This window comes from Bos taurus, chromosome X (genome assembly GCF_002263795.3).
Source record: "Bos taurus isolate L1 Dominette 01449 registration number 42190680 breed Hereford chromosome X, ARS-UCD2.0, whole genome shotgun sequence".
Classification (NCBI taxonomy): domain Eukaryota; kingdom Metazoa; phylum Chordata; class Mammalia; order Artiodactyla; family Bovidae; genus Bos; species Bos taurus.
In genome coordinates, this window is record NC_037357.1 from 68,010,915 (window position 1) to 68,299,272 (window position 288,358).

The 288,358-nt window shown below is 36.7% G+C and overlaps 1 protein-coding gene and 1 non-coding gene across 3 annotated transcripts; one reads left to right on the plus strand and one right to left on the minus strand.

Annotated features, from left to right (window-relative positions):
- The first annotated feature begins 14,246 nt into the window (after positions 1-14,246).
- Positions 14,247-229,136, plus strand: HDX (highly divergent homeobox). Of its 2 annotated transcripts, XM_024988576.2 has the most exons (10): positions 14,247-14,420; positions 43,609-43,755; positions 49,433-50,551; positions 99,120-99,173; positions 134,251-134,397; positions 158,537-158,744; positions 200,518-200,597; positions 205,591-205,674; positions 224,100-224,222; positions 228,472-229,136. In XM_024988576.2, exons 2-10 carry the CDS (start codon positions 43,609-43,611, stop codon positions 228,595-228,597), a joined length of 2,088 nt encoding a protein of 695 aa, XP_024844344.1. In that variant the 5' UTR covers positions 14,247-14,420; the 3' UTR covers positions 228,598-229,136. The 2 variants fall into 2 exon arrangements, with proteins under 2 accessions (XP_024844344.1, XP_059739688.1); XM_059883705.1 differs by lacking the exon at positions 43,609-43,755.
- Positions 27,507-27,613, minus strand: LOC112445304 (U6 spliceosomal RNA). Its single transcript, XR_003033661.1, has one exon. It is a non-coding gene; the product is annotated as a U6 spliceosomal RNA (small nuclear RNA).
- Positions 229,137-288,358: the final 59,222 nt, after the last annotated feature.

Sequence of the window (288,358 nt, forward strand, 5' to 3'; positions counted from 1 at the left end):
TCTCTAAGCAAGAATACTGGAGTGGATTGCATGTCCTCCTCCTTGGAATCTTTCCGACCAAGGGATTGAGCCCGGGACCTCCCTGCATCTTCTACATTGCAGGTTCTTTACTGCTGAGCCACCTGGGAAGCCCACAGATTAGTAAATTGGTGCAGCAACTAAGAAAAACTGTATGGAGTTTCTTGTAAAAACTAAAAACAGAACTATTATATCATTCAGCAATTCCACACCTAGGTATATATCCAAAGAAAAGGAAAACATTAATTTGAAAATGCATGCACCCTAATAATTCATAGGAGAATTATTTACAATTGTCAAGATATGGAAACAACCTAAAAGGTCCATCAACAAATGAATGGTAGAAGATATGGTATATCTTCTATGGTATATATATACACATGTATATATATATACAGTGAAATCCTACTCAGCCATAATAGTGAAATTCTGTCATTTGTAATAGTGTGGGTGGAACTAGAGAGTATTATGCTTAGTGAAATAAGTAAGAGAAAGACAAACAGTCTGTGTTACCAGTTATATGTAGAATATAAAAAATAAAATAAACATATATATAACCAAATAGAAACAGACTCACAGATGCAAAAAACAAACTAATGGTTACCAGTGGGGAGAGGCAAAGGGAAGCAGCAAAACAGGGGTATAGGATTAAGAGATACAAACCACTATGCATAAAATAGGTAAGCAACAAAGATATATATTGTACAGCTAAGGGAAATATACCCTTTATTTTATAACTTTAATTGGAGTACAATATATAAAAATATTGAATTACTATGTTGTACACTTGCACCTTATAAATCAACTTTACTTCAATTACAAACAAAATAATAAAAATAAACTTCTTAAGGTAAGCTTATAAAATAATTTTCATACAGCCTGTATAATGGAAGGTGTTTTTATAGAACAGTATAAATGTTTTTAAAATTGGAGAAGGCAATGGCACCCCACTCCAGTACTCTTGCCTGGAAAATCCTATGGACGGAGGAGCCTGGTAGGCTGCAGTCCATGGGGTCGCTGAGGATCAGACACGACTGAGCGACTTCACTTTCAGTTTTCATTTTCATGCATTGGAGAAGGAAATGGCACCCCACTCCAGTGTTCTTGCCTGGAGAATCCCAGGGACGGGGAAGCCTGGTGGGCTGCCATCTATGGGGTCGCACAGAGTCGGACACGACTGAAGTGACTTAGCATAAATGTTTTAAAAAGAGTCATGAAAAATTTATTTACCAAGTTAATTTTCTGTGTGTCAGTTAGAAATTTTACTCTAATGGGAACAATGATACTCATTTAATTTTGAAAGAAAGATGTGATTAATATAAATTTTTATAAGACATCCAAAATACTTCATATTTTCCTTTGGGTGTAATTGTCAGATTATGACTGCCAAAAGCTACTACTTTTATGGCTGTGATTTCTTGATTTGCCTTAACTCCAACCACACACTTTCTTGATTGTTTATTAAAGCAAATTGGCCTGGCCTGAGTTTATCTTGTTTATAGTCTCTGGGTTTGTTTATTTGTTTGTTTAGCTTGACTTTTAAAAATTAATTAATTTATCTTAATTGGAGGCTAATTACTTTACAATATTGTAGTGGTTTTTGCCATACATTGACATGAATCAGCCATGAGTGTATTTGAATCTGCTCAACTTTGGCCTGCCAACTTAGATCTTAATACTGTTTTCCCAATGTTTTTCCTGCTTTCTGATACTTATCTTCTTTAACTGAGTTCTTGATTTCTATAAACAAGTCTGGCATCTCTAGATCAAGAATTTTGCTGCTGACTTTTGCTACATGTCTGATATGCTTTCTCTAACTGCCTATAATTTAGGCCTCACTGTCTGGTTCTGACTATTGGACATTTTATGTGCACTTAATTTGTTTTATTCACATGGTTTCAAATCATTGGTTCTACCTTGACTTAGACCCAGCCCTTAGATCCATTAACTCACCTTGCCAATCCTTAGTTTTTCAACTTTCATCCACTACCTAGGCCTGGAAATGACATGATGATTAATAGTCACTTTCAAAAGATCATCAACTCTATTTGATCAAAAGTATATCATTTAGTAAATTACTGATCCATTGACCTTAGGTGATTCACTTTGCTTTATTTTCCCTATCCAGAAAAATTGATGGCAAATGATGTGAAAAATGAAATAGATTTTTTTCCTTATTTGATCTACCTGAAAAATAGCCATCTTGGTCCTTTATATTTTTAGTGCAGAGTCATTTTTCAAAAGGTTGTCAAATGACTCCGGATTTTTAAGAACCCTTCCTTTCCTTCTCTGATTCTTCCTGTACTACAAATTCTGGTTTGGGATAATTAGATTTTTTTATTCTTCTTTTATAAAACAGATACCAAAGAATGTATTTGGGTACTTCTTCACACACATTTTGCTTGCTTGGGCAAAAGTATTCGCAAAGTATCTTCCTTATTTTGACCTGAGGACTACTGGTCCATTCAACTCCTCAGATCTTTTAGTTCCACTAAAAGATAAATAATTTCAGATAAAATTATGGGTGTCTGGTTGGATTAAAGGATGAGAACTAGTAAAGGATACTGATTTGATGTTTTCTTCATGGTCCACACTTCATAGTGCTAAATAAATAACTAATCCCTTTCCGGGCAATTTATCCAGGCTACTACTAGCACTCATTACCAAATAAATCACTTTATGGATCATCTCAATGCACATACCACGAAAGTTATTTCCTAGAGTATAACCAGGCCAGCAAGTTCACGGATGATCTATAGGAAATTCATGGTCTCCTCCCACAGCAAATATTATGCAAATTTGTATGTGTGTACATTTCTGGGGAAAGTATCCAAGGCTGTGTCATATTAGCAAAAGCATCCCTAATCCCTCAAATGGTTGAAAAGCACTTTAAAATGTAAAGAAAGGCAATTTAACCTTGATAAAGCAGTATATTTTCTTTCCCATATAAACAGGGTTCAAGCGGCTTCCAGTAGGCGATCAGTATAATTATGCAGGTGTCCTAGATGTTTGGCAAGAGGCAATGCAGGAGGCCTGGGTTCAATCCCTGGGTCAGGAAAATCCCCTGGACAAGGGAATGTCAACCCACTCCAGTATTCTTGCCTCGAGAATCCCATGAACAGAGGAACCTGATGGCTTACAGCCCATGAGGTCACAAAGAGTCAGACATGATTGAGTGACTAACACTTTCACTCTCTTTCTACAGGTAAATTTCAGTATGGAATTAGAGAAAGAAATGAATCAATTTCATAGTCCCATCTAAAGAGAGATATTTATAAGTGGACTTTTTATGGATGTATGCACATTGTTGATTTTTTTTTGGTTTTTATTTTTTAGTAGTTTGTGTTGCATAACTGCTAAATTAGATAACTGAGGCTCTGGTCTCTCACTTTTTATGGCATTTATAGTATGACTAAAAGGGAAAATATTCAGAGAAATATCAGGAATACAGTTGTTGACATCAGAAATAGAACTCCACTCTGCAAAAGCTGATCACTCATATTCATAGTTCTAGTTTGCCTAGATCCTCTCACTTCCCATCTCTATATCACTATTTTGATGCTGTACTAGACTATGAATATTTTGTGGACAAAATTCATGTTTTAGTAAATTCTCTGTGGCTGACACATAATAGGAGATAAATAAATGTTTGTGGAATAAAATTGCCTCCATTATTCCCCTTTATACTTAGATCTTAATGTATTGAATCTCAGCCTTTTTCATACATAAGAATTTCATGTATGGCTGGCTAAATACTGGTTGTCAGGCCCGACTCTAAGAGTTTCTAAATCTGTACAAAGAGGCCCCAAAATTGCCTTTCTATAAGTTCCCAAGTAATGATACAAGGAAAGTATACTCAGTTTAAGTAGAAACAAACAGGAATGTTAGTAATATGTCACATCTCAAAAACCACAGTATAACTCATAAATCAGTTTCATTTTGGAAATTTGCTAAGTGAACAAGTTTCATTAATACTTTTTCTATAATATGAAGTACTTTAACATGTAAAATATAAAGTAGAAATTTAATATTCTGGAGAAGTCATTTATAGAATCATTATATCACAGTATATGCTAATGATTCTCAAGGGTTTTCCACTAAATGCTTGCACCAGAGAATTCTTTCCTCTTAAATGTACTTTGACCTGCCCCCACAGTAAGGTGAGAGAAGTTCCTTCAAGGGGCATCTCTTTAACCAAAATACTAAGAACAAGACTCATTGAAATCCATTGAGAACATATAAATTTAATATTTCACTTTCATTTTTATTTCCTTCATGCTTTGAATTAAGAGAGTTTAAAAGGACAACACTTAATGTTCTCATCAATTTTTGGTGTACAACTTTGGTTGGAGATGCCCATAAGCTACAAAATGCTTAAAAGTTGCACAGCAAAAAATGAAAGAGACAAAGAGCTTAAGTAATCTAGAAACAAAGCATTGAACTTCAGATTAATGATAATCAGCTCAACCAGAAAAATTAACCTGATTTTAAATAGCTTAGACATTAGTTCTTCTAACCTAGCAAGTCATATTGTTTAGAGCTGTATTCTGGACTTAAATAGGCAGGTTTCACATATATCAATGAATGGCTGCTTTCTTTAAAACAAATTGGCAGATGAATTGCTTACTAGTAAGAAAAGTTGAAACACGATAAATGAAAGTTAAAAGCATTTTCTTTGGTGTGTGCAACCCTATACTGACCAAAATGCACCAAGAAGATGTTTTTAATTAATTTGTTCTTTATTGAAGGATAATTGCTTTACAGAATTTTGCTGTTTTCTTTCAAAATATGCTACCTATTGAAGAATAGTAGATTATTTGCCTTTTATTAGTGGTATTCCAATCTAGAGCTTTCTTCCCATTCAATTCCACTAAACCAAATCCTAAAGGACCAAATCTACCTTTAAGGTCTTTTATTTATTTAATTTATTTTTTAATATGAATTTATTTATTTTAATTGGAGGTTAATTATTTTACAATATTTTATTGGTTTTGCCATACACAACATGAATCCACCACAGGTATACATGTGTTCCCCATCTTGAACCCCCCACCCTCCTCCGTCCCCATACCATCCCTCTGGGTCATTTCAGTGCACCAGCCCCAAGCATCCAGTATCATGCATTGAACCTGGACTGGCAACTCATTTCATATATGATATTATACATGTTCTTAATTCCTATATGACATGATCGAAATGTCAGTTAAGTCTATATTGGAATGAACTTTAGTAGTCACTTATTGCAGATTATTCTTCATTCCTGACTGATATTCATTATGCAAGAATATTCACAATGATTGAGATCTTTGTCTTTACAAAGCAGTCCCTATCATTTTTGAATGCTTGAATGTTAAGCTGAAAATTGTCTCCCTGTAAGTTGTCGAGACCAGCTTGACAAGCAGGGTTTCCAAAAGCAAGATACGGTGAGAGAATGAGAAACAAGAAACAAGAATTTAGAGAAAAGCGAGGATCAGGGGACCAACACCGCTCCAAGGTGAAGGTGCCAAAACTGAATCCAAGCCAGCTTTATTATACTTTCAACCATGAATGAAAGAATATGTGGTGAGTTAAATTATAACTCATGTGGCCTTCAGGGCCAAAGAACAAAATGATTGTTAACCGTTGAGTAGTTAAGAAACGATCATCATGGTCAACAAAAGAGTCTGAAATGTAGTACTTGGATGCAATCTCAAAAACGATAGAATGATCTCTATTCATTTCCAAGGCAAAAGATTCAATATCACAGTAATCCAAGCATATGCCCCAACCAGTAACGCTGAAGAAGCTGAAGTTGAACGGTTCTGTGAAGACCTACAAGACCTTTTAGAACTAACACCCAAAAAAAGATGTCCTTTTCATTATAGGGAACTGGAATGCAAAAGCAGGAAGTCAAGAAACACCTGGGGTAACAGGCAAATTTGGCCTTGGAATATGGAATGAAGCAGGGCAAAGGCTAATAGAGTCTTACCAAGAGAATGCACCTGTCATAGCAAACACCCTCTTCCAACAACACAAGAGAAGACTCTACACATGGACATCACCAAACGGTCAACACTGAAATCAGACTGATTATATTCTTTGTGGCCAAAAATGGAGAAGCTCTATACAGTTAGCAAAAACAAGACCGGGAGCTGACTGTGGCTCAGATCATGAACTTCTTATTGCCAAATTCAGACTTAAATTGAAGAAAGTATTAGGGAAAACCACTAGACCATTCAGGTATGACCTAAATCAAATCCCTTATGATTATACAGTGGAAGTGAGAAATAGATTTAAGGGCCTAGATCTGATAGATAGAGTGCCTGATGAACTATGGATGGAGGTTCATGACAATGTACAGGAGACAGGGATCAAGACCATCCCCATGGAAAAGAAATGCAAAAAAGCAAAATGGCTGTCTGGGGAGGCCTTACAAATAGCAGTGAAAAGAAGGGAGGCGAAAAGCAAAGGAGAAAAGGAAAAATGTAAGCATCTGAATGCAGAGTTCCAAAGAAGAGCAAGGAGAGATAAGAAAACCTTCCTCAGTGGTCAATGCAAAGAAATAGAGGGAAACAACAGAATAGGAAAGACTAGAGATCTCTTCAAGAAAATTAGAGATATCAAGGGAACATTTCATGCAAAGATGGGCTCGATAAAGGATAGAAATGGTATGGACCTAACAGAAGCAGAAGATATGTGGCAAGAATACACAGAAGAACTGTACAAAAAAGATCTTCACGAGGAAGATAATCACAATGGTGTGATCACTCACCTAGAGCCAGACATCCTGCAGTGTGAAGTCAGGTGGACCTTAGGAAGCATCACTAAGAACAAAGCTAGTGGAGGTGATGGAATTCCAGTTGAGCTATTTGAAATCCTAAAAGATGATGCTGTGAAAATGCTGCACTCAATATGCCAGCAAATTTGGAAAACTCAGCAGTGGCCACAGGACTGGAAAAGGTCAGTTTTCATTCCAATCCCAAAGAAAGGCAATGCCAAAGAATGCTCAAACTACTGCACAATCGCACTCATCTCAAACGCTAGTAAAGTAATGCTCAAAATTCTATAAGCCAGGCTTCAGCAATACATGACCCATGAACTTCCAGATGTTCAAGCTGGTTTTAGAAAAGGCAGAGGAACCAGAGACCAAGTTGCCAACATCCGCTGGATCATTGAAAAAGCAAGAGAGTTCCAGAAAAACATCTATTTCTGTTTAATTGACTATGCCAAAGCCTTTGACTGTGTGGATCACAATAAACTGTGGAACATTCTGAAAGAGATGGGAATACCAGACCACCTGACCTGCCTCTTGAGAAACCTGTATGCAGGTCAGGAAGCAACAGTTAGAACTGAACATGGAACAACAGACTGGTTCCAAATAGGAAAAGGAGTACGTCAAGGCTGTATATTGTCACCCTGCTTATTTAACTTATATGCAGAGTACATCATGAGAAATGCTGGGCTGGCAGAAGCACAAGCTGGAATCAAGATTGCTGGGAGAAATATCAATAACCTCAGATATGCAAATGACACCACCCTTATGGAAGATAGTGAAGAGGAACTAAAAAGCCTCATGATGAAAGTGAAAGAGGAGAGTGAAAAAGTTGGCTTAAAGCTCAACATTCAGAAAACTAAGATCATGGCATCTAGCCCCATCACTTCATGGGAAATAGATGGGGAAACAGTGGAAACAGTGTCAGACTTTATTTTGGGGCTCTAAAATCACTGCAGATGGTGATGGCAGCCATGAAATTAAAAGATGCTTACTCCTTGGAAGAGTTATGACCAACCTAGATAGCATATTCAAAAGCAGAGACATTACTTTGCCAACAAAGGTTCGTCTAGTCAAGGCAATGGTTTTTCCTGTGGTCATGTATGGATGTGAGAGTTGGACTGTGAAGAAAGCTGAGCACCGAAGAATTGATGCATTTGAACTGTGGTGTTGGAGAAGACTCTTAAGAGTCCCTGGGACTGCAAGGAGATCCAACCAGTCCATTCTAAAGGAGATCAGTCCTGGGTGTTCATTGGAAGGACTGATTCTGAGGCTGAAACTCCAATACTTTGGACACCTCATGCGAAGAGTTGACTCATTGGAAAAGGCTCTGATGCTGGGAAGGATTGGGGGAAGGAGGAGAAGGGGACGACAGAGGATGAGATGGCTGGATGGCATCACCGACTTGATGGACATGAGTTTGAGTGAACTCTGGGAGTTGGTGATGGACAGGGAGGCCTGGTGTGCTGCACTTCATGGGGTCACAAAGAGTCGGAAACGACTGAGTGACTAAACTGAACTGAATCAATAACAAATCAGTAACTAAGACTAATATTCTTATCTATAGATTTTCCACCAGATATGTAAACATGTGACTCTGAGACGCCAGTTGAGAAACAGTCTGGGGTCGATTTTCCAACCCCAGGATCATATCTTGTTTTCAAGATTATGAACTGTTCCCTCTGGACTTGTTCCAAGTCTCATGCCTTATAACATTCAGTTTATCAAGAATTATACATTTCTTTTGCAGCACTTGCCGAGACCTGCTTTTGTTTTATTCTTCCTGTCTCCTACAGTTATTTATCTTTGTGGTCTTGGTTTTGCATTCTGGAGAACCACACAATAAGTCACATGTGTCTTTTCCCCAGGGTAGTTCAGTTAAGTTCAGTCACTCAGTCGTATTTGGCTTTTCACGACCCCATGGACTGCAGCACCCCAGGCTTCCCTGCCTCTCACCAACTTCTGGAGCTTGCTCAAACTCATGTCCATCATGTCAGTTATACCATCTAACCATCTCATCCTCTGTCATCTCCTCTCCTCTCACCTTCAATCTTTCCCAGCATCAGGGTCTTTTCCAATGACTCAGTTCTTTGCATCAGGTGGCCAAAGTATTGGAGTTTCAGCTTTAGCAACAGTCCTTCTGATGAATATTCAGGATTAATTTCCTTTAGGGTTGACCGGTTGGATCTCCTTGCAGTCCAAGGGACTCTCAAGAGTCTTCTCTAACACCACAGTTCAAAAGCATCAATTCTTCGGCACTCAGCTTTCTTCACAGTCCAACTCTCACATCCATACATGACTACTGGAAAAACCATAGCTTTGACTAGACAGATATTTGTTGGAAAAATAATACCTCTACTTTGTAATATGCTGTCTAGATTGGTCATAGCTTTTCTTCCAAGGAGCAAGCATCTTTTAATTTCATGGCTGCAGTCACCTTTGGCAGAAAATAAAGTCTCTTACTGTTTCCATTATTTCTGCATCTATTTGCCATGAAGTGATGGGACCAGATGCCATGATCTTAGTTTTCTGAATGTTGAGTTTTAAACCAACATTTTCATTCTCCTCTTTCACTTTCATCAAGAGGCTCTTAAGTTCTTCTTCGCTTTCTGCCATAAGGGTTTGTCATCTGTGTATCTGAGGTTATTGATATTTTTACTGGCAATCTTGATTCCAGCTTGTGCTTCAGCCAGCCTGGCATTTTGCATGATGTACTCCGCATATAAGTTAAATAAGCAGGGTGACAAAATATAGCCTTCACATACTACTTTCTAGATTTGGAACCAGTCTGTTGTTCCATATCCAGTTCGAACTGTTGCTTCTTGACCTGCATACAGATTTCTCAGGAGGCAGGTCAGGTGGTCTGGTATTCCCCCTTTCTTTAAGAATTTTCCACAGTTTCTTGTGATCCACATAGTCAAAGGCTTTGATATAGTCATTAAAGCAGAAGTAGATGTTTTTCTGGAATTCTCTTGCTTTTTCGATCATCCAACAGATGTTGGCAATTTGGTCTCTGGTTCCTCTGACTTTTGTAAATCCAACTTGAACTTCTGGAAGTTCATGGGTCACCTACTGTTGAAGCCTAGCTTGGAGAAATTTGAGCATTACTTTGCTAGTGTGTGAGATGAGTGCCATTATGTGGTACTTTGAACATTCTTTGGCATTGTGAACATTCTTTGGCATTGCCTTTCTTTGGGGTTGGAATGAAAGTTGACCATTTCCAGTCCTGTGGCCACTGCTGAGTTTTCCAAACTTTCTGGCATATTGACTGCAGCACTTTCACTGCATCATCTTTTAGAATTTGAAATAGCTCAGCTGGAATTCTATCACCTCCACTAGCTTTGTTCATAGTTATGCTTCCTAAGAACCGCTTGACTTCACATTCCAGGATGTCTGGCTCTAGGTGAGTGATCATACCATCGTGGTTATCTGGGTCATGCAGATTTTTTTTTTTTGTACAGTTCTTCTGTGTATTGTTGCCACCTCTTAATATCTTCTGCTTCTTTTAGGTGCATACCATTTCTGTCCTTTATTGAGCCCATCTTTGCATGAAATGTTCCCTTGGTATCTCTACATTTCTTGAAGAGACCTCTAGTCTTTCCCATTCTGTTGTTTTCCTCTATTTCTTTGCATTGATCACTAAGGAGGGCTTTCTTATCTCTCCTTGCTATTCCTTGGAACTCTGCATTCAAATGGGTATATTTTTCCTTTTCTCCTTTGCCTTTAGCTTCTCTTCTTTCATCAACTATTTGTAAGGCCTCCTCAAACAACCATTTTCCCTTCTTGCATTTCTTTTTCTTGGGGATGGTCTTGATCTCTGCCTCCTCTAAATGTCACAAACCTCCATCCACAGTTCTTCAGGCATTCTGTCTATCAGTAGTCTTTCAAATATTTGAAGATACGTTCTCTCTAGATCTTGCTGTCTTTAAATTAAGCAATTTCAACTTCTGGAGCCTTGCCCCATATCATATTTTTTTAGGTGCCTCATCATTCTTGATTTCTCTTATATAGATGCAGCCATCTGTGAATATTTCCTTTAAAATAAGAAGTAATCAACTGAACAGAGTAAATGTGGTCTGATCAAGGTACAGGATACCTTAGTAGTTTTCTTGCTTTATATGATTTTTCATAATGCAGTTTGTCTCAATTATCTTGTTTATGATCTATGGTATACTAGAAAATATTGGATTTATAATATTTTGAAATAAAGCATTTCCTGCCTTAAGTATTTATTGCTCATCATTTACTTCCATAACTGACTTTCACAAACATAAATGAAATACTTACTGTTGATCCCTGTCAAACTTGATCTTGTTCCATTTGTATGTTGGGTCTTTTGAGATCTTTGAAATCTCAGTTAATATATATGCTTCAAATATTCCTCCTAGATTGCTTTCACATACACATTCAATGAACATTTAATTAATATATTGTGAACAGAGTAGGTACAGATGCATAAGTCATGATACTAGAAACATCTCTGATTTCTCAATGTTTATTACTTTAGCCTAGATTGAATCACACAATCTATACTTTCCTATATTCACTCATTCAAAAAGGCTCATTGAATGCTTACTACATGCCAGGTGTCATTCTAGGTACTGGGGCTATAACAGTAAATAAAAAAGATAAAATCCCTACCCCCTTGGGGAAGAGCAGAATAAGCATGCAAGCAAATTACATGATTTCTTATAGTGATGTTAAAAAATAAATAAAGCACACCGGGAGGATAAAGGAGAGAGACTGATTTGGGGATACTATTTTAAGTATATTGGTCCCCGAAGATACATCTGAGGAGGCAAATTTTAGCAGACACTCTGGGTGAAGAAATGTGCTATGTGGAGATCTGAGGGAAGAGTTTTCCAAGAAGGCACAAATGTAACATATATAAAGACAGAACAGGCTTCCCAGAAAGAAGTGTGATGGAGGCAAAGGCTTAGTTACAACATAATGAACTAAGGCAGAAAAAAGTGGTGACAGTTAAGTAGTAACAATGATTTAGAACTTTATTTTTACTCTAATGGGAAACATTTGGAGGGTTTTAAACTGGGAAATGATATGATCTGATTCAACGTTTTAAAGAATGTTTTAACTGATGTTAAGAGAAAGTATTAAAGAAGGACAATAGAAGATTATAGGAAATCATGTAAGATGCTTTTGTATTGTATTATTCAAGCTAGAAGTGATAGTGTATTTTGTATAGTAGGAAAAAGGAAGTAAAGAGTGCTCACATTTGGAGCATATTTTGAAGGTACAGCATACAGAATTTACTAGTGTCTTGGATATGAAGTGTGAGGGGAAAAGAAGAATGATTACCAAAAAACTACCTCATTTTGTACTCTGGTTTATTAATTTTTCAAGGGTAAGGAAGCTGCCACTTTTCTCTCAAATCACTTCAGTTCAAGGTATGCAGTAGATACTTAATGAGTATGTTAACTTGCTATAGGTAGCTCGTCTCTAAATTTTCCACTTCCACTCTTATTATTCCTTCTTTGAAATATCTCAACTTCAGTTATTTCTCTTCATTTATGCTCTTAACATCCTGATCTAGACTCAAGTCATACAGAACCTGGATTACCACTACAACTATCTAACTGATCTCTGTCACAATCAGCTACCCCCAATCTGATTCAAACAGCAAATTGATGACTGACAGATCACTTGAAAAATCTTCTTTCAGTCATTCTTTCAAAAACTGCTTACTGATTTGTCTACTTTGTGTCCAGGACTCTTCTAGATGCCAGGGATATAATAATAAAACAGACAAAAATGCTCACCCTTGTAAAGCCTATATTTGCAATAAATATATAGAGAGTATGTAGCAATAAGTGCTATAAAGAAAAATTTAAAAAGGAAGGGGTATAGTTAGGTATAGGGAGTGTGGAAAAGATAACAATTTGAAAAATGTTGATGTGTAACCTCTTTAGATTTTAAAGAAGTTACATATAATTAATGCATTTTAAAGAGGTTACATTTGAGCAGAGATGTGAATCAAGTAAGGAACTAAGTCCTAAAAAGATCAGAGGGAACAATAGTACAAGGGCTCTGATGAGGTCAGGAGCTTAATTTGTGTGAGAAATGGAGAATAGGCTGTGTGACTAGAAATTGAGTTAGTGGTAGAGTGGCAGGAAAGGAGGCCAGAGAGATGGGAAAAGCCAGATCATTTAAGACCTTGGGGTTAATTTGTATTTTGTAGCATATGTGAATGAAGGCCATTGGATAATCTGGAGCTGGTCATGATCTGATTTTTGTTTTTAAAAACACTTAAACTGCTCTATAGATTGGCTGTAAAAGTTTGAGGTACCTTGCCCTAAGGCCCTTAACAGCTTTTAATAAGAACAAAGTTCGCTGCCTACATTCAAAGGCTTTAGTATCAATCTACCTTATCGCCCACTGGTTCCCAAAATATGCACTCTGTTTGTTAGGCTGATTTCATCATGGACCTCCTGTATATATATACTTTCCTACTTTTGCCTATCTTCCCCTTTAAGACAATGTGTATATATATATATACTTTCCTACTTTTGCCTATCTTCCCTTTTAAGACAATGTTTTCCATCCTTTTGAATCCTTTCCACCATTCAACAATCAGCTTACTTTTCAATACAACAGAATTCTTCCACAACTATCCTCACCTCACTGATGCTTTCAGTCATTGAATGACGTAACTCCTGTCTGTCTTTTATGACTGAACACATGGTCATGTACTTTATTGTATTGTTGTGAAAGCTTAATGTGTGCTAGTCATACTGTATCTATGAATGGTAAGTTCTATAATGGCAGAAGATCAATGAATTCTGTATATCTAGTGGCAATATCGCTCAGCATATTTTGGGAGTGTATCAAGTGTGTTAACAGGTAACATATAGCTTGAGGGTTTTTTTTTTTTTTTTTTTTCTGTTATGGTATAATGGTGATTACTCAAACTTCCAACAAAACAGATATTAAGGTTAGGTGAACAGAAACGATAATTTTAATTTCTTCAGTTGTCAGAAACAATGGGAGACATAAACCAATACACTCACTCTTAGGCTTGTTTCAACAATACACAAACTCTAAAGGCTCAATGGACACCTTGATTTCAGTAATATTTGTCTGATGTTCAATACATTTGTCAATTGAACACGGACCACAATATATATATATATATTATATATATTATATATATATATATATTTCTGTATGTGATCACTTGATTTTGGCAGTATGCAACAATTCTGCTGCAAGCGAATCTCAACTTGGAAGACCAGGCAGGACCTGCTCAAATGGCTGGCATATAACTACTATAGTCACAGGGATGCTGGGCGTTCACTTCTACTCAGGAAGCTATAGGTACTGAGAGACCTGGCTTCGGATGTAGCTGATATGTGCCGGGAGAGGCAGCCCCATTGCAGGCAGCTATCTCTCCTCCCCTATACCCACTCTTGGGTCCTGGGCTGAGGCCAGGGACTGTCCGGAGCTGATCTCGGGCTCCCATTGGCCGCTGTCTTTTGTGACGTCACGATCATGATGAGAATTGATGATCGGACACGCTGATTTCATTGTCTGAGGAGGCAGTGAAGACCCAGGAAAAATCTCGCTGAATACGCCTGCCCCAGAACTGCCTTGATCTAGGATCTTCTTTCCTTCCTGTGACCGCACCACGCCCGAGGTAAGCACCCTGCATGTGTGGGTGTGAAAGGTGAAGGAGGGCGAACAAGGCGCCGAGCTAATGCTCTGCCCAGTGCCAGGCACGGAGGTTCAGCGGCCTAAAAAGGCTGCCAACAGACTGGTGCGGCTTTTGGGGGAACCAACTGCTTCTACCTTCCAAGTGAAGCCTAGAGGCAGCATGAGGTTAAAAACGAGCTGATGAAAGGGATACAGTAGACACTGGCAGAGAGCGAAGGATTTTGCTTCTAGACAGGGCGACGTTTGGGACACGCTTCTGGCCCCAGAGTAAGAGGAAGTGGCGCCTCTGTCTCGGAAGAAAGGAAAGAGGTGAATTCTACCACTTCTAGATTTCACTGGATTGTAGATTTCGCACAGCCCTACTCGAACGCGCAGAAGGTGCCGCGCCTGCGCAATAATAACCTTTGTGGGGCGGGAGCTGGGGTGTGGGTGGGTGAGGAGTTCCTGGCTAGGAGAATAGGCTTAGAATTTGCGCATGCTCTTTTTCCTTTATCTGAAGGGGGTGGGGCTGAGGTCTGTCTGAGCAGAATTTGGGAAGGATTGGTAAACTGGCCTTGTAATGCTTCAAGCGCTAATTGATGGAAAGAATCTACCAGTTACTTTGAAAGAGCATATCCAGCCCCAAGTGGGCCTGAGAATTTTAGGAAGGCAAATTCTTAATCTTCACTTATCGGATTTAGAATAATGGAAAGAACTCGGAGAGGAGTTTGGAATAGAAATTATTGAGATGAGAAACTATTTGGAGAAAACATTATTCAAGTGATTCCAACTTTTAGTTTTCAAGGAACTCTGATTAGGTGTGCCACTCAGTGATGTTTGACACTTAAACTGTTTGGAGAGACTCAAAGTGAAAAAAAAAAAAAAAAAAATCCTTACCTGTCTTCTTTTTCCTTCTTGAAAAAGCCTCTTATAAAGCTTTGGTCTCTGTTTCAGGCTTGGTGCTAAGTCCTTTTCCCTTCTTCCTTTGTACGGCTTTTAGAACCAAGGTCAAATCTTATTTTGAGAGACCCCTGTTCAACTTCCCTTCATTGGGAGGGACTATATTACTGGGCAAACATGAGGAACAATCCTGCCTATCTGCCCTTGTTCTTTCCTTGGTAGATAAATTGTATAGTATTGTTAATAATTCTGCTCCAGGGTCTGATCATGAACTCTTAACTATTTTATAAAGAAATCTGGATTTTTACCCCATTTCTCATAGTTAAAGGGTTATTAAGTCCTGGTGAGTTTTCCTTTGAAAGCCTCTTCTACCATTTTCCCCTTAGTTTGCAGTCTAAATTCTCATCACTGTCCATCCAGTCACTTCAGGAGCCTCCCAGCCAGCCTTCTAATTCATCCTGACAGTCTAATGGCTTAAGCACTTCCTTCAACAAATCATTTTTCTTCACCAAAATATTATTGGCTCCTTATTTTCTATTGTTCATAGCCCAGGTATACTTGGATTGCAAAGAGCTTCCTAAACTTACTTAATTGTACCACAGGAACATGATCTTTATTTCTCAGTGCACAACTCTCCCTAATGACCCCTGAACAATCTACCTACAGAACTTCACTCCTTGTACCACTACCACTCCCTTCACCTAGGATGCTCTCTCTTTGTCTAATCAAATCTTACCCACTTTGAAAGCTCAACTTAAGTTACACCTCTCATAAGTACCTCCTAAGTATAATCCAACTCTTATTAAGCTCAACTTTTCTAGAACTCCTGTGTCAGTTCTTACATTTGCCACTTTTCTTATAGCCTGCATTAATTTTTGACTGTGTGTGTGTGCTAGACAAAATTCCTCAACTGGATTTTAAATCTGTTCTTAAGAGTTGGTACCATGCCATCTACCATATATTTTTTTATCCAAAGTACCTGGATGACTATTTGAAATATCTATTGCTATATGGTCTTTGTTTTCCACTTTCTTGGGAAATGAAGTAATATAGTTATAAAGAACTGTGTATACATGGGAACTTATTCATCATTGGTCAAGCAAGGGACCCTTCAGTGGCTGAATAAACCTCAATATGAGTCAAAGAAAATGCAATACATATATCTCTATATATTGGGTGGCTTGTGAATATATTTTGTCCTCATAAACAAGACCAAAGGAACATTATCCCAGAAGTGGTTCTGTCTGTAATTTTCTCAGTTTGAAAAGTACTAAGACATTTTCCTATTTCTGTTTTTCTCTTTGATAACATTGCTTTATGCAGTTCTCTTAAATATACCAATTATTCACTCTTTTTATTGCAAGATTTCTTGCATTTGCTGCTTTACATTGACTGTCACTGATAGTTTTCATCTTGAATCAGAGCTAATCATTGTGATGGTTTCCATAATTGCTATTTTATAACATTTCAACTGTCACTTTCCTACTCCTTGGGCTTCAAACTGCATTGTTTCATGGACCTCAATTTTATTTGAATGAAAGTGATTGTGGTTTAATACGGAGGTTTTCTATAGATTTTGCTTTGTTACTTCACTTTGAGGCACCATCCCAATATCATATCAATGTTTGAGGTTGAGGAACATGCATGAAATGCAGCTCAAAGGGTATTATTATAACTTGTAAACTTGAAAATTATTGTCAAGTAAACTATGAATATTAAAAAAATATTTAATTAATTCTGCTTTTTGAAAATTCTACTCCCAGAAGGAATTATGTTTTTTTGTAGTAATGTATTTTTTATGTTTTTATGTATTTTTGTGATCCCCAACAGGATAAAAATAATTGAATTGTTTATTTTGATTTTACTGTAGAGTCTGATAAACATGAAACTAGTGGTGTCTGAATACACTACATCTAGCATAGTGATTTGGAAGTAAACTGTGAAAATTCTAGAGAGATATGTTCTGCATTCAAAGGGAACTGGAGAGGTTAGTATATTCAAAAACTATCACCAACAACTGGGACCTTTCTAGCCTGCATAAAATTTCAAGACAATACACTGAAACCTGTCTATGCAAATGGAATCATTTTTGTGCCCACAAGTAGCCAAATTGCCTGGATTAACCAGAGATCCAAGTACATAGCAGCTGAACAATTAACATTATACTGTGTCAGTCAAATGCTATTTTGTGCCAATCAGATGCTATAAGTTACATTTGACATCTGTAAAGAAATTTACAACAGCAGCTGTCTTACCTTCTTGATCCCCTATCATTTTTCATGAGATTTATCTCCAACTGGGTTGATACTTAGAATCTTTAAATGTGTTATTTTTTAGAGAGGCAAAAATTGAGGAAAATATTTTCTTAGCTTCTCTTCCCTTGGAACTGGGGGAAATTTGCTTTAAGGTTCTTAAAACATCCATGGAAACATGTAACTTACATGCCCTGTGTAGGCACTTTTCTCAAGCAGACAAGCATTTGTGTATTGTGCTTGCCCCAAATCATACAAGTAGTAAGTGGCAGAGCCAGTATTTCAAAGCAAGCATCATTCTAGAGGCTTCACTCTTAACTACTAGGTTCTAGATTGGAGAGCTAGAGCGAGGCCGATCTTCATTTATTGTTTTAAAACATTGTGTGTGTAAAATTTCTCCAGACTTATCTCTATTTATGATTCTGTAATGCCTGTGACATATTCCTTTCTCTCTCAGTGGAAATGAAACTTTTTTAACAGATAGGCCAAGTTTTAGGAGAAGGGATCTTTGTTTTGACTCCAGTGGCTTCAATGGCAGAAGGCATATAGACCCATACATTATTTTTCCTACTGTCAAGTACCAAGCACTAGTGAAAGTATTTCTTCACAGAGTTTTGTGAAAGGACAGATTGAGGTGTTTCATCCTACAATAATACATTGCTTATATATTATACTTTCTTATTTGGTTAGCTTGGTCTACTTATTGTGTCTTTTATGGATAAAATTTGTTGTTGTTTAGTCACTAAGTCATGTCTGACTCTGCAATCCCATGGACTGCAGGACACCAGATTTCCCTGTCCTTCACTATCTCCTGGAGTTTGCTTAAACTCATGTCCATTGAGTCAGTGATGCCATCTAACCATCTCGTCCTCTGTCTCCCCTTCTCTTGCCCTCAGTCTTTCCCAGCAGCAGGGTATTTTTCAATGAGTCAGCTCTTCACAACAGGTGGCCAAAATATTGGAGCTTCAGCTTCAGCACCATTCCTTCCAATGAATATTCAGGATTGATTTCCTTTAGGATTGACTGGTCTGATCTCCTTGTTGTCCAAGGGACTCTCAAGAGTCTTATACAGCACCACAGTTTGAAAGAATTAATTCTTTGGTGCTCAGCCTTCTTTGTAGTCTAACTCTCACATCCATACATGACTACTGGAAAAACCATAGCTTTGATATACAGACCTTTGTCAGCAAAGTGATGTCTCTGATTTTTGATACAGTGTCTAGATTTGTCATAGTTATTTTTCCAAGGAGCAAGTGTCTTTTAATTCTGTGGTTACAGTCTCCATCCACATTGATTTTGGAGCCCAAGAAAATTAAAAATCTGAGACTGTTTCCACATTTTTCCCCATCCATTTGCCATGAAGTGATGGGGCCAGGTACCATGATCTTCGTTTTTTGAATGTTGAGTTTTAAACCAGCTTTTTCACTCTTATCTTTCACTTTCATCAAGAGGCTTTTTAGTTCTTCTTCACTTTATGCCATTAAAGTGGTATCATCTGCATATCTGAGGTTGTTGATATTTCTCCCCACAATCTCAATTCCAGCTTGTTCTTTATTCAGCCTCGCATTTCGCATGATGTACCCTGCACATCAGTTAAATAAGCAGGGTGACAATATACACCCTTCATCAAGGGTGTATATTTCCCAGAATACATCCTTTCCCAATTTTGAACCAGTTCATTTTTTCATGTCCAGTTCTAACTGTTGCTTCCTGACCTGCAAACAGGTTTCTCAAGGAGGCAGGTAATGTTGTTTGGTATTCCCATCTCATTAAGAATATTCTGCAGTTTGTTGTGATCCACACAGTCAAAGGCTCTAGTATAGTCAATGAAGCAGAAGTAGATTTTTTTTTTGTTGGGATTCCCTTGCTTTTTCTATGATCCAGTGTATGTTGGCAATTTGATCTCTGGTTTCTCTGCCTTTTCTAAATCCAGCTTGTACATCTGGAAGTTCACAGTTCACGTATTGCTGAAACCTAGCTTGAAGGATTTTGACTATTACCTTGCTAACGTGTGAAATGAGTGCAATTATATGGTAATTTGAATATTCTTTGGCGTTGCCTTTCTTTGGGATTGGAATGAAAACTGAACTTTCCCAGGCCTGTGGCCACTGCAAGTTTTCCAAAATTGCTGGCATAAAGAGTGCAACACTATAACAGCATCATCTTTTAGGATTTGAAATAGCCCAGCTGGAATTCCATCACCTCCACTGGCTTTGTTTGTAGTAAAGGTTCCTAAGTCCCCCCTGACTTCACACTCCAGCATGTCTAGCTCTTGGTGAGTGACCACACCATCGTGGTTATCTGGGTCATGCAGATCTTTTTTTGTAAAGTTCTTCTGTGTGTTCTTGCCACCTTTTCTTAATCTCTTCTGTTTCTGTTAGGTCCTTGCGTTTTTGTCCTTTGCCTATCTTTACATGAAATATTTCCTTGGTATTTCCGGTTTTCTTAAAGAGATCTCCAGTCTTTCCTATTTTATTGTATTCTTCTCTTTCTCTCACTGTTCACTTAAGAAGGCTGTCTAATCTCTCCTTGCTATTCTCTGGAACTCTGCATTCAATTGGGAATACATTTCCCTTTCTCCACAGTATGAAATGGATGAAATAGCTATGCCAATTAGGAGAGTAATTTTCTGAGACTCATTCTCTGAGTAGCTTTTCCCATTCATAAACCAATTGTTTGTTGTGTTGAAATCCCCTCAACAGAGAAACAGTTGGACAAGATCTAAGTAATTGTAAACTGTGGTAGAAGAAATATATTCTACATTAATGGGCAGTATTACATTAGGTATAGAATGTTCAGCCCTGACTCATCCTCACTATTCTAAGACAACATGAAGTTATTAAATTTTTAATATGCATGTGTTATGAAAATAATAAGTCAAGCATTTTGATTAGAACTTAGAGGCTCACTCTTATCACCAGTGAATTCTTAAGAGATGCTCCCTGGTGGATAGAGGGTAAAGCGTCTGCTTGCAATGCAGGAGACCTGGGTTCAATCCCTGGGTCCGGAAGATCCCCTGGAGCAGGAAATGGCAACCCACTCCAGTACTCTTGCCTGGAAAATCCCACGGACAGAGAAGCCTGGTAGGCTACAGTCCATGGGGTTGCAAAGGGTCGTACATGACTGAGTGACTTCACTTCACTTCAAAGAGCCAGTTTACTTTTCTGGTAGGGTTTGGTGCTTCTGTGTCTATTAAATCCTTGCTATTCAAAGTGTGTTCCATGGAGTAGTAGCATGGGCATCACTTGGAAATTTCTTAGAATATTGCTGAATTTCTGGCTCCACCCAGGACCTACCGAATCAGAATCTGCATTTTAATAAGATCCCTGCATGATTCCCATGCATGTCAAAGTCTAACAAACACTGTTATAAAGTGAAATATGAATTCCTGTACAACCTAAACTTTTAAGAGCTGATAATCATAGAAAAAAGTGAACTTCCTTTTGTCCATTTTCACATGTGTAAAGTAATATATAATCAAAGTATTATCTGTTTAATATGCATCAGTTTTGCTCCATTCTAGAGACAGCATTATCTCATTGAGAAGATAGCTACACCTATGTGATGGGTAAAATTGTTAAAAGTCTGAAAGAATCCATTTACTTTGTTGATAGTAATGACTTTACTATTGAAATGTTATGTACCCTAATTACTTGACTTGTCAACAGTGTTACAGAAGAGTATAGCTTTATTGAGGTCATTGTCACTAATATCTTCAAGAGGAACTGAATTAGTTTTCTATTTGCTCCTGTAATAAATTACCACAAACACAGTGACTCTAAACTACACATGTATTATCTTACAGTTCTGGTGGTTAATGGTCTGAAACAGGTCTCACTGAGTGAAAATAATGATGTCAACAGGGCTTTCTTTTCTGGAAGTTCTAAGGAAGAATATATTTCCTCATCTTTTCTAGCTTTTAGGAGCTATCCACATTTCTTAGCACGTGGCCCTCTTTCATCTTCAAAGTCAGCAATGACTGATCACATCTTTCACATTGCATCACTCTGACATTCTGCCTTCATCTTTCAGATTTAAAGATAACTGTGATTACACTAGGCCCACTAAAATAATCTAGGATAATCTCTCTACTTTAAGGTCAACTGATTATGAGCCTTAATTCCTTCTGCAACTTTAATTCGCTTTTCCCATGGAGCATAAAATATTCACAGATTCCGGGAACTGGGATACAGAGAGGTAAGGGTCCACACAGGAACTGATGGCCTTTGGGGCTGATAAAGGAAGCCAGTGTCTAATCTTGTTATTGGGAGAAGCAATTAGTCAGTATTAAGGGAGAATGCCATGTAAATAGGAAGACGGCCATTTACAAGCCAAGGAGAGAGGCCTACATCCCATCTTTTCCCTCACTGTCCTCATAAGCAACCAACTCTACCAACACCCTGATTACAGATATCTAGACTTTACAACTGTGAAACAATAAATTTCTGTTTAAGCCACCTAATATTTGCTACTTTGTTATAACAGCCCTAGCAAACTGATATAGTCAAGATAGTCCTTTAGTTGATATCTAAGTTGATATCATCCTCAAAATCACTTATTTAATAATTTTGTGTTTTATAATATGCTAAGTATTATATAAAGTGAATTAGACATCAAAGTGTTTATAATATATATTAGGCATTTTTTGTAAAACAAAGTAAAATATCACATCTGGCCCTGTTTATTCAACTGTGAAATGAGGGCACAATCTTCATAATACCTAGCTTTAAAATCTATGATTATATTTATTAATTAAAATTTAATGTTATTAAATTAATATATTAATAAAAAGCATTAAGTGCAGTCAAAATTATGTTAATGTTCTCTTCAGGAAACAGTATTTTAATAATTATCATTCTTGCCATCCATTTCCCATTTTCTAACTCTCACCTTTAAAGAGAAGCAATAAAGATGTTATTGAGAAATACTGTTGTTCTTTTGACTCTCTTGACCACTTTAAAATTAAGACATGTTCAGAACACAGTACATTAATACCACTATAATATGCAAATGTATGCTTAAGAAATACATTTTAAATGAAAAAATTAAAGTGTGTGGTGTTACACTTATATTTTGGCAACTTTTGAGAGCAGTGACTTGGAGAGGAAAGGATTACTTTGCAAAAAGTTTTGCTCTGATTTCTCACTCTGCAAAATATATTAAAGCAATATGTGTTCTCAAAATTCATAGGTGAAGCTATACTTTCTAGATAGCCTTGAGAATATTTTTTTTACAAATTGTTATCAAGTTACATGAATCAAATTAGCAGTAAAATAACAATTGCTGAATATGGTCATGATCAAACCTTGTATAATATAGTCAATATGTTCAGATATGGTCTGATTAACACCAGTGAATATAATTGTGATGAATACCCAATAGCACCTTTGTTACGTAACAGTCTGTTGTGCTTCATATCAAATTGAAAAATATGACTAAGCAAGAGAAATGCAGTGCCAACAAAATCATTAGGGGTTACTATTTATCCCATTCTTCAAGCGTACATACATCTATGATTTGGCTATAGGTTAAGTTTTCTATCTTAATGTCAAAGACTTAGCATAGGGTGGTGTCTCTGAAATTGCAGTCTGCAGATCATAGGGTTCCAAGGATATGTTCTTAGGGGTGTGCAAGTTTTATGAAGATTTTTAAATTTGAGGGTTTTATTTCACTGATAATCTTGAAAAGAAAACCCATAAGATTCATGTATTCACTCACACACAGAGCCTTTCTACCAGGTATGGTGACAAAACTGCTCTTTTATAGTCATAAATCACAATTAAAATACATTTGATGGAATGAGTTAAGTACATTAAGACAGAGTTCCTCAAATAGAGACCCAAAGGTAGATTTGGACAATGTAGGAAAGATTTTGTTTTTGCTTTTGTTTTTCTCTTTTAAAGAAAAAGAAAAAAAAAAGAATTTACCTGTGACTATCAGTTTTGAGTTGCACTCCATGAGTCTTTTAAACTACTATACAGTTTCTTAATCTATTCAAATTATTTGTAGGGATAAATTTATGCTTCCACTGTTTGATGAATTAAAAGTGTGTGTGTGTTGTTTCAACACTATACATGTTATAGACAGTGTCTTTTGAGAAACCTTTCTCAAAATTCCCTGAAGAATAGGATGTATATTTTTACCCTCAAAGCCTTTGCAGTTTTTGCAGTAAAATCAGAAATTGAAATATTAAAAAATCAAATAATTCATCTCTTTGATTCTAGGTAACACTACCCTTAAGTCTTAATATATACTATATAAATCTGATTCACAAAACATTAAAAGACTATCTAGTTTAAGTGAATAAATATGGCTTCAACATTTTAAAAACAAATTTTAATTACCTATGAAAACTCTTGCTGAGAGTGAGAAAGAGTTAGGAAAGAGTAGGATAGAGTTATGTAGATGATAAGAAAAGGTTGAGAGAACTAAAAAGGATAAATTCATAGTACAGTGGAATTCAAGAGATATATAATTTTAATATAATGAGTTACTCATTAATAATTACTTTTGCAGTGTGCAACTCTGAGAAATTTTATAAAGCTCTCCTCAATAGTAAATTAAAATGCAATCTGCATTTAAAAATCTTAATTTAGAATGTTAATTACTAGATGTTAGTGGTCAGGGCTTATGGCAATGGCATCACTATCATGAACTGGTGAAAGATAGAAATGATTTACTTGCACAATTTGCTTGGAGCTAAAAATGTAAAAAGGAATAGAAATTAGTCAACAAATATATATGGATCAAGGTAGTATTTAACTCATTGGGAGATGCTATGTAACAATGGTCACATATTCTGTATGATTGTATGTAAGTAGAGCTGAAGAAAATAGGAAAATCGGTTTTCCAGGTGAGGCCCTGTTTATGCTTCTGTTGTCCAACAGGTTATCTGTTTGAAATTGATCTTTTTTACTTTGTTATGAGTTTTGATATCTGAGTGTATTGATAAGGTATTTGTAGTTTAATGGTATTTTATTATTTGTGATAAAAGCAGCATCATTAAAAGCTAACAAATTATTAAAATTGATGAAATATCTGAGATCAAACATCTACTTGTCAATACTTTTTTGAACATTTACATGTGGCTATAGATATATGTCATTGTAGATATATCCTTTCATCTACTTATATGAACAATGTATACATAATATTGTCTTGATATTTGTGCCATGTCACTATGAATATGTATTTAACTTTTATGTAACTGGATAATATTAACATCAATTGTAGAGAATTTTAAAGTGTTTTTTTAAAATGAGATCAGTGTACAATTTCTTCATGTCCTGTGAAAATTATATAGATTGTTAAAATTTCCTCTTTCATATGTCTATCTTAGTGATTGAGGCCAATTATATCTCTATTAAAATGGAAGATAAGAGATGTGTACAATGCATTTCAGTAGTTATAGCCCAATAAACAAATAAAGAATATCCCTTCATAGTCTTTGAATAGATGCAATGCCTGTTACTTGACTTCATGCTTAGAAGATGATGAAATGTATTTTTTTTGCAATATTTGCAAATTCTGAAAAGTTAATTATAAAATAGCTAAATAGAAAACTGCTATTTGTAAAGATGAGGATCATTAAATGTAAATGATAGATTTAAGTGAGAGCTTCTGAGAACAGATTTGCCATAGCAATTCTTTTGCCTGTATTCAAATTTCATGAAGTTCAAAGTGTCAATTCATTATTGCATTTTTAATAAAATTTGTTAAATAAAACACTATTTAACAACTTAGTTTTTAATAGAACTCTGCTGTAATATAATACCCTTTAATTTTCAACATTAAATTTACATTAACAAATTATACAGAGACATCTATATCATCAACTCAATGGATATGAGTTTGAGCAAATTCTGGGAAATAGTGAAGGACAGGGAATCCTGGTATTCTGCTGTCCATGGGGTTTCAAAGAGTTGGACATGACTGAGGAACTAAACAACAATAAATCTACATACATGGATGCCATGCCTGTTGGTGTTGTGCTTAATTTTTTGCATTCTCCCAAATTTTAAAAGATCAAACTCTTATTACACAGAAGATCCAAATTGCAATTCTAGAGACAAATGTAAAACTACTATGGAAGCAAACTAGATGTCCATCAGTAGATGAATAGATAAATAATTTGGAATATTACTCAGCCATAAAAAGGAATGCATTTGAGTCAGTTGTAGTGAGATGGATGAACCTAGAGTCTGTTGTACATAGTGAAGTAAGTCAGAAAGAGAAAAACAAATTTCATATATTAATGCATATATAGAATCTAGAAAAATGGTACTGATGAACCTATTTGCAGGGCAGGAATAGAGATGCAGATATGGAGAACAGACTAGACATAGTGGGAAAAGGAGAGGATGGGACGAATTGAAAGAATATCACTGACATATACACTACCATGTGTAAAATAGCCAGTGAGAAGCTGCTCTATGGGCACAGGGAGCTCAACCCAGTGCTCTGTGACAACCTAGAGGCACGGGATGGGGTGGGGGATAGGGAGGAGGTTCAGGAGGAAGAAAATTTATATGTACTTGTGTCTGATTCATGTTGTTGTACGGCAGAAGCCAACACAATATTGTAAAACAATTATCCTCCAATTAAAAATAAATAAAAAAACTTTAAAAAATACTAATGGACCATTAATTTTCTGCCTATAAAGTCAACCACCTAAAGTAAATGTACATATTCTTTGAAAGACAGAAATTATCAAATCTTGTTTGAGAAGAAATACAATAACTGAACACTTTATTAAATAAATTGACTTTATCATTAAAATTCTTCCTTTGAATAAACCTCCAGACTTCCCTGGTGGTCTAATGGTTAAGACTCTGCACTTCTAATGCAGGGGATGTGGGTCTGATCCCTGGGAAGGGAAGTTCCACATGTCACATGACAAGGCCAAAAAAAGATAGAAAAGGAAACAAAACCAGAAACAACTTAGTCTGAATCACTGCACTAGTGAATTAACTCTACAAAACACATAAGAATGATAAAAATGTACAGATTCAAGATCCCTTGAAACAAGTTAAACTCAAAGGAAATCATGACCAGATATTATAATAAAATTGCTAAAAATCAAATGTATCGTGTTGAAAACAGCTGGAGAAACACAAATATATAGGGAAACAAAGATTTGAAAATGACCATGAATTTCTCCCTGTGCAAGGATGACATGCAAACTCATGAAGTGTTCCATATTTTAGACTTTTCTGTAGCTCAAATCGTAAAGAATCTGGCTATGATGCAGGAGATCAGGGTTTGATCCCTGGGGTGGGAAGATCCTTTGGAGAAGGGAATGGCAATCCACTGCAGTATTCTTGCCTGGAGAATCCATGGACATAGAAGTCTGGTGGGCTACAGTCCAGGGGGTCACAAAGAGTCAGACACGACTGAGTGACTAACACACACACACAATGAATTTCTCATGACAAATTATAGAGACCAAAGTCAGTGAAAAAAGCACTTCAAAAATATAGAAAGACATGTACCTAAAAAGCCAATGAACTAAACTATTCCAAAAACACTTTCAGATAACAAAAAGGAAGCTGGGAAAAGGGAAATAGAACAAAAAGTCAGAAGGACCAACAGAAAACAGTTATTAAAATAATATGCCTAAATCCATCCATATTAGTAATTATATTAAATATAAGTGATCTAAACACACTAGCTTAAAGACATATTGTCATACTGGATGTTTTTATAGTTTACTTATATATTTTTTTATTGTCTGTATCCCTTTATTAGTATCAGTTCCAGGAGATTCTTCTCCCAACTTCTGTATCTCCAGTGCATAGAACAGAACCTGACATATAACCTGGCCTATAACCTGGCATATAATGTATTTCATTCGTTCAAACAAGCACAATTTTTCCTCATATACTAAGACTCATCCAAATGTTAGGGGGTTTATAGTCAATAATATTAAAGTTTACTGTAAAAATATGGAATGCTTCACTAATTTGTGTGTCATTCTTGCTCAGGGGCCATGTTAATCTTCTTTGTATCATTGCAATTTTAATATATGTACTGCTAAAGTGAGCACATCACATTGGATTTTTAAAGCTCAACTGTATCTTACATATAGGACAACTATATATGAAGACATAAGTTAAAGGTAAAACGATAAAAAATTATATTCAATAACAGAATATTCAAAACAAAGCTGAAGTATATCCTTCAGTGTCAGACAAATTAAAATATAGAACAAGGAATAGTATGAGGAATAAAGAGGATATATTACATAATGAATAAAGGATAAATTTATCAAAAGACTGTTAACAGTATTAGCTGTGTATGTGCCTAAAAAAATCTTCAAAATACATAAAGCAAAACTAATACAATTAAAAGTTGAAACAGACAAGTGTGCAATTATACTTGGGGACTTCACCATTCCTCTTTGAATAACTGATAGAACAAGTAGTCAGAAAATCAATATAGATACAGAAAATCTGAGCAACATTATTAACCAACATGAACTAATTGACATTATTAGAACTGCCTTTCCAACAACAGCCAAAGATACATTCCTTGCAAAATGTACATGGAATATTCTTTAAAATATTCCTTACATATTCTGCCTGGGCCATAAGACAAATTGTAAAGAACTTAAAACAGTTGAAATAAGTACACTGAACTGGAAATCAATAACAAAGATATCTGGAAAATACTTAAATATTTTAAACAATAAATGGGAAAATCAGTATTTTGAACTGAATGATGATTAAAATAAAATCATGTCCTCATAGTTTTGCTTCACATTTGCCTGATGCTTAATAATGTTGAGCATCTTTTAAATACCTGTTGACCATTTGTATGTCTTTTTCAGAGAAATATCTGTTTAAGCTCTTTGATCACTTTTAATTGGATAATTAGTTATTTTTGCTATTGAGTTTTAGGAGTTCCTTACATATTTTGGAAATTAACCCTTACCAGATATATGATTTCAAATATATTCTTTCATTCTGTAGGTTGTGTTTTCATTTACTTGATTGTTCTTTACTAGGCAGAATTTTTTGGTATGATGTAATCCCATTTGTCTGTTTTTGCTATTGTTGCCTGTACTTTTGGTGATATAACCAAGAAATCATTGCCAAGACCAGTGTCCAGAAACTTTTTCCCTGTGTTTTGTTCTAGGAGATTTACAGTTTCAGGTCTTGTGCTTAATTTTTTTTTAATTGATTTCTGTGTGTGTTTATGGTATTAAACCTGTTAGAATGCCTATTATTAAACAACCAAAAGATAAAAAGTATTGGCAAAGCTGTGGAGAAGTTGGAACCCTTGTACATTGTTGGTGGGATATCAATTAATGTTCAGCAGCTATGGCAAACAATATGGAGATTCCTGAAAAATAATAAAAATAGAATTACCATATGATTTAGCAATCCCACATCTGGGTATATAGTCATCTTTTTGTTTTCATGGATGTGAAACCCAGGGATAGGTTGATATAGAGAGTCAATTATAATGGACTTGAGCATCCTTGGATTTTGTTATCTGTGGGGGTTCCTGGAACCAATCTCCTGCAGATAGCAAGAGACAACTATATCCAAAAGTATTAGAATCAGGATCTTGAAGAGATAGCTGCATACCCATATTTATTGCAGCACTAGTCACAATAGCCATAATATGGAAATAACCAAGTGTCTATCCACAGATGAATGAATAAAATGTAATATATACCTACAATGGGATGTTATTCAGTCCTTAAAGAGAAGGAAATTTTGCCATTTGCAACAACATGGATGAACCTGAAGGACATTAAAGTGAAACAAGCTAATCACAGAACAAATACTGCATGATTCCACTTAAGTGAAGTATCTAAAATAGTCAGAAGCAGAGAATGCAATGGTGGTTGCCGGAAATGGAGGGTGAAGGAAATAGGAAGTTGTTATTCAATGGGTAGTTAGTTTCAGTTATGCCAAATGAATAAATTATAGAGATCTGTTTTAGAACATTATACCTATTGTATACAATACAGTATTGTGCAACATGAACATGAATTTGAGCAAACTTCAGAAGATAGTAGAGGATAGAGAAGCCTGATGTGCTACAGTCCATGGGGTTGCAAAGTGTCAGACATGACTTAGTGACTGAACAACAACAACAATGTTGTGCACTTAAAATTTTGTTAACAGGGTAGGTCTCATTTTAAGTGTTCTTGTTACAGAACAAATAAACAATGAAACACAAGGAAATTCTGGGGGGGGGGGTGTTGGAAATGTTGACAACTTTGACCATGGTAATGGTATCACTGGTTTTTTGTTTAAGGCTAAACTCATCAATTTATAGGCATTGAATATTGTGCAGCTTTTGTACATCAGATATACTTCAGTAAGGCTGTTAAAAAATACAGCCTATCAAAATTTGTAGAATGCAGCCAAATTAGTACTTAGAAGTAAATTTATAGCATTAATTGCTTATAATTAGAAAAGGAGACAGGTCAAAGATCAATAATCTAAGTTCCCATCTTAAGAAACTAAAAAAAAAAAAAAGAAGATCAAATTAATTCCAAATAAAACAGAAAAAAAGTAATGGTAAGAGCAGAAATCAATGTAAATTAAGACAGAAAAACAACAGACAAAAGTCAGTGAAACGAAAAGCTAATTATTTCAGAAGATCAATAAAGGTGATAAACCACTTGTCAAACTGACCAAGACAAAAGAAACAAATTTCCAGTATCAAGAAGAAGAGTGCCACAATATATCCTACAAATATTAAATGGATCATAAAGAAATGGTCTATAAGAAACTTTGCACCTTTAAATTCAGCAACTTAGATAAACAATTTTTTGAAAGACACAAACTACACAAACTCAATTAAGAAGAGCTAGAGAATCTGAATAATATAGAAATTAATGCATAGTTTAAAACTTTCCAAGAAAGAAAGTTCCATGCTCAGATGGCTTCATTGGTAATATCTAACAAAGATTTAAATGGAAATAATTCTATGTAAACTCTTCTAGAACATGAAAGTAGAGAAGGAACATTTCCTAACTTATTACTCTGTTCCAAACCTAATACAATGGAAGAAAATCACAAACATCCCTCACGAATGCAAACTCAAAACTTTTAACAAAATATTTATAAATCAAATAAATATATAAAAGCAATACATCATAACCAAATAGGGTTTATTCCAAGAACAAAATACTGGTTCAACATTTGAAAATCAATCAGCATAACTTATCATATCAAGAATGTAAAGAACAGAATAATATCTATACAATTATCTCAATAGATGCAGGAAAAAGTATTTGACAAAATGCAATATCCATCGATTATAATGATGATAGTGACGTTGCTGTTGTTCAGTCACTCAGTCGTATCCAACACTTGTGACGCCATGGACCGCAGCACACCAGGCTTCACTGTCCATCATCAACTCCAGAGCTTACTCGAACTCATGTACATCAAGTCAGTGATGCCATCCAACCATCTCATCCTCTGTTGTCACCTTCTCCTCCCGCCTTCAATCTTTCCCAGTATCAGGGTCTTCTCCAATGACTCAGTTCTTCGCATCAGGTGGCCAAAGTATTGGAGTTTCAGCTTCAGGAAAAATTCTTCCAATGAATATTCAGGATTGATTTCCTTTAGGATTGACTGGTTTGATCTCCTTGCAGTCCAAGGGACTCTCAAGAGTCTTCTCCAGCACCACAGTTCAAAAGCATCAATTCTTCAGTGCTCAGCTTTCTTCATAGTCCGGCTCTCACATCAATACATGACTACTGGAAAAAGCATAGCTTTGACTAGATGGATGTTTGTTGGCAAAGTAATGTTGGCTTTGTAACATGCTGTCTAGGTTGGTCATAGCTTTTCTTCCAAGGAGCAAGCGTCTTTTAATTTCATGGCTGCAGTCACCATCTGCAGTGATTTTGGAGCCCAGAAAAATAAAGTCTTCCACTGTTTCCATTATTTTCCCATCTATTTGCCATGAAGTGATGGGACCGGATGCCATGATCTTAGTTTTCTGAATGCTGAGTTTTTAAGCCAGCTTTTTCACTCACCTCTTTCACTTTCATCAAGAGGATCTTTAATTCTTCTTCACTTTCTGCCTTAAGGATGGTGTCATCTGCATATCTGAGGTTACTGATATTTCTCTCAGCAATCTTGATTCCATCTTATGCTTCATGCAGCCTGGCACTTCACATAATGTGCTCTGCATAAAGTTAAATAAGCAGGGTGACAATATGCAGCCTTTACATACTCCTTTCCTGATTTGGAATCAGTCTGCTGTTCTATGTCCAATACTAATTGTTGCTTCTTGACCTGCATACATATTTCTCAGAAGGCAGGTCAGGTGGTTTGGCATTCTCAACTCTTTAAGAATTTTCCATAGTTTGTTTTGATCCTCACAGTCAAAGGCTTTGGCATAGTAAATAAAGCAGAAGTAAATGTTTTTTTTTTTCTGAATCTCTCATTATTTTTCAATGATCCAACAGATGTTGGCAATTTGATTTCTGATTCCTCTGCCTTTTCTAAAACCAGCTTGAACATCTGGAAGTTCACAGTTCACCTACTGTTGAAGCCTAGCTTGGAGAATTTTGAGCATTACTTTGCTAGTGTGTGAGATGAGTGCAATTGTGCAGTAGTTTGAGCATTCTTTGGCAATGCCTTTCTTTGGGGTTGGAATGAAAACTGATCTTTTCCAGTCCTGTGGCCACTGCTGAGTTTTCCAAATTTGCTGGCATATTGAGTGCAGCACTTTCACAGCATCATCTTTTAGGATTTGGAATAGCTCAACTGGAATTCAATCACCTCCACTAGCTTTGTTCATAGTGATGCTTCTTAAGGCCCACTTGACTTCACATTTCAGGATGTCTGGCTCTAGGTGAGTGATCACACCATCATGGTTATCTGGGTCAAGAAGATCTTTTTTGTATAGTTCTTCTGTGTATTCTTGCCATCTCTTCTTAATATCTTCTGCTTCTGTTAGGTCCATACCATTTCTGTCTTTAATTGTGCCCATTTTTGAATGAAATATTTCCCTGGTATCTCTAATTTTCTTTAAGAGATCTATAGCCTTTCCCATTCTATTGTTTTCCTCAATTTCTTTGCATTGATCATTGAGGAAGGTTTTCTTATTTCTCAGTGTTGTTCTTTGGAATTCTGCATTCAAATTGTTATATCTTTCCTTTTCTCCTTTGACTTTAGCTTCTCTTCTTTTCTCAGCTATTTGTAAGGCCTTCTCAGACAATCATTTTGCCTTTTTGCATTTCTTTTTCTTGCGGATGGACTTGATCACTGCCTCCTGTCACAAACCTGTCCATAGTTCTTCAGGCACTCTATCAGATCTAATCCCTTGAATCTATTTCTCACTTCCACTTTATAATTGTAAGGGATTTGATTTAGGTCATACATGAATGGTCTCATGGTTTTCCCTACTTTCTTCAATTTAAGTCTGAATTTGGCAATAAGAAGTTCGTGATCTGAGCCACAATCAGCTCCTGGTCTTGTTTTGCTGACTGTATAGAGCTTCTCCATCTTTGGCTGCAAAGAATATAATCAATCTGATTTTGGTATTGACCATCTGGTGATGTCCATGTGTAGAGTCTTCTCTTGTGTTGTTGGAAGAGGGTGTTTGCTATGACCAGTGTGTTCATTTGGCAAAACTCTGTTAACCTTTGCCCTGCTTTGTTTTGTTCTCCAAGTCCAAATATGCCTGTTACTCCAAGTGTCTCTTGACTTCCTACTTTTGCATTCCAGTCCCCTATAATGAAAAGGACAATTTTTTTAGGTGTTATCTCTAGGAAGTCTTGTAGGTCTCCATAGAACCGTTCAGCTTCAGCGTCTTCAGCATTACTGGTCGGGGCATAGACTTGGATTGCTGTAATACTGAGTGGTTTGCCTTGGAAATGAATGGAGATCATTCTGTAATTTTTGAGATTGCATTCAAGTACTGCATTTTGGACTCTTTTGTTGAGTATGATGGCTACTCCATTTCTTCTAAGGGATTCTTGCCCACAGCAGTAGATATAATGGTCATCTGAGTTAAATTCACCCATTCCAATCCATTTTAGTTCACCTTTTCCTAAATGTTGATGTTCACTCTTGCCAGTGCCTGTTTGGCCACTTCCAATTTGCCTTAATTCATGGACCTAACATTACAGGTTCCTATGTAATATTGTTCTTAACAGCATTGGACTTTACTTCCATCACCAATCACATCCACAACTGGGTGTTATTTTTGCTTTGGCTCCGTCTCTTTGTTATTTCTAGAGTTATTTCTCTACTCTTCTCCAGAAGCATATTGGGCATCTACCGACCTGGGGAGTTCATCTTTCAGTGTGCTATCTTTTTGCCTTTTCATTTTCATTTAAACATTATACTCTAGGCCTTAGGCAGGCACAATAAGAAATAAAAGGCAGATGTATTGGAAACGAAGAAATAAGTCTTTCTCTCTTTGTGAATGACATAATTGTTTAGAACAGACCAGACAATCAATAAAAAAGGCTTCTGAAACCAATAAATGAATTATTTAAGTCAATATACCAAAATCAGTTGTATGTTGATATACTAGCAATGAAAATTGGATTTTTTTTAAAAAAGGACTCCAGCTCTATTGACATGTAATTCACAAATGAAAATTGTGTATGTTTAAGGTGTACAATGTGATGTTTTGATATGTATTATGAAATGATTAGTACAATCAGGGTAATTCATATATCCATCAACTCACATTTTTCTGTTTAGTTCTTTTTTTTTTTTTTTTGGTATAGTGAGACCACTTGAAATCTACTCTCAGTAAATTTCAATATACACTATGTTATTTTTAGCTATAGTAACCATGATTTTTAAAATACCATTTATAATAGTCTCCTTAAGTCTCCCCACACACAAGAAATGCATAGGTATGTATTTAATAGACTATGTACTGACTCTGTATACTGAAAACTATAAAACTCTGAGGAAAGAAATCAAAGAAGATCTAAATAATTATAGAGAAATATATCATATTCATGCTTTAGGAGACATACTAGTTGTCCCTACACTGATTTATAGATTCAATCCAATCCCACCAGAAATTTTGCAGGTACCAAGAATCTGATTCCAAAATTCATATCAGGATGAAAAGGTTGTTAATAGCTAAATTGATTTTTAAAGTACAGTTTTGGAAGAGTTACACTTCCTGATTCAAGACTTACAATAAATCTATAGTAGTTAAGACAATGTGGTTTTGATTAAGGAATTAACACTTTGATCAATGGAACAGTAAAAAGTGACTAGAAAGAGAGGCATACTTAGGTGGTTAAATGACTTTTACCACAGATGAAAAAGCAGCTCAATATTTTTTTTTCAATTAGTGACACTGGAACAATTGTATATCACAATGCAAAAAATAAATAAATAAATAAATAAAACTTTGACCTGTACTTCATACCTTATACAAAAATCAACTCCAAATGGATCCAAAACCTAAATGTGAAATGCAAAAATATAAAGCGACTAAAAGAAAACATAGGAAAAATATTTGTGACCTTGTGTTAGATAGAGATTTCTTAGATAAGACACTAAAAGCACAGTCCATATAATGAAAGAGTAGTGATAAATTGGACTCCATCAAAATTAAAAACTGCTCTGTAAAATACACTGTTACTAAAATAAGACAAACTTCAAATGAGGAAAAAATTTATTTGCAAGTAATATTTCTCATAAAGGACTTGTAGGCAGAATATGTAATGAACCCTGCAAGTTCAACAAGAAGAAACAACCAATCCAATTTAGAAACTTGAAAAATATTTGGAGACGTCTACGGAGAAGGTGTGAATGACAAATAAGCATATTAAAAGATACTCAATGTCGTTAGTTACTAGGGAAATACAAATGAAAGCTACAATAATAACATACAATTACACAACTATTAAAATGGTTATTTTTTTAAAAAAATCTGATAATAATAAATATAGTAAGGAATTGAAACTTCCATAGAATGTTGGTGCAAAAGCAAATTTGTACAGAGACTTTTGAAAATGGTTCAGCAATTTTCTATAAAGTTAAGCATACATTTACTGAATAACCAGCAATCATAATCCTAGGTATTTACTCAAGAGAAAAGGAAACATATTTGGAGACAGAAACCTGAACACAAATGTTTTTAACAGTTTTATTCATAATAGCCACATGTCCTTCAATGAATGAATGGATAAACTCTGGTATTCTTACCATGGAATTCTCCTCTGCAAGAAAAGGAGAAAACTATTGATAAAGACAACATAGATGAATCTCAAATACATTATGCAAAGTGAAAGAAGCTAGTCTCAGAAAAAATACATACTGTATTATTCTGTCTATATGGCATTCTATAAAAGTGAAAATAGGAACAGTATAGTAATTGTCAGGGACTGGGAGGCTAGAGAGACTGATTACAAAGAAGGAGCATAAGGGATATTTTAGAATGACAAAACTGTTTGTTGTTGTTGTTGAAAGTCTTCAGTTCGGTTCAGTTCAGTCTTTCAGTCGTGTCTGACTCTTTGCGCCCCCATGGACTGCAGCATGCCGGGCTTCCCTGTCCATCACCAACCCCTGGAGCTTGCTCAAACTCATATCCATTGAGTCAGTGATGCCATCCAGCAATCTCCTCCTCTGTCGTCCCCTTCTCCTCCTGCCTTTAGTCTTTCCCAGCATCAGGGTCTTTTCCAATGAGTCACTTCTTTGCATAACGTGGCCAAAGTATCAGCACTTGAGCTTCAGCATCAGTCCTTCCAATGAATTTTCAGGACTCATTTCCTTTAGGATTGACTGGTTGGATCTCCTTGCAGTCCAAGGGACTCTTGAGCGTCTTCTCCAATACCACAGTTTAAAAGCATCAATTCTTCAGCACTATGCTTTCTTTGTGGTCCAATTCTCACATCCATAAATGACTACTGGAAAAATCAAAGTTTTGACTAGACAGACCATTGTTGGCAAAGTAATACCTCTGCTTTGTAATATGCTGTCTAGGTTGGTCATAGTTTCTCTTCCAAAGAGCAAGTATCTTTTAATTCCATTATTGCAGTCACCATCTGCAGTGATTTGGAGCCCAAGAAAATAAAGTCTCTCACTGTTTCCATTGTTTCCCTATCTATTTGCCAACAAGTGATGGGAAAGGATACCATGATCTTCGTTTTTTGAATGTTGAGTTTTAAGCCAGCTTTTTCACTCTCCTCTTTCACTTTCATCAAGAAGCTGTTTAATTTCTATTCACTTTCTGCCATAAGGGTGGTGTCATCTGTGTATCTGAGGTTGTTGATATATCTCCTGGCAATCTTGATTCCAGTTTGTGCTTCATCCAGCCTGGGATTTTGCATGATGTACTGTGCATATAAGGTAAATCAGCAGGTTGACAATATACAACCTTGACATACTCCTTTCCCAATTTGACATCAGTCTGCTCTTCCATGTCTGGTTCTAACTGTTTCTTCTTGACCTGCATACAGATTTCTCAGGAGGCAGGTAAGGTGGTCTGGTATTAATATCTCTTTAAGAATTTTCCAGTTTGTTGTGATCCACACAAAGGATTTAGCATAGTCAATGAAGCTGAAATAGATGTTTTTTTTTTTTTTTTCTTTCTGGAATTCTCTTGCTTTTTCTATGACCAATGGATGTTGGCAATTTGATCTTCGAATCCTCTGACTTTTCTAAATCCAGCTTGAACATCTGGAAGTTCACAGTCCACCTATTGTTGAAGCCTAGCTTAGAGAATTTTGAGTATTACTTTGCTAGCATGTGAGATGAGTGCAACTGTACAGTAGTTTGAGCATTCTTTGGCATTGCCTTTCTTTGGGGTTGGAATGAAAACTGACTTTTCCAGGCCTGTGGCCACTGCTGTTTTTCACATTTGTTGGTGTATTTGGTGCAACACTATAACAGCATCATCTTTTAGGATTTGAAGTAGCTCAACTGGAATTCCATCACCTCCACTAGCTTTGTTCGTAGTGATGCTTCCTAAGGCCCACTTGACTTCACACTCCAGGATGTCTGGCTCTTGGTGAGTGATAACACCATCATGGTTATCTGGGTCATTAAGAGTTTTTTTGTATAGTTCTTCTGTGTATTCTTGCCACCTCTCTTAACATCTTCTGCTTCAGTTACGCCCATACCAATTTGTCCTTCATTGTGCCCATCTTTGCATGAAATGTTCCCTTGGTATCTCTGAGTTTCTTGTAGAGACCTCTAGTCTTTCCCATTCTACTTTCCCCTCTATTTCTTTGCATTGATCACTTAGGAATGCTTTCTTATCTCTCCTTGCTATTTGGAGCTCTGCATTCAGATGGATATATCTTTCCTTTTCTCCTTTGGCTTTTGCTTCTCTTCCTTTTTATTTGTAAGGCCTCCAAACAACCAGTTTTCCTTTTTGCATTTTTTTTCTTGGAAATTGTTTGAAGCTTGTATTCAGGACAAAAACAGCCAGTTAGAACCAGATGTGGACCTGCCTGGCTCAAAATTGCAAAAGGAGTATGACAAGGCTATATGTTGTAACCCTGCTTATTTAACTTATATGCAAAATGCTGAATCACAAGCTGGAATCAAGATTGCTGAGAGAAATATAAAAAAGTCGCAGATATGCAGATGATACCACTCCATTGACAAAAAGTGAAGAGAGTAAAGAGCATCTTGATGAGAATGAAAAATGAGAGTGAAAGAGCTGGCCTGAAACTCTACATTAAAAAACTTAAGACCATGGCATCTAGTCCCATCACGTCATGACAAATAAAAGGAGGAAAGTTTGAAGTAATGACAGATTTTATTTTCTTGGGCTCCAAAATCACTGAAGACTGTGACTGCAGCCATAAAATTAAAATATACTTGTAAGGAAAGCTATGACAAACCAAGATAGCATATTAATAAATAGAAACACCACTTTGCTGACAAAGGTCTGTATAATCAATGCTATCATTTTTCCAGTAGTCATGTATTAATGTGATTGTTGGACCATAAATAAGGCTGAGTGTTGAAAAATTTATGCTTTGGAATTGTGCTGCTGGAAGAAAACTCTTGAGAGTCCCTTTGATTGCAGGAAATCAAACCAGTCAGTCCTAAAGGAAATCAACCCTAAATATTCATTGGAAGGACTGTTGCTGAAGCTGAAGCTCCAATTCTTTGGCCACCTGATGTATAGAGCTGACTCATTGGAAAAGACTCTGATATTGGGAAAGACTGAGGGCAAGAGGAGAAGGGAGCAGCAGAGGATAAGACAGATAGCATCACCAACTCAATAGATATAAATTTGAGCAAACTCTAAGAAATAGTAGTGGACACAGGAGCTTAGTGTGCTACAGTCCATGGGGTCTCAACAAGTCAGACACAACTTTGTGACTGAACAAGAAGTTTCAAAGTGAATAATAATAATGGATTAAAAAGACAATGCTAATAGACCTCTATTGGCCAAGATAAAGATATTCAAGTTATTAACCTAAAGCTCAATCATGTGTAAAGAAATAAAGAAAAAATTAAAGGTTTTGATGTTGGAAATAATGTCTTCTATTTGAGTTGTTGATGATTTTATGGATTCACTCCATTTTCAAAATCAGGTTTTTGAAGAATGAGTACTTAAGAATATATATATATATATATATATATATTTTTTTTTTTTTTTTTCAAATGGTTTAGCCCCTTAATACATTGCAAGTGCGTGTTATTCTCTCAGTTGTGTCTGACTCTGTGTGACACCCTGGACTGTACCCTGCCAGTCTCCTCTCTTCATGAAATTCTCCAGAAAAGAATACTGTAGTGGGTAGCCATTCCATTCTCCAGAGTACCTTCCTGACTCTGGGATTGAACTGGGGCCTCCTGCACTGCAGGCAGATTCTTTACAGTCTGAGCCACCAGGGAAGCCCACTTAATACAATTTAAGGCGTTATTAAAACTGGTTTTAAGTATGATATCTGATATATAAAAACAGTGTTTCATAGGAATTTATCTGAAATATTCCAATGTGAAAATACAGTCTTAGCTATCTGGAACTCCTAAGGGACAGTCATTCCTCAAAGTTGTATTTTTCAAGTACTTCCAAAGCGGTATATCTAAAATATTTCACTCATTGCTCTACTTGGTTGCATAGAACATGCTGAACATAATTTAATCATTTCCCAGTGGCTCAGGGTCTTCATTTAAAAGCCAAATTCTAAAGCAGAGAACAACCTAAGAAATTTCATATGAATATGATAAATAAACTGAAAGGTCTCATTATCCTAAAAATATATAAATATGTTACAACTGTAACAAGCTTTAGAATTTAAGAAAAATAGGAATTCCCTCACAGTCCAGTGGTTAAGACTTCACACTTCTACTGCAGGGTGTTTGGGTTCAATCCCTGGTCAGGGAACTAAGATCCTGGAAGCCGCAGGTCATACACACACACACACACACACACACACACACACACACACACACACACAAAAACAAACTAAGAAAAATCAGCTCACATATCTTAAATTATTTGTAACAGTCCAAATTGGTAAATAAAACAAGTCATATAATCCAGAATTTTACTGAGTAGGAGATAGATGCTCATAGAAATTAAGTGATTTACCAAATACTCTCCAGTGAAGCTAAAAAGTAAGGCACAGGTTGTCTTATTACTTGTGGGATGGCATATGCTCAGTGGTTGCTACAGTACAAAGAGTATTATACTCATGAGGTAAAGCTAAATGACTTGTTATTTTGATATTTAATCCTTTAATTCAATTACCTTCCCTTACTCAACCCAGTGGGTCTCAATTTTCATGAATCGAATGGGTTGTCATTTTATCTCCCACATAAATAACAACCCAACTTTTAAAATGAAAAAATTTTCAACTCTTCCTGATGTTTGTACAGATGATTAAGAACTTCATGCATTCAATAACTTGCCTCTTTATAGGCCAAGATAATGAGGGCAGCAGGAGATAATAAGTTATCTTGATTATAGGGTATATTTAGTTGAGCAGGTAAAGAATGAACTTTTTGAGAAAAAAATTCATAACATTTCTAAAATACATAATATTATACACACTATGTGTGTGTACAAAAGCTTAAATGAAAAAAATATAACATTTTGGTTTCATTTCTTGACTAAAATATGAATAGAATGCTAGATTTCTAATTTACATTCACTCAAAACTTTGATATATTTCCATTTATTCTGGCATTTGGTATTACTGCTAAAATCTAGAAAGCTTACTATTTTAGTAATTTAAAAAATATTTGAATGATGTTTGAAACATCTAATACAAATCTTAGAATATAAAGAAATACTATGTTGTAAATAAGACAAAATTTACATGTTAAACAGTATTATTAACTAGAGATATTGTTCAAATTTCACAAAATTTTATGCTAGTATCCATTATTTGTTTTCAAATTATTCAAGATTCCTCATTGCATTTAGTCACACTGAACAGTTTCAGCTGTATGGAAAAAATTTTGATAAATGTTTTCTTTCTGGAATTGAGCTTTGCTTGTATATTTTTGAGATTAAGTCAGAAAGAAAAACACCAATACATATTAACGCATATATATGGAATTTAGAAAGATGGTAATGATGACTCTATATATGAGACAGCAAAAGAGACACAGACGTAAAGAACAGACTTTTGGACTCTGTGGGAGAAGGCAAGGATGGGATGATTTGAAAGAATAGCATTGAAACATGTATATCATCATCTGTGAAATAGATCGCCAGTCCAGGTTCAATGCATGAGACAAGGTGCTCAAGGCTGGTGCACTGGGATGACCCTGAGGAGTGGGATGAGGAGGGAGGTGGGAGGGGGTTTCAGAATGGGGAACACATGTACACCTATGGCTGATTCACGTCAATGTATGGTGAAAACCACTACAATATTGTAGTGGTTTAGTAATTAGCCTTGAATTAAAATAAATTAGTTAATTTTAAAAAATAAATTAAAAAAATATTTTTCTTTCCATTTTTGTACTGTTGGATATTTTCTAATTTTCTTTGTTATGACTTCTTAGATACACCCAGCATTTAAAAGCAGACATTTAATCTCCAAATTCACGGGATTTTTAAAGTATCTTTGATATTACTTTCTCATTTTGATATTAATTTCTCATTTAAATGCTTTCTTCTCTGCAATCACCCTCTGTGTTTTTTCAGTCTTTTAACTTTATTGAGGCTTTCAATGGCTAAGTCAAAGATCTCTCTTGGCAAATGTCACATTGCACTTGAAAATATGAGGGTCATTTCTTAATATCTTTTGATATTGATTTCTAACATAATTTCACAGTGATAAGAGAACAGACTCTATGATTTCAATACCTTTAGACCATGAAATTTTTCACCTTGTTTTATGTCCCTGGATATGGTCCAGTGTCTTCTGGCTTATACTCTGTGGGAACTTGAATAGAATTTGTATCCTGCTGTTGTTTGAAAATTATATAAACCTTAACTATGTTGAATCGTTTCACAGTGCTTTTCCAGTCTACTATATCTTTCTACTTTTTTGTCTATTCATTCTATTAATTTTTGAGAGTTTGATATTGAAACTCCAACTAAAAATCTTAATTTATATAATTAAAAAATCAATTATAACATATAGTTGAACTATAATATATGTAACTTTGTTCTAAATTTTCCTCAAATCTCATTCCAAAGTACCTTACTTCTTAATCCACACCAGATGAGGTATTTCAGGTATTTGAACTTCATCTCCTGATTGTAGCTGAACCATTTAGGAAAAGGAACCTGAAATTGCTCTGAAAACTGGCATACGTGATAGTAATATTGCTTTGATGAATATTGTCCATACACTCTGGCCCAAACATTCTTGAAAATTTGGTCAGTTTTCAGATAAGAGGTTTACATTTCCACATTGGCATTCTCTTTGTAATTTGTTTCTGAATGTTCCTACCCTCTTCTACATGTGAATTTCTCTCATCAAATCTCTTAACATTATATAGGAAGACATTTGTATGGTCAAGAAAAAAAAAAGCCATATGTACAGATTGCACTGGATATCTACATGACTGTCTTTAATTTCTTTATGAAACTTCTTTATTGTTCAACATATTTTTAAAAGGGAAGTTATTTTCCACATCAGTGTACTTAGTTGTTTGCATACCCAGCATATTAGAATGATTTCTGTTTGGTTTGTTTTTGTTGCTGCTGTTTTCCTAATTTTAAAAGGATTCATTCCTTGGAAAGAAGGTTTTATTTCTGTCAGCTTTTAGGAATAACAGTTTTGATGTGACAACTTTTAAAAGAAACCTGAAATTGCCTTTATCTAATTATGTGTTCTTCTTTGTAAAATATACTACTGGAATTCATCTCCTTTATGAAGAGCTTGGCTTGCCTCTTATTTGTGAGATTCCCAGAGTTGTTCCCTTAATATTAAACATCTTGCCTATTAACAGGAAGAGTACTGTGTTTTTTAAAAAAAATTTCTCTTGCCTAATTATGAGTCAGTTACAAGTACATGGTTTATTTTTAGGAAAATGTACATGATTTTTAATTTGGGTTTACATACTGCAGCTGTTAAAAATAATTATTTTGTTTAGTATTGCCTAAAGCAAACACATTTTCACAGTCACTGAACCTTCCTGGTTATTTTTAAGCTTTAAAGAGAGATTTTGACTTCTGTATAAAATGAACCCCTTTATCCCAGAAAAAAGAAAAAAAATATAATAAAAGCATCTTTTTGTTCCAGAGCACAGCTTCTATCTGTAAGACATATGCCAGATGCTTTGCTTGACAAAGAACAGTGAGTTTCCCTGTCGATAATTGAACATCTCTGGTTTTACTAGCCATAAATATTTATTTTGGTGAAAGAACTTTTTCTTTCCTTATGCACTGACACTATCCAAATAAGGACTTTCTTATTTTTTATCTTTAAAGTTGATATTTTTTTCTGAACAAGTTCAATAAGTGTTCACATTATGCATAATTTTCAGTGAGAACCTGTCTCCCTTTGGCACACGAATTATTGCCCATTACTGAAAAAATTTCACTTAAAAAAAAATATAACAGCTTGAAAGCACTAAAGTTATTTTAAAAAACAAAAACATGCAAATTCTACACATACCCATTTTTTATTCCAATTTTCAGAGTATCTTCTTTTATTTTTAGATGAATCTACGTTCTGTATTTACTGTAGAGCAACAAAGGATTTTACAACGTTATTATGAAAATGGAATGACAAATCAAAGTAAAAATTGCTTTCAGCTCATATTACAGTGTGCACAGGAGACTAAGCTGGACTTCAGTGTAGTCAGGGTAAGTATTCAGGTCTTAAACTCTTGAATTTAATACTTTTTATTGCAAGGAATAATTGCTTAATATGAGAAAAACTATCAGGGTATGAAGTCACTAACTTTATAAACAGCTTAATTTCCCTTGTATAAAATTACTATTTTTAATAAAGACAATTATTTAGTATATTTTTTTCTACTAGCTTGAAAGCACTAAAATTTTTCATTTTAAATATATCTTTAAAAAATTTCCAGTCCTTTGAACTAATAGGTACCTTTAGGATTAGTTGTTGATCTCATGCTTTGTTTATATCTAGAATAATATAGATATAACCCTTCAAATTGATATCAGTAAAACATGCATTTACCAAGGCACTTCGCATATTTTCTTGATGTGTTTAAATTTTTTCATTGGGCACTTACAACTTTAGTATTTATGTCTTTTTAGGAAAACCTAGCCTTTTATAAATGCCACATCTCTTTCTAAGTAATATGTATGTATTTTAATGGGTTACAAGGTAAGGGACAGAAAATCCCTAGGGAAAAAAACTTCCTTTTTTTTACAATCATAGTTATTCAGCTATTAAAAATGAGAGCTGCTACACATTTGGGAAAGGCAGTGAGAAGGTGACAGAGAGGAGGCAAGAGATAAATGTAACAGAACTAGTCACAGATTTCATAGTGAGAATATAGGTCCTTTTATGATTGTCTGAAAATGCTATAAATCCTGCTGGTTTGAAAATTTAGGGATTCAAAGATTAGCAACTTCCCCAACTTTGTCATTCATTAGGCTAATTTGGTAACAGAAAGGACTCTAAGTTTATTTTTCTGTTGAAGTAACATTCAAAGACCCCCAAAGATAAAATATCTTGATAAGAATTCTTTGGAAAATCTATTATTTTGACTGAAGGATATATTTACCTTCATATAGGGGATTATGCCACCAATTCTAGTGGGGGTGGGGGTGGATATCCAGGATATCTGTGCTGAGATCATACTCAGATTTGTGTAAGAACTACAAATGTCTCTTACTGATAGCTCTAAATTACCTATTTGTAGTCCCTTTGGTAAATTTGAGGGAAAAAACTAATTGACTTAGGAAAATTTTTAAATGTGTAATATTTCAAGTTGATGAGATTTCTATTTTATAAGTAAAAACTAGTTTTTTTTTTTTTTTTTTCCTGCAGCAACTTCTTTCTTTTCTTATCTCTCTTTTTTTTTTTTTTTTTAACCATTATTTTAAAGTGAAAAGTCTTAGGCAGCTACTTTGTGGACTGTGACTTTTCATATTTCCAAATTTCTATTGCAGTCTTCCCACTAATGACTTATTTGACTATACTTGAATATTGAGAGTGTTGAAATACAAAGGCTTATATTTATGCTCCAAACGGTGTGAAATCTAAATAAATAATGGAAATGAAAGAAAGGAACTTTATAGAATGCAAGTTTGCAAGTAAAATATTACATAAATTATATGGAATGGTGTAAAATGGATTCATTCTCTCTGTTCTAGGTGAGTGTAAATTCTACAGAAATTCCGTCTTCCTAATCTAAATTTCAGCACAATTTTGGTGGCTTTTTAGCCAGAGGAGAAGTGAGTTGTTTATAGACTCACTATTCCACAACCTCCCCTGCCTCTGATATTTTGCTAGGTCTACATATTCTACTTAAAACAGATCTTCCCTTATTATTTTAATAGAGTACTTATTGTGCTTTTTCTCAAAAGAACTGAAATCTCACTGTACTAAGAACTTGATCCCAATGTGTAAAGAACTTAAAAGGTTAAAACACCTAGTCTACACACACACACGTATATATACGTGTGTGTGTGTATATATATATATGCTTTCCTGGTAGCTAAGCTGGTAAATAATTCACCTGCAATGCAGGAAACCCCAGTTCAATCCCTGGGTTGGGAAGATTTCCTGAAGAAGGGATAGGCTACCCACTCCAGTATTCTTGGGCTTCCCTGGTAGCTCAGATGGTAAAGAATCTGCCTGCAGTGCGGGAGACCTGGGTTTGATCCCTGGGTTGGGAAGATCCCCTGGAGGAGGGGATGGCAAATGCACACCAGTATTCATGCCTGGAGAATCCCATGGACAGAGGAACCTGGTGGGCTATACAGTTCATGGGGGTCACAAAGAGTCAGACATTACTGAGTGACTAAGCGCAGCATATCTATATATCTATATATAGATATATATTGTGGGGTAAAAGAACAGGAAAACAAACAAGGAAGTATAGAAAAAGGAAAAGTTTGGAGACACTGAATTTCTAAAAAGTTGACTGAAAAATAATTTTATGGACACCAAGGATAGGTTACCCAAGTTCATTATCTTTCTTTTTTTCTATGTAGTATCATTTTATTAGTTCCAAATCCCAAATGCTCATCATATCAATTTTGATTGACCCATTTTTTTCCCTCTCACCAATGAAACTTTTGGAATGAGAATCATTTATACTCTATATGCATTGGTCAATTTTGGATCCTGTAGCTGAATGACTTAGTAAAATTTAATTCAGTTATTGGGAACCCTTAGGCAATGAAATTGCTTTATTTTTGACATTTTAATATAAAGTATTTCTTAACTATATACTTTCCTACTTTATTTGAATAGAGACTATTGAAAATAAGTGAATCTTTACTTTTTGACTCAGTTTTACTGTGGAAATCAATTACTATACTGTGCTATAAAATAATAATGCTTATAACATGGTAAGGTATACAAGGTGATTTTCTCCTTTACTAAAGAACCCCAGAGATTTAACAATTTCTCACATCAGTTCTCTTATGATTTTCCTTTCTTCTTTTTAGTGAGTAATATGTAATGAAAATTATTAGTTTTAGTGCTATCAAGGTGTTTCCAACAGCAATCACAATTACCAATGCCCCTCTTGTTTTGTTATTTCTAATTTGCTATAGATTAGGATACCAGGTTTGGTAAAAATTATGTGTAAAATAAGATTAAGTGTTTTAAGATCAAGGATTTTCCTTTCAGTAAAGTACATGGATCTTGTGACATCTATATTGGCTGCATTCTGAACAAGTGAGATTTTTAGATACCTGAGTTTCATATTCATTTGATACTCTATTGCATTTTGCTTTTCATGGGTATATGATATAAATATCTAATAAACTATTTAAGTAATTACATATGTGAACTATAAAACTATTAAAGTAAGCCATAAATTTGCAATGTAATAATATCACTCTTAAAATTATTGTGTTAAGATAGATACTATGATGGGAAAATGGTAGGTTGTTTGTTTTCTTAGAAATCTTGCCCAGAGCTGCCCTGCAGATGTAGTAGATCTTGAGTTCAAATTTTATCAATTCACTATGCTTTCCAATTGGAAATTTTTAAATTTTAAAATTACAAAGCATCATGCTTCCTGTGCATATTCTTCTTACTTGAAAAGTCATAACACAGTGACTTATTTTGAGTATTTGTAATATTCACCTTTTTGAACCATAAATTAAAATTATTCTTATTCACAAACATTTATTTTTAAATATTACTCTTGAGTATATACTTTAAAAACTTGTATTTTTTCCCCTTACCTCCTTCTCTTGTGACATTTATATTCATTTGTCTCTCTGCTTGTAATCCTCACTTCTACTCTTAGGTAAACTACATAAGAGTGAGTTTTAAATTCCCACAGCCTCATGTGAAGCAAAATGGAGTGAGCACTTCTGTTTCTGGAACATTTTATTAGATAAGCACTAATTATAAAATTAAAATGACCCACAGAAGTGGCCAACTCCATTTCATGAATTTCTCACCATAGTGAAAGAATAATGTTCATTGAGGTCAAAATTAAATTGATTTTGATTCCTTGCTCTGCCGATAACTGGTCAGGAGATCTTTCTACAAGCTACTTAATATTTCTGAATCTCAGTATCTTCATTTATAAAATTAGAAAAATTATGCCTAGCAAAGTAGCTTATATGTATGAACACATAATGGAATTCAGTGTTAGCTTTTATTTATAGTTTTACAATATCTGATGTTGTATACAATATAAATATACATTGAAAATTGGATGACTTGTGCAGTCTTCAAAAGTACATCCCACTAAATTAACCAAATACACCTAGTACCATGTTTATGCAAGACTAGGTCATTTAATGTTTTCACTTATTTATTTTTTGAAGTTCTTAAATAGATTAATGGGTTTTAGTAGTTTAAAAGATGATATGCATTTAAAAATAATTATAAATTTTGCTGATTGTTTTATGGAGTATAATATTTATTGTACATTTTAAGAGGAATAATGATTCATTGTAATAATACTAAGATTGTTATAATACTTATATAAAAGTACATATTTTGTAATCAAATCTTAAATGCCAACCACTGGTATTATTTTTACTGATTTTTTTGTTTATACCCATGGCTGATTCTTTTTGACATTTGACAGAAAACAACAAAATTGTGTAAAGCAATTATCCTTCAACTGAAAAATAAATAAGGTGGCCAAAAAAAGACAGAAAAAAAAAGGCTAAAAGAAAACAAAAGTAATATATATTCAGTGTATAAAATTCAGTAAGTAGATAAAAGCATAAAGAAGAAAATAGCTACCATAAATTAATGACAAACTGGAAAAGTTTTTGCAACTTGTGACAAAGTGCTGCCAACTCTAGTAGAAAATTGCTCTTATAAATCAATTAAAAACGACAAACACCCCAATACAAAAATTAGGTTTTTTTTAACTGGTATAGGTAATGTGTAAGCAATTCAATGAAAGTAACCATAGAAACTAAAATCTAAACAGCAATTATATACCTTTTCTTAACTCCTGGACTAATAGATACTACAAAAGTATAATGCAAAGTGTTGTTGAGGTGTGGGGAAGCCAGTACTTTTATAAATTGGAGGGTAATTAGAAAATGTCAAAAAGTCAAGCAATTTTCCTTCTAAGATGACATTCTAATGGACCAATAGAACAATGATGCATGTACAATGTTGTATTTCAATATGTCTTATAATAGTGAATATTTCTAAAAGTAATCTAAATTCTTAGCAATATTAAATTAACCAAGTTATGATATATTCATAGAACAGAAATTCTTGCTACAGATTTATTGGCTGGATTTTGAGGAGAAGAAAAAAAAATACTATTCGATCAAAGCTTCTGGGGCTTCCCTGAAAGCTCAGTTGGTAAAGAATCTGCCTGCAGTACAGGAAACCCTGGTTCAATTCCTGGGTTGGGAAGATCCACTGGATAAGGGATAGACTGCCCATTCCAGTATTCTTGGGCTTCCCTTGTGGCTCAGCTGGTGAAGAAGCCACTTGCAATGCAGGACACTTGGGCTCAATCCCTAGGTTGGGAAGATTCCCTGAAGAAGATAAAGGCTACCCACTCCAGTATTCTGGCCTGGAGAATTCCATGGACTGTATAGTCCATGGGATTGCAAAGAGTTGGACACAACAGAGCAACTTTCACAAACAATTCACATCAAAGTTTCTAGATATTTATTATGTGCTGGTTCCTGATGGTCTCTGACCTTATTTTTTACTTTTTCTTTTACTGTATATTTTTTTCTTTTAAATTTGTATAGGCCTTGATTTTATGACAAATGAGAATATAAACTATCACATAGAAATTGATTTTCTTGGTTTTTTATTAAGAACTTTTCCATTATATATATATATATATATATATATATATATATATATATGTATTTTTTATTCTTTCAGACGTGGGTTGGCAATAAGAGAAGAAAAATGAGTAGTAAGAATTCTGAATCAGGAGCAACAACAACAGGAACTGTTTCTGGTACTTCTTTGGCAGCTCCAGATGTTACAGTCAGAAATGTGGTTAATATTGCTTCACCCTCAAGTCAACAGTCTTCTTGGACATCGCCCAATAATGATGTCATCATAACTGGTATATACAGTCCAGCCAGTTCATCAAGTAGACAAGAGACAGCCAAGCATTCAAATACACAAATTACAGAAGCACATAAAATCCCTATTCAGAAAACAGCCAGTAAAAATGATACTGAGTTTCAGTTGCACATTCCTGTTCAAAGACAAGTAGCACACTGTAAAAATGCCTCTTTACTCTTAGGTGAAAAAACAATTATTTTGTCAAGACAGACAAGTGTGCTAAATGCTGGAAATTCTGTATACAATCACACAAAGAAAAACTATGGAAGCTCTTCAATGCAAGCCTCTGAGATGACAGTACCTCAAAAGCCATCTGTGTGCCACCGACCTTGCAAAATTGAACCAGTTGGAATTCAAAGATCATATAAGCCTGAACACACAGGTCTATCATCACATAACTTATGTGGGCAAAAACCATCTGTTAGGGACCCTTACTGCAGAACACAAAATTTGGAAATCCGTGAAGTATTTTCACTGGCAGTTAGTGATTACCCACAGAGAATTCTGGGAGGAAATCCCCCACAGAAGCCTCCTAATTCGACAGAAGGAACTTGTTTGTCAATTGCAATGGAGACTGGAGATGCTGATGATGAGTATGCCAGAGAGGAAGAATTGGCATTGATGGGAGCACAGATACCAAGCTACTCAAGATTTTATGAAAGTGGCAGTTCCCTTCGAGCTGAGAACCAAAGTACAACTTTGCCTGGACAAGGAAAAAATATGCCAAATTCACAAATGGTGAATATTAGAGACTTGTCAGACAATGTACTGTATCAAAACAGAGAAAACCATTTGACACCACGGACCTCATTACATACAGCATCTACTGCAATGTACAGTAATACAAATCCATCACGAAGTAATTTTTCTTCACATTTCGCATCATCAAACCAATTGAGGTTATCACAAAACCAAAACAATTACCAGGTAATGTGTAAGTTTGTTTTATAAAGGTTTTATAAAAATTTGTTGGTATAAAAATTGTTTTGGTAATCAATTAGACTTGAGACCTGGGTCACTTAACTCATATTTTGAAGTAATTTGAATTTCTTTTTTCTTGTAAATGGTGGTTTGGGGTCAACTCTTTAAAGAATTTTATGCTTTCTTTGTCATGTTTAAAAATGGTGAGTCCTTTTTTTCATGGAAGTTAGTAATTTTTATAACAGCAATCTTCTGACATTTAAAATGATTTGGTCCAGGCAATAACAGCCTTATGGGAAGCATGGCATTTCTCATCACTAAAATAGGACTAAATTGGCTAGATGCATCCTCTTGAACATAGATAATTCTTGTTATGGTTTTTACTTGCAGTTTGGGAAGATGTCACTAGATAAATGGTGCCTTCCTTGGGTACATAGCCAGGCAAGTCAATCATTGTGCTAGGTGACAATGGTTGAGAAGTTAGAGCCTGTGATAACTCAGCCAATTTTTTTTTTTCTTTTTGAGTAAATGCTTTATTAAGTGCAGCATTAGCCAAAGTGTTTTTTTTAAACATTTACTTTTTATTGTTTTAAATTTATTTATTTTTAATTGGAGGATAATTACTTTACAATACTGTGCTGTTTTATAAGGAAGAGATAAGTTCAGAGTGAGAATTAAAACAATTTTAGACCTGTGCAAAAATAAGTGTTATTTCTTTACTTGTTTCCATATTCAGTTGTTTATATATATGCTTCAAATAATCTCAACAGTGAGGTATAAACCTACCTCAATATCTCTTAAGGCCATAGATCATCTCTCTGAAAAATCTGCTTCAGAAAACTTGAATAGCAGGACAGGAATGTTTGCTATTTTTTCTTGCTACTAGCTAGACCCTTTAGTTTTCAAACATAGTATTTTGTATATGTATTTAAAATGTTTCTAGGCTATTCTCAACCAATATAAGGAACCAACCTCTCTTGACTCCTTTTATCTTATAGCTACTTGCTACAAAATGAAAAGCAATAAAAGAGCATAGGAAGTATCCCTCTGGCACCTACCTCTAACAGAAGAGTGTTCCATCATCATTAGTAGACACTTCTTATTAAGGATCTTTTCATTTTTCTGTTTGTTCTTTCTTAAGGCATGATTAAAGTAACATTGAACCATACCTGTAGGATCCTCCACAATGCCCCCTTTTATTCACCTAATTCTTTTGGACTTCTTTATCCCCTCAGTGTTGCTCCTAACAATCATAACAATAACATTTATGATTTGTTGAGGACCTTGAATGTACTAGGCACCATCAGTAAATTTATATACTTCATCTTCATGGCAGTTTGATCATATAAGCATTTTATCCATATTTTAATATCATGTCTAGAATCATACAGCCAATACATGACAGAACCAAGATTCCAACTCAGAAATGCATCATGTGGGGTTTCTTTTTTCTACTTTACCATACAGCCTAACAATATAGAATATTTGGAGGCTTGAGAGTGCAGTTTAATTTTTAGATTTTCTTAAACTGATTGCTCCTGTGGTTTTACATTTTTATAGTTTTTATCTTTTTTCCTTACTGAAAGTTTAAAGAAATTAAGTTTATTTTATATGAAAGAAACTTTTAAATGGAATAAAACTTAGCTATGTTTTTTTTGAAAAGTAGTCTCTTTAAAGAAATACAATCTGACATAAATTAGGACATGGATTTAGAACCAGACAGACCTGGATTCAAATCTAGGCTCTGCTTATTTTCTACTTGTGTGCCCTCAGACAAGTGTCATAAACTCTCTGTGTAACAGTTTCTTCATTTGTACAATGCATTTAATAATACCTGTTTCACAGGAATGCTGTACATGAAATGACAATCTGTGCAAGGCTCCTTGTACATTCCTGGCAAATAAACTTTCTTATACTTGTTACATCATGGTTGGAAAGTTAATGAACCTCTGCTAGTCCAGGTCTTTACATTCCATTTCAAGTAGAATATTGCACAGCCCACAGTTATCACAGGATGGTTGAGAAATAAATAACTGAAAGAAGCCTGGAGATCAGCTCTCAACTTCACCATAATCTATGTATTAAAAGCCCATATATTTCTATTTCTATTATAACAGACCTCCTCTGACTTGACCTGAGACAGTATGGTAGACAGCGTTTGCAAAATTGAAGTATAATTGACACATTAGTTTTATGTCCCACCTTTATTTTAATTAATGGATATCTTAGGAAACCTAGGCAGCCTGGGGAAGTGTAGTCCATGAAGATTAATGGCAGTCCATTTGGGTTCCTAGTACAAAAATATAATAGACATGGTGATTGAAAACCCAACACACATTTATTTCTCATAGTTCTGAAGTCTGGGAAGCCCCAGATCAAGGTGCTGGCTGACTTAGTGTCTGGTGAGTGCCCGCTTCCCAATTCATAGATGACTATCTTTTCAGTGATTTCTCACATGTTAGAAGTGCCAAGGGAGCTCTCTGGGGTCTCTTTTGTAAGGAAACCAGTCCCATTCTTGAGGGCTCCATTCTCATGACCTAATCATCTCCCAAATGCCCCACTTTGAAATGCCAGCACCTTGGGGATTAGAATTCAACATGTGAATTCAGTTGGGATACAAACATTCAGCCCCGGTAGTTATCCTCCAAGATTTTGATGATGTTCTATTACCTACATGTATTATTAGTAGATCAGGACTTAGAAAGATAAAACCTATGACCATCTTGTCATCTTTCTAGCTATGAAAGTATAAGCAAGAAAGCAATTTTCTAAGTTTCTGACCTTGGGACTATATGACAGAGATATCTGTCTCTTTTCTCTGTTGTGCCAAGTATCTTCAAGCTGAGGTTCTATTCCTGGAGTATAGTCTAGTTCCAGGCTATGCTGCTGCCAAGTCGCTTCAGTCGTGTCCGACTCTGTGGGACCCCATGGACTGCAGCCTACCAGGCTCCTCCATCCATGGGATTTTCTGGGCAACAGTATTGGAGTGGGGTGCCATTGCCTTCTCCCATTCCAGGCTATATAGGTGGCTAAATACAAATTGAGGAATACATGAGGAAGCTAGGAAATTGAAATTGGCTCTGCTTCAGAGTCACTGTGGAATACCACATTAAGGGTTGAAGTGATGATACAGAAACTGTCAGGAGGTAGTTATACCAGGATACTATAGCCCAGTTCTATTTCAGGCTGACCCCATTCCTTTGGGGCTAGATTGCAACAGTATTGGGCTCCAAGCTGCCATTCATTTTCCATATTATGTTCATGCCAGTATACCTATTTTTATTGACTGTTATGTTGATAACAGATTAATAATTGATGATAACCTATGTAAAGATATTGGAAGACAAATGTTATAAATTCAGGTTTGTTGCAATTATTATTGTTACTTAATAATTAACTGTCTTCTCAACTCTCAAGGACATCATAGGAACTTAGAAGTTAATAGAGTTATAGCATTTTGAACTTTCTTTAAAAGGTACTAAATAAGTACAATGTATCCCTAACAGTAGAAGTACTTTGATAGTATCCTCCAAATTTATTCAGTGTTTATAGGTTTAAGTGCATTTTAAAAATAAACATGGAAATTTAATGGCTGTAAAACCTTTAAACATCATTTCTAAACCAATACAAATGGTATTTTGACCTGAGGAAAGGGAGTGCCAGTAAGATTGAATGACTTCGCTAAAATAACTCTCAGGCAATATTCAACTTTTAAAAAGTAATAGATGTAGTTAGCATATTTAGTTGCTAAGTTGTGTCTGACTCTTTTGCAACCTCATGGACTGTAGCCCACCAGGCTTCTCTGTCCAGGGGTTTTCCAAGCAAGAATATTGGAATGGGTTGCCATTTCCTTCTTCTGGTGATCTTCCCGACCCAGGAATCGAATTCATGTCTCCTGGATTGCAGGTAGATTCTTTATTGACTGAGCCACTAAGGAAGCCCTTGTAGCTAGCATGGAGAATTTTAAATGACTTTATTGAGATATAGTTCACATAGTACAGTGGTCACACATCGAAAGTGTACAATTAAATAGTTTTTAATATATTCACAGATGTGTTCAAGCAGTATCAATCTAATTTTAGAACATTTCATTACTTCAAAAATAAACTACATACTCATTAGCGCACCAAATCTCCCATTCCAGCACTAGACAATCATCAATCTTTCTCTCTCTATTGATGCACCTATTCTAAATATTATTATAAATGGAATAATGCAATATGATGGATTTTTGTAACTGGCTTCTTTCAGGTAGCATAATGTTTTCAAGGTCCATTTTATAGTATGTATCAATAATTCATTCTTTTACATTGCTCTATGATATTCCATGGAGAAGGCAATGGCACCCCACTCCAGTACTCTTGCCTGGAAAATCCCATGGATGGAGGAGCCTGGTAGGCTGCAGTCCATGGGGTCACTAAGAGTCGGACATGGCTGAGCGACTTCACTTTCACTTTTCACTTTCATGCATTGGAGAAGGAAATGGCAACCCATTCCAGTGTTCTTGCCTGAAAAATCTCAGGGATGGGGGGAGCCTGGTGGGCTGCCATCTGTGGGGTCCCACAGAGTCGGACCCGACAGAAGTGACTTAGCAGCAACAGCATGATATTTCATTGTGTATATATAGCATTGATTGTTTATCCATTCAGTAGTTGATGAACATTTGGGTTGTTTCCACATTATCTGTTATGAATAGTGCTGCTATGAACATTTATACACAAATTTTTGTGTGGAAATATTTTTTCATATTTCTAGGCTATATATCTTGGAGTATACTTCTAGTTCATATTGTAATTCTATGCTTAAAGTTTTGAGGAAATACCAATTTTTTTTTTTTTCTGAAGTGGTTGTATCACTTTACAATCCAACCATCAGTGTAAAAGGATTCCAATTTCTCCACATCCTGACAAACACTTGTCACATCAGTGATTTTGATTATAGCCACTGTAATGGAAATCTTGATCTGTGTTTTTCTAACAGCTAACAATTTTAATTCTCTTCTCATGTGCTTATTGGTCATTCAAATATCTTATTTGGAAGAATGCCTATTCAGAGAATTTAGCAATTTTGTAAGTGTTCGTTTGTTCTTTGAGTTGTAAGTGTTCAGTTCATATTCTCTATACTAATCCTTATCAGATACATGACTTACAAATATTTTCTCCCACTTTATACACTATCTTTTCACTTTCATGGGGATATTGTTTAAACACAAATGTTTTTAATTTTGATCAAGTCCATTTTATCTGTTTTTTTTTTTTTTTCTGTTGTTTCTTGTGCTTTTGGTATTGTATCTAAGAAGCTATTACCTAAGCTGAAGTAACAAACACTGACTCATGTATTTTCTTCTAAGAATTTTATACTTGTATCTCTCACATATAGATGGTTCTTTTGTTTTGAGTTTGTTTTTGTGTATATTACGAGGTAGAAGTTTTTCTTGATTATATAGCATATGAATATCCAACTGTCCCATCACCATTTATTTAAAAGATTATACTTTCCCCATTGAATGGTCTTGTCATCCTTCTTGAAATCAATTGATTACATGGAAGGCTTTATTTCTGGACTCTCAGTTCTATTGTTTTGAGACTATGTGTGTGTGTGTGTGTGTGTGTGTGTGTGTGTGTGTGTGTGTATTTCTTCTTATGCTGATACAACACTATTTGAATTACTATACCTTTGTAGGAAGTTTTGAAATTGGGACATATGAGTCTTCCCAATGTCTTCTACTTTATCTAAATTACTTTAGCTATTCTAGGTCCCTTAAATTTGCACATGAATTTTAAGATTAGCTTATCACTTTATGAAAAAACAAATGGAATTTTGATAGTCATCATGCTGACCTGTGGATAAATTTGGGGAATATTCTTCTAATAATAATAATGTGTCTTCTGATCTGTGAACATGGTATGCCTTTATACTTGTTAGATCTCCTTTAATTTCTTTTAACAGTGTCTTGTACTTTTCAGTCAAGTCTTGCCCTTATTGTTTTAAATTTATATATAAATATATAACTTTTAATGCTATTTTAAATGGAATTTCTTAATTTAATTGTTGGATTTGAAGATTGAATTTTGTACATTGGTATTGTATCCTGAAAAAGTACTGAACTAATCTATTAGTTAAATACTAGTGTATTTCTTAAAGTTTTATTTATATAAAATCATGCCATCTATTAACATAGATAGTTTTACTTGTGTAAAACCTTACTGCATTTTATTTCTTTTTATTAGCTAGTTGCTAGAACCTTCAATATAATGCTGAATAGAAGCAGTAAGACATCTTTATCGTCTTGATCTTGAATGGAAAACAAACAGTGTCTAACCAATACAATGTTATCTGTGGGGATTTTGTAGATGGTCTTTATCAGGATGATAAAGAATAAAACTCCCCTTTTATTCCTGGTTTGTTGAGTACTTTTATCATGAATATGGTTTGGACTTTTGTCAAATGTTATTTCTGTTTTTAATGAGATATGTTCATGTGCATTTTTCTATTTATTTTGTTAACATGGCATATTGCATTTTTTTCTTTTAATTTTCTTTTTTGATATTTATTTTGTATATCTTTTCTTAGTTTTACTAAGATATAATTAACATACAGTACTGTGCAAATTTAAGGTGTTCAGCACAATGATTTTATTCACATGAAATTATTATTAACCAATTCAGTATTTATTACTAAGCAATAAGCTTAGTTAATATCCATTACCTAATGTGTATTTTTTTTAAAAAAGAAAAAATCTTTCTTTCCTTGTGATAAGAAATCTTGGAAACTACTCCCTTAACAATTTTCAAATATTCAAGGCAACAGCAGTGTTAACTATAGTCATGATGCTGCACATTACATTCCTAGCACTTTGTTATCTTACAAGCAGAAATTTGTACCTTTCATCACCTTCATCCAATTCCCACTCCCCAGTTCCCTGCCTCTGGTAAGCACAAATCAGATATCCTTTTCTATGAGGCTGGGTTTTTTAAAATCTGTTTTATATTCCACATATAAGTGAGATCATTTATCAGTTGTCTCTCTTCTATTTATTTCATGTAGCAAAACGCCCTTGAGGTCCACTCGTGTTATTGTGAATGGCTGAATTTCACCCTGTTTGTGGCTGAATAATAGTCCATTCTCTATATATTTTATCGGAGAAGGCAATGGAACCCCACTCCTGTACTCTTGCCTGGAAAATCCCATGGATGGAGGAGCCTGGTAGGCTGCAGTCCATGGGGTCGCTAAGAGTCGGACACGACTGAGTGACTTCACTTTCACTTTTCACTTTTCACTTTCATGCATTGGAGAAGTAAATGGCAACCCACTCCAGTGTTCTTGCCTAGAGAATCCCAGGAACAGGGGAGCCTGGTGGGCTGCCATTTATGGGGATGCACAGAGTCGGACATGACTGAAGTAACTCAGCAGCAGCAGCATATATTTTATAGCTTCTTTATCCATTAATCTGTTGATGGGCACTTAGGTTGTTTCCATGTCTTGACTATTTTAAATAATGTTGCTATGAATATCAGAGTGCATATCTCTTTTCTTTAAAAAAAAAAAAAAACTTTTTATTTTGTATTGGGGTATAGCTGATTAACCATGTTGTGATAGTTTCAGATGAACAGCAAAGAGATTCAGCCATACATATACATGTTTCCATGCCCCCTAAACTCCCCTCCCATCAAGGCTGCTGCAAAAAATTGAGCAAAGTTTCAAGTGTTGTACAGTACGTCCTTGTCTCCATTAGATATAGTCCCAAAAGTGAAATTGATTGATTATATGGCAGTTTTATTTTCAAATTATTGAGGATCCTTCATATTGTTTTGTGTAATGCCAGTGCCAATTTATAATCCCACCAACAGTGTGCAAGTGTTCCCTTTTACCCACATCTTTGACAGCATTTTTTATCTCTTGTCTTCTTTGATGATAGGCATTGTAACAATCGAGGTGAAATCTCATGGTAATATTAATTTGCATTTACCTTATGATTAGTGATGCTGAGCACATTTCATATACCTGCTGACTATTCATCTATCTTCTTTGGAAAATGTCTATTGAGGTCCTTTGCCCATTTTTAACTGGATTATTGTTTTTTTGCTATTAAGTTGATGAGTTTTTAAAGCCTATTTTGAATATTGACCCTTAACCAAACACATGTTTTGAAAATGTTTTTTCTAATTCCATAGGTTGTCCTTATATTTTGTCAGCCATTTCTTTTTGCTGTGCAGAATCTTTTTAATTAATGTAGTTCTTCTTGTTAATTTTTTATTTTGTGCTTTAGGTGTCATATACAAAAACTCATTGCCAAGATCCATATTGAGGAGATTTTTTTTCCTATTTTCTTCTAGGAGTCTTACAGTTGCTAGTCTTCAATTCACTTTGACTTAATTTTGTGGGTGATGTAAAATAGGGGTTTAGTTTCATTCTTTGCATGTGAATATCCAGTTTTCCCAGCAACATTTATTAGAGAGATTGTTTTTTCTTCATTGAGTAACCTTGGTTTCATAGTTAAATATTATTTGAACTTATATGGATTAGTTCATTTCTGAGCTCTTGATTCTGCTCCATTGAGCTATGTGTCTGTATTTTATGCCACTGCCATACTGTTTTGACTACTGTAGCTATTTCCCTTCCAGTTTTATATATATATAATTGACATACAGAACTATATAAGTTTTAAGGTGCACAACTTAAAGTTTTGACTTACATACGTCATGAAATGATTACCATTATATTATATATACATAGATTTTTATAAAAGAATTAAGTGTCTTTCCTCATGATGGGAATTCTTAGGATTTACTCTCTTAATGACTTTCATATATAGCATACAACAGTGTTAATAATATTAATTATGTTGTATATTATATCCCTAGTTCTTGCTTATCTTATAATTAGAAGTTTGCACATCTGACCACCTTTATCCATTTTTCCTTCTCCTCTCCCTGCATCTGGTAACCACAGATCTGATCTTTTTATGAGCTTGTTTGCTCATAATTGACCTATAACACCATGTGAGTTTCTGGTATACAACATAGTGATTCTATATTTCTATACATTACAAAATGACTACCATGATAAGTCTAATTAGCATGTCACCATGCAAAGGTATTACATTATTATTGACTACATTTCCCCACACTGAACATTTCTTCCGCATGACTCATTTGTTTTACAACTGGAAGCTGTGCCTCTTAATTTCTCTCACCTATTTCCCTCATATGCCCCTCCCCACATCAACCACCTGTTTGTTCTTTGTCTCTATGACTCTGTTTCTGTTTTGTTATGTTTGTTCATTTGTTTTGTTTTTTAGATTCCACATATAAGTGAAATCATATGATATTTGTTTTTCTCTGACTTATTTCACATAGCATAATATCATCTAGGTCTATCCATGTCACAAATGGCAAAATTTCATTTTTAATGACTGAGTAACTGTCTGTGTGTATCAGATTTTTCTTTATCCAGTCACCTATTGATGAACACTTAGGTAGCTTCCATACCTTGGCTATTGCAAATAGCACTGAAGTAAACATAAGGATGCATATATTTTTGAAAAAATGCTTTGTTTTCCTCAGCAGAATACCCAGAAGTAGAATTACTGGATCATATGACAGTTCTATTTTTAATTTTTTAATGCTCCTCCATACTGTTTTCAATAGTGATTACTATAGCTTTTTAATATAGCTTGAATTCAGGGAATGTGATACCACCTGCCCTTCTCTTTCTCAGAATTGTTTGGATATTTGGAGTCTTTTGTGCTTCTACAAAAATTTTAGGATTATTTTATACTTCTACCAAAAAAATACACCATTGAAATCTTGATAAGAATTGCATTGAATCTATAGATATCTTTAGGTAGTATTGACTTTTTAACAATATTAATTTTTCCAATCCATGAATGCAAGATACCATTTTGCTTATTTGTGTCTTGTTATATTTCTTTCATTAATGTCCTATAGTTCAGAAAGTAGACACTTTTCACTTCCCAATTTAATATATTCCTAAGTATTTTATTATTTTGATGCAATCATATATGGGATTTTTTTCTTTATTTCTTTTTTGGATAATTCAGTTTTTAGTATGTAGAAATGTTACTGGTTTTTGTGTGGTAGTATCATGCTATTTTACTGAATTCATGGATTAGCTCAAACAGTTTTTTGGTGGACTCTTTGGGATTCTATATATAAAATTTTGGCATATGAAAATAGAGCCAACTATATCTCTTACTTTCCAATTATGTTTTTTATTGATTTTTCTTGCTTTATTGCTCTGGCTAGGACTTCCAATACTAGCTTGAATAGGAATGATGAGAGTTGGCACCTTTGTCTTATTCCTGATCTTAAAAGTGAGGCTTCCACCTTTCACCATTGAATATGTTAGCTGTGAGCTTTTCATGTATGGTTTTTTTATGTTGAGGAATGTTCCTTCTATATCTGTTAAGAGTTTTTTTTTTTTAATATAAATTTATTTTTTTATCATGGGGATTCTGATGTCACCTATATGGCAACATGAAAGTGAAAGTGAAAGTTGCTCAATCATGTCTGACTCTTTGTGATCCCATGGACTATATAGTTTATGGAATTCTCCAGGCCAGGATATTGGAGTGGGTAGCCTTTCCCTTCTCCAGAGGATCTTCCCAACCCAGGAATTGAACTAGGGTCTCCTGCATTGCAGGCCAATTCTTTAACAACTGAGCTATGAGGGAAGCCCCTATAGGTTGTTCTTAATTTCATTTCCCCTCACAATGAAAATATTAACAAGTATTAACAACTAACAACTCAAGAATAAGACACTACTGAGTGAATAGTAGAACATAGGAATGAGACTGAAGCATCCTCTTGCACCACAGAGAATAAGACAGATTGCATTAGAAGGGTAAGAGAAGTAGCTACATGTTGACTGCATTGTCTCTCACCAAGGCCGGCACAGCACCATGTGTACAGGTCTCCACTGAGCCTTTGTTCCTCCTGTGGGAAGAGAGAAATAGGAGACAACTGAGGGACAACAAACCTACCGCCAGCATTTTGGAGCACTTTTCAGGAGCACCTAATCTGCAACATGGGCATTCTCATGAGAATGTGTGAGGCTTGACCACTACAAATCTGATTACGATGAAGAAAGAGGGAGGGGCTTGCAACAACCAGCACATGCTGCTGCTGCTGCTGCTAAGTCACTTCAGTCGTGTCCGACTCTGTGTGACCCCAGAGACAGCAGCCCACCAGGCCCCGCCATCCCTGGGATTTTCCAGGCAAGAACACTGGAGTGGGTTGCCATTTCCTCCTCTAATGCATGAAAGTGAAAAGTGAGAGTGAAGTCTCTCATTCGTGTCTGACTCTTAGCGACCCCATGGACTGCAGCCTATCAGGCTCCTCCATCCATGGGATTTTCCAGGCAAGAGTACTGGAGTGGATTGCCATTGCCTTCTCCGACAAACTGCATTCATGTTTGCAAATATGGTAGTGTATTTGCTATATAGTAATTCCAACCAGCAGTTTTGTCCATCTGTAGAATCAAGTTAAGGCTGCATTCTGACCATGATGGGGTACAGATCTATCTGATTTGAATTCTCAAAGAGGAGCTTTGCTGACCAACCTACTACGGAAATTGTCTCCTGGCCCCATCTGACTGAAAGAATTGGTAACAACTCCTGGAAGCTCTGGGGGCCCAACAGCACTTGAGCTAAGAGGTGGGCAGCAGAGCCAATAGTTTTTAGAACATCAGTGGTCCTGTTCAGTAGGGGAAATTTCGGTGTGGGTTGGCTTGGGTTAAGACAACAAACAAAGAGTCTTTCTGACATTGGAGATGGTTCTTTTGCTTAGTATAGACAGGGAAGATAATTTGTAGTCAAACCCATTTCTGAGTATAACCTTCATTCCAACTGAAGAGGGAACCTAATCAGAGCATATGAGAAGGTATATAACCCATCCAACAGCCATGCTTACAGTGGAACTTAAAAAGAGAGCATAGCCATGACTTAGTCCATCTGCAGAACAAAATCTGGAGCCTGTATGGCCACAGAATTCAGAACATAATCTTGCCTGATTTTGGTCCATAAACAAAGTGATATGAAAGTCATAGAGCCTATTCTGCTGGCCTGACAAGGCAGGTAATCAAATTCATAGCCATGCCTACTCTTGAGTATAGTTCCCAGTCCTAAATACCTAGTTAGCCTGAACAAAGAAAGCAAACAACTGAAGAGTACATTCTGTAGCCTCACATAAGCAAGATACCAAGCCAGCAGTTCTATCCAACTATTCTGAGCCAGTGGCATACACCCTCATCCCTGTCTTCAGAGTTCTTGGATAGTGACCTTGCCCCAAAATAGACCCTGATAAAAATCCCACTTGTCCAAGGACATTACCACAGATATGCCCAGAAATCCAGTCTGAGTTGATGGGTGAAGAACTATCTCTACCAAAGAGAACCTTTAAAGTCTGAGGGAGGAGACCACTTATTAAAATGGACAGGTGCCAACTTAAGGAATCACTAAAAATCAGGTAGATGTGACATCACCAAAAGGAAAATAATTTAGCTCCAGTTCAGTGCAGTTCAGTTACTCCATTGTGTCTGACTCTTTCAGACCCCATGGACTGCAGCATGCCAGGCTTCTGTGTCCATCACCACCTCTGGAGCTTGCTCAAACTCTTGTCCATCGAGTCAGTGATGCCATCCATCCATCCATCCATCCAACTGACCTTAAAGAAATAAAGACCTCTGAACTTTCAGAAAAAATTAAGTGGCCATGTTAAGGAAGTTTTGTGAACTATGTCAAACCACAGAGAAATAATTTAATGAAATAAAGGAAACCATGTATAAACAAAACAGTTCAAAGAGGAAATAACCATATAAAAAAATAGAAATCTTAGAGTTGAAAAATACATTAACTGAAAAATTCAGTATGGGTTAAAAAAAATAGGTTTGAACATACATAAGAAACATTCAATGACCTGAAAAACAGAACAATGGAAATTACACTCAGAGTGGCAAAAAGAAAAAAGAATGAAAACGAGTGAGGAAAGCCGATGGGAATTATGGGACATGATGAAAAGCAAACTATTCACATTATGAGAATTTCAGAAGGTAAGAGAAAGGAGAGAACGTATATTTAAAACAATAATGGTAAAAATTTTCCTGAATCCGAGGAGAGAAAAGGATATCCAGGTACATGTGACCTAAGGAATAGTTTGAACCTAAATAGAGCCTCAGTGAAAGACACTGATTAAATTCATGAAAGTCAAAGACAAAGATCAAATTTTAGAGTGCCAAAGAAAGAGAGTAATTACATAGAAAAGAACACCTATACAACTATTGGTGGATCTTTCAACACAAAATTTTCAGGCCTGGAGATGATAGAATGACATATTCAAAATATTGAAAGAAAGTATCAACCAAAAATTCTATACCCAGAAAAGCTGCCCATCTGAAACAAAAGAGAGATAAAAACAAGCCAAATACAATAAAGTTCCTTATTACACCTGCCTTACAGGAAATGCTAAACTGAGTTCAAGTCAAAAGATACCGTTAAGAACATACGAACGGAAAGGTAACTAGTAATGTTAAATAGTCATAATTATAGTCTGCAATATAGTACTGGCAGTGCTTAATATATTTATAACTAGATTATAAGTTAAAAGGACTTCCCTGGTGGCTCAGACAGTAAATTATCTGTCTACACTGAGGGAGACCTGGGTTCGATCCCTGGGTCGGGAAGATTCCCTGGAGAAGGAAATGGCAACCCACTCCAGTACTCTTGCCTAGAAAATCCCATGGACGGAGGAGCCTGGTGCAGGCTACTGTCCACAGGGCCTCAAAGAGTCAGACATGACTGAGCAACTTCACTCACTTATAAGTTAAAAACTTAGCCAAAATAAACATAACCACTGTAAATGGAAAAATAATTAAAACTAAAATTAAGGAATCCTATTGAAGTTAGGTTGATCAATTTAAAATAAGGCATTTTATATTTAAGATATTTTATGTAAACTTCATGTTCAACAGAAGGGAAAATCCTGTAGCAGTTACATAAATGAACATCATAAAGAATTCAAAGAATGCTGATCTCAAAAGAGGAGAGTAGGTTAAAAAAAAAAAAAAGGAACAATGGATCTACAAAATATTCATAAAACAGCCTTGAAAATGACAATATTAAGTACTTACTTATTAATAAACAGGATAAATTATTCAAATAAAAGACATAGTATGGTTGAATGAATGAAAGAGCAAGATCCAATGATATGCTGCCTACAAAAGACTCACTTTAGCCTTAAAGACCCACATAGATTGACAGCAAAGGAATGGAGAAAGATATTTCAGGCAAACGGTAACCAAAAGAAAGCATGGGTAACATGGGTAATATCAGAAAAGAAAAGAGACTTTAAAATGAAAATGGTTAAAAGGAGACAGAGAAGTTCATATAATAAAAAGGGGGGCAATTCATTAAGAAGATACAACAGTTGTAAATCTGTATGTAGCTAATGTTAGAGCATCTAAATATATAAAGCAAAACTAACAGAGCTAACAAAGAGATAAACAGTAATAAAATAATAGGGACTTTGTAATCCACTCTCAACAATGGAGATAGCATCCAGAGAAAGAAACAATAAGAAAACAGTGTACATAAACAATGCTATACCAAATAAACATAGCAGACATATATAGAACATTCTAATAACAGCAGAATACATACTCTTCTCAAACACACATAAAACATTTTCTAGGATAGACTGCGTGTTAGAACACAAAACAAGTCTTAGCACATTCAAGAAGATTTAAATATATCAAGTATCTTCTCTGACCACAGTGGCATGAAAATAGAAATAAATGAGGAAAGCTGAAAAATTTAAGAGCAAAGTGAAATTAACACTCTCCCAAACAGCCAAAATATAAGAGAAGTAATTAAAAGGGAAAAAGTTTCTCAAGACAAACTAAAATGAAAACACAATATACTAGCACTTGTGGGAGTCAGCAAAAGCAATTCTAAGAGGGAATTTTATAGCAATAAATGCCTATATATTAAGAAGCAAGAAAGATTGCAAGTAAAATAATCTAACTCTGTGCCTCAAAGGACTAGAAAAAGAAAAACAAACTGAGCCAAAAGTTTTGGAAGGCAATATTGAAGATAAGATCAGAAATAAGAAAATGAAAACATAGGAAAGATTAAAATAATTAAGAGATTCTTCTTAGAAGATGCAAACAAATTTGAAAAAAAACTTTAGCTAGACTATACAAGGATGAAAGAGGATCCAAGTCAACAAAATTATAAATGAAAACGGAAACATTACTACTGATACCACAGAAATACAAAGGATCATCAGAGGCCACTATGAACAACTATACACAAGCAAATTGGACAACCTAGAAGAAAAATAAAAATTCTTACTAACATGCAATTTTCCAAGACTGAATCAAGAAAAATTTGAAATGTGAAAAGACCAATTACTAATAAAATGATTGAATTAGTAGTCACTAATTTCTTAGTTAATAAAATCCCAGGAACGTTTTGCTTCTCCAGTGAATTTTACCTCACATTAAAAGGAGCATTAACTCCAATATATCTCAAATTCTTTCAAAAAATCAGAGTAGAGATGTTTCCCAAACTTATAAAATAAGAAGCCAGTGTTATCCTGAAACTAACACCAGAAAAGGATACTGGTAGAAAAGTGCAGGCCAATATCCGTGATGAATATAAATACAAGAATCATCAATAAAATACTTGAACACTGAATTCAGCAGTATTTTTAAACTATTATTCACCATGATCAAGTGGGAATTATCCCTGAGATGCAAGAATGCTTCAACATATCCTCGTTCAACATTTTCAACAAATCGTATGTTCAACATATTCAACATATTTAACATCAACATATTGATGTAAATTGACATTTTAATATATTAAAGCACATTAATAAAACGAAAAATAATCATGTGACCATCTCAATAGACACAGAAAAAAGACTTTTAACAAAATTCAACACCCATTCATGATAAAAACTTTTTAAAATTTGAAATGAAGCAAGTTTAATTATTTAATTTTTTAATGGATGTACATTACTGTATAAGGCTTACAATGTGAAGGTTTCATTAACATATATTGTGAAGTAATTATCATAATGGGCTCAGCTAACCTCCATATTCTCATATAGATATAATTTTTAAACTTTCCTTTTGATGACAACTCTTAGGATTAACTTTTAAGAACTTACTTCTATATCATACATCAATGTTAGTTATCATCATGACGTTGTACATTATATTCCTAATATTTATTTACATTATAATGGGAAGTTTGTACAATTTTGACCACTTTCCTCCAATTCTCATGCCCTCTATATCCAACTTTGGTAACCACAAGTCTGATCTCTTTTTCAATGATTTTGTTAATTTTTAAGATTCCACATATAAGTGAAATTGTACAGTATTTTATTCTCTAACTTATTTTACTTAGTATAATGCTTTCAAAGTCCATCCATGGTGTCACAAATTGTATGACTTCCTTGTTTTTTAATGACTGAATAATATTCCATTGCACATATATGCCATAACTACTTTGTCCATTCCTCCACCAATGGACAATTAGGTTATTTTCATACTGTAAATACTACTGCTATGACATGGAGTACAGATTTTTTTCATTTTAGTATTTTCATTTCTTTTGGATATATACCTATAAGTGGAATTGCTGGATCATATGGTAGTTCTACTTTTAATTTTTTGAGGAAACTCTATCATTTTCCATACAGGTTGTACTAATTTATAACCTCGCCAGAAGCTCCAATAATTTGCCCACCTGATGTGAAGAGCTGACTTATTGGAAAAGACCTTGATGCTGGGAAAGACTGAGGTTATGAAGAGAAGGAGGTGACAGAGGATGAGATGGCTGGATGGCATCATTGACTCAATGCACATAAGTTTGAATAAACTCCAGGAGATAGTAAAGGACAGGGAAGCCTAGGGTGCTGCAATCCATAGGATCACAAAGAGTCAGACACGACTGAGTGACTGAACAACAAAGCACTGTACAAGGATTCCCTTTTTATCATGTCCACTTCAGCATTTGATTCAGTTCAGTTCAGTTCAGTCACTCAGTCGTGTCCAACTCTTTGTGACCCCATGAATCACAGCACACCAGGCCTCCCTGTCTATCACCAACTCCCGGAGTTCACCCAGACTCATGTCCATTGAATCGATGATGCCATCCAGCCATCTCATCCTCTGTCATCCCCTTCTCCTCCTGCCCCCAATCCTTCCCAGCATCAGAGCCTTTTCCAATGAGTCAACTCTTCGCATCAGGTGGCCAAAGTACTGGAGTTTCAGCTTTAGCATCATTCCTTCCAAAGAAATCCCAGGGCTGATCTCCTTTAGAATGGACTGGTTGGATCTGCTTGCAGTCCAAGGGACTCTCAAGAGTCTTCTCCAACACCACAGTTCAAAAGCATCAATTCTTTGGCACTCAGCCTTCTTCACAGTCCAACTCTCACATCCATACATGACCACTGGAAAAACCATAGCCTTGACTAGACGGACCTTTGTTGGCAAAGTAATGTCTCTGCTTTTGAATATGCTATCTAGGTTGGTCATAACTTTTCTTCCAAGGAGTAAGCATCTTTTAATTTCATCGCTGCTCTTGTCTTTTTGATAATGGCCATTCTAATAGGCTTGTGGTGATATCTCATTGTGTTTTTAATTTGCACTTCCCTAATTTTGGCCACTTGATGCGAAGAGCTGACTCATTTGAAAAGACCCTGATGTTGGGAAAGATTGAAGGAAGTAGGAGAAGAGGACAACAGAGGATGAGATGGTTAGATCGCATCACCGATTCAAGGGACATGAGTTTGGGTAAACTCTGGGAGTTGGTGATGGACAGGGAAGCCTGGTGTGCTGGGGTTTATGGGATCACAAAGAGTCAGACACGACTGAGTGACTGAAATGAACTGAACTGAATGACTAGTGATGGTGAGCATTTTTTAATGTATCTGTTGGCCTTTTGTATATCTTCTTGGAGAAAAGTCTATTCAGGTCCTTTACTCATTTTGTGAGCGGGGGATGGGGGGGGCTTCTTCGATGCTTAGCTTCCTTTTGTATATTTTCTTTGAAGAAATGTCTGTTCAGGCCCTTTGCCGATTTGGGGGTGGCGGGGGGCTTCCTCGATGGCTCAGTGGGAAAGAATCTGCCTGCAATGCAAGAGACACAGGAGATGCAGATTCGATCCCTGGTTTGGGAAGATGTCCTGGAGGAGGAAGATGGCAACCCACTCCAGTATTCTTGCCTGAAAAATCTCATGAGCAGAGGAGTCTAGTGGGCTACAGTCCATGGGGTCACAAAGAGTTAGAAACTTTTTTAATTGAGTTATTTAGTTTTTGGCTATTAAGTTGCATGTGTTCTTTATATGTTTTGGATGAAAGCTCTTATCAGCTACATTGTTTGCAAATATTTTTCCTATTCCATAGTTTATCATTTTTGAATCATTCTTTTGCTATGTGGAAGTTTTTTAGTTTGATGTAATCTCACTTGTTTATTTTTGATTCTGTTTCTTATGGTTTAGTTATCATATATAAAAAAAAAATTATTGCCATGATCTATGTCAGTTTTTTTCCTATTTCTTGAAGGGCTCTTATGGCTTCTGGTTTTACACTTAAGACCATTTTCAGTTAATTTTTGTCAGTGTTAGATTCATAATCTTTTTGCATATGAAATCTAATTTTTTCAGCACCATTTAATAAACTATCTTTTCTCCTTTGAGTATTTTTGGCCCCCTTGTAAAATATTAGTTGACTATAAATCCTCTGTCTTACTTCTGTTGTCAAATAGAATATACTGTATATGTCTGTTACAGCCATTTTTTCCCTACAGTATCAGTTAAATGCTTTGCTTCTTTATTGATATTCTACCTGAATGATCTATCCCTTTCTAAAAGTGAGGTATTAAAGTCCAATTATTCTTGCATTGTTTTTTATCTCTTCTTTCACTTGTGTTAGTGTTTGCTTTATATATTTTATGCATTTCAGTATTATATATATTATATATATATATATATATATATATATATATATATAATAAATGTATTCCAATGTTGGGTGCATACATATTTATAATCATTATTGCTTCTTGATGGGCTCATACCTTTGTCATTATATAATGACTTTCATTGTCCCTTTTACCAATTTCATTTTTAAGACTATATTTTCTATTATAAGTATAGCTAACTCTGCTTTTTTTAGGTTGCCACTTGCTTGAAATGTTTTTTTTTTTTTTTCATCCCTTCATTCTAAGTCTATGTGTATATTAGGTTAAAATGAGGCTCTCACTAGTTTTCAGTGGACCTTGTTCTTTCATCCTTTCAGCCATTCTGGTTCATTTGACTGGAAATTTAATCAATTTGCATTTAAATTCGTTATCGATAAGTAAGGACTTACTATTCAGTTCAGTTGCTCAGTCGTGTCTAATTCTTTGTGACCTCATGGACTGCAGCATGCCAGGACTCCCTGCCCATCACCAACTCCCAGAGCTTGCTCAAACTCATGTCCATCGAGTTGGTGATGCCATCCAACCATCTCATCCTCTGTCGTCCCCTTCTCCTCCTGCCCTCAATCTTTCCCAGATTCAGGGTCTTTTCAAATGAGTCAGTTCTTCTCATCAGGTGGCCAAAGTATTGGAGTTTTAGCTTCAGGATCAGTTCTTCCAACAAATATTCAGGATTGACTCATTTGATCTCCTTGCAGTCCAGGGGACTCTCAATAGTCTTCTCCAACACCACAATTCAAAAGCATCAATTCAGATGGGGAGCATATGTATACCTGTGATGGATTCATTTTGATATTTGGCAAAACTAATACAATTATGTAAAGTTTAAAAATAAAATTAAATTAAAAAAAAAAAAAGCATCAATTCTTCAACACTCAGCTTTCTTTATAGACCAACTCTCACATCCATACATGACTATTGGAAAAACCATAGCTTTGACTAGGCGGACCTTTGTCAGCAAAGTAATGTCTCTGCTTTTTAATATGCTGTGTAGGTTGGTCATAGCTTTTCTTCCAAGGAGCAAGTGCCTTTTGATTTGATGGTTTTAGTCACCATCTGCATTAAATTCTATTCAAGTTTCAGTAGACTATAAGATAGACACTGGAATATATCCAGGGACATAAAACAAGATGCAAAATTTTCATGGTCTAAAGTTGTATAAATTATACAGAATCTATTTACTTATCACTGTGGAACTATGTTAGAAATCAATGTCAAGATATATTTGAAAATAACCTACATATTTTCAAGTGTAGTGTGACATTTACTGAGAGAGATCTTTGACTTTGCCATTGAAAGCCTCAATAAAGTTAGACTGGAGAAAGCACAGGGGGTGATTGCAGAGAAGAAAGCATTTAAATGAAAAATTAGTATCAAAATGAGAAATTAATATTAAAGATACATTAAACAAAATCTCATGTATTTGGAAATTAAATGTCCACATTAAATGATGAGACTATCTAGAAAGTCATAACAAGGAAAATTACAAAATATTTGTAATAGAATAAGAATGAAAAGAGAATTTGTCAGATTTTGTTGCCTGCAGCTGAAGCTGCTCAATGTATTTAAATACAACTTGGCATCTTCAATGAGGTATGAAAATATTAATGGACATTACTAAAATTTTGTGAAATTTGAATAAAATCTGTGCTTTCATTTTTAATACTGTAATATTGTTAACTCCCTGTTTTTTATAACATAGTATTTCTTTATATTCTCTAGAAGTTTCAAGCCTCATTAAAATTTTTTTTAAGTCACCAAGATAATAAATTTTCTAGACTTTTAGTCATAATACTAGATGCTGAAATACATTGAATTATATCAAAGTTTTGAGTGAATATAAATCATAAATCTAGTATTCTATTCATACTAAGCTAAACAAGTGGAATCAAAATATAATTTTTTGACTAGACAAAAATTCATAAATTAAAAAACATATATATATATTATATTATACATTGTTGTTGTTTAGTCACTCAGTCATATCTTACTCTTGGACTGTAGCCACAGGGACTGTGGCCCACCAGGCTCCCCTCTCCATGGAATCTCCCAGGCAAGAATACTAGAGGGGTTGCCACTTCCTTCTCTAAGGGATCTTCCCCACCCAGGGATCAAACCCAGGTCTCCTGTATTTGAAGGCAGATTCTTAACCACTGAGCCACCATGGATTGCTTTTTTCCCCAAAGCTCCAGATTTGTTTCTAATGAGCAGCCATGTTTTAAAAAATGGATTATATGATCATCTTTTACTTTTATCTAGTTTCACTTTTTCTATCTCATATCCAGTGCTCATTTAGTTTATGTTTTCCAATATCTGTCTCTTTGTTGTTGTTATTCTTTCTCAGTCCTTTATCAAATGTAGTAGAAAAACTTCTGTGTGTATGTATATATATACACACATACATACATATACTATAAAATATATATGCTTATGTATATATATGCTATATAAAAATGCTATATATATATATTTATAGTTTGTGTGTATATACAAATAGATTAAATGCACCAATCAAATGTTATAGACTGGCTGGGTGGATGAGAACTTGTGCATGTATTCACTTCTACTTACCACATCACTCTACTTAACCCCCAAAATTGTATGTAATAATTTTATATTGTTAGGTTAATTATGCTTTTATTATGGCTTGCAGTTGTAATTATCTTTTATTTTTTTTTTTGTCTGGCTATTGATTGTGAAAACTGATAAGCATCTTTTACTATCGTGATTAGATAACTATTATTTGCTTAATACCATTTTATACCATTGTATAGCATTGGTCCACAGAAAATAATAGAATCTATATCACTAAAGCTACCATTTAATAGAAAAACTCCAATAACTTTTTAAAAATCCAGATGCATATTAGAATTATCTTGGAATTATTTGTTTTTTCCCCCAAGCTCCAGATTTGTTTCTAAGGAAACATGTTTTACATTTCAGATAATTATTGATATGTACTATCCTGTTACCAATTTCTAAATTGTTTTTGATTTATATTGTGTATGTCTTTTCCTTCTCTTGTGTTTCCTTCCTAGGGAAATTTCTTTAGTATTTGTTGTAATGTTGGTTTGGTGGTGCTGAATTCTCTTAACTTTTGCTTGTTTGGAAGGCTTTTGATTTCTCTATCAAGTCTCAATGAGAATCTTTCTGGCTAGAATATTCTTGGTTGTTGGTTTTTCTCTTTCACCAATTTAAATATATCATGCCATTCCCTTCTGGCTTGTAGAGTTTCTGTTGAAAAATCAGCTGATAAACTTATGGGATTTCCCTTGTAGTTTATTTGTTGTTTTTACCTTGGTGCTTTTAATATTTTATCTGTCTTTAATTTTAAAATTTTGATTAGTATATGTCTCAGTGTGTTCCTATTTGGGCTCATCCTGCCTGGGACTCTTTATGTTTCCTGGACTTGGTTGACTATTTCTTTTCCCATGTTAGGGAGGTTTACAGCTATTTTTCAGATATTTTCTCTGGTCTTTTCTCTCTCTCTTCTCCTTCTGTGATCCCTATAATGCAAATATTGGTATGCTTAATGTTGTCCCAGAGGTCTTTTAGGCTGTTTCCTTTTTTTTTTTCATTCTGTTTTTCTATATTCTGTTCTGCAGCAGTGATTTCCACCATTCTGTCCTCCAGGTGATTTATCCATTCTTCTTTCTGAGTTATTCTGCTATTGACCCCTTCCAGTGTATTATTTATCTTTGTTTGTTCTTTAGTTCTTCTAGGTCTTTGGTAAGCATTTCTTGCATCTTCTCAGTCTTTGCCTCCATTCTTTTTCTGAGATCCTGGATCACTTTTGCTATCATTATTCTGAATTTTTCTGGAAAGTTGACTGTCTCTTCTTCATTTGGTTGTTTTTCTGGGGTTTTATTTTGTCACTTCATCTGGGACAAAACCCTCTGCTTTTTCACCCTTGTTACCTTTTTGTAATGTGGTTTTCATTCTAGTCACTGTCAGATTGTGGTTTTTCTTGCTTCTTTTGTCTGTCCTCTGATGGATGAGGCTAAGAGGCTTGAATAAGGTTTATGGTGGGAAGGATTGGTGGTGGGAAAAACTGAGTCTTGTTCTTGTGGGCAAGGCTGTGCTCAGTAAAACTTTAATCCAATTATCTACTGGTTAGTGGTGTTGTGCTTCCTTCCTGTTAGTTGTTTTGACTGAGACAACCCAGCCTTGGGGTCTAACAGTGGGCTCTATGGTTGGAGAAGGCAATGGCACCCTACTCCCGTACTCTTGCCTGGAAAATTCCATGGGTGGAGGAGCCTGGTAGGCTGCAGTCCGTGGGGTCGCTAAGAGTCGAGCACGACTGAGCGACTTCCCTTTCACTTTTCACTTTCATGCATTGGAGAAGGAAATGGCAACCCACTCCAGTATTCTTGCCTGGAGAATCCCAGGGACAGAGGAGCCTAGTGGGCTGCTGTCTATGGGGTCACACAGAGTCAGACACAACTGAAGAGACTTAGCAGCAGCAGCAGCAGCATGGTAGGGTTAATGGTGACCTGCAAGAGGACTTACACCAAGGGCCCCCTTCCAGGACTGCTGCTGCCATTATCCTTATCCCCACAGTGAACCACTCCTGACCCACAGGAAACCCTCCAACACTAGCAGGTGGGTCTGGTTCAGTCTCCTATGGAATCACTGTTCCTCTCCACTGGGTCTTGGCATGCACAGGATTTTATTTGTGTCTTTCAAAAATGGAATCTGTTTCCCCCCATCCTGTGGAAGTCCTATAATCAAATTCTGCTGATCTTCAAAGTCAGATCCCCTGGGGATTCCCAGTCCCTTTGACAGATCTCCAGGATGGGAACCCTGATGTGAGGCTTAAAACCTTCACAACAGTGGGAGAAATTCTTTGGTATTATTGTTCTCCAGATTGTGGGTCACCCACCTGGCAGGTATGGGATTTGATTTTATCGTATTTTGTCCCTACTATCACCCCATTGCAGCTTCTTCATGTCTTTGGTATGGGGTGTATCTTTTGGTGGGTACCAGCATCCTCCTGTTTATGGTTACTCAACAGCTAGTTGTAGTTTTTGTGCTTTCATAGGAGATGAATGCATGTTCTTCTACTCTGCCATCCTAAACTGGAATGTCTTAGACTTGAATATTTACAGGCATACATCACAGCTATTTTGGGTTCAATTACAGGCCACCTTAAAAAAGTGATAGCAATAAGGTGAAACACATTAAATTTTTGGTTTCCCAATGCATACAAAAGTTATGTTTATACTATACTGTAGTCTGTTCAATGTGCAATAGCATTATGTCTAAAATACAATGTATATAGCTTAATTTAAAATTGCTTTACTACTAAAAATGCTAACTATTTTATGAGCCTTCAGTAAGTTATAATCTTTCTGGTTAAAGGTCTTGCTTCAATGTTCTTGGCTGCTGAGTGATTAGGATGGTGGTGGCTGACTGTTGGGTGGTGCTGTGGCAGTTTCTTAAAATAAGACAGCAATAAATTTTACCACATTAACTGTTCCTTATATTTGAACATGTAGAGGACACTGTAGGCTTATCACTTGGCCTACTTTCTATATTGTTGTGCCTCAGGTACTAGGCAGGCCTGAGGAGAGGCAGAGAAATGAGGAAATGGCTGGTTGGTGGAGCAATCAAAGCACTCAAATTTATTGTTTGCCATCTTATATGGACATGGCTTATGGTACCCCAAAACAATTCCAATAGTAACATCAAAGATCACAGATTACCATAAAAATACAATAATATGAAAAATTTAAAATATTGCACGAATTACCAAATGTGACACAGAAATATGAAGTGAGCAAACGTTAGACAAATAATGCTGATAAATTTATTTGATGCAAGGTTGCCACAGACATTCTATTTGTAACAAACACAATGCCTGCAAAAGAGTGTAAATGAAGTGCAATTAACGGAGTGCAAGTGTAGTTATAATATATCTTAGTGTAGCCTTATTCATTTTCAACTTATTTGGGATTCTTTATGTTTCATGGATCTGGATGTCCATTTCTTTCTCCATTTTTGGGAAGTTTTCAGCCATTATTACTTTAAATACACTTTCTTCCACATTCTCTCTCTTCTCTGTCTGGAATTTCCAAAATATAGATATTTTTATTGTGTCCTATAAATTTCTTGGGGTTCTTCATTCTTGTTAATTCTTTTCTCTTTTTAATTCTTTTTTTTTCTCCTCTGACTGATATTTCCAAATATCCGGTCTTCTAGGTCACTGAATCTTTTTCTGCAACCAAGTCTGCTTTTGAAGCTCTGTATTGAATTCTTCAGTCATTGTATTTTGCACATCTAGGATTTATTGTTGTAGTTTTCTTATGGTTTTTAATCTCTGTTACTCATTTTGTTCTTGTATTATTTTCCTAATTTTATTTGTATGTCCATTTTTGTAGTTCATTAAACTTCTCTAAAAACTTTATTTTGAATTCTTTGTATAAGCTAACAATTTCCATTTCTTTAGGGTCAATGGAGTATTATTAGTTCTCTCTGGTGATATCATGTTTGACTGATATTTTATGATCCTTAGTTCTTTACTTTTGTATCTGCTCATTTGATGAAGTTTTCTCTTTCAGACTTTACAGGTTGTCTCTGGCCAAGACAGTTCTTCACCAATCAGCTCAGGTTGCGTTTCTGAACATGTCTGTTGGTTATGTCCTTGGGCAGGAGAGTCCTGGTATCAGAGTCTATTTTGAGGTGAGGTCACTGACTGAGCTCTTTTTTTGGGTGGGATGCAAAGAATGCATGAGAATGGTTGGATAGTACTACTGGCTTGGTTTACTACTCTAGCAAAGCTGTAGGATATAATAGCTCTGTAGTTGTCCGGATCCTCTAGACAGGTTTACTAGATATTCAGGTCTAGGTTATATACTCAGGAATTGGTGAGGCTATGAATTTTATTCCCTGCCTTGGTGGTGCAGCAGGACAACACCAAGGACCTATACAGTTCATTCTCTGGGGACCAGAATCATGTTAGAGTGTGCACTGAATTCTCTGGTTAGATGAGGCCTATGGTTTTGCTCTGCAGATGGAGGAAGTCATGGGTTGTGCTATTTTTTTGAGTGCCACTGTACACAGGGCTGTTAAATTGGTTGTGCAGCTTCCTGTGTGTTCTGGTTAAGTTCCTCAACTGTGCAGTTTGAGAGCTATATTCAGCCATGAACAGGAGTGTGAGTTAGTTGCCCTACCTGGAGCAGCTAGAGAAGCAGCTTCAAAACTGGTAGAGTTCTTTGTTTTTGGTCTTGACTCAAGGCAAACCACTCTGCCAAGTTCCCTAAATAAATGGGACCATTGGCTTTGCTATATGGATGATCAATTCTGCTTGCTGGACTCTACTTGAGCACTGATGGACTCTCTGGGATTATTGGCCAGCCTTTTTTGTTGAGCAAGGCAGGGAGGTACACTCAGCAGTGAATAGCCTTGTTAACTAGCTCCCCTGCCTGGGCAAAACAGGAGGCCCAGCCCCAAGAAACCTCTCAGGTACTCTGGATCAGAGTGTCTTGTCTTGTGGGACCTGCAGCTACACTCAGCAATGGGTGGAGCTAGAATAAGCTCCTCTGCCTGAGCAGAGTAAGTAAACTGACTCCAAGCTGGGCAAGGATATTTATTTGTAATCTTGAATCAGCTGACCCTGCTCCCAAAGCTTTCTGGCTGAAAAGTGCCTCTAGGTTTTCCCTGAGGATCATCAGTTCTGCCTGCTCAAGTGTTGTTCAGTCAGCTGACAACACTTTGTTGGAGATTCTGGTGTTATTAATATTTTCCTTGTTTAAGCCCATTCAGATTTTTTATTTCTTCTTGGATCACTTTTGAGATTTTAGATCTTTCTAGATATCTATTTTGTCCAAGTTATATAGTTTGCTGACTGAACTGGTCAGCTTTCAGTTCTTCTGACCAGGCTTTCTGGTCAGGTGGGGCTGGGAGCCACTCTCAGCAGTGGATTGGACTATGACTCAGTTTTCCTGCCTGAGTAAGGGAAGACCAGGATCCAGGACTGGAATGCTGTTCTTTTGAGGACCCAAATCAGGCAAACCTTCATCCCGTCAAATCCCCTGGTCAGACTGTGCCACTGACTTGGCTCTGTACATGACCAAAACCACTGGTTGGGACCACTTCTTGGGCGCTCTAGGTCTGAACTTGGTCTGGTTGTTGCTAACCTCCTCTCCTTTCTGTATCACAATCAGATTTGTAGTGATCAAACCCTACAAACTTACCCATAATTCTTGTGAGATATACAAGAGTGGGGAATCCCAAGAAGTGACCCACAATACAGGGGGTGCTGGATATCTACTTTGAGCACTCTCTTTTCACTGGATGAACTGGAGCGTCAGAGGAAACATCTTGGTGTTGTGCTGTGTCAGCCTAGGGGAGGGGCAATGTGGTTAGCATGTGGCCACTGCTCTTACCATTCTAATGTGGTCTCTATTGGTCTCTGTGATGCAGGGGGCTGCTTTAACCCCATAGTGGTGTTTTAAACTTCTCTGTGGTGTCTTGTCCAGTAAGAGTTGTTATTTGTTCTTGTGTGTTGAGGGGCCAAGTAAGAAAGACCTATGTCCCATCTTAGTGACATCACTCCTGAGTAGCTTTTATATGTTGAACCAACCATAAACTCTTAGAATAAGCTACACTGGGTCATTGTGAATAATCTTTTAAAAATATTTTTTTCTGTACCCATTGAGATTAACATGTGATTTTTCTCCATTATGCTAGCAATATGGTGTGTATGTTAACTGATTTTTAGATGTTCAATCACCCTTGCATTCCTGTGATAAGTCTCACTTAAACATGGTGTAAATACCTTTTACATGTTGCTGGATTTGGTTTTATACTATTTTGTTGAAGATTTCTGGGGATATATTCATAAGAGATATCATCATATAGCTTTCTTTATTATAATACTTTGGTTTGATATCAGTGTAAAACTGGTCTGATAGAATGAGTTGTGAAGTGTTCTATCCTACTTTTTTGGATTATTTTGTAAATAATTTTTATTAATTCTCTAAATGTTTAGTAGAATTCACCAGTGAAGGCATCTTGGCTGGAACTTTTTGTTGGAAATTCTGGTGTTATTAATTTTTTTACTTGTTTAAGCCCATTCAGATTTTTTATTTCTTCTTGGATCACTTTTGGGATTTTAGATCTTTCTAAATACCTATTTTGATCAAGTTATATAGTTTGCTGGTATAAGGTTTTTCATAGTATTCCCTTTTTATGTTTTAAATGTTTGTAAGTTTGGTAGAGAGTGCCTTCTTTCATTATTACTTTTAGTAATGTGTTCTCATTCCTTTCCCTTTCATTAGTACATTAATTTCTTAGGGTTTCTATAAAATATAACCACAAATTGAGTGACTTACAACAGTAGAAATGTATTCTCTTACAGTTCTGTAGTCAGTGTATCCTCAGGGTTGTCCTCTGATGGCTCAAGGAGTGAACACTTCTTTGTTTTTTTTATTTCTTGTGGCTCCAGGTATTCTTTGACTTGTCACTTCATAACCCCAATCTAGGCCTCCATCTTCCTCTGACTTCCTTTCATGCCTTCTCTTCTTTCTTTTGTAAGGATACTAGTCCTTGGATTTAGAGTCCACCTAGATATTTTCGTATGATCACATCTCAAGATCCTTAACTTAATTACATCTTCAAAGGTCCTTATTACAAATAAAGTCACATTCAAAGATTTCAGTTGTTAAGATATGGACATATCTCTTTGGCAGTCATCAGTAAACACATTATAGTCAATCTACCTAATTTTTTTTTTAATGTATTGCTCTTGAAAAAAATTTGTTTTCATTGATTTTTCTATTGTTTTTCTTCCATTCTCTTTTGTATTTTTCTCCTCTAATACTTTTCATTCCCTTCCTACTCCCTCCTTTCCTTTAGTTTGATCTTCCTTAGCCATTTTTAATCAGATTGCTTGTGTATTGTTTAGATTGTAAGGGTTCTTTATAAATTGCAATATTAATCTCTTATCAAATATATGACTTACAATTATTTTCTGTCATCACACAGGTTGCCTTTTTGTTCTACTGATATTATCTTTTTGATGAATAAAGTTTTTAATTTTAATCTAGTTAAACGTATCTAGTTTTTGTTTTGTTCTTATCTTTTTGGTGTCATATCTAAGAAATCATTGCTAAATTCATTATCATGAAGTTATTCTGCTATATTTTCTTCTAAAATATTAATAATTTTAACTTTTATGTTTAGGCCTTTGCCCATTTAAGCTTGTATTGTATATGGAGTATGATAAGGTTCCTCAGATCTATAATGAGTCTGTTGTAGACAGCTTATAGTTGAATCCTGCTTTTTATCCATTCTTTTAACCTGTCTTTTATCAATAATTTTGGAAATCAATCCATTTGCATGTAATTACTGAGAGTGAAAGACTTACTAGTGTCCCTTGTGTTACTTACTTTCTAAAAGCCTTATATATTTTTGTCCTTTATTTCATCAATTACTACCTTCTTTTTTGTTTAACTGTCTTTTTAATAGTAATTCTTTTTGGTTCCTTCCTGATTCCCTTTTATATATATATATATATATATATATATATATATATATATATATATTCTATACATATTTTTCTTGTGTTTACCATGGGGGTTACATATATAATGTCTTAAAATTATAGCAATCTATTTTAAATTGATAGTAATTTAACTTCAGTTGCGTACAAAGATTTTAATCCATTACATCTCTGTCATACCACTTTAATGACATCACAAATTACATTTTTATATATTGAGTATATATCGAGTACCAATTAATGTGGGTTTATATTTATTTTACTCCTTCATCTATAAATTCATTTAGGAAAATGAAAAGTGGAATTACGAACATTACAGTAATACTGGTTTTTATATTTGTCCATGTGTTTTCCTTTACTGGAGAAAGTTATAATTTCATATGGCTTCAATTTAATGTCTAGTGTTTTTTCATCTCAACTTGAAGGACTTCCTTTAGCATTTCTTGCAGAGCAAATTTAGTGGTAATAAATTGCTTCAGTTCATATTTATCTGGAAATGTTTTAATTTCTCCATTATTGAAGGACAGTTTCCTAGATATATAATTGTCAGTTGGTAATTTTTTTTATCACTTTAAACATATTATCCAACTTCCTTCTTACCTACAAACTTTCTGCTATGAAATCTGATAATCTTATTAAGAATCCCCTTTGTGTGATGAGTCACTTTCACTGTTTCCAATAATCTTTCCTTGTCCTTATCTTTTGACAGTTTGATTATGTGTCTCTGTGTGGAATTCTTTACATTATCCTACTTGGAGTTTTTTTTTTTTTTTTTTTTTAAGTTCTTGGATTTGTATAGCAATGACTTTTCTCAAATTTGAAAAGTTTGATTCAAATAATTTCTCTGACTCATTGTCTTTATCTTTTCCTTCCAAGACTTTTATAATGTATATATTGTCTGCTTGTTAATGTCCCATTAGTCTCACAGGCCTTGTTCACCATTTCAAGAATTCTTTTACCTTTTTTGTTCCTAAATCTTTGTAATATCAAATGATCCCTTTTCAAGTTCAGTGATCTTCTCTTTTATCTTCTTTTGAGAACTTTCAATGAATTTTTCAGTTCATTTATAGTATTTTCAGCTTCAAAATTTCTGCTTGGTTCCTTTTGTAATTTCTGTCTCTTTGTTGATATCCTTGTTTTGTACATATATTGTCACTCTGCTTTCATCTCTTTGTATTTTTTTCTTTAGTTCGTTGAATATATTTAAGATAATTGTTTTAAAGTTTTTGCCTAGTAATTCCAATATTCATGTTTCTTCAGGAACATTTTTAGGGACATTTATTTTATTCTTTTGAACGACTGATGTATTCCTATTTCTTTGCATATTTTGTGACTTTTTAAATTGGGCACTTGAGCAAATAATCACCTCCCCAAGTCTTTGCCATCTGTCTTCACATCTGAAGACTTTCACTAATTAGACTGGAGTAAAGGCTTAAGGTCTCTGTAGGCCTTTCTTGGGCATGTGTCTCCTCTGGTCCTGTGTGCATGTTTTGTGCTGATTTCCCTTTATACATGGCTACATTTAAATATTTTTATTTTCCAAAGAGTCTCATTTTTGTTTCTCTTAGACCCTTGAAAGGCCTAGTGTATGCATCAATAATCTCTTTCTTGCTATTTTTTTGAGTCTTGCCTGCTGCTTCCTGCCACTTTCCCTAGCCTGAGATCTGAGCTATGCTGCTCTTCACTGTGTGAACTCCAACTTAGGAGCTAAAGAGAGGAAACTCACAAGCAGACCAAAGTCAGGTTAGAATGTTTTAAGCTCACTTTATTCTGCTCTCTTTGGTTCACATAAGGGAAATGGTGACCAAATAACACTTTCGGTGATCCATGTCATGCCACACAAGGAAGAGAGTACAACGTTTTTTAAATGCCATGAAATTTCCTACCTTTTTGTGTGCTTCTGCAAATACTCGGTCGTATTTGACTCTTTGCAACACGATGGGCTGTAGCTCACCAGGGTCCCCTGTCCATGAGATTTTCCTGGCAAAAATACTGGAGTTGAGCTGCCATTTCCTCCTCCAGGCGATCTTCCCAACCCAGTGTCTCCTGTGTCTCCTGAATTGCAGGTAGATTCTTTATGTGGCTTTTTCTTGATTTTTTTATTTGTTTGATTGCTATTTTTTTGAGTCTTCCCTGCTGCTTCCTGCCACTTTCCCTAGCCTGAGATCTGAGCTATGCCACTCTTGGCTGTGTGAACTCCAACTTAGGAGCTAAACAGCTGAAACTCACAAGCAGGCCAAAGTCAGGTTAGAATGTTGTTTGATTGCTACCATGATGTTGTTCTTTTCAATTTCTATCTGTTAATTTAATGTTTCCATGGTAAGGGAATCTGCTTAATCCATCTTGTTGTTGTCTTTGCTGTTTTTCTTTTAAATTACATAGTAAATGTATCAGTACATAAACTACTATCAGCAATAAACTACCATGGTGTTTGATGTCTTTTAAGTACCTATGTTTTGGCTCAGCAAGGACCCATGTACAAAGCAAAGACAGAAAACCATGATTCATGTTAAGAATGCTAGTCCAAAGCAGAGAATATTGTAGTTTGATAAAAGCTGTAAATCTTTTGCTGTTTTTTTTTAAGAAATTTATCTCTGAATATACATGTAATAAAACTTTTAATTTCAGTTGTATATATATATATAGAGAGAGAACTTAAATATAAATCTGACAATTTATTTTCTAAAGTTAGTAAAGAATGCTTATATTTTCTCAATTTTTTTTTACATAAGAAACATTAAGATCAAATTGTAAAATATTTTAGAAGACATAATTTCAAGGGATAGAGATATATATTTCTATATTCCCCAGGTCCTTGGCATTAAAACACATGTTAATTTATATTTTTTACTATATCTCTCCATTATTTTTAACAGGCAATATCTCTAAAATCAATATGATAAAACCAGATTTGTTATGTCATCTGTGAGTACTTTTATAATTCCGGTGAAGTGTCTTGGAATTCAAGTTTCCCTGATCTTAATCTCTTGTAGTTTGTGAACTTTTAAGTACTAAAATTGCATACTAAAAAAAAAAAAATAGCAGTTTGATTGTCAACTGCAAGAATTTGTCAGGCTAGTAAACTTCTCTAAACACTAATTTCATATGACTTAATGGAGAAAAAACCCATATGCTTAAAAAACATGTTAGTTGCTTGGCCAAAAGTTGTAATTAAAATTTCAAATGTAAAGATTACTTACTTCCTTTTCTACACTTGGTAGAGAGAAAAGAGAAATATTTTATTTCTTTTCTTCTTTCTTCCAGGACACATTATTGTCAACCAGAAGCAACTTATTCCCTTCCTCTCAACTGCCTACCCTATATTTCCACTCTTGGCCTTTGTTGCATTTTGGCAAGTGAAGCTAGTGAACAATAAAGGAACAAGTTAATTTGATCAATCAATTAGTATATGTTTATTGATTGCGTATTACATGCCCAGCAGTGTCCTCTATGCTCTGTATCTCATAATTGAAAAAAGTCTAGGAAGCCCTGCTGATTATAGCAGAATGCTTGACAGGTTTTAATGCTCAACTGATACCGAAGCAACTGATGGAAAGCTAAAACATTAATTTGTGAATTGCTTACTGCTGAAATTTACTGAGAGGTATGGTTATTATCTGAATGTTTCAGATAATTAAATTCTATATAAGCACATGTTAAATACTTAATTTTCTGGCTTATCTAAAATATAGTATATTTCAGATAGGAGCTTTGTTACACCAATGAATTCTGGATTCTTTACCAGCTGAGCCACCAGCAGAGGCAACTGTAAGGTCTAAATGGTATATAATTAAATATAATGAAAATTCCTTAAAAAATTCCTTAAGTCACCCATAAAAGTAACTATGTGGATGCTTTCTTGTGAACATATAACTATGCATATTAATGTATATATATAATTTATAACTAGTATTCTGATATATGGTATCTGTTTTAAGTATGAGAAAGTTTGTTGTTGTTCCAGTTGCTAAGTCATATCTGACTCTTTGAAACCTCATGGTCTGCAGCACACCAGGCTTCCCTGTCTTTCACCATCTCCCAAAGTTTGCTCAAACTTATGTCCATTGAGTTGGTGGTGATGCTGTCCAACCATCTCATCCTCTGTCATCCCCTTCTTCTCTTGCCCTCAATCTTTCTCAGCATCAGGGTCTTTTCCAATGAGCTGGCTCTTCAGATCAGATGGCCAAAGTACTAAAGCTTCAGCTTCAGCATCAGTTCTTCCATTAAGATTGACTGGTTTGATCTCCTTGCTGTCCAAGGGACTCTCAAGGGTCTTCTCCAGCACCACAATTTGAAAGCATCATTTCTTTGGTGCCCAGCTTTCTTTAGCTTCTATGCTGAAGCCTAGCTTAAAGGATTTTGAGCATAATCTTACTGTATTGCAAACTGAGTGCAATCGTATGGTAGTTTGAACATTCTTTTCTTTGAAATTGGAATGAAAACTGACTTTTTCCAGTCCTGTGGCCACTGCTAAGTTTTCCAAATTTGTTAACTCATTGAGGACAGAACTTTAACAGCAGCATCTTTTAGGATCTAAATAGCTCAAAGAAAGATAAGTGTTGTATAGTTGGATTCACAAATCTTAACTATCTATATGATGTGACTCCATTTTACATCCAAATTAGTTTGTTATATCCTTTAGTGTATCCACTCTTAGCCAAGAGAAGCAGATTTCCAACATTAGGCACTTTCTTACATTCACATTCACAACTCTCCATTAGTTTGAGCAGGCAGCCATTTGTGGAGAAAATTTTATGATGACCATTAAAAGACTGCTTCAGTAATCACCAGATTGTTTAGTTTTCTTGTATCCCATGCACACGATCTTTTTTAGAATTATGTTTTATATTTCTCTTCTCAATTCCCACCTCTTCTAACCTTGTTCCAAGCCTGGGTTATCTCTTGCCTAAATTATTGTAAAAGTTTCCATGCTTAATTCAGTATACTTAATTACATACATTTAATCACATTAATCATCCTTATGTATAAAACTACAATTCTGAACATATAATTCATCTGCTTAAAAACTTTCAGTGACTCCTTATTTTCTACAGAATTAGATATACATGTACCTTGGCATTCATACACTCCACAAAGTGACCCTAACTCCCTTTCTAGATATACCTGAAATGATCATAGCCAAACTAACCCTATCCTTTTATAATGGCAGTGTTCATGCCATTCTTTCCCCCATGGAATGCTTTTTTATTTCTATCAAAATTTTGTTCATCTTTTAACATTCAGCTGAGATATAAATTCACAAGTGACACAATTTTGCCATATCTTGAACTCCTACTGCACTTCATTTATTGTACCTCCTTTGTGTCATTTATCATAGTTTTCTTTGTATTACAGTCATTCATGCACATGTCTCATCTTTCCCTCTAAGATCATAATTCTGCCCCCCCCCCCCGGGGAATTATGTTTTACCCATCTTTTTGTTTCTTGTAGCACCTATAACAGCACCTAGTACAGAGATGCTTGATAAATATTTGAACAGAATTCAAATTAGTTACCTGGGAAAGTTATATTTACTTATGTCAATTTCAATAATGTTCAACTTGTCAAAAGTTTTTGAAGTTTTTTTACAATTGCTTTAAGGTCCTGTGGGATTCTTTTCAGTGCTTTCAGTGGTGACAAACCTTCATCGTTTTAGGGAAAACTTGATTTTGGAAAACAGAATTCATTCTGAACCACATTTAGTGAATAATATGGATGCTCACTCTGAGCTGTTATATTTTTAGTTAACAAAAGGAATATGATTGAGACAGAATATCTGGATGAGTCATGAACTAACAACTCAAAAAAAAAAAAAATCCCAAGGTGCTTTCAATAATGTGGCATCATTGTAATGACTTTATAACTTCCTAAGTTTTTTACTTTGAAACACACAGTACTCATTTGGACATGTAAGTTCTAATATGTTTGTTAAATCAGTCTTGTCTTCTTGTGGATTCATTTTACAATTTTCAAAGCCAGAGTGTTGACAACTGTTTTTAGAACTTCAATATCACTTAAATGAGAAGTATATTACCTGACTCATTTGAAATACTGTATTTTATAACTTTTTATGAGGGAGGAACCTTGTCATCACTAATGCACCAAAGAAATCTTTCCAAATTTGAGAGAAACATTTATACAGTACTATGATTTTTAAAAAACCTACAAATTAGCTACTATGCTTGGCCATTCCTGAGTTCTAGCAGAAATATAAGGAACTGAAGAATTTATATGAAATAAGAGTAGAGGGTAGTTAAACACAGAATTTTAGTATCATGTAATTGGTGTCACAGAATTATAAAGCAAAAAATGATACTTCATCTTTTCCTGAATCACATGTAACGTATAATATTTGAATGCTAAGGTGCATATTGGAGTTTTCCATTTTCTGGGTTACATTCAAGTGATTTAATCAGGACCACATTTTATATTCTTTTTTATTTACTTTTTAGTTTTTAAACTTTTTATTTTGTATTGGTGTGTAGCCAATTAGCAATCTTACAATAGCTTCAGGTGAACAGTGAAGGGATTCAACCACAAATACCCATATATACTTTTTCCCCCAAATCCCCTTCTATCCAGGCTGCCACATAACATTCAGCAGAGTTCCATGAACTATGTAGTAAGTTCTTGTTGGTTATCCTTTTTAAATACAGCAGTGTGCATATATCCATCCCAATCTCCCTATCCCTTCCCCCTATCTTTCTCCCATCAACCATAAGTTTGTTCTCTAAGCCTGTGACTCTCTGTTTTGTAAGTTCATTTGTATTATTTCTTTTAGATTCCACATATAAGTGATGTCATGATATTTCTACTTCCCTGTCTGACTTACTTCACTGAGTGTGACACTCTCTAGGTCCATCCATGTTGCTCAAAGTGACATTATTTCATTTTTTTAATGGCTAAGTAATATTACGCAGTATATATGTACCATATCTTCTTTATCCACTTCTCTGTCAGTGGACATTTAGGTTGATTCCTTGTCTTGGTATTGTAAACAGTACTGGAGTGAACATTGGGGTGCATTATATCCTTTCAGATCATGCTTTTCTCTGGATCTATGCCCAGGAGTTGGATTGCAGGGTCATATGGTAGCTTTACTTTAGTTTTTTAAGGAACCTCCATGCCGTTCTCTATGGCAACTGTACAAATTTACATTCCCATCAACAGTCTAGGAGGGTTCCCTTCTTACCACACCCTCTCCAGAATTTGTTGTTTGTGGATTTTTTGATGGGAGCCATTTTGATTGGTGTGAAGTGATATTTCATTGCAGTATTGATCTGCATTTCTCTAATAATTAGTGATGTTGAACATCTGTTCTTTGGCCATCTATATGTCTTCTTTGGATAAATGTCTATTTAGGTCTTCTGCCCATTTATTGATTAGGTTGTTTGTTGTGATGCTGTTGAGGATCATGAACTTCCCCAGTCACTCAGTGGTAAAGAATCTGCCTGACAATGCAGTAGATGCAAAAGACACAGCTTTGATCCTGGAGTTGGGAAGATCCCCTGGAGAAGGAAATGACAACCTACTTCAGTATTCTTGCTGAAAAAGTCCATAGATAGAGGAGCCTGGCAGGCTATAGTCCATGGGGTCATAAAGAGTCAGACACAGCTGAGCATGCATGCATGCACGCAGGCACGTATCATGAGCTGTTTGTAAATTTTGGAAACTAATCCTTTGTCAGTCACATCACTTGAAAAGATTTTCTCTCAATCTGTGGTTGTCTTTTTCTTTATTATTTCCTATGCTGTGAAAAAGGTTTTGAGTTTAAGAGGTGCTACTACTTTATTTTTTTTTCATTATTCTTGTATGTTGTTGTTATTCTTGGAGATTATCAAAAAAGATATTGCTATGATTTATGCCAGAGAGTGTTCTTCCTATGTTTTCTCTAGGAGTTTTATAGTGTTTGGTCTCACGTTTAGTTCTTTAATCCGTTTCAGACTTATTTTTATGAGTGGTGTTAAAGAATGATCTAATTTCATTTTTTTAACATGTAGCTGTCCAATTTTCCCAGCACCATTTGTTGAAGAGACCGCTTTCCAACATTATGTAGTCTTCTACCCTTTGTCACAGATTATTTAAGCATAAGTTCATGGGCTTATTTCTGGGTTTTCTATCCTGTTCCATTGATCTATTTTTATTTATTCTATTTTTGTGCCAGTACCATACAGTTTGGATGACTGTAGCTTTGCAGTATAGTCTGAAGTCAGGTAGCCTGATTCCTCCAACTCCATTTTATTCCTCAAGATTGCTTTGGCTCTTTGGTGTCTTTTGTGTCTCCTTACAAGTTATGAGATTTTTTTGTTCTAGTTCTGTAAAAAATGCCATTGGTAATTTGATAAGGATTGCATTGAATCTGTGGATTGTCTTGGGTGGTATAGTCATTTTGAAAATATTGATTCCTCCAATCTACAAAAATGATATATCTTTTCATCTGTCTGTGTCTTCTTCGATTTCTTTCATCAGCATTATTTTGTTTTTGGAGTACAGGTACTTTGTCTCCTTAGGTAAGTTTATTCTGAAGTATTTTATTTTTATTGATGTTATGACAAATGGAATTGTTTGTTGAATTTCTCTTTCTGATCTTTCATTGTACTGTATAGAAATGCAAAATTTCTGCATGTAATTTTGCAAACTTCAACTTTACCAGGTTCATTAATGAGTTCTACTAATTTTCTGGTGGTATCTTTAGGATTTTCTATGTATAGCATCATGTCATCCGCAAACAGTGGCAGTTTAAATTTTTCTTTTCATATATAGATTCTTTTACTTCTTTTTATTCTCTGATTGCTATAGCTAGGACTTCCAAAACTATGTTGAATAAAAGTGGCAAGTGTGGACGTCCTTGTCTGTTCCTGATCTTAGTGGAAATGCTTTCAGCTTTTCACTATTGAGTATGATGTTAGCTGTAGGCTTGTTGTATATTGACTTTATTTTGTTGAGGTGTATTTTCTCTATGCCTGGTTTCTGGAGAGTTTTTATCATAAATTTGTGCTGAATTTTGTCAGGAGTATGTTCTGCATATATTGAGAAGATCATATGGTTTTATTCTTTAATTTATTGATGTGGTATATCACATTGATTGATTTGCAGATACTGAAAATCCTTGCATCCCTGGGATAAATCCTACTTTATCACAAGCATGATTTTTTAAATGTATTGTTGGATTTGGATTGCTAATATTTTGTTGAGGATTTTTGCATCTATGTGCATCAGTGATGTTGGCCTGAAATTTTTCTTTTTTGTGGTATCTTTGTCTGGTTTTGGTGTCAGGATGATGGTGGCCTCATAAAATGAGTTTGAAAGTTTTCCTTCCTCTGTAATTTTTTTAGAATAGTTTCAGAAGGATAGGTATTTACTTTTCTGTATATATTTGATAGACTTTGCCTGTGATGCCATCAGGTCCTGGACTTTTGTTTGATGGGAGTTTTCAAAATCACAATTTCAATTTAAGTGCTTGTGATTTGTTGGTTCATATTTTCTATGTCTTCCTGGTTCAGTCTTGGGAGACTGTACCTTTTTAAACATTTGTCTGTTTCTTCCAGAGTGTCCAATTTCTTGGCATTCAGTTGCTTATAGCAGTCTCAGTTGATCCTCTGTATTTCTGTGAATTCATTTGTAGATTATTTTCCATTTCTACTTTTACTGACTTGAGTCCTCTCCTTTATTATTTATTTTCTTGAAGAGTCTAGCTAAGGGTTTATCAATTTTGTTTAACTTTTAAAAGAACCAACTTTTTGTTCCATTGATCTTTGCAATTATTGTCTTTGTCTCTATTTCAATTATTTCTACTCTGATCTTTGTAATTTCTTTCCTTTTAATAATTTTAGGTTTTGTTTATTCTTCTTTCTCTAGTTGTTTTAGGTGTAAGGTTAGGTTTTCTACTTGATATTTTTCTTGTTTCTTGAGATAAGACTATACTGCTATAAACTTCCTTCTTAGAACTGCTTTTGCTGTATCCCATAGGTTTTGGACCGTTGTGCTTTTGTTTTCCTTTGTCTCTAGGTATTTACTGTTTTCCTCTTTGATTTCTTCAGTGATGCATTGGTTGTTTAGTAGTAAGAGCATGTTGTTTAGCCACCACATGTTTCTGTTTCTTATAGTTTTTTTTCTTGTGGTTTATTTCTTTTTGTTTTTAATTTATTTATTTTAATTGAAGGCTAATTATTTTATAATATTGTAGTGGATTTTGCCATACATTGACATGAAACAAGAATGGGTGTACATCTGTTCCCCATCCTGAACCCTCCTTTGACCTCCCATCCCTCTGGGTCATCCCAGTTCACCAGCCCTGAGCACCCTGTCTCATGCATCGAATCTGAACTGGTGATCTGTTTCATATATGATAATATACATGTTTCAATGCTACTCTTTCAAATCATCCCACCCTCGCCTTCTCCCACAGAGTCCAAAAGACTGTTCTATACATCTGTGTCTCTTTTTCTGTCTCACATATTGGTCATTACCATTTTTCTAAATTCCATATATATGCATTATTATACTGTATTGGTGTTTTTCTTTTTGACTCACTTCAGTCTGTATAATAGGCTCCAGATTCATCCACCTTATTAGTAATGATTCAAATGTATTCTTTTTAATGGTTGAGTAATATTGCATTATGTATATGTACCACAGCTTTCTTATCCATTTGTCTGTCAATGGACATCTAGGTTGCTTCCATGTCTTGGCTATTATAAACAGTGCTGTGATGAACACTGGGGTACACGTGTCTATTTCAATTCTGGTTTCCTCAGTGTGTATGCCCAGCAGTGGGATTTCTGGGTCATATGGCAGTTCTATTTCCAGTTTTTTAAGGAATCTCCACACTGTTCTGCATAGTGGCTGTACTACTTTGCATTCCCATCAAAAGTGTAAGAGGGTTCCCTTTTCTCCACACCCTCTCCAGCATTTGTTGCTTGTAGACTTTGAATAACAGGCACTCTGACCAGCATGAAATGGTACCTCATAGTGGTTTTGATTTGCATTTCTCTGATAATGAGCGACGTTGAGCATCTTTTCATGTATTTCTTAGCCATCTGTATATCTTCTTTGGAGAAATGTCTGTTTAGTTCATTGGCTCATTTTTTGATTGGGTCGTTTACTTTTCTGGAATTGAGCTGTAGGAGTTGCTTGTATATTTTTGAGATTAGTTGTTTGTCAGTTGCTTCATTTGCTTCATTTTCTCCCGTTCTGAAGACTGTCTTTTCACCTTGCTTATAGTTTCCTTCATTGGGCAAAAGCTTTTAAGTTTAATTAGGTCCCATTTGTTTATTTTTGCTTCTATTTCCATTACTCTGGGAGGTGAGTCATAGAGGATCCTGCTGTGATTTATGTCAGTGAGTGTTTTGCCTATGTTTTCCTCTAGGAGTTTTATAGTTTCTGATCTTACGTTTAGATCTTTAATCAATTTTGAGTTTTTTTTTGTGCATGGTGTTAGAAAGTATTCTAGTTTCATTCTTTTTTAATTTATTTTTATTTTTTAAATATATATTTATTTATTTTAAATTGATTGATGATTGGCTTACAATATTGGCTTGATTTCTGTCAAACATCAACATAAATTAACCATAGGTGAACGTATGTCCTCTCCTTCTTGAATCTCCCTCGCACCTCCCGCCCATCTCCACTGCTCTAGGTTATTACAGAGCCCCTGTTTGAGTTTCCTGAGTTATACAGGAAGTTCCCAATGGCTGTCCATTTACATATATTAGTGATATTCATCCACACTACTCTCCACATTCTTTTTTTTTTTTAATTTTATTTTATTTTTAAACTTTACATAATTGTATTAGTTTTGCCAAATATCAAAATGAATCCGCCACAGGTATACATGTGTTCCCCATCCTCCTCCCTCCTCCCTCCCCATACCATCCCTCTGGGTCGTCCCAGTGCACTAGCCTCAAGCATCCAGTATCGTGTATCGAACCTGGACTGGCAACTCGTTTCTTACATGATACTTTACATGTTTCAATGTCATTCTCCCACAAGTGGTTGAACATTTTCCCCAGCACCACTTGTTAGAGATTGTCTTTTCTCCATTGTATATTCTTGCTTCCTTTGTCAAAGAAAAGGTGTCCATAGGTGCATGGATTTATCTCTGGGCTTTCTATTTTGTTTCACTGATCTATATTTCTGTCTTTGTGCCAGTACCATACTGTCTTGATGACTGTGGCTTTGTAGTACAGCCTGAAGTCAGGCAAGTTGATTCCACCAGTTCCATTCTTCTTTCTCAAGATTGCTTTAGCTATACGAGGTTTTTTGTATTTCCATACAAATTGTGAAATTATTTGTTCTAGTTGTGTGAAAAATACTGTTGGTAGCTTGATAGGGATTGGATTGAATCTATAGATTGCTTTGGGTAGTATACTCATTTTCACTATATTGCTTCTTCCAATCCATGAACACGGTATATTTCTCTATCTATTTGTGTTCTCTTTGATTTCTTTCATCAGTGTTTTATAGTTTTCTATATATAGGTCTTTTGATTCTTTAGGTAGATATATTCCTAAGTATTTTATTCTTCTCATTGCGATGGTTAATGGAATTATTTCCTTAATTTCTCTTTCTGTTTTCTCATTATTAGTGTATAGGAATGCAAGGGATTTCTGTGTGTTAATTTTATATCCTGAAAAGTTCTTATATTCATTGATTAGCTCCAATAATTTTCTGGTGGAGTCTTTAGGGTTTTCCATGTAGAGGATCATGTCATCTGCAAACAGTGAGAGTTTTACTTCTTCTTTTCCAATCTGGATTCCTTTTATTCCTTTTTCTTCTCTGCTTCCGGTGGCCAAAACTTCCAAAACTATGTTGAATAGTAGTGGGGAGAGTGGGCACCCTTGTCTTTTTCCTGACTTTAGGGGAAACGCTTTCAAGTTTTCACCATTGAGGACAATGTTTGATGTGGGTTTGTCATATTTAGCTTTTATTATGCTGAGGTATGTTCCTTCTATGCCTACTTTCTGGAAGGCTTTTATCATACATGGATATTGAATTTTGTCAAAGGCTTTCTCTGCATCTATTGAGATAATAATGTAGTATTTATCTTCCAATTTGTTAATGTGGTGTATTACATTACATTGATTGATTTACATATATTAAAGAATCCTTGCATCCTTGGGAAAAAACCACTGGGTCAAGATGTATGATCTTTTTAATATGTTGTTGGATTGTGTTTGCTAGGATTTTGTTAAGGATTTTTGCATCTATGTTCATCAGTGATATTGGCCTGTAGTTTTCTTTTTTTGTGGCATCTTTGTCAGGTTTTGGTATTAGGGTGATGGTGGCCTCATAGAATGAGTTTAGAAGTTTACCTTCCTCTGCAATTTTCTGGAAGAGTTTGAGTAGGATAGGTGTTCGCTTTTCTCAATTTTTGGTAGAATTCAGCTGTGAAGCCGACTGGTCCTGGGCTTTTGTTTGCTGGTAGATTTCTTATTACAGTTCTGATTTCTGTGCTTGTGATAGGTCTATTAAAAAGTTCTATTTCTTCCTGGCTCAGTTTTGGAAAGTTATGCATTTCTAAGAATTTGTCCATTTCTTCCAAATTGTCCATTTTATTGTCATATAGTTGCTGATAGTAGTCTCTTATGATCCTTTGTATTTCTGTGTTGTCCGTTGTGATCAACATTTTCATTTCTAATTTTGTTGATTTGATTCTTCTCCCTTTGTTTCTTAATAAGTCCAGATAATGGTTTGGCTATTTTATTCATCTTCTCAAAGAATCAGCTTTTGGCTTTGTTGATTTTTGCTATGGTCTCTTTTGTTTCTTTTGCATTTATTTCTGCCTTATTTTTTAAGATTTCTTTCCTTCTACTAACCCTGGGGTTCTTCATTTCTTCTTTTTCTAGTTGTTTAGGTGTAGAGTTAGGTTATTTATTTGACTTTTTTCTTGTTTTTTGAAGTAATCTTGTATTGCTCTGAACCTTCCCCTTAGCACTGCTTTTACTGAGTCCCACAGGTTTTGGATTGTTGTGTTTTCATTTTCATTCATTTCTATGTGTATTTTGATTTCTTTTTTGATTTTTTGGTTATTCAGAAGTGTGTTGCTTTGCCTCCATATGTTGGAACTTTTAATAGTTTTTTTTTTTCTTTTTTCCTGTAGTTGACATCTGATCTTACTGCATTGTGATTAGAAACGAGCTTGGAATTATTTCAATTTTTTTGAATTTAGCAAGACTAGATTGAGGCCCAGGATGTGATCTATCCTAGAGAAGATTCCGTGTGCACTTGAGAAAAAGGTGAAATTCCTTTTTTGGGGGTGAAATGTCCTATAGATATCAATTAGGTCTAACTGGTCCATTGTATCATTTAAAGTTTGTGTTTTCTTGTTAATTTTCTGTTTAGTTGATATATCCATAGGCATGAGTGTGATATTAAAGTCTCTGACTATTATTTTTGTGATTTTACTATTATTATTCTGGGATTTTACTAATAATTTTAATATTACTGTAAGTTTCCCCTTTCTTAATTGTTAGCATTTGCCTTACATGATGTGGTGTTCCTATGTTGGGTGCATATATTTTTATAATTGTGTATCTTCTTCTTGGGTTGATCCTTGATCATTATGAAGTGTCCTTTCTCTCTTTTCTCAGCCTTTATTTCAAAGTCTATTTTATATGATATGAGTATTGCTATTCCTGCTTTCTTTTGTCTCCATTTGCGTGAAATATCTTTTTTTCCAGCCCTTCTCTTTCAGTCTGTAAGTGTCCCTTGTTTAGAGATGTGTCTCTTGTAAACAGCATATATAGGGGTCTTGTTTTTGTATACATTCAGTCAGTCTTTGTCTTTTGGTTGGAGCATTCAACCCATTTACATTATTGATGAATATTGATGAGTATGATCCAGTTGCCATTTACTTTTTTGGGGGTTCGAGTTTATACACCCTTTCTGTGTTTCATGTCTAGAGAAGATCCTTCAGCATTTGTTGAAGAGCTGGTTTGTTCCTGTGTTGGCGGAGAATGTGTTTGTTATGTCTTGCTCTGAAACTTTTTGGTTCTTGGGTGGAACTTGGTTTCAGTGTAGGTATAGAGGCTTTTGGATGAGCTTTTATCAATTGATGTTCCCTGGAGTCAGGAGTTCTCTGGTGTTCTTGGGTTTTGGATTTAAGCCTCCTGCTTCTGGTTTTCAGTCTTAATCTTACAGTAGCCTCAAGACTTCTCCATCCCTACAGGACTGATGATAAAACATCTCCTTTCAAAGACAATGGGCTGCCTTTCTTGGTGCCTGGTGTCCTCTGCCAGCATTCAGAAGTTGTTTTGTGGAATTTGCTCAGCATTCAAATGATCTTTCAATGAATTTCTGGGGGAGAAAGTGGTCTCCCCATCCTGTTCCTCCACCATCTTAGGACCGCTATCTTGTAGTTTTTTTCCTAATCTCATAACACTGTGATGAGAAAACATGCTTGATATGTTTTCAATTTTCTTTAATTTGCCAAAGTTTGCCTTGTGGTCCAGCATGTGCTCATTCCTTGAGAATGTTCCGTGGGCACTTGAAAAGAATGCATAGTCTGCTGCTTTTGGGTGGAATGCTCAACAATTATTAAGTCCATCCAGTCTAAAGTGTCATTTAGGCCTATGTTTCCTTATTAGTTTTTTGTGTGGATGATCTGTCCATTGATGAAAGTGGGGAGTTGAAATCTCCCACTATTATTGTATTACTATTGATTTCTCCCTTTATTCTTGTTTGTATTTGCCTTACATTTTGAGGTGCTCCTATGTTGGGTGTATATATATATATTCATAATTTTTATATCTTCTTGAGTTGAACACTTGATCATCATGTAATGTCCTTCTTTGTCTCTAAGTCTATTTTTTTAAATCTATTTTGTCTCATATGAGTATTGCTACTCCAGCTTTTTTTTGATTTTCATTTTCATGGAATACCTTCTCCTGTCCCCTTACTTTGTCTGTAAGTGTCCCTAGGTCTGAGGTGGGTCTCTTGTAGACAGCATATATATGTGTCTTATTTTTGTATCCACCCAACCAGTCTATGTTTTTTGGTTAGTTGGTGCATTTAATCCATTTACATTTAAGGTAATTATTGATATGTATTACCTTATTACCATTTTCTTAATTGCTTTCGGTTTATTTTTTGTAGGTTTTTGCCTTCTATTGTGTTTCCTGCCTAAACAGGTTCCTTTGGTATTTGTTGTATAACTGATTTGCTGGTGCTGAATTCTCTTAACTTTTGCTTGTCTGGAAAGCTTTTGATTTCTCCACCATATCTGAATGTGAGTCTTGCTGGGTAGAGTATTTTTGATTGTAGGCTTTCTTTCCCCTTTCATAATTTTAAATATATCATGACATTCCCTTATGGTTTATAGAGTTTCTCTTCAGAAATTACCTGATAACCTTATGGCAGTTCCCTTGTATATTATTTGTTGTTTTTCCCTTGTTACTTTTAATATTTTATCTTTGTCTTTAATTTTTGTCAGTTTGATTACTATATGTCCTGGTGTGTTCCTCCTTTGGTTTATCCTGCCTGGGACTCTGCAATTCCTGGACTTGGTTGATTTTTTCCTTTCCCATGTTAGGGAAATTTTCAGCTATTATCTCATGAAATATTTTCTCTGTCCTTTCTCTCTCTTTTCTCCTTCTGGAATCCCTAAAATGCAAATGCTGGTGTGCTTAATGTGGTTCCAGAGGTCTCTTAGTCTGTTTCTATTTATTTTCATTCTTTTCTTCTATATTCTATTTTGCAGCAGTGATTTCCACCATTCTGTCTTCCAAGTAACTTATCTGTTCTTCTGCCTTTTATGGATTCATTCTAGTGTATTATTTTTTTTCTGTGTGTTTGTTCTTTAGGTCGTCTAGGTCTTGGTAACCATTTCTTGAATCTCCTCTGTTATTTTTCCTAGATCCTGGATCATCTTCACTATCATCATTCTGAACTCTTTTTCTGGAAGGTTGCCAATTTCCAGTTCCTTTAGTTGTTTTTCTTGTATTTTATCTTGTTCCTTCATCTGGGATATAATCATCTGCCTTCTTATTCTGATTAACTTTGTGTGACTATGATTTTCATTATGGAGGCTGTGAGACTGTAGTTCTTACTTCTTCTGTCTGCCCTCTAGTGAATCTACATTTTGTATTCTTAAATGTATAATAAGGTCCATATTTCAAGAAATTCAATTACCTTGTTTATTATATATATCATTTGTTTCACATTAATTTTTGAGTTCAGTTCAGTTCAGTTGCTCAGTCATGTCCGACTCTTTGTGACCCCATGAACTGCAGCACACCAGGCCTCCCTGTCCATCACCAACTCCCGGAGTTCACCCAAACTCATGTCCATTGAGTCAGTGATGCCATCCAACCATCTCATCCTCTGTCATCCCCTTTTCCTCCGGCCTTCAATCTTTCCCAACATCAGGGTCTTTTCAAATGAGTCAGCTCTTCACATCAGATGGCCAAAATATTGGAGTTCCAGCTTCAACATTAGTCCTTCCAATGAACACCCAAGACTGATCTCCTTTAGAGTGGACTGGTTGGACCTCCTTGCAGTCCAAGGGACTCTCAACAGTCTTCTCCAACACCACAGTACAAAAGCATCGATTCTTTGGCACTCAGCTTTCTTCACAGTCCAACTCTCACATCCATACATGACCATAGGAAAAACCATAGCCTTGACTAGGCGGACCTTTGTTGACAAAGTAATGTCTCTGCTTTTTAATATGCTGTCTAGGTTTGTCAATAACTTTCCTCCCTTTTGAGTAGTTACTAGTTTATGAGGGAGGTATAACTCATTTGGTTTAACATATTTTCTCTAGCAACTTAACGTAATGAGTTTTAAAATATCCTCAGTTATAGGTAAACTTAGATATACATATATCCAGTTGGATATCTCTATTTTTTTCAAGAGTATATTATATGACTATTTTAGCAGATTTACCCCCTTCATTGAGTCTAGCAATCAATTTACTTTGCAAACATTGTATCTTACACCAAGTATTAGTAATAGGATAGGAAGATGTAACTTTTGAAGTATTTTTCTGTAGAAATTTTTAATTCTCAATTAACCATTAAAAATCAATTATTCAAACTTTCTCATGCCCTCAAACATTTGAGTTAATTGCTATTATACTTTAATGGGATTTTTAACTTGAGTAAAAGTTTTCCTTACAAGTATTATTTGGAGTTTATATAATTTTTAACTGGTTCTTAGCATATTAATGTATTTTAAAGTCAAAATGGCAAGTCTGATAGTCAGGGACAGTAATCATTTACCTGGAATTTCAATAATATCACTTTACAATTTACCTTGACTTTTTGAGCATCACTTCTTATAAATAAGCATAATACAGATTCATTGACCATTGCTGAATATAATTTATCAAAAACAAAAAGTGTTTTATTGAATATCACATTCCTTCACCACTACCACTTAGAAAGGCTGATTTGTCAGTCTCTTGAGAGCCATATGTTTGGGAGGGAAGGAGAGTGCAAGTGGAGAGTTTTGAGTACTCCCCAATCCTTGTATGTCTTAGGAAAAGGTGTGGTTAAGTATAGGCTAACCAGCGTCATTGCTCTCAGAAACACTTTGGTCTCTGGAATCACTCCCCAGAATCCTATGAGAGTAGCATCTATCTCCTTATGTGGCAATGCTGATGTAATATGGTTTTACTAGCTATTCACCTTAGTAGTTTCTACTTAAAAAGGGCCTTGCAGTTATGTAAGATGAATAAATGTAGAAAGGCAAAATATAGTACAATGACTGTAGATAATTATTTGATGATTGTAACTCATTTATTTCACAGAGCAATGAAGTTTTATTATTATAATAATTTTATTGTCCATAGATTTCCAAACCATATTTCCAGGCCTAAAAAACATCCTCAAAATTTTCTTGAATTTTCAGAGGAACTACACTGCTTTTTGAATTTTGCCATTAAGGAAGGCCTTTTAAAGCTCTTGCTTTCAATAAGGTAACAGCATTTGTCCACATAGGGGATATGCTCTGAATGCAGACCTATCTTGACATCTTGTGTGAATTCTTTGGTATTGATCAGCATTCCAAATAGTATCAATGCATACCTCACTGAGATTCCATTTGTTGTTTCCACAGATTTCAGGAAACCTTACTGTGCCTTGGATTACAGGGTGTTCTAGAAAAAGAGCAGTAAGTAATCTTTCATTTAAAGCAGCAAATGGGTTTCCCCCATCTCATTAGTAGGAATGCCATTGAGAAAATTGTCATGATATTTGAAAAGTTGGCAATACTGAGCCTCAATTAGTTAATTAATCCTAATCTCAAAAGACATATTTTGAAATCATAATATTTATATAAACTAAAAAGGTAACCTTAAATAAAAGACAGTAATTAACACATTGTATAAACTTTAAGCAGTGTTTTCAGTTTTAAAAAGTTAAAGATATTTCATAAAATATCATAATTTTTATACATCTAATAAGACCAGTTAATTTTATCATAGAATTGAATCATGATTCATATAAACATCTCAATCAAAGTTAAATAAATTACATACTATGTAAATTACATACTAAATAAATTACATACTATATATTTGTGTATTTCAGTATTTAGAAGTGGTGAGTAACTAATAATTTAACAGTATTGTTCTCTGGCTTTCTGCTACAACTGTTATGATTCTTATTATACTAATCTAACATAATTTCATTAAAATTGTGTTTTCCTAAAGAATCTCATTCATTTGGTCTGTGTAGCAACTATAAATCTAACAGGCAGGAGATTTTGATGTAACTTTTCCTTAGAAGGGAAAGTATTAAAAGATTTCAGCAGTTTAAAAAAAAAACAACAATAATGTGAGTAGACTTTTCGAAAAATATCTCAAGTTATTGCATGGTAAATAGCTTTGAAACAATGGAAAAGAACTGAGAGTGCAGAAATAGTTGTTATATTTATAGGGAACTGATTTTATAAAAAATGTTAAGACAATTCATTGTGGAAGGGAAAGATGTCTGTTTAATGAATGGTACTTGGACAGTTGGACATACACACACACAAAAATACTTTAAAATAGATTAGAGACCTAAATGGAAGAGCTATACCAATAACATTTTATGAAAACAATAAGAGAAAATATTTGAGACTAAGAGTTAGGTAAAGATTTCTTAGATACTAAGTCAACAGTGCAATCCATAAAATTGAAAAATGAATAAATTGGGTCTCAACAAAATTCAAAACCTTAACACTTTGAAAGATACCATGAAGAAAATGAAAAGACGAGCAACAGCCTAGAAGGAAATATTTGCAAATCACTTATCCATTAATGTACTTTTATCCAGCATATACAAAACACTTACAAGGACAAATGATCTGATTACAAATGAACAAAAGATATGAGCCTGATATTTCAACAAAACTGATACATGAACATTCAATAAATATGTGAACAGCTGCTCAAAATTATGCATCATTCAGGAAATGCATATTAAAACCAACATGAGGTATTTCTCACTCTCTAGAATAAGAATTATTGGCAAAGATATGGAGATAAAGGAACAATCATACATTGATTGTGGGACTGTAAAATAGTACAGCCACTTTTGAAAACATTTTGACAGTTTTTTTTTAAAACTAAACATACACCTGCCCTATTATCCAACTATTCTGATAAGTCTTTGCCCAAGAGGAGTGATAGTACTTATCCTTATAAAAACTTTTACATGAATGTTTATAGCAGCTGCATTTATAGTAGCCTAAAAGTAGAAACAAGCTAAATGTTCATTAACAGGTGAACGGATAAAAAAATTTTGTTCATATAGGGGAATAGAAATCAACAATTAAAAAGTGAAATATTGACATGCACATCATATGATTGAATCTTAAAATAATCAGCTTGAGTGAAAGAAACCAGATTAAAAAAAAAAGAATACATACTGTATGCTTCCATCTATATAAAATTACTGAAAATGCAAACTAATGACAGGAAGCAAGTCAGTGGTTACATGGTTATGTAAGCGGACAGAAGGTAGGGCAAATTGATTGAAAGAGGGCATTAGGAAACACTTAAGGGTATGATGGGTATGTTCACACAAGATTGTTTCTTGACGTATACACAAAGGAGAACATCAAATTGTACAATTTAAACATGTGTAATTTAGTTTTCATTAGTTATGCCTCAGCAAAACTTAAAAGGCTAAAAATTCAGTTACTGGAAAACTTGGGTATTTGAATCTACTTTTTCAATTGTAAATCTTGTGAAACTTATGTATAGGTCAATTTTGTATGATGAAAATTTAGCATTCAAACTGACATATGCTACAAGTATAAAATAGGTGATTTCAAAGATTTTGTAAAAATAATATATAAATGTCTAAATTTTATGCTAATTGCATGTTTAAATGATAAAATTTTGAATATACTGCGGTAAGGTATGTAATTAAAATTAATTTTACCAGGAGTTTTTCACTCTTTTAATGGAAGCCTATATATTTATCTCATATTCTATTTCTATTGTACTCCAGAAGTCTACAATGTGCCAGATATTGTGCTTGACCTTAGGGATACAATGATGAGAAAAGCCAGATATTTTCACTGCTCTTATGGAACTGATGTGGAGAAGGCTATGGCACCCCACTCCAGTACTCTTGCCTGGAAAATCCCATGGACAGAGGAGCCTGGTAGGCTGCAGACCATGGGGTCGAGAAGAGTTGGACACGACTGAGCAACTTCACTTTCACTTTTCCCGTTCACGCATTGGAGAAGGAAATGGCAACCCACTCCAGTGTTCTTGCCTGGAGAATTCCAGGGACGGGGGAGCCTGGTGGGCCGCCGTCTATGGGGTCGCACAGAGTCGGACACGACTGAAGCGACTTAGCAGCAGCAGCAGCATGGAACTGATGATCTAGATTTAATAGGAAGAGAGGTATTCATGAAATAATTACATAAATATAAAATACCACTGTGACAAACACCCATGTTGATCACTTTCTAGCTTGTCCTGGAAGCACACTTTATCCACACAATGAAATATAACCATCATCTGAAAATTCTTTGGCTTACTTCCAAGGAAAATTTACCACTGTCAGTGCCCCTCAATCAAACCGTAAGAATAAATCAGTAGTGAAATAAGCTATGTTTATTGCTTGTTGCAGCAAAGAAGAACACATAGCATAGAGAACCATGATTTATCTCAGTAAGAGGATGGTAGAAATACCTAACTGGAAGATTTGGACTTTGGCTGGGTAATTTAGGGGAGGGTATAATGAAGTGAGCATTTGCTCTAAATTGGATGTTTTGAGAGTGCTAAGTCTCTTCAGTCGTGTTTGATTCTTTGTGACCCTATGGACTATTACCTGCCAGCCTCCTCTCCCCATGGGGTTTTCCAGGCAAGAACACTGGAGTGGGTGGCGTTTTCTTCTCCAGGTGATCTCAACCCAGGGATCGAGCCTGTGTCTCTTACATCTCCTGCAATGGCAAGCAAGTTCTTTACCACTATTGCCACCTGGAAAGTCCCAGGAGGGGCAATTCAGTGATAGGGTATTTAGAATGTGGCATTGCAACCTTGGTTTTGTCTGTTGAGACAAAATTATGAAGTAGCCTTGTTTTATTTCCTGTTATCATGGTCTCTGTTGACTATGATGCCTACCCCATTTCTTCTAAGGGATTCTTGTCTACAGTAGTAAATATAATGGTCATCTGAGTTAAATTCACCCATTCCAGTCCATTTTAGTTTGCTGATTCCTAAAATGTTAATGTTCACTCTTGCCATCACCTGTTTGACCACTTCCAATTTGCCTTGATTCATGGACCTAACATTCCAGGCTCTTATGCATTATTGCTCTTTAGAAGATCAGACTTTACTTCTATCACCAGTCACATCCATAATTGGGTGTTGTTTTTGCTTTGGCTCTGTCACTTCAAAAAGGACAGAAATGGTATGGATCTAACAGAAGCAGAAGATATTAATAAAAGGTGGCAAGAATACACAGAAGACCTATACAAAAAAGATCTTCATGACCCAGATAACCACGATGGTTTTATCACTCACCTAGAGCCAGAAATCTTGGAATGAGAAGTCAAGTGGGCCTTAGGAAACATCACCACAAATAAAGCTAGTGAGGGTGATGAAATTCCAGTTGAGCTATTTCAAATCCTAAAAGATGATGCTATAAAAGTGCTGCACTCACTATGCCAGCAAATTTGGAAAACTCAGCAGTGGCCATATGATTGGAAAAGGTCAGTTTCCATTCCAATCCCAAGGAAAGACAATGCCAAAGAATGCTCAAACTACTGCACAGTTGCACTCATCTCACACACTAGTAAAGCAATGCTCAAAATTCTCCAAGGGAGGCTTCAACAGTACATGAACTATGAACTTCCAGATGTTCAAGCTGGATTTACAAAAGGCAGAGGAACCAGAGATCAAATTGCCAACTTCCATTGGATCATTGAAAAAGGACGAGAGTTCCAGAAAAACATCTACTTCTGCTTTATTGACTATGCCAAAGCCTTTGACTGTGTGGATCACCAAAAACTGGAAAGTTCTGAAAGAGATGGGAATAGCAGACCAACTGACGTGCCTCTGGAGAAATCTGTATGCAGGTCAGGAAGTAACAGCTACAACTGGACATGGAACAACAGACTGGTTCCAAATAGGAAAAAGAGTATGTCAAGGCTGCATATTGTCACCCTGCTTATTTAACTTATATGCAGAATACATCATGAGAAACGCTGGGCTGGATGAAGCACAAATTGGAATCAAAATTGGTGGGAAAAATATCAACATCAGATACTCAGATGACACCACCCTTATGGCAGAAAGTGAAGATGAACTAAAGAGCCTCTTGCTGAAAGTGAAAGAGGAGAGTGAAAAAGGTGGCTTCAAACACAACATTCAGAAAACTAAGATCATTGCATCTAGTCCCATCATTTCATGGCAAATAGATGGGGAAACAGTGGAACCATTGGCGGACTTTATCTTTTTGGGCTCCAAAATCACTGCAGATGGTGACTGCAGCCATGAAATTAAAAGACACTTTCTCCTTGGAAGAACAGTTACGACCAAACTAGACAGCATATTAAAGAGCAGAGACATTACTTTGCCAACAAAGGTCCATCTAGTCAAAGCTATGGTTTTTCCAGTAGTCATGTATGGATGTGAGTGTTGGATTATAAAGAAAGCTGAGTGCTGAAAAATTGATACTTTTAAACTGTGGTGTTGGAGGAGATTTTTGAGAGTCCCTTGGACTGCAAGGAGGTTCAACCAGTCCATCATAAAGGAAATCAGTCCTGAATATTCATTGGAAGGACTGATGTTGAAGCTGAAGCTCCTAATGCAAAGAACTGACTCATTTGAAGAGACTCTGATGCTGGTAAAGATTGAAGGCAGGAGGAGAAGGGGACTATAGAAGATGAGATGTTTGGATGGCATCACTGACTCAATAACATGAGTAAACTCCGGGAGTTGGTGATGGACTTGGAAGCCTGGTGTGCTGCAGTCCATGGGGTAGCAAAGATTCAGACATGACTGAGCAATTGAAATTACCGTGGTCTGTGAGCAATCTTGTTTTAGATTGTAGTCTGTGAAATTAAACAGTGTGTTCAACAAGAGAACAAAATGGTCCAACCCTGAGTGTCAATCTAGCATATAATGTTGTAGTCTAGCTGAATATCAGTTCAATTTTGAATGACATGGTTTTTTCTATCTTACTAGTATACATCTTGACATTATGCACACTGTGCTTGACGTTCTATTCATATTAGTTATTATCCATGTACACCTTCTTGAAAAGTCTTAGTGAACCTGATTGTTAAATGGATGGTTTCTATCAATAAATGTCCAAGAAGGTAAACAGAAAGCTTACCAAAAGAATTTAATTGTATAAACTGTTTAGACATGTTTTAGAGGATTTAAAAAAGCAAAAATGAAACTGAAGCAACAAGAGTGTTAATTCAGGAAGTAGCTATCACCCCTTGGGCTAGGAAAACAAAAAGTAGTTTCTATTTTCAGAAACTATAAAATTACAGAAAAGGTTTGCTGATATGGGACTGATTTCTGAGTTTGGTACACTGCCAGCTAGTAGTGGTACCTTTTGTGTTACAATGAGGTTGATTCTGATAGTGCACAAAAAGAAGAACCGACTGCTACTATTACTAACAGCCAATGCCAGGATGGAAAGTTGTTCTTTGGGTGATACTGATAGGAATAGAAAGCAAAACAGAAAGGATCATCTTCCTTCTTCAGTCATCTAGTCTCCTTGTACTGTTCTCTATTGGCAGAATCTCATTCAAAGACATTTTGTTGTTGTTCAGTCACTGTCATGTCCAACTCTTTGTGACCCCACGACTGCAGTACATGAGGCTTCCCTGTCCTTCACTATCTCCTGAAGTTTGCTGAAATTCATATCCATTGAGTCAGTCAATTTCATCTGTTCAAAGACATTCAGTAAAGCAGAAATGTGGTTTGCAGAGTTTCATCAAAAACATTGTATAGAACAGTGTGTTTGGAACTGAGAAAATGTAGCTTAATTACCAATACAGAAGAAACGAGCAATTTTCGTTTGCTTTAGTTTTTTGGAAAACCAAACTGTATGAGTATATGTGGAGTACATGTGGAATGAAAGTTGGTCTATATAAATTATGAAGTTGTTAGTGACTTTTTGAAATCTCAATACTGTCTCTTTGACTTTTGAAAACTACAAATTGTTCTGATTGTTCTTATTATAACAAACTATGCATGTTAATATTACTCATATTAGGTTGTGGCTCTTCAATAGTAAAAATAATACTAGCATATGTATAGTATAGGGCTTCCTTGATGGCTGAGATGATAAATAATCTGCCTGCAATGCAGGAGACCCAGATTCAATCCCTTGTTTGGGAAGATTCCCATAGCAACCCACTTCAGTATTCTTGCCTGGAGAATTCTTTAGACAGAGTAGCCTTGGTGGGCTATAGTCCAAGGGATCACAAAGAGTCAGACTCGACTGAGTGACTAACACACACATGTACTGTATTTTAGAGTTTTAAGCAGGGGTCTCCATCCCCTGGGCCACAGATCAGTGGTTCATGGCCTCTTAGAAACCAGACTGCACAACAGGAGGTGAGCAGCAGACAAAACTGAAACCACTCCCCTTCATTCCCAAACTGTGGAAAAGTTGTCTTCTATGACACAGGTTCCTGGTGCCTAAAAGATTGGGGATTGTTGGTTTAAAGGCATTTTACTTTGATGGTCTCATTCTGATCCTCCCCACAATGCACAGATGCAGATAGGACAGGCATTGCTATTTAGACTTTATAGATGAAAATAAATTCAGGATGTTATTTGACTGCTGTCTCTATGGCCCAATCTGTTAGCACCTTCAGCTGTTAACCAAAAGGTTGGTGGTTCGAGCCCACCCAGGGGCTCTTTTCAAGTTACTTGAAAAGACTATGAATATATCTAGTAGAAGTTTGAATTTGGATTAGAACTCAAGTCTTTTTTGACTTGTAGTCCCGCTATCTTTAGTATTTTGCCTCATAGTAGTGTCAGGAAAGGGGAAAATCTACTGTTTATTTTAAACAGAAATCCTCAGCTTTTTGTTTCTTGTTTTGTTTTTGAGCAAGAACACCTTCTTAGTTTTCTTTCTTTGGAGTCTCAACATGCCTGGAACAAAACAAAGTCTGAGCTAAAAGGAAAGTGGAAGGATGAATGTGGTTAATTATCTCTTTCAGTCAATTTTGGAAATATATGGAAATACAACCTTTTAAGTAAGTCATTGCAAATGGGTTCTAATGGTAACTCTATTCTCTTCAGCCCCTGCAATGAAGGGAAAACCAGGAGAAAGCAGTCAGTAATATGAAGACCCATCCAGTCAATATGTGTTTCTCAGCCTTGCCTGATCATAAGAATCATTGGAGCTCATATGTTGGGGGTGATGGCTTGTTAAAAATAAATGTCGGGATACTACCCAGTATATTCCTAATCAGAAGCTCTAGAGGAAGACCTGGAAGTAGTATTAATAAATGGCCCAGTTATTCTTATGATGAGCCAAGGTTGTTAAACACTGTCCTGATTCTAGTGGTTGGGGTACACTGATCAGACTCCATTGTCTAGCAAAAATTGAACCATATTATGAAAATTAATTCCATGAAACTTATTTTTAAATTTTATACATGAAATTTATTTTTAAAAACATCATAAAATTATGATACTAATTAAAATTCAGGACTAGGGGGGTTTTTTTACTTCTTGCATATTACATCCTTATATATACACTTTCTTCTACAAAGCAAAAACTGATTTTCTAGGACACATGGACTGTAAGGATATCCCATTTACTTTATCATACATTAAGCACACAGTAGCAACAAAATCGGAGAAGGAAATGGTAACCCACTCCAGTGTTCTTTCCTGGGGAATTGCAGGGATGGGGGAGCCTGGTGGGCTGCCGTCTATGGGGTCGCACAGATTTGGACACGACTGAAGCGACTTAGCAGCAGCAGCAGCAGAATAATAATATTATTATAAATAATAATTTATTTATAATAATTTATAATTATGTCAATAATTATAATAATTTATAATAATGTCAATAACTATCAATGCTAATATTAATGAAAAAGTTAATTTTTTTCACATGCCCTTCTCATTTCCCCTATATTTTCTATAAATTTATTTTTAATTGATTAATAATTGCTTTACAATATTGGTTTGATTTCTGTAATAATACATCAATGTAAATTAACCATAGGTGAATCTCCCTTCCCTGTCCCACCCTTTCCCACCCCTCTAGGTTATTACAAAGCCCCAGTTTGAGTTTCCTGAGTCATACAGCAAATTTCCTTTGGCTATCTATTTACATATATTAGTGTTTATGCTTCCATGCTACTCTCTCCATTCAATTCACCATCTCCCTCTTCTCCCACACCCTTGTCCATAGTCTGTTCTGTATGTCTGGGTCTCCATTGCTGCTCTGTGAATAGGTTCTTCAGTATCATCTTTCTAGATTCCATATATATGGATTAATATATGATATTTGTTTTTCCCTCTTTGGCTTTCTTTGCTCTCATTAATAGGCTCTTGGTTCATCCACCTCATTAGAAGTGACTCAAATGTACTCCTTTTATGACTTTGTAAGATCGGATATACCAAAGGAACATGTCATGCAAAGATGGGCTCGATAAGGGACAGAAATGGTATGGACCTAACAGAAGCAGAAGATATTAAGAAGAGATGACAAGAATACACAGAAGAACTGTACAAAAAAGATCCTCACGACCCAGATAATCACGATGGTGTGATGACTCACCTAGAGCCAGGCATCCTGCAATGTGAAGTCAAGTGGGCCTTAGAAAGCATCACTACAAACAAAGCTAGTGGAGGTATTAGAATTCCAGTTGAGCTATTCCAAATCCTGAAAGATGATGCTGTGAAAATGATGCACTCAATATGCCAGCAAATTTAGAAAACTCAGCAGTGGCCACAGGACTGGAAAAGATCAGTTTTCATTCCAATCCCAAAGAAAGGCAATGCCAAAGAATGCTCAAACTACTGTACAATTGCACTCATCTCACACGTTAGTAAAGTAATGCTTAAAATTCTCCAAGCCAGGCTTCAGCAATATGTGAACCGTGAACTTCATGACATTCAAGATGGTTTTAGAAAAGGCAGAGGAACCAGAGATCAAACTGCCAACATCCGCTGGATCATGTAAAAAGCAAGAGAGTTCCAGAAAAACATCTATTTCTGCTTCATTTAATATGCCAAAGCCTTTGACTGTGTGGATCACAATAAACTGTGGAAAACTCTGAGAGATGGGAATACCAGACAACCTGATCTGCCTCTTGAGAAATTTGTATGCAGGTCAGGAAGCAATAGTTAGAACTGGACATGGAACAAGAGACTGGTTCCAAATAGGAAAAGGAGTATGTCAAGGCTGTATAATGTCACTCTGTTTATTTAACTTCTATGCAGAGTACAACATGAGAAACACTGGACTGGAAGAAACACAAGCTGGAATCAAGATTGCTGGGAGAAATATCAATAACCTCAGATATGCAGATGAAACCACCCTTATGGCAGAAAGTGAAGAGGAACTAAAAAGCCTCTTGATGAAAGTGAAAGAGGAGAGTAAAAAATTTGGCTTAAAGCTCAACATTCAAAAAACGAAGATCATGGCATCTGGTCCCCTCACTTCATGGGAAATAGATGGGGAAACAGTGGAAACAGTGTCAGACTTTTTTTGGGGGGCTCCCAAATCACTGCAGATGGTGATGGCAGCCATGACATTAAAAGATGCTTACTCCTTGGAAGGGAAGTTATGACCAACCTAGATAGCATATTCAAAAGCATAGACATTACTTTGCCAACAAAGGTCTGTCTAGTCAAGGCTATGGTTTTTCCAGTGGTCATGTATGGATGTGAGAGTTGGACTGTGAAGAAAGCTGAGTGCCAAAGAATTGATGCTTTTGCACTGTGGTGTTGGAGAAAACTCTTGAGAGTCCTTTGGGCTCCAAGGAGATCCAACCAGTCCATTCCAAGAAGATTGGTCCTGGATGGTCTTTGGAAGGAATGATGCTAAAGCTGAAACTCCAGTACTTTGGCCACCTCATGGGAAGAGTTGACTCATGGAAAAGACTCTGATGCTGGGAGGAATTGGGGACAGGAGGAGAAGAGGATGACAGAGGATGAGATGGCTGAATGGCATCACCGACTCGATGGACGTGAATTTGAGTGAACTCTGGGAGTTGGTGATGGGCAGGAAGGCCTAGCATGCTGCAATTCATGGGGTCACAAAGAGCCGGACACGACTGAGCAACTGAATTGAACTGAACTGATGGTGGTTTTATTCCTAGTTTTTAATGGAATCTTCATACTGTCTTCCATAGTGGCTGTATCAACTTACATCCCACCAGCAGTGCAAGAGGGTTCTCATTTCTGCACACACTCTCCAGCACTTGTTGTTTGTGGATTTTAAAAATAATGCCATTCTGACCAGCATGAGATTATATCACATTGTAATTTTCATTTTCATTTCTCTAATAATGAGAGATGTTGAGCATCTCTTCATGTGTGTATTAGCCATCTGCATGTCTTCTCTGGAGAAATGTCTGTTTGGGTCTTTTGCCCATTTTTTTATTGCATTGTTTGTTTTTCTGGTATTGAGTTATTTGAACTGCTTGTATATCTTGGAAATAATTCTTTGTCAGTTAATCCATTTGCTATGATTTTCTGCCGTTCTGAGGGTTGTCCTTTTACCTTGTTTATAGATTCATTTGCTGTTCAAAGACTTTTACGTTTAATTAGATCTCACTTCTTATTTTTGTTTGTTTTTATTTCTGTTACTTTAGGAGGTGGGTCATAATGGATCTTGCTATGATTTATGCCATATAGTGTTCTGCCTACCTTTTTTTCTAAGAGTTTTATAGTTTCTGGTCTTATATCTAGGCCTTTAATCCATTTTGAGTTTATCTTTGTGTATGGTACTAAGAACTGTTCTAATATCATTCTTTTGCAGATAGTTGTCCAGTTCTTCCAGCACCACTTAGTGAAGAGACTATCTTTTTCCCATTGTATTCTTGCCTCCTTTGTAAAATACAAAGTACCCATAGATGTGTGGGGTTATCTTTGGCTTTCTGTCTTGTTCCATTGGTCTATACTTCTGTCTTTGTGTCAGTACTATACTTTCTTGATGACTGTAGCTCTGTAGTTTTGTCTAAAATCAGGTAAGTTGATTCCTCCAGCTCCATTCTTCTTTCTCAAGATTGCTTTGACAATTTGGGGTCTTTCATGTTTTCATATGGATTGTGACATTTTTTTTGGTTCTAGTTCTATGAAAAAAATGCCATTGGAAATTTGATAGGGATTGCATTGAACCTGTAAATTGTGTTTGGTAGTACACTAATTTTCACAATATTGATTCTTTCAACCCTGAAACATGGAATTTCCTTGCCACTGTTTATGTCATCTTTGATTTCTTTCATCAGTGTCTTATAGTTTTCTGTATAGAGCTCTTTTGTCTCCTTAGTTAGGTTTTATTCCTAGGTATTTTATTATTTTTGCTGCAGTGGTAAATGGAATTGATTATTTAAATTCTCTTTCTGATTTTTCATTGTTATTATTTTCATTAGGAATGCAAGTGATTTCTGTGGATTGATTTCTTTATCCTATGACTTTACTAAATTCATTGATTAGTTCTAGTAATTTTCTGATAGTATCTTTAAGATTTTCTATGTATAGTACTATATCATCTGCAAATAGTGAGAGTTTTACTTCTTCCTTTCCAATCTGGATTCCTTTTATGTCTTTCTCTTTGATTGCCATAGCTAAGCCTTCCAAAATTATGTTGAATGATAGTGGTGAGAGTGGGCATTCTTGTCTTATTCCTGAGAGGGAATGCTTTCAGTTTCTCACCGTTGAGAATAATGTTTTCTGTGGGTTTGTTGTATATGTTCTTTATTATGTTGACATAAGTTCCTTCTCTGCCCATTTTTTTTTGAATAGTTTTTATGATAAATGGGTGCTGAATTTTGTTGCAACCTTTCTCCACATCTATTGAAATTATACGGCTTTTATCTTTTAATTTGTCAATATGGTGTATCACATTAATTGATTGATATATGTTGAAGAATCCATGCATCCCTGGGATAAAGCTGACTTGATCATGTTGTACGATCTTTTTAATGTGTTGTTGATTTCTGTTTCCTAGAATTTTGTTGAGAATTTTTGCATCTATGTTTATCAGTGATATTGGCCTGTAGTTTTCTTTTTTGTGATATATTTGTATGGTTTTGGTATCAGAGTTATTGTGTCCTTGTAGAACTAGTTTGGAAGTATTCTTTCCACTGCAATTTTTGAAAGAGTTTCAGAAGGGTAGGAGTTCAGTTCAGTTCAGTTGCTCAGTCATGTCTGAATCTGCGACCACATGAACCATAGCACACCAGGCCTCCCTGTCCATCACCAACTCCCGGAGTTCACTGAGACTCATGTCCATTGAATCGATGATGCCATCCAGCCATCTCATCCTCTGTTGTTCCCTTCTCCTCCTACCCCCAATCCTTCGCAGCATCAGGGTCTTTTCTAATGAGTCAACTCTTCACATGAGGTGGCCAAAGTATTGGAGTTTCAGCTTTAGCATCAGTCCTTCCAAAGAACATGCAGGACTGATCTCCTTTAGAATGGACTGGTTGGATCTCCTTGCAGTCCAAGGGACTCTCAAGAGCCTTCTCCAACACCACAGTGCAAAAGCATCAATTCTTTGGCACTCAGCTTTCTTTACAGTCCAACTTTCACATCCATACATGACCACTGGAAAAACCACAGCCTTGACTACATGGACCTTTGTTGGCAAAGTAATGTCTCTGCTTTTGAATATGCTATCTAGGTTGGTCATAACTTTCCTTCCAAGGAGTAAGCGTCTTTTAATTTCATAGCTGCAATCACCATCTGCAGTGATTTTGGAGCCCAAAAAAATAAAGTCTGACCTGTCTTCTCTAAATTTTTGATAAAATTCACCTGTGAAACCATTTGGTCCTGGGCTTTTGTTTCTTCAGATTTTTTTTTTTAAATCACAATTTTGATTTCAGTACTTGCAATTGACTTGTTCATAATTTCTATTTCTTTCTGGTTCAGTCTGGAAGGTTCAACTTTTCTAAGAATCTAAATTTTCTCTATGTTGTCCATTTTATGAACATATAGTTGCTTGTACTAGTCTGTTATGATCCTTTGTATTTCTGCATTGTCTGTTGTAACCTCTCCTTTTTCATTCCTGATTTTCTTGATTGATTCGATTTTTCTCTATTTTTTTCTAGATGGCTAATCGTTTGTCAATTTTGTCTATCTTCTCAAAGGGCCAGCTTTTAGTTTTATTAATATTTACTATTATTTCTTTCATTCTTTCTGCTCTGATCTTTATGGTTTATTTCCTTCTATTAAGGTTGGTTTTATTGTTGTTGTTCTTTATCCAGCTATTTTAAGTGTGGAATTAGGTTGTCTATTTGATGTGTTTTTTCTTTTTTTTTTTGTACTCAGGTAGGATTGTATTGCTATAAACTTCCCTCTTAGAACTGCTTTTGCTGAATCCCATAGGTTTTGGGTCGTCAGGTTTTCATTGCCATTTTTTTCTGGGCATCTTTTGATTTCCTTTCTTATTTCTTCAGGAACTTCTTTGTTATTTATAAATTTATTGTTTAATGTCCATGTGCTTGTGTGTTTTTTTTTTTTTCTTTAATTGATATCTAGTCTCATATCATTGTGGTCAGAGAAGATGCTTAATATGATTTCAATTTTGAGATTTACTGAAGTGATATGTGATCCAAGAAGTGGTCTATCCTGAAGAATGTTCCATGTGCATTTGAGGAAAAAGTTTATTCTTCTGTATTTTTGTGGAAAGTCCTGAAGATATCAACTAGGTCCATTTGGTCTAATGTTTAATTTAAAGTTTGTGTTTCCTTATTGATTTTGTGTTTTGATGATCTGTCAATTTGTGCAAGTTGAGTGTTAAAGCCCCTTACTGTCATTTACTCCTTTTTATGTCTGTTAGTGTTTGTCTTATGTATTGAGGTGCACCTATGTTGGGTGCATAGATATTTACAATTGTTATGTCTTTTTCTTGGATTTATACTCTGATCATTACATTGTGTCCTTCTTTATCTCTTATACTTTATTTTAAAGTTTATTTTGTCTAAAATGAGAATTGCTACTCCAGATTTCTTTTGATTTCCATTTGCATGGAATATGTTATTCCATCCTTTTACTTTCAGTCTATGTGTGTCTCTAGTTCTGAAGTGGGTCTCTTGTAGACAGCATATATATGGGTCTTGTTTTTGTATCCATTCAGCCAGTCTGTATCCTTCAGATGGAGTGTTTAACCCATTTACATTTAAATTAATTATTGAAATATATGTTCCTATTGGCATCTTATTAATTGTTTTGTCTTTGTTTTTGTAGGTCTTTCCTTTCACTTGTGTTTACTCTCTATATAAGTTCCTTTAATATTTGTTGTAAGCTGGTTTAGTGGTGCTAAATTCTCTTAAGTTTTGCTTGTCTGTAAAGCTTTTGATTTCTCCATCAATATGAATGAGATCCTTGCTGGGTAGAGTAATCTTGGTTGTAGCTTTTTTCTTTCAGTACTTTAAATATATCCTGCCATTCCCTTCTGGCCTGCAGAGTTTCTGCTCAAACACGAACTGTTAATCTTATGGGTTTTCCCTTCTACGTTACTTATTGCTTTTCCCTTGCTTCTTTTAATATTCTTTCTTTTCCTTTACTTCTGTTAACTTGATTCGTATATGTTTCTCAATCTGTTTCTCCTTGGGTTTACCCTGTATTGGCCTCTCTGCCCCTCTTGGACTTGATTGGTTATTTCTGTTCCCATGTTAGGCAAATTTTCAACTATAATCTCTTCAAAAATTGTCTCAGTGCTTTTCTTTTTCTCTTCTTCTTCTGGGACTCCTATAGCTTGAATATTGGTGTGTTTAATATTGTCCCAGAGGTCTCTGGATCTATCCTCAGTTCTTTTCATTCTTTTTCTTTTATTCTGCTCTTGAGCAGTTATTTCAAACATTCTCTCTTCCAGCTCATTTATCTGTTCTTCTGCTTCAGTTATTCTAGTTTTGGTTCCTTCTAGAGTATTTTTAATATCCGTAATTGTGTTATTCATCTCTATATGTTTATTCTTTGTTTTCTCTATGTCTTTATTGATTGTATTAATTGTGTTAATTGCTTCTTGCATTATGTCCATTCTATTTTTGAGGCTCTGGAACATCTTTACTATCATTATTCTGAATGCTTTTTTAGGTAGTTTACCTATTCCTTCTTTGTTTATGTGGTCTTGTGAGTGTCTATCTTGTTTCTTCATTTGTGCTGTATTTCTCTATCTTTTCATTTTTTCCCCCTAACTTATTCTGTTTGAGGTCTCCTTTACCCAGGCTTCAGGGTTGTATTACTTTTTCCTTTTGGTTTTTACCTTCAGTGGGAAAGGTTGGTTCATTGGTTTGTGTTGACTTCTTATTAAGGGTGCCTTGTACCTGTGGTCTAGTGGGAGGAGGTGAGGTTTTTTTTCTTTTTCCTCTGATGGGTAGGGCTGTGTGAAGTGGTATATTTTGCAGTGTCTGTGGAATCCTGTCTGCTGATGATAGTCTTTGTGTTTTGGTCTTACTTATTGTTTTGGTGAGGTACACTGCACTGGATGCTGTTGGCAGCTGGGTGATATTAGGCTTTGTTTACAGGTGTAGGCCAACATCCTTTGGATCTTAGAAAAAGCAAGAGAATTCCAGAAAAACATCCACTTCTGCTTCATTGACTATGCTAAAGCCTTTAACTGTATGGATCACAACAAACTATGGAAAATTCTTAAAAAGATGGACATACCAGACCACCTTATATGTAGTCACCCTGCTTATTTAACTTCACACATCTTAGATTCTCACATCTTTCAAATTCTTACTCAAATCAAAATAATTACTCATGGAACTTGAAAGATAATGGTAGTTAAACATAAAAACATTTACGTAATAGCCCTTGCTTTATCCTTTTCACCTATTTTAAATAACTTCATAATTTGTTTCTTTAAATAGATAATATAATAAACTATAATTTATTTTAACATAATTCCCATGTTCATGCATGCTGTCAATTATTCATTTAGCAAATATTTTAATTTGAAGTTCTCACTATGTTCCAGGCATTGATGGAACATTTGGCATATAATAGGAACCACACAGTAAAAGATCCCTTCCTTTGTGGAGCTCACTTTGTAGTCAAGAGACATATATAATAAACAAATAAAATAAGCAAATGAATTATATGTCAGAAGATATTAAGTACTATGGAGAAAAAAAAAAGCAACAGTTTAGGGATGAAAGGGGCAGCCTGTAGTAGTAAATAGGCCTAACTGCAGTGAAAGAATATTTACTACAGTGTGCATGTTGATACTTGACTGTTCCACTACTCAAAAGGTTTTTTGTTTTTGCAATCTCAGGAAGACTACTGTAGAATTTCTCTAGAGTTTCTCTAGAGTGAAAACTAGGGGTTTAAAAAATATAGTGCATTACATATATATGAATTATTTGTCCATTGTTTAATAATTATATCTCAGTCTTTCATTTGGAATTCATAGTTATGTTCCTTTCTCTTGTGATATTTGAAATAAAAGTTTCCCCAGTTTGGTTTCTGTAATTCTGTTTAGCATTTATATAGTTTCTTTCATATCCATCTTCTGTTCATGCAGCCACTGTGCCTCCTCATTGCTTATGGAATCTAATAAAATTTATTCTAGCATTAGAGCTTGCTATTTTCTGGTTCCACCCTGACTGTTTAAGTGTATTTTTCAGTGGAGGTTGTTGCCTCCTTTTGCCACTTGAGCAAATCTATTATATTCTCTGGTATCCTCACCTGCACTTTCACTATTTCCACTTCCTCTCATCTTTCCCAATAAAATCTTACTCGTGCCTCAAACTTCAACTCACAGTCCTCCCCAGTGACCACCTACATAGCTCTCTTTCATCTGAAATTTCATAATGCTTACTTTTTGCATCACACATTTCAGTCTTTAATGCCATTTAGCCTTCAGTTTATGTTTGTTTATCCAATCTTCTCGGCAAGCTTCTCTTTCATCACATATAATACTTAATAAAGTTCTGAGCATTTACTTATAAGTATATTGAAATAAATTGACAATGTATTATATTACAGTAGTCTCCATCTGAGGACCTTAGATCTGCTGTTTTGACCTAAAATTGATCAGTCAATTACTGGACAATAAAAAATTTGATGAGTTTTCAGAAACTCTGCTGATTGTTTCTAAATTTGTTGAGTCATACCACTGCTTAAATATACTACAGATGTGACACACTTGCGGTATTTGGAAAATAGTAGAAACTGTATGTAATATGAGATATGTATATCTTAATGATACAAAGGTTTGTAATACCAGAAAAATAAACAACCCAATCAAAAAGTGGGAGGAAGACCGAAACAGACATTTCTCAAAAACAAAACAAAACAAAACAAAACACAGTACAGGTGGCCAGCAAATACACGGAAAGATGCTCAACATCCCTTATTATTAAAGAAATGCAAATCAAAATTACTATGAGGTAACACCTCACAGTAGTCAGAATGGCCACTACAAAAAATAAATGCTAGAGAGGGTGTGAAGAAAAGGGAACTCTCTTGCACTGTTGTGAATGTAAATTGCTATAACTACTAGGGAGAACAGTATGGAAATTCCTTACAAAACTAGAAATAAAGCTAACATATGACCCAGCAATCCCACTACTGGACATATACCTTGAGAAAATCATAACTGAAACACACACACACCCCCCAGTGTTCATAGCGGCACTATTTACAATAGCCAGGACATGGAAGCAACCTAGATGTCCATCAATAGATGAATGGATAAAGAAGATGTGGTACATATATGCAATGGAATATTGCTCAGCCACAAAAATGAACACATTTGAGTCAGTAGTAGTGAGGTGGATGAATCTAAAACCTGTTACACAAAGTGAAGTAAGTCAGAGACAGAAAAACAAATTTTGTATATTAATGCATATATATGGAATCTAGAAAAATGGTATTGCTAATCCAATTTGTAGGGCAGACAGAGAACAGACTTTGGACACAGCAGAAGGAAGGAGAGGGAGGGACAAATTGAGAATATATTACTGAAATATATATATATGTATTGCCATGTGTAAAATGGATAGCTAGTGGGAAGTTGCTATATAGCACAGGGAGCTCAACTCAGTGTTTTGTGACAACTTGGAAGGTTGAGATGGGGTGGGGGTTGGGGGAGGTTCAGGAGGGAGGGGACTTATGTATACTTGTGGCTGATTCATGTTGTTTTATGGCAGAAGCCAGCACAATATTGTAAAGCAACTATCTTCCAATTAAAAATAAATTTAAGAAATATTTCAAACACACACACACACAAAATATATGTATCTCCTTTGAGCGACAAGGATGGACCTAGAGATTGTCATACTGAGTGAAGTAAGTCAGAGAGAGAAATAGAAATATCATATGACATCCTTTAAATGCAAAATCTAAACATAAATGATACAAATGAACTTACTTACAAAACAGAAACAAACTCACAGACTTAGAAAATGAATGCAGGGAGCAGGAGTGTGGGGAAGAGAGAGTTAGGTAGTTTGGGATGGACATGTGCACTTTACTATGTTTAAAATAAATAACCAATAAGCTCGTACTGTATAGCACCAGGAACGTGGCTCAATGTTATGTGGCAGCCTGGATGAGAGGGAAGTTTGGAGGAGAAGGAATACACCTGTAACTTCAGACACACAGATGACACCACTCTTATGGCAGAAAGTTAAGAGGAACTAAAGAGCCTCTTGATGAAAGTGAAAGAGGAGAGGGAAAAAGTTGGCTTAAAACTCAGCATTCAGCAAACTAGTACAACCACTATGGGGAATAGGGTGGAGATTCCTTAAAAAACTGGAAATAGAACTGCCATATGACCCAGCAATCCCACTGCTGGGCATACACACCGAGGATACCAGAATTGAAAGAGACATGTGTACACCAATGTTCATCGCAGCACTGTTTATAACAGCCAGGACATAGAAGCAACCTAGATGTCCATCGGCAGATGAATGGATAAGAAAGCTGTGGTACATATACACAATGGAATATCACTCAACCACTAAAAAGAATACATTTGAATCAGTTCTAATGAGGTGGATGAATCTGGAGCCTATTATACAGAGTGAAGTAAGCCAGAAAGAAGAACACCAATACAGTTTACTAAAGCATATATATGGAATTTAGAAAGATGGTAATGACCCTATTTCTAAATGACCCTATATGCAAGATAGCAAAAGAGACTCAGATGTATAGAACAGTCTTATGGACTCTGAGAAAAGGCAAGGGTGAAATGATTTGAGAGAATAGCATTGAAACATGTATATTTTCATATGTGAAACAGATCGCCAGTCCAGGTTCAATGCATGAGACAGGGTGTTCAGGGCTGGTGCACTGGGATGACCCGGAGGGATGGGATGTGGAGGGAGGTGAGAGGAGGGTTCAGGATGGGGAACAGATGTACACCCATGGCTGATTCATGTCAACGTATGGCAAAAACCAGTACAATATTATAATGTAATGAGCCTCCAATTAAAATAAGAATTAAAAAAAAAAAAAAACCTCAGCATTCAAAAAACTAAGATCATGGCATCCAGTCCCATCACTCCATGTTTGCAAATAGATGGAGAACCACTGGAAACAGTGACAAAATTTATTTTCTTGGGCTCCAAAAATCACTACAGATGGTGACTGCAGCCATAAAATTAAAAGACACTTGCTCCATGGAAGAAAAGCTATGACCAACCTAGACAGCATATTAAAAAGCAGAGACATTACTTTGCTGACAAAGGTCCATCTAGTGAAAGCTATGGATTTTCCGGTAGTCATGTATGGATGTGAGAGTTGTACTATAAAGAATGCTGAGTGCCAAAGAATTTATGCTTTTGAACTGTGGTATTGGAGAAGACTCTTGAAATTTCCTTGGACTGCAAGTAGATCAAAGCAGTCAATCTTTAAGGAAACCAGTCCTGAACATTCACTGGAAGGACTGATGATGAATTTGAAGCTCCAATACTTTGGCCACCTGATGTAAAGAACTGACTCATTGAAAAAGTCCTGATACTAGGAAAGATTGAAGGCAGGAGGAGAATGGGATGACAGAGGATGAGATGGTTGGATGGCATCACCAACTTGATGGACATAAGTTTGAGCAAACTCCAGGAGTTCGTGACAGACAGCAAAGCCTGGTGTGCTGCAGTCCATGGAGTCGTAAAGAGTCAGACACGACTGAGTGACTGAACTGAACTGAACTGAATACATGTCTGTATGGCCGAATCCCTTCTCCATTCACCTGAAACTATCACAACATTGTTAATCGGCTATACTGCAATATAAAATAAAAATTTGAAAAAAAAAATTAAGATTTCTCTGCTCCAAAAATCCTGCTGTAAAAATCTATACTATTGTCACAGTTTACTACAGATCTGTTAATCAATTACTCATAGGATTTCATCCACCATGGAATGTGAATTCTCCAGTTGGCCTATACAATGCCATGTAATTACCATCAATGCTCTAAATCTAAAAAGGTATAAAATGAAAGCATCTGCTTTTAAAAATAGGTAAATAAAAATATTTTTAAAATTCATATACATTTTTTGGTCTAAGAAGCTAACTAGATTAATCTATTCTTTTTGTTCAGGAGTTATATGATTAGAACAGTTACATGTCAATTAAGATAGACTTTCTTTGTAAAGGGTTAACCAAAAAATAAGAATTAGAAATTTTTTAAAATGAGATTTCCAGTTCAGTTTTTTTCAGAAACACTCTAAAAATCCACAGTGTCTTTTCCTTTTTGTCTTTCCTCTATCCTAAATCAATGTACTATCCTTTATTTTTCTGGTTTAGTATTTGGTGTGTAAGTATTAGTATTGGGCTTTCCTTGTGTCTCAGCTGGTAAAGAATCTGCCTGCAATGCAGGAGACCTGGGTTTGATCTCTGGGTTGAGAAGATCGCCTGGAGAAGGGAAAGGCTACCCACTCCAGTATTCTGGCCTGGAGAATTCCATGGACTGTATAGTCCATGGGGCCACAAAGAGTTGGACATGAGAGAGAATTGTTGCTCTCCTAACAATTTTCAAATATACTATATGGTGGTGTTAACGATAGTCATCATGTTGTACTTCAATGCTTATTTATCTTACATCTGGAAGTTTGTACCTTTTGACCAGACCACCTTCATCCAAGTACCCTTACCATTTTTTAATGTTACATAAAGCATAAAGAACATTCTATTTAACCCTTATTTTTTCTAATGGTGCTTGTCAATTTACTCATTTATATTACAATTGCTTGTTGTTTCAAAGCTACTGGAAAGTTTGACCAGAGTCTAAGATTTTCTGTATGCAGGTAGCAAATACTTTATTCTAATGTGACTGATAAAATGAATTAGTTACTGTGATGTTTCCCAAAATCATACTGGAGCGAATAGTTCCAGACGTTTTAGAATATTTTCTAAGCAAGCATAAATTTTAGCATAAGCACAAATATAAAATTATAGTTTTAAAAATTATTTGGGGAAAAATTCACACAAAGATGACTTTGCAAAGTACCAGTGTCTTTAGTATGAAAATGCCATGTGATTTAAAAGAATTCATTTATTTAATTATTAATTTATTAATTTAGAATTAATTTATTTATTTTAATTTGAAGGTAATTTCTTTACATTTTTGTGATGGGTTTCCCATACATTAACATGAATCAGCCATGTATATCCATGTGATTTTTTGATTGTATATATTATAAGTCAAAACGTTATAGACCCACTAAAATGGCTAAATCCAAAATGCTAAGATAGCATTTTTTGATGAGGAGAGACAGGAAATTTCATTTATTGGTGATGGGAATATAAAATAGTACAACCACTTTGGAATACATGATCCAGCAGTCACACTCTTGGTCATACTCCTAACTGATTTGAAATTTTATTTCTACCCAAATCTTGCATGAAAATGTTCACATAAGCTTTATTCATAATCATCAAAAACTTGAAGCTACAAAGATGTCCTTCAATAAGCAAATGAATCAACAAATTGGCATACTGAATACAATTGGAATACTATTCAATGGTAATAGGGAATGAGCTATGAAGTCATGCAAAGATATTGATTAATCTTAAAAATATATTGCTAACAGAAACAGCCAGTTTGAAAAGGCTTTACACTGTATAATTCCATTTTCCATTCCTCAGAAGGCTGTAGTGATACCCATAATGCCTGCAATGCATTGCACAATATTTTAGTCTTTCAAGTTAAATTGATTGAATAGTAGTTCTCAATTTCTACATTTACCTGCTTTAATCAGTAACACCTCCACGTTATAGATTTTAGTCTTGTTATGAGACAAGTCTTTATTTGAATGCTTTATTGTTAAACATGCTAAAGTTATCTAAAATTTATAACTCTCTAAGCTATTTTCCTATGCAAGAGAATTTTTGTATGAAAAATAATTAAGCCAGTTATTTTACTTATAATTTAATTACAGTGGGTTGCAAACGTTTTCACACTTTAAAATCTTCTGGTTACTTGAATAGATCCTCCTTCCTTCTTTTATACTCTGGATAACCATACATGAGTACTTATACATATTTATCTTGGATAATTTTGAAATTGTCCAGTCTGGACTGGGGAATTGCTAGTGATCTACTTTCTCTGCAGTTCTATGAGTCACATGCCTACCCCAAAAAATTATGCTCTTAAATCTATGCTAAGTGTTATACAAAGAAAAAGTCTTTTAGTCTCTGCCTTCTAGTAGGTTCTAGTTAAAAGCTAAGCAAATTTTTGGAATATGATCAAAAATATTTATACCATAACAAATGCAGCAAAGCAAAGGTTACTTAACTACAACATTGGAAATAGGAATTAACTTTTTTTCTTTCTTGCTATGTTGGGTCTTTGTTGCTGCATGCAGGCTTTCTCTAGCTGCAGCAAGTAAGGGCTAATCTCTAGTTATGGTGCATGGGCCTCTCAGCACAGGTCTCAGCAGTTGCAGTACATGGACTTAGTTGCACTGTGGCATGTAGGATCTTCGTGTATCAGGGATCAAACACATGTCCCCTGCATTGGCAGGACGATTCTTAACCAGTGGATCACTAGGGAAGTCCAAGAATTAACATTTTAAAAATTTTCTGTAAAAGATTATTTAGCATAGGACAGAGTAAAACTGGTTATTATTGCCTTGATGGCATTTATCATTTGTTTTATTCTTTTTAGCTTTTGTTGTTGTTCAGACAGTCAGCCGTGTCTGACTCTTTGCAACCCCATGGACTGCAGCACACCATTCTTCCCTGTCCTTGACCATCTCCTGAAGCTTGCTCAAACTCATGTCCATTGAGTCAGTGATGTCATCCAACCATCTCGTCCTCTGTCATGCCCTTCTCCTCCAGCCTTCAATCTTTCCAGCATCATGGGCTTTTCTAATGAGTCAGATATTCACATAAGGTGGCCAAAGTATTGGAGCTTCAGCTTCAGCATCAATCCTTCCAATGAATATTCAGGACTGACTTCCTTTAGGTTTGACAGCTTGATCTGCTTGCAGTCCAAGGGACTCTTGAAAGTCTTCTCCAACACCACAGTTCAAAAGCATCAGTTCTTCGGTGCTCAGCCTTCTTTATGGTCCAACTCTCACATCTATATATGACTACCAGAAAAACCATAGCTTTGACTATACGGACTATTTTCAGGAAAATAATGTCTCTGCTTTTTAATATGATGTCTAGATTTGTCATAGTGTTTGTTCCAAGGAGCAAGTGTCTTTTGATTTCATGGCTGCAATTACCATCTGCAGTGATTTTGGAGCCCAAGAATATAAAATCTGAAACTGTTTCAATTGTGTCCCCATCTATTTGCTGTGAAATGATGGAACCAGGTACCATGATGTTTGTTTTTTGAATGTTGAGTTTTAAGCCAGCTTTTTCACTCTCCTCTTTTACTTTCATCAAGAGGCTCTTTAGTTCCTTTTCGTTTTATGCCATAAGGGTGGTTTCATCTTCATAGATGAGGTTATTGACATTTCTCCCAGAAATCTTTGATTCCAGCTTATGCTTCATGCAGGCCAGAATTTCACATGAGGTATTCTACATATAAGTTAAATAAGCAGGGTGGCAGTATGCAGCTTTGACGTACTCCTTTCCCAATTTGGAATGAGTTCATTGTTCAATGTCCTGTTCTAAATGTTGTTTCTTGACCTGTTTACAGATATCTCAGGAGGTGTGTAAGATGGTCTGGTATTCCCATCTCTTTAAGAATTTTTCATAGTTTGTTGTGATCCACACAGTCAAAGACTTTAGCATAGTCAATGAAGGAGAAATAGATATTTTCTCTGGAATTCTCTTGCTTTTTCTATGATCCAGTGGATCTTGGCAATTTCATCTCTAATTCCTCTGCCTTTCTTAAATCCAGCTTGAACATATGGAAGTTCTCGGTTCACATAATGTTGAAGCTTGGCTTGGAGAATTTTGAGCATTATTTGATAGCATGTGAAATGAGTTCAATTGTGTGGTAATTTGCACATTCTTTGGCATTGCCTTTTTTGGAGATTGGAATGAAAACTGACCTTTTCCAGTCCTGTAGCCACTGCTGGGTTTTCCATATTTGCTGACATTTAGTGCAACAATATAACAGTGTCATCTTTTAGGATTTGAAATAGTTCAGCTAGAATTCCAACACCTCCACTAGCTTTGTTCGTGTGATGCTTCCTAAGGCCCACTTGACTTCACACTCCAGGATGTCTGGCTCTAGGTGAGTGATCACACTGTCATGGTTATCTGGGTCATGAAGAACTTTTTCTTATAGTTCTTCTGAGTATCGTTGCCACCTCTTCTTAACATCTTCTGCTTCTGTTAGGTCCATACCATTTCTGTCCTTAAGTGAGCCCATCTTTGCATGAAATGTTCCCTTGGTATATCTAATTTTCTTGAAGAGATCCTTAGTCTTTCCCATTTTTTGTTTTCCTCTATTTCTTTGCATTGATCACTGAGGAAGGCTTTTTTCTCTCTCCTTGCTATTCTTTGGAACTCTGCGTTCAAATGGATATATCTTTCATTTTCTCCTTTGCTTTTTGCTTCTCTTCTTTGCACAACTATTTGTAAGGCCTCTTCAGACAGCCATTTTGCTTTTTTGCATTTCTTTTTTTGGGGATGGTCTTGATCACTGTCTCCTGTACAATGTCATGAACCTCCATCCATAGTTCATCGGACACTCTGTCTATCAGATCTAGTCCGTTGGAGTATAGTTGATTTCCAATGTGTTAGTTTCAGGTGTACAACAAAGTGAATTAGTTTATATATAAATATATATATATATATATATATATATATATACAGTCATTCATTTTTAGATTTTATCTCATATAGGCCTTTACAGAGTAGTGAGTCAAATTTCCTGTGCTATACAGTAGGTATTTATTTGTTACCTATTTCATATACAGTTGTGTTTTGTTTAGTCACTAAGTTGTGTCCAACCTTTTGCAACCCCATGGAGTTGCCAGGCTCCTCTGATCATGGTATTCTCCAAGCAAGAATACTGGAAGGGGTTGCCATTTCCTTCTCCAGTGGTTTTTCGTGACACAGGGATCAAACCTGCATCTCCTGCATTGGCAGGCTGATTCTTTACCACTGAAGTCCATAGTAGTGTGTATATGACAATCTCAATCTTCCATTTTATCCCTCCCCTTCCTTACCCCTAGATAACCATAAGTTTGTTTTCTACATCTGTAAACTATATTTCTGTTTTATAGATATGTTCATTTGTACTCTTTGATGTGGACTTCCTACTTTGATTTATTTTTAAATAACTTTTCCCTAATTTTATTAATTGCTAAATTAATATTGGAACAATATAGCCAATTATAAGAACTATGGGGCTTCCCTGGTGACTCAGATGGTAAAGAATATGCCTGCAATGCAGGAGACGTAGGTTCAATCCCTGGATCAGCAAGATCCCCTGTAGAAGGAAATGGCAACCCACTCCAGTATTCTTGCCTGGAGAATCCCATGAACAGAGGAGTTTGGAGAACTACAGTCCATAGGGTCACAAAGAGTCACATTGGATGACTGATGTGACTTCACACAGTGTATTACTAATCATAGGAAACATATTCCATGTGATTAAAAATACCCTTATTTACAAAAAAAAAAAAAGATATCTAACATATGTTTAGCACAGTTCTTGTCACTAAGAGTATACAAATTTAAAAAATAATAAGAAAAAAATGCATCATACTTTAGATAAGCATTTTTCAGAAAAATAAATTCATAAGGCCATTAAGCATACAAAAACCCTTGGTCTTATTTAAAGAAATACAAATCAAAACAGCAAGATACAATCTTTCACTAAACTAGTAATAATTATAAAGTTGGATAATCCCTAGCATTGATAAAGATACAGGAAAATAGGGACTGTCATATATTTCAGCCCTTATCCAAGGGCAATTTGTCTATATTTACAAAATATTTTAAATGCACATACTCTTTGGGCAACCAATTCCATTTTGTGCTGTAAAATCTAAAATTAAGTTACCACATTATTTGTGTATTGACATCTGGGAAAAGCCAAGAGGGTCTTGAATTATGGCTCAACCCCAAGTTCCCCTTCCCATCCTGTTCCCGCAGATGAAATACCATATTCAAACAACTCTCCTTAGCACAGGGACAAGACACAATGTCTATTTATCCCTGAATGGCAAGCTTCAGTTCCCTGCTAGCCGACAAAATGATTCAAACAGGTCGATCATATCCTCTTATGGGAAAGAGAGGTTTCACCATGCTTCAGGGTTACACCACAGCCCTTGCTTGTTCACTCTGTTTTCAATATTCTCATATGTTCCTGTATGTCATACAGTGTTCTCCTCTTACAGGCTGTGAGTATATGTGACTCACATAAACATGGTGGTTTCATCTGTCTGGTGTTGGGAATCCTTTCTTTGTCAACTTGAAGAACTGGAAACACATAGCTTGGAATTTCCTGTTATACATAACTGCAAATATAAAGCAAGATATATACCAGAATATCCATTTCAGCATTGATTTTAATAACAATAACCTGAAAATCACCTAATGTCTATCCTTAGATAGCTAAATTAGATAACATAATTCAGTTCAGATCTGTTCAGTCACTTAGCTTCAGGCATCAATGAATATTCAGGTTTCAATGAATATTCAGGACTGATTTCCTTTACGATTGACTGGTCTGATCTCCCTGCAGTCCAAGGACTCTCAAGAGTCTTCTCCAGCACCACAGTTCAAAAGCATCACTTCTTTGGTGCTCAGCTTTCTTTATAGTCCAACTCTCACATCCATACATGATGACTGGAAAAACCATAACTTTGACTAGATGGACCTTTGTTGGCAAAGCAATGTCTCTGCTTTTTAATATGCTGTCTAGTTTGGTCATAACTTTTTTTCCAAGGAGCAAATGTCTTTCAATTTCATGGCTGCAATCACCATGTGCAGTGATTTTGGAGCCCAAGAAAATAAAATCTGTCACTGTTTCCATTGTTTCTCCATCTATTTGCCATGAAATGATGGGACCAGATGCCATGATGTTAGTTTTTTGAATGCTGAGTTTTCAGCCATCATTTTCACTCTCCTCTTTCAACTTTCAGCAGGAGGCTCTTTAGTTCCTCTTTGCTTTCTGCCATAAGGGTGGTATCATTTGCCTATCTGAGGTCATTGATATTTCTCTTGGTAATCTTGATTCTAGCTTGTGCTTCATCCAGCCCAGCATTTCATATGATGTATTCTGCACATAAGTTAAATATGAAGAAGGGTGACAATATAGAGCCTTGATGTACTCCTTTCCCAATTTTGAACCAGTCCATTGTTCCAAGTCTGGTTCTAACTGCTGTTTCTTGACCTGCATGCAGATTTCTCAGGAGACAGAAAAGGTGGTCTGGTATCCCTATCTCTTTAGGAATTTTCCACAGTTTGCTGTGATCCACACAGTCAAAGGCTTTGGCACCATCAATGAAGCAAAAGTAGATGTTTTTCTGGAACTCTCTTGCTTTTTCTATGACCCAACCGATGTTGGCAATTTGATCTTGGTTCTTCTGCCTTTTCTAAATCCAACTTGAGCATCCAGAAGTTCACGGTTCATGTACTGTTGAAGCCTGGCTTGGAGAATTTTGACCATTATTTTCCTAGCATGTGAGATGAGTATAATTGTGCTGTAGTTTGAACACTCTGTGACATTGCTTTCTTAGGGTTGAAATGAAAAGTGACCTTTGCCAGTCCTGTCGCCTCGTCTGAGTTTTCCAAGTTTGCTGGCATATTGAGTGCAGCACTTTAACAGCATCATCTTTTAAGATATAAAGTAGCCCATATAACATAATTAGATAATATTGAATAACAATTGCATAAGTAAATTGTATAGTGTCCATGTGATGGAATACAGTGTAACAGTTAAAATGATTGAAGTGTATCGATGGTATCCTGATGATATACACATGATATAATGATGATATGGAAAGATCTTCTAAATATAATAAGTGAAGTTAAGTTTATAGTATCATTGGTTTGTTTTTTCTAAGTGTATATACATTTTTACCCTGGAAACTTACTCAGGAAGCTACTGACAGTGTCAGGATTGGGAGTTTGTACCTAAGAAAGGAAGAGAGATTGTAGGCCATTTTATATCCTTCTGTTTGAATTTGTTAAACAAGTACATAATTACTTTCATTTTTACAATGAAAATAAAAGCAAAAATGCATGATACCTCCTATTAAGTAGCCCATTATCTAGCATTATCTAGAGGGAAAATGAACAAGCTTTCACAAAGCTAGTTTGAAATCTCTGCAGCATACATTACTCTTTGGACTGCTGGTTGGGATATGACAGAATAATGCACATCATATGGAAAACTGAGGGAGTAAGGAACTGTTAGTTGAGTTTAACATTTGTAATAGTTCTTGTTTCAAAAGGATTGCTTCTGAGTACAAATATATAATTCATTTCTACATTTAACTCTAATAAGACACATACTTAAAACAAGAAACTATGCTCCCCAATATCAGAGTTTTGTCACTCAGTTTTATTTAAAAAGAAAAATCAAAGAAGTAAATTCCTTGAAATGTTCTTAAAATTGGTGAAGAGGACAGAAGATTTTTTTTTTTCTATTGTGTTACAATATAATCCAAGTGAAATCAAAATAATTACCTGGTCACATAGGCCAAACCTCAGCTTTAACCTAGGTTTCCAGGGTTACTGGAATGTTACTCCTCACAAAAATCTACAACATAATTGACTAATATGTCTCCATCACTTAAATCAGCAGTTTAAGCTGAGGGATGTCTTGTAAAGTGAAAGTGGCTTAAGTCCAATAGAGAGACAAAGAGACTTCCCTGGTGGCTCAGACAGTAAAGAATACACCTGCAATTCAGAAGACCCAGGGTCAATCCCTGAGTCAGGAAGATTCCCTGGATAAGAGAATGGCAACATACTCCAGGGCCTCAGAGTTGGACGTGACTGAGTGACTGAGCATGGCTCACAACTCTTCAGAGAGACAAAACTGATTTCATCTTCAGGTTTCCTCAGGGAAGTATGAACCTTAAGGATACACATTTTTTCTTCCTTAAATGAGTATTCAGTTTTACTGCTAGTTGATTTTTATTACCTTACTTATTATCTAAGTTAGAATATGCTCTTAGGAGCTTTAAAAATAATTTCCCTTTTTTTTACTTTTTTGGGTGAGAACATTTAAGTTTGACACTCTTAAAATTTCAATTATAGAATTCAATGTTATCAACTATAGTCTTTATGTTATACTTTATGTCCTCAGACCTTATTCATCTTTTTTTTTTAATTTATTCCTTTATTTCTCATGTGTTCCCCATCCTGAACCCTCCTCCCTCCTCCCTCCTCCCTCCCCATACCATCCCTCTGGGTCGTCCCAGTGCACCAGCCCCAAGCATCCAGCATCGTGCATTGAACCTGGACTGGCATCTCATTTCATACATGACATTTCACATGTTTCAATGCCATTCTCCCAAATCTTCCCACCCTCTCCCTCTCCCACAGAGTCCATAAGCCTGTTCTCTAAATATGTAAGGTGATGGCCTTGTTAATTAACAAGATAGCAGGACTCTTTTTACAATGTATATCAGGCATCCCAATGTCACTTTAAATATTTAAAAAAAAATAAAATAAAATCAAAAGGTTGTAAAAAAAAATTATGTCAAAATAAAAGTATTACAGTAAAAAAAAAAAAAAATTTCCCTTTCCCCCATAAGCTTCTACTTAATGGGCGTTGTCATAATGGGCGTTGTCACCTTCAGTATTGCTGATGCTAAGATCCTAGCACATTTCTAACAAATCAAATCAGGTTTTATTTAGTTCAATTTTAGGGATGAATTGGCTTTGGATGTCCTCTAAATGAATTACAACTTAACTTGCTGAGTGTATTCACTGTTCTGTTCATTATTCTTTCCATTTCAACAATAATGTAAGCTAGCTTGCAGTGGAGAATTTGGTACAATGGAAAAATATGGGAATATTTATGCTGGCTGTTATGATGAATTATTTGAATCTACCTAGAACAATGCTCCCATTAATTTTGCTCTCTGGTTTTGAAATTTTCAACCCCACAACTATTGTACAAACAATAAAGGAGTTGTTCAGTTGCTTAGTCTCATCTGACTCTTTGTGACCCACACAGAAGGCAGCACACCAGGCTTCCCTGTCCTTTACTTTTTCCCTGAGTTTTCTCAAATTCATGTCTATTGTGTCGATGATGCCACCCAGCCATCTCATTTTCTGTTGCCCTCTTCTCCTCTTGCCCTCAATCTTTCCCAGCATCAGAGTCTTTTCCAGTGAGTCAGCACTTTGCATCAGGTGGTGAAAGTATTGGGGCTTTAGCCTCAGCATCAGTCCTTCCAATGAATATTCAAGACTGATTTCCTTTAAGACTGGATTGACTGGTTGGATCTCCTTGCAGTCCAAGGGACTCTCAAGAGTCTTCTTCAGTACCACAGTTCAAAAGCATGAATTCTTCAGTACTCATCCTTTTTTATTGTCTAACCCTCACACGACTATATGGACCTTTGTTGGCAAAGTGATGTCTTTGCTTTTTAATATGTTATCTAGGTTGGTCATAGCTATTCTTCCAAGGAGAAAGTGTCTGTTAATTTCATGGCTTCAGTCACCATCTTCAGTGATTTGAGAACCCAAGAAAATAAAGTCTGTCACTGTTTCCATTGTTTCCCCATTTATTGCCATGAAATGGTGGGACCAGATGCCCTGATCTGAGTTTTTTTGAATGTTGAGTTTTAAGCCAGCTTATTCACTCTCTTTCTTTCACCTTCATCAAGAGGCTCCTTAGTTACTTTTCACTTTCATGCATTGGAGAAGTAAATGGCAACCCACTCCAGTGTTCTTGCCTGGGGAATCTCAAGGACGGGGGACCCTGGTGGGCTTCCATCTCTGGGGTTGCACAGAGTCGGACACGACTGAAGTGACTTAGCAGCAGCAACATTCCTCTCTTTTTTTCACCTTCATCAAGAGGCTCCTTAGTTACTATTCACTTTCTATCATTAGGGTGGTGTCATCTTATATCTGAGGTTATTGATATTTCTCTCAGCAATCTTGATTCCAGCTTGTGCTTCATCCCGCCCAGCATTTCACATGATGTACTCTGCATAGAAGTTAAATAAGCAGGGTGACAATGTACAGCCTTGATGTACTCCTTTCCCAATTTGGAACCAGTCTGTTGTTCCAGGTCCAGTTGTAACTTTTGCTTCTTGACCTGAATAAAGCTTTCTCAGGAGGCAGGTAAGGTGGTCTGGTATTCCCATCTCGTTCAGAACTTTCCAGTTTATTGTGATCCACACAGTCAAAGACTTTGGCATAGTCAATGAAACAGATGTTTTCTGTAATTCCCTTGAAACTTACCCTCCCATTTTCTATGATCCAATGGATGTTGGCAATTTGATCTCTGAGTCTTGTTTTTTGTGCCCTCCAAGAGTCTCTATTTCCCCCAGTCTTGTGGAACTTCTGTAATCAAATCCCGCTGACCTCCAAAGTCAGATTCCCTGAGGATTCTCAGTCGATTTGCCAGATCCCCTGGTTGAGAAGTCTGTTGTGGAGCCTAAAACTTTTGCAACAGTGCAAGAACTTCTTTGGTATTATTGTTCTCCAGTTTGTGGATCACCCACCCAGAGGCTCTGTTGTGGGGTTAATGGTGCCCTCCTTCAAGAGAACTCATACCTCATACTATGGCTCCCAGGACTGCTGTTACCAGTGCCCCTGTCCCTGCAGCAGGCCACTGCTGACCCATGCTTCCACAGGAGGACTTCAAACACTCACAGACAGATCTGACTCTCTCTTGTAGGGGGAGGGGGGGTCACTGCTCCTTTCCCTGGGTCCTAGTGCCCACAGGGTTTTGTTTATGCCCTCCAAGAGTCTCTGGCAGGTATGAAGTTTGATTTTAAACATGATTGTGCCCCTCCAAGAGTGCTGTGGCTGCTTCTCCTTTGTCCTTGGATGTGGGGTATTTTTTTTTTTTTTTGGTGGGTTCCAACAGCTTCCTGTCAATGGTTGTTAAGCAGCTAGTTGTGAATTTGGTGTTCTTGCAGGAGAATATGAGCACCGTCCTACTCTGACATCTTGCCAAACTCTGATATAGGAAAGACACATAAAATTTTTATGTTATAAATAACTTGATCATTATTTTACTTGATTAAAAAAAAACTTGGATGACATGCTTTGATTCTTTTATTGTACACATGTAATTTAGTACTAGTACTTGTAATAGATGTTACTAATCAGGGTTTGTTTGTTTGTTTGTTTTTAACTATAGCAGGGAGAAGAGATCTAGCCAGTATTGAAATTCATTAACACACAAAGAAAAGCTGTATTATATGTCTTACTGAGAGACATATGTTAACCATACAGTTTAACTTCATTTTCTTGTTAGTAAACTGAGAATTCATATATTGCTTTTTCATCCTGATAGCTAAATTTTGTTTTCAAAAATTGTAGCTTTAAAACAAATTTGCACCTGTTGTTTATTATTATATCAGTATTAGCTATGATAATGGGTTTCCCTGGTGGCTTAGACGGTAAAGCGTGCCCGCAATGTGGGAGACCTGGGTTCGATCCCTGGGTGGGAAAGATACCCTGGAGAAGGAAATGGCAACCCACTCCAGTATTTTTGCCTAGAAAATCCCATGGACAGAGGAGTCCATGCAGTCGCAGAGAGTCGGACACGACTGAGCAACTTCACTTTCATTAGCTATGGTAACTCTTTTTAAGTATGGTTTACATGTTTTATACACTACCTTTCATTGTTACCTGAAATGAATTTAGAAGAGAGTTCCATTTTATTTATTTATTTTTTTTAACTTTACAATATTGTATTGGTTTTGCCATATATCAACATGAATCCGCCACAGGTATACACGTGTTCCCCATCCTGAACCCTCCTTCCTCCTCCTTCCCCATACCATCCCTCTGGGTCGTCCCAGTGTACAGCCCCATTTTAAATTTCAGTTAAGGAAGAAACGTTCAAAACCATTTATGTCTAGGAAGGCTTTGAAGTCTAACCTCTGTGTGGGACCAGATCATTTACTCTTAGGCAGAAGGCAGCAACAGAACCTCATACCTCATGCCATGATTTGCCACTTTAATTCTCTACTCATTCACTCTCACAGGCTTTCTCCGACTTTCTCATCACTCTCACTCTTTCATCACAAACACACATATACTCATACAAGATTTTACAGAATATATATTTTTAATTAAAGTTAATTTATAGATTTTTTAACCACCCCTTGAAATAATTGGAGACATCATAGGGATAAAACTACTAGAAAAAATCAGATATATATGTCTATTTCTAATTACCATGATATCTCTGTGCCCTGTTGAAAGAAAGACCTTTGTCCTTTCTTTTCATGTCTTCTTATTCACAAATAAAAGTCATTATTCTATCCTGCTTCTAACTTATTTCTTGGGGATACCCCTAGGATTCATTGAATTAAAACAATATATAAAGTCCATAGTTACTTGGTTTTTAAAAAAGCTAAGAATTAAAAATACAGGCTTATTCTGAAACTTTCTGAAGACATAAATGTGATTGTTCTTTTTTTTAAATTTTATTTTATTTTTAAACTTTACATAATTGTATTAGTTTTGCCAAATATTTTTTATGATATTAAAAGAACATTATCTTCTTGCATTTCTCTTATTTAACATTTTAATTAATTATAACATTAATTGGAGCTTATCTATAGTAAATCTAGATCAATTTATCAAAAGACAACATTGTGACATGTAATTTTTAATATATGCAGTGTGAGTATGAATATATGCATTATAGAGAAAAGTTTGAGAGAATATAATTATAATTAACAAATGTAATTTCCATGATGGTTAGTGATTTAAATTATCTTCTTTTAAAAATGCATTTGTATCTTCTACAATTACCTGTATTATTTGTGTGATTACAACCATTTAAAATCAGCATTGCTTAATTTCTATCAGTTAACTTTTTTTACCTATTTTATTCTAGCACATGTTCATCGCATAGAAATAAATACCATGAAAATGTCCATTTCAGAATGGGGAAACACAGAATAAGAATTATGAAATCAATTTGTGTATTGAAAGTAACCTAGCACATCTTGCTCTGATGATGCCCCTTAATATTTGATTATTGATTATTCTAATTTTTAAAAATGTTCTTTACAGCTACAAGATCGCACTCAGTTCAGTGACCAAGACTTAGCCACTCTTAAGAAGTACTGGGACAATGGCATGACCAGCCTTGGCTCTGTTTGTCGAGAAAAAATTGAAGCAGTTGCAACTGAATTAAGTGTTGACTGTGAAATAGTTCGGGTAAGGGATTTTCAATAATTTTCATGTTGTAGTTGATGAGTGTCATAAATGAAAGCCTTAAAAATTTCATCATTTGTGTTTATCTAATAATTTGTAACGTTGAACATCTTTTCATGTGCTTTTTTGGCTACCTGTATGTCTTCATTGGAGAAATAGCTACACAGAACATCTGTCCATTTTTTGATTGGGTCTTTTTTTTTTTTTTTTTGGATATTGAGATGCGTGAGAGTTTTGTACATTTTGGAGATGAATCTTTTGTCAGGAGCTTTGTTTGAAAATATTTTCTCCCATTCTGAGGATTGTCTTTTCGTGTTGTTTATAGTTTCCTTTGCTGTGCAAAAACATTTAAGTTTAATTAGGTGCCATTTGTTTATTTTGGTTTTTATTTTCATTACTCTAGGAGGTAGACTGAAAAAGAACTTGCTGTGATTTATGTCAGGGTGTTCTGCTTATGTTTTCTTCCAAGAGTTTTAGAGTATCCATCCTTAAATTTAGGTCCTTAATGCATTGAATTTATTTTTTTGTGTGGTTTCTGACTCTTTGCAACCCCATACAGTCCATGGAATTCTCCAGGACAGAATACTGGAGTGGGTAGCCTTTCCCTTCTCCAGGAGATCTTCCCAATCCAGGGATCAAACCTAGGTCTCCCACATAGCAGGCAGATTCTTTATCAGCTGAGTCACCAGGGAAGCCCATGTGGTATTATTTCAGTTCAGTTCAGTTCTGTCGCTTGGTCGTGTCTGACGCTTTGCAACCCCATGGACTGCAGCACATCAGGCCTCCCTGTCCATCACCAACTCCTGGAGTTTACTCAAACTCATGTCCATTGAGTTGGTGATGCCATCCAACCATCTCATCCTCTGTCATCCACTTCTCTTCCCGCCTTCAATCTTTCCCAGCATGAGGGTCTTTTCCAGTGAGTCAGTTCTTCGCATCAGGTGGCCAAAGTATTGGAGGTTCAGCTTTAGCATCAGACCTTCCAATGAATATTCAGGATTGATTTCCTTTAGGATGGTTTGATCTCCTTGCAGTCCAAGGGACTCTTAAGAGTCTTCTCCAACATCGCAGTTCAAAAACATCAATTCTTTGGTGCTCAGCTTTCTTTATAGTCCAAGTCTTACATCAGTGTTCTAATTACATTCCTTGACATGCAGCTGCCCAGTTTTCCCAGCACCACTTATTGAAAAAACTATGTTTTCTCCACTGTATATTCTTGCCTCCTTTCTCATATATTAGGTGACCATAGGTGTGTGGGTTTATCTCTGGACTTTCTATCCTGTTCCATTGATTTATATATCTGTTTTTGTACTATTACCATACTGATTTGATTATTGTAGCTTTGTAGTGTAGTTTGAAGCCAGGCAGCCTGATTCTTTCAGCTCCGTTTTTCTTTTTCAAGATTACTTTGGCTACTTGGGTTCTTTTGTGTTTCTATACAAATTCTAAAATGTTTTGTTCTAGTTCTTTGAAAAATGCCTCAAACCAATTACAATGGCCATCATCAAAAAATCTACATACAGTAAAGCTGCAAAGGTTATGGAGAAAAGGGAGCCCTCCTACACTGTTGGTGGGAATGCAGATTGGTACCACCACTATGGAGAAGAGTATGGAAGTTCCTTAAAAACTAAATATAGAACTACCATATGACCCAGAGATCCTGCTCCTGGATGTATATGTGGGGAGGACTATAATTCAAAAAGATGCATGCACTGCAGTGTTCTTTGCATCACTGTTTACAATAACCAAGACATGGAAGCAACCTAAAGTGTCCATTGGCAGAGAAATGGATAAAGAAGATGTAGTACATACATACAACGAAATATCATTCAGTCATAAAAAGAGAATGAAATAATGTTATTTGCAGCAACATTGATGGACCTAGAGATTATCATACCAAAGATAAATATTATCTGATATCACTTATATGTGGAATCTAATAAAAATAATACAAATGAACTTATATACAAATAGAAACAGACTCACAGATTTTGAAATCAAACTTATGGTTGCCAAGGGAAAATGGAGGGGAAGTTATACATTAGGAAATTGGAATTAACATATACACACTGCTATATATAAAATAGATAACTAACAAGGACCTACTGTATAGCACAGGGAACCTTACTCAATATTCTATAATAACATATATGGGAAAAGAATCTGAAAAATAATTGATATACATAAAATTTATTCAATTTACTGTACATTTGAAACTATTAGAACATTATAAATCAACTATACTCCAATAAAAATTAATTACAGGAGGGAGGCGCCAAGATGGCGGAGGAGTAGGACAGGGAAAACACTTTCTCCCCCACAAATTCATCAAAAGAGCATTTAAAAGTCGAGTAAATTCCACAAAACAACTTCTGAATGCCGGCAGGGGACATCAGGCACTCAGAAAAGCAACCCAACTCTTTGAAAGGAGGTAGGAAAAAATATTAAAGACAATAAAAGAGACAAAAGAGGGAGGGACGGAGTTCCATCCCGGGAAGGGAGTCTTAAAAAGAGAGAAGTTTCCAAACACCAGGAAACCTTCTCACTGCCGAATCCGTGCCGAGCTTTGGAAGCACAGAGGGTAACATAACAGGGAGAAAAAGTAAATAAACAATTAAAACTCGCAGATTGCGAGCCCTACGGTAACTCCCCCAGCGGAGAAGCAGCGCAGACGCCTGCATCCACCATTAGCAAGCGGGGGCTGGGCAGGGAGGCGCGGCGTGGGCTGCATCGCTGAGAGTGGGAGTCTGGCCTGAATACCCTGAGCACTATCTGAGTGAAATAATTTGGGCTAGCAAACCAGACTGTGGGATATCTACCATGCGAAAAGCCGGCCCTAACCTAGGACACGGCCAGCCCACGCACGGAGCAAAGAAGTGAACAGAGATAGCCGGCTGCGGACCTTCCCCCTCTGGTGACAGGCAGCCAGAGCCGGAGGGGGGCAATCGCAGCCCCAGAGAGACATTATCTATAAAACTGGCTTCTTTGCTAACTAAAATTTATTGGGGGTCTGGACGGTCAACATCTGTCTGAGAAGGTGCGCTGGTTTTACACCCAGATAACCGAGTGGCGGGGAGGCGATAAGTCGCAGCATTGGCGCTCGCCAAACACCTCATCACCTGAGCTGCTCGGACCTGGGAAGAGCACAAAACGCAGGCCCAACTGAGTCTGCGCCTCTGAGGACTACCTGAGTGCCTGAACCTGAGCGGCTTGGACCTGGGAGGTGCATGCAACCCAGGGCCAGCCTCGGATTGTTCCCGGCGGAAAAACCTAGAGCCCGAGCAGTGTGGGCAGGGAGGCTACACGCGCCGTGAGCGGGGGCAGACCCAGTGTGGCTGAGGCACTGCAGGCGCACGCCAGTGTCATTTGTTTGCAGCATCCCTCCCTCACTCCCCACAGCGCGACTGAACAAAGAGAAGAAACACAGCTCCACCCACCAGAACACCAACACAAGCTTCCCTAACCAGGAAACCTTGACAAGCCACCTGTACAAACCCATACACAGCGAGGAAACGCCACAATAAAGAGAACTCCACAAACTGCCAGAATACAGAAAGGACTCCCAAACTCAGCAATTTAAACAAGATGAAGAGACAGAGGAATACCCAGCAGATAAAGGAACAGGATAAATGCCCACCAAACCAAAGAAAAGAGGAAGAGATAGGGAATCTACCTGATAAAGAATTCCAAATAATGATAGTGAAATTGATCCAAAATCGTGAAATTAAAATGGAATCACAGATAAATAGCCTGGAGACAAGGATTGAGAAGATGCAAGAAAGGTTTAACAAGGACCTAGAAGAAATAAAAAAGAGTCAATATATAATGAATAATTCAATAAATGAAATTAAAAACACTCTGGAGGCAACAAATAGTAGAATAACAGAGGTAGAAGATAGGATTAGTGAATTAGAAGATAGAATGGTAGAAATAAATGAATCAGAGAGGATAAAACAAAAACGAATTAAAAGAAATGAGGACAATCTCAGAGACCTCCAGGACAATATTAAACACTACAACATTCGAATCATAGGGGTTCCAGAAGAAGAAGACAAAAAGAAAGACCATGAAAAAATACTTGAGGAGATAATAGTTGAAAACTTCCCTAAAATGGGGAAGGAAATAATCACCCAAGTCCAAGAAACCCAGAGAGTCCCAAACAGGATAAACCCAAGGAGAAACACCCCAAGACACATATTAATCAAATTAACAAAGATCAAACACAAAGAACAAATATTAAAAGCAGCAAGGGAAAAACAACAAATAACACACAAGGGAATTCCCATAAGGATAACAGCTGATCTTTCAATAGAAACTCTTCAAGCCAGGAGGGAATGGCAAGACATACTTAAAATGATGAAAGAAAATAACCTACAGCCCAGATTATTGTACCCAGCAAGGATCTCATTTAAGTATGAAGGAGAAATCAAAAGCTTTTCAGACAAGCAAAAGCTGAGAGAATTCTGCACCACCAAACCAGCTCTCCAACAAATACTAAAGGATATTCTCTAGACAGGAAACACAAAAATGGTGTATAAACTCGAACCCAAAACAATAAAGTAAATGGCAACGGGATCATACTTATCAGTAATTACCTTAAATGTAAATGGGTTGAATGCCCCAATCAAAAGACAAAGACTGGCTGAATGGATACAAAAACAAGACCCCTACATATGTTGTCTACAAGAGACCCACCTAAAAACAGGGGACACATACAGACTGAAAGTGAAGGGCTGGAAAAAGATTTTCCATGCAAATAGGGGCCAAAAGAAAGCAGGAGTCACAATACTCGTATCAGATAAATTAGACTTTAAAACAGGCTGTGAAAAGAGACAAAGAAGGTCACTACATAATGATCAAAGGATCAATCCAAGAAGAAGATATAACAATTATAAATATATATGCACCCAACATGGGAGCACCGCAGTATGTAAGACAAATGCTAACAAGTATGAAAGGAGAAATTAACAATAACACAATAATAGTGGGAGATTTTAATACCCCACTCACACCTATGGATAGATCAACTAAACAGAAAATTAACAAGGAAACACAAACTTTAAATGATACAATAGACCAGTTAGACCTAATTGATACCTATAGGACATTTCATCCCAAAACAATGAATTTCACCTTTTTCTCAAGCGCACATGGAACCTTCTCCAGGATAGATCACATCCTGGGCCATAAAGCTAGCCTTGGTAAATTCAAAAAAATAGAAATCATTCCAAGCATCTTTTCTGACCACAATGCAGTAAGATTAGATCTCAATTACAGGAGAAAAAATATTAAAAATTCCAACATATGGAGGCTGAACAACACGCTGCTGAATAACCAACAAATCACAGAAGAAATCAAAAAGGAAATCAAAATTTGCATAGAAACGAATGTAAATGAAAACACAACAACCCAAAACCTGTGGGACACGGTAAAAGCAGTCCTAAGGGGAAAGTTCATAGCAATACAGGCACACCTCAAGAAACAAGAAAAAAGTCAAATAAATAACCTAACTCTACACCTAAAACAACTAGAAAAGGAAGAAATGAAGAACCCCAGGGTTAGTAGAAGGAAAGAGATCTTAAAAATTAGAGCAGAAATAAATGCAAAAGAAACAAAAGAGACCATAGCGAAAATCAACAAAACCAAAAGCTGGTTCTTTGAAAGGATAAATAAAATTGACAAACCATTAGCCAGACTCATCAAGAAACAAAGGGAGAAAAATCAAATCAACAAAATTAGAAACGAAAATGGAGAGATCACAACAGACAACACAGAAATACAAAGGATCATAAGAGACTACTATCAACAATTATATACCAATAAAATGGACAACGTGGAAGAAATGGACAAATTCTTAGAAAAGTACAACTTTCCAAAACTGGACCGGGAAGAAATAGAAAATCTTAACAGACCCATCACAAGCATGGAAATTGAAACTGTAATCAAAAATCTTCCAGCAAACAAAAGCTCAGGTCCAGAAGGCTTCACAGCTGAATTCTACCAAAAATTTAGAGAAGACCTAACACCTATCCTGCTCAAACTCTTCCAGAAAATTGCAGAGGAAGGTAAACTTCCAAACTCATTCTATGAGGCCACCATCACCCTAATACCAAAACCTGACAAAGATCCCACAAAAAAAGAAAACTACAGGCCAATATCACTGATGAATATAGATGCAAAAATCCTTAACAAAATTCTAGCAATCAGAATCCAACAACACATTAAAAAGATCATACACCATGATCAAGTGGGCTTTATCCCAGGGATGCAAGGATTCTTCAATATCCGCAAATCAATCAATGTAATACACCACATTAACAAATTGAAAAATAAAAACCATATGATTATCTCAATAGATGCAGAGAAAGCCTTTGACAAAATTCAACATCCATTTATGATAAAAACTCTCCAGAAAGCAGGAATAGAAGGAACATACCTCAACATAATAAAAGCTATATATGACAAACCCACAGCAAACATTATCCTCAATGGTGAAAAATTGAAAGCATTTCCTCTAAAGTCAGGAACAAGACAAGGGTGCCCACTTTCACCACTACTATTCAACATAGTTTTGGAAGTTTTGGCCACAGCAATCAGAGCAGAAAAAGAAATAAAAGGAATCCAAATTGGAAAAGAAGAAGTAAAACTCTCACTATTTGCAGATGACATGATCCTCTACATAGAAAACCCTAAAGAGTCCACCAGAAAATTACTAGAAATAATCAATGACTACAGTAAAGTTGCAGGATATAAAATCAACACACAGAAATCCCTTGCATTCCTATACACTAATAATGAGAAAACAGAAAGAGAAATTAAGGAAACAATTCCATTCACCATTGCAACGGAAAGAATAAAATACTTAGGAATATATCTACCTAAAGAAACTAAAGACCTATATATAGAAAACTATAAAACACTGGTGAAAGAAATCAAAGAGGACACTAATAGATGGAGAAATATACCATGTTCATGGATTGGAAGAATCAATATAGTGAAAATGAGTATACTACCCAAAGCAATTTATAGATTCAACGCAATCCCTATCAAGCTACCAACAGTATTCTTCACAGAGCTAGAACAAATAATTTCACAATTTGTATGGAAATACAAAAAACCTCGAATAGCCAAAGCGACCTTGAGAAAGAAGAATGGAACTGGAGGAATCAACCTACCTGACTTCAGGCTCTACTACAAAGCCACAGTTATCAAGACAGTATGGTACTGGCACAAAGACAGAAATATTGATCAATGGAATAAAATAGAAAGCCCAGAGATAAATCCACGCACATATGGACACCTTATCTTCGACAAAGGAGGCAAGAATATACAATGGATTAAAGACAATCTCTTTAACAAGTGGTGCTGGGAAATCTGGTCAACCACTTGTAAAAGAATGAAACTGGACCACTTTCTAACACCATACACAAAAATAAACTCAAAATGGATTAAAGATCTAAACGTAAGACCAGAAACCATAAAACTCCTAGAGGAGAACATAGGCAAAACACTCTCCGACATACATCACAGCAGGATCCTCTATGATCCATCTCCCAGAATATTGGAAATAAAAGCAAAAATAAACAAATGGGACCTAATTAACCTTAAAAGCTTCTGCACATCAAAGGAAACTATTAGCAAGGTGAAAAGACAGCCTTCAGAATGGGAGAAAATAATAGCAAATGAAGCAACCGACAAACAACTAATCTCAAAAATATACAAGCAACTCCTACAGCTCAACTCCAGAAAAATAAACGACCCAATCAAAAAATGGGCCAAAGAACTAAATAGACATTTCTCCAAAAAAGACATACAGATGGCTAACAAACACATGAAAAGATGCTCAACATCACTCATTATCAGAGAAATGCAAATCAAAACCACTATGAGGTACCATTTCACACCAGTCAGAATGGCTGCGATCCAAAAGTCTACAAGCAATAAATGCTGGAGAGGGTGTGGAGAAAAGGGAACCCTCTTACACTGTTGGTGGGAATGCAAACTAGTACAGCCACTATGGAGAACAGTGTGGAGATTCCTTAAAAAACTGGAAATAGAACTGCCTTATGATCCAGCAACCCCACTGCTGGGCATACACACTGAGGAAACCAGAAGGGAAAGAGACACGTGTACCCCAATGTTCATCGCAGCACTGTTTATAATAGCCAAGACATGGAAGCAACCTAGATGTCCATCAGCAGATGAATGGATAAGAAAGCTGTGGTACATATACACAATGGAGTATTACTCAGCCATTAAAAAGAATACATTTGAATCAGTTCTAATGAGGTGGATGAAACTGGAGCCTATTATACAGAGTGAAGTAAGCCAGAAGGAAAAACATAAATACAGTATACTAACGCATATATATGGAATTTAGAAAGATGGTAACAATAACCCGGTGTACGAGACAGCAAAAGAGACACTGATGTATAGAACAGTCTTATGGACTCTGTGGGAGAGGGAGAGGGTGGGAAGATTTGGGAGAATGGCAATGAAACATGTAAAATATCATGTAGGAAACGAGTTGCCAGTCCAGGTTCGATGCACGATGCTGGATGCTTGGGGCTGGTGCACTGGGACGGCCCAGAGGGATGGTATGGGGAGGGAGGAGGGAGGAGGGTTCGGGATGGGGAACACATGTATACCTGTGGTGGATTCATTTTGATATTTGGCAAAACTAATACAATTATGTAAAGTTTAAAAATAAAATAAAATTGGAAGAATAAAAAAAAAAAAAAAAAAACAAAAAACAAAAAAGAAATCAAAATTTGCATAGAAACGAATGAAAATGAAAACACAACAACCCAAAACCTGTGGGACACGGTAAAAGCAGTCCTAAGGGGAAAGTTCATAGCAATACAGGCACACCTCAAGAAACAAGAAAAAAGTCAAATAAATAACCTAACTCTACACCTAAAGCAACTAGAAAAGGAAGAAATGAAGAATCCCAGGGTTAGTAGGAGGAAAGAAATCTTAAAAATTAGAGCAGAAATAAATGCAAAAGAAACAAGAGACCATAGCAAAAATCAACAAAACCAAAATCTGGTTCTTTGACAGGATAAATAAAATTGACAAACCATTAGCCAGACTCATCAAGAAACAAAGGGAGAAAAATCAAATCAATAAAATTAGAAATGAAAATGGAGAGATCACAACAGACAACACAGAAATACAAAGGATCATAAGAGACTACTATCAACAATTATATGCCAATAAAATGGACAACTTGGAAGAAATGGACAAATTCTTAGAAAAGTACAACTTCCCAAAACTGGACCAGGAAGAAATAGAAAATCTTAACAGACCCATCACAAGCACGGAAATTGAAACTGTAATCAAGAATCTTCCAGCAAACAAAAGCCCAGGTCCAGACGGCTTCACAGCTGAATTCTACCAAAAAATTTAGAGAACAGCTAACACCTATCCTGCTCAAACTCGTCCAAAAAATTGCAGAGGAAGGTAAACTTCCAAACTCATTCTATGAGGCCACCATCACCCTAATACCAAAACCTGACAAAGATCCCACAAAAAAAGAAAACTACAGGCCAATATCACTGATGAACATAGATGCAAAAATCCTTAACAAAATTCTAGCAATCAGAATCCAACAACACATTAAAAAGATCATACACCATGACCAAGTGGGCTTTATCCCAAGGATGCAAGGATTCTTCAATATCCGCAAATCAATCAATGTAATACACCACATTAACAAAATGAAAAATAAAAACCATATGATTATCTCAATAGATGCAGAGATAGCCTTTGACAAAATTCAACATCCATTTATGATAAAAACTCTCCAGAAAGCAGGAATAGAAGGAACATACCTCAACATAATAAATGCTATATATAAAAAAAAAAAATTAATTACAAATTGTATGAGGTGCTTTAAACAATGCTACCAATAAAGTGAAAAAACCCACAGAATGGGAGGAAATATGTGTAGATCATATATCTGATAAAGAATCATATCCAAAATATGTAAAGAACTCTTACATCTCAATAATAAAAAGGCAAATAATACAATTAAAATGGGCAATGGATTATAACAGACATCTATCCAAAGATTTACAAATGACCAATAAATACATAAAAACATGCTCAACATCAGTTGTCATTATGGAAATCAAAACCACAATGAGATAGATACCTCTTAACACCCACTATGATGGCTATAATAATAATAATAAAAACAAATAATTACAAGTGTATACCAGCATGTGGAGAAATTTGAGCCATTGTACACCTCTGGTGAAAATGTAAAATGTCTTAGCCACTTTGGAAAATGGTCCTCAAAACTGTTTACACAGAGATATATGACAGAAATTCCACTCTTAGGTAATACTCAGAAGAAATGTAAACTATGTCCACTCAAAAACTTTTACATGGAGATGCAGAATCTCTGGCTGTGGAAGGCCAACTATGGGACTTGACTATCCATGGATTTTCATATCCCTGATGGTCCTGGAACCAATCCCCCTATGGTTACTGTTTGACTGTAGATTTACATAACTAAGTTGTTCCAGACATACTTAAAATGTTTCCAATAAGTGCATCAAGTAAAAAAATTAAAAGGTATTTCTTTTAGTGTTTAATCTACATTGACAACATTGATTAATCTGTTTCAAGAAAAAACAATTTAAATTTGAAGCAAAAGTAGTTTATCAGTTTCAATATTACATCTGTTCAAGTTAAATAAACTACTAATTCTTATGTCAATTCATAAGTTTTACATTGTGTTCTGTTTGGAGCCGGATGATAGAGCTTGTGCTGTCCTGCTCCATCCCACCTAGGATGTGAATCTTTCCTTTCTCTGGTGTATTCATGCTGTATATTCTACCCACACATTAATCACTTAGTAGTCCTCTTGGTTATCAGATTAACTGTCATGGTATCATGGTGCTTGTGTTCAAGTAACCCTTATTTTACTTAATAATTGCTCCAAAGCTTAAGGGTAATGATGCTGGCGATTCAGATTTTCTCCTACTGCACCTAATTTATAAATTAAACTTTATCACAGGTGTGTGTATAGAAAAAACATAGTATATATAGAGTTAAATACTATCCCTGGTTTCAGACACTCACTCAGAGAGCGGGACACTACTGTGCATTTCACGTACTATATAATGAATGATAGATTGAAAATTATAGTGATCAGTCATGGAAACTGTAGCTTACATTCCATTTGAAAGATATTAATATTTGTGTAAGATTTAGGTAATGACAGTACTGTGCTGGTAAGTATTTAACAACAATTTTTTAAGGAAAAGAACTCTGATTTGTATCATTTGTTGATTTCTATGATATAAAGATTCCTGCCATGGCTGATTCCATGGCTCATTTAATGCAGATTTCAGAAGAGATGCTAACAGATGGCTCTTGTGAGCAAGTAAACGTAGTCTTCAGCTCACACTGAAGGATCATTCCAGAAAATCAAGAGGTAACTACTATTAAAGAAGAAAAAACAAAATACAGAACTCTTCCAGAGGAGAAAATATTTCCTCATACATATATACATGAATAAAGAGGGAGAAATATAGGGGGAAATCAGAGCATATTTCTAAAACTAAATAATATTCTCAAAATAAATACTGTCATGCCCAGACCTTTGCTTTTTATTTATTTATTTATTTTTTACTGGTAAAGGAACAGAATTTTTTTGAGGAAAATGAGAAGTCAAATTAAATCCTGTATTTACTGAGCATGCTGCTGCTGTTTAATCATTAAGTTGTGTCCGACTCTTTGAGATTTCATAGACGGAGAATGCTATGTGTTATACGTATGAACTGGGAAATAGAAATACAGTTCAGTTCAGTTCAGTTCAGTTCAGTCGCTCAGTCACGTCCGACTCTTTGCGACCCCATGAATCGCAGCACGCCAGGCCTCCCTGTCCATCACCAACTCCCGGAGTTCACCCAGACTCACATCCATTGAGTCAGTGATGCCATCCAACCATCTCATCCTCAGTCGTCCCCTTCTCCTCCTGCCCCCAATCTCTCCCAGCATCAGGGTCTTCTCAAATGAGTCAGCTCTTCTCATCAGGTGGCCAAAGTATTGGAGTTTCAGCTTCAACATCAGTCCTTCCAATGAATATTCAGGATTGATTTCCTTTAGGATGGACTGGTTGGATCTCCTTGCAGTCCAAGGGACTCTCAAGAGTCTTCTCCAACACAGACACATCCTATTTCTAAGGAGCCTGAAGTCTAGTAAAAGAGATAACAAAAGAATATAGATACCTGAAGAGGAATTGGAATGGGACCATGGTATGTGGTGCCTAAGCGAATGCCACAATTATGGAAATACAGAGAATGTGTTTTTGTTGTCATTGTTGTTTTTAATCAAAATTATATACACACATAGCTCAAGGAGTTAAGTTCTGTAGAACTTGCTACAAAACCAACATGCTTTACTTCTCCCCTCCTACAATTTTGTGGTAGCCAGAATCAATTATTTCCACCCTTTAGATGATTCCTTTGGTATTTACCTCTATCTGTGAATAATTCTATATTAATTAGAATTAGGTTTTGCTGTGAGTAGCAAAAAGACTCAAAATAAATGGACATTTATTTTAAAACTATTATTAAAATAATATTTTAAACAATATATTTCAAGTCCATGTACAAATCTAGAGCTGGCATGGCTGTTCTGCCCTGTGAAGTCCTCAGAGATTCTCATGCCTTTCATCTTCCATTCTGCCATCCCTATGATGTAGCTCTTGGACTCAGGGTCCAAAATCATGACATTTATGGTCCAGGTAGCATGACAGAGAGGAGGAGAAAGAAGGGACAAAAGTGTGTACCAGCTATCTTTTAAAAGGGATTCCCAGAAACTGCTACAAGACATGTTCACTTAAATCCCATTGGCTAAAGATGAGTCACATGGTCATATCTGCTGCTGCTGCTGCTGCTAAGTTGCTTCAGTCCTGTCCGACTGTGTGCGAAACCATAGACGGCAGCCCCCCAAGCTCCACCGTCCCTGGGATTCTCCAGGCAAGAACACTGGAGTGGGTAGCTATTTCCTTCTCCAATGCATGAAAGTGAAAAGTGAAAGTGAAGTCGCTCAGTCATATCTAACTGCAAGGAAAACAGCAAATGTAGTTATATTATGGAGATCCATGTGCCCAGCTAAACTTTCTATTATATTGGATGAGGGATAAGTATATTGGAGAACACCTAGCAGTTTCTTCTGTTTATATCACTGCTTCTTGATTTTTTCAGTGTTAGGCATTGCTGATTGATATTTTACTATGAAATGCAAGGTATTCTAACTCTTTCAAGATCTTGTCATTGATCCTTTTCACCTAAATCCATATTTCTTCTCTTCTTACTCTCACAGTATAATTATTTCATAATTTTGGTTAGTTTGATAGTCAGTGTTAACATTGTTATGACTATGTAAATGCTTTACCATTTATCTTATGTAGTATAATATCTTTTTTGTCCTTTTCTGAATAGTATTATTTTGTTTCTTTGAAATCTAATATTTACTTATTTTTTGGTTTTTGTATATTTGCTTGCTTAATTTTCTAGGTACTGACTACTAATTTATCCTGATACCCTTCCCCACTCGTACATGTCTCCTTTCAGTATATTCATACACATTTGGTAGTGCAACAATTTTATCATCTTAAAGAAAATTTTCCTAGAATCTTCTGATATGCTCCAACTTGAATTGATTACTCTGCACCTGGAAGACAACAGTTACCCTGAGATTTCCATTTTCAATCTGTTCATTCTTTTGTTATACTTTCAATAAGATATCTTCAAATTTATCTTCCAAATTTTCCACTGTTTTTTTTTTATATTTTGTTCTTATTCAATCTGTCACTGATACTAATAAACTCCATAAACCATGACAGCACCTTTCAGACTCCTTGGATTGTCAGACTAGTTCCTTGAGACCCCATACTCCAGGAGAGGAGACACAGAGACAGAATATTACTGAAAACATACTCTCCTGAAATGAAGGATAACCACAGGATTCCTAGCTAGGATTTTATTTGATATAAAATAGTTTTAGGCATAATTGATGTTAAAAATGGCCAAAGCCATTGACTGTGCAGAAACCTTTATCCCTATAGAAAACCCTAACATACAGAAAAAGGAAGAAGTATTACAATTTTCTTCTTGTCTGTGGCTAGTTAAAACTTATATCAAGAGGGAGGGGACATATGTACACCTATGACTGATTCATGTTGATGTTTGACAGAAAATTACAAAGTTCTGTAAAGCAATTATCCTTCAATTAAAAAATAAATTAATTAATAAAAACTTCTATTATAAGAAAGACAGTGAACTGCTTACTATCCTTTTATCTTTAGGGATTTTTAAAAATGCAGCATGCTAATGTAAGAAAAAAAATTTGAAAAGATGATGTGTTTTAAGAGATCTCTTTTTTTATTATTAGGTAGATAAACTGCACACAAGAATATGTTTGCCAGATAAATATATTCCTGAGATATTGGGAGAAACTATGTAGATGTTTTTAAGTCTAATAGACCTTCTAATTATTTATCAAAAAAATAAACTTTGCCTCAGGATGTCTAGTCAACCATTACTTGTGGAATAATGTGGAAATTTTGGATTCATGTTTTCTTGTAATAGCTTATAATTCTAAAAATTCTTGGAAGCAAACTTGGCGTATTTTCCTTTTAACTTCAATGAAGTGCATATATTTGTGCATATATTTCTTTAATGTGCATATATTTCTTTAATTTGGAATGTTTCCCAAGTTAGTGTCGATTATTTATTGACTTACTCACTCACCAAAGGTAAACCACTTATTATATTCTCAAACTCTTCTAGATGCCATGGGAAAAACACAGCTCCCCTTAGGAATTTGCAAATTAACATGATCAAATTTTTAATGTCTCTGTGCTTCAGTTCACAGTAAATGGACATAATATAATTAAGGGTTGTTTTGAGATAGTAATAATATATGTGGATAATAAGTGTAAAGCACCATATGTCTTTCATAAATTTAGTTCCCTGCCCTATCTCTCTGAAATTTAGTTTAATGCCTTGCCTTTCTGTCTATGTTAGGGTTATATGGACAGATGTCAAAACTAACTCTTGTGTGTCAAATATTTGCATTAACAGTACGTTTCAATGTTTTAAATGCATTTTGAAAGAAGTAAATTTCATGGAAAATAGATGTATGTTTTTAAATTTTTGATTATATTTATTTTCCAAAGACCATGACTAGATTTGACATCTTTAAATAGAAGACTACTTTTCACTTATACTGTTTTTACCTTTGTTTTTTTTCATTAAATATATGACCCTCTGCCACTAATGTATATATAAAACAAATTGCCCATGGTTGATTATATACCATATATAGTATACCACATACCATGGACATTGAATTAAAGCTGGTGGGCATCTTGAGATTCAATTTCATGCTCTTATTTTATATAAGAAAAGTGTGGTTAGATAGGGGTATGGCTTGTTGACGGACACACAGCCAATTGGTTTATTAGATGCCAGGTTTCCTTATTACCAATCCAACATTACCATTTCACCAGTGTATGTTTTACCATAAGAATTACTTTGCATACTTCTTAAAAATGCTGATCATCCCATCCCAGATCATGATTGCAGGGAAGGGTCCTAGGATCTGAATGTTTCCTTTCCCCTAATAATTCTTATGACATATGACTTTGGAAACGATTTCACTTTACTACACTCTGTGGCAAAATATTCTAGTTGATTCTTTCCCTCCATAATACTTGGTCAAATTTTGTGATTTGTATTTTTCTTGTCTATTTATTTATTGTCTATACATCTACCAAATTGTACATCTAAGTCCAACAAAGGGCATATATGAGGCCTACTTGTTTACTACTGTATCTCTAGCTCTAACACAGTGCTTATACATCCCTGATGTTCAATAATATTTGTGGAATGAAAGAATGAATTTTTAATACAATTTTAAGGGTTATACTTCATTGACAGTTATTACAAAACATTGGCTATATTCCCTATGTACAATACATCCTTATAGTCTATTTTACACCCAATAATTTGTACTTCCCACTGCCCCATCTCTATATTGCCCTTACCCTCCCCTCCACTGGTACTCACTAGTTTGTTCTTTATATATGTGAGACTGCTTCTTTTATGTTATATTCACTAATTTGTTGTATTCTTAGGTTCCACGTAAGTGATATCATGCATATTTGTCGTTCTTGGTCTGACTTACTCCACTTAACATAAAGCCCTACAAATCCATGTTGCTACAAATGGAAAGATTTTTTTCTTTTTATATGGCTGAGTAGTAGTCTACTGTGTGTGTGTTTGTGTACACATGACACAACTTTTTTATCCATTCATCTGCTGATGGACACAGGTTGCTTCCATATCTTGGCAATTGTAAATAATGCTGCTATGAACATTGGAGTGTATGTATCTTATTTTTTATTTTATTTTTTAACTTTACAATATTGTATTGGTTTTGCCATATATCAACATGAATCCGCCACAGGTATACACATGTTCCTCATCCTGAACCCTTCTCCCTCCTCCCTCCCTGTACCATCCCTCTGGGTAGTCCCAGTACACCAGCCCCAAGCATCCAGTGTCGTGCATCAAACCTGGAATGGCAACTCGTTTCCTATATGATATTATATATGTTTCAATGCCATTCTCCCAAATCATCCCACCCTCTCCCTCTCCCACAGAGTCCAAAAGACTGTTCTATACATCAGTGTCTCTTTTGCTGTCTCATATACAGGGTTATCGGAGAAGGCAATGGCACCCCACTCCAGTACTCTTGCCTGGAAAATCCCATGGATGGAGGAGCCTGGTGGGCTACAGTCCACGGGGTCGTGAAGAGTCAGACATGACTGAACGACTTAACTCTCACTTTTCACTTTCATGCATTGGAGAAGGAAATGGCAACCCACTCCAGTGTTCTGGCCTGAAGAGTCTCAGGGACGGTGGAGCCTGGTGGGCTGCTGTCTATGGGGTCGCACAGAGTCAGACACGACTGAAACGACTTAGCAGTAGCATACAGGGTTATTGTTACCATCTTTCTAAATTCCATATATATGCTTTAGTATACTGTATTGGTGTTTTTCTTTCTGGCTTACTTCACTCTGTATAATAGGCTTCAGTTTCATCCACCTCATTAGAACTGATTCAAATATATTCTTTTTAATGGCTGAGTAATACTCCATTGTGTATATGTACCACTGCTTTCTTATCCATTCATCTGCTGATGGACATCTAGGTTGCTTCCATGTCCTGGCTATTATAAACAGTGCTGCGATGAACATTGGAGTACACGTGTCTCTTTCAATTCTGGTTTCCTCGGTGTGTATGCCCAGCAGTGGTATTGCTGAGTCATATGGCAGTTCTATTTCCAGTTTTTTAAGGAATCTCCACCCTGTTCTCCATAGTGGCTGTACTAGTTTGCATTCGCACCAACAGTGTAAGAGGGTTCCCTTTTCTCCACACCCTCTCCAGCGTTTACTACTTGTAGATTCTTGGATCGCAGCCATTCTGACTGGCATGAAATGGTACCTCATTGTGGTTTTGATTTGCATTTCTCTGATAATGAGTGATGTTGAGCATCTTTTCATGTGTTTGTTAGCCATCTGTATGTCTTCTTTGGAGAAATGTCTATTTAGTTCTTTGGCCCATTTTTTGATTGGGTCATTTTTTTTTCTGGAATTGAGCTGCAGGAGTTGCTTGTATGTTTTTGAGATTAGTTGTTTATCAGTTGCCTCATTTGCTATTATTTTCTCCCATTCTGAAGGCTGTCTTTTCACCTTGCTTATATTTTCCTTTGTTGTGCAGATGCTTTTAATTTTAATTTGGTCCCATTTGTTTATTTTTGCTTTTATTTCCAATATTCTGGAAGGTGGGTCATAAAGGATCCTGCTGTGATGTATGTCGGAGAGTGTTTTGCCTATGTTCTCCTCTAGGAGTTTTATAGTTTCTGGTCTTACGTTTAGATCTTTAATCCATTTTGAGTTTATTCTTGTGTATGGTGCTAGAAAGTGTTCTAGTTTCATTCTTCTACAAGTGGTTGACCAGTTTTCCCAGAACCACTTGTTAAAGAGATTGTCTTTTCTCCATTGTATATTCTTGCTTCCTCTGTCAAAATTAAGGGGTCCATAGGTGCATGGATTTATCTCTGGGCTTTCTATTTTGTTCCATTGATCTATATTTCTGTCTTTGTGCCAGTACCATACTGTCTTGATGACTGTGGCTTTGTAATAGAGCCTGAAGTCAGGCAGATTGATTCCTCCAGTTCCATTCTTCTTTCTCAAGATAGCTTTGGCTATTCGAGGTTTTTTGTATAATGTTTTTAATTTAATTTTATTTTTTTGATATGTACCCAGAGATGAATTGTTGGGTCAAAAGTAGGGTTTCCTTGGAAAAATGCATATTTAACAGAAAGGTATGCCCTCTCTGCATAGTACACAGAAAACAGGTATATAATGAAATGCATTTAAACTAACAGCAGTTTGGAATATTATTTTTCTATTTTTAATAAAAATGTACTTAGAAGCTTATAGGGCCTGAGAGTTCTCATTTTTAATAGTCATTATATTTGTCCTGTTAATACAGGGGGAGTTCTTATTGAAAAGATATAGTTATTATATAAACTTATGAGCAACTGTGGAGGGGTAAATATTATCCAGGAGACTATAGATTTGGAAACCAGTTACATCAATTTATAGATTCTTCAGATAAGGAATTTGAGGCTTAGAATGATAAAATAACTTAACCTTGAGTCACATAAAATGGTTGAAAAACTCTATATTTCAAAACCCTATGAAACAAAGAAATAAATACTCAAATTCCTCGATGGCCTAGTGGTTAGAATTTGGTGATTTCATTGATATGGCCCAGGTTCAATCTCTGCTTGGGGAACTGAGATCCTGCAAGGCACACAGCATGCCCCTCCCCCCAAAGGAATAAATCTTCTTTACATAATTGATAGTTGAAATGCAGAAAAGACTATTTCAGATAAGGTGGTTCCAGAGTGAAAAAATGGAACCAAGGCTTAGATTAATAAGACAAGAGATACAGTCTAAGGAAGAACATTTTGGGAAAAAAAAAACGGACTGGGAAAATCTTGCAAAGTAATATGCTTCATATTCCTGAAATTTTCATGCAAAAACTAACTAGCCATTCACCTACAATGCTAAAGAAGGAACTTTTACATTAAATGGAAAGTTAGACTAGTTGTCTTTTAAGATTACTTCTATCTTCTATGATTCATTGAAAGTGTAATAAAACCATTAACATTATATTTGTACACCAAATTATTTTCTCAGTGCCTTCCAGTTTTAAGAAATATCCAGAGAGGAACTATTTCAGTCCTAGTATGTAATAAATTCTCATATAATCCTGGTGTTCACATGAAATATTATTTTACCTTTATCACTATGCATTCCATAATTACTCATTTCTCCCAAGATGGGTGAAAAAAAAGTTGAAAACAAATCAAAACTGGTTTCTGTTTTCTTTTTCTCTTTTCCCAAATCTTCATGACGTAAAGGAAACAAAAAATATCCTAAGAAAAGTGTGTTGGTCTTCTTCTGCCCATATCATCATTTTTCCAAGCATCTATGGCTAAGATTATTGTGAAAAAGAAGCTTCTACATTTAAAATTTGATAAGCATCAGTATTCAAAGATAGAAAATAGAGAAAATACATGAGAGTTTAATGGAGCTTTAGTAAGAAGTTGAAATTCTTTACTTTTCCTGAAGTCTAATAGCTTATTCTCATTGAGACCACGTGAAGGAAAATTGAAACAGAACTACTCTCTTTAAACTAGTGCTTTTTCCATGGGAGAAGTTACCAAAGCTAGCAAAATTAATATTCATGATTTTTTTTTCTACCAGGTAGTTTTCATTTGGTAGCCTACAAAGCAATCCATGTGTTTCAGGTTTCACATTTAGCATGGAATGCTAAATACATCAAAGGTACTACAGTCCCTAGAATATGAAGAGAAAATGCACACCCAAATATATAAATAATTAATCTTCTTGGATTGACTGAATAGTTCTGTTTTGCCTTGCATTTTGTTTTACAAAATCTTACCAAGTAAAAGTTAACTTTATTCATAATTTTTACTTACTTTTGATAAATAATGTAGAACCTTACAGCTAAGGTTATTTTGTATTTATGTGAACCTTGTGATATAGAAGAAATTCTACTTGCTACACAAAGAAAGGGTACTACAATCAAATTTAGACCTGAAATTATGAAATGCTATTGAGTGACTTTCTACACTCAAAGAAAATACACAGGTTTTAAGAATTCTTTTACTTTGTAGATTGGCATGACAATTATTCTTCGTAGGATATCATAACAAAACTGTAAAGGTTATGAGCTTTTTGAAAATTACATGAGAAACTTGAGTATAAAATTGGTTTTAAACTGCTGCTTTCAAAAAATGTTGAGGTAGACATAATTTTCTACATAATTTTCTTAGTTGTTTAGTCACTAAGTCATGTCCGACTCTTTGCAAACACCAGGCTCTTCTTTCCATGGGATTTCTCAGACAAGAATACTGTAGTGGGTTACCATTTCCTTCTCTAGGGGAGCTTCCTGATCCAGGGATCGAACCTGCATCTCCTGCATTGGCAGGCAGGTTCTTTACCACTGAGCCATCATGGAAGCCCTATTCAATTATTGATTGTTAACCATTTTTAATTGAATTATAGTTTATTTACCATGTTGTATTAGTTTCAGATGTACAGAAAACTGATATGGTTTTATATATGTATGTATGTATGTGTTTGTGTGTGTGTGTGTATGTTAGTTGCTCAGTCATGTCCGACTCTTTGCAACCATGGACTGTAGCCCACCAGGCTTCTCTGTCCATGGGATTCACCAGGTAAAAATACTGGATGGATCGTCACTCCCTTCTCCAGGGGATCTTCCCAAACCAGGGATCAAGCCTAGGTCTCCCGCATGGCATGAAGCTTCTTTACCATCTGCACCACCAGGGAGGCCATATACACAACACACACACCTATATATATACACACACACACATATTTTTTTTCAGATTCTTTTCCATTATACGTTATTGCAAGATACTTACTATAATTCCCTGTGCTATATAGTAGGTCCTTTTTGGTTATTTATTTTATATATAGTAGTGTGTGCATGTTAATCCTAAACTCATAAATTTATCTCTCCCTCCCATCCCACTATTCCCTTTGGTGATAAGTTTGTTTTCTGTGTCCGTGAGTCTATTTCTATTTTGTGAATAAGTTAATCTGTGTAATTTTTTTTAGATTCCACATTTAAGTGATATCATATGACATTTGTCTTTGTCTAATTTACTTCACTCAGTATGGTAATCTCCAGATTCAGGCATTATTTCATTCTTTTTTATTGCTGAGTAATATTACATTGTGTGTGTGTATATATATATATACCACATTTTTTTTTATCCATTCATCTATTGATGGACATTTAGGTTGCCCTATTACTATTAAGAAAATTGAATTCATCATTAAAAAATCTCTCCCCAAAATAACTCTACAAACACTCAAAACCTACTGTTAACATCATATTTTAATGGTGAAAAATAGAAGCTTTCCCTTGACATCAGAAACAAGATGTTCACTCTGGCCACCTTTATGATAGTAATGGAAGTTCTAACCAGTACAATAAATCAAGAAAAGTAAATAAAAGATACAAGATTGTCTGTTTAGAAAGTCCTAAAGAAATAAAACACTCCTACAACTAATAACTGAATTCACCAAAGTCTCTGGATTCAAGATCATCATATAAAAATCAATTGCATGCCTGTATAGTTAAAAACAAACACAATCAAACTGAAATTTAAGATGCATTCTTTGCAATCACTCAAAACATCAAATACATGTAACTCCAACAAAACATGTATAAGACTTAAATGCTGAAAACTACAAAACACTGATGAAAAGAATAAAAGTAATTCTAAGTAAATGGAGAGGTATTCTGTGTGCACATACTGGAAGACCCAGCATAGTAAAAATGTCAAGTCTTCTCAAATTGTTATTCAGTTCTAACATAATCTCTATAAAATTTCAGCAAGATTTTTTGTTGATGTAGGCAAGATATCTCTAAAATTCATATGGAAAGGAAATATGCTAGTATAGCCAAAACAGTTCTGGAAAAAAAAAATAAGTGGAAGAAATTCATTTACCTAATTTCAAGACTTATTATATAAATACACTAATCAAGACTATATTAGCAGGGTGATAGATATATAGATCATTGGAACAGAATAGAGAATCCAGAAATATTCCTGCACAACCATGGCCAGCTTAGCTAAGTTTGACAAAGATGATGCAAAAGCAGTTCAGTGGAGGAAGTCTTTTCAAGAAATATTCTGGAGCAACTGCATTTCTATTGGAAAATGTAAAGTACCTTAGACTTAGGCCTAACACCTTAAACAAGAATGAATTCATAATGGACCAGGAATTTAAATGTGAAAAATAAAACTATAAAAAAATTAAATATTAATACAGCTTGGTGAAGAATTATTAGGAATGGTACTAAAAGCACAATCCAGAAAAGAATAAAAGCAATAGCTTCAACTTTATCAAAATTAAAAAAAAAAAAAAAAACTTTTGTGCTACAGAAGACCAAGATGATGAAAATACAAGCTACAGACAAGGAGAAAATATTTGCAAGCCCCATATTTGGCAAAGAACTCATATCTGCTACAAAATGGAAGAAAATTTTGCAAAATCACATGTCTGACAAAAAGTCGTATCTAGAATATATAAAGTACTCTCAAAACTCAGTACTAAAAGACCAACTTTATCACAAAATGGGCAAAAGACATGAAGTTCACTGATAGGTGGATGGCAAAAAGTATGTGAAAACATTATCAATACTACTAGCCATTGGGAAAACCAAATTAAGAACTTGATCATTACTATATGCACAAATGAGAACAGCTAAAAAAAAGAAAAAATACTTACAATGCCAAGTCCTAGCAAGAACACCAAGAAACTGAATCTCTCAATCATTGCTGGTAAGAATGTAAAATGGTACAACTTTTATGGAAACAATTTGGCAGTTCCTTTTAAAAATTAAACATATAATTACCAATTGACCCAGAAATTTCATTATTTGGCATTTATACTAGAGAAATGAAAACTTACATCAGCACAAAAACCTGTACAAAACTGTTCATAGGAGCTTTATGGCTGTATATAATAGCTAAAAAATGGAATCAAGTGTCCTCCAACAAGTGAAGGGTTAAACAAACACTGCAAAGAACAGGAAAGAAGCTGTATCATGGAAGACTTGTTAGCAATAAAAGGGAATGGACTATAATTACATGTAAATTGAATAAATCTCCATGAAATTATGTTGAATGACAAAAACCAATTTTTTGAATTTTTTTGCAGTCACATGCTGTATTACTTTATTTATATAGCATTCTCAAGATGACACAATTATAGATGTGGAAAATACATTGATGGTTGTCAGGAGTTGAAGATAGCAGAAAGGGGGAGAAGAATGGTATGATAAAGGAAAATAAAATTGTCAATACATATTGTACAATATCAATTTCCATTTTCTGTTATGGTATTATAATTATGTAAAATGTAAATTGAAGAAAATTGAATGAAGACCAATTTTTGTAACTTCCTATAACTCCAAACCTATTTTAATATAACAAGTTTTAGAAATTGGTTCTAAATCTAATAAAATGGAAAGTTATAATACTTAAAATACCCAGGTAATCATCGTGGAGCCAAAAAAAGTTACTAGAAAGCACATTTTCACCTAGGAAGATCAAGATTGGAATTAGGATATGAAATATATTTAGAGCTGCATGCCTGGTCACTTTTGGGAAAGAATCAATTCATGTTTATTTTGAAATATTTGGTGGGTTATTTTCTCCAGAAAGAAAACAAAAGCAAAAAAGTATTCTGCAATGGGCTACATGTTGCTTGAAAGTCTGATTATTAAGATAATAAAAAAAATTAAATAGAAACATTTATATTTCAGTTTATTGAGTAGGAATAAAACTGCATTTTTCTCAGTACCTGTTTATTCTTTACAATCATATTTTATGCAGCATCCATTCATTATTTTAATGGTAAAACTACTAAGGTGTCTATTTTTACAAAACTTCCTCTTGTATTTCTCTTATAAAGACATGGATTGGGAATCGAAGAAGGAAATATCGTTTAATGGGGATTGAAGTTCCACCTCCAAGAGGAGGCCCTGCTGATTTTTCTGAGCAGCCCGAATATGGTTCTTTGTCTGCACTCACACCAGGAGAGGAAGCTGGTCCTGAAGTAGGAGAGGATAATGACAGAAATGATGAAGTATCCATCTGTTTGTCTGAAGGAAGTTCTCAAGGTATTTTATATGCTGCACCTCCTAATGATATCTTTTGTGTATTTGATGCATTTTTACTTGCTTTTCAGTTTATTGTGCTTCAAATCTAAAGTCATCAAAACATTTGGTTAAATAGACATATTTTATTTATTTTCATTATATTTTAAAATAATATTCATATATATTTAAAGTGTACAAGTTTAGATATAAATATACATAATGAAATGATTACTATGGTCAAGCTAATTAACGTATCCATCTCTTCACAATGAGAGCACCTGAAATCTACTCCCAAAGCAAATTTCCAGCATACAATATAGGCCATACAGTTGATGCTTAAACAACATGGGTTTGAACTGCACTGGTTCACTTTCAATAATACTTTGGAAAAAATTTTGGAGATTTGCAACAATTTGGAAAAACCTGCAGCAAAACCATGTGGCCTAGAAATATTAAAAAAGAAAAAGGTATGTCATGAATACATAAAATATATGTAATATATATAAACCATACAAAATATGTGTTAGCCAATTGTTTATGCTATTGGTAAGTCAACAGTAGGCTATTAGTAGCTTAGTTTTGGAAAAGTCAAAAGTTATACTTGGATTTTTACCTGTGATAGGGCTTCCATGACACTAACCCTCATGTTGTTCAAAGGTCAACTATATTGTTAATTTTTGTCATCATGCTCTATATTAGTTACCTAGACTTATCCTATGTAATTGAAAGTTTCCACCCTTTGACCAAAATTTCCCCATTTTCCCCATGTCCTCACGCTGGTACCTACCATTCTACTCTGCTTCTATATATTTGATTTTTTTTTATTCCACATATAAGTGAGATCATGCAGTATTTTTCTTCCTGTATTTGGCTTATTTCAGTTAGTATAATGCCCTTTAGGTTCATCCAAGCACTTGCAAATGGCAGGATTTTTAAAAGACTGGATAATATTCCATTGTATGTATATACCACAGTTTCTTTATCCATTTATCGGTCTATGGACACTTGCTTGCTTCCATACCTTGGCTAGCATGACTAATACTGCAATGAACATGTAAATGCAGATACCTCTTTGAGGTACTAATTTCATTTCTTTTGGATATATACCCAGAAGAGGGATTGTTGGATTTAAATTAAATAAGAAAATCATTATTAATTTTTTTTAAGGAACTTTCATACTGTTTTTCATAATGGCTCTAACCCTTTTGTCACCAACATTCATATTTTTGATTTTTAATGCTTCCACCTAAGCAGTCTCCCACATCATCATCACAAAAAGTAAAACTGATCTACCACAATAATGATCTCCCATGCTTAGAAAATATTTGCTATTACAAAAATCCATAGATTATAGTACACGATTATTTTAATTTTTGGAATTTTAGTCAGTTTAAGTTAGAACATTGTAACGAAAAACAGTATGGCATAATGTGATAAACAACAGGCTAGTAGCTGGGCAACCTGGGTGCTAGTCTTAAATCTTCTACTAGCTGATTATGTGACTTCAGGCAAACTATTTAAATCATCAGGCCTTAGTTTTCTTATCCACAAAATAAGGGAGTTAGGCTAGATCATCTTTATAATACTTCTTCAGTTCAGTTCAATTCAGTCACTCAGTCGTGTCTGACTCTTTACAACCCCATGAATCACAGCACGCCAGGCCTCCCTGTCCATCACCAACTCCTGGAGTTTACTCAAACTTATGTCCATCGAGTCGGTGATCCCATCCAGCCATCTCATCCTCTGTCGTCCCCTTCTCCTCCTGCCCCCAATCCCTCCCAGCATCAGGGTCTTTTCCAATGAGTCAACTCTTCGCATGAAGTGGCCAAAGTATTTGAGTTTCAGATTTAGTATCAGTCCTTCCAATGAACATCCAGGGCTGATCTCCTTTAGAATGGACTGGTTGGTTAATGCTTCTTAGTGTTCCCCTAAATAAGAATTCAAATAATAATATGTAATTATATCATTTGTCCATAAGAAGAATTGTTCGTTTGATTTCAAATACAGAAACAGTCCTCTTCTGACACCTTTATGAACACTTTTATTAAGGTTTAATTTACATAGAATAAAATTCATCCATTTCTAAAGTAGAATTAAATGGTTTGATTTAGTCTCTCAGTCATGTCCAACTCTTTGTGACCCCATGGACTGTAGCCCACCAGGCTCCTCTCTCCATGGGATTCTCCAGGCAAGAATTCTGGAGTGGGTTGCCATTTCCTTCTCTATGATTTTTAGTAAATTATATGCAGTTGTACAATCATTGCCATTTCTAAAATTGAATTTTAGAATAATCACTAAAATCCAATTGTGGAATATTTTTATCACTTCAAAAAACTAAAATCCAATTATATAATGTTTTCATCAGTTCAAAAAATTCTTGAGACCATTTTCAGTCAATATCCACTCCCACCTCAAAACCTAGGTAAAAACTGATCTGATTTCTGACTATATAAATTTGTCTTTTCTGGGCATATCATATAAGTGGAATTATATAATATATAGTGGGTTTTCTTTTTGCATCTATGATAGAGAGAATTTTGCATTGGATTTTTTAAAACTCTATTGAACAGGATAGTAACACTATATTTTTTAATTTATTTTTACCTTCTAAGTTTGTTTATGGAGTTTCAACAGTCACAACTTTTGCTTGTAATTTTTCTGTTGTCAGATATACCAGCTTTTTTCCTATATGGTTTGTGACTTTGGCGTCATGATTAAAAAAATCCTTCCTGTACTACAATTATGTAAACATACCCCATATATCCTTCTTGTTTCCTTATGGATTTATTTTTACTTGATATTTATCCCACCTAGAAATTGTTTTGCTTTAAGATGTGTGAAGAAAATACCTACTTTTATTTTCCAAATGATTACCCAAATGCCCCTACAATATTTGTTGAGTTGTCCAGCATGTTTCCAGTGAGTCTGTGTAGCTTTGAAAATCAAAGATGATAGATAGGAAAACGGCTCAACAGTCATCTTGTTTAGGCCACCTGCCACTTGGAGGATATAAATGTCAAAAGGAAGCAGATGTTATGTGTGCAGACTGATGCATTTACCTGTGTGCTGGATAGGTGCCCTATCTCTATCCTACCGTTTGAAGGAAATTCCAAAGTTGAATAATCAAGTGACTAGCAAAAGAGTTCCAGAAAAAGAATTTCTCTTCTAACTAGTACAGTGCTTCTTAAATGGCCATGTCTCCAAGACTCATGTCTCCAAATTGAGCAGGTGTTACACTTCCTCACAGCCTGATGGTCTGACAGCAATCATTGGAGTATTGCAGAGGTGAATTTTAACATACAATTTATACCAAAGAAATATGAAGATTGAAGAAAGGATGAGACTATGAGAACTGAGAAGCAGATATCCTGAGACCCAGCTCAGACACAGATTTTCTAAAGTCTCCTTCTGTCAGCACCCAGTCCTACCTTATTGAAGACAGTGTTTCTGACCATTGTTGGACTATATCCTGCTATCTGTTCCCTCAGGAAACAAGATACTAAAGAAAGAGAAATTAACAATGAAGAGTAAGATATAACAGGTGAAAAGAATATCATTTAATAAAGAGATCAAGCCCTGAGCCTTTGGAGTGGAAGCACTGACTCCAAGACCCTAAACTACAAGAGAACTAACCATAGGGAGTATCAAATAGTGAGAATCCACACAAAGGAAACCACTTGAATAAAAGACCAAGCATCATCCAACCACCAGTAGTACTCTGTGCTGGACACCTCATCTAAACAACAAACAAAACAAAAATATAAACCCAATAATCAGCAGACAAAATTACCACCTCACTCGGCCTTGCCCATCAGAGGAAAAACAAACAAACAAACAAAAACTCAGCAAAAATCTTACCCTATAAGAAGCACACACAGACCACTGGGCCAACCTTAGGAGGGCAGAAACCAAAAGGAAGAAAGAATTCAACCTTGCAGCCTGGGAAAAGGAGACCTCAACACAATAAGTTAAAAAGAAAGAAAGAAAGAAAGAAAATTCAGAGAAATACTACACAAATGAAGAAACAAGCTAGAAACACAGAAGTCCAAATAAATGAAGAAAGAAAGTGAAAGTGAAGTCAATCAGTCGTGTCCGACTCTTTTCAGACCCCATGGACTGTAGCCTACCAGACTCCTCCGTCCCTGGGATTCTCCAGGCAAGAATAGTGGAGTGGGTTGCCACTTCTTTCTCCAGGAGATCTTCCCAACCCAGGGATCTAACATGGATCTCCCATATTGTAGGCAGACACTTTACCATCTGAGCCACCAGGGAAGATCTAATAATAAATGAAGAGGAAATAGGAAAATTACCTGAAAAAGAATTCAGAATAATGATAGTAAAGATGATCAAAAACTTTTAAAACAAAATGAAGAAAATGCAAGAATCAATTCACAAAAACCTAGAAGAATTAAACAATAAACATGCAGAAACAAACAATACAATTATCAAAACTAAAAATACTCTAAAAGGAATCAATAGCAGAATATCTGAAACAGAAGAACAAATCAATGAGGTGGAAGATAAAATTGTGGAAATAACTACTGAAGAGCAGAATAAAGTAAAAGAATGAAAAGAACTCAGGATAGTCTCAGAGAACTCTGGGACAATAGCAAACAAACAAACATTTGAATTATAGGGGTCTCAGAAGAAGAAGAAAAAAGAAAGAGTATGAGAAAATTTTTGAAAAGGTTATAGTTGAAAATTTCCCCAACATGGAAAAGGAAATAGCCAATCAAGTCCAAGAGGCACAAAGAGTCCCATACAGGATAAACCCAAGGAGAAACATGCCAAGGCACATATTAATCAAACTAATAAAGACTAAACACAAACAAAGAATATTAAGAGCAGTAAGGGAAAAGCGACAAGTAACATACAAGGGAAATCCCATACATTTAAGAGCTGATCTTTCAACAGAAACTCCACAGGCCAGAAGGGAATGGCAGGATATATTTAAAATACTGAAAAGGGAACATCTCCAACCAAGATTATTGTACCAGCAAGTGTCTAATTCAATACTGATGGAGAAATAAAAAAGCTTTTCTGAAAAGAAAAAGTTAGGAGAATTCAGTACCACCAAACCAGCTTTACAACAAATGTTAAAGGGACTTATGTAGTCAAGAAATAGAAGAGAAGAAAAAAGATCTACAAAATCAACCCCAGACAATTAAGAAAATGGCAATAGGAACATATATATCAAGATTTACTTTAAATGTAAATGGTTTAAATGCTCCAGCTGAAAGACACAGACTGGCTAGTATACAAAAACAAGAAACATATATGTGCTGTCTACAAGGAAACCCACTTTAGACCTAAAGACACATATAGACAGAAAGTGAGAGCATGGAAAAATATATTCTATGCAAATGGGGAGCAAAGAAAGCTCGAGTAGCAATTCTCATATAAGACAGAACAGACCTTATTTTTTTTCTTTCTTTTTTTTAAATTTCTTTTTACTTTACAATATTGTATTGGTTTTGCCATACATCCACATGAATACACCACGGGTGTGCACATGTTCCCTATCATGAACACCCCTCCCACTTCCTTCCTCATACCATCCCTCTGGGTCATCCCAGTGCACCAGCCCCGAGCATCCTGAATCCTGAATCAAACCTGGACTGGCGATTCGTTTCTTATATGATATTATACATGTTTCAATGCCATTCTCCCAAATCATCCCACCTTCTCCCTGTCCCACAGAGTCCAAAAGTCTGTTCTATACATCTGTGTCTCTTTTGCTGTCTCACATACAGGGTTATCATTACCATCTTTCTAAATTCCATACATATGTGTTAGTATACTGTATTGGTGTTTTTCTTTCTGGCTTACTTCACACTGTATAATAGGCTCCAGTTTCATCCACATCATTAGAACTGATTTCAGTGTATTCTTTTTAATGGCTGAGTAATACTCCATTGTGTATATGTACCATTGCTTTCTTATCCATTCGTCTGCTGATGGACATCTAGTTTGCTTCCATATCCTGGCTATTATAAACAGTGCTGCGATGAACATTGTGGTACACGTGTCTCTTTCAATTCTGGTTTCCTCGGTGTGTATGCCCAACAGTGGGATTGCTGGGTCATAAGGCAGTTCTATTTCCAGTTTTTTAAGGAATCTCCACCCTGTTCTCCATAGTGGTTGTAATAGTTTGCATTCGCACCAACAGTGTAAGAGGGTTCCCTTTTCTCCACACCCTCTCCAGCATTTATGGCTTGTAGACTTTTGGACTGCAGCCATTCTGACTGGAGTGAAATGGTACCTCATTGTGGTTTTCATTTGCATTTCTCTGATAATGAGTGATGTTGAGCATCTTTTCATGTGTTTGTTAGCCATCTGTATCTCTTCTTTGGAGAAATGTCTGTTTAGCTCTTTAACCCATTTTTTGATTGTGTCGTTTTCTCTGGAATTGAGCTGTAGGAGTTGCTTGTATATTTTTGAGATTAGTTGTTTGTCAGTTGCTTCATTTGCTATTATTTTCTCCCATTCTGAAGGCTGTCTTTTCACCTTGCTTATAGTTTCCTTTGTTGTGCAGAAGCTTTTAATTTTAATTAGGTCCCATTTGTTTATTTTTGTTTTTATTTCCAATATTCTGGGAGGTGGTTCATAGAGGATCCTGCTGTGATGTATGTCTGAGAGTATTTTGCCTATACTCTCCTCTAGGAATTTTATAGTTTCTGGTCTTATGTTTAGATCTTTAATCCATTTTGAGTTTATTTTTGTGTCTGGAGAAGGCAATGGCACCCCACTCCATTACTCTTGCCTGGGAAAACCCATGGATGTAGGAGCCTGGTAGGATGTAGTCCATGGGGTCGCTAAGAGTTGGACACGACTGAGCGACTTCCCTTTCACTTTTCACTTTCATGCATTGGAGAAGGAAATGGCAACCCACTCCAGTGTTCTTGCCTGAAGAATCCCAGGGACGGGGGAGCCTGGTGGGCTTCCGTCTATGGGGTCTCACAGAGTGGGACACGAGTGAAGCAACTTAGCAGTAGCAGTAGCAGTAGCAGTAGCAATAGCAGTAGCAGTAGCAGTATAGTGTTAGAAAATGTTCTAGTTTCATTCTTTTACAGGTGGTTGACCAGTTTCCCCATCACCACTTGTTAAAGAGATTGTCTTTTCTCCATTATATATTCTTGCCTCCTTTGTCAAAGATAAGGTGTCCATAGGTGTGTGGATTTATCTCTGGGCTTTCTATTTTTTTCCACTGATCTATACTTCTGTCTTTGTGCCAGTACCATACTATCTTGATGACTGTGGCTTTGTAGTAGAACCTGAAGTCAGGCAGGTTGATTCCTCCAGTTCCATTCTTCTTTCTCAAGATTGCTTTGGCTAGTCGAGGATTTTTGCGTTTCCATACAAATTGTGAAATTTTTGTTCTAGCTCTGTGAAAATACCGTTAGTAGCTTGATAGGAATTGCTTTGAATCTATAGATTGCTTTAGGTAGTATATTCATTTTCACTATACTGATTCTTATGATCCATGAACGAGGTATATTTCTCCATCTATTAGTGTCCTCCTTGATTCCTTTCACCAGTGTTTTGTAGTTTTCTATGTATAGGTCAAGGGGGCCTTAGAAAGCATCACTTCAAACAAATCCAGTGGAGGTGATGGAATTCCCATTGAGCTACTCCAAATCCTGAAAGATAATGCTGTGAAAGTGCTGCAATCAATATGCCAGCAAATTTGGAAAACTCAGCAGGGCCACAGAACTGGAAAAGGACAGTTTGATTCCAATCCCAAAGAAAGGCAATGCCAAAGAATGCTCAAACTACCACACAATTGCACTCATCTCACACACTAGTAAAGTAATGCTCAAAATTCTCCAAGCCAGGCTTCAGCAATATTTGAGCCGTGAACTTCCTGATGTTCAAGTTGGTTTTAGAAAAGGCAGAGGAACCAGAGATCAAATTTCCAACATCCACTGGATCATGGAAAAAGCAATAGAGTTCCAGAAAAGCATCTATTTCTGCTTTATTGACTATGCCAAAGCCTTTGACTGTGTGGATCACAATAAACTGTGGAAAATTCTGAAAGAGCTGGGAACACCAGACCACCTGACCTGCCTCTTGAGAAACCTATATGCATGTCAGGAAGCAACAGTTAGAACTGGACATGGAAAAACAGACTGTTTCCAAATAGGAAAAGGAGTATGTCAAGGCTGTATATTGTCACCCTGCTTATTTAACTTCTATGCAGAGTACATCATTAGAAACGCTGGGCTGGAAGAAGCACAAGCTGGAATCAAGATTGCCGGGAGAAATATCAATAACCTCAGATATGCAGATGACACCACCCTTATGGCAGAAAGTGAAGAAGAACTAAAAAGCCTCTTGATGAAAGTGAAAGTGGAGAGTGAAAAAGTTGGCTTAAAGCTCAACATTCAGAAGATGAAGATCATGGCATTTGGTCACATCACTTTATGGGAAATAGATGGGGAAACAGTGGAAACAGTGTCAGACTTTATTTTCCTGGGCTCCAAAATCACTACAGGTGGTGACTGCAGCCATGAAATTAAAAGACTCTTACACCTCAAAGAAAAGTTATTACCAACCTAGATAGCATATTCATAAGCAGAGACATTACTTTGCCAACAAAATTCCGTCTAGTCAAGGCTATGGTTTTTCCAGTGGTCATGTATGGATGTGAGACTTGGACTGTGAAGAAAGCTGAGCGCTGAAGAGTTGATGCTTTTGAATTGTGGTGTTGGAGAAGACTCTTGAGAATCCCTTGGACTGCAAGGAGATCCAACTAGACCATTCTGAAGAAGATCAGCCCTGGAATTTCTTTGGAAGAAATGATGCTAAAGTTGAAACTCCAGTACTTTGGCCACCTCATGCGAAGTGTTGACTCATTGGAAGACTCTGATGCTGAGAGGGATTGGGGCCAGGAAGCGAAGGGGACGACAGAGGATGAGATGGCTGGATGACATCACTGACTCGATGGACATGAGTCTGAGTGAACTCCGGGAGTTGGTGATGGACAGGGAGGCTTGGCATGCTGCGATTCATGGGGTCCAAAAGAGACGGACACGACTGAGCGACTGAACTGCACTGAATGGTGAAAGTGGGCACCCTTGTCTTGTTCCTGACTTTAGGGGAAATGCTTTCAATTTTTCACCATTGAGGATAATGTTTGCTGTGGGTTTGTCATATGTAGCTTTTATTTTGTTGAGGTATGTTCCTTCTATTCCTGCTTTCTGGAGAGTTTTTATCATAAGTGGATGTTGAATTTTGTCAAAGGCTTTATTTGCATCTATTGAGATAATCATATGGCTTTTATTTTTCAATTTGTTAATGTGGTGTATTATATTGATTGATTTGTGGATATTGAAGAATCCTTGTATCCCTGGGATAAAGCCCACTTGTTCGTGGCTGTATGATCATTTTAATGTGTTGTTGGATTCTGATTGGTAGAATTTTGTTAAGGATTTTTTTCATCTATGTTCATCAGTGATATTGGCCTGTAGTTTTCTTTTTTTGTGGCATCTTTGTTAGATTTTGCTATTAGGGTGATGATGGCCTCATAGAATGAGTTTGGAAGTTTACCTTCCTCTGCAATTTTGTGGAAGAGTTTGAGTAGGATAGGTGTTAGCTCTTCTCTAAATTTTTTGGTAGAATTCAGCTGTGAAGCTGTCTGGACCTGGGCTTTTGTTTGCTGGAAGATTTCTGATTACAGTTTCAATTTCCGTGCTTGTGATGGGTCTGTTAAGATTTTCTATTTCTTCCTGGTTCACTTTTGGAAAGTTGCACTTTTGAAAGAATTTGTCCATTTCTTCCAAGTTGTCCATTTTATTGGCATATAGTTGCTGATAGTAGTCTCTTATGATCCTTTGTATTTCTGTGTTGTCTCTTGTGATCTCTCCATTTTCGTTTCTAATTTTATTGATTTGATTTTTCTCCCTTTGTTTCTTGATGAGTCTGGCTAATGGTTTGTCAATTTTATTTATCCTTTCAAGAACCAGCTTTTGGCTTCGTTGATTTTTTCTATGGTCTCTTTTGTTTCTTTTGCATTTATTTCTGCCCTAATTTTTAAGATTTCTTTCCTTCTGCTAACACTGGGGTTCTTAATTTTTTTCCTTTTCTAGTTCCTTTAGGTATAGAGTTAGGTTACTTATTTGACTTTTTTCTTGTTTCTTGATGTATGCCTGTATTGATATCAACTTTCCCCTTAGCACTGTTTTTACAGTGTCCCACAGGTTTTGGGTTGTTGTGTTTTCATTTTCATTCGTTTCTATGCACATTTTGATTTCTTTTTTGATTTCTTCTGTGATTTGTTGGTTATTCAGCAGCGTGTTGTTCAGTCTGCATATGTTAGAATTTTTAATAGTTTTTCTCCTGTAATTGAGATCTAATCTTACTGCATTGTCGTCAGAAAAGATGCTTGGAATGATTTCAATTTTTTTTTTTTTTTTTTAATTTACCAAGGCTAGATTTATGGCCCAGGATGTGATCTATCCTGGAGAAGGTTCCGTGTGCACTTGAGAAAAAAGTGAAATTCATTGTTTGGGGGTGAAACGTTCTACAGATATCAATTAGGTCTAACTGGTCTATTGTATCATTTAAAGTTTGTGTTTCCTTGTTAATTTTCTGTTTCATTGATCTATCCATTAGTGTGAGTGGGGTATTAAAGTCTCTCACTAATATTGTGTTATTCTTAATTTCCCCTTTCATACTTGTTAGCATTTGTCTTACATATTGTGGTGCTCCTATGTTGGGTGCATGTGAAGTTGCTCAGTCATGTCTGACTCTTTGTGACCCCATGGACTACAGCCTACCATGCTCCTCCATCCTTGGGATTTTTCAGGCAAGAGTATTGGAGTGGGTTGCCATTTCCTTCTCCAGGGTATCTTCCAGGCCCAGGGATCGAACCTGGGTCTCCTGCATTGTAAGCAGATACTTTACCATCTCCGCCATCAGTTGGGTGCATATATATTTATAATTGTTATATCTTCTTGGATTGATCCTTTGATCATTATGTAGTGTCCTTCTTTGTCTCTTTTCACAGCCTTTGTTTTAAAGTCTATTTTATCTGATATGAGTATTGCTACTCCTGGTTTCTTTTGGACTCTATTTGCGTGGAATATCTTTTTCCAGCCCTTCACTTTCAGTCTGTATGTGTCCTCTCTTTTGAGGTGGGTCTCTTGTAGACAACATATATAAGGGTCTTGTTTTTTTATCCATTCAGCCACTCTTTGTCTTTTGGTTGGGGCATTCAACCAATTTACACTTAAGGGTAATTATTGATAAGTATGATCCTGTTGCCATTTACTTTTTTGTTTTGGGTTTGAGTTTATACACTGTTTTTGTGTTTCCTGTCTAGAGAAGATCCTTTAGCATTTGTTTCAGAGCTGGTTTGGGGGTGCTGAATTCTCTCAGCTTTTGTTGTCTGTAAAGCTTTTGCTTTCTCCTTCATATTTGAATGTACCTGCTGGGTACAGTAATATGGGCTGTAGGTTATTTTCTTCATCACTTTAAGTATGTCTTGCCATTCCCTCCTGGCCTGAAGAGTTTCTATTGAAAGATCAGCTGTTATCCTTAATGGGAATCCCCTTGTGTGTTATTTGTTGTTTTTCCCTTGCTGCTTTTAATATTTGTTCTTTGTGTTTGACCTTTGTTAATTTGATTAATATGTGTCTTGGGGTGTTTCGCCTTGGGTTTATCCTGTTTGGGACTCTCTGGGTTTCTTGGACTTGGCTGATTATTTCCTTCCCCATTTTAGGGAAGTTTTCAACTATTATCTCCTCAAGTATTTTCTCATGGTCTTTCTTTCTGTCTTCTTCTTCTGGGACTCCTATGATTCGAATGTTGGGGCATTTAATATTGTACTGGAGTTCTCTGATATTGTCCTCATTTCTTTTAATTTGTTTTTCTTTTTCCCTCTCTGATTCATTTATTTCTACCATTCTATCTTCTACTTCACTAATCCTATCTTCTGCCTCTGTTATTCTACTATTTGTTGCCTCCAGAGTGTTTTTGATCTCATTTATTGCATTATTCATTATATACTGACTCTTTTTTATTTCTTCTAGGTCCTTGTTAAACCTTTCTTGCAACTTCTTAATCTTTGTCTCCAGGCTATTTATCTGTGATTCCATTTTGATTTCAAGATTTTGGATCATTTTCACTACTTATCATTATTCAGAATTCTTTATGAGGTAGATTCCCTATCTCTTCCTCTTTTGTTTGATTTGGTGGGCATTTATCCTGTTCCTTTACCTGCTGGGTATTCCTCTGTCTCTTCATCTTGTTTAAATTGCTGAGTTTGGGGTGTCCTTTCTGTATTCTGGCAGTTTGTGGAGTTCTCCTTATTGTGGAGTTTCCTCACTGTGGGTGGGGTTGTATGGGTGGCTTGTCAAGGTTTCCTGGTTAGGGAAGCTTATGTCGGTGCTCTGGTTGGGTGGAGCTGGATTTCCTCTCTGAAGTGCAATGAACTATCCAGTAATGAGTTATGAGATGTCAATGGCTTTGGAGTAACTTTGGGCAGCATGTATATTGAAGGTCGGGGCTGTGTTCCTGTGTTGCTGAAGAATTTACATGGTATGTCTTGCGCTGGAACTTGTTGGCCCTTGGGTTGTGCTTGGTTTCAGTGTAGGTATGAAGGCGTTTTATGAGCCCCTGTTGATTAATGTTCCCTGGAGTCAGGAGTTCTCTGGTGTTCTCAGGATTTGGACTTAAGCCTCCTGCTTTTGGTTTTCAGTCTTATTTTTTCAGTAGTCTCAAGACTTCTCCATCTCCTTTTGAAGACAATGGGCTGCTTTTCTGGGTGCCTGATGTCCTCTGCCCCCATTCAGAAGTTGTTTTGTGGAATTTACTCAGCGTTTAAATGTTCTTTTGATGAATTTGTGGGGAAGAGAGTGATCTCCCCGTCCTACTACTCAGCCATCTTTGCAGGCAGCCAAAATAGACCTTAAAATAAAGAATATTACAAGAGATGAGGAAGGACACTACGTAATTATCCAGGGATCAATCCAAGAGAAAGACATAACAATTGTAAATATATATGCACCCAACATAGGAGCACCTAAATACATAAGACAAACACTAACAGAAATAAAAGGAAAAATTGACAGTAACAAAATAATATTAGGAGACTTTAACACCCATTCACACCAATGGACAGATCATCAAAACAGAAAATGAATAAGGAAACACAAGTCTTAAATTGTATGTTAGATGAGATGTAGCTCATGGATATCTTCAGGACAGTCCATCCAAATGCAGAAGAATACACCTCCTTCTCAAGTGCACATGGAACAATCTCCAGGATAGACCACATCCTCGGTCACAAATCAAACCTCAGTAAATTTAAGAAAATTGAAATCATATCAAGCATCTTCTCTGACCACAAGGCTATGAGACTAAATGTCATTTACAAGAAACAAACAGTAAGAAACAAACACATGGAGATTAAACAATACATTTCTAAATAACCAACAGGTAACTGAAGAAATTAAAAGGGAAATAAAAAATGTTCTAGAAACAAATGACAGTGAAAACATGACAACTCAAAACCTATGATATACAGGAAAAGCAGTTCTAATAGGGAAGTTTATAGCAGTACAATCCTACCTCAAGAAAAACATCAAATGGACAACGTAACTTTACAACTAAAACCACTGGAAAAAGAACAAAAAATCTCCAAAATTATTAGAAGGAAAGAAATCATAAGGATCTGAGCAGAAATAAATGAAAAAGAAATGAAAGAAACAATAGTAAAGATTGATAAAATTAAAAGCTGGCTCTTTGAGAAGATAAATAAAATTGACAAACCCTTAGCCAAACTCATCAAGAAAAAAAAGAAGAATCAAATCAATGAAATCAGAAATGAAAAAGGAGAGGTTACAGCAGACAATGCAGAAATACAAAGGATTATAAGAGGCTATTATGAACAACTGCATGGCAATAAAATGGATAACCTGGAAGGAATGGACAGATTCTTAGAAAAGTTCAATCTTCCATGACTGAACCAGGAAGAAAGAGAAATTATGAACAACACAATTACAAGCACTGAAATTGAAGCTGTGATCAAAAATCTACCAAAAAACGAAAGCCCAGGATCAGATTGCTTCACAGGAGAATTCTACCAAACATTTAGAGAAGAGCTCGTGCCTACCGTTCTAAAACTCTTTCAAAAAGTTGCAGAGGGAAGAACACTTCCAAACTCATTCTATGAGGCCACCATCATCCTGATACCAAAACCAGACAAAGACAACACGAAAAACATAAACTACAGGCCAGTATCACTGATGACCATAGATGAAAAAAATCCTCAAGAAAATTTTAGCAAACAGAATTCAGCAACACATCAAAAAGCTCATACACCATAATCAAGTTGGGTTTATTCCAGGGATGAAATGATTCTTCAATATACAGGAATCAATCAATATGATGAACCATATTAATAAATTGAAAGATAAAAACCATCAGATAATCTCAATAGATGCAGAAAAAGCCTTTGACAAAATTCAGCATTCATTTATGATTAAAACTCTTAAAAAAATGTTCATAGAAGGAACCTACCTCAACACAGTAAAGGCCATATATGATAAGCCCATAGCAAATATTATCTCAGTGGTGAAAAACTGAAAGCATCCCCCCTAAGATCAGGAACAAAACAAGAGTGTCCACTATCATCACTATTATTCAACAGAGTTCTAGAAGTTCTGGCTACAGCAATCAGAGAAGAAAAAGACATAAAGGAATCCAGATTGGAAAAGAAGTAAACCTTTCACTGTTTGCAGATGACATGACACTGTATGTAGAAAACCCTAAAGACAGTATCAGAAAATTACTAGAGCTGATCAGTAAACTCAGCAAAGTTGAAAGAGCATTATATATATATTGCTCTTTATATATATACACAAAAGCAATACACATAAATCACTTGCATTTTTATCTCAGTTCAGTTCAGTTCACTCAGTTGTGTCCAACTCTTTGCAACCCCATGAACTGCAGCACGCCAGTCCTCCCTGTCCATCACCAACTCACAGAGTTCACTGAGACTCACGTCCACTGAGTCAGTGATGCCATCCAGCCATCTCATCCTCTGTCGTCCCCTTCTCCTCCTGCCCCCAATCCCTCCCAGCATCAGAGTCTTTTCCAATGAGTCAACTCTTCACATGAGGTGGCCAAAGTACTGGAGTTTCAGCTTTAGCATAATTCCTTCCAAAGAAATTCCAGGGCTGATCTCCTTTAGGATGGACTGGTTGGATCTCCTTGCAGTCCAAGGGACTCTCAAGAGTCTTCTCCACCACCACAGTTCAAAAGCATCAATTCTCCAGCACTCAGCTTTCTTCACACTCCAACTCTCACATCCATACATGACCACAGGAAAAACCGTAGCCTTGACTAGACGGACCTTTGTTGGCAAAATAATGTCTCTGCTTTTCAATATGCTATCAAGGTTGGTCATAACTTTCCTTCCAAGGAGTAAGCATGTTTTAATTTCATGGCTGCAGTCACCATCTGCAGTGATTTTGGAGCCCCAAAAAATAAAGTCTGACACTGTTTCCACTGTTTCCCCATCTATTTCCCATGAAGTGATGGGACCAGATGCCACGATCTTCGTTTTCTGAATGTATCCTAAGGAAATAAAAATGAAAAAAGACACATGTATCCCATTGTTCACTGCAGCACTATTTACAGTAGCTAGAATATGGAAGCAATCTAGATGTTCATCGACAGATGAATGGATAAAGAAGTTGTGGTACATATACACAATGGAATATTACTCAGCCATAAAAAGGAACACATTTGAGTCAGTTCTAATGAGGTGGGTGAACCTAGAACCTATTATACAGAGTGAAGTAAGTCAGAAAGAGAAAGGTAAATATCATATTATAATGCATGTATACAGAATCTAGAAAATGGTAGTGAAAAGTTAATTTACAGAGCAGCCTTGTGGAAACAGGCATATAGAATAGACTTATGGACATTGGGAGAGGGGAGAAGAGGGTGAGATGTTTGGAAAGAGTAGCATTACTGTAAGTAAAATATACAGCCAATGGAAATTTGCTGTATGGCTCAGAAAACTCAAACAGGGGCTCTGTATCAACCTAGAGGGATGGGATGGGAGGAAGATGGAAAGGAGATTCAAAAGGAAGGGGATATATATATATATATATATATATATATATATACACCTATGGCTGATTCATATTGAGGTTTGACAGAAAACAACAAAATTCTGTAAAGCAATTGTCCTTCATTAAAAAAATGAATTAATTTTTAAAAAGATAATAGATAATACACATTCATGTATATATACATACAGAGGTAATTAAATTCTGGTTTTCCTGTTGTGTTACATCGATATGATTGTTTATAATTATGGTTTTATAAAATATCTGAAGATCTACTAGGCTCTCATTCTTAGCTCTTGTAGCACACTGTTTCTTCTAGGTAAAATTAGTTCATACTTTACCCAATTGCCCTCCCCAAACTCCTTTAAGATTTGTTTTGGTAATACACTAAATGGATAATGTGGAAAGATGAATGCATTTTTGCATGTGCTGAGTTTTAGATGATGCAGGACATCCATGTTGGGCTGTCCAGCAGAGTCTTGGATAATATGGTCCTGGAGATCAGAAGAAGGGGTAAAATATGAGAAGAAATATTGGAGTCACCCACATCGAAAACAAAAATAGTCTAGCCATAGAAATAGGTGATAAAATAGAAAACAAGGAAGAAGATGGACAAGAACAGTGTGTTGAAAAATATCCAGATTTCTGAAGGAGAAAGGAGAACCATTGAAAGAACACTCAGATATAAGAGAATCAGAATAGTACTTCATTGTTAAAACCAAGGAAAGAAAAATATTTCAGAAAGAAGAGGTGTGTTTATCTCAACCGTCTCTTAGAAGTAAGTAAAAAATTCCTCTCATATTGTTTTTCAGTCGCTAAGTCATGTCTGACTTCTTGTGACCCCATGGACTGTAGCATGCCAGGCTTCCCTGTCCTTTACTGTCCCCCGGAGCTTTCACAAACTCATATACATTGAGTCAGTGATGCCATCCAACCATCTTATCCTCTGTCATTCCTTTCTCCTCATATACTCAATCTTTCCAAGCAGCAGGGTATTTTTTCCAATGAATGGGCTCTTCACACCATGTGGCCAACCTATTGGAGCTTCAGCTTGAGCATCAGTCCTTCCAATTAATATTCAGGGTTGGTTTCCTCTAGAATTGACTGGTTTGATCTCGTTTGCAGTTCAAGGGACTCTCAAGAGTCTTCTCCAGCACTGCAGTTCAAAAGCATCAATTCTTTGCTGCTCTGCTTTCTTTATGGCCCAACTCACAACTCATATGACTACTGAAAAAACCATAGCTTTAACTGTACGGACATTTCTTGGTATAGCTTTGACTGTATGGACCTTTGTACAGGCTTCCCTCATAACTCAGTTGTTAAAGAAGCCGCCTGCAATGCCAGAGACCCCACTTCAATTCCTGGGTAAAGAAGAGCCACTGGAGAAGAGATAGGCTACCCACTCCAGTATTCTTGGATTTCTCTTGTGGCTCAGCTGGTAAAGAATCCGCTTGCAATGTGGAAACCTAGGTTTGATCCCTGGTTTGGGAAGATCCCATGGAGAAGGGAAAGGCTACCCACTTCACTATTTTAGCCTGGAGAGTTCCATGGACTGTATAGTCCACGGGGCTGCAAAGAGTTGGACACGATTGAGTGACTTTCACTTTCACCTTTCTGGGCAAGTGATGTCTCTGTTTTTTAATATGCTGTCTAAGTTTGTCATAGTTTTTTTCCAAGGAGCGAGTGTCTTTTAATTTCATGGCTTCAGTCATGGTCTTCAGTGATTTTGGACTTCAAGAAATTAAAATCTGTCACTGTTTCCACTTTTTACCCATCTATTTGCCATGAAAAGATGGGATGGGATGCCATGATCCTAGATTTTTTAATTTGAGTTTCAAGCCAACTCTTTCACTCTCCTTTTTCACCCTTATCAAGAGGCTCCTTAGTTCTTCTTTGAGTTTTGCCATTAGGGTGATATCATCTGCATATCTGAGGTTATTGATATTTCTCCCAGAAATCTTGATTGTACCCTGTGAGTCATCCAACCCAGCATCTCACATGATGTACTCTGCATATAAGTTAAAAAAAAAAATACAGGTTGACAATATAGAACCTTGATGTACTCCTTTCCGAATTTTGAATCAGTCTCTTTTTCCATGTCTGCTTCTAACTGTTGCTTCTTGTCCTGCATACAGGCTTCTCAGGAGGCAGATAAAGTGGTCTAGTATTCACATCTCTTTAAGAATTTTCCACAGTTTGTTGTGATCCACACACAGTCAAAGGCTTTCACGTAGTCAGTGAAGCAGAAGTGTATGTTTTTTGCTGGAATTCTTTTGCATTTTCTATGATCCAACGGATGTTGACAATTTGATCTCTGGTTGCTCTGCCTTTTCGAAGTTTAGCTTGAACATCTGGACATTCTCAGTTCATATACTACTGAAATCTAACTTGAAGGATTTTTGTCAAAATCCTGCTAGCATATGTAATGAGTGAAATACTAATGTAATTTGAACATTCTTTGTCATTGCCTTTGTTTTGGATTGGAATGAAAACTGACCTTTCCCAGTCCTGTGGCCACTGCTTTTATTTTCCAAATTTGGCATGTTGAGTGCAGCACTTTCACAGCATCATGTTTAGGGTTTGAAATAGCTCAGCTGGAATACCATCACTGCCGTTAGTTTAGTTCATAGTGCTGCTTCTTAAGGCCTATTTGACTTCACACTCCAGGATGTTTGACTCTAGGTGTGGTTATACCCTCATGGTTATCTGTGTCATTAAGACATGTCTTGTATAGTTATTCTGTGTATTCTTGTCACCTCTTCTTAATATATTCTGCTTCTGTTAGGTCCATACCATTTCTGTCCTTTATTGTGCCCATCTTTGCATAAAATGTTCCCTTGGTATCTCTCATTTTCTTGAAGAGATCACTAGTCTTTTCAATTCTAATATTTTCCTCCATTCCTTTGCATTGTTCAATTAAGAAGGCTTTCTTATCTCTTCTTGCTATTCTCTGAAACTCTGCATTCAGTTGGGTATATCTTTCCTTATCCTTTGCCTTTCACTTCTCTTCTTTTCTCACATACTTGTAAGACCTCCTCAGACAACCACTTTGCCTTCTTGCATTTCCTTTTCTAGGAGTGATTTTCTAGGTCAATGCCTCTTGTACAATGTTATGAACCTCCATCCATAGTTCTTCAGGCAGTCTGTCAGATTTAATCCTTTGAATCTGTCATAGGGATTTGATGTAAGTCATACCTGAATGGTTTAGTGGTTTTCCCTACTTTCTTCATTTTCAGCCTGAATTTTTTAATAAGGAGCTTATAATCTAAACAACAGTCAGCTCACAGTCTTGTTTTCTACTAATTGTATAGAGCTTCTCCATTTTCAGCTGCAAAGAACGTAATCAATCTGATTTTCTTATTGACCATCTGATGATGTCCATCTGCAGAATTGTCTGTTGTGTTGGTAGAAGAGTGTGTTTGCTATGACCAGTGCCTTCTCTTGTCAAAACTCTGTTAGCCTTTGCCCTGCTTCATTTTGTACTCCAGTGCCAAACTTGCCTGTTACTCCAAGTATCTCTTGACTTCCTACATTTGCCTTCCAGTACCCTATGATTAAAAAGGACATGTTTCTTTGGTGCTAGTTCTAGAAGATCTTTAGGTCTTCACAGAGTCAATTCAGCTTCTTTGGCGTTAGTGGTTGAGACATAACCTTGGATTACTGTGATATTTTATGGTTTGTATTGGAAATGAACAGAGATCATTCTGTCGTTTTTGAGACTGCACCCAAGTACTGCATTTCAGACTCTTTTATTGATTATGAGGGCTACTCCATTTCTTCTAAGGGATTCTTGCCCACAGTAGTAGAGGTAATGCTCATCTGAATTAAATTCACTCAATCCCATCCGTTTTAGTTCACTTATTCCTAAAATGTTGATGTTCACTCTTGCCAACTCCTGCTTGTCCATGTCCAATTTACCTTGATTCATGGACCTAATATTCCAGGTTCCTATGTAATATTGTTTTTAACAGCAGCAAACTTTATTTTCACTACCAGACACACCTACAGCTGAGCCACATTTCTGCTTTGGCCCACCCTCTTCATTCTTTCTGGAATTGTTTCTCCACTCTTCCCCAGTTGCATATTGGATACCTACAGACCCGGCGGGCTCATCTTCCAGTGTGACCTCTTTTTGCTTTTCATGCTGTTCATAGGGTACTTGAGGCAAGAATACTGAAGTGATTTGCCATTCCCTTCTCAGTGGACCACATTTTGTTAGAACTCTCCACCATGACCCATCTGTCTTGTGTTGCCCTGCACAGCATGGCTCATTTTATTGAGTTGCATTAGGCTGTGATCCATTTGATTATTTTGGTTAGCTTTCTATGATTGTGATTTTCATTCTGGAAGCTGCGAGATTATAGTTCTTACTTCCTGGTGGGAGGGACTGGCTTTGAGGAAAACTGGGCCTTGCTCTAGTGGGCAGAGCTATCCTCAGTAAATCTTTAATCCAGTTGTCTGCTGATGCATGGGTCTGTGTTAGTTGTTTGGCCTGAGGTGACTCAGTCCTGGAGTCTGCAGGCTCTATGGTAGGGCTATAGCCTACAGGACTGCTGCTGCCAGTGCCCCTGTCCCCATGGCAAGCCACTGCCATCCCACACCTCTGCAGAAGATCCTCAAACACTCACAGGCAGATCTGGCTCAGTCTCTTTTGGGGTCACTGCTCCTTTGCCCTGTGTCCTGGTGCACACTGGATTTTGTTTGTGCCCTCCAAGAGTCTCTTTCCTTCAGTCCTGTGGAAGTTCTGTAATAAAATCCCACTGTCCTTCAAAGTCAGATTCCCTTGGGATTCCAAGTCCCTTTGTGAGATCCCAAGGTTGGGAAATCTGATGTGGGGCCAAGAATGTTTGCAACAATATGTGAACTCCTTTGTTATTATTGTTCTCCAGTTTGGAACAACTGATGTGAATTTTTTCTGTAAGGGAAATCATGATATGCCACCAGGGAAGTGGCAATGCATAGAGAGTGAGTCTAGGGTAAGCTTATCATCAAACAACTCAGTCTTTGAACCTTGAGTGCCATTTCAAACTCTGTGAAGCTTATGCACCACTGATGCATTTTGAAAGCTTCTAATGGTGTTTGCCAACTTCTCCCCACCTGTTTACCTCGTTCTCAGCCATGACAAGCAGGCACATGCTCTTCAGATGCCCCAGGTGGCCAGAGGACACATGCCTAGGTTCCCTGTTGCCCCACTGTTGGTTCTCATTGAGCACATAATCCTTCACCTGCCGCTGGGTGTCAGTGAATGTGCTGCCCACCAGCCCAGATAAAGGCCCTCCTGGAGTCACTGGGAAGGGAGTCAAGGGAAGGCTGGAGCTGAGGTGGGAGGATGCCCGTGAGTGGAGGGCTCCTGGCTTCACTGCTGCAGCTGGCTGCCCCAGGGCCATTCTGCCACCTGCATGGCCCACTGCCAGGCTGAGCTCTGACTCTCTCTTGCTCATCTTGTTTATGACACCAACTGCCTTTCTGTTCATGCTGTACACACTGTTTGCTGGACCCAGGGTGGGCAAGGCTTGAGCTAAGAGATTGGAAGAAGATGCAAGGAGCTATAGGGACTGAAGACAAGTTTATTCTCTCCTGGGTGGCATGGCAGGCATAATATAGCCTCTCTCCTGGCTGATGAAGCAGCCATAACATAGCCATAACATAACCTCACATAATGTAACGGTGATGTCATTCCAATATAGCCCCAGTGTAACAGCATCCAGGGCTTTTCAGGTGAAACTTATATATACTTATAGAACAAAAGTAGCCAGTGGTCAAGCGAGTACCTCATGACATGCATGTGCAGTGCTATAAGTGATCTCAGCTGATACATAGCTGTGCAAAGTCATTGTTTACAGAACATGGGGAGAGAGGGCATGAAAGTGTGATACAAGAGGGCCCAACTGGCACAATCTTGTTAATTTCCCCACACTCCACCCCTTCAGGATCCCTTGTCCCACAGATTATGCAGGGTTTGCCCTCTGTGACATCCTCCTAGCACACAATGCCACCACTTGAACCCACATCCCACAACAACAGAACAGACTACAAAAACAAACTGCTAGGCTGAAACCTAAATACACAATACAGAGTAAAACCCAATGCCATGTACTGCACAGGCCGGCTCAGTACTCCTGTAGTGGGTCTCCATAAGGCATTGCACTTCATGAATTTCTTGTGTCATGTGCTGTAATGCTACTGTAACATTTTATGATTATCTAGTATATACACAAAACATTCTGTAATCAGTAATACACACATGCCACCTTGTGTGGCAGTCAACAAATCAAAGACTATTTGATTCTGCAAAACTGTTTTCCCTGTGGGATGCATTACTTCGTCTAATAGGGTTAAGGCTTCAGTTCAGTTCAGTTGCTCAGTCATGTCTGACTCTTTGCCACCCCATGGACTGCAGCACACCAGGCTTCCCTGTCCATCTCCTATCCATCCAACTCCTGGAGTTTGCTCAAACTCATGTCCCTCTAACTGTTGCTTCCTGACCTGCATACAGGTTTCTCAAGAGGCAGGTCAGGTGGTATGGTATTCCCATCTCTTTCAGAATTTTCCACAGTTTATTGTGATCCACACTGTCAAAGGCTTTGGCATAGTCAATAAAGCAGAAATAGATTTTTTTTTTTTAACTCTTTGGCTTCTTTGATGATCCAACGGATGTTGGCAATTTGATCTCTGGTTCCTCTGCCTTTTCTAAAACCAGCTTGAACATGTGGAAGTTCACGGTTCATGTACTGCTGAAGCCTGGCTTGGAGAATTTTAAGCATTACTTTAATAGTGTGTGAGATGAGTGCAATTGTGTGAATAGTTAGAGCATTCTTTGGCATTGCCTTTCTTTGGAATTGGAATGAAAACTGACTTTTCCAGTCCTGTGGCCCCTGCTGAGTTTTCCAAACTTGCTGGCATAGTGAGTGCAGCACTTTAACAGCATCATCTTTCAGGATTTGAAATAGCTCAACTGGAGTTCCATCATCTCCACTAGCTTTGATCATAGTAATGCTTCCTAAGGCCCACTTGACTTTACATTCCAGGATGTCTGGCTCTAAGTGAGTCCTCACACTATTGTAGTTAACTGGATCATGAAGATCTTTTTTGTATACTTCTTTTGTGTATTCTCGCCACCTTTTCTTAATATCTTCTGCTTCAGTTAGGTTTACACCATTTCTGTCCTTAATTTTGCCCATCTTTGCAAGAAAAGTTCCCTTGGTATCTCTAATTTTCTTGAAGAGATCTCTAGTCTTTCCCATTCTATTGGTTTCCTCTGTTTCTTTGCATTGATCACTGAGGAAGGCTTTCTTATCTCTCCTTTCTATTCTTTGGAACTCTGCTTTCAAATGGGTGAATCTTTCCTTTTTTCCTTTGCCTTTTGCTTCTTTTCTCAGCTATTTGTAAGGCCTCCTCAGACAGCCATTTTGCCTTTTTGCATTTCTTTTCCTTGGGAATGGTCTTGATCCCTGCCTTCTGCACAATGTCCTGAACCTCCATCCATAATTCTTCAGGCACTTTGTCTCTCAAATCTAATCTCTTGAATCTATTTCTCACTTCCACTATATAATTGTAAGGGATTTGACTTAGGTCATACCTGAATGGTCTAGTGGATTTCCTTACTTTCTTTATTTTAAGCCTGAGTTTGTCAATAAGAAGTTCATGATCTGAGCCATAGTCAGCTCCTAGTCTTGTTTTTCAGACTATATAGAGCTTCTCAATCTTTGGGTGCAAAGAGTATAATCAATCTTATGTTGGTATTGACCATCTGGTGATGTCTGTTGGAAGAGGGTTTTTGCTATGACTTGTGTGTTCTCTTGGCAAAACTCTGTTAGCCTTTGCCCTGTTCATATTGTACTCCAAGGCCAAATTTGCCTGTTACTCCAGGTATCTCTTGACTTCCTACTTTTGCATTCTAGTCCATGATGAAAAAGACATCTTTTTTGGGTGTTAGTTCTAGAAGGTCTTGTAAGTCTTCATAGAACCACTCAACTTCCGCTTCTTCAGCATTATTGATTGGGGCATAGACTTGCATTACCGTGATATTGAATGGTTTGCCTTGGAAATGAACAGAGATCATTCTGTCATTTTTGAAACTGCACCAAAGTATTGCATTTCAGACTTTTGTTGACTATGAGGGCTACTCCGTTTCTTCTAAGGGATTCTTGCCCACAGTAGTTGATGTAATAGTCATCTAAATTAAATTCACTCATTCCAGTCCATTTTAGTTCACTGATTCCTGAAATGTCAGTGTTCACTCTTGCCATCTTCAGTTTGACCACTTCCAATTTTCCTTAATTCATTGACCTAATATTCCAGGTTCCTATGCAATATTGTTCTTAACAGCATAAAACTTTACTTCCATCTCTAGTCACATCCACAACTGGGCAATGTTTTTTGCTTTGACTCCATCTCTTCATTCTTTCTGGGGTAATTTCTCCACTCATCTCCAGTAGCATATTGGGGAACTACTGACCTGGAGAGTTCATCTTTCAGTGTCCTATCTTTTTGCCTTTTCATACTGGTCGTGGGGTTCTCAAGGCAAGAATACTGAAGTGGTTTGCCATTCCCTCCTCCAGTGGGCGATGTTTTGTCAGAACTCTCCACCATTACCTGTCCATCACGGGTGGCCTTACACAGGATGGCTCATAGTTTCATTGAGTTAGACAAGGCTGTGGTCCATGTGATTAGTTTGATGAGTTTTCTGTGATTGTGGTTTTCATTCTACCTGCCCTCTAATGGATAAAAATAAGAGGCTTATGGAAGCTTTCTAATGGGAGAGACTGACTGGGGGAAACTGGATCTTGTTCTGATGGGTGGGGCCATGCTCAGTAAATCTGTAGTCTAATTTTCTGTTGATGGGCTGGGCTGTGTTCCCTCCTTGTTGTTTGACCTGAGACGAAACTATGGTGGAGGTAATGAAGATAATGGCAATCTCCTTCAAATGGTCCCATGCATGCATCATTGCACTCAGTGTCCCAGTCCCTGCAGCAGGCCACTGCAGATCCACACCTCTGATGGAGACTCCTGGACACTCACAGACAAGTCTGGGCCAGTCTTTTGCGGGGTCACTGTTCCTTTCTCCCGGGTCCTGGTGCACACAAGATTTTGCTTGTGCCCTCCAGGAGTCTATTTCTCCAATCCTGCATAAGTTCTATAATCGAATCTCACTGGCCTCCGAAGTCAGATTGCCTGGGGGTTCTCAGTCCCATTGCCAGATCCCCAGGTTGGGAAATCTGTTGCTATTCCTAGAACTTTCTTAACAGTGCAAGAGTTTCTTTGGTATAATTGTTCTGCAGTTTGTAGGTTGTCTGCTCGGTGGCTCTATGGTGGGGTTAATGGAGACTTCCTCCAAGAGGGCTTATGTCACAGGTTGTGTGACCCAGGTCTGCTGCACCCAAAGCCCCTGCCCCTGCAGCAAGCCACTGTTGACCTGTACCTCTGCAGGAGATACTCAAACACTCAAAGTCAGGTCTGGTTCAATCTCTGTGGAGTCTCTGGGTCCTGGTGCACACAAGGTTTTGTCTGAACCCTCTGAGTGTCTCTGGTGGGTATAGGATTTGATTTTAAATGCAATTTTGGGGTTAAGGCTTGGTGTGTATATAATTCAAAGCATGGACAGTATGCAAAGCAAAGGCAATAACTTGTGCCTCAATAACCTTAGCTACTCCTTGGAGCAAAAACAGCGCCCAAAAACAGTATCACTAGAGGGTCTTTTTTACTTGGTACCATGTATGGACTGTGTCCCGATTGGCAGGTCAGTGTGGGAGAGATACATGTATCAAGGCCGGAAGGTGGGGCGGGCCCCAAGTGTACTGTCAGGTCCAGTTCCCATGTAAGTATGGCCACCTGTATGACCCATATACCCATAAGATGCCATGAGGGACAGGGGTTACACTATTAGCCTCTCTACAGCCCTGGTCAGTGCTAACATTAGCAAAAAGAGATGGGAGTGTCCATCCTGCCAGCTTAGTACCATCCCTTTTTTCCACACAAAGAGGTTCAATGTCCCATAATTCAGCACTCACAGCTGGCAACCTGGAAACCCCATCCCATAATACATGTTCTCCTTGGGGGCAAGGCATACTCCATCATTTCTGCACATCTTGTATGATCACATGCTTTGTCTCATTCCATTCAGCCATCTTCTGCTCTCGCCGGAAAGTGCTGCATTTCCAGATCCAATTACCCATAGTCATAGGCTGAATGCTTAACGGGAGTCCTGTGGAGCTCCAACAGGGAGCTCAGTGCAGACCCACCATGCCAACATATTTTGTACTGTCTTGCAGGTGTGTGCCCAATCTACAATCATATCAGTCATTACACACTTGCAGGTGGAAAGACGAAGAGGTCAAATGCACCAGCATAGGCAATTCCTTTCCATCTAATAGAATACATGCAAGCTTGTGTCTTGCCAGTTCCTGGTACCTGAGGTTTACCTGGCTTTGTATACCACACATTGTTTACCTGACTGCTCATATCCAGTGGTTCTATATGAAGCATAACAGGATAACTCATAGTGAAAGGTTGTTGCTGAACCATGAAAGACACCAGGATTCTTGGCCTCTGGAAGAGAAGAATTCAAACTGGAGCCAGAGACAAGGCTTGATCGCTCAGAGCTTTTGTGTAATAAAGTTTTATTAAACTATAAAAGAGATAGAGGAAGCTTCTGACATAAACATCAGAAGGGGGCAGAAAGAGCGCCCCGCTTCTAGTCTTTCAGTCAAGTCAAAGTCATTAAGTCGTGTCCGACTGAACCCCTCAAGGTTCCATGGGATTCTCCAGGCAAGAATACTGGAGTGGGTTGCCATTTCCTTCTCCAATGGTGATCAGCTTAAGTCAGGTTTAAATTCCTTATGATCTTACCAATGGCATTTTGTTGATGCTGATCACCACAATTCTTTCTCTCAACTACCATACTACAATGTCCTGTAATTTTTTTTTTTTTTTTTTTTAAGGAGGCGGGTGTTTAAAAATGGACTCATTTGTTGTTTTTTTAAGACAATTCCACATAATGTTACTAGTGGGCTAATGATGGAATTCAGCTTGACACCTCCCACCCCCGCCAGGCCACTCTTCAAAGCAAGCTGCTTTATAGAACTTTCCCAACTGTGCGAGAATTTTGGAGTTAACTGCTAGTCTTTAGCTGGATGTTATATAGCTACTAGCAGTCTGCTAATTAAAGAAAGGAAATGTCTCAAAACTCAGAGAATGGCACCAGGCCCCTCACCCACAAGATGCACTGAGATAACCTTGGCACCAGGTGAGTCATCCTGGAGCATAAATTGATTGACATGAACCTTGAAGAAAGGCAGATTTCCATACAAATGTATAGGTTCATTAACATAGATTAGGAGAACAATGTATGAGTATAACATACCAGTTTGTCAAGTTGGTTCTGAGCCTTTAGGCGGAATCAACCTGAAAACAGAGTCTGGGGTAAATACATAGCACATTAACATAGCTTAAGACAAACATTTCCATAAGAAAAATGCATTGGTTAGCTCAAGGTTTGAGAAAAGTTAAGTTCAGGTCGAACCAGGTGTCATTATGGCAACACAGAATTTTAAGAGAAACCTTCTTTTAAATTTGCATAGAGAAGGGGAAACCTATAACGCTAGTTTCTTTCCTCCTGCTGTTTAAAAGAGAGATAAAAAATGTCTGACACTTGCAGCCTATTTCCTCCGTTTGGAGACCCCTGGCCTTCCTGCCTGTTACTCTCTCAATAGTATGCCACAGGGAGCGTACAAATGCACCTTCAGCACCAAGGTGGCTCCCTGCAGTCCCAGCCAGGTAACTCGCACATGAGGGAAACAGGTGCTTGTAACCCAGGGTACAACCTGATTGCAATCTTTGCCCTCATGGCTACCCACTGCATGTGGTGTGCCTTTATCTTCCATGGCCAAATCCAGTCCACCATCTATCCTTGTGAAATCTTGGTTAGATCTGGCAACAGGATACTACCTTGGATTCTGTATCCAACCTTTGACAGAATGTCTGTTGTTGTCACATGCAGTTGTATAGGTGCAACAGTACAATGGAGAAGAGCCTCCACAGGGGCAACATCAACCCTTCAAGGTTTCTCGTTAAGGACTTGAAAAACTTCTCATAAGCTTCACGCCCACTCCTTCAAGGAGGGGATCTTTGCAGCATTCACAGCCCACCCACATGATTCCAAATGCTTTTATATTGTTCTACATCTGCAAGAGAATCAGAGGTTAGTAGCACATCATAGGACACAGCCTTTATCATATAACTCCACATAGGGAGCCATCCAATTTCCAAGGTAAGGACACAGTTTCTGGCTTGCAATAAACAAGGTTTCATTCAGCACCAGTGCCAACCAGGGCCATTACCCTCTGTACATTAGCTGGTGACCAGTGAATTGCAAGTTCTACATGGTGCCTCCGGTTCCTACTTGGGCTCTTCAGGAGAGCACCTTGATCTGAGCCCTATTCAAAGCGGAAAAGATCATCATCTAAAGGAACATCCTTGGGTTCTGTGTAATCTTTTCACTGAACCATCAGGATCTTTTGCCAAGGGTGCTTCCCAAACTTGATAAACTGCTGCTCCCATCTCAGTTACCTCCATATCTCTAGAAGCAAAGCATTAGGCTATCTATCCATTTTATATCTGTCAACTCCCACTGGCAGCAAAACAGCCCACATTTGCATTCTCATCACACAGATGGGGCCTTTACCAACTCTGGCCCCCTTCAAGGTCTTCACACTTATAATTCCATTTGCCTGTCATTGTCACTCTATTTCTCCCAATCTAGGTACATAGATGGGGAACCCCACATAGGTTGCAAGAATAACAGTCAAGGATCCAAAACTGGTGGACAAGGTATTGTTCAAACTGGCAACTCAAGCTGCCAGTAAGATGCTCATCATCTGGGCCTCAGGTATTTGAGTTAAATATTGACTGCTTCATGCCCAGGTCTCTCACCACTTTGGTCAACTCGGCATAGGTATGCCATCTACTCACAGTATCCAGGAGCTCTGCTACGTTTGACCACATGGTGCAAATGGCAGTGTTAATCCATTCCATGAGGGTGTGCCTTTGGTTCGGTGCCCCTTGCATGAGTCACCTAGGGTTCTGCAACCTTTGTCTCAATGAGGGGTGAGTGGTTATAGATGCCATCCATTCTATTTCATACCCAACATGTATGATACTGTCCATCCTTGAGTCCCAAAGTAGCAAGAGCCATGCTGCCAAGGGTTCCTCTTGCTTTTGCTGAAGCTGAGTACCTGTCAACCAACTCCAGCTGAGTATATGGTCAATATGTTGTGAACTCAGTTACACTGGGGGGCCCCTTGAGGATGTCCCCCCTGGGCCCTAGGCTGCTCATGCTTCACTTTCTGCTGCACTGGAGCCCACATGAGAGAATCGTGGCCACATGGTACCACATGTTATATGGTGGCCACTGACTTCCTCCTTCCAGTGGAGTCTCAGGCTTTTCTACCTGCTGGGTATCCTGCCAACTATGCCAATTGTCTTGCTGATCCTGTTTGTAATACTAGTTATCTTGCTGGCCCACATTGTTTGCTGGATTCAGAGTAGGCAAGGCTTGAGCTAAGAGATTGGAAGAAGAGGTGAGGAGCTATGGGAATTGCAGGCACGTTTATTCTCCCCTGGCTGGCATAGTGGCCATAAGACAGCCTCTCTCCTGGCTGATACAGCAACCATAACATAACCATAACATAGCCATAATATAGTCATGACATAACCTTACATAATGTAACCATGATGCTGCCCCAATGTAGCCTCAATGCAGCAGTAGCCAGAGCTTTTCAGGCGAAGCTTATATATACTTACAGTTCAAAAGTAGCGTGTGGCCAAGCGGGTACCTCGTGACATGCATGTGCTGTGCTATAACCATGCATAGCCATTGTTTATAGAACATGGAGTGAGATGGCATGAGAGCATGGGGGAAGAGAGCCTGACTAGCACCATCTTGTCAATTTCCCCACACCCTCCTTTCCTCACCTCTGGCTACTTGGCACTATTGCCCAGGCTGGTGAGTCCAGCCACCCGAAGCAGGTCTCATAGTGTTCCTCTCAGATAAGACATCTAAAATAGTCAAAGGTATATAATTGAACAGTAGAACTGTGGTAATAAGAAATGGAGGGAGAGAGATATGGGGAGTTTTTGTTCAATGGATATAAAGTTACAGTTACACAAGAAGAGTAATTTCCAGAGAACTGCTGAACAACTCAGTGCCTTTAGTTATTATTATAAGTATACAATAAGTGATGGTATACTTAAAAAATTAAGAGGGTAAATCATGTTAACTGTAACACAAAAAAGGACACAAAGAAATTTTTGGAGGTGATAGATATGTTTATTACCTGGATTTTGGTGATAATAACAAAAATATATACATATTCAAACTCATCAAATTGTATACATTAATTATATGCAGCTTCTGTGTACACATTATACCTCAATAAAATGTAAAAATTAAAATTAAAAAAGAAGAATGAGAAGCCATTGAATTTGGTGTTCAAGGGTTCTTAGAAAAAGCAGTTACATAGCGAGGGCAGGCAAGCAGATTCAGTAGGATGAGTAATGAAAGGGATATAAAAGCTGTTAACATTGAGATGATCACGTATTTTAATATCAAGTGTTTTTGGAAAGTTTTGTGAATTTTCAGGTTCATTCTGTCTCTCTCTCTCTCTCAGCATTTTATATTGATGAAGATATTAACACATAATTTAGTGTATAGCTAAACTGTGATGCAAGGAAAATAGAGGAGAAGCTACTGGATCATTTATAAACCCCTTAATTCTAATTCAGTTGGTTCATGAAGCCATTTTTAACTTCTTTTAGTCTTTACAAATTGCATGTACCTGAGAATACTTGAAAGTTTTCAGTGATTCTAAATAGATCCTTAGAGAATAATGTCTGGCAGCTATTTGAGGGATAGAGGAGCAGTAGAGATTTGTGTGTTTCTCTGTGTGGGTGGGAATGCTGTGTGGAAATATTCTGATAAAAGGAAACTATAAAAGCCCCTAAGGGGGGGTTTCATTCCCCAACTCAAACTTACCCATCTGAAAGGGAATTTTTTTAAAAAAATTAGTTAATTGGAAAGAAAAGTGAGTTAATTTTAAGATTGCTAATAGACCACTGCTACTACATGGGCATCCTTTGTCATTTAATAGTATGTTCTAAAGACAGTTGACATAATAAGCAAGACTTAAGGAGAAAATGGAGAAAGAATTTAATGCATGAATCAAAAAACACTTGATGGGAAGTTAAATTGCCTAGAATTCCTCTTGGTAGCTTATTTTTCACTGATTCATGATAATTTTTTCATTCTCATCAGAAATTGCAAAATAAAAGCATGAAAGAATTTTCAAATACTGAGAAGGGTCTTTTTCTGTAAGATTTCCTACTGGTTATTTCCTGTTATTGTCTTCATTTTGCTGATGGAGAATACTAATGTGTTTGATTTAACTGTGTGCTTCTCTTGTGACAATTAAGTAAATTGTATTATCCAGCCTAGACTAATATAATAACTTTAAAATATGCTAACCATATTTGCTTCCAGTTATGAAAATGTAGTCAAATATATGCTTGCTTTGAGTCTTCATTAATTATGTCTTAGAGATACAGAGACAGGATAAGCACAGTAACTTGACATACTATAATATTTCAAAAAACTAAAAACTTGAAACTCAGAGTCCTTTATAACACAGCTTTTGATTCAATAGACTTAGAGTCTTCTAAATGTCTTAGAAGAAAAAAATGTCTTTAAATCAGGCTTATAATTTTTTATTTCAAAAAACAATCAAAACCACTTTAAAATATTCTAGGAAAAAAACTGCAAGTAAAAATAAGGGTTATTTTTTAGAACACAGTAAAAAGCAGGGTTAGCCAAAGTCATGAAACAGTGCTAGTGATCTTTTAGGAGTTTCAAGTCCATCTTTTGATTCTAGGAAAGTAGGCACTTCCCTAATACAGAGCTTCTGACTTACCTCTAATTTCCACCTTCTACTTCCCACCTTTGCCTCTTCCATTTCCTTTGTCTTTCCATGTATGGAGATAAAGTGAAAGGAGATGTGGTTGGGATTGATAAAGAAAAAATTAACAGGATTCACCTACCCTTATGTTTGTGCTCAGTTGCTCAATCATGTCAGACTCTTTGTGACCTCAGGGACTGTAGCTAACCAGGATCCTCTTTCCATGGAATTTTCCAGGCAAGAATACAGGAGCAGGTTGCCATTTCCTACTCCAGAGGATCTTCCCAACACAGGGATTGAATCCACATCTCTTGCATCATCTCCTGCTTTGGCAGGCGGATTTTTTACCATTGTGCCACCTTGGAAGACCCTCACCCCTCCCCACCCACCCAACTGCAAACTTTAGCAAAAGCAATAGATGACTCAGTTTCTTAATTTCAAGTTTTATGTCTGCCAAATATATTTTATGGTTGAGGAAATCTAAAAAGTTTATACTATCCTGAGAGGCAAGCTGTCTAAAGTATAGGAGTAATTAACATCTATAACGTTAACTTTTATAAATGGCCTCTTTCAGCTGTATCTATTTTGTATGTGGGTGTGCACATGAAAGATAATTCTACATACAATTACTTAGTGTGAGCATGTGGCTACCACATAGAGTGCCCTCTAGAGTTTTCACTTCTTATTAATTCTACTTATTTATTTTCCAATTAAGAGAGCTGCTTTTTTTGAATAATAACCAGACACATTGCAGTGTTTAGCTTTCAAACTTTTACTAATATGTAAGCTGCTGCTACTGCTAAGTCACTTCAATCGTGTCCGACTCTGTGCGATCCCATAGACAGCAGCCCATCAGGCTCCGCCGACCCTGGGATTCTCCTGGCAAGAGTACTGGAGTGGGTTGCCATTTCGTTCTCTAATGCAGGAAAGTGAAAAGTGAAAGTGAAGTCGCTCAGTCGTGTCCAACTCTTAGCAACCCCATGGACCGCAGCCTACCAGGCTCCTCTGTCCATGGGATTTTGCAGGCAAGAGTACTGGAGTTGATTGCCATTGCCTTCTCCGAATATGTAACCTATCAGTAAGCAAAAGAAAATGTACCTTATTCAGCTATATAATTCCATACCTTTTTATTTTATAAATCCTAAAAACAGTTTTATATGTATCTTACAAAAGAATCAAATAATGAGTGAATATGTTGCTAGTAAAACAGAACCGTGTACCAAGTTATGAGCAAGTGAGCACAGAAATGTAAGGCAAATCTCTAAGGAATGAATCCAGTAATAATCAGTTGATGAGCAATATAATTCCTATTCTGAGGGCACAAATACTGATACCAGCTCTGCAGCTAAATCTGATGACAATTTTCACTTCCTGTATTTAATTTACTTGCTGATTACATAGGACTTGAAGTGCAGTGATTTGAAATGTCAAAATAATGAATAAGGTATCATTTATCTAGGAACCACTCTTTTTGTGTGTGAAATTTGAACAAAATCTGTACTTCAGTTAATTATAAAACTGTATCACATATTAATTTCCTGTTGTTGTGGTTGTTGTTTTTTTTCTTTTTTCACAATATAGTATTTCTTTATATTCTCAGACTTGGATTAGAAGGTTTTTTTAAAAAAATTACTAAGTTAATAAATTTTCTAGACTTTTAGCAACAATACTAGATGCCATATATTTTGCATGGAATTAATTTATATCAAAGTTTTGAGTGAATATAAATTAGAAATCTATCATCCTATTCATGCTAAGTCAAACAAGTGGAATTAAAATGTCATAAATTTTTTAGCTATGAAAAAATTCAAAAATTTTCTAATATATATTATATTATACATGTTATTTATATACAGATGTATACCAAAGCTTTTGTACTACACATGATAAAAACTTGAGAAAGAACACAACAAAAAGAGAGATAGAGAAGTTGGAAACATAAACTAAATGAAATGGGAGCACTGAATATGCAATAGAAAATGTGAAACAAACTAGATAAAAGTAAAAGATCATCATATAGTCCAGTTTTTTTTTTAATTTTATTTTATTTTTAAACTTTACATAATTGTATTAGTTTTGCCAAATATCAAAATGAATCCATCACAGGTATACATGTGCCCCCCATCCTGAACCCTCCTCCCTCATCCCTCCCCATACCATCCCTCTGGGTCATCCCAGTGCACTAGCCCCAAGCATCCAGTATCGTGCATTGAACCTGGACTGGCATCTCGTTTCATACATGATATTTTACATGTTTCAATGCCATTCTCCCAAATCTTCCCACCCTCTCCCTCTCCCACAGAGTCCAAAACACTGATGTATGGAACAGTCCAGTTGTTTTTAAACATGGCTGATCATTAGAAATACATCTGGAGCTTGGAAAAATACCTGGGCATTTGTATTTCTCAAAAAATTCCAAGATATTTCTGATATGCATCTGTATTTTAAAAAGTGATTTAGATCTTTCTATTAAATGGTAGACTTAGAATTCCATTATTTTCTGTTGACCAATCATGATACAAGGTATTAAGCAAATAATAATTGCATAATCACAGTAAGAAAAGATGTTCAACAGTTTTCACAATCAATAGCCAGACAAAAAATAAAAGATAATTATAATTGCAAGCCATAATGGAAACATGATTAACCTAACAATATAAAATAATTACATACAATTTGGGAGGTTAATAAAAGTGATGTGGTAAGTGGAAGTGCATACATGCACATGTTTTCATCTGCCCAGCCAATCTGTCTTGTGATTGGTGCATTTAATCTGTTTACATTTAAGGTAATTATTGATATGTATGATCTTATTGGAGAAGGAAATGGCAACCCACTCCAGTGTTCTTGCCTGGAGAATTCCAGGGATGGCGGAGCCCGGTGGACTGCCATCTATGGGGTCACACAGATTCGGACACGACTGAAGCGACTTAGCAGCAGCAGCATGATCTTATTAGCATTTTCTTAATTGTTTGGGTTTATTTTGTGTAGGTCTTTTCTTTATCTTGTGTTTCCTGCCTAGAGAATTTCCTTTAGCATTTGTTAAAACTTGCTTGTTGGTGCTGAATTTCCTTAACTTGTGCTTATCTGGAAAGCTTTTGATTTCTCCATCAAATCTGAATGAGAGTCTTGCTGGGTAAAGTATTATTGGTTGTAGGTTTGTCCTTTTCATCACTTTATATTGCACCATTCCCTTCTGGCTTGTAGAGTTTCTATTGAGAAATCAGCTGATAACCTTATGGGAGTTCCCTTGTATGTTATCTGTCATTTTTCCCTTGGTGCTTTTAATATTTTATGTTTAATTTTTGTCATTTTGATTACTATGTGTCTTGGTGTGTCCCTTCCTGGGTTTATTCTGACTAGGATAAACTCTGTGCTTCCTTGACTTGGTTGACTATTTCTTCTCTGATGTCAAGGAAGTTTTCAACTACTTTATCATCGCTTCAAATATTTTGGGTCCTTTCTCTCTCTCTTCTCCTTCTGGGACACCTGTAATGCAAATGTTGGTGTGTTAAAAGTTGTTCCACAGGTCTCTTAGGCTGTCTTCATTTGGTTTTTCATTCTTTTTTCTATATTTTGTTCTGCAGCAGTGATTTCCACCTTTTTGTCCTCCAGGTCATTTATCCATTCTTCTTTCGAGTGATTCTGCTATTGATTCCTTCTAGTGTATTGTTCATCTCTGTTTGTTTTTTCTTTAGTTCTCCTAGGTCTTTGATAAACATTTCTTTCATCTTCTCCATTCTGTTTCCAAGAATCTTGATCATCTTTACTATCTTTATTTTGAATTCTTTTTCTGTAAAGTTGCCCATCTCCACTTCATTTAGTTGTTTTTCTGGGATTTTACTTTGGCCCTTCAACTGGGACATAACTCTATACTTTCTCATTCTCATTAACTTTCTGTAACGTGACTTTCATTCTAGCCACTGTGGTTCTTCCTGCTTCTTTTGTCTGCCCTCTTGTGGATAAGACTAACAGGCTGGTGTAAGCTTCCTGATGGGAGGGACTGGGAAAACTGGGTCTTGCTCTGGTGGAATAAGACTCTGGTGGAACAAAATTTTAATCTAATTACCTGCTGATGAGTGGGGTTGTTCTACCTCCCTGTTGGTTGATTGGCCTGAAAAGACCCAGCTCTGGGGTCTTCGGGCTCTATGGTAGGGTTATTGGCAACCTCCAAGAGAACTTACAACAAGAGGCACCTTCCAGGACTATTGCTGCCAGTGCCCCTGTCTCTGCAACTAGCCACTGCCTACCCACACCCCAGAGGAAATCATCCAACACTGGCAGGTAAGTCTGGTTCAGTCTCCTGTGGAGTCACTGCTCCTTTCCCCTGGTTTTTGTGAGCACAAGATTTTATGCCTTCCAAGAGTGGAGTCTTTGTTTCCCTTAGTCCTGTGGAAGGTCTGTAATCAAACACTGATGGCCTTCAAAGTCATATTACCTGGGGATTCCTAGTCCCTTTGCTGGATCTCCAGGCTGGGAAGCCTGACGTGAGGCTCAGAATCTTTACAACATTGAGAGACATTCTTTGGTATTATTGTTTTCCAGTTTGTGAGTCACCTACCAGGTGGGTATGGGATTTGGTTTTACTGTAACTGTGTCCCTCCTACTGTCTTATTGTGGCTTTTTCTTTTTCTTTGGACTTGAAGTATCCTTTTTTTTTTTTTTTTTTTTTGCGGGGGGGAAGGTTCCAGTGTCCTCCTGTAGATGATTGTTTAACAACTAGTTGGAATTTTGGTGCTCTTGCACTCTTGCAGGAGGGAGATGAGCACATGTCTTTGTACTCTGCCATCTTGAACTGGAAGCCTAGAAACCACTCTTTTCTAGAAAAAAATGAGTTTATAATAGAATTTGTATTAAAACTCTGGTAAATTTTCCCTGAATATCTTTAGTTCTCAATGCACTCATATGTGAGTTCCTGGACAAGCAGTGATTACCTCCTAGTCATCCTCCATGTTCGTACAGGAACTCATATATCTTTCCATGGGAAGGGATGGACTCAAAAAATCTTAGAACCGATAACTATTCTGTTCTGCTTTCTATGGTGAATTAAATTGTTCATTACCAAGGAGCCGAGAACTTCCACTAATTTGTCCATATAATGTTCATGATATGGTGTTCAGAAATAAAAGAGAGAAACATTACTCATCTGTTTTTCTAAGGGGTAGAGGTGGAGGAAATCTAAGACAAAGAATTATCTTGTAGGCACACTATGCTGTGAATTAGCCACTTCTCCAACTCAGCAGGAAGCTTTTAGTAGACTGATTTTTTTCTGAATTGATTTTCTTTTTTTTTTTATTTTCTCATTTTTAACTATTGAGTTTTAAAAAAAAAAATCATTGCTGTCTTATTGTTATTTAATGTGACAGTCAGACATTGACTACTCATTCAAATTTACAGTTTGCTAACTTCCTTTTCCAGTTTTCTTGAGATATAATTGACATACAACACAGTAAAAGTTTAAGGTGTACAACATAATGGTTTGAATTGCATACATTATCAAATGATTACCACAAAAGCTTTTGTAAAAGCTCCTCACCTCAAATAGAAAAAATAGAAATAGAAAACAAATTTTCCTTGCAATGGGAGCTCTTAGGATTTACTCTCCTAACAATTTTCATTTATAACATACAGCCATGTTACATCACTTTGCTGACAAAGGTTCCTGTAGTCAAAGATTTTCCAGTAGTCATGTACAGATGTGAGAGTTGAACCATGAAGAAGGCTGGGTACTGAAGAATTGATGCTTTTGAATTGTGGTGCTGAAGAAGACTCTTGAGAGTCCCTTGGACTGCACAGAGATCAAACCAGTCAGTCCTAAAGGAAATCAACCCTGAATATCTATTGGAAGGACTGATGCTGAAGTTCCAAAATTTTGGTCACCTGATGCAAAGAGCTGACTCGTTAGAAAAGACCCTGATGCTGGAAAAGATTGAAGGCAGGAAGAGAAGGAAATGATAGAGGATGAGATGGTTGGATGGCATCACTGACTCAATGCACATGAGTTTGAGCAAGCTTTGTGAGATGGTGAAGGACAGGAAGGCCTGGCATGCTGCAGTCCAAAGAAGTTGGACATGACTGAGCAACTGAACAACAGCAACAAGATTACATCGTAGTTTTATTTTTTAATTTTTGAGGAGTCTTCATGCTGTTTTCATAGTTTCTGCCAGCACCAAATGTACATTCCCACCAACAGTACAGGAGGGTGCCCTTTTCTCCACATCCTGGCCAACAGTTGTTACTTCTTGTCTTTTTGATAACAGACATTCTGACAGATGTGAAGTGATATCTCACTGTTGTTTTGATTTGCATTTCCCTGATGATTAGTGATATTGACCATATTTTCCTGTTGGTCATCCATATATTTTCTTTGGAAAAATGTCTACTCACTGAAAAATGTCAGTTTTTCATTGGGTTGTTTGTATTTTTTATATCAAGTTCTATGAGATCTTTGTATATTTTGGATCTTAATTCCTTATCAGATACATCCTTTGCAAATAATTTGTCCCATTTCAGTAGGTGACCTTTTCATTTTATTGAGTTTCCTTCACTGTGTGAAAACATTTATTTTGATGTAGTTTCATTTGTTTATTTTTATTTGTGTTTTCCTTGATTGAGGATATATATCCAAAAAATATTGCTGAAACTGATGTCAAAGAGCAAATTACCTATGTTTTCTAGTAGAAGTTTTATGATTTCAGATATTACAGGTACATCTTTAATTTGTTTTGAGTTTTTGTATATGCTGTGAGAAAATAGTCTATTTTGATTCTTTTTGAATTAGCTGTCAAGTTTTTTCAATAGTATTTATTGGAGAAGCTGTACTTTCTCCGTTGTATATTCTTGCCTCCCTTGTCATAAATTAATTGCTCATGTAAGTGTGGATTCATTTCTGGTTCTCTACTTGGTTCTGTTGATCTATGTATTTGTGTTTGTGATAGAAACTTACTGTTGAATACTGTAACTTTGTAGTATAGTATGAAATCAGGGAGCATGACATCTCTCTTTTTTTTTTTTTTTGTTCTATTAAAATTATTTCACCTATTCAGGGTTGTTTGTGTTTCCACACTAATTTTAGACATATTTCTAGTTCTTTAAAAAATGTCATTGGTATTTTGTTAGGGAACATGTTGAATCTCTAGATTACCTTGCAGAGTATAGTTCTTTTAACAATACTAATTCTTCCAACCCATCAACACAGAATTTCTTTCCATCTGTTTTGTCATCTTCAATTTCTTTCTTCAGTATCTTATAATTTTAGAGCACAAATCTTTTACCTCCTTAGTTAGATGTATTCCCTGGTAATTTATGCTTCTTGATGTGATTGTGAATGGGATTGTTTTCATAAGTTCTCTTTCTGATAATCCACTATTAGTGTATAGAAACACAACAGATCTCTGCATATTAATTTTCTGTCCTGAAACTTTACCAAATTCATTGATGAGTTCTAGTACTTTTTAATGGTGTCTTCTTGGACTTCCCTGGTGGCTCAGACAGTAAAGCGTCTGTCTACGATGCAGGAGACCCGGGTTTGATCCCTGGGTTGGGAAGATCCCTTGGAGAAGGAAATGGCAATCCACTCCAGTACTATTGCCTGGAAAATCCCATGGGCAGAGGAGCCTGGTAGGCTGCAGTCCATGGGGTCGCAGAGAGTCGGACACGACTGAGCGACTTCACGTTCACGTTAGGTGGCTCAGATGGTAAAGCATCTGTCTGCAATGCAGGAGACCCGGATTCAATCCCTGGGTTGGGAAGCTCCCCTGGAGAAGGAAAGGACAGCCCACTCCAGTACTCTTGCCTGGAAAATCCCATTGACAGAGGAGCCTGGTGTACTGCAGTCCATGGGGTCACAAAGAGTCAGACATGACTGAGTGACTTCACTTTCACTTTAGTATTTTCTATGTACAGTGTCATAACATCTTTAAATAGTAACAGTTTTCCTTGTTCCTTTCAAATTTGGATATCTTTTATTTCTTTTTGTTATCTGATTGCTGTGGTTAGGACTTCCAATACTATGTTGAATAAAAGTGACAAAAGTGCCATTCACTGGTGAACAGAGTTGGGTCCCACAGTCTCTGGCTTCAGGGCCCTAGGAGTCCTAGGGTTAGTGCAAGTACACTGTTGATCTGGGCCAGGTCCTGGGCATTCTGGTAGATGTGGCCAGGTCCTGGAGCAACTAGGAGTTTAAGAGCTCCTAAAGCAATCAGTCTGCTGGTTGGTGAGACTGTGTCCCCACCTGGCTAGCTGTTTGGCCTGGGCCATCTCAGAACTGGGGGTGGGGGATTCCAAAATTGTGCTTACCAGCACCAGTATACTTATGGTGGAATGAACTCCCCCAAATGGCTACTGCTAGCTTCTTTGTTTCCAAGGTGAGTTTCATTTGCCGCCTGCCTCCAGGAGTATTTTCAAAATCAGAACCCAAGCTCTTTTCAAATTACTGCTTCTTCCCTGGATCTTGGAGGGTGAGATTTTGTGTGCCCTTTATGAATGGAGTCTTTTCCCCACTGCCCTCTGACTCTTTTGAATGTAAGCCCTGCTGCCCTTCAAAGTCAAACATTCTGAGGGCTCATCTTCCCAGTGCAAGACTCCTAGACTGGAGAGCCTAATGTGGGGCTCAGATCCCTCTCTCCTTGGGAGAGAATCTCTGCAATTATAGTTGTCCTCCTGTTTGTGGGTCATCTTCCCCAAGGGTATAGGTCTTCACTATACTGTGTCTTCACCCCTCTGACCCTTCTTCTTGTAATCCCTTCATTATATTTCCAGCAGTTGATCTTTTCTGCTTGTCCTCATATTGTTCTCAAGGGTAGTTGTAATTTTGGTGTGTCCATGAGAGGAGGTTAGCTCATCTTGGCCAGTCCCCATACAGTATGGGGGTACTAAATTTTGATCATAAAAGGAATACACATTCATTATAGAAAATTTTGGAACATACAATGAAAAAATTAGAAAAAAAATCATACCCCTCAGTGATATCCATTCTTGAAATGGGGGTGAGAAAGTATTTATGCCAGTGCTTTCTCTTTGCATATATACAGGATCGTTTATATGTGTCTGTACACTCGTATACACATTCCTTTTTACAAATTTGAAAGTGTACTATATTTATAGTTTATATCATGTATTTGAAAATTATTTTATCACTTTTTTCTTATTAAAATGAGCACTACATGTTTATTGTAAAAATATTTAAATATAAATAAACAAATGGAAGAAAATGAGAATTATCAAAGCAAGTAAATTAGATAAAACGAAGAGCAATAAAAGTTGTCTGTAATTCCATTCAGAAATAATAATGGCAATGCCTTGGTGTAAATAGTGTCAGTATTTTTTTTTTTCCCCATGAAAATATATGCTTTTCCTCTTAAACAAAATTAAAATCACAGTGTACCTACATAGTAGATTTTGTCACCTTCAGTTTTTCTCTTTCCAATAGGTATGAATATTTTCTTTATTATCAACTATTCTTCTACTTCATTTTTTAGTTCTTTTATAGCATTTATTGTAAGGATAAGCCCCACATGATTTATCCAAGCCTCTATTGTTAACCATATAAACGCTTCAGATTTTTCAATTATAAACATCACAGTGATGATCATCCTTAAATTTGAACCCATCCACACTTATTTTCTTAGAATACACTGTTAGAAGTAGAATTGCCTTTTATGTCTTTTTACAATAGAGAAATTATCAAAGTAATTTTGAAAAATTTTTCAATAAAGATTTAAGGAATGAAAAATGAAATCATGGCCTTCTTTGTTTCTATAGAGGAATCAAATGAAGTTGTTCCCAATAAGGCAAGGGCTCATAAGGAAGAGAACCACCATGCAGTATCTGCAGATAATGTGGTACGTACACTTTGGGATTCTTTCCTCATTACATGATGGATTGCAAGGATTTATTTCCGGTTGGTGACAATATCAGCATTGTCAGAAAAAAGTCTTGCTTTACAAATCAAAACAGATCTGTTACCAATGCAATAGTATATCTTATAGGGTTTAATAAAGGAAATTTAAAGTGATATCATCTGTACCTCTTTTTATGTAAGAGCTTTGCAAATATGAAAACCTAATGCCTACTATATATGTGACATTTTAAGCATAACAAGTTATTTTGCTTCAACATATTCAGCAAATAGCCAATTTCTTCTCATTTGACAGATGGCAGAATTTTAAAAGTTTAGCATGAGATCATGAAAGAAGTCATTCTTAGGTCTGGAACTTGTATCCATGGATTCCTGATTCTTGTGTTCTCTGTTCAGACCATACATGTCTCCACTGTGTTTGGAAACTTTTCTTCTTTTTAGTTAAATTGGACTCAGCTAGTCATCTTAAAAATTGTAGTAATAGAGGAAAAGTAGTAGTAAAAAACTGAATAGCAAGCAGACACAGCCTACGTGTGGATTAAACTAGGTTTTGTAAAAATGTAAACATTATTGGTATATAGAGATGCTCTCAAAGTAGCTGTTTTAGCATTATCTGTTTATATTCTTACTCAATCAAGTAATTCAGAAATCAAGGTGTTATTAACCCAAAGTCAGACATAAAGGAAAATGTCATTGTGCTGTTGTTTTTGTTTTCAAATCAGTGTTTTTTGCTTTATTGTAATCTTTACAATTGGTCCATATAATGGATTTTTCTGTTACAAAATGGCTGTAACTTCAAGATTTACCCTGGCTTCCACTACGAACATTATTTATCTAACATTATAATTCTGTCACATCACTTTAATAAAACTTGAGTACATCAAATACAGTTTTGTTCTTTTTTGTTATATATAAATAATATATAACAGTGTTTTCCATATACAGAGTGTAGTTTAGGATTGTATTTTACTGATTTCAGTCCTGATTTAAGCTGATGGTTGACCTAAATATATTGAATGGGGGTATAGGAAAATAAGCTTTTATTTTGTGGCAAAGTTGTGTTTTCATTAGATAGCTAGTAATAATTGTTTTCCACAATTATTAATTGTGCCAATATTCTTAATTCCACTATTTAATAATCTCCTTTGCTCTAGATTTGAGTAATACTATTACAAATTATATGCAGTTATTTACAAATTGGAAACTTTGTTCCCCTAAAGACATGCTCATTTTCTGTCTGAATTTCTCAAGCATTGAATCTCCCTTGTGGCAGACATTTGAAAACAATGAAGTCCTGGCATGGAATGACTCACAGTCACTTAAGCATCTAATTTATAAAAAAAAAAAAAAAAAATTGATTTTCAGAGACAAAACTTCATATTTTCAAAGGTTGATTTCCTCTGCCTATAGCTTTAAGTGTCCTCAATTATGGACGGCAAATCACAAAGACATACAAGACCTGTTTATATGCACAAATCTATACAGTGGCCCCTCAAGCCTTCTCCCTTGATTACTTAGCTCTTTTTGCCCAGAACCTATCCAAATAGAAAAACCTAAACAACAACATCAAAAAAGAAGATATCAAATTGGTGTTATGGTGAGAGCCAACATGAGTAAGCCCCAAGTTTTTAGTTATTATAGTAGAAAACAAAACATTAGATTCATCTCCAGGCAGCAGTACAAAGCAATTCCTTTGTAGCTGTCTTTCTGACTCAGAAGCCTGCTGGTAACAAACCCTGTTATGGTATCATATCCCCAAAGGCAATATATCAAATATAATCATTCCAAGTTTGTTTGTGATTTTTAATCACCATATCAATTTCTGGCTAGGAAATTTTATTTCAAATTCTGCCTGTGACATGTTGCTATTAATGTGATTGTTCTTAAAAGACTGCCTAGTGACTAACTCTAGCTTAGCTTTTCTCTTTTTAAATTTTCTTTTGGGTTGGCAGGGTTTAAATGTTTAAAGTGTGTGTGTGTGTGTTTTTTAACTGCATTATTCATATGCAAAAGAAAAATTTGAAGCAGATTTTGTCTTTGGGTTTTGGTTTTCTTTAAAAAGAATTCTATGATTAGAGATTTTATGGTTGTAGCTTATCAGCCATTCTTTCCACTGATGTTAAGCTGTTATGTTCATTCTTTTGACAAATATTTAATTAGTACCTACTGTTTGCAAGATACTATACAAACTATGCTGTACATCAATTCTGAAGCTAAGGGCAGTTTCTTTTTCTTGGGGATGAATTTGATCACTGCCTCCTGTACAACGTCACTAACCTCCATCCACAGTTCAATGTCCACTATGGACAGAGGTTCATGACAATGTACAGGAGGCAGGGGTCAAGACAATCCCCAAGAAAAAGAAGTGTAAAAAAGGCAAAATGGTTGTCTAGGAAGACTTACAAATAGCTGAGAAAAGAAGAGACGCTAAAGGAAAAGGAGGAAAGGAACCATATATCCATGTGAATGCAGAGTTCTGAAGAATAACAAGGAGAGATAAGAAAGCCTTCCTCAGTGATCAATGCAAAGAAATAGAGGAAAACAATAGAATGGGAAAGACTAGAGATTTTTTCAAGAAAATTACAGATACCCAAAGGATTATTTCATGCAAAGATGAGCACAATAAAGGAAAGAAATTGTATGAACCTAATGGCAACCCACTCCAGTACTCTTGCCTGGAAAATCTCATGGACGGGGAACCTGGTAGGCTACAGTCCATGGGGTCGCAAAGAGTCAAACACGACTGAGCAACTTCATTTCTTCACTTCTTCTCCAACAGAAGCAGAAGATGTTAAGAAGAGGTGGTGAGAATACACAGAAGAACTATAGAAAAAACAATGTTCATGACCCAGATAACCACAATGGTGTGATCACTCACCAAAGAGCCAGACATCCTGGAATGCAAAGTCAGGTGGGCCTTAAGCATCACTATGAACAAAGCTACTGGAGATGATGGAATTCCAGTTGAGCTATTTCAAATTCTAAAAGATGATGCTGTGAAAGTGCTGCACTCAATATGCCAGCAAATTTGGAATACTTAACAGTTGTCACAGGGCTGGAAAATGTCAGTTTTCATTCCAGTCCTAAAGAAAGACAATGCCGAAGATTGTTCAAACTACTGCACAATTGCACTCATCTCACATGCTAGCAAAGTAATACTCAAAATTCTCCAAGCCTGGCTTCAATAGTATGTGAACCGTGAACTTCCAGAATTCAAGGTGGTTTTCAAAAAGGCAGAGGAACCAGAGACCAAATTGCCAACATCCATTGGATCATCAAAAAAGCAAGAGAGTTCCAGAAAAATATCTGCTTCATTGACTATGCCAAAGCCTTTGACTGTGTGGATCACAATAAACTGTGGAAAATTCTTCAAGAGATGGGAATACTAGGCAACCTGACCCACCTCCTGAGGAATCTGTATGCAGGTCAAGAAGCAACAGTTAGAAAGGGAGATGGAACAACAAACTGGTTCCAATTTGGGAAAGGAGTACCTGAAGACTGTATATTGTCACCCTGCTTATTTAGCTTATATGCAGAGTACATCATATGAAATGCTGGGCTGGATGAAGCACAAGGTGGAATCAAGATTGCTGGGAGAAATATAAATAACCTCAGATATGCAGATAACACCACTCTTATGGCAGAAAGTGAAGAAGAACTTCTTGATGAAAGTGAAAGTGGAGAGTGAAAAAGTTGTCTTAAAGCTCAAAAAACTCAGGTCTTGGCTTCTGGTCCCATCACTTCATGGCAAATAGATGGGGAAATAATGGAAACAGTGAGAGACTTTATTTTCTTGGGCTCCAAAATCACTGCACATGGTGACTATAGCCATGAAATTAAGACACTTCTTGGAAGAAAAACTATGACCAAATTAGACAGTATATTAAAAATCAGAGACATTACTTTACTGACAAAGGTCTGTCTAGTCAAAGCTATAGTTTTTCCAGTAGTCATGTATGGATGTGACAGTTGGACTATAAAGAAAGCTAAATGCCAAAGAATTGATGCCTTTGAACTGTGGTGTCGGAGAAGACTCTTGAAAGTCCTTTAGACTGCAAGGAGGTCTTACCAGTCAGTTCTGAAGGAAATCAGTCCATCCTGAATATTCTTTGGAAGGGCTGATGCTAAAGATGATTCTCGAATATTTTGGCCATCTGATGAAAAGAATTGACTCATTGGAAAAGACCCTGATGCTGGGAAAGATTGAAGGCAGGATGAGAAGGGTACAACAGAGGAGGAGATGTTTGGATGGCATCACTGACTTGATGGACATGAATTTGAGCAAGCTCCAGGAGTTGGTAATGGACAGGGAAGCCTGGTGTGCTGCAGTCCACGGGGTTGCAAATAGTTGGACATGACTGAGCAACTGAAGTGAAGGGCAGTTTAGCGTTTCTCTTGTTCTTGCTTTCTCTCTTCTCATTTACTATCCAGTGAAGGAAACAAATCACCATACTCATCACCATTACATTATAAATGTCTGCTTTCAATTATCTCACTAATGGAGTGCTGTGAATAAGTGGATATTTAAAAAAAAAAAAACACACATTTGACTTTGCAATGCATGTCATATGTTGATATTTTGCATTACAAGTTGCAAAGAGAAATATGAAAGTGTAAAGAAGAAAGTTCTGCCAGCCGATTAAATTTTTAGACTACCTTTACAGAAAACAAATTCCCTGTTCCTGAAGGGCACTATTTAATCAAAGTTTGATTGCTTATTTTTTTAAGGATATTATGAAACTGTTTTTTTCTATTTTAAATTATATTACAATAATTTTCTATTACTAAAGGAGGTGGCTCAGACACATACTAGGTGTAAAGCTGAGGAGCCAGTCAGTTAGAATTTACTCTTGATAACCTAGACTAGAAAACCCCATTGTTAAAACTGAACATTGAATGATATGCTCTATACATTATTGAGTGCAATGGGGATAATAAGAAATATATTTATGAAAACTTCTCTACTTGTGTTACAGAAAATAGAAATTATTGATGATGAAGAAAGTGACATGATAAGTAATTCTGAAGTAGAGCAAGTGAATTCTTTCTTGGATTATAAGGTAAAAGTAATTTCAGATCCTTAATTTTTTAAGAGAAGGTATTAAAAGAGGTTGGTGATGGATAGGAAGCCTGGCATGCCGCAGCCCATGGGGTTGGAAAGATTCAGACATGACTGAGCGACTGAACTGAACTAACTGATTAAAGGAGGTAGACTTTTACAGTATCTATGTACCAGTTTTTTTCACTTCCATTTTCCATTTGATAAATTAAGCATCCTGGGGCTCTGCATTGACTCTCTCAGGCACCTGGATATCCATCATGGTGCTGGGCATTTTAATTAATGCTGGTCAGTTTAGTGGTTATGGCTTTAAGAACAATTTGCTGAGCAGCAGTAAGTACTGATGCTGCATTGCAAGATGAGGCATAGTGGTGGTTAATGTGAAATTTATGACAATACTTTTTTTAAAGCCCATGTTCATTTTAAAATGATTATAAAGGGAATATTTTTTTCTAGTGTTCCTTGCTAATTTTATCTTGAATTTCAATTTCTGAAGATTTTTTTTAATATAATAATATACCTGTTTTAGAAGTTTAAAAACAATCCCCATGACAAATACTGAATGAATATGAATACAGATGACCTTTTCTTAATGTCACTTGTTACTAAAATGAAAGGCTTACTTTGACAGCATGCCATGCATAATTTTGTTTTTTAAAAATTTTTGATGTAAGCTATCAGTCTAGATGTCAATATGTTTTTCCTAGATGTTTAATTGTTGTCCCTTTGTTAATCCATGTCCTATCTTACTAGGTAACTTTGGGATCTTCTGAAATTTTGACCAGAGTTATTTTTTTCATAGAGAATAGTAATCTTAAAATGTTAACAAAAGATAACATTTAATCAGAAAGACAGCAGCTGTCATTAACCTTTTCAGTTTTACTATAATTGAAAGCTATGTAATTCAACAGATTCTGTTTTTCAACTGTTCATGACATGTCAGACTTCAAAATATTGAACCTTGTAAACACAGAAGGAAATTATTTTTTGAAATTTATTTTCTAAGTGATCCAAAAACACAATATAATCCTGTATTTAAACTATATTTTAACAAATATAATTATAAAGTTGTTGGTTTTGAAGTACAAGAGATCATTCTTATCTCTCCTTCATGGTCATATAACATTTATAAATGTCCAGTTCAGGGTTTAAATGGCTTTGCAAACCATCACTTGGCACAAGCTATGGAAACTACAGATTAGAGGACTAGGTTGCACAGCTATTAAGTGTACTCTACTCAGTACTCTCAAACAGGTCAGATAGGACTGGTCCCAGAACTCAGAGGGTTCTTTCCAGGACCTTTTTCTGCTGAGGTACCAGCTCACTTGAAAGGTTTGAAGCTGAAGACATCAGCAAGCCAGAGTATCCAGTCCAGAAATATCAGTTATCATTTTCATTGAATTCTAAAGGACATTTAAAGATTCAGTGTTTTCCATTTTGGTGAATGCTGTAGAAACAAGGGGTTTTTTGCTCCCTTATTAAGATATCTTTTATAACACATCTTCATTCTATACAAACTTTTATTTAACTCTTAAAAATTAGCACCTATATAGAAAATATGTCTCTCTATAATCATTATTCAAGATATTTCAGTTCACTTCATCAGTGAATTTTGTCACTTTAATTCTGAAATAACTATAAGTGAAACCTCATATAGCAGTTCTCATTGCTGATTTCAGTACGTTGATTTAAGATACCCTTACCAGTTTGGAAATTTGATCTTCCTTCAAAGAACATCATTTTATTCTCTTTGTTCACACATGCTAGTCTCCTTTCTTTAGGGTTCAGAATCATTTTGTTGATTTCTTGAATATATTCACCATAAGTTTCTTGAAGTCAGATACATATCTTACTCATGTATATGTTACCTGATCTAGTGCCTAAGTCATAAGGATCCAGTAACAAGTTCCTAGAATAAATTAGTTTTCTTTGGAAATATATTTAACATTATTGCTCAAGTGTTCATTTAATATGCAAGTGTTTTATTTTTGCATTTGGAAATTACTACTATACAACCATCAATAGTCAGTATTGTCATAGTGGAGTTTCTGATTGAGATATTTGCCAGGAATCCATATTACTAGGAATTCTAACTAATCTGAAATGCTTGTGAGACAAGTGAATAAGCTCAGTTTCTCAGGCATGATTAGCTATGTCATAACACTTCAGGTTTAGCTGCCATTTTAAAAACATTAATTTATTTATTTTAATTGGAGGCTAATCACTTGACAATATCGTGGTGTTTTTTTTGCCATACATCTACATGAATCAGTCATGGGTGTACATGTGTCCCACCATCCTGAACCCACCTCCCACCCCACACCAGCCCTCTGGTTTGCCCAAGGGCACCAGCTTTGAGTGCCCTGCTTCATACATCAAACTTGCACTGGTCATGAATCTTGCATTTGGTCATCTATCTTGCATTTGGTCATACACGTATTTCAATGCTATACTCTCATACTGTCCCACCTTCACCATCTCCCACAGAGTCCAAAAGTCTGTGTTTTACATCTTTGTCTTTTTGCTGTCTTTCACATAGGGTCATCAATACATCTTTCTAAATTCCTTATATACAAGTTTATATACTGTATTGGTGTTTCTCTTTCTGGCTTACTTCACTCTGTATAATAGGCTCTAATTTCATCCACCTCATTAGAACTGATTCAAAAGCATTCTTTTTAATAGCTGAGTAATATTCCATTGTGTATACATACCACATTTTCTTATCCATTCATCTGCCAATAGACATCTAGGTTGCTTCCATGTCCTAGCTATTATAAACAGTGTGGCAATGAACATTGGGGGACATGTGTCTCTTCCAATTCTGGTTTCCTTGGTGTGTATGCCCAGCAGTGGGATTGCTGGGTCATATGGCAGTTCTATTTCCAGTTTTTTAAGGAATCTCCACCCTGTTCTCCATAGTGGCTGTACTAGTTTGCATTCCAAACAACATTGTAAGAGGGTTCCCTTTTCTCCTTCCTCTCCAGCATCTATTGTTTGTAGACTTTGTGATGATAGCCATTCTCAATGAGATGGTACCTCATTGTGTATTTTTTTTCTGTTTTTTTAATGTTTATTTATATACTTTTTATTTAATTGGAGGCTAATTACTTTACAATATTGTGGTGGGTTTTGCCATACATTCACATGAATCAGCCATGGGTGTTCATGTGTCCCCCATCCTGAACACCCCTCCCACCTCCCTCCCCATCCCTTCACTCAGGATCATCCCAGTGCACCAGCCCTGAGCACCCTATCTCATGCATTGAAACTGGACTGGTGATCTATTTCACATATGATAATATACATGCTTCAATGCTAATCTCTCAAATCATCCCACTCTCACCTTCTCCCACAGAGTCCAAAAGTCTGTGTCTCTTTTGCTGTCTTGCATATAGGGTCATCATTACCATCTTTCTAAATTCCATATACATGCATTAGTATACTGTTTTGCAATTTTTCTTTCTGACTTACTTCGCTCTGTATAATAGGCTCCAGTTTTATCCACCTTATTAGAACTGATTCAAAAGCATTCTTTTTAATAGCTGAGTAATATTCCATTGTGTATATGTACCACTGCTTTCTTATCCATTCATCTGCCAATGGACATCTAGGTTGCTTCCATGTCCTGGCTATTATACACAGTGCTGCAATGAACATTAGGGTACATGTGTCTCTTTCAATTCTGGTTTCCTCCATGTGTATGTCCAGCAGTGGGATTGCTGAGTCATATGGCACTTCTATTTCCAGTTTTTTAAGGAATCTCTACAGTGTTCTCCATAGTGGCTGTACTAGTTTGCGTTTCCATCAACAGTGTAAGAGCGTTCCTTTTTCTCCACAACCTCTCCAGAATTTATTGTTTGTAGACTTTTGATATCAGCCATTCTGACTGGGGTGAGATGGTTTTGATTTGCATTTAACTGACAATGAGCTATGTTGAGCATCTTTTTGTGTGTTTGTTAGCCATCTGTATGTCTTCTCTGGAGAAATGTTTGTGTAGTTCTTTGGGTCTACTGTGTAGTTCTTTTGGGTCTAGTTTTTTGATTGGGTCTCTTATTTTTCTGGAATTGAGCTGCAGGAGCTGCTTGTATATTTTTGAGATTAATTCTTTGTCAGTTGCTTCATTTGCTAATACTTTGTCCTATTCTGAAGGCTGTCTTTTCACCTTGCTTATAGTTTCCTTCTTTTTGCAAAAACTTTTAAGTTTAATTAGGTCCCATTTATTTATTTTTGCTTTTATTTCCATTACTCTGGGAAGTGGCTCATAGAAGATCCTGCTATGATTTATGTAAGAGGGTGTTTTGCCTATGTTTACCTCTAGGAGTTTTGTAGTTTAGATCTGGTCTTACATTTAGATCTTTAATGCATTTTCAGTTTATCTTTGTGTATGGTGTTAAAAGCGTTCTAGTTTCATTTTTTACAAGTGGTTGACCAGTTTTCCTAGCACCACTTGTTGGAGAGATTGTCTTTTCTCCATTGTATATTATTGCCTCCTTTGTCAAAGATAAGGTGTCCATAGGTGTGTGGATTTATCTCTGGGCTATCTATTTTGTTCCATTGATCTATATTTCTGTCTTTGTGCCAGTACCATACTGTCTTGATGACGATAGCTTTGTAGTACAGCCTGAAGTCTTGCAGGTTGATTCTCCATTCTTCTTTCTCAAGATTGCTTTTGCTATTCAAGGTTTTTTGTATTTCCATACAAATTGGGAAATTATTTGTTCTCAGTTCAGTCACTCAGTCGGTCCCACTCTTTGCGACCCCATGAATCACAGCACGCCAGGCCGCCCTGTCCATCACCAACTCATGGAGTTCACTCAGACTCACGTCCATTGAGTCAGTGATGCCATCCAGCCATCTTGTCCTCTGTCGTCCCCTTCTCCTCCTGCCCCCAATCCCTCCCAGCATCAGAGTCTTTTCCAATGAGTCAACTCTTCACATGAGGTGGCCAAAGTACTGGAGTTTCAGCTTTAGCATCATTCCTTCCAAAGAAATCCCAGGGCTGATCTCCTTCAGAATGGACTGGTTGGATCTTGCAGTCCAAGGGACTCTCAAGACTCTTCTCCAACACTACAGTTCAAAAGCATCAATTCTGCAGTGCTCAGCCTTCTTCACAGTCCAACTCTCACATCCATACATGACCACAGGAAAAACCATTGCCTTGACTAGACGAACCTTTGTTGGCAAAGTAATGTCTCTGCTTTTGAATATGCTATCTAGGTTGGTCATAACTTTCCTTCCAAGGAGTAAGCATCTTTTAATTTCATGGCTGCAGTCACCACCTGCAATGATTTTGGAGCCCCCAAAAATAAAGTCTGACACTGTTTCCACTGTTTCCCCATCTATTTCCCATGAAGTGATGAGACCAGATGCCATGATCTTCATTTTCTGAATGTTGAGCTTTAAGCCAACTTTTTCACTCTCCACTTTCACTTTCATCAAGAGGCTTTTTAGTTGCTCTTCACTTTTTGCCATAAGGGTGGTGTCATCTGCATACTGTTGGTAGCTTAATAGGCATTGCATTGAATCGATAAATTGCTTTGGGTGGTATACTCATTTTCACTATATTGATTCTTCCAATCCATGAACATGGAATATTACTCTATTTGTGTCAGCTGTGATTTCTTTCATCAGTGTTTTATAGTTTTCTATATACAAGATTTTTATTTCTTTAGATTTATTCCTAAGTATTTTATTCTTTTCATTGTAATGGTGAATGAAATTGTTTCCTTAATTTCTTTTCTGTATTCTCATTGTTAGTGTATAGGAATGCAATGGTTTTTTGAGTGTTAGTTTTATATCCTGAAACTTTACTGTATTCATTGATTAGCTCTAGTAATTTTTTGGTGGAGTCTTTAGGGTTTTCTATGTAGAGGATCATGTCAACTGCAAACAGTGAGAGTTTTATTTCTTTTCCAGTCTGGATTCCATTTACTTCTTTTTCTTCTCTGATGGCTGTGGCTAAAATTTACAAAACTATGTTGAATAGTAGCGGTGAGAGTGGATATCCTTGTCTTGTTCCTGACTTACAGGAAACACTTTCAGTTTTTCACCATTGAGGATAATGTTTGCTGTGGGTTTATCATATATGACTTTTATTATATTGAGGTATGTTCTTTCTATGTCTGCTATCTGAAGGGATTTTATCATAAATGAATGTTGAATTTTGTCAAAGGCTTTTTCTGCATCTAATGAGATAATCATATGGTTTTTATAATTTAATTTGTTAATATGGTGTATCACATTGATTGAATTGCGATATTTAAAAATCCTTGCATCCCTGGGAAAAAGCCCACTTGGTCACAATGTATGATCTTCTTAATATGTTGTTGGATTCTGTTTGCTAGAATTTTGTTGAGGATTTTTGCATCTATGTTCATCAGTGATATTGGCCTGTAGTTTTCTTTTTTGTGTGGCATCTTTGTCCGGTTTTGGTATTAGGGTGATGGTCACCTCATAGAATGAGTTTGAAAGTTTAGCTTCCTCTGCAATTTTCTGGAGGAGTTTGAGTAGGATAGGTTTTAGCTCTTAATTAAGTTTTTGATAGAATTTAGCTGTAAAGCAATCTGGTCCTGGGCTTTTGTTTTTTGGAAGATTTCTGATTACAGTTTCAATTTCTGTGCTTGTGATGGGTCTCTTAAGATTTTCTTTTCCTTCCTGGTTCAGTTTTAGAAAGTTATACTTTCTAAGAATTTGTCCATTTCATCAAAGTTGTCCATTTTATTGGCATATAGTTGCTGATAGTAGTCTCTTATGATCCTTTGTATTTCTATGTTGTCATTGTGATTTCTCCATTTTCATTTCTAATTTTGTTGGTTACATTCTTCTCCCTTTGTTTCTTGATGAGTCTGGCTAACAGTTTGTCTATTTTATTTATCTTCTCAAAGAACCAGCTTTTAGCTTTGTTGATTTTTGCTATGGTCTCCTTTGTTCTTTTTATATTTATCTCTGCCCTAATATTTATGATTTCTTTCCTTCTACTAACCCTGGGGTTCTTCATTCTTCTTTTTCTAGTTGCTTTAGGTGTACAGTTAGGTTATTTATTTGATTTCTCTCCTGTTTCTTGATGTAGGCTTGTATTGCTATGAACCTTCCCCTTAGCACTGCTTTTACTGAATCCCAAAGGTTGTTCTGTGTTCATTTTCATTCATTTTTATGCATATTTTGATTTGTTTTTTTTTTATTTCTTCTGTGATTTGTTTATTATTCAGAAGTGTGTTTTTAGCTTCCATATGTTTGTATTTTTAATAGTTTTTTTTTTTCCCTGTGGTTGACATCTAATCTCACTGCTTTGTGATCAGAAAAGATGCTTGAGCTGATTTCAATTTTTTAATTTACCAAGGGTAGATTTATGTCCCAGGATGTGGTCTATCCTGGAGAAGGTTCCGTGTAGACTTGAGAAAAAGGTGAAATTAATTATTTCGGGGTGAAATATCCCATAGATATCAATTAGGTCTATCTGGTCCATTGTATCATTTAAAGTTTTTGTTTCCTTGCTAATTTTCTGTTTAGTTCATCTATCCATGGGTTTGAGTAGGGTATTAAAGTCTCCTATTATTATTGTGTTACTGTTAGTTTTTCCTTTCATATATGTTAGCATTTGCCTTACATACTGTGGTGCTCCTATGTTGGGTGCATATATATTTATAACTGTTATATCTTCTTCGTGGATTGATCCTTTGATCATGATGTAGTGTCCTTCTTTGTCTCTTTTCACAGGCTTTATTTCAAAGTCTATTATATCTGATATGAGTATTGCTACTCCTGCTTTCTTTGGTCTCCATTTGTGTAAAATATCTTTTTCCAGCCCTTCCACTTTCAGTCTGTATGTGTCCCTTGTTTTGAGGTGGGTCTCTTGTAGACAACATATATAGGGGTCTTGTTTTTATATCCATTCAACCGGTGTTTGTCTTTTGGTTGGGGCATTCAACCCATTTACATTTAAGGTAATTATTGATAAGTATGATCCTGTTGCCATTTACTTTGTTGTTTTGGGTTCAAGTTTATGCACACTTTCTGTGCTTCCTGTCTAGAGAAGATCCTTTAGCATTTGTTGAAGAGCTAGTTTGGGAGTGCTGAATTCTCTCAGGTTTTGATTGTCTGTAAAGCTTTTGATTTCTCCTTCATATTTGAATGAGATCATTGCTGAGTTCATGAATCTGGCTTGTAGGTTTTTCTCTTTCAACACTTTAAGTATGTCCTGACGGTCCCTTCTGCCTTGAAGAGTTTCTATTGACAGATCAGCTGTTATCTATATGGGAATCCCCTTGAGTGTGATTTGTTGTCTTTCCCTTGCTGCTTTTAATATTTGTTCTTTGTGTTTGATCTTCGTTCATTTGATTAATATGTAACTTGGGGTGTTTTGCCTTGAATTTTCCTGTTTGTGGCTCTCTGGGTTTCTTGGACTTGGGTGGGTATTTCCTTCCCCATTTTAGGGAAGTTTTCAACTATTATCTCCTCAAGTATTTTCTCATGGCCTTTCTTTTTGTCTCTTCTTCTGGGACTCCTATGATTCAAATGTTGGGGCATTTAACATTGTTCCAGAGGTCTCTGCGGTTGTCCTCATTTCTTTTAATTCTTTTTTTCTTTTTTCCCTCTGCTTCATTTATTTCCACCATTCTATCTTCCGCCTCACTTATCCTATCTTCTCCCTCAGTTACTCTACTGTTGGTTCCCTCCAGAGTACTTTTGATCTCAGTTTTTGTATTATGTGCTGGAGTCCAGCTCCAGCAACCAGGGATTCAATCTGAAGAGATGGACAGTGTCGACGGACGATGATGTAGCCTCTGACTCGAAGTACGGGACTACATGTTTATTTCAAGCTTCAGGTTATCTTTTATACTTTGACAAAAGCATTAGGTCAGAGGTTTTTAGTTTCCCCCACCCTGATTTACTGTACTTAACTTGTGATTACATTGTAACTCATGCTACATTCCTCAGTTTCTTTCTTATCTTTCAAATCCTGTTTGCCCCTAGCATCTTAAGATCATTATCTCCTAAAAAGGCTTCTAGCTATTCTTAATTAATCTTAAACCCTAAACTCAGCAAACTTCTTTTGCCATAAACATTCCCTTCACAAACAGGTCTCAGATAATAATCCTTCCCATGGCCTCAAGCTGCGGCCTACATGCTCATCCTGGGACATTCTTTGTAAAGATCCTTGAACAAATTATTTTCTAGGCACAACTGCAAAAGGCTTTGTGCTTTCTCATGTTTCTCTAAAGCACCTTAACATTCTTTTGAGCCAACTCAACCAAAGAAAGGAAAGAACAAGTCAGAATCACAAGGCCTAACTCTTCATCCTGGGACCATACTTGAGAGATGAGGAGAGGGAGTTGGGGCCGTGCCTCCATTATGTCAGTAATGCCTAATGCAGCTCCTGACAATTATTCATTATTGGTTGACTCTTTTCTATTTCTTCTAGGTCCTTGTTAATTTTTTCTTGCATATTCTCAATCTTTGTCTCCAGATTATTTATCTGTAACTCCATTTTGTTTTCAAGATTTTGGATCATTTTTACTATCATTATTCTGAATTTTCTTTCAGATAGACTATCTCCTGCTGTTTTGTTTGGTTTGGTAGACATTTATCATGTTCCTTTACCTGCTGAATATGTCTCTGTCTTTCATTTTGTTTAGATTGCTGTGTTGTGTGTCCCTTTTCAATAGCCTGGAAGTTTGTGGTTCCTCTTTATTGTGGAAGTTCTTCCCTGTTGGTGGGGTTGGACGAGTGGCTTTCAAGGTTTCCTGGTTAGGGAAGCTTGTGTCAGTGTTCTGATGGGTGGAGCTGGATCTCTTCTCTCTGTAGTGCAATGAAGTGTCCAGTAGTGAGTTTTGAGGTGTCTATGGGTTTGGTGAGACTTTTTGCCACCTGTATTTTAAGGCTCAGGATTATGTTCCTGAGTTGTTGGAGAATTAGCTTGGTATGTCTTGCTCTGAAATTTGTTTGCTCTTGGGTGGAACTTGGTTTCAGTGTAGGTATGGAAACTTTTGGATGAGCTCTTGTTGATTAATGTTCCCTGGAGTCAGGCATTTTCTGATGTTCTCAAGTTTTGGACTTAATCCTCCTGCCTCTGGCTTTCAGTCTTGTTCTTACAGTAGCCTCAAGACTTCTCCATCCATAGTACACCAGTGATAGAACATTTAGGTTAATGGTGAAACAATTCTCCACAGTAAGGGACACCTAGAGAGGTTCAAAGAGTTACATGGAGAAAATAAGTGGGAGGAGGGAGATAGAGGTGACCAGGAGGAGAAGAGGGGGAATCAAAAGGGGAGAGAGCAATCTAGCCAGTAATCAATTCCCTATTTGCTCTTCAGAGTCTGGAACACTCTGAGAGGTTCACGGATTTCCATAGAGAAGAGAAGAGGGAGGAAGGAGACAGAGGTGACCAGGAGGAGAGGAGGGGGAGTCAAAAGGAGAAAGACCAATTTAGCCAGTGAGCAGTTACCTAAGTGTTCTCCACAGCCTGGAACACCCAAAGAGATTCACAGAATTAAGTAGAGAAGAGAAGGGGGACAGAGGAGATAGAGGTTACCTGGGGGAGAAAAAGGAGAATCAAAAGGGGAGAGAGAAAAAAAGCCAATAATCACACTCCTATGTAAAAATGAGTATTGAAGATGGGTTTCCTAAAGGTACAAAATTGATAACAAATATCACAAAGCAAATATTAAAAATCTAGAGTAGAGTTTAAACTCTCAAAAATACAATATTTAAAAAAAATCACAAAAATTATAAAAAAATATACATATGAAATTAGCTTTAAAAATAGGGTATTTTTTTGCAAGGTAATAGTAGGTTATAAAAATGAAAATTAAAGGAGTAATAAAGAACTTAAAAATAAAAAAAAATTAAAAATGATAGTAGTAAAATATATCTAGGAATTTCTCTGGAGCTGTTGAGGGCAGTGTGGGGTCAGTTCAATTTCAGATATTTCCTTGTTCCAGCTTATACTTTTTCTCAAGGTCTATAGGCCCCTTCCAATGTAGTCAGTGCAAACTACAGGGTTTTAATTTGTTGCACCTGTCACTTCCAAAGCAGTTCCTTCTTCATTGTTTATTTTGGCTTCCCCTGTTTGCACGCCTCTTCAGTGTCTAATTTCCACCCTGACACAAGGTAGCGAAGGTGGTCATTTATTTAGGCTCACTTGTTCAATTGTGCTGCGGCGAGGGAGGAACACTGCAAACAAATATCACTGGTATGTGTGGGGCGTGCTCGCAGTGTCTGGGCCACACTGGGTTTGTCCCTGCTCATGACCTGTGTGCTTACCGGGTCTATACTGCTCAGGGTCCAGGTTGCTCTGCAGGGGAACTGCCTAAAGCGGGCCCTGGGTTGTGTGCACTTCCCGGGTTTAAGCCACCCAGGTTCAGGTTCTCGGTACTCCACAAGGGCACAGACTCGGTTGGGCCTGTGTTTTGTGCCCTTCCCAGGTCTGAACAGCTCAGGCGACCAGGTGCTTGGTGAGAGCACACTCCCCAGTAAGCGGTGAGTCTTATCACCTCCCCTATCCCAGCTGCTCAGTTTCCTGTATGTGCAGCGGGAGCGCCGTCTCAGGTGTGCTGTGTGTCTCCTCTGGGGAGCTGATCTCTGGCTGCGACCATCCTGGTGGATGTCAAGCATCAAGGATCCCAGGAAGACTTGGTTAGCAACTGGGAGCCTGCTCGCAGTTTGGTAGAGGATGCCACCTCTGGGGTCAAGGTTGCCCCTCGCTTTCCGGCTCTGGCCTTCACCCGCCTGCCTCTCTGCCTCTGGTGGGGGATGAGCCGGTCCACTGCTGGTCCGCTGCTGGCTAGCTTTCCTCTGGTATTCACTCAATCCTTTGTTCTGTGAGTGGGCCCAGCAGTGACTTAGGTTAGAGCATTTCGTGGGAAAATTCTTTCTTTTTTTTTCCATCTCTGGCTATCCCACATTTTGGGTTGCTATCTCAACGTTAGCTCCCTCAGACTTTCCTCAGGGCATTCAGGCCTGGTCCTTACTCTAAGCAATTCAGCCCGCACCTCCCTGTTCAGCCCCCACTTGCTGGTGGGGGATGTGAGTGTCTGGGCTAGTTCACTGGGAGTTGTGGTTAGGCACATAATCTGTGGATTTTATTTATTTATTTTTCCTCCCGGTTATGTTGCCCTCTGAGATTCTGAAACTCCCCACAGACCTGCCCATGAGAGGGTTTCCTGGTGTTTGGAAACTTCTCCTCTTTTAAGACTCCCTCCCTGGGTAAGGTCTCCATCCCTAACTCTTTTGTCTCTCTTTTTATCTTTTATATTTTGTCTTATCTCCTTTTGAAGACAATGGGCTGTCTTTCTGGGTGCCTGGTGTCCTTCACTAGCGTTCAGAAGTTGTTTTGTGGAATTTTCTCAGTGTTCAAATGATCTTTTGATGAATTTTTTGGAGAGAAAGTGGTCTCCACATCCTATTCCTCCTCCATTTTTGCACTCCTCTCATTGTGGTTTTGATTTGCATTTCTCTGATAATAAGTGATGTTGAGAATCTTTTCATGTGTTTGTTAGCCATCTGTATGTCTTTTTTGGTGAAATGTCTGTTTAGTTCTTTGGCCCATTTTTTGATTGGGTTGTTTATTTTTCTGGTATTGAGCTGCTTGTATATTTTTGAGATTAATTCTTTGTCAGTTGTTTCATTTGCTATTATTTTCTTCCATTCTTTTTTTTTCTTTTTTTAAAATTTATTTTATTTTATTTTTTAAATTTAAAATGTTGTATTGGTTTTGCCATACATCAACATGAATCCGCCACAGGTATACACGTGTTCCCCATCCTGAACCCTCCTCCCTCCTCTCTCCCCGTACCATCCCTCTGGTCATCCCAGTGCACCAGCCCCAAGCATCCAGTGTCATGCATCGAACCTGGACTGGCGACTCTTTTCATATATGATATACATGTTTAAATGCCATTCTCCCAAATCATCCCACCGTCTCCCACAGAGTCCAAAAGACTGTTCTATACATCAGAGTCTCTTTTGCTGTCTCGTATACAGGGTTATTGTTACCATATTTTTAAATTCCATATATATGCGTTAGTATACTGTATTGGTGTTTTTCTTTTTAGCTTACTTCACTCTGTATAATAGGCTCCAGTTTCATCCACCTCATTAGAACTGATTCAAATGTATTCTTTTTAATGGCTGAGTAATACTCCATTGTGTATATGTACCACTGCTTTCTTATCCATTCATCTGCTGATGGACATCTAGGTTGCTTCCGTGTCCTGGCTATTATAAACAGTGCTGCAATGAACATTGGGGTACACGTGTCTTTTTCAATTCTGGTTTCCTCAGTGTGTATGCCCAGCAGTGGGATTGCTGGGTCATAAGGCAGTTCTATTTCCAGTTTTTTAAGGAATCTCCACACTGTTCTCCAGAGTGACTGTACTAGTTTGCATTCCCAGCAACAGTGTAAGAGGGTTCCCCTTTCTCCACACCATCTCCAGCATTTATTGCTTGTAGACTTTTGGATCACAGCCATTCTGACTGGCGTGAAATGGTACCTCATAATGGTTTTGATTTGCATTTCTCTGATAATAAGTGATGTTGAGCATTCTTTTCATGTGTTTGTTAGCCATCTGTATGTCTTCTTTGGAGAAATGTCTACTTAATTCTTTGGCCCATTTTTGGATTGGGTCATTTATTTTTCTGGAATGGAGCTGTAGGAGTTGCTTGTATACTTTTGAGATTAGTTGTTTGTCAGTTGCTTCATTTGCTATTATTTTCTCCCACTCTTAAGGCTGTCTTTTCACCTTACTTATAGTTTCCTTAGTGGTGCAAAAGCTTTTAAGTTTAATTAGGACTGTGAAGAAAGCTGAGCGCTGAAGAATTGATGCTTTGGAACTGTGGTGTTCGAGAAGACTCTTGAGAGTCCCTTGGACTGCAAGGAGATCCAACCAGTCCATTCTGAAGGAGATCAGCCCTGGGATTTCTTTGGAGGGAATGATGCTAAAGCTGAAACTCCAGTACTTTGGCCACCTCATGTGAAGGGTTGACTCATTGGAAAAGACTCTGATGCTGGGAGGGATTGGGGCCAGGAGGAGAAGGGAACAACAGAGGACGAGATGGCTTGATGGCATCATCGATTCAATGGACATGAGTTTGGGTGAACTCTGGGAGTTGGTGATGGACAGGGAGGCCTGGCATGCTGTGATTCATGGGGTCACAAACAGTCGGACATGACTGAGCGACTGAACTGAACTGAACTGAGGCCCCATTTGTTTATTTTTGTTTTTATTTCCATTATTCTGGAAGGTGGATCATAGAGGATCTTGCTGTGATTTATGTCAGAGTGTTCTGCCTATGTTTTCCTCTAAGAGTTTTATAGTTTCTGGTTTTACATTTAGATCTTTAATCCATTTTGCATTTATTTTTATGTATGGTGTTAGAAAGTGTTCTAGTTTCATTTTTTACAGGTGATTGTCTAGTTTTCCCAGCACCACTTGTTAAAGAGATTGTCTTTTCTACATTGTATATTTTTGCCTCCTTTGTCAAAGAAAGATCAAAGCGCTGGTCCATATGAAACCTTGAGTGCTTCCTACAGTCATCTTGGAGAATAATTGACAATACTTAGTGGAAATACAGGGACGATTTTAATAAGAAAAATTAGCTAGGTCTTATTTTGTGAAATAAGTGACTGATGTTTATCTTACTACTTCCTCACAAACCATTAACTTAGGCAAATCTTAAAAGGCCACACAAATCACTTCCTGAAATATAGGAAGTGTTTAATAGGCTTGCAAATCACAGCACCAAGAAGAAAATGTCTGTAATATTAAATTATCTTAAAGCTATTTATGTTTTAAAACATTACATAAATACTAAGGAAGAGGAATAGTTCGAGTAGAAATTAGAGGTCTGCATAACAAAAGATGCTTCCTGACTTCTCCAAATGTGAATTGTTTTTAAAATGTTTCTAGTGAACAGTGAGTGTAGCTCAGATAGACTTGTGCTTTCAAAGGAGACACTGGGATAATGAAGATAGATATCTTCTGTATTCAAAAAGACTTCCTGACCAGTACTTTACTAATACTGTTGTTCTGACAATAAATATTAATAAAATAAAATGTTTAGAATTAGTCAAATGTATTATGGCATGAACAAGTGAAATTTTATTATAATGCTTACCTATAATTTAGATTACTGTAGAATGCCTTTAAATAAAGAATTTAGCTTGAATCATTTGCAGATCATTCACTTGATATTAAATGATCTGAAAAGGAAGCCATTTTATTAGGGTAAATAAGTTCTAAATTGTATTGATATAACTGATGCAGTAAGCATGTCCATAGATTGAATGTGGTTAATATAACTGTATCCTCTCAATTGTAAAAGGTATGCCCATGGAATTAACAATTTTTAATATATTTTCTGCAGCTTTTTGAGCAAATGATGTTAAAGTTCCTGCTATTCTCTTTGAGACAGGTTCTCCAGTTGCAGAGGATGCTCATAGCTTATTTTCAATTATTAGCTGGCTAATAATTTTTAATAATGTTTTTGATATAATAATTTATGTATAATAAAATTCATCTTTTCATACATTTAGTTTTGACATTGGACACAATTGTGTAAACATGACCACAATGTATTATTCATCTGATGATGAACATTTGTGTTACATCTAGTTTGGGGCTATTATAAATAAAGCTGCTATGAATATTCATGTATGTCTTTTTGTAGACATGCATTTTCACATCCCTTGGGTAAATACTTAAGAGTAGGATTGCTGAGTCAAATGGTAAGAAAGGCTATATTTAATTTTATAAGAAACTGCAAGACATTTCCCAAAGTGGCTGTATGGCTTTACCCTTCCACCAACAAAATATGAGACTTTTAATTGCTCCACATTCTTCTCATCAGCACTTGCTACTGTCAGTCTCTTTAACATAATCTATTGTAGTATGTTTCTGGGAATACAAGACCACCTTACCTGCCTCCTGAGAAACCTGTATGCATGTAAAGAAGCAATAGTTTATACAACAGAACATGGAACAATGGACTGGTTCAAAATTAGGAAAGGAGTATGTCAAGGATGTAATTATCACTCTGCTTATAAACTTATATGTAGACTATATCATGCAAAATACAGGGCTGAATGAAGCACAACTGGAATCAAGATTGCCAAGAGAAATAGTGCAGATGACATGTGCAAATGACACCACCCTAAAGGCAGAAAGCAAAGAAGAACTAAAAAGTCTCTTGGTGAAGGTGAAAGAGGAGACTGAAAAAGCTGGCTTAAAACTCAACATTCAAAAAACTAAGATTATGGCACCCGGTCCCATCACTTCATGGCAAATAGATTGGGAAACAAGAGAAACAGAGACAGACTTTATTTTCTTGAGCTCAAAAATTACTTAAAATGGTTGACTAAAGCCGTGAAAATAAAAGATGCTTGTTCGTTAGAAGAAAAACTATAACAATCCTAGACAGGGTATTAAAAAGCAGAGGTATCACTTTGCCAATGAAGGTCCGTTTAGTCAAAGCTTTAGTTTTTTCAGTAGTCGTGGATGGATGTGAGATTTGTACCATAAAGAAGAATGCTGAAGAATTCATGCTTTTGAACTGTGATGCTGGAGAAGACTCTTGAGAGTCCCTTGGAGAGCAAGGATATCAAACCAGTCAATCCTAAAGGAAATCAATCCTGAATATTCATTGGAAGGACTGATGCTGAATTTGAAGCTCCAATACTTTGGCCTGATGCTGGGAGATCATGATGAGAAAGATTGAAGGCAGGAGGAAAAGGGGATGACAGAGGATGAGATAGCTGGATAGCATCCCTGACTCAAAGGACATGATTTTGAGCAAACTCCAGGAGATGATGAAGGTCAGGGAAGCCTGGCATGCTGCAGTCCATGGAGTCACAATGAGTCAGACAAGACTGAGTGACTGAACATCAACAACAACAGTATGTTGCTGGTAGCATCTCTTTGTGGTTTTAATTTGCATTTCCTTTATGACAAACAATATCAAACATTTTCAAGTGTTTATTGGTCACTCTTATATCTTCTTTGATAAATTGTATGTTCAAATATTTCACCTGATTTTTATTCTGTTGGTGGTCCTATATTTGTTCTATAAGAGCTCTTTATGCATCCTGAATACAAGTCCTTTATCGTATTTGTGATTTACAAATTTTTCATCCTAATATATAGCTTGTATTTTCATTTTCTTAATAGTATCTTTTGAAAAGCAATGATGTGGGATTTCTCTTTTTTTAATGAATTCTTTAAGTTTCATGATTTTTGTGTCTTATTGAAATTTTTTTGCCTAACCCAAGGACATAGAGAGTTTTCCCTCAGTTTTCCTCTAGAAGTTTTATAGTTTTTGGTTTTACATTTAGGTCTGGTATCCACTTCTCATTATATTTTGTATATTATGTGAGTTAAGGTTTGATAATCTTTTTTGAAGGGGGTATGGATTTACAAGTTTTCAACCACTCTTTTTTGAAATGTTGAAAGATTATTCTTTGTGCATTGAATTACCTCAGCATCTTAATCAAAAGTCAACCAAATTTGCATGTGTGTGTACATATATATACACATATAATGCAATATATAATATATATTTCTGAACTCTCTATTGTGTCCATTGATCTATATGTCCACACTTTCACCAATATCACATGTTCTTAACTTCTGTAGCTTAAATAGTAAATCTATATAGAGCAATTTCATGGCCATTATCTTATTTGACCCTTATAACCCTCAATCTAGAATTGCCAATGATTACTAGTATTATATCCATTTTATTGACGAGTATATACAATCACAGGTTAATTGTCCTGCCCTAGTTTACACAATTATCAGTAGGTCTGACACTAAAATCCTCCCAAACCTAGTTTATTTTTCTTTTCCTACACAACTAGGAAAAATAGTGAAGAGAGACTGAGTTTCAAATCATTGTAAATTTCGAGATATTTTCTGAATAACAGACTCTTACATAAGGGTGGGGGGTTCAGCAAACTATTTGATAGTCTTATGAAAAATTTCAGTCCCTCTTTGTTACAGAATAATAATCTTTTTACTTCTCAGTGTTTGACTTTGTGAATGATACGTTCAGCATTACTGCATCTGCTATTGCTCTTTACTTGGGGTAAATTGGGCTCTATCTATTCTTAATCCTAATCTGAATGCTAATTAGGTTTACTGTAGGATGAGTCTTTCCAAGAAGGGAACTGCTTCTTGATTTTTCTCTTACCTGAATTTATTTGATTGGATTTTTGACCTTGCAGATTATTTTCTGTTGGTGATTTGCTTAAAAGGCAGCCTTTGAGTAATAGGATAATTTACTTCTGTGTTTTAGAATCCTTTATGCTAAACTTTTATCTTTTTATTGTCTCTATAATTTGATTGCTTTTTAAAAGTTTTATTGTGCATCAAACATGTGTAGTCCTAGGTTTGCACAGAGTAATTTATTATTTGATGCTTTCTCCTTCAGAATGAAGAAGTCAGATTCATTGAAAATGAGTTAGAGATTCAGAAGCAAAAAAATTTTAAACTTCAGACATTTGTAAGAAGCTTGATACTAGCTATAAAAGCTGACAATAAGGAACAACAACAGGTAAGCAACAGAAGAGAATAGTAAATTATAACATAAAATGTTGAAAAGTGGCAAGTCACACTTGGGTTCTTCATATTCTTTTCATTTTTATACCTCATTCCTGCTTGTCATCAAGGAAGGATTTGTTACCTCCTGACTTGTTAATATAGCTTTCTTGGGAATAAATACTCAGATTTTGTGTGCTGCTTTAGTGGAAAATCAAAATGATTAACATACTTTGTTAATTCCAAGCCAGTATCAAGTAGGCAAAACATTTAAAATTTTTAAAATATAATTATTGACTCTATTCTCTATCTTGTACATATTTTTTCATTTAATTAATTTTAAAGAAATTCTCAAAACAGTTGTAAAGATGGGGTTACACTAACTGGAGAGGCACATATTTTAGGACCTCCTGTGAATGAAAGAAGTGAGGCATTTGCCTCTCTTCTGGATTTCAGTTACCTTACAGCCCCTACTAAAGTTCACAGGTGTTTGAATACCTTCTATTTCATGATATGTTGCACATCACTAAAAAAATTGAAATTACTTTGTGAAATTCTTTGTAACCACAGTGCAGCATTTACTTTTCCCAATTTAACTATAGTGTTTGATTCCACTACCCCAAAGATGAAATGAAATGTCTTGTGTTTGTCACTGTGGATTTTTTTTTTTTTTGGCAAATTCTTCCCAGATTACATTTTCTGCCTCACTTTTTCTGTTAAAATTTGTGTAATAATTTATTAATCTTGCTAAAAAGGAATATGTTAGTGTCACTCAGTCATGTCTGACTCTTTGCAACCCTGTAAACTGTGGCTTGCCAGGCTCCTCTCTCCTTGGGATTTCCCAGGCAAGAATATTGGAATTGGGTGCCATTTCCTACTCTAGGAGGTTTTCCCAACCCAGGGATCAAGCTCGGGTCTTCTGCATTGCAGGCACATTCTTTACCATCTGAGCCACCAGGGTAACCTAAAAAAAAAAAAAAGAATATAGAATTATGTTAAATGTTATATTTAATACTAAATATGTTATATTTAATACTAAATGATACCAAATATGCCTCTGAGTTGTGGACTACCATGTTGATTCCTGATTGTCAGAGAAATTCAATGTAAGTAGTATATTACACAGGTAAGCCTTAATTAGGAAGCAGTCTCAGTGGTTTCTATTCAGCTAGAGTACAAGCATTTATTCCTTATATCCAAGCAAGATGTATGTAGCCTATTCCAGTCATTTCCAAGGAAAAAGATTAGTCTTAGCATACCAGAATTCTCCTGCTTTTCATAAGGAAAATGTCTTTATATATTTCATCAAAGTACTGAACCACAAAATTTAAGCTATAATTTACTCATGAGGCTTAATCTAGCATGTATATTATGAGTCCAGTTTCATGAATTGTGCTCTCCCCATTCTGTACACACACAGACATCCCAAGATGGTAGTTACCAGTCATATTTGACAGTTTTATTTAAGCATTTTGGTTTATTATGTGAGCTAAGCATATTCTATGGCATATTGAAAATGTATTTTTTTTTAGGAATCTAAAGTACAGATTTTAAATGAATAAGATGATAGTCTTGAATTTGTTCCCCAAAGAACTGTAATTTTTAATTACATTAATATTAAAGAAAGGAAAAGTAGAATTAGGTTCAATATGGGAGTAATTTGGAGTGTTGTCCTAGTCCTAAAAATCATGCATGGTTTGTATTTCAGAGTTGTGTGGTCAGCTTATTCACAGTTGTCTATGACTTTTTATAGCTAGGAATAGCACACAAGCTGCATTTTATTTTTTTATTCTAACCTGGCTTTATCCTTCCCCCAAAACCATTAAAAAATAAGAAAAGTACCTATTGTACATTTTACTTTTGCCCTTTTCTTCTACTTTTCCTCTGAAAAAAGGCTGATGAACTAAGATATGGACAAAACATTGGCTGAGGGAGGGGGAAGAGATAGTTATACAAAAATTGTACTGAAAATCATAGCCTATATAATCAGCATCCAAGTACAAAATACTGATTTTTGTACTTGAGATTGAGTATAATGGATCTCCAAATACGGTCTAAAAATATAGAAGATACCAGCACAAAAGTTACCCAAGTCAGCTCATAAATTACTGATCTTTACTCTATGAAATGCTTAAAGGTTTATTTCTGGAAGGACTTGATTTTTATTCTGCCTAATAAAAGAGAATCATTGTGTCATTGGTTTCTCATTTTAGAATTCTGTTTTTCTGTTAATCTTGATTTGGGTAAGTTGAGTGAGATGAGTGGTCCACAGAGTATTTTGCCCCCATGAAGCAGTCCAGGATTTGAAAATATATGATAATGTCTGACTGAATATTAGATTATCCAAACCAATAGAGATTTAAAAAAAAAATAATTTTGTCAGCACTCTACTAAGTCATTAGTTATGATCTTTCTTCCCTTGATAATTCACTATGTGATTCTATTCTATTGGGGGAAGTGTTATAATCTCTTGGGAAGAATGGCAGTAGGTCACACTCTGACTGGTAGAGAACCTGGAGTGAAGCAAGTTCATTGTGTTCACTTTAGTCTATGAAAAAGACAGTTCTAGCAACTGACAAAATCTGAACATTTGTTCAAGGTGCCAGTGTTGCAATCCAGAAAGATATCGAAAAGGAATATTTTTAAATGGACCCCATGCATTAGTAGTGCCTCGTTCTGTCCCAGATATTAAAGTTTTCCTATTTCATACTGTACTGATTTTGGTCAGGCAACTACATTAAATGCAATGACAAAGAAATACATAGTAGTGTTCTTTGATTTGAAGGTCTCCCCACTACAATTTAAATGTCTTTAAGTCTACTCACCTATATGACTCTCCAGTAAGCTAGGCTTTGTTCATTGGAACACTTTGCCCTCTTTAATATGGCTTCTTTGCACTTGCAAAGTGAAATAAATCCAGTGATGTATTTCTCATAAACTATGATCAACCATTGTCAGCAAAGGCTTTGTTGTACTATACTGGGTTAGTGGTAAACAACTGACCTAGAAGAAAATGGTTCTGTGCCCTATTATGACAACCTAGAAACCTTAGAAAGCATGTAGTACCTTTAGATGACTGCTTTGTAAACAGTACTCTCAATTTCACCAAGAAGTTCATGAACCATTTAATAGCAGAAAATAAATAAATTTTTGTACAGACAGGAGTTAGCCTTTCCTTTTGCAGCCTGACAAAAAGTTCTAATCTTTCCTCTCTGCTCTAAAACAAAAAACTATAGGATTTACAACTGTCACTTCTTTTAATAAAGAGAATAGGAGAGTACTGTCTTATTTCAACAGTGGATTTCATGTGTTCTCTAACATGCCCTGTCTTTCTGTTCATTATTTGGGTAGAAGCAAACCTGCACTGGATCTTTTTTTTACTATTGCACCCAAAGCTAACACTACAACTAATGTTGTCTAAATATTGTCGAAATACGTTACATTATTTTTAGTATTGGGAGCAGCAAATCATTCATTTAGTTTGCCATTTCTGATGGTCAAATGCACATCAGCACTGCCAGCCAGATAAAACTTGATTATTTATTTCTCTAGTATGAATGCATGTTCTGCAACTCCAGATGGAACAATTACACCATGGCAAAACTTAGTTCATGGCTCTTCCCTTATCTTAATTACTCCAAAAGAGAGATGAGCAATCCTCTAGAAACATCATTACACAGCCAAATTCACTGGTTCAGCAGAGCCTTTGTGAATGCTTGACCATAGCCTAAGGAAAGAAAAAAAAAATCACTTGGACTTTTAAAATGCTAAAATTTTATCTAAAATAGAATAGCTGAACTTTTCCCCTAATTGCTTTATTATTTCTCCCACTGAAGTTCAAAATAGTCTTGTGAACTGTATTTTAGTGTGATGGACAGTATAACCGGGCAGGGGTATTTTAATAAGTTATATACAATTTTAAAGTCCTCTAGCAGTGATCACTGAACAATCAAAACTGGTATGAAAATCACTTATCTCAGACACTTCAGAGCATTTGGTTCAGAGTAGTTGCTCATTTCTCTCCTTACTCCCTGTTTGTAGGTTGCACTCTACATAATCCACACTCTCAAGATCTAATATTTTATTACTTCCTTAATAGTATATGATGAGTTTTTCTCTTAGAAAAGATGTTGTATAAAGTTCTGAGAGAGAAATGCTCCTTTCTTTAAATCTGTAAGAATAAATCAATGTGAAAGGACCACAACTATAAAGTTGGAAAAATATGTCCAAATACTAATTCAAAACAATTGATTTTTCTGACTTAGGCATTGCTGTCAGATTTACCTCCTGAATTAGAAGAGATGGATTTCAATCATGCCTCGCCGGAGCCTGATGATACCTCATTCAGTGTGTCTTCTTTATCAGAGAAAAATGCCTCAGACAGTTTGTGATTGGGGTGGGGAGGGATATATGATACAGCCTTTTGGCTACCCAACAGGTATGCATTTCAAGATAGTTGCATTGTGCTGCCCCAAAATTCTTCAGTTGGAAAAATATATTGTTGAAGCAATGTATTCTGTGAAGGATGAACCAGATATAATGGCTGTGGTGCAAAATGGTACTTATGGTACAAAAAAAAGTTTGTAAAATTTAAAAGCATTGTTTGAGAGTTTTTTTCCAAACTGATGGAACTCTGGAGGAAAATGTATTTAATTTTGAGCAGTTTAGCTAGGAAATGCATAACGCCTAATTTCTGAAAGTTCTTTTTTGTTTGTTTGTTTTATAGATGAATCTTAGTTTTAGTAATAGCTTTGACCAGAGACACAAAAAGATATTTCAACATAGTTTATCAAGTTACTGAAGCTTGACTAGTCTTCTTTTTGTAACCATTACATCTTCCTTCCTCTCTCCTTTTCCTGTCATCCACATACACTTTTACTCAGGAAAGTAGGCTGAAAATTGAAAACAAAACATTAAAAACGTTTTAACCTAGATAAATCTTGGGGCTCATTTTTAAACTTCTGTGAAATTTCGACTTAAGTTAATGATTGAAAATTGAAGTGATTGCTAGTACACAATTGCAAAATATTGACATTCTTCCATTATTAACCCAAATATTTGGGGGGAGGAGGAAGAGCATTATGGAAAAGTAATTTAACCAACATGAAGTCAAATAAATTGTTAAATGTATAGAAACAAAATGTAAAAGATTCATCTTAATGAGAACTCTTTATTGCTGCAAGTGACAAATATTGATAAGATTCACATTCTACTACTAAATTTGTATAACTAACTTAGATGAAATGTTGCACAAGTATTATAAGTTTATCACCGTCATCATAATATTTTTTCAGTTCTTAGATTTTATGAAACAGGAAGTCAAGGTAAGCCACTGAGTTTTCTTTTTTTTTAATCTAGTCACTGAGGTTTGCCACCAAGTTTAGCACATTTCCATATGAGCCTTGCACAGAGTTATCAGCCCAAGGAAACTACCCAAAAGAATTATACCACTTTGGTTGTGAATCACAGTTCTCTGAATTTCCTGAATACTATTCTATGAGTACACTCCTAAAATGGGCATTCTACCCAGTTGTTCTATTAGTGGGTACCAGATGGCACAACACAATTTTTTGCAGACCTTCCCTTCCAGGGTACCAGACCACATTACCAAAACCTATAGAAGGGAAAATGCCAGTTTCTCCCTGTGCACACAATATCACATATTTGTGAGCTGGCAGTGTGGAACTGTATCATATGGTTAAATTGCTATCTATACTTAAAAGATCTTTGCCTGGAAAATCCCATGGACGGAGGAGCCTAATAGGCTACAGTCCATGGGGTCGCAAAGAGTCAGACACGACTGAGCGACTTCACTTTCACTTTCACTTATACTTAAAAGATTAATAAAGTAGCTAGACGGCACTTTTGACCATCAAGTTTCTATGTCAGATATTTCATAATTTGTAAGTAAAGCCAACTTTGATCTTGGAATTCAGAGATGCCAACTTATGAATACAGAAAGGCAGTCATGGATGTCTTTGACTTAAAATGCCCCTCCACCACACACAAATAAATAAGGTTCATTGATAATCTTTCACTTTGTCAGCTATTTGTCTGATTTAGTGTTGCTGCCACTCTACTATTATGGTTCTTTGTTAGCAAAAATATTTCAGTTGTTAGGTATGCTCCCTTTTAGCTGAGAGTCATATAGTTCTTTTTAAACAATGTATAGTACACCTTGTTGACAAGTCAAATTCCATTTAGAGAAAAGAGGGCTGAGTAACGGAACCTGGGATACTAAGTTTAAATTTATCAGTCACACTAATTCCCCTATGAGATAAAAAGTCCCTACTATATACAGCAAACTTAAAAAACATTTCTTAAGGTAACATGAACAAATTCAAGGCCTTCAAGTCTCTCTTAGGACTTTTTACTAGTTGTTGAGGTTATCTTTAGCCTGATTTTTTCCTGCTTCAATTTAAACCCCTTATTATTTAGTTCTTGCCACAAAGTGAAAAGAGGTGGTTCTCTCATACGTCTTTCAATGCTATGGATTAAACTTGTCACACCTCAGCAGCTAGTCAATAAATCAAAAAATATTTATTGAACTCCTACAATAGGGACACTGGATTTCTACTCCTCAGCAAGCCATAAACTTCAGAATACATTGTTTATTTTCACTTTTTCAGGAATATAAATAAAAATTATGGAAGTTTCAATTTTAATAGATTTAAAGATTTTTGCTAGATATGATTCCTGGAAGGAATCCTAGTCTACAACTTTGAGAGGAAGTGTAGATGATTCCCTTGTCCCTGTTTAAAGTTACATTAAAAAAGAAACAGCATAAATCATAACAGTACACTTAGGAATCCTTTTGTATTGACATTTGTGCTTCAGCATTTTCTGTAGCAGGAACCAAAGGAAAAAGATTGTATCCAGAAAAACAACATTGGCAGGATGAAATTATATACCATAGATTTTGAAAAACATTTCAATGTTAAATATTAAAATCTATTATGAAGAAATGTATTTTCACATGTATAGATTGGAATGTTTTGAGACAATTCAGAGCAGAAAAGTATCAGTTTATGGACTGCTTTTTGAACATCTTCATGACTGGGAGGCAAAAACAACTAGTGTTTCTTTCTTTAGGGCTTTGAAACCATAATGAAGAACAACCTGTCTGAAGCCATACTATCTCTCACAAAGGCAGAGGCAAAAAATGGAAAAAAAAAAAAAAAAGAAGACAACTTTATTTTTTTCTGTTTACTACCCTTTGATGTCTGCTATTGGATTAGGATTGTTGTTATTTAGTTGGTAAGTCGTGTCCAACCCTTTTGCGACCCCATGGACTATAGCCCAGCAGGCTCCTCTGTCCATGGGAATTCCCAGACAATAATACTGAAGTGGGTTGCCATTTCTTTCTCCAGTGGATCCTTCTGACCCAGGAGATCTTTTCAAACCCATGTCTCCTGTATTAGAAGGTTGGTTCTTTACCAATGAACCACCAGGGAAACCCTGGCTTAGAATAGCCAATTAGTTTCTAAACAGGAAATGTGTAGCTAAGAGCAATTTTCAAAGTGTGTATTTTTAAAAAAGAACCAAAAGTAACCTTTCTCATTTCAACAAAGCTAAAATTAGTCCCAAGAAAATGAGAACTGCAGTTACCCTGGAGAATAGGAAAATTAGCACATGCAAGGAAAACATTATAAGAAAATTGGCCTTTTTATGGAACTTAGGAATATTTTGTTGTAAGATCAGTTATCAACAGCAGGACTTTTGTACTACCATTGAAATCTTGTGATAGAAATGTTATTGTTGAGGAAGAAAAGGCCACAGTCCAGTCACATCCTGTGCTCTGTATATTACAAAGACCTCAAAAGATGTCCAATAGGTAATTTCTCCAGACGGTAAAATTTATTTTAAGGCACTTTCACAGTCAGCAGTATGTAAGTTTGTATGAGAAAACATAAGTGGTATATTTAAAATAATTCTAGGCTCTAAGACTGACTTGGTTGCACCTTTTTAAGGAAGACAAAGTAATCAGCCCATTTCCAAAGAAGAGTTTCTTCATCTTGGCCTGATAGTTTATGATCATATTTTAGAAGAATTCTGAAAACTCCTTCCTTCCTCCATATTGCAGTGATAGTATACAAGGAATATTGCCTTTTTTTTTTTTACAAATATTAAATTTTCATTCCCATCCCCAAAATGCCAAATTCTGATAGATTAGCTTTTTAAGAGAGTTCTTAGTACCATTATGTCTAAATGACGAATAAAAAGGTTTATCTTTGAAGCTGGTATTATCCTTGGCAGACAGCACTGTATCATGCTCTTCACCAAGCTATGCTCTGTGGTGTTAAAATGGAGGAGGCTACTAACTTGTGAGCCTACATACCATTGCCCCAAACAAACCTTTATTAGGAACATATTTGTGGAAGGATAAAAGAATAAAATGATATTTTCATGGAAACATATTTGGATTGTTCCATTAAAGTGTACTGAGTATATATTGTTTGATATTGAAATTTTATGTTGTATTAACTTGCTAATTTCTTTTAGTATCTTGTGTCCCACTTTACTAGCACTACCTCTGAAACATACTATCATGTTAAAACCATATCAGACAGTAATGTGAACTTTTTGTAGAGTTTTTATTTAAACTTTTATAGAGGCAATAAATGATTTCCAGCTAATAGAAACATCTCTTTCTTTCAATGTTTATTTTTCTACAGATAAATTTTTCCTCCCCAAGATAAAGTTCTGATAAAAAGACTAAAAAATGAAGAGAATAATAAGGTATTTGGAGGCAGAGAAAGGAGAACATGGAGTGCTCAAATGGAAATTTGGATGATTACCTAGCTGACATGTGTATCATCCTTAATTGACTTCACATAACAGAGAATTACTTCAACACCAGTGGAATAGAATGAATATTCATTAATAGACAATAAATTTGTCCATGATAGTATATTCAAATGGTAAAGCCAGCAAGTGAATAACCACAGTTTAAACAAAGAATGCTATTTTTACAACATTCAAGTGGCAATGTTTCATTGAACTTCTAGCTCTCTTTGACACTGGTTGAATATCCTTTTAATTTGGATGAAATACACCCATACATTTTTGGTTAAAGTCTTATGCCAGTTAAAACTTTTCATGTTATCAAATGGGTGAGGGCAAGGGATGAGCTTCAAATAGCACATCAGCAGTTTTCTTTCCCAGTTGATACATTTTCAAGGATCCTTGAAGGCTCTTCAAATGACCCAAGTCTTTCTCATATCTGCAAAAACATTGGCTTAAGGTGGTGAAATCCTTTGATTTTATAAAAATGAATAGGAATCATTACAAATATATTTAAAAACAAGTCAATGGTTGAGTATGTCTATAAAATTGAATGATGTTTTTCAAACATTTTGAGACTATTTTTTGTATTTCTTGTTTATATCATACTATAAAGATAATACATGTTCATTGTAGACATTTTATAAAATACAGATAAAAGAAAAGCACGGCAAAAACTATCACAATATTGTAAAGTAATTATCCTCCAATTAAAACAAATTAATTTTTAAGAAAGAACACATGCAATTCCACCCCCTAATAATAAGCATTGTTAACATATTAGTATATCTAATTCCAGTCATTTATTCTGCATATTACATATATCCAGCAATACAGGAATTATACTGATTTTACAGTTACAAGTCCTGCTTTTTTTCTTAACAATTTATTGAAAGCATTTTCCCAGGTGACCAGGGGATTTTCTGTTTTTTAATTGATACAAGAAAAAGCAAACCTGCTACTAATGAAAATGCATTTATTCTAGAGAATTAACAAGTATCTACTTTACATAAATATTATATACTTTTTACCATAGATTTATAACAAATGATACTATTTCTTTACTTTCACGATAATAAAGTAGCTATATTTTGGATGCACGTTATAAGGTACTTCTCCTTAATACTTCTACCTAAGTAATGTTTTTATCATCTATACTAGTAATCTGTTCTAAACCTGATCTGCCTCTTCAGAAATTTGTATGAAGGTCAGGAAGCAACAGTTACAACTGGACACGGAACAACAGACTGGTTCCAAATAGGAAAAGGAGTTCGTCAAGGCTGTATATTGTCACCCTGTTTATTTAACTTATATGCTGAGTACATCATGAGAAATGCTGGACTGGAAGAAACACAAATTAGAATCAAGATTGCCGGGAGAAATATCAATAACCTCAGATATACAGATGACACCACCCTTATGGCAGAAAGTGAAGAGGAACTCAGAAGCCTCTTGATGAAAGTGAAAGTGGAGAGTGAAAAAGTTGGCTTAAAGCTCAACATTCAGAAAACGAAGATCATGGCATCTGGTCCCATCACTTCATGGGGAATAGATTGGGAAACAGTGGAAGCAGTGTCAGACTTTATTTTTCTGGGCTCCAAAATCACTACAGATGATGACTGCAGCCATGAAATTAAAAGACGCTTACTCCTTGGAAGGAAAGTTATGACCAACCTGGATAGCATATTCAAAAGCAGAGACATTACTTTGCCAACAAAGGTTCGTCTAGTCAAGGCTATGGTTTTTCCTGTGGTCATGTATGGATGTGAGAGTTGGACTGTGAAGAAGGCTGAGCGCCGAAGAATTGATGCTTTTGAACTGTCGTGTTGGAGAAGACTCTTGAGAGTCCCTTGGACTGCAAGGAGATCCAACCAGTCCATTCTGAAGGAGATCAGCCCTGGGATTTCTTTGGAAGGCATGATGCTAAAGCTGAAACTCCAGTACTTTGGCCACCTCATGCGAAGAGTTGACTCATTGGAAAAGACTCTGATGCTGGGAGGGATTGGGGGCAGGAGGAGAAGGGGACGACAGAGGATGAGATGGCTGGATGGCATCACTGACTCGATGGACATGAGTCTCAGTGAACTCCGGGAGTTGGTGATGGACAGGGAGGCCTGGCATGCTGCGATTCATGGGGTCGCAAAGAGTCGGACACGACTGAGCGACTGATCTGATCTGATTCTAAACTTGAAAAATAAGATCATTTTAGGTATGAAACATCTCATATTGGGTACACCATTATGTACTTGGAGAAATAATTTTTTTTGAAGTCAGTTAGATTGTAATTCCAATTATTCTCTAAAGAATAAGACTGTTTCTTTTTATTATATTGTTCTATTTCAAGCAGTTTGGGAAATTTGGAAAATGCTACCAATTCTGGATCTTTTTGTGAAATAATCAATATTTATATCTCTATTTTATCACATTATATGATGTATACAAATACAAAGACTATCATAATCAAGTACTTATTCTTGTTAGCTTAAATCAGATAGCTCAGAGTTCTGAGACACAGGTCACACGTTTGATCTCCATTCAGATGAGTCAGTTTATACAAAAGGGAATTTACATTCCCACCAACAGTGCAAGAGGGTTCCCTTTTCTCCACATCCTCTCCAGTATTTATTGTTTGTAGTTTTTTTTTTTTTTTTTTTTTTTTTTCTGATAATGGCCATTCCAATTGGTGTGAGGTGATATCTCATTGTAGTTTTGATTTGCATTTCTCTAATAATGAGCAATATTGAGCATCTTTTTATGTGCTTATTGGCCATCAGTATGTCTTCTTTGGAGAAATATCTATTTAGGCCTTCTGTCTTTTTTTTGATTGGAGTATTTGTTTTTCTGATATTGAGCTGTATGAGTTGCTTATATATTTTGGAGATTAATCCTTTGTCAGTTGCTTCACTTGCAATTATTTTTTCCCATTCTGATGGTTGTTTTTAAATCTTATTTATTGTTTCATTTGCTGTACAAAGCTTTTAAGGTAAATTAGGTCCCATTTGTTTAGTTTTGTTTTTATTTCCATTGCTCTAGGAGGTGGATCAAAGAGGAACTTTCTGTGGTTTATGTCCAAGAGTATACTGCCTATGTTGTCCTCTAAGAGTTTTATAGTTTCTGTCATTTGTGATTCCTGCCTCCTTTGTCAAAGATAACATATCCATGGGTAGATGTGTTTCTTTCTGGGCTTTCTGTCTTGTTCCATTGGTCTGTATTTCTGGTTTTGTGACAGTATCAAAATGTCTTCATGACTACAGCTTTGTAGTATAATCTAAAGTCAGGAAGGTTGATTCCAGCAGCTGTTTTTCCTTCTTAAGATTGCTTTGGCTATTCAGGGCTCCTTGATTACCCATAAATATTGTGAATCTTTTTGTTCTAGTTCTGTAAAAATGCCATTGGTAGTTTGATAGTGATTGCATTGAATTTTTACAATATTGATTCCTCCAATCCAAGAACATGATATATCTCTCCATCTGTTTGTGTCATCTGTGATTTCTTTCATCTATGTCTTATACTTTTCTGTATATACAGGTCTTTTGACTCTTTGGGTAAGTTTATAATAGGCATTTTATTATTTTTGTTGCAATGGTGAATGAGATTTTTTCCTCAATTACTTTTTCTGAGTTTTCATGGTTAGTGTATAGGAAAGTAAGGAAGTTCTGTGTATTAATTTTATATTCTGTGACTTTACTAAATTGAATGATTAATTCTAGTAATTTTATGGTGGCATCTTTAAGGCACTCTATATATAGTTTCATGTCATCTGCAAACGGTGAGAGTTTTACTTCTTTTCCAATCTGGGTTCCGTTTATTTGCTTGCTATGGTTATGACTTCCAAACGTATATTGAATAATAGTGTGAACCCTTGTATTGTTCCTGATCTTGAAAGAAATACTTTCAGTTTTTCACCATTGAGAATAATGTTTTCTGTGGGCTTGCTAGATATAGCTATATTATGGTGAGGTAGGTTTTTTCTATACTACTTTTCTGGAGAGCTTTCTATCATAAATTGCTGTTGAATTTTGTTGAAGCTTTCTCTGCATCTATTGAGATATTCATATGGTTTTTATTTTTCAATTTGTTAATATGATGTATCACATTGATTGTTTGCATATATTGAAGAATCCTGGCATCCCTGGGATAAACCCCACTTGTTCATGCTGTATGATCTTTTAATGTGTTGCTGAATTCTGTGTGCTAGAATTTTGCTAAGGATTTTTAAATCTATCAATATCACATCAGTGATATTGGCCTGTAATTTAGTGTGTGTGTGATGTCTTTGTCTGGTTTTGGTGTCAGGGTAATTGTGGTCTCAAGTGAAAGAAGAGAGTGAAAAAGTTGGCCTAAAGCTCAACATTCAGAAAACTAAGATCATGGCATCCAGTCCCTTTCTTCATGGCAAATATATGGGAAAACAGTGGAAACAGTGGCTGAATTTATTTTTCTGGGCTCCAAAATCACTGCAGATGGTGATTGCAGCCATGAAATTAAAAGACGCTTACTCCTTGGAAGGAAAGTTATGACGAACTTAGACAGAAAATTAAAAAGCAGAGACATTACTTTGCCAATAAAGGTCTGTCTAGTCAAGGCTATGGTTTTTCCAGTGGTCATGTATGGATATGAGAGTTGGACTATAAAGAAAGCTGAGTGCTGAAGAATTGATGCTTTTGAACTGTGGTGTTGGAGAAGACTCTTGAGAGTCCCTTGGACTGCAAGGAGATCCAACCAGTCCATCCTAAAGGAGATCAGTCCTGGGTGTTCATTGGAGGGACTGATGTTGAAGCTGAAATTCCAATACGTTGGCCACCTTATGCAAACAGCTGACTCATTTGAGAAGACCCTGATGCTGGGAGGGATTGGGGGCCGGAGGAGAAGGGGATGACAGAGGATGAGATGGTTGGCTAGCATCACCGATGCAATGAGCCTACACAAACTCTAGGAGATGGGGAGGGAGAGGGAGGTCTGGCGTGCTGCAGTTCATGGAATTGCAAAGAGTTCGACATGACTGGGTGACAAATAACAAAAACATTGTTTCTGTTATTTCTTTTTCCTGTATTTCTGCTCTGATCTTTATGATTTCATGTCTTTCTCTAATTTTGGTAGTTTTTGTTCTCTTTCCTTAGGTATAAGGTTCAGTTCAGGTCACTCGCTCATTCGTGTCCGACCCTTTGTGACACCATGAGTTGCAGCACACCAGGCCTCCCTGTCCATCACCAACTCCAGGAGTTCACTCAGACTCATGTCCATCGTGTCAGTGAGGCCATCCAGCCATCTCATCATCTGTCATCCCCTTCTCCTCCTGCCCCCAATCCCTCCAAACATCAGAGACTTTTCCAATGAGTCAACTCTTCGCATCAGGTGGCCAAAGTATTAGAGCTTCAGCTTCAGCATCAGTCCTTCCAATGAACACCCAGGACTGATCTCCTTTAGGATGGACTGGTTGGTTCTCCTTGCAGACCAAGGGACTCTCAAGAGTCTTTTCCAACACCAGAGTTCAAAAGCATCAATTCTTTGGCGCTCAGCTTTCTTCACAGTCCAACTCTCACATTCATACATGACCACTGGAAAAACCATAGCCTTGACTAGATGGACTTTTGTTGGCAAAGCAATGTCTCTGCTTTTGAATATGCTATCTAGGTTGGTCATAACTTTCCTTCCAAGGAGTAAGCGTCTTTTAATTTCATGGCTACAATCACCATCTGCAGTGATTTTGGAGCCCCCCAAAATAAAGTCTTACACTATTTCCAATGTTTCCCCATCTATTTGGCATGAAGTGATGGGACCAGATGCCATGATCTTAGTTTTCTGAATGTTGAGCGTTAAGTCAACTTTTTCACCCTCCTCTTTCACTTTCATCAAGAGGCTTTTGAGTTCCTCTTCACTTTCTGCCATAAGGGTGGTGTCATCTGCATATCTGAGGTTATTGATATTTCTCCTGGCAATCTTGATTTCAGCTTGTGTTTCTTCCAACCCAGCGTTTCTCATGATGTACTCTCAATATAAATTAAAAAAGCAGGGTGACAATATACAGCCTTACGTACTCCTTTTCCTATTTGGAACCAGTCTGTTGTTTCATGTCCAGTTCTAACTATTGCTTTCTGACATGCATATAGATTTCTCAAGAGGCAGATCAGGTGGTCTGGTATTGTCATCTCTTGAACTTTCCATAGATTATTGTGATCCACACAGTCAAAGGCTTTGGCATAGTCAATAAAGCAGAAGTAGTTGTTTTTCTGGAACTCTCTTGCTTTTTCGATGATCCAGCAGATGTTGGAAATTTGATCTCTGGTTCCTCTGCCTTTTCTAAAACCAGCTTGAACATCAGGAAGTTCACGGTTCACCTATTGCTGAAGCCTGGCTTGGAGAATTTTGAGCATTACTTTACTAGAGTGTGAGATGAGTGCATTGTGTGGTAGTTTGAGTGTTCTTTGGCATTGCCTTTCTTTGGGATTGGAATGAAAACTGGTATAAGATTAGGTTGTTTATTTGCTGTTTTCCTATTTCTTGGGGGTAGACTTGTGTTGTTAAAAACTTCCCTCTTAGTACTGTTTTTACTGCATCCCATAGGCTTTAAGTTGTCATGTTTTCATTGTAATTTTTCTAGGTATCATTTTATTAATATTATTTCTTTGATTTCTTCATGACCTCTTGGTTATTTAGAATCAAATTGTTTTGCCTTCAACTACTTGTGTGTTTTTTTTTTTTTTTTTTACGTTTTTTTTTTCTTCCTGTGATTGATATCTGATTTTACAGCATTGTGGTAATAAAAAGCACTTCATACAATATCAATTTTCACAGGTTTACTAAGGCTTGATTTGTGACCCAGCATGTGATCTATCTTGGAGAATGTGCCATGTGGATTTGAGAAAAAGTTAAGTCTACTGCTTTTGGATGAAATGTCCTGTAAATATCAATTAGGTACTTCTGATCTGCTGAATTATTTAAGACTTGTGTTTCATTATAAATTTTCTGTCTGGATGATGTGTCCATTGATGTGAGTGGGGTGTTGCAATCCCCCACTATTATTGTGTTACAGTTGATTTCCTCTATTATAATTGTTAGCATTTACCTTTTGTATTGAGGTGCTCCTATGTTGGGATCAATAGAAGCAAGGAGAGACAAGAAAGTCTTTCTAAGTGATCAGTGCAAAGAAATAAAGGAAAACAATGGACTGGGAAAGACTACAGCACACTCCAAGAAAATTAGAGATACCAAGGGATCATTTCATGCAAAGATGGGCACAATAAAAGACAGAAACAGTATAAATCTAACAGAAGCAGAAGATACAAACAAAAGGTGGCAAGAATACACAGAAGAACTATACAAAAAAAGATATTCATGACCCAGATAACCATGATGATGTGATCACTCACCTAGAGTCAGACATCCTGGAGTGTGAAGTCAAGTGGGCCTTAGGAAGCATCACTACAAACAAAGCTAGTGGAGGTGATGAAATTCCAGTTGAGCTATTTCAGATCCTAAAAGATGCTGCTGCTAAAGTGCTGAACTCAATATGCCAGCAAATTTGGAAAACACAGCAGTGGCCACAGGACTGGAAAAGATCAGTTTTCATTCTAATCCCAATGTTAGAAAATGCCAAAGAATCTTCAAACTACTGTACAATTGCACTCATCTCACATGCTAGCAAAGTAATGCTCAAAATTCTCCAAGCTAGGCTTCAACAGCACATGAATCAAGATTTTCTGACATTCAAGCTGGATATAGAAAAGGCAGAGGAACCAGAGATCAAATTGACAACATCTGTTGGATAATATAAAAAGCAAGAGAATTCCAGGAAATAACCTACTTTTGCTTCACTGACAACATGAAAACCTTTGACTATGTGGATCACAATGAATTATGGAAAATTATTAAAGAGATCAGAATATCAGACCGCCTTATCTGCCTCCTGAGAAATCTGTATGCAGGTCAAGAAGCAAGAGTTGGAAACTGACATGAAATGATGGACTGGTTCAAAATTGGGAAACGAGTACGCCACGGCTGTATATTGTCACCCCACTTATTTAACTTATATGCAGAGTACATCATGAGAAACGCTGGGCTGGAAGAAGCACAAGCTGGAATCAAGATCGCAGGGAGAAATATCAATAACCTCAGATAGGCAGATGACACCACCCTTACGGCATAAAGCAAAGAGGAACTAAAGAGCCTCTTGATGAAAGTGAAAGAAGAGAGTGAAAAAGCTGGCTTAAAACACAATAAAAAAAAAAAAAGAAGATCATGGCTTCCAGTCCAATCACTTCATGCAAATACATGGGAAAACAATGGAAAAATTGACAGACTTTATTTTCTTGGGCTCCAAAATCACTGCACATTGCAATTGCTGCCATGAAATTAAAATACACTTGCTCCTCAGAAGACAGGTTATGACCAACCTAGGCAGCATTTTAAAAAGAAGAGAGACATTGCTTGGCAAACAAAGTTCTGTTTAGTGAAAGCCACGGTTTTTCCAGTGGTCATGTATGGATGTGAGAGTTGAACCATAAAGAAAGCTGAGTGCCGAAGAATTCATGCTTTTGAATTGTGGTGTTGGAGAAGACACTTGAGAGTCCCATGGACTTTAAGGATGTCAATCCAGTCAATCCAAAAGAAAAAAGTCCTGAATATTCATTGGAGGGACTGATGCTGAAGCTGAAACTTCAATACTTTGGTCACCTGATGCAAAGAACTGACTCCTTGGAAAAAACCATGATGCTGGGAAAGATTGAAGGCAGGAAGAGAAGGGGGTGACCGAGGATGAGATGGTTGGATTGCATTACTGTCTCCATTGACATGAGTTTGAGCAAGCTCCAGGAGTTGGTGATGGAGAGATAAGCCTGTCATGCTGCAGTCCATGGAGTTGCAAAGAGTTGGACATGACTGAGCAACTGAACTGAACTGAACTTATGTGGGTGCATATATATTTACAATTATTATATCTTCTTTTCAGATTGATTCCTTGATCATTGTGTAGTCTCTTTCCTATCTCTTTTAATCAGTTCATTTCAGTCGCTCAGTCGTGTCCGGCTCTTTGTGACCCCATGAACTGCAGCGCGCCAGGTCTCCCTGTCCATCAACAACTCTTGGAGTTCACCCAAACTCATGTCTATTGAGTCGGTGATGCCATCCAACCATTTCATCCTCTGTTGTCCCCTTCTCCTCCTGCCCTCAATGATTCCCAGAATTAGGGTCTTTTCAAATGAGTTGGTTCTTCGCATGAGGTGGCCAGAGTATTGGAATTTCAGCTTCAGCATCAGTCCTTCTGAAAGGTTTTTGCTGAACTACAAAAGATGCCAGGATTCTTGGCCTCCAGAGGAGAAGAATTCAATCTGGGGCCAGAGACAAGGCTTGATCACTCAGAACTTTTGTGTAATAGAGTTTTATTAAAGTATAAAAGGGATAGAGAAAGCTTCAGACATCAGAAGGGAGTAGAAATGTTAACAATGGAATTATATACTTTCCAATTAGTTATTACAATTAATCAGAAGAATGTCCTGAGGTTGCAACGATCTTAATAGACCCACTCCAACAATCCACATTTTAAGATAACGGGATTAGCCAGAAGGCTCTAAGGAAGGAGAAAAATCCTTAGTACAGAGTTCAAACTGAGTTGTTACTTGCGAAATCATTAGTTCCAGGTTTAAAGATAAAAACAGTTTATGTGACTAAGACTAAAGAATGTAGAGGGAAAAAACGTTTGTCCTTTCCTCCTCCTTGAGAATTCCAGACCCCTATCTCCTTGGGGACCCCGGGACTTCTTATCAATGTACCTAGGAATTGACTCTCTCACTTCCAGTGAATACCCAGGACTGATCACCTTTAGGATGGACTGGTTGGATCTCCTTGTAGTCCAAGGGACTTTCCAGAGTCTTCACCAACACCACAGTTCAAAAGCATCAATTCTTCTGCACTCAGCTTTTGTTATAGTCCAACTCTCACATCCATACGTGACTACTGGAAAAAACATAGCCTTGACTAGATGGACCTTTGTTGAAAAAGTAATGTCTCTGCTTTTTAATATGCTATCTAAGTTGGTAACAACTTTCTTGCCGAGGAGTAAGAGTCTTTTAATTTCATGGTTGCAATCACCGTTTGAATTGATTTTGGAGCCCCCCAAAATAAAGTCAACTGCTGTTTCCATTGTTTCCCCATCTATTTCCCATGAAGTTATGGGACTGGATGCCATGATCTTATTTTATGAATGTTGAGCTTTAAGTCAACTTTTTCACTCTCCTCTTTCACTTTCATCAATAGGCTCTTTAGTTCTTCTTCACTTTCTGCCATAAGGGTGGTGTCATCTGCATATCTGAGGTTATTGATATTTTCCCCAGCAATCTTGATTCCAGCTTGTGCTTCTTCCAACCCAGCGTTTCTCATGATGTACTCTGCATATAAGTTAAAAAAAACAGGGTGACAATATACAGCCTTACGTACTCCTTTTCCTATTTGGAACCAGTCTGTTGTTTCGTGTCCAGTTCTAACTATTGCTTCCTGACCTGCATATAGGTTTCTCAGGAGGCAGGTCAGGTGGTCTGGTATTCCCATCTCTTGAAGAACTTTCCACAGTTTATTGCGATCCACACAAAGGCTTTGGCATAGTCAGTAAAGCAGAAATAGATGTTTTTCTGGAACTCTCTTGCTTTTTCCATGATCCAGCGGATGTTGGCAATTTGGTCTCTGGTTCCTCTGCCTTTTCTAAAACCAGTTTGAACATCAGGAAGTTCACGGTTCACGTATTGCTGAAGCCTGGCTTGGACAATTTTAAGCACTACTTCACTAGCGTGTGAGATGAGTGCAACTGTGCAGTAGTTTGAGCATTCTTTGGCATTGCCTTTCTTTGGGATTGGAATGAAAACTGACCTTTTCCAGTCCTGTGACAAACGCTGAGTTTTTCATATTTGCTGACATATTGAGTGCAGCACTTTAGCAGCAGCATATTTTAGGATTTTAAATAGCTCAACTGGAATTCCATCACCTCTGCTAGCTTTGTTTGTAGTGATGATTTCTAAGGCCCACTTGACTTCACATTCCAGGTTGTCTGGCTCTAGGTGAGTGATCACACCATCGTGATTATCTGGGTCATGAAGATCTTTTTTGTACAGTTTTTCTGTGTATTCTTGCCACCTCTTCTTAATATCTTCTGCTTCTGTTAGATTTATACTGTTTCTGTCCTTTATTGAGCCCATCTTTGCATGGAATGTTCCCTTGCTATCTCTAATTTTCTTGAAGAGATCTCTTAGTCTTTCCCATTCTATTGTATCCCTCTATTTCTTTACATTGATCACTGAGGAAGGCTTTCTTATCTCTTTTAATAGTCTTTTTTTTGTAGTTTATTTTATCTGATAGTATTATTGCTATTCCTGCTTTTTTTGGATTTCCACTTACATAGAACATCTCTTCCCAGCTCCTCACTTTTAGTCTGTATCTTTCCTTAGGATTTATGTGTGTCTCTTGTAGATAGGATAGCTTGATGCTGTTGTTTTCATTCACTAAATCATGTCTGACTCCTTGTGACCCCATGGACCATAACCTGCCAGGCTTTCTGTCCATGGGATATCCCAGGCAAGAGTACTGGCATGGGTTGCCGTTTCCTTCTCCAGGTGATCTTCCTAATCTAGAACTCGAACCCACATTTCCTGCATTGGCAAGTGAATTCTGTACCACAGAGCCACCAGGGAAGCTCAGATAGTGTATATTAGGATCTTGATTTTGTATCCATTCAACCAGTCTGTGTCTTTTGTTGGAGCATTTAAACCATTTACATTTTAGGTAATTATTGATATGTCTGATCACCTTACCTTTTACTTTATTATTTTTGGGGATTTTTTGATAGGTCTTTTCTTTCTCTTGTAATTCTTATCTAGAGAAGTTTCTTTGAGATTTGTTTTAAAGCTGGTTTGAAGTGAAGTGAAGTGAAGTCGCTCAGTTGTGTCTGACTCTTTGTGACCCCATGGACTGTAGCCTACCAGGCTCTTTCATCTATGGGATTTTCCAGGCAAGAATACTGAAGTGGGTTGCCATTTCCTTCTCCAGGAGATCTTCCCAACCCAAGGATTGAACCCGGGTCTCCCGCATTATAGGCAGATGCTTTACTATCTGAGCCAGCAGGGAAGTGAGCTTAAAGCTGGTTTGATGGTGCTTAATTTTCTTACCTTTTGCTTATGTATAAAGCTTTTGATTTCTCCACTGAATTTGAATGAGATCTTTGTTTGGTAGAGTAATCTTGATTGTAGGTTTTTTTTCCTTTCATCACTTTAAGTATATCCTACCATTCCTTCTTGGCCTGTGGAGTTTCAGCTGAAAGGTCAACTGTTAAACTTATAGGGATCCCCTTGCATGCTATTTGTTGCTTTTTCCTTGCTTCTTTTCATACATGTTCTTCGTGTTTATTTTTTGTTGGTTCAACTAGTACATGTCTTGTCATGTTTCTCTTTTGGTTTATTATGTATGGGAATATGGGCTTCATGGATTTGGATGGATATTTCCTTTCCCACGTTATGATATTTTTTACTATAATCTTCTCAAAGATTTCATCATACCTTTTCTTTTTCTCTTTTTCTTCTGTGATCCCTAAAATTCAAATATTGGTATGCTTAGTGACCCAGAGATCTCTGACGCTGTCCTCATTTTTTTCTTGCTTTTTATTTATTCTGCTCTGCTTCAGTTATTTGCACCATTCTATCTTCCATTCTTTTGCCTCAGCTATTCTGCTACTGGTTCCCTCTATTGTATTTTTTTATTTCAGTTATTGTGTTGTTCATTGCTGAATGTCTATTTTTTATTTCTTCTAAGTCCTTGTTAAACACTTCTTTTATCTTCTCAGTCTCTGCCTCCTTTCTATTTATCTGTACCTGTATTATTTTGGATCATCTTTACTGTCATTACTCTGAATTTTTTTTTTTTTCTTCCCCAGGTAGACTGCTTATCCCCTCTACATTTGTTTGTTCTGGTGTGTTTTTACTTGGCTCCTTTATCTGTTGTATGCTTCTCTTCTTATTCATTATGTTTTTGTTTGTTTTTCTTTTTTTAAATTTTATTTTATTTTTAAACTTTACAATATTGTATTAGTTTTGCCAAATATCAAAATGAATCCACCACAGGTATACCCACGTTCCCCATCCTGAACCCACCTCCCTCCTCCCTCCCCTACGCTCCCTCTGGGTCGTCCCAGTGCACCAACCCCAAGCATCCAGTACCGTGCATCGAACCTGGACTGGCGACTCGTTTCATACATGATATTATACATGCTTCAATGCTATTCTCCCAAATCTCCCCACCCTCTCACTCTCCCACAGAGTCCATAAGACTGATCTATACATCGGTGTCTCTTTTGCTGTCTCGTACACAGGGTTATTGTTACCATCTTTCTAAATTCCATATATATGTGTTAGTATACTGTATTGGTGTTTTTCTTTCTGGCTTACTTCACTCTGTATAATAGGTTCCAGTTTCATCCACCTCATTAGAACTGATTCAAATGTATTCTTTTTAATGGCTGAGTAATACTCCATTGTGTATATGTACCATAGCTTTCTTATCCATTCATTACTGTGTTTAGGGTCTCCTTTGTGCAGGCTAAAGATCATATTTCATCTGAAGTTGTTAAGTCTGCCCCCAGTGGGTGGATTTGGATCAGTGGCTTGTAAAGGTTTCCTGGTGGGGTGGATTTGTGTCTGTGTTCTGTTGGGTGGAGCTGAATCTTGTCTCTCAGTGCTGCATCCAATGGCATGTTTTGGCATATCTGTGAACTTAGTATTGTCGAGACCAGCTCGACAAGCAGGGTTTCCAAAAGCACGATACGGTGAGAGAATGAGAAACGAGACACAAGAATTCAGAGTAAAGCAAGGATCAGGGGACCAACACCACTCCAAGGTGAAGGTGCCAAAACTAACTCCAAGCCAGCTTTATTATACTTTCAGCCGTGAATGAAAGAATATGCTAGGAGTTAAACTCTAACTCATGTGGCCTTCAGGGCCAAAGAACAAAATGATCATTAACCACTGAGTAATTAGGAAACAGTAATCAATAACAAATCAGTAACTAAGACTAATATTCTTATCTATAGATTTTCCACCAGATACGTAAAACATGTGACTCTGAGACACCAGTTGAGAAACAGTCTAGGGTCGGTTTTCAGACCCCAGGATCATATCTTGTTTTCAAGATTATGAACTGTTCCCTCTGGACTTGTTCCAAGAGTCTCATGCCTTATAGCATCCAGTTTATCAATAATTATAAATTTCTCTTGTGGCCCTTGCTGGGGCCTGCTTTTCTTTTATTCTTCCTGTCCCCTACAAGTATGACTTTGGGTCACCTGTCTGCTAATGGGTAGAGTTATGTTCCTGTTTTGTTAATTGGTGTGAGGCATCTGGCACTGGAGCTTTCTGGCTGTTGGATGGGGCCAGGTCTTGTTGAGATGAAGGCCTTTGGGAGAGCTCTCTCTCTGATTAGTGTTTGCTGGAGCACCAAGACTCTACAAGCCACACAGCACAGAAGAAAAAGAGAAAGAAAGAAAGAAAGAAAATTAAACAAGCATACAAACAAAAAATGGATAGACCAAATCCCAAGACAAATGGTAAAAGCAGCACTAAACAGACAAGAATACCCTAAGAATCTCAGTCACAAAAAGGAAAGGAGCGGGAAAAAGAGAAAAAATAATAAAAATGAACAACAACAACAACAAAAAAAGAGAGAGCAATCAAACCAGTAATCAAACCCATAAATGGAATGAATATTATAAACTATACTAGCAAAAATACTAAACCAAAACCATGGAGGGAAATGCAATACAACAAAAAGTACTGTAGAAATAGGAAAAAAATAAAATAATTTTAAATAAAAGCATTAAAACAAAGAAAAGTAAGTTTAAAAATAAAAGAATATTTTAAAAGAACAGTATGAAAAAGAAAAAAAGACAAAAATATATAGATAGAGTGGTTGAAACCCACTCCAGTATTCTTGCCTGGAAAATCCCATGGACAGAGGAGCCTGGTGGGCTACAGTCCATGGGTTCACAAAGAGTCAGACATGACTGAGCGACTTCACTCACTCAGCTATCCTCATCACACAGTGAGCTGCAGCCAATCTGCCTACTCAGGAAGTCCTCCAATATTTCTAGGATGGTCTCTGCACTTGCTGTCGCCACTGTGGTATCAATCTAGACTCAGACATGGCCTTACTCAAGCTTGTTTTATAGTGATAGTGGTAGTTACTCAGTCGTGTCAGACTCTTTGTGACCCCATGAACTGTAGCCCACCATGCTCCTCTGTCCATGGGATTTCCTAGGCAAGAATACTGGAGTGGATAGCCATTTCCTTCTCCAGGGGATTTTCCTGACCCAGGGATCAAACCCCAGTCTTCTGCATTGTAGGTGGATTCTTCACCACCCAAGCTACCAGGGAAGCCCAGTTTATATTATGCTTACTTCCAAAATCCACAATTGCCCCCAAAGTCCACAGCCTCAAGCTACTTGTGGGGATTTAATCTGCTGCTCCTGTGGCTGCATGAGAGAATTCCCTTCCTCTTCCTTGGTCACACAACCCCTGGTGCTCATCTTTGGTTTTGGCCTCACCTCTGTAGACTGCCTTCTGGTGGCATCTGTTACCCAACCACTGAAAAGGAGAGAAAGCAGCAGCTTATTAGTGCTCACTTGTTCAGATGGGCAGGAAAGCGGGAGGGATATGGCAAACACAACTGGAATGTGTGAAGAGTGCCTGCAGTGGCAGAGGCCTGGGGGAAGTTGCTACAGGCTGAAGCAAGTGTGCTCTCCCAGGAGAACGGGCCCAAAGTCATGTATCTCTCAGCAGTGCTAAACTGCATCAGCTCCCAGGAAAAGTATGAGCAGTCACCTTTCCTTGCTCACAGCTTGGTGGTATCTGTAACCTCTGAAGTCAGGACCATAGCAGCGTCTTGTCTCCTGCCTATGGCACTCATGCAGGCTTTGGCAGCAGCCAACCTGCCCACCTTTGGAATCACAGACTGCAGCTGTGGCCTGTCTTGCCTCTAGCACTTGCTAAGGTCTGCTGTCTGCCATCTGCAAGCAAGCCACAGAGTTAGAGGGTCCCCTCAGCAATGATCTCTTGCCTCTCTGACTGGCCCAAACTTTTCTCTGGACTCCATCAGCTGTGTCAAACTAGTCCCTTAAGAGTATCTTCATGGCAGCAACCCTAGTCCTCTCCCTGGCCTCTGACCTCTGAAGCTTGAGCCTCAGTACCCAGCCCTAACTTGCTACAGTTGGTGTGTAAACATGCATCTCAGGCTGGGAAGTGCTGGTTGTTACTGATATCTGTAGTGAATTCTCTGTTTTGCCTTTCATTCACCTGTTGCTGTGCTCCACTTTGAAGTTTTGAAGTTCTCCCTGTCCCTGCCCTTGAGGGTGTTTCCACGTATGTTGAAACTTTTCCTCCTTCACAGCTCCCTCCAGAGGCACAGGTCTCTTCTCAATTCCTCTGTCCTTTTTTTCCTATATCTTTTGCCCTACCCTATTATGTAGAGATTAACATACATTTTTGGAAGTCTGAGGTCTTCTTCCAATGTTCAGTAGGCGTTCTGTAAGAGCTGTTCCACATGCAGATGTATTTTTTGTGTATTTGTGGGGAAGAAGATAATTTCCATGTCTTACTCTGCCATCTTGAACAGTCCCTCTTGAAGCTGTAAATTCTTTAAGCCTCAAATAAAATGGGAATAATACCTGCCCTGATTGCCTCTCACAGTGGCTTTGAGAATTATGAACTAGTTTTAAAAGCATTTTGCAACTTACAAAGCAATACAGAAAAAAAATATTAACATTTATTAATACTCACTGATTGCCTATATATTCAACACTGTAATAAGCTTGGGAGTGGGCATATGGAAAGCAGTATTTTCACTGACTTCCAGGAGCTTGTCATATTTTTAAAAATTAGGCTTAAACAGTTAAAAGGTAACATACAAGACAACATAAAATTGAGTGTTAAATATTATGGTGTAGTTATTCAGGGATTTGTGAGGAGTTGTTTGGAGGGGACCTAAATAAGGAGCGGAACTCCCTGATAGCTTAGTTGAATCTGCCTGCAATACAAGAAAAGACCCCGGTTCGATTCCTGGGTAGGGAAGATCCACTGGAGATGAGATAGGCTACCCACTCCAGTATTCTGGCCTGGAGAATTCCATGGACTCTATAGTCCATGGGGTAGCAAAGAGTCAGACATGACTGAACAACTTTCACTTTCACTTTCAAATAAGGGGCAGTTGTCAAAAGAAGCTTTGCATAAAAGGGTAGGTTTGAGTTGATTGTATCCAGCCAAGAATTCATCCCTCATGGCCACCAAAAGATTATGTGGGGGAAAAAATGTGATTTGTCTTCATAGGTTTAAAGATAGCTCCCAAATATTTTCCTAACTTTCCTTAAGGCATAGGTTATTACATATCTGTCTCTTGAGAACTTATTCAATTCCAGCTTGAACATTTTTATATTTTCTGTCTTCATTCACATTATTAATATTGAATCCATATTATTGCCAGGAATTGTGTTGGCTTCTAGGTTCTATGACCTCCTGAAGCAAGTGTAATTAATTTATTGTCCTCTGTGTACATTCATACAATGTTAGGCCTGAAGATCTTAAAGTTGTGTTGTTAGTCACTCAGTTGTGTCCAACTCTTTGTGAACCCGTTGACTGTAGCCTGCCAGGCCCCTCCATCCACTGGATTTTCCAGGCAAGAATACTGGAGTGTGTTGCCAGTTCCTTCTCCAGGAGACCTTCCAGACCCAGGGATCGAACCCAGGTCTCCTGCATTGCAGCAGATGCTTTACCATCTGAGCTACCAGGGAAGCCTGACTTTAAAGACCTTAAAGTTTCTCTTGATCAAATCCCTCATTGTAAAAAGAAGGAAAATTGGGCTCATAGAGATGACATCACTTACCCAAGATCTCACAGATGATAAAAGGCAAAGCCAGGATTAGATCCTAGGTCTCTCCTACCCAGATCACTGTGTTTTTCATCATACTAGATTATAGAATAGTACCTTATCTTACTGATTCTAAACTATCTCTTTAAGACAATGGTTCTCAAACTTAAAACTATATATGAATCATTGGAGAGGGAGTTTAAAATACAATTTCTTAATCCTCATATACAGAGGTTCTAGAAACTTAAGACATGGACTTTGCTTTGTTTGAGGTTTTATTGCTTGCTTTCTTGCTTTTTTACTTTTTCTTAACCTTGTGATTTACCCACGTGATTGTGATGTACTTACACACTTGGAGAAACTTTATATTAAAGCTTTAAGTAGTGACTATAAAACCCACTCCAGTGTCCTTGCCTGGAGAATCCCAGGGACGGGGGAGCCTGGTGGGCTGCCGTCTATGGGGTCACACAGAGTTGGACACGACCGAAGCAACTTAGCAGCATACATAGTTTCATTTTTCTATGATTTGCTGTTACTCATTAATAATCTTCATAACTTTAAGGATTTCATTGATCTGTATCAGTCTTGTTCTTTGCAGATATAAAAGCCTACACTTTAAGTTCTTTTCTTACATTGAAGTCTTATAGCCTTGAATTTTTTAGTTCCTTCATCATAGACTGAGTCAGTTGTTCATGAATCAATATCTGTCTGAGGCTTGCAGAAAATTAGAAATGATTCAGTGTTAGAACAGAACTGGTGCCTAGTGCAGACCCTAAAACCACGTCTTAATGACAATAGATTTAGGGTTCTAAGGAAGAGGAAGGCCTCTGAGGTCACATTAAAAGTCTATCTAAGGCAACACACATACACACACATAACAATCCATAAATTAGAGTGCCACTAACTAATGAATCAAATTCTAGGAAAATAATTGGGTCACCTGTTGCTGGTAGGTGGGATAAGTATATGTGAAAATATCATTAATGTTGGTGTCTCTGTCTCTCTCTCTTTGGAGCTTTTTTTTTTTACCACCTCTTTCTTGACTCTATGAGTGTCAAGAGGCATGGTCCACTGATACCTGCTGACCTCCTCTCAGGCACATCGTTTCAGTATATTATACTATGCAGCCAGTTGGTGGCTGATCTGATTGATTTGGGCTCAGGAAAAAGACACCTGTTAAGTTTCCAGTTTAAACTTGTTTTCTAATCAGTTTTACACTAATCTTAGCACTAGGTTTTTACAAACCCAGTAAATAATACAAACATACTTCACTTTCTCATTTACTATTGTTTCTCATATGATTTTTCCTTCAGTGACCTCAAGGTGGGGAAAGGGTCTGGCGATTGTTGTGGTGGAGTTTGGATATTGTTGAGTCTCCATAGCACTCCAAAGCTTAACAGTAGCAGCTAAGTAAAGACTGAATATCATTGAACTTATTTTTTTATGAGAGTAGTAAGTTGTCCAAAGTCTAAGAGTTACATAAGAACTCAGGAGCCAGTATAGAACCCAGCAGTCTTGTGTTCACTGTCTTAAACACTTTGTACAAAGCAATTACACATGCTAAGTGGTTATTTGAGGTTCCCTATTCCCACAGTCAGTAGTACTGGTGGTTTTTGTTATTATTTCTTTCACTTACCAGAAACAAAATGGAATCACAACACACAATATTTAGAAAACCGACATTCTCACATTTTATCTTAAGGGCTGGAAGACTTTTTTAAATTAAAAATAACAGTATAATTGCTGATAATAATCATGATAATGTGAACAATAACAAAAAAGGAACCCACCTGTGAGTTATTTCAATTCACATATGGATTTTATTCTTTTTATTTTTAATTAAAGGATAAATGCTTTACAGAATTGTGTTGGTTTCTGCCAAATATCAATATGCATCAAACATAGATATAAATATGTCTCATCCCTCTTGAACCTTTCTTCCCATCCCACCCCTCTAAACTGTTACAGAGCCCAGGTTTGGGTTCCCAGAGTCATACAGCAAAGTTCCATTGACTATTTGTTTTACATATAGTAATGTAAGTTTCTATGTAACTCCCTCCATACATCCCACCCTTTCCCTCCTCCCCCTGCCACGTGTGCATAAGTCTGTTCTCTATGTCTGTGTCTCCATTGCTGCCCTGAAACTAATTTCACCAGTACCATCTTTCTAGATTCCATATATATGCATTAGTATATGATATTTGTTTTTCTCTTTTTTACTTACTTCACTCTGTAAGATAAACTCTAGACCACCTCATTAAATGTGACTTAAATGCTTTCCTTTTTGTGGCTGAGTAATATTCCATGGTATATATGTGCCAGAGCTTCTTTATCCATTAATCTGTTGATGGACATCTAGGTTGCTTCCATGTTCTAGCTACTTTAAATAGTGCTACAATGAACGTTGGGATTACATGTGTCTTTTTCTTTTTCTTTTTTTTTAAGACTGTGAAAATATTTTTTATTGATTGCTTGTAAACTGTTACAATGATGTGTAAGACTACTGCATGCTCAATAGGCCCATTATCTTCTTTGAGAGATGAAGGTGGTAATAACATGAATTTGGCTAAAACATTTTTGAATGAAACCTAATCATCTCAGATGGAAGTTTTTTTTAATTAAACTTTTATAATAAAGCATTTTAATTATATATGTGAAGTTGCAAGAAAATGCAATAGCAATTAAAGGATTCCATTTAGAATGACAGAAGAAAAACTTTTTGAAATCTATTATTTACAAATTCTAGTCAGGCTGTGATACAAAATGGAAGGGATATCACGATTCTTCTCAAATACGACTTGTCCCCTCCTGCAACAGCTGTTTTATATTTAAATAAAACTCGACAAAAACATGTAGCTTGTTAAAATATTTGTTTTAATTTACAATATTAGATCTAACAAGTGACATGTGAAACTGCAGATGTGGGCAGCAATTTCTGAGAAAGCAATTTAAATGGTTATGAGTAAATATAATTGCTGGCAATAGTAGTTCAGATATAATTCTACCCTTCTGTTGCTCCAAGAGTGCCACTGCTCTTGAGTAATTAAATACATATGCTAGGATTATTTTGGTTAAACTGGAAATGTAAATTGTAACATCATAAGCTGCCTGTAAACATTTGCGTTTTTATGGATTTCCAAATGATCATCAAACAAACTTGCAATGTTGATTTCTTTTTTTTTTTTAATTTTATTTTATTTTTAAACTTTACAATATTGTATTAGTTTTGCCAAATATCGAAATGAATCCACCACAGGTACACCCGCATTCCCCATCCTGAACCCTCCTCCCACCTCCCTCCCCTACCCTCCCTCTGGGTCGTCCCAGTGCACCAGCCCCAAACATCCAGTACCGTGCATCGAACCTGGACTGGTGACTCGTTTCATACATGATATTATACATGCTTCAATGCTATTCTCCCAAATCTCCCCACCCTCTCACTCTCCCACAGAGTCCATAAGACTGATCTATACATCGGTGTCTCTTTTGCTGTCTCATACACAGGGTTATTGTTACCATCTTTCTAAATTCCATATATATGCATTAGTATACTGTATTGGTGTTTTTCTTTCTGGCTTACTTCACTCTGTATAATAGGTTCCAGTTTCATCCATCTCATTAGAACTGATTCAAATGTATTCTTTTTAATGGCTGAGTAATACTCCAATGTGTATATGTACCAAAGCTTTCTTATCCATTCATCTGCTGATGGGCATCTAGGTTGCTTCCATGTCCTGGCTATTATAAACAGTGTTGCGATGAACATTGGGGTACACGTGTCTCTTTCCCTTCTGGTTTCCTCAGTGTGTATGCCCAGCAGTGGGATTGCTGGATCATAAGGCAGTTCTATTTCCAGTTTTTTAAAGAATCTCCACACTGTTCTCGATAGTGGCTGTACTAGTTTGCATTCCCACCAATAGTGTAAGAGAGTTCCCTTTTCTCCACACTCTCTCCAGCATTTATTGCCTGTAGACTTATGGATTGCAGCCATTCTGACTGGTGTGAAATGGTACCTCATAGTGGTTTTGATTTACATTTCTCTGATAATGAGTGATGTTGAGCATCTTTTCATGTGTTTGTTAGCCATCTCTATGTCTTCTTTGGAGAAATGTCTATTTAGTTCTTTGGCCCATTTTTTGATTGGGTCATTTATTTTTCTGGAGTTGAGCTGTAGGAGTTGCTTGTATATTTTTGAGATTAGTTGTTTGTCCATTGCTTCATTGGCTATTATTTACTCCCATTCTGAAGGCTGCCTTTTCACCTTGCTAATAGTTTCCTTTGTTGTGCAGAAGCTTTTAAGTTTAATTAGGTCCCATTTGTTTATTTTTGCTTTTATTTCCAATATTCTGGGAGGTAGGTCATAGAGGATCCTGCTGTGATGTATGTCTGAGAGTGTTTTGCCTATGTTCTCCTCTAGGAGTTTTATAGTTTCTCGTCTTATGTTTAGATATTTAATCCATTTTGAGTTTATTTTTGTGTATGGTGTTAGAAAGTGCTCTCGTTTCATTCTTTTACAAGTGGTTGACCAGCTTTCCCAACACCACTGTTAAAGAGATTGTCTTTAATCATTGTATATTCTTGCCTCCTTTGTCAAAGATAAGGTGTCCATATGTGTGTAGATTTATCTCTGGGCTTTCTATTTTGTTCCATTGATATATATTTCTGTCTTTGTGCCAGTAGCATACTGTCTTGATAACTGTGGCTTTGTAATAGAGCCTGAAATCAGGTAGGTTGATTCCTCCAGTTCCATTCTTCTTTCTCAAGATAGCTTTGGCTATTCGAGGTTTTTTTGTATTTCCATACAAATTGTGAAATTATTTGCTGTAGCTCTGTGAAGAATACCGTTGGTAGCTTGATAGGGATTGCACTGAATCTATAAATTGCTTTGGGTAGTATACTCATTTTCACAATATTGACTCCTCCAATCCATGAACATGGTATATTTCTCCATCTATTAGTGTCCTCTTTTATTTCTTTCACCAGTGTTTTACAGTTTTCTATACATAGGTCTTTAGTTTCTTTAGGTAGATATATTCCTAAGTATTTTATTCTTTCCATTGCAATGGTGAATGGAATTGTTTCCTTAATTTCTCTTTCAGTTTTCTCATTATTAGTGTATAGGAATGCAAGGGATTTCTGTGTGTTGATTTTATATCCTGCAACTTTACTATAATCATTGATTAGTTCTAGTAATTTTCTGGTGGAGTCTTTAGGGTTTTCTATGTAAAGGATCATGTCATCTGCAAACAGTGAGAGTTTTACTTCTTCTTTTCCAATTTGGATTCCTTTTATTTCTTTTTCTGCTCTGATTGCTGTAGCCAAAACTTCCAAAACTATGTTGAATAGTAATGGTGAAAGTGGGCACCCTTGTCTTGTTCCTGACTTTAGAGGAAATGCTTTCAATTTTTCACCATTGAGGATAATGTGTGCTGTGGGTTTGTCATATATAGCTTTTATTATGTTGAGGTATGTTCCTTCTATTCCTGCTTTCTGGAGAGTTCTTATCATAAATGGATGAGGCTTTCTCTGCATCTATTGAGATAATCACATGGTTTTTGTTTTTCATTTTGTTAATGTGGTGTAAAGCACTGATTGATTTGCGGATATTGAAGAATACTTGCATCCCTGGGATAAAGCCCACTTGGTCATGGTGTATGATCTTTTTAATGTGTTGTTGGATTCTGATTGCTAGAATTTTGTTAAGGATTTTTGCATCTATGTTCATCAGTGATATTGGCCTGTAGTTTTCTTTTTTTGTGGGATCTTTGTCAGGTTTTGGTATTAGGGTGATGGTGGCCTCATAGAATGAGTTTGGAAGTTTACCCTCCTCTGCAATTTTCTGGAAGAGTTTGACCAGGATAGGTGTTAGCTCTTCTCTAAATTTTTGGTAAAATTCAGCTGTGAAGCTGTCTGGACCTGGGCTTTTGTTTGCTGGAAGATTTTTGATTACAGTTTCAATTTCTGTACTTGTGATGGGTCTGTTAAGATTTTCTATTTCTTCCTGGTCCAGTTTTGGAAAGTTGTACTTTTCTAAGAATTTGTCCATTTCTTCCACGTTGTCCATTTTATTGGCATATAATTGTTGATAGTAGTCTCTTATGATCCTTTGTATTTCTGTGTTGTCTGTTGTGATCTCTCCATTTTCATTTCTAATTTTATTGATTTGATTTTTCTCCCTTTGTTTCTTGATGAGTCTGGCTAATGGTTTGTCAATTTTATTTATCCTTTCAAAGAACCAGCTTTTGGCTTTGTTGATTTTTGCTATGGTCTCTTTTGTTTCTTTTTCATTTATTTCTGCCCTAATTTTTAAGATTTCTTTCCTTCTACTAACCCTGGGGTTCTTCATTTCTTCCTTTTCTAGTTGCTTTAGGTGTAGGTTTAGGTTATTTATTTGACTTTTGCTTGTTTCTTTAGGTATGCCTGTATTGCTATGAACTTTCCCCTTAGGACTGCTTTTAAAGTGTCCCACAGGTTTTGAGTTGTTGTGTTTTCATTTTCATTAGTTTCTATGCAAATTTTGATTTCTTTTTTGATTTCTTCTGTGATTTGTTGGTTATTCAGTTATTTCTTCTGTGATTTGTTGGAATTTTTAATAGTTTTTCTCTGTAATTGAGATCTAATCTTACTGCATTGTGGTCAGAAAAGATGCTTGGAATGATTTCTATTTTTTTGAATTTACCAAGGCTAGCTTTATGGCCCAGGATGTGATCTATCCTGGAGAAGGTTCCATGTGCGCTTGAGAAAAAGGTGAAATTCATTGTTTTGGGATGAAATGTCCTATAGATATCAATTAGGTCTAACTGGTCTATTGTATCGTTTGAAGTTTGTGTTTCCTTGTTAATTTTCTGTTTAGTTGGTCTATCCATAGGTGTGAGTGGGGTATTAAAGTCTCCCACTATTATTGTGTTATTGTTAATTTCTCCTTTCATACTTGTTAGCATTTGTCTTACTTATTGTGGCGCTCCCATGTTGGGTGCATATATATTTATAATTGTTATATCTTCTTCTTGGATTGATCCTTTTATCATTATGTAGTGACCATCTTTGTCTCTTTTCAAAGCCTTTGTTTTTTTTTTATTTTATTTTATTTTTAAACTTTACATAATTGTATTAGTTTTGAAAATATCAAAATGAATCCGCCACAGGCATACATGTGTTCCCCATCCTGAACCCTCCTCCCTCCTCCCTCCCCACACCATCCCTCTGGGTCGTCCCAGTGCACCAGCCCCAAGCATCCAGTATCGCACATCGAACCTGGACTGGCAACTCGTTTCTTACCTGATATTCTCCGTGTTTCAATGTCACTCTCCCAAATCTTCCCACCCTCTCCCTCTCCCACATAGTCCATAAGACTGTTCTATACATCAGTGTCTCTTTTGCTGTCCTGTACACCAGGTTATTGTTACCATCTTTCTAAATTCCATATATATGCGTTAGTATACTGTATTTATGTTTTTCCTTCTGGCTTACTTCACTCTGTAAAATAGGCTCCAGTTTCATCCACCTCATTAGAACTGATTCAAATGAATTCTTTTTAATGGCTGAGTAATACTCCATTGTGTATATGTACCACAGCTTTCTTATCCATTCATCTGCTGATGGACATCTAGGTTGCTTCCATGTCCTGGCTATTATAAACAGTGCTGCGATGAACATTGGGGTACACGTGTCTCTTTCCCTTCTGGTTTCCTCAGTGTGTATGCCCAGCAGTGGGATTGCTGGATCATAAGGCAGTTCTATTTCCAGTTTTTTAAGGAATCTCCACACTGTTCTCGATAGTGGCTGTACTAGTTTGCGTTCCCACCAACAGTGTAAGAGGGTTCCCTTTTCTCCACACCCTCTCCAGCATTTATTATTTGTAGACTTTTGGATCACAGCCATTCTGACTGGTGTGAAATGGTACCTCATAGTGGTTTTGATTTGCATTTCTCTGATAATGAGTGATGTTGAGCATCTTTTCATGTGTTTGTTAGCCATCTGTATGTCTTCTTTGGAGAAATGTCTATTTAGTTCTTTGGCCCATTTTTTGATTGGGTCATTTATTTTTCTGGAGTTGAGCTGTAGGAGTTGCTTGTATATTTTTGAGATTAGTTGTTTGTCAGTTGCTTCATTTGCTATTATTTTCTCCCATTCTGAAGGCTGTCTTTTCACCTTGCTGATAGTTTCCTTTGATGTGCAGAAGCTTTTAAGGTTAATTAGGTCCCATTTGTTTATTTTTGCTTTTATTTCCAATATTCTGGGAGGTAGGTCATAGAGGATCCTGCTGTGATGTATGTCAGAGAGTGTTTTGCCTATGTTCTCCTCTTTATCCTGTTTGGGACTCTCTGGGTTTCTTGGACTTGGGTGATTATTTCCTTCCCCATTTTAGGGAAGTTTTCAACTATTATTTCCTCAAGTATTTTCTCATGGTCTTTCTTTTTGTCTTCTTCTTCTGGGACCCCTATGATTCGAATGTTGTAGCGTTTAATATTGTCCTGGATGTCTCTGAGATTGTCCTCATTTCTTTTAATTCGTTTTTCTTTTATCCTCTCTGATTCATTTATTTCTACCATTCTATCTTCTAATTCACTAATCCTATCTTCTGCCTCTGTTATTCTACTATTTGTTGCCTCCAGAGTGTTTTTAATTTCATTTACTGCATTATTCATTTTATATTGACTCTCTTTTATTTCTTCTAGGTCCTTGTTAAACCTTTCTTGCATCTTCTCAATCTTTGTCTCCAAGCTATTTATCTGTGATTCCATTTTGATTTCAAGATTTTGGATCAATTTCACTATCATTATTCAGAATTCTTTATCAGGTAGATTCCCTTTCTCTTCCTCTTTTGTTTGGTTTTGTGGGCATTTATCCTGTTGCTTTATCTGCTGGGTATTCCTCTGTCTCTTCATCTTGTGTAAACTGCTGAGTTTGGGGTGTCCTTTCTGTATTCTGGCAGTTTGTGCCGTTCTCTTTATTGTGGTGTTTCCTCGCTCTTTTTGGGTTTGTACAGGTGGCTTGTCAAGTTTTCTTGGTTAGGGAAGCTTGTGTCGGTGTTCTGGTGAGTGGAGCTGTATTTCTTCTCTCTGGAGTGCAATGAAATGCCCAGTAATGAGTTATCGGATGTCTATGGTTTTGGGGTGACTTTGGGCTGCCTGTATCTTGGAGCTCAGGGCTGTGTTCCTTGCTGCTGGAGAATTTGCTTGGTATGTCTTGCCCTGAAACTTGTTTCGCCCAGAGAGGTTTACAGCGTTATATGGAAAAGAGAAGAGTGAGGAGGGAGTTAGAGGTGACCCGAATGAGATGAGGTGGAATCAATAGAGGAGAGAGTGGGCTATTCAGTAATCTGTTCCTTATGTGCACTCCACAACTGGATGGCTCAGAGTTGTTCACAGAGTTATACAGAGAAGAGAAGAAGGAAGAAGGTGGCAGAGGTGGCCAGGAGGATAAATGGGGGGAATGAAAAGGAAGGAGACAGATCCAGCCAGTAATCAGTTCCCTAAGTGTTCTCCACCGTCTGGAACACACAGAAATTCACAGAGTTGGGTAGAGTAGAGAGGGGTTAGGGAGGAGACACAGGCGACCTAGTGCAGAAAAAGGAGAGTCCAAAGGGAGAGAGAGCAGTTAAGCCAGTAATCTCGCTCCCTAGTGAAAAATGGGTACTGAAGATTGGGTTCTTAAAGGTACAAAATGGGTAACAAATACATAAAAGCAAAAATTTAAAATCTAGAGTAGAGTTTGGAATTTCAAAAATATGATGTTAAAAAAAGAAGAAGGAAAAGAAAGAGAAAAAACGAACAACAAAAACAAACAAGGTCGCAAAAATTATAAAGAAAATATAGGTACAAAATTGATAACTAATACCAAAAAGCAAAAGTTAAAAATCTAGAGTAGTGTTTGGAATTTCAAAAATACAATGTTAAAAAAAGAAGAAAAAGAAAGAGAGAGAGAAAAAAAAACAAACAAACAAGAACAAACAAGGTCGCATAAATTATTAAAAAAAAATACAAGTACAAAATTGATAACAAATACCAAAAAGCATAAATTAAAAATCTAGAATAGAGTTTGGAATTTCAGATATACAATGTTATTTAAAAGAAGAAGAGAAAGAAACAGAGAAAAAGAAAAAGAAAAAAGAAAAAAGGGTCACAGAAATTATATAAAAACAAAACAAAAAAACTATAGGTACAAAATTGATAACAAATACTAAAAAGCTAAAATTTAAAAATCTAGAGTAGAGTTTGGAATTTCAAAAATACAATGTTAAAGAAAAGAAGGAAAAAGAAAAAAAAAGGTCAAAAAATTATTAAAAAAAATATATATATGAAGTTTGCTTTTAAAAAAATAAGGTCTTTTTTTTTTTTTGCAAAGTAATCGGTTATAAAAGTGGAAATTAAAGGAATAATAGAGGACTTAATTTTTTTTTTTTTAATAGGCTCACTTGTTCTGTCACACTGAGGGGAGGTAGGGAGGGATGCTGCAAACAAATAACACTGGCGTGTGCTCGCAGTGCCTCAGCCACACTGGGTCTGTCCCCAGTTCACGGCGCGTGTAGCCTCTCTGCCCACGCTGCTCAGGCTCTAGGTTGCTCCCCCGCGAATCATCCATGGCTGGCCCTGGGCTGCCTGTACTTCCCAAGTCCAAGCGGCTCAGGTTCAGGCACTCGGGTAGTCCTCAGAGGCGCAGACTCTCGGTTGGGCCTGAGTTTTGTGCCCTTCCCAGATCGGAGCAGCTCAGGTGATGAGGTGTTTTGCGCGCGCGATTGCTGTGACTTATCGCCTCCCTGCCGCTCGGTTATCTAGTTGTGCACCGGCACACTTTCTTAGGCAGATGTTGACCATCCAGACCCCCAAGAAGTTTTAGTTAGCAAAGAAGCCTGCTTACAGTTTTATAGATAATGTCTCTCTGGGGCTGCGATTGTCCCCTTCCGGCTCTGGCTGCCTATCACCGGAGGGGGATGGTCTGCCTCCGGCTATCTCTGTTCAGTCCTTTATTCCGTGCGCGGGCCTGGTGGTGTCATAGGTTAGGGCTGGCTTTTCGCGTGGTAGATATCCCACAGTCTGGTTTGCTAGCCCAAATTATTTCGCTCAGATAGTGCTCAGGGTATTCAGGCCAGATTCTTGTGATGCAGCCCGTGCCACGCCTCCCTGCCCAGCCCCCGCTTGCTAATGGCGTATGCAGGCATCTGTGCTGCTTCTCCGCTGGGGGAGTTACCATAGGGCTCGCAATGTGTGGGTTTTAATTATTTATTTTTCCTCCCTGTTATGTTGCCCTCTGTGCTTCCAAGGCTCGGCACAGATTCGGCAGTGAGAAGGTTTCCTGGTGTTTGGAAACTTCTCTCTTTTTAAGACTCCCTTCCCAGGATGGAACTCTGTCCCTCCCTCTTTTGTCCCTTTTTTTGTCTTTTATATTTTTCCCTACCTCCTTTCGAAGACTTGGGTTGCTTTTTTGGTTGCCTGATGTCCTCTACCAGCATTCAGAAGTTGTTTTGTGGAATTTACTTGGCGTTTAAATGTTCTTTTGATGCATTTGTGGGGGAGAAAGTGTTCTCCCCGTCCTACTCCTCCGCCATCTTAGCTCCCCCTACATGTGTCTTTTTCAACAATTTATTTGCTCAGGGGATAAGCCTAGGAGTGGGATTTCTAGGTCGTATAGTGGTTTTATTCCTAGTTTTTCAAAGGAATCTCGATATTGTCTTCCATTGTGATTGTATCAATGTACAGTCCCAACAACATTGCAAGAGGGTTCCCTTTTCTTCACACCCTCTCCAGCATTTATTGTTGGCAGACTTTTTGATGATGGCCATTCTGACCAGCATGAGGTGATATCTCATTGTAGTTTTGACTTGCATTTCTCTAATAATGAGTGACGTTGAGCATCTCTTCATGTGTTTGTTAGCCATCTGTATGTCTTCTTTGGAGAAATATCTGTTTATCTCTTTTTCCCACTTTTTGATTGGGTTGTTTGTTTTTATGGTTTTGAGTTGTATGAGCTGCTTGTATATTTTGGAAATTAATCCTTTGTCAGTTGTTTCATTTGCTACCATTTTCTCCCATTCTGAGGGTTGTGTTTTCACCTTGTTTATAGTTTCCTTTGCTGTGCAAAAGCTTTACGTTTAATTAGGTCCCACTTGTTTATTTCCATTTTTATTTCCATTATTCTAAGAGGTGGGTCATAGAAGATCTTGCTTTAATTTATGTCATCGAGTGTTCTGCCTATGTTTTTCTGTAAGAGTCTTACAGTTTCTGGTCTTACATTTGGGTCTTTAATCCATTTTGAGTTTACCTTTGTGTATGGTGTTAGGAGGGCTTCCCTGGTGGCTCAGATGGTAAAGAATCCACCTGCAATGCGGGAGACCTGGGTTAGATCCATGGGTTGGGAACATGCCCTGGAGAAGGAAATGGCTACACACTTCAATATTCTTGCCTGGAGAATCCCTCTGGACAGAGAAACCTGGCAGGCTACAGTCCATGAGGTCACAAACAGTCAGACATGACTGAGTGACTAAGCACACACAGCATATAGTGTTAAGAAATGTTCTAATTTTATTCTTTTACATGTAGCTGTACAGTTTTCCCAGCACCACTTACTGAAGAGGCTATCTTTGTCCCATTGTATATTCTTGTCTCCTTTGTCAAAAATAAGATACCAAAAGGTGTGTAGGTTTGTCTCTGGGCTTTCTATCTTGTTCTATTGGTCTATATTTCTGTTTTTGTGCCAGTACCATTCTGTCTTGATCACTCTAACTTTGTAGGATAGTCTGAAGTCAGGAAGGTTGATTCCTCCAACTCAATTCTCCTTTCTCAAGATTGCTTTGTCTATTCGGGGTCTTTTGTGTTTCCATATGAACTGTGAAATTTTTTGTTCTAGTTTTGTGAAAAATGCCATTGGTAATTTGATAGGGATCACATTGAATCTATAGGTTGCATTTGGTGGTACAGTCATTTTCATAATATTGATTCTTCCTACCCCGGAACATGGAATATCTCTCCATCTGTTTATGCCGTCTTTGATTTCTTTCATTGCTGTCTTAGTTTTATCTCTACAGTTCTTCTGTTTCCTTTGGTAAGTTTATTTATAAATGTTTTATTATTTTTGTTGCAGTGGTGAATGGGATTGATTCCTTAATATCCCTCTGATTTTTCAGTGTTAATATATAGGAATGTAATTGATCTCTATGTATTGATTTTTTAAATTAATTAATTTATTTTTATTGGAGGCTAATTGCTTTACAATATTGTGGTGGCTTTTGCCATACATTGACATGAATCAGCTATGGGTGTACATGTGTCCCACATCCCAAACCCCCTCCCACCTTCCTTTCCATCTCATCCCCTTGGGTTGTCCCAGTGCACTGGCTTTGAGTGCCCTGATTCATGCATTGAATTTGGACTGACCATCTATTTCACATATGAAATAGAAACATGTAATATACATGTTACAATGCCATTCTCTCAAGTCATCTCACCCTTGCCTTCTCCCACAGATTCCAAAAGGCTGTTCTTTATATCTGTGTCGATTTTGTTGTCTCACATATATAGTCATCATTACCATCTTTCTAAATTCCATATATGTGCATTAATATACTGTATTGGTGTTTTTCTTTCTGAATTACTTCACTCTGTATAATAGGCTCCAGTTTCATCCACCTCATTAAAAATGATGCAAATGCATTTTTTAATAGCTGAGTGATATTCCACTGTGTATATGTACCACAGCTTTCTTATCCATTCATCTGCTGATGGACATCTAGGTTGCTTCCATGTCCTAGCTACTGTAAACAGTGCTGTGATGAATATTGGGGTACACGTGTCTCTTTCAATTCTGGTTTCCTCTGTGTGTATGCCGAGCAGTGGGATTGCTGGGTCGTATAGCACTTCTATTTCCAGTTTTCCAAGGATCTCCACAATGTTCTCCATAGCGGCTGTACCAGTTTGCATTCCTACCAACCATGTAAGATGGTTCCCTTTTCTCCACACCCTCTCCAGCACTCATTTTTTGCAGATTTTTGGGTAGCAGCCATTCTGAATGGCATGAGATGATGCCTCATTGTGGTTTTGATTTGCATTTCTCTGATAATGAGTGATGTCAACCATCTATTCATGTGTTTTTAGCCATCTGTATGTCTTTGGAGAAATATCTGTTTAGTTCTTTGGCCCATTGTTTGATTGGTTGTTTGTTTTTCTGGTATTGAGCTGCATATACTACTTGTATATTTTTGAGGCTAATTCTTTGTCAGTTGCTTCGTTTGCTATTATTTTCTTCCATTCTGAAGGCTGTCTTTTCACCTTGCTTATAGTTTCCATCATTTTGCCAAAGCTTCTTAGGTTAATTAGGTCCCATTTGTTTATTTTTGCTCTTATTTCCATTACTCTGGGAGCTGGGTCATAGAGGATCTTGCTGTGATTTATGTCAGAGAGTGTTTTGCCTACATTTTCCTCTAGGAGTTTTAGAGTTTCTGGTCTTACATTTAGATCTTTAATCCATTCTGAGTTTATTTTTGTGTATTGATTTTATATCCTGCAACTTTAAAAAAATCATTGATTAGTTCTAATAATTTTCTGATAGTATCTTTAGGGTTTTCTATGTATAGTATCACTGCAAAGAGTGAGAGTTTTACTTATTCTTTTCTCATCTGGATTCTTTTTATTTATTTATTTATTTTTTCTCCAATTGCTGTAGCCTGGACTTCCAAACTATGTTGAATGATAGTGGTGAGAGTTGGCACACTTGACTTGTTCCTGATCTTAGAGAGAATGCTTTCAGTTTTTCACCATTGACAATAATGTTTGCTGTGGGTTTATCATATATGGCCTTTACTATGTTGAGGTAGGTTCCTTCTATGTCCATTTTTTGAAGAGTTTTTATCATAAATTGGTGCTGAATTTTGTCAAAGGCTTTTTCTGCATCTGTTGAGATTATCATATGGTTTTTATCTTTCAATTTGTTAATATGGTGTATCACATCGATTGATTTGTGTATATTGATGAATCCTTGCATCCCTGTGTTAAACCTGGCTTTAACATGGTGTATGATCTTTTCAATGTGCTAAATTCTTTTTGCTAGAATTTTGTTGAAGATTTTTGCATCTATGTTCATCAGTGATATTGGCCTGTAATTTTCTTTTTTCTGTTGTCTTTGTCTGGTTTTAGTATCATGGTGATGATTGCCTTGTAGAATGAGTTTGGAAGTATTCCTCCCTCTGCCATATTTAAGAGTTTCAGAATTATAGACATTAGCTCTTCTCTTGGAGAAGGCAATGGCACCCCACTCCAGTACTCTTGCCTGGAAAATTCCATGGATGGAGGACCCTGGTGGGCTGCAGTCCATGTGGTCGCGAAGAGTCGGACACGACTGAGTGACTTCACTTTCACTTTTCACTTTCATGCATTGGAGACGGAAATGGCAACCCACTCCAGTGTTCTTGCCTGGAGAATCCCAGGGACGGGGGAGCCTGGTGGGCTGCCGTCTATGGGGTTGCACAGAGTCGGACACGACTGAAGCGACTTAGCAGCAGCAGCAGCAGTCACATGACTAATAAATTATAGAAGTGAAAATCAAACCCCAAATTCTCACTCTAAATTCACTGTTCTTTTTCTTTACCATCACTATGTCAGTTAAAAATCAACAAAAGTCACACTACTATATATTCAAGTCTAAATAGAACAGGTTTTCCTCATTGGAGAATGGCAGGTAAATTAGCCTTTTAATGATCAGATTGCATGGTTCATTCTAACTCTTAGATTCTTGGGCATCCTTAAAAAAGAGAGAGAAAGAAGGATTCAGTTCAATGATTAACTACAGCTCCTCAAGCAAATTGACTTTAAAAGGATCATATGTCTTGAGGTAATCCATTCAGTTACTTGGAATTTAAAGTAAATCAATATGTTGATAAATGTTTAAAAGTTTTTACATGGCTCCATCTATAGGGATTGGGGGCAGGAGGAGAAGGGGACGGCAGAGGATGAGATGGCTGGATGGCATCACTGACTCGATGGATGTGAGTCTGAGTGAACTCCGGGAGTTGGTGATGGACAGGGAGGCCTGGCGTGCTGCGATTTATGGGGTTGCAAAGAGTCGGACACAACTGAGCGACTGATCTGATAGGTTAGTACATTTGTTTTCTATACTCATTCTAGATTTTGCATGTAGATGTCCTAAAAATAAATATGTGACCTTGTTGAAAGAAAACACAGAACTCATAGTACCTGACATGGTATCTGAAAATGCACCTACTCTTTAAATGCTTGTTTAATAGATAGATGCAGACATAGATGAAGACGAGAGACATCAAGCACTCAGTTCTACATAAGAGTGTGTGTACAAAGAGGAGACTATTTTAAGCAACAAATTTGGCTTGCATTTTCATTTATTTAAATGTTTAGTAGTAGTAAAATAAAGCAACAACTCCCATTCTCAAATGTTTTATAGATGTATGTATGTGTGTGCATTTGCATGTGTGTGTGGAAATGAAGTGGAACTAAAATGAGGTAAAAAGCCATTCATTATTGAGATCTGCTTAAAAAAAATAAAGAGGACCATTCTCATATTCACATATATTCCTATAAAAAGGCATTGGTACTACCCATGAAATTAGGGAACCAGCTGATACTGAATGTAGTCACTTCCTCCTTAAATCTTTCTTCTGATTATTAGTCTTTGGGAAGCATTTTCTCAAGCTCTCATTTACATTTTCTTAACTAGAGTTTGATACTATTTGATTTGTGCTGCTTTTCTGATGGCTGACAGTAAAGAATCTGCCTGCAACATGGGAGACCTGGGTTCGATCCCTAGGTCGGGAAGATTCCCTGGAGAAGGGAATGACAACCCGACTGGAGAATTCCATGAACAGAGGCTACAGTCCATGGAGTCACAACTGAGTGACTAACACTTTCACTTTCATAAACATGATAAAATATGAATATCTGATCAAAGATTTGAAGGTCACACAACAAAAGGAAATGTCTTATTTCTGCTGTTCCCTGTTTTATAAAGAAAGCTGAGCACAGAAAAACTAATGCTTTTGAACAGTGGAGTTGGAGAAGACTCTTGAGAGTCCCTTGGACTGCAAGGATATCCAACCAGTCCATCCTAAAGGAAATCAGTCCTGGGTGTTCATTGGCAGGACTGATGTTGAAGTTGAAACTCCAATATTTTGGCCACCTGATGCAAAGAGCTGACTCATTTGAAAAGACCCTAATGTTGGGAAAGATTGAAGGCAGGAGGAGAAGAGGACGATAGAGGATGAGATGTTTAGATGGCATCACCGACTCAATGGACATGAGTTTGAATAAACTCCAGGAGTTGGTGATGGACAGGGAGGCCTGGCATGCTGCAGTCCATGGGGTCTCAAAGAGTCAGACACTACTGAGCAACTGAACTGAACTGTTTTATCTGAGATTTTCCATTGCTGGTAAAAAAGAAAAGCGAAAACAAAAAACAAAGATTCTCCAAACATTTCAAAATTCTTTTCTACAGGATCAGAAAAGATCTTTGAATAAAACCAAATTCTAGGACCCTACCTTTTGTTATAATTGAATTTTAAACTAAAATAGCAATGGCAACAGCATTAAAAGGTCAGGAAATAATGGGTTCAGACTGAACTTCTATGTCATCGAGTCTAACTCCTTGCTTCCCCACAATGCTGTACAAAACTCCCCCTTCTTCAGACAAATACTGTTTGGCTGAATTATTCTGCTATTCGAAGTTCTCCCCAGTATGGACTCAACCATTTTCTCTTCTGTATCCTAAGCTCCAGTTATATTCAACTATCTGGACTTTCCAAGTGTACATAAGCTTTCCTACCTTTTTTGCTTTGCTCAGTTCATGGGAAATAGATGGGGAAACAGTGGAAGCAGTGTCAGACTTTATTTTGGGGGGGCTCCCAAATCACTGCAGATGGTGACTGTAGCCATGAAATTAAAAGACGTTTACTCCTTGGAAGGAAAGTTATGACCAACCTAGATAGCATATTCAAAAGCAGAGACATTACTTTGCCAACAAAGGTCCGTCTAGTCAAGGCTATGGTTTTTCCAGTGGTCATGTATGGATGTGAGAGTTGGACTGTGAAGAAAGCTGAGCACCGAAGAATTGATGTTTTTGAACTGTGGTATTGGAGAAGACTCTTGAGAGTCCCTTGGACTGCAAAGAGATCCAACCAGTCCATTCTGAAGGAGATCAGCCCTGGGATTTCTTTGGAAGGCATGATGCTAAAGCTGAAACTCCAGTACTTTGGCCACCTCATGCGAAGAGTTGACTCATTGGAAAAGACTCTGATGCTGGGAGGGATTGGGGGCAGTAGGAGAAGGGGACGACAGAGGATGAGATGGCTGGATGGCATCACTGACTCGATGGACATGAGTCTGAGTGAACTCTGTGAGTTGGTGATGGACAGGGAGGCCTGGCGTGCTGCAATTCATGGGGTCACAAAGAGTCGGACATGACTGAGCAACACGACTGAACTGAACTGAACTGATGCTTTGCTCACAAGACTACTTTTACTTGAAATATTTTCACCTCATCTGCAGTAGCCCAAGTTCTGCCCTTATTTCAAGATCCAGATCAAATGTCAACTCCATGAAATCTTGTAGAGTTGTGCAGAAACTTGTTTATAACTATTAACTTTCGGTTCACACTCTGGTCATTTTCTTTTCACCTTTACATCCTCTGGTGTCTTGCTCATAGTAGGAACTCAGTAAATATTTGTTGAATACCAATTTACTTACTGCTTTTTTCCTAGGTATAGCCAATCATTAATTCAACACACATTTCCTTGGGAGACAGCATTGAACATAACAGACATCTCTATCTTTTGTAAGCTTTCATTCTAGTGAAAGAGATAAAAAATAATCAATATATCATTTAGGGAGTAATAAAGTGCAAAGAATGTTGGAAACTCCTTAACAGCCGAGAAGTTATCAGATTCAGCTTTATTTCACTACAGTGCCAATAAATATATGTTTAAATTTTGAATGGCTTCATTTTAATAAAAAATGAATTAATAACAATACCTTATATTTTTATAGTGTTTAGGTATTTCAAAGTGTTTTTTCAGTTTTTCTGATTTGGTCTTCACATGCTTGTGGACTAGATATGATTATTAGTATTTTCACTTCATAGATAAGGCCCAGAAAGCTTTTTTATTCAATGTAAAAAAAATGATTCTCTTTGGGTCTTTCATTCATTTATTCATTCAAGAAATATTTGTTGACATCCTACTTTGTGAGGGAGGTATAATGCTGAATAATACATGTTCCTAAGGAGCTTAATTAAAAGAGGGAAAGGGGTAGAATTAACTATAACCAAAAATAATATGACCTCAGTAACTTAGGAAAGGTATCAATGAAGCCTTCTGGCAGTTCAGAGGAGGGAGCATTTGCCTTTGAGGCAAATAAAAGCTTTAGGAAATAGTTGGGCATTTAAACTGGGTCTGAATTTTCCCTCATTTATAATGTGAGGACATAATCTCAGATGAGTTCCCACTGAGAGAACTAGTTCTGCCATTTATATCTGGCATATTACATGAGTCATGACTATAAAGTGGTAAGACTGATTTCCTCATGTGGTTTCATAAATTGGCTTTGCTGGAAGCTCCAAAAGAGAAATTATCGCATTGTTTAGAGCAAAGGTAGCATCATTAGAATAAATATATAGCTCTCCGAGTTATTACTTTGGAGGAAGCACCACTTATTTGACTGTACTATTTCAATAATTTATAATAATTTGACACCTTATTTTCAGATAAGGATTATTTAACAAGGGTGTTGTCCCTTTGTGGTTGAATTATATACAAGGATTAGAGAGGGCACACAGTGATAGAATCCTAGGGCTGTAATGTAATCTTCTATATCCCATTACCTTAAGGAACAAGATAGAGGGAACTCAGGTGAATTGCTATGACATAGAACATTGAGACTCTTGAGAACTTCCTGAGTAAAATAAGCTTCCTGTGTTCCTAGATACAGGGGACCAATATAATGACATTTACAGTGAGACCACATAACTCTTAGTGGAAGAATACAAGAAATTTGAATGAGCTACATCTCCTTCTTAGATTGCAGTAATATACAGAATTAAAATAGTTTTACACATATCAGATGACTAAGCCAAAATATTACAATTAAGTCATGTTTTGAATATTTAAATACAGTGTCTTAGAAATGTATGCAAAGATGTGAACAATTTTTTACTGAAATATGGTTGATTTACAATATTTTAATAGCTTCAGATACACACAAAATAATTCAGTTATTTTTTCAGATAATTTTCCATTATAGGTTATTATAAAATATTGAATACAGTTATTTGTGACACACAGTAAATACTTGTACTTATCTATTTTATGTTTATCTATTTAGTAGTTTGTATCTGTAAATCCCATACCACTAATCTACCAATCCACCTATCCTTTTAATCTTTGGTAGTAATGTTTGTTTTCTATACCTGTGAGTTTGTATAACTTCTGTATACAGATTCATTTGTTTTATTTTTTAGATTCTGCATATAAGTGGTATCATATAACATTTGTATTTTTCTGATTTACTTCACTAAGTATAATAAACTCTAGGTCAATTCAAATGGCAATGTTTCATGTTTTTATGGCTAATATTTCTTTCATATATATGGCATTGCCTTTCTTTGGGATTGGAATGAAAACTGACCTTTTCCAGTCATGTGGCTACTGCTAAGTTTTCCAAATTTGCTGGCATATTGGGTGCAGCAGTTTCACAGCATCATCTTCTAGGATTTGAAGTAGCTCAGCTGGAATTCCATCACATATGCTAGTTTTGTTCATAATGATGCTTACTAAGGCCCACTTTGCACTCCAGGATGTCTGGCTCTAGGTGAGTGATCACACCATCATGATTGTCTAGGTCATTAAGATCTTTTTTGTATAGTTCTTCTGTGTATTGTTGCCACCTCTTCTTAATATCTTCTGCTTCTGTTAGGTCCATATTGTTTCTGTCCTTTATTGTGCCAATCTTTGCATAAAATGTTCCCTGGAGTATATCTAATTCTCTTAAAGAGATCTCTAGTCTTTCACATTTTATTCTTCTCTATTTCTTTGCACTGATCACTTAGGCTTTCTTGTCTCTACTTGCTATTCTTTGAAACTCTGCATTCAGATGGATTTATCTTTCCTTTCCTCTCCTCCTTCTTCTTTCACTTCTCTTCTTTTCTCAGCTATTTGTAAGGCCTCCTCAGACAACCATTTTACCTTTTCGCATATCTTTTTCTTGGATATGGTTTTGGTCACTTTCTCCTGTAAAATGTTGCAAAAACCTCCATTCATAGTTTTAAAGGGACTCTATCTATCAGATCTAATCCCTTGGATTACTTTCACTGTATAATCATAAGGGATTTGATTTAGGTCATACCTGAATGGTTTAGTGCTTTTCCCTACTTTCTTCAACTTAAGTCTGAATGTGACAATCAGATCAGATCAGATCAGATCAGATCAATCGCTCAGTCATGTCCGACTCTCTGCGACCCCATGGATCGCAGCATACCAGGCCTCCCTGTCCATCACCAACTCCCTGAGTTCATTCAGACTCACGTCCATTGAGTCAGTGATGCCATTCAGCCATCTCATCCTCTGTCGTCCCCTGCTCCTCTTGCCCCCAATCCCTCCCAGCATCAGAGTCATTTCCAATGAGTCAACTCTTCTCATGAGGTGGCCAAAGTACTGGAGTTTCGGCTTTAGCATCATTCCTTGCAAAGAAATCCCAGGGCTGATCTCCTTCAGAATGGACTGGTTGGATCTCCTTGCAGTCCAGGGGACTCTCAAGAGGCTTCTCCAACACCACAGTTCAAAAGCATCAATTCTTCAGCACTCAGCCTTCTTCACAGTCCAACTCTCACATCCATACATGACCACAGGAAAAACCATAGCCTTGACTAGACGGACCTTTGTTGGCAAAGTAATGTCTCTGCTTTTGAATATGCTATCTAGGTTGGTCAAAACTTTCCTTCCAAGGAGGCAGCGTCTTTTAATTTCATGGCTGCAGTCACCATCTGTAGTGATTTTGGAGCCCCGAAAAATAAAGTCTTCCACTGTTTCCCCATCTATTTCCCATGAAGTGATGGGACCGGATGCCATGATCTTAGTTTTCTGAATGTTGAGCTTTAAGCCAACTTTTTCACTCTCCACTTTCACTTTCATCAAGAGGCTTTTGAGTTCCTCTTCACTTTCTGCCATAAGGGTGGTGTCATTTGCGTATCTGAGGTTATTGATATTTCTCCCGGCAATCTTGATTCCAACTTGTGTTTCTCCCAGTCCAGCGTTTCTCATGATGTACTTTGCATAGAAGTTAAATAAACAGGGTGACAATATACAGCCTTGACGAACTCCTTTTCCTATTTGGAAACAGTCTGCTGTTCCATGTCCAGTTCTAACTTTTGCTTCCTGACCTGCATACAAATTTCTCAAGAGGCAGGTCAGGTGGTCTGGTATTCCCATCTCTTTCAGAATTTTCCACAGTTTATTGTGATCCACACAGTCAAAGGCTTTGGCATAGTCAATAAAGCAGAAATAGATGCTTTTCTGGAACTCTTTTGCTTTTTCCATGATCCAGCGGATGTTGGCAATTTGATCTCTGTTTCCTCTGCCTTTTCTAAAACCAGCTTGAACATCTGGAAATTCACGGTTCACATATTGCTGAAGCCTGGCTTGGAGAATTTTGAGCATTACTTTACTAGCATGTGAGATGAGTGCAATTGTGCAGTAGTTTGAGCATTCTTTGGGATTGGAATGAAAACTGACCTTTTCCAGTCCTGTGGCCACTGCTGAGTTTTCCAAATTTGCTGACATACTGAGTGCAGCACTTTCACAGCATCATCTTTCAGGATTTGGAATAGTTCAACTGGAATTCCATCACCTCCACTAGCTTTGTTCGTAGTGATGCTTTCTAAGGCCCGCTTGACTTCACATTCCAGGATGTCTGGCTCTAGGTCAGTGATCACACCATCATGATTATCTGGATCGTGAAGATCTTTTTTGTACAGTTCTTCTGTGTAATCTTGCCATCTCTTCTTAATATCTTCTGCTTCTGTTAAGTCCATACCATTTCTGTCCTTTATTGAGCCCATCTTTGCATTAAATATTCCTTTGGTATCTCTGATTTTCTTGAAGAGATCCCTAGTCTTTCCCATTCTGTTGTTTTCCTCTATTTCTATGTATTGATTGCTGAAGAAGGCTTTCTTATCTCTTTTTGCTATTCTTTGGACCTCTGCATTCACATGTTTATATCTTGCCTTTTCTCCTTTGCTTTTCGCTTCTCTTCCTTTCACAGCTATTTGTAAGGCCTCCCCAGACAGCCATTTTGGTTTTTTGCATTTCCTTTCCATGGGGATGGTCTTGATTCCTGTCTCCTGTACAATGTCACAAACCTCAATAAGGAGTTCATAATGTGAACCACAGTCAGCTCATGGTGTTGTTTTTGCTGACTGTATATCGTTTTTCCATCTTCTAATGCTAAGAATATAATCAATCTGATTTTGGTATTGACCATCTGGTGATGTCCATGTGTAGAGTCATCCCTTGTTGAAAGAGAGTGTTTGCTATAACCAGTAAATGAACTTGGAAAAAGTCTGTTAGCCTTTGTGATGCTTCATTTTTTTTTAATGAATTAATTTTTTTATTGAAGGATAATTGCTTTATAGAATTTTGCTGCTTTCTGTAAAACCTCAACATGAATCAGCCATCAGATCAGATCAGATCAGATCAGTCGCTCAGTCGTGTCTGACTCTTTGGAAGGAATGAATCGGCCATAGGTATACATAATTTCCCCTCTCTTCTGAAACTCTCTCCCATCTCCCTCCCCATCCCACCCCTCTAGGGCGATATATAGTCCCTGTTTGAGTTTCCTGAGCCTTACAGCAAATTCCTGATGGCTATCTATTTTACATATGGTAATGTAAGTTTCCATGTTACTCTTTCCATACATCTCACCATCTCCTCCCCTCTTCCCATGTCCATAAATATATTCACTATGTCTGTTTCTCCAATGTTGCCCTGTAAAAAATTCTTCAGTACCAGTTTTCTAGATTCTGTATATATGTATTAGAATACAGTATTTATCTTTCTAATTCTGACTCACTTCACTCTGTATAATAGGTTCTAGGTTCATCCACCTCATTAGAACTGACTAAAATGCATTCTTTTTTATGGTTGAGTAATATTGCATTGTGTATATGTACCGCACTTCTTTATCCATTCATCTGTGTGTGAGCATCTTGGTTGCTTCCATGTTCTAGCTATTGTAAATAGTGCTGCAATAAGATACATGTGTCCCTTTCAATTTTGGTTTTCTCAAGATATATGTCTAAGATTGCTGGGTCATATGGTGGTTTCATTCCAAGTTTTTTAAGGAATCTCCATACTGTCTCTCATAGTGGATGTATCAATTTACATTCCTACCAACAGTGCAAGAGTGTTCCCTTTTCACCACACCCTTTTCAGGATTCATTGTGTATAGATTTTTTTTGATGCGAGCCATTCTGACCAGAGTGATGTGATATCTCATTGTAGTTTTGAAATGCATTTCTCTCCAGAAAAACATCTATTTCTGCTTTATTGACTATGCCAAAGCCTTTGACCCTGTGGATCACAATAAACTGTGGAAAATTCTGAAAAAGATGGGAATACCAGATCACCTGACCTGCCTCTTGAGAAACCTATATGCAGGTCAGGAAACAATAGTTAGAACTGGACATGGAACAACAGACTGGTTCCAAATAGGAAAAGGAGTGCATCAAGGCTGTATATTGTCACTCTGCTTATTTAACTTATATGCAGAGTATATCACAAGAAACACTGGGCTGGAAGAAGCACAAGCTGGAATCAACATTGCCAGGAGAAATATCAGTAGCCTTCCTTGGTGGCTCAGATGGTAAACCATCTGCCTGCAATGCAGGAGACCTGAGTTCGATCCTTGGGTTGGGAAGACCCCCTGGAGAAGGAAATAGCAACCCACTCCAGCATTCTTGCCTGGAAAATCCCATGGTCAGAGGAGCCTCATAGATTATAGTCCATGGGGTCACAAAGAGTTGGACACAACTAAGCAAATTCACTTTTGAGATATGCAGATGACACCAGCCGTATGGCAGAAAGTGAAGAGGAACTAAAAAGCCTCTTGATGAAAGTGAAAGAGGGGAGTGAAAAAGTTGGCTTAAAGCTCAACATTCAGAAAACTAAGATCATGGCATCTGGTCCCATTACCTCATGGGAAATAGATGGGGAAACAGTGGAAACAGTGTCAGGCTTCATTTTTGAGGGTTCCAAAATCACTGCAGATGGTGATTACAGCCATTAAATTAAAAGACGCTTACTCCTTGGAAGGACAGTTATGACCAATCTAGATAGCATATTGAAAAGCAGAGACATTACTTTGCCAACAAAGGTCCGTCTAGTCAAGGCTATGGTTTTTCCTGTTCTCATGTATGGGTGTGAGAGTTGGACTGTGAAGAAGGCTGAGTGCCGAAGAACTGATGCTTTTGAACTGTGGTGTTGGAGAAGACTCTTGAGAGTTCCTTGGATTGCAAGGAGATCCAACCAGTCCATCCTAAAGGAGATCAGTCCTGGGTGTTCATTGGAAGGACTGATGTTGAAGCTGAAATTCCAATACTTTGGCCACCTCATGCCAAGAGTTGACTCATTGGAAAAGACCCTGATGCTGGGAGGCATTGGGGGCATGAGGAGAAGGGGACGACAGAGGATGAGATGGCTGGATGGCATCACCGACTGGATGGACATGAGTTTGAGTGAGCTCCGGGAGTTGGTAATGGACAGGGAGGCACGGCGTGCTGAGATTCATGGGGTCACAAAGACTCGGACACGACTGAGTGACTGAACTGAATAATGAGCGATCTTGAGCATCTTTTCATTCTTGTTAGCCATCTGTATGTCTTCTTTGGGGAAATGTCTGTCTAGCTCTTTTTCCCACTTTTTGAATGACTTTGTTTTTATGGTATTGAGTTGTATTAATTGCTTGTATATTTTGGAAAGTAATCCTTTGTCAGTTGTTTCATTTGCTATTATTTTCTCCTATTCTGAGTGCTGTCTTTTCACCTTGCTTATAGTTTCCTTTGCTTGTCAAAATCTTTTAAGTTTAATCAGGTCACACTTGTTTACTTTTGGTTTTATTTCCATTAATCTAGGAGGTGAGTCATAGAGGATCTTGCTCCGATTTATGTCATTGAGTGTTCTGCCTATGTTTTCTTCTAAGAGTTTTATAGTTTCTGGCCTTACATTTAGGTCTTTAATCCATTTTGAGTTTACTTTTGTTTGTGGTGTTAGAAAGTGCTCTAATTTCATTGTTTTACATGTAGCTGTTCAGTTTTCCCAGCACCATTTATTGAAGAGGCTGTCTTTGCTCCATTGTATATTCTTGCCTCCTTTGTCAAAAATAAGATACCCATAGGTGCATGGGTTTATTTCTGGGCTTTCTATCTTGTTCCATTGGTCTACATTTCTGTTTCTGTGCCAGCACCATACTGTCTTGATGACTGTAGCTTTGTAGTATAACCTGAAGCCAGGAAGATTGATTCCTCCAGCTCCATTTTTCTTTCTCAACACTACTTTGGCTATTCGGGGTCTTTTGTGTTTCCATATGAATTGTGAAATTTTTTTTGCTCTAGTTCTGTGAAAAATACCATTGGTAATTTGATAGGGATTACCTTAAATCTTTAGATTACATTTGGTAGCATAGTCATTTTCACAATATTGATTCTTCCTCCCAGGAACATGAATTATCTCTCCATCTGTTTATGTCATCTTTGATTTCTTTCATTAGTGTCTCATAATTTTCTGTGCACAGGTCTTTTGACTCCTTAGGTAAGTTTGTTCCTAGATTTTTAATTATTTTTGTTGCAATGGTAAATGGGATTGATTACTTAATTGCTCTTTCTGATTTTTCATTGTTAGTATATAGAAATGCAAGTAATTTTTATGTATTGATTTTTTATCTTACAACTTTGCTAAATTCACTCACCAGCCCTAGTAATTTTCTGATACTATCTTTAGGGCTTTCTGTGTACAGTATCATGTCATCTGCAAACAGTGAGAGCTTTACTTCTTTTCTGATCTGGATACCTTTGTTTCTTTTTTTCTTTGATTACTGTAGCTAGGACTGCCAGAACTATGTTGAATAATAGTGGTGATAGTGGACACCCTTGTCTTGTTCCTGATCTTAGGAGGGATGCTTTCTGTTTCTCATCATTGTGAATAATGTTTGCTGTAGGCTTACTATACATGGCCTTTAATATGTTGAGGTTCATTCCTTCTATGCCCATTTTTTGAATAGTTTTAATCATAAATATGTGTGGAATTTTGTTAAAGGCTTTTTCTGCATCTATTGAAATGATCATATGGTTTTTATTTTTCAAGTCAATATGGTATATCACATTGATTGTTTCCATATATTGAAGAATCCTTGCATCCCTGGAATAAACCCAACTTGATCATGGTATATGAGCTTTTTGATGTGTTGCTGAATTTTGTTTGCTAAAATTTTCTTGAGGATTTTTTTTTTTCCTATTCATCAGTGATATTGGCCAGTAGTCTTCATTTTTTTTGTGTGTTGTCTTTGTCTGGTTTTGGTATCAGGGTGATGGTGGTTTTGTAGAATAGATTTGGAAGTGTTCCTTCCTCTGCAATTTTTTGAAAGAGTTTTAGAAGGATAGGCATTAGCTTTTCTCTAAATGTTTGATAGAATTCTCCTGTGAAGCCATCTGGTCCTGGGCTCTGTTTTTTGGGAGATTTTTGATCACAGCTTCAATTTCAGTGATTGTAATTGGGTTGTTCATAATTTATTTTTCTTCCTGGTTCAGTCTTGGAAGATTGAGCTTTTATAAGAATCTGTCCATTTCTTCCAGGTTATATATTTTATTGCCATATATTTGTTCATAATAGTCTCTTATAATCCTTTGTATTTCTGCATTGTCTGTTGTAACCTCTCCTTTTTCATTTCTAAACTTCTTAATTTGACTCTTTCTGTTTTTCTTGATAAGTCTGGCTAAGGGTTTGTCAATTTTGTTTATCTTCTCAAAGAACCAGCTTTTAGTTTTATTAATCTTTACTATTGTTTCTTTCATTTCTTCTTCATTTATTTCTGCTTGGATTTTTATTATTACTTCCCTTCTACTAATTTTGGGGTTTTTTCCTTCTTCTTTTTCCCTCTTAGAACTGCTTTTGTTGCATCCCATAGGTTTTGAGTTGTCGTGTTTTCATTGTCATTTGTTTCTAGAATTTTTTTTTTTAAATTTTTGTTTAATCTCCATGTGTTTGTTTTTATTACTTTTTTTTTTTGTATTTGATATCTAGTCTCATAGCATTGTAGTCAGAGAAGATGATTGATATGATTTCAATTTTCTTAAATTTGATTGGCCACCCAAGATGTGGTCTATCATGGAGAATGTTCCATGTACATTTGAGAAGAAATTGTATTCTTTTGCATTTGGATGGAATGTCCTGAAGATATCAGTGAGATCCATCTCATCTAATGTATCACTGAAGACTTGTTTCCTTATTAATTTTCTGTTTTGATGATCTGTCCATTGGTGTGAAGTGGGTTTCTTGTAAACAGCATATATATGGGTCTTGTTTTTGTATCCATTCAGCCAATTTGTGTCTTTCGGTTGGAGTATTTAATCCATTTACATTTAAAGTAATTATTGATATATATGTTCCTATTGCCATTTTCTAATTGTTTGGGATTGATTTTGTAGATCTTTTTCCTTCTCTTGTATTTCTTGATTATATAAATCTGTTTAACATTTATTGTAAAGCTGGTTTGGTGGTACTGAATTCTCTTAACTTTTGCTTGTCTGAAAGCTTTTTATTTCTCCATTAATTTTGAAAGAGAGTCTTGCTGGGTACAGTAATCTTGGTTATGTTTTTTTTTTTTTTTTTCCTTTCAGTACTTTAAATGTATAATGTCATTTCCTTATGGCCTGCAGAGTTTTTTGCTGAAAGATCAGCTGTTAAGCTATGGGGTTTCCCTTGTATGTTACTTGTTGCTTCTCCCTTGCTGCTTTTAATATTCTTTGTGTTTAGTCTTTGTTAGTTTGATTAGTATGTGTCTTGGCATGTTTCTTCTTGGGTTTATCCTGTATGGGACTCTTTGTGCCTCTTGAACTTGATTGGCTATTTCTTTTCCCATGTTGGGGAAATTTTCAACTATAATCTCTTCAAAAACTTTCTCATACCCTTTCTTTTTCTATTCTTCTTCTGCTGCTGCTGCTGCTAAGTCGCTACAGTCATGTCCGACTCTGTGCGACCCCATAGACGGCAGCCCACCAGGCTCCTCCATCCATGGGATTCTCCAGGCAAGAACACTGGAGTGGGTTGCCATTTCCTTCTCCAATGCATGAAAGTGAGAAGTGAAAGTGAAGTTGTTCAGTCGTGTCCGACTCATAGCGACCCCATGGACTTCAGCCTACCAGGCTTCTCCGCCCATGGGATTTTCCAGCCAAGAGTACTGGATTGGGTTGCCATTGCCTTCTCCATTCTTCTTCTGGGACCCCTATAATTTGAGTGTTGGTGCATTTGATATGGTCCCAGAGGTCTCTGATACTGTCCTTAGCTCTTTTCATTCTTTTTACTTTATTCTGCTCTGCATAAGTTATTTCTATCATTTTATCTTCTAGCTCACTGATTTGTTCTTCCGCTTCATATATTCTGCTATTGATTACTTCTAGAGTATTTTTAATTTCAGTAATTGTGTTGTATGTCTTTGTATGCTTATTCTTTAAATAGTTTAGGTCTTTGTTAATTGATTTTTGCATTTTCTTCATTTTGTTTAGAAGGTTTTTCATCATCTTTACTATCATTATTCTGAATACTTTTTCAGGTAATTTTCCTATTTCCTCTTCATTTATTTGGACTTCTTTGTTTCTAGTTTGTTCTTTCATTTGTGTAGTATTTCTCTGCCTTTTCTTTTTTCTTTTCTTTTCTTTTTTTAAGTTATTGTGTTTGAGGTCTCCTTTTCCCATGCTTCAAGTAAAGTTGAATTCTTTCCTTGAAGAAGGTTGAATTCTTTCTTCTTTTTGGTTTCTGCCATCCTAACATCAGTCCAGTGGTTTGTGTGAACTTTGTATAGGGTCTGATTTGTGCTGAGTTTTTGCTTTTTTGTTTGTTTTTCCTCTGATGGGCAAGGCTGAATGAGGTGGTACTCCTGTCTGCTGATGATTGGGTTTGTATTTTTGTTTTGTTTGTTGTTTAGATGAGGCGTCCTGCACAGGGTGCTACTGGTGGTTGTGTGAAGCCGGGTCTTGTATCCAAGTGGTTTCCTTTGTGTGAGTTCTCACTATTTGATACTCCCTAGGGTTAGTTCTTTGGCAGTCCAGGGTCTTGGAGTCAGTTCTCCCACTCCAAAAGCTCAGGTTGATCTCTGGTCAGGAATGAAGATTCCAGAAGTAGTTTGTTATGGCACTAAGGGAAAGTAAAACAAATGCATATTGATGTATGGCACAACTAATACAATATTTTAAAATAATAAAAAATAATAATAAAAAAATAAATAAATAAAATAAACTTAAAAAAAAAAACAAAAACAAAAACAAGAAACCAAAGATGAACCCCAGACAAATGGCAGTTACAAAATCAGGCAAATAATAATTAAAATAATGGAATAAAAACATATACGTATACACCCATGAGCAAAATGAAAACATTTAAACAAAAATAAAGCGCAGTACACTGATCTGGCAAACAAGGGAAATCAAAAATTATATTTATCAGTTAAGAAAAAAACTAACTTAAGCACAAACTGGAAAATAAAACTAAAGCAAGGTGCCAAGTGAGGAATAAAGCAATGAAAACAAAACTAACAAGTATGTTGGGAGGAAAGGAAAGAAAGAAAAGAAAGAAAGAATAGATGTGCCAAGTTAAATATAGGTAGATAAAGAAGATTTATATATGTTAAAGGTTAACTGCAAGGGGAAATAACAGTAGGAAAACCAAACAAGGGAATAAATGTAGAAAAATCATAATAGCTTTAAAAAGTTAAAAATTAAAAAAAGAAAAGAAAAAGAAAGAGGAAAACTCCCTGGAACTGCAAAAGCCCAGCATAGAGGCAGAGGTTTATGACAATAATAAAAAGTGTGAGTGAGAAAAAAAAGAGAAAAGAAAAGCTCAAAAGCTTAATTGGATTTCTCAGTTCCAGTAAAATTGACAACTACAACAGAGAGGGGAAAGGAAAAAATATCCAGAAGTATCTACAGAACAGGTCAAAAAATAATAATAAAGGTTTTTCTTGAGTTACTGCTGTCAGAGTCTTTTCCCACTCTGGGAATCATAGTTCACCTTACCTCCCTAGGATGCCCTCCAACACTGTACTTATCTCTGGACCTTCTGTGGAGGCTGCTCAGATTTTAATCTGGTCCTGCTCCTGTGTGTTCTCGCCTCCAATGTCCACAGCTATCAGAGTTAGTGCATTTTCTTTTGTGGAAGCTTCCAATGGCCCTGCATATATTCCATAGACACAGAGTCTGCTTAGTTGATGATGTGAATTTAATCTGAAGCTTGTACAGCTGGTGGGAGGGTTTGGGGTCTTCTTCCTTAGCCACACTGCCCCTGGGTTTCAACTGTGGTTTTATTTCCCCCCCTACATGTACGTCATCCACTGGGGTTTAGCTCTTGAGACTGCTCTGGAGGGCTTGGGTTTGCCCCTGTGAGGGCCAGGTGTGGAAGGGGTGCAACTGCTTGGGTTGCAGGGGTTCTGGCAGCACCAGGTACTCAGGGTGGGTGGCAGCTAGGGCAGCAGGAAATATAGTGCATGGCAACCAGTATTGCCCAATAAGCTCCAGTATTCCTGCCTGGAGAACCCCCTCTCTGACAGAGATGCCTGGCAGGCCACAGTCTACAGGGTCACAAAGAGTTGGACAGAACCGAAGTGACCCTGCACGCATAAACACAAGACTTCTTTTTTTAACTGTGGCAGCTCTGCCCCAGTAAGAGTTGAGCGTGAAGGTTGTGCAGCTGCTTGGCTTGCAGGGACCCTGGGGGCGCCAAGTGTTTAGGGACACAAACTGCCTCTGTGTCAGGAGTTATGGCCCTATCAGAGTCTGTTTTCAAGCCTCTTGTAGCTGGCCATCAGAAAGCCTCTTTAGCCAGTCTTTCTCCATAGCTCTGCCCATTCAGGCACTTAGAGGAATCCCTTGTCTGGGGTCCTTCTGTTGTTTGGCATGTCAAACACATAGAGAGGCCCCCTGTGACTGGGGTCCTACTCTGTAGATTGGCACATAGGGCACTTAAAAGGACACCCTGGGTGTGGTCCTACTCTGTAGTTCAATGCGTCAGGTGTTTGATGGGCCATTGCTGAGCTGTCAATGCTGGTGTGTGGAGAGGGAGAGTCTGTGGTGATGGCTCCAACTCCTACATGTGACTCAGCAGTGCTGGCTTGCTTCCGAGGCTTCCTGGCTTTCCTCCACAGGCATTTCACACTACAATCTCCTACTTCACATCCCCTCAGTCAACAGCAGCCCTTGCAACAGGATTGCTCCACAGTCCCTAAACTCCAGCTCCCAGCCACTGCCCCTTCCAGGAGACTCGTGTTCCTGCCCAGCATATGTATGGCTGTGGCAAGGACTGTTTGATTCTCATTCCATTCAGGCTGCCACAGATCAGCTGTTTCGCTCTCAGCCTTTAATGTTTCTCCTCTGACTCAGACAATTGCGCCGCTGTGGGGATCGGACCCCTGATCCAGTTCCCCCACCCAACAAGGGTAGGTCCAGTCCTACAAATACTCCTGTCCCCCTCGCCTCCAGTTCCTTTGTCTTACCGAGTTTTACATGGTTCTGAGAAGGCGATGGCACCCCACTCCAGTACTCATGCTTGGAAAATTCCATGGACACAGGAGCCTGGTAGGCTGCAGTCCATGGAGTCACTAAGAGTCGGACACGACTGAGTGACTTCACTTTCACTTCTCACTTTCATGCATTGGAGAAGGAAATGGCAACCCACTCGAGTGTTCTTGCCTGGAGAATCCCATGGATGGAGGAGCCTGGTGGGCTGCCGTCTATGGGGTCGCACAGAGTCGGACACGACTGAAGTGACTTAGCAATAGCAGCAGCATATTCTTTTACACTGGTCAAGTCCTCCTGTCTGCTTTCAACTGGTGTTCTGCATGCACTTCTGTGTCTGAAGGTGTATTCCTGATGTATCCATGAAGAGAGATGTACTCCACATCCACCAGTTCCTCCACCATAATGTTCTCTGTGCTGCTTCATTTTGTATTCCAAGGCCAAACTTGCCTGTTACTCTAGGTACTTCTTGACTTCCCACTTTTGCATTTCAGTCCGCTATGATGTACTCTGCCAAATAATGTTCAAAGTACTGAAAAATTACACTTATCTCACACGCTAGCAAATTAATGCTCAAAATTCTCCAAGCCATGTTTTAACAGTACATGAACTGTGAACTTCCAGATGTTCAAGTTGGATTTAGAAAAAGCAGAGGAACCAGAAATCAAATAGCCAACATCCATTGGATCATAGAAAAAGCAAGAGAATTCCAGAAAAATATCCATTTCTGCTTTATTGATTATGTTAAAACCTTTGACTGTATCAGATCAGATCAGATCAGTCGCTCAGCTGTGTCTGACTCTGCGACCCCATGAATCGCAGCACGCCAGGCCTCCCTGTTCATCACCAACTCCCGGAGTTCACTGAGACTCACATCCATTGAGTCAGTGATGCCATCTAGCCATCTCATCCTCTGTCGTCCCCTTCTCCTACTGCCCCCAATCCCTCCCAGCATCAGAGTCTTTTCCAATGAGTCAACTCTTCGCATGAGGTGGCCAAAGTACTGGAGTTTCAGCTTTAGCATCATTCCTTGCAAAGAAATCCCAAGGCTGATCTCCTTCAGAATGGACTGGTTGGATCTCCTTGCAGTCCAAGGGACTCTCAAGAGTCTTCTCCAACACCACAGTTCAAAAGCATCAATTCTTTGGCACTCAGCCTTCTTCACAGTCCAACTCTCACATCCATACATGACCACAGGAAAAACCATAGCCTTGACTAGACGGACCTTTGTTGGCAAAGTAATGTCTCTGCTTTTGAATATGCTATCTAGGTTGGTCATAACTTTCCTTCCAAGGAGTAAGCGTCTTTTAATTTCATGGCTGCAGTCACCATCTGCAGTGATTTGGGAGCCCCAAAAAATAAAGTCTGACACTGTTTCCCCATCTATTTCCCATGAAGTGATGGGACCGGATGCCATGATCTTAGTTTTCTGAATGTTGAGCTTTAAGCCAACTTTTTCACTTTCCACTTTCACTTTCATCAAGAGGCTTTTGAGTTCCTCTTCACTTTCTGCCATAAGGGTGGTGTCATTTGCGTATCTGAGGTTATTGATATTTCTCCCGGCAATCTTGATTCCAACTTGTGTTTCTCCCAGTCCAGCGTTTCTCATGATGTACTTTGCATAGAAGTTAAATAAACAGGGTGACAATATACAGCCTTGACGAACTCCTTTTCCTATTTGGAAACAGTCTGCTGTTCCATGTCCAGTTCTAACTTTTGCTTCCTGACCTGCATACAAATTTCTCAAGAGGCAGGTCAGGTGGTGTGGTATTCCCATCTCTTTCAGAATTTTCCACAGTTTATTGTGATCCACACAGTCAAAGGCTTTGGCATAGTCAATAAAGCAGAAATAGATGTTTTTCTGGAACTCTTTTGCTTTTTCCATGATCCAGCGGATGTTGGCAATTTGATCTCTGTTTCTCTGCCTTTTCTAAAACCAGCTTGAACATCTGGAAATTCACGGTTCACATATTGCTGAAGCCTGGCTTGGAGAATTTTGAGCATTACTTTACTAGCATGTGAGATGAGTGCAATTGTGCAGTAGTTTGAGCATTCTTTGGGATTGGAATGAAAACTGACCTTTTCCAGTCCTGTGGCCACTGCTGAGTTTTCCAAATTTGCTGACATACTGAGTGCAGCACTTTAACAGCATCATCTTTCAGGATTTGGAATAGTTCAACTGGAATTCCATCACCTCCACTAGCTTTGTTCGTAGTGACTGTATAGATCACAACAAGCTGTGGAAAATTCTTCAAATGATGGGAATATCAGACCACCTGACTTGCCTCCTGGAAATCTGTATACATGCCAAGAAGCAACAGTTAGAACCAGACTTAGGACAACAGACTGGTTCCAAATTGGGAAAGGAGGACGTCAAGGCTCCATAGTGTCACCCTACTTATTTAACTTATATGCAGAGTACATCATGAAAAATGCCAGGCTGGGTGAAACCTAAGTATGGAATCAAGATTGCCAGAAGAAATATCAATAGCCTCAGATACGCAGATGACACCACCCTTATGGCAGAAAGAGCCTCTTGATGAAAGTGAAAGAGGAGAATGAAAAAGCTGGCTTAAAACTCAATATTCAAAAAACTAAGATGGTGATATCTGGTCCCATCACTTCATGGCAAATAAATCGTGAAACAAAGGAAACAGTGACAGACTTTATTTTCTTGGTCTCCAAAATCAATGCAGATGGCGACTGCAGCCACAAAATTAAAAGACGCTTGCTTCTTGAAAGAAAAGCTATTACCAACCTAGATAGCATATTCAAAAGCAGAGACATTATTTTGCCAACAAAGGTCCGTCTAGTCAAAGCTATGGTTTTTCACTTTTAGCCTGTAAGCCTTTTGTCTGTTCATTCTGTTAGCCTTTGTCCTGCTTTATTTTGTATTCCAAGGCCAAACTTGCCGGTTATTCCAGATATCTCTTGAATTTAAACTTTTTCATTCCATTGCCCTGTGAGGAAAAGGACATTTGTGTGTGTGTGTGTGTGTGTGTTAGGTCTAGAAGGTCTTGTAGGTCATCATAGAACTGTTCAACTTCAGCTTCTTTGGCATTAGTGGGTGGGCATAGTCTTGGACTACTGTGATATTGAATGGCTTGCCTTGGAAATGAACAGAGATCATTCTGTCACTTTTGAGACTGCACCCAAGTACTGCACTTTGGACTCTCTTGTTAACTATGAGGGCTATTCCATTTCTTCTAAGTGATTCTTGCCCACAGAGTAGATACAGTGGTTATCTGAATTAAATTCGCCCATTCCAGTACATTTTAGTTCACTGATTCCTAAAATGTCGATGTTCACTGTTACCATCTCCTGTTTGACCACTTCCAATTTACCTTGATTGATGGACATAGGAACATTCCAGGTTCCTATGCAATAATGCTCTTTACAACATTGGACTTCACTTTATCACCAGTCACATCCACAACTGGGCATTGTTTTCACTTTGGCTCTATCTCTTCATTCTTTCTGGAGTTATTTCTCCACTAATTTCCAGTAGAATATTGGGCACCTACTGATGTGGGGAGTTCATCTTTCCATGTCCTATGTTTTTGCCTTTTCATACTGTTCATGGGGTTCTCAAGGCAAGAATGCTGAAGTGGTTTGCCATTCCCCTCTCCAGTGGACCACATTTTGTCAGAACTCTCCACCGTGACCCATCTGTCTTGAGTGCCCCTACAGGGCATGGCTCATAGTTTCATTGAGTTAGACAAGGCTGTGATCCATCATCAATTTGGTAAGTTTTCTGTAACTGTGGTTTCCATTCTGTCTGCCCTCTGATGGATAAGGATAAAAGGTTTATGGAAGCTTCTTGATGGGAGGGACATGCTGTGGGGGAATCTGGGTCTTGCTCTGACGGGTGGAACCATGCTTAGTTCAGTTCAGTTCATGTCCAACTCTTTGCGACCCCATGGACTGCAGCACACCAGGCTTCACTGTCCAACACCAACTCCTAGAGTTTACTCAAACTCATGTCCACTGAGTCGGTGATGCCATCCTACCATCTCATCCTCTGTTGTCCCCTTCTCCTCCTGCCTTCAGTCTTTCCCAGCATCAGGGTCTTTTCCAGTGAGTCAGTTCTACACATCAGGTGGCCAAAGTACTGGAGTTTCAGCTGCAGCATCAATCCTTCCAATGAATATTCAGGGCTGATTTCCTTTAGAATGGACTGGTTGGATCTCCTTGCAGTCCAAGGGACTCTCAAGAGCCTTTGGACCATGCTCAGTAAATCTTTAATCCAATTTTCTGTTGATGGGTGGGATTGCATTCCTGCCCTGGTTTTGGCCTGAGGCAACCTCCTTCTAAAGGACTTATGCCAGGACTGGGTTTTTTAAATACCTTTTTTGATAAAATAAAAATTAATCAACCACATAGGGCTTCTCTGGCAGTCCAGTGGTTAAGATGCTGCATTCCCAAATCAGGGGGTGTGGGTTTTATCCCTGGTTGGAGAACTAAGATCCCACATGCCAAATGATATGCTCACCACCAAGTTAAGCAAGCCCATATTTACATTTTACCTTTTTATTAAATCTGAAAAATAAAAAGAGAAAATATAAAAATTATTTAAAAAGTAAAGAAATTGGAGCCCAAAAGAAGACAAAAATTGCTTAAGAACTGATAACTAACCAATAGTAGAGGCCTTTTTTCCTGGTAACTTAAGTTGCCTTGCAAGGGAACTTTACAGTTTTGTTAGTGAAC

Coding starts and splice junctions, on each gene's coding strand:
- HDX (XM_024988576.2), top strand. CDS start 43,609: ATGAATCTACGTTCTGTATTTACTGTAGAGCAACAAAGGATTTTACAA. Junction 43,756..49,432: donor TGGACTTCAGTGTAGTCAGG/GTAAGTATTCAG, acceptor TTATTCTTTCAG/ACGTGGGTTGGCAATAAGAG. Junction 224,223..228,471: donor ACAATAAGGAACAACAACAG/GTAAGCAACAGA, acceptor TTTCTGACTTAG/GCATTGCTGTCAGATTTACC.